The sequence below is a fragment of the Diabrotica undecimpunctata genome, chromosome 8 (genome assembly GCF_040954645.1).
Source record: "Diabrotica undecimpunctata isolate CICGRU chromosome 8, icDiaUnde3, whole genome shotgun sequence".
Taxonomy (NCBI): domain Eukaryota; kingdom Metazoa; phylum Arthropoda; class Insecta; order Coleoptera; family Chrysomelidae; genus Diabrotica; species Diabrotica undecimpunctata.
In genome coordinates, this window is record NC_092810.1 from 126,961,191 (window position 1) to 127,249,548 (window position 288,358).

The 288,358-nt window shown below is 33.4% G+C and overlaps 4 protein-coding genes across 11 annotated transcripts; 2 read left to right on the forward strand and 2 right to left on the reverse strand.

The window, feature by feature from the left end:
- The first annotated feature begins 4,643 nt into the window (after window positions 1-4,643).
- Window positions 4,644-20,372, forward strand: LOC140448557 (uncharacterized). Its single transcript, XM_072541639.1, has 2 exons — window positions 4,644-4,908; window positions 19,226-20,372. Exons 1-2 carry the CDS (start codon window positions 4,671-4,673, stop codon window positions 20,131-20,133), a joined length of 1,146 nt encoding a protein of 381 aa, XP_072397740.1. The 5' UTR covers window positions 4,644-4,670; the 3' UTR covers window positions 20,134-20,372.
- Window positions 20,373-21,242: 870 nt separating this feature from the next.
- On the reverse strand, window positions 21,243-29,703 carry LOC140448558 (uncharacterized). Of its 2 annotated transcripts, none has more exons than XM_072541641.1 (5): window positions 29,441-29,703; window positions 29,172-29,356; window positions 28,171-28,297; window positions 25,427-25,587; window positions 21,243-21,412 (listed from the first exon to the last, which is right to left on the reverse strand). In XM_072541641.1, exons 1-5 carry the CDS (start codon window positions 29,573-29,575, stop codon window positions 21,331-21,333), a joined length of 690 nt encoding a protein of 229 aa, XP_072397742.1. In that variant the 5' UTR covers window positions 29,576-29,703; the 3' UTR covers window positions 21,243-21,330. The 2 variants fall into 2 exon arrangements, with proteins under 2 accessions (XP_072397742.1, XP_072397741.1); XM_072541640.1 differs by having other exon boundaries at window positions 25,427-25,590; window positions 29,441-29,699.
- An 11,015-nt stretch (window positions 29,704-40,718) lies between these two features.
- On the reverse strand, window positions 40,719-198,664 carry LOC140447983 (uncharacterized). 7 transcript variants are annotated; one of them, XM_072540986.1, is made up of 8 exons: window positions 114,911-115,083; window positions 94,719-95,126; window positions 59,027-60,053; window positions 55,402-55,641; window positions 53,849-54,022; window positions 49,818-49,889; window positions 48,946-49,146; window positions 40,719-47,168 (listed from the first exon to the last, which is right to left on the reverse strand). In XM_072540986.1, exons 2-8 carry the CDS (start codon window positions 95,099-95,101, stop codon window positions 47,127-47,129), a joined length of 2,139 nt encoding a protein of 712 aa, XP_072397087.1. In that variant the 5' UTR covers window positions 95,102-95,126; window positions 114,911-115,083; the 3' UTR covers window positions 40,719-47,126. The 7 variants fall into 7 exon arrangements, with proteins under 7 accessions (XP_072397087.1, XP_072397086.1, XP_072397085.1 ...); XM_072540985.1 differs by having other exon boundaries at window positions 114,900-115,083; XM_072540984.1 differs by having other exon boundaries at window positions 114,876-115,083.
- LOC140447984 (uncharacterized) lies at window positions 142,864-148,248 on the forward strand. The gene is made up of 2 exons (XM_072540989.1): window positions 142,864-143,082; window positions 147,429-148,248. The coding sequence occupies exons 1-2, from the start codon at window positions 142,926-142,928 to the stop codon at window positions 148,118-148,120; spliced, it is 849 nt and encodes a 282-aa protein (XP_072397090.1). The 5' UTR covers window positions 142,864-142,925; the 3' UTR covers window positions 148,121-148,248.
- Window positions 198,665-288,358: the final 89,694 nt, after the last annotated feature.

A 288,358-nucleotide genomic window follows, 5' to 3' on the forward strand; every position in this document is an offset into this window, starting at 1 on the left:
GTCAGATCTAAATTAATTGTTTTTAACATGCTTTGTTGTGCATCCTTACTATTGGTGCCTAATACTATTCTATCTCTGACCATTGAAAATGCTTCAACACCAAACTCACAATTTCTTACTTTATTTTTTAAATCTGTTAAAAAGTGGTCAAAAGACTCTCCTTCTTCTTGAATGCGCTTATAAAACAAATATCTTTCATAAACCACGTTTTTTCTAGGGGTAACATAAGACTCAAATGCTTCCAATACATCTGCTAGCTTTCCTTGTTGGACCTCTGTTAATTCCAAACTGTTATAAATCTCAATGCCTTCTTCTCCAATTAAATTGAGTAAAATTGCTACCTTAACTTCATCACTTTTACCACTTTTTCCTGATGCCATCAGATATATTTCAAAACTTTGCTTAAATCGTTTAAAATTTTCGGCCACATTGCCTTCAAATGATAATGGATTTGGTAACCTTGCTTCCATGATTTTTGTTTAATTTCCACTAGACTGCGCCAAGTAATAATATTTCATTGGGTTTAATACATTTATTTAAACATACTTTTTAACAAAGTCTCCAAGAATCAACAATGTCCCAAAACCCATGTTCTAACAATGATCTTGACAAGTAGTGACAACTGACAAAGAGTCCCCATACATTGTGCCTAGAGCCCCGTGACCGTAATCATAACCTACTGATATGACATATAGAATATATTAGGAACCAGATATCGTAAAACACATTAAGATAGGACGTCTGTGGTGGGTAGGCCATGTAATGCGGATGGAGCAAACCGACCCAGCTAGAAAAACGCTCCTTGATAGACCTATTGGTCAAAGAAGAAGAGGAAGACCCAGAACAAGATTCCTAGATAACATAGATCAAGATATTAGAAATATGGAAATACGTGCTTGGCGGAGGAAGGCGATGGATAGGGACGACTGGAAATTCTTGGGGAGGCTAGGACCCACACAGGGTTGTAAAGCCAAAATGATGATGATGAATGTCGAAATTAAAAACAGTAGGTACACTTATAGAAAAAATAAAAGACAGTATAACGCTAATTCTATCAGACTATAAGTAACTTAAATATACTGCAATGGAATGGTACAGTCTGTCCCAAACCCTTCTTTCAGTGCGTCACTAATTGTGACGTCATATAGGATTTTAAGAATGTCGAAAATTATTGCATGACATTTTAGTTAAATCTGACCTAGTGAGCTAAATGTGAAAAGGTTATTATTTTTTAAATATATAGTCTTTGTTCTTTCTCAGTGTATCTCCGCATATTTAAAATATTTTTATGACAATAACTACAAAATTACAGTTTCACTGTAAAATGTCTGAAAATACTAACCTGGAATGACAATTATCATTTTATCAGTTGACACTGTGAAAGTACTGTCATGATCGAAACAATCTGCGTCAATTATATCTATGCGCATCATTGATTGGATATCTATTTAGCGTATTTTAAACTGCAACCAATTATACATCCGTAAGTAGAATTCGCTTTAATATGCAAATACCCGTGAATGATACATAATTTTCTAAGTTCTATGTATAATAATCACAGACTCACGTTTTTTTCTGTCACTTCTAGCATAATGCGTTAGAGAGAATTCGATTAACTATGACGCACTGAAAGAAGGGTTTGGGACGGACTGTAGATCAATTTTTGTGTAATAAAGGTCACTTTTAAAAATACGTTTTCGATAATAAAATTAATGTAGTTTTGGTTTCGGAAACCTTCATATTTTTTTATTAATAATTTTAATATTTAGACACCACTGTAATGACGGTTATGGAAGAGTTGAAATCTTATTAAGAAAATACTTTACCTTTTTTCAAAGTCAAAATTTACTCCAATAATTTACTCCATCTATACTCTATATACGCTAAACCAAACATGAAAGAAACAGATTGTGTTACCTTTTTTGATAGCCTTTTTGTTGGCACACGCCGTCAATTGTATTGGCATGACATGAAATCATATTTCATGGGGAAATGTTATTCAGATATACTGGTTTCAAGGCTTCTAGGTGATATCTTCTTCTTCTTATAGTGCGTTGGCGAATTCTCTTAAGGCCAGACGTCTTTGCGGCATGCAAAAGCTTTTATATTTCTTAGCCACATTTTGATAATTAGTTGAGGGATTGCGTATTTTTTCCTTTCAGGATAAGGCCCAGATATCCAATTTTTCGTTGAGTAATTCTCTCAGCATTTGCCATTCTTAAGACTTCCTCGTTTCTCACCCTATCTGTCCATGGTATGCGGAACATTCTTCTCAAACTCCACATTTCGAAGGTCTCCAACTTGTTAATGAAGGATATTTTTAACGTCCATGTCTCCATACCGTATAACAATATGGACCATACATAGCATTTTACCATCTTGTAGCGGAGATTGAACGAAAGATTGGGGTTACATAGTAGCGGAAAAAATTTAATAAAAGCTTGTCTTGCTTGCTCGATACGACATTTTATTTCTTGTTGAGGATCCCATTGGTCATTCACTATAATTCCCAAGTATTTGAATGTTTTCACTTGCTCGATTGGAGCGTTATCTACTTGCAGCTGTACTCTTAAAAGTGCATTTTTTCTTATTGTCAGGCATTTAGTTTTTCCAACATTTATCTTTAAGCCATATATTTTTCCTACGGCATTTATTTTATTTACCATCAATTGCGTATCATGTTCGTTGTCTGTGATTATAGCGGTATCGTCGGCGTAACTAATGTTATTATATATTATATATAAAGGTTTGACATTTATACCACACTCAGAGCCTTCGAGTGCCTCTGCAAAAACATTCTCCACATAGAGGTTGAACAGCATAGGAGACAAAATACATCCCTGTCGCACCTCTCTTAAAATTTCAAATTCCTCTGTTTGATTTGTTCAGCCTCACTCGTGCTTTTAGATTTCAATAGAGATTCTGGATTACTCTTATATCTTTCTCGTATCATTTTTCTTTGTGACCCTTAATGCTTGATTTATATCTTTGTAGAAGTATAAAACTTCAGTTGCATGTTTATCAGCAGTGGGTGCGTAAACTTACTTGTATTAGGTTGATATTAATAGCTTTACCTGCGAACTTCACTATTATTTCTCTATTTAAAAAAGATATTTAATATATAATTGATATCGCAATTCTATTATCAAGCACTATTACAACTCCATGCCTCTGGTAATTAGTTGTGACGTCGCTACCGGAATAGTACATTGTAAAGTTGTCTTTGTGAGAAATACCTGAGCCAGACCACCTCAATTCAATTACACCCAATGCTTTCACTTCTGGGCGCCGCATTTCTTTGAGCAGGTTATGTAATTTTCCTGGGATGCACAAACTATTGACATTCCATGTCGTTACTTGATGAATAACATCTTGAAGTCGAACCCGGAAGATTCTTAGCACCCTCGGACCATCTAATGAACTAAGGGCCTGTGCTTCATATTTGTCCGACATGTAAGATAATTATTCCAGGGATATCCATAGGGATCTTTAATTTAATGGTTTCTCCTTACCTTCTAAATCCTTATGCCGTTGGGCAAATTTGCTATAGATATAAAAATCTATATAACAATATGCTTTAGTCTGGTTGAGGGACTATTTGAGTAAGAGAATACATAAATTGCTATGTAACAATGTCCTAAGCGTAGCAGAAGATATTGCATGTGGAGTTCCTCAAGGGTCTATATTGGGATTAACACTTTACCTGATTTATATGAATTATATATCCAAGTTAGGGCTGCTGTCCATGTTGTATCTTTATGCTGATGACACTGGTCTTCTGCATGCCAATAAAGATCTCAGAAAATTAGACACTGATGTAGAAAAGAACTTAATTGAAATAAATAAGTGGCTTGAGTATTACAAACCCTCACTTAATATGAATAAGTGCAGCTATATGATAATTCAAATGTAGATACATATAGGGAGATGCAGTTGAACTTTGGAAAAGTCTAATTTAATAAAAAGGAGATGATCAAGTATCTCTGATTGAATACAGATCCAGTGGGTATGCTAGGAAGAATTGCTAAATTTATAGGTCTCTCTCATCGGAAAATGATGTATTATTCTCTAATAAATTCACATTTGTCTTATTTAACCATCATATGGAGTAATACCAATCACAACAGTTTCATCCTCTTACCATATTACAGATCAGGGCTATTAAATATGTTTTTCAACTGCCACGCCTTCATCCAACAGAAGATTTGTACTTCCAAGAAAAATACTATGTAAGTTTGTGTATTAATTCATAAATCTAAGTTTTCTCAAGTACTTACAAATATTGCTCTAACAGTCTAACACTAAGTGAAGATGTACATGACTACCATAGGTACTAGGCAAAAGGGTACTTTTCGTACAGAAAGATTGCGAACTTCTGGTGCACAAAGAAGCATATACCTAAATACTCAAATGGCCTGATCTGGTATAATAAGCTGCTCAGTAATATGAAGGACAGTCTACTAGGAAGTGAACTAAGAAAATTTAAATTTAAACTGTAACAATTACTTTTTGATAACTACTTTAAGACCAATCAGATTTGAATCATTTTAATTCTACTAAAATTCTGACGACTTTTCCTAGAGTGTTTTGGCAACACTGCCGTTTTCCATTCATCGTTCAGTTCATTCCTTTACAATGTTGAACGTGGGTGTGGCTCGTTCGTAATCGTAATGGTAAAATTATTACACACACGGCGCAAGTTAAATCAAATGGAAGTAATAAAACAAGAAATTAGTGAGGAGACGTGTGAAATAGAAATAGAGAATAATGGATTGGATTATGATCTTTTGGATTCCTTTAAATATGAAATTAAGGAAGAATCCAATCTAAAAAGTACAGAAATTTTGAAGGAATTTCCGATAAAGGCCGAAATAGAACAAGGTGAAAATAAAGTTACCAACAACGAAGGTAAGGAAATATACTTACATTTCAGGGTATTTGTTTACACTAGTAAGCGTCGCTAAAATTTTGATTTTTTTTTACTTTGGCACAAAATGATAAAAACAATTGAAAAAAAGTTTATAAAAAGTAGGATATTGAAAATTAGCACGAGGAAAATGTTATCATAATACGAAGGCCTTAGTTATATAAAATATAAACCTTTTGTATACTTAAAATCTTAAATACAAATCTTTGACCTAAATGGCTAAATAAAATTCATTCACTTGGAAAAAAAAGTAGAGTGCGTTTGCACTTTGCGCACTATGTAAAATATTCAGACAGGTTCAATGTTGCCACATATAGATTTGTGTTTTGTAGAGTAAATTTGAATTTAAATTTTAATAAGAGTATACTTTATAATTATAAGTAACTATTGTTTTTTGTGGAGTAAATACACTCGCGATCATAAAATCCGGGTCACCTTGAAAATCACCGTTATTTCATTTTTAACGAGCTTTATCGTAAATAATAATAACACAAATACAAACTAATGCATGTTTCTGAGAATTGTTGTCGCCTTAGTGGTTTCCTTTGTAACAAAGAATTCCAATAATGCCAATTTCGCGAAAAACTATACACTTCCCAAAATGAACGGTACCTGTAACTGCCGCTTGTTTTAAATGTCTCATTTGTGCTTCGACTTTCTGTTCAAACGCAACAAACAAACGTTTATTATTGCCACCATTAGTGTGTATTAGTGCCATTATTAGTGTTTATTATTGTTTATTTTTTGCCAAAAATGCCTTTGACTGTTGTTGAAAAGGCACGCATTGTTGCGCTTGTGGAAGACGGTAATACTCAACGGCAAGTCGCAAGAACTGTTGGCGTAAGCCTTTCTACGGTTCAACGAGTGCTTCAACGCTTTCAGGAGATGAGTTTGCTAACCAGACGACCTGGATCTGGACAAAGAAGAACGACCACGGCACGAGATGACCGTCTACTTATGTTTCAGGCTTTACGAAACCGGATCTCAACTGCGGTTGTGCATCGAAATCGTCTACAGGAAGTACGAAATTGCAATGTTAGCGTTGCAACAGTCAGGAGAAGACTATGTTCTTCTGGACTATCTTCTCGGGTAATGGCTACAGGACCGCCACTTCGCCGGGCGCATCGAGTTGCACGACTAGCTTTTGCTCGACAATACGCGCATTGGAGAATTAATGATTGGAGCAAAGTGTTATTCTCAGATGAATCCCGTTTCTGCCTAACTGGATCCGATGGACGTGTAAGAGTTTGGAGGAGAACCGGTGAACGATTTTCACAAGCTTGCATTGCCCCAAGAATGTGATTTGGTGGAGGGTCGTCCATGGCTTGGGGAGGTATATCTTCCGACTTCCGCACAGAATTACCCTTCATCGAAAATGGGTCCTTAACTGCACAAAGGTACATTACGGAGATTCTGGAAGAACATGTTATGCCCACCATGGCGAGACTTGGAGAAGACGCCGTTTTTATGCAGGCCAATGCGCGACCGCACGTTGCCAGGATCAGTATGCAATACTTAGACGGGTTGGAATTACGAGGTTACCCCGGCCAGCTAGGTCTCCGGACCTGAATCCCATCGAACATCTCTAGGACGATTTGAAAAAACGTATTCAAACCCATACACCACCTCCTAACAACGCAAAGGAGCTTAAAGATCTGTTAGTGAGAGAGTGGAATAAGTTACCACAACATGTAATCCGGAGAAAAATTGAGAGTATGCCCCGTCGTCTGCAAGAGGTTATTAGAGCAAGGGGAGGCAATACACGATATTAGTCACTGAAATTTCACTGATGTTTCACCACGTTCTGTATTTTCAATTTTTTTTCGTATGTCTGTTTTATCAACAATTTGGTTTGTTTTCTGCTTTTTCAATAAAAACAATAAAAAACCGTTGTTTTTTTCTTTCAAAACAAACATTAATGACAAATAAAAAATACATTAGCCTAAAAAAAGGTTAATACTGCACCAGAGGCAAAAATATTCAATAAACTTAAAATTTTTAAGGTGACCCGGATTTTATGATTGCGAGTGTATAATGAATTTAAATTTTAATGAGAGTATTATAGTACATATGTTATTATTTACGGATAGTGTTAATATGCCGGTGAATATAACTGGCGGCAGCAAGAAAAAAATTACGTTCAACGTTTAGAAGTAAAAAGAATTTAAGGCCCCTCAACATAAGGGTACTTAACCTTTAGCTACCCGCGCTCCAGAATCTCACGTAGCTACCAGCGAGGTGTATTCTATACACAGATTGAATAAATATCTACTAATTATTTATATTAATGTATAGGGATAATAAACGTGATGCCTTGATTTTTAATGCTATATAAACTAAAAATATTTTTTTTTAAAGAAGGCAAAACCTCAACAAAGAAATAACTCAAGAATGAAAACTTCACATGTGTCACTGTTAGTTTGTATTATGCAATGCCTTCTCCATTTTTGCAACAATCGCATGTAACGTATCGTGGTAACAACTATTGTCATATGTTGTTTGCAAACTACTGACCTTGTGCAACTTCCGCAGATGATTTTTGTGACTCGATTTTTTTTCCTACCGCAAATGAAACACTGCGCTCTGATGTTTGCAGGGGGTTCCTCATTGTATTCTGTTGGTTTTTTATATTTTGCCAGAAAACCTTTTATTTCACTTGGCAGTGATTGAATACTGGCGCGTTCAGAGAGGTATGGCTTCATCAAACTAAGGAGAGCACTTTCAAAAATTCCCGTCTATGCTTATAAGGTGCATTGACATGAGTTGCATTATAGAGAAGTTGTCCATTGATTCCCGCGATGTTCATAAGTTGGAAAAATATAGCCATCGCCTAGTTCTTCTTGATACTGAGTATGTGCCACACATTTTATCAACAGTATCAACTCCACCTTTGGTGGCGTAATATTGTAAGATAATATCAGGTTTACTAGACACTGGATCTATATCTCCATCCTCGTGCGTCGTTGAGATCAATACAACCGCTTTATTTGTTTTCGGTACATGGGAAACAGTTCTATTTTTATGAGGTAAAAACTCTTGCGGTATTTCCCGTTTATTATTATTATTTTTTTTTTCATGGTCCCATTCATAGTAGTTTTGTTTTCCAATAGCAACTTCCTTTGCTAGCGGATAACTTGAATACCAGTTATCACATGTCAAGTTCCGATTAATACCTTTTACTTTCTTCAACAATATCAAAAGTTTCAGTCCATACTTCGCGGGTTTGTTGGAAGATATTGAAGAAAACTACACAACGTCCTCGGAAAGGTATCAACATTTCATCAATTGTTAAAAATTCACCCACAGTGTAATTGTCTTTGCAATTTGTTACGAATGTATCTATGGCCCATCTTATTGCAGCTAACTTATCTACCTTGTGTCTTCCATTTCTGGTACCTTTATCATCGAATCTAATAACGGCGAGTAAATAAGAATCTGTTTTTGCTCATACATGCACGAAAAATTTCAGAGCCGGTACCATCTGTTGTCCGGAGTTCCAAAAAGTGGGTATGATTTTTCTTCTTGTATCCAGATAACAAAAGCAAACCTATAAATGCTTGCATTTCTACTTTTGATACGTCTTTTGCATCACGTTCTCGCATAAATTGTGGTCTAACATTCGTAATGTGTCGATTCGTGCATTGAGTAATGTACTCTATCATTTCATCTGTGAATATTCTCATAAAAGCATCTACTTCATTTTGAATATCCCTTGCTTTTTGTTTGACGCCAGGAAAGATTTTTATAAAATTATTAGCGCTGACTTTGATTAGCGCTGATATTTGTTTGGAAAACATTTGGATATTAACCATATTCAAAAACAGCGATTTTGTTGTTCATTTTGCAATAACTTTTTTGTTTATTAACTGATTTTAATTTAGCATATCTCATTTTGTATATCTTTTTTTTACAAAAAATTTGTCTGTTGACGTAAAATCTCTAAATAGTTTCTCTAAAAATCTCTAAAAAGTTTTTAAGTTATGACTTGAGTTTGACGTTTTGATTGTTTATTTAAACATATTTCGATTAAAAAAATTATGAATCTCTTGATGAGAGTTTTTTGTATTATCTCATACTACACATTTCAACTGCCAAACCAGTCTATACTTCATCTAATTTACTTACCGTTGCACGTCATCCGCGTCATAGCCCGTGAGGTCACATGATACCAACACGAAATATTTCGGCGGTAGGTGTGTTCTGTTTTAGAATCACTTTGCCGAGTACACTGGCATTACAGCCACTAGACATATTTTATTAGATATGCTTAGACATAATATTTAAAGATTTCTATTAATGTTAACTTAAAGAAATAAACAATAATATTTCATTTAATTTGTATAAATGCATTATAAAGCGTTTTTATGAAGAACATTTGTTCGGAACACACTGTAACTGTAATCGAAGGAAGGTAATATTTGGTCATAAATTGGTAACACTTATTTGACAGTTGCGGTGTTGACTAATGTTAATAAGTAATGAAAAAAGTGTTGTTTTTGTTTAAGTATTCCATTTTACATCTTTATACGACGCATACAAGCGGCTCAAATTGTTTTTAACAAGATTGTTTTTTAACTCTTGTTTTGTTTTTATTTATTTACATTAAATATTAATTTGTTTTGTTGTATAATCCACTTTTGCAATAATTATGTGACCTATTTGATTTAAAATGGATTCAGAATTTTTTTATACTTTGGCAACTATGTCAACTTCCATCTCTGTCAATGATAATGACGTGCAACGGTAAGTAAATTAGATGGACTGTATACAGTTATGACGAAAATATTCTTATTTTTTACTAACTTGATTGGTCTATTATGATGGTACTCCAAAATTAGTGTTCCCGCAATAAACAATATATTTAAAAAGTGTGGCAACATTGGTTCAAAAAGTATGCACTATGCACTAGTGATGTAACATTGATGTATGCATTCGCGAATATTCGCATATTTTTGCATATTCGCATTCACATTCGCGAAATTTTTGCGAATGTTTTGCGAATATAAATATATACATATAAGAAAAAAAAAATAATTTGAAGATTAGGTTAATAAAATAAAAATCCATTCAGTTCTCAGTTTTTTTATTAAGAAAACTCACTTTATTTTACAAACTTAGAAAACTATAAAATTAGAAAACAAAAAATAAATGATGCAGTGTAAACAAACAAAAACAAATTATTCTCTGAAACTTTTATTATCCAAAAGTTTTTAATTTTAGACAATCATCTTGAAAAAGTCTAAGAATTATTAAACTACAAATTAAAAATAGTCTATGTGTTTTTATGTAAAGAGTTTAAACAAACAAACATAAACAGTTCGACTTCAGTTAGATAAGTTCAGATAAATTTATTAATTCAGCAATTTTTGGAACAAGATACATATTATAATGTACACTACACTGTAATGTAATACAGTACATGATTTGTACAATTGTTCTGAAAATTGCTGAATTACTAAATTTATCTGAACCTATCTAACTATACGCCTCACGCAAATGAGACTGCCGGCAGTGCCGGAGACAATTAAAATTGCCCAATTAAAAAAAAAAACTGAATATTCGTATTCGTGAATGTCGGTAGCATATATTCGCATTCGCGAATGTTCAAAAACTGACATTCGTTACATCACTACTATACACATCATTGACAGCAGCTGTAAGTAACGGCGGATCATCGAGCTTAGCTTGATGCGGCGCAGTGGCGCACCCAGAATTTGTCTTATGGGGGGGGTTTTGAAATTTTTTATGCTACCTCCATTTTGAGTCCCTAAAATTTATTTTTTAGTTTAATTTAAAGTACTAAAGATAGTAGTGTCAAAGATTCAGGTATCTATTATCCTGCCTACCAACTAAAACCACCCTCTCTTACTTGTGCGCAGTTGACTGTCGCACGTACCGTACTCCGAAAGTGGGGTGTCCACTGTAAGGCTGACGACATTTTTGGAACACTCCATTCTCTTATCTAGATCTTATCTATTGTTCCGAAGCTATTTTCTTGTGTCATTTTAAAGTAATTACTATTTTAATGGGAATAAGCCCTAATTGACGATTAAAATAAGGTTATTGACGTTTGACATTAATCCAACTTTTAAATACAATACATTTTAAAGACGGCTATCGCCATATTCCCGTTCCCCTCCGGAAATCCTCCCGGTGCAAGGCATGCTCCTCCTCCAAATCTCTCGATTCCATCACTCTTCTAATTCCTTCATTTCACGAGCGTCGAGGTCTACCTCTTTTTTTATCTACCAGGGGGCTTCCATTTGTGAAGTTTTTGGAGCGAACGTTCGTCAGGCATTCTCAATAGATGTCCAAACCATTTTGAACCTCTTTCTATTTTGTCAATGACCGATTCTGTAGCATTCATGTTATTTCTTATAGATTCGTTGGTCTTCCTTTCCTGCCTTGATGTTCTAGCACTTCTTCTCAAATAATCCATTTCAACTGCCAACAATCTTCTCTTTAGGTCTGCATTAATTGTCCATTCTTCAAAGCCATAACAAAGAACTGATTCAATCATGGTTTGCCCTATTCTTTTTTTGTTCCTTTTGGAAATGTGGTGATCTCACCATAAGGAGTTCAGACATCCTACAACTTTACGTCTCTGATTAATTCGTGTTTAATTTCGGTTTCTCTCAAGCCGTTCTTAGCAATGAGTGGACCTAAATATTTAAATTTTTCCATTTGTTTGATTTCCACGTCCTCGTCTATCAACACTTCAAACCTTGCATCTGAATTGATAATTAAGTAAATATTCTGTTTTCTTCATGCTGACTTGTAACCCCCTTTTTAAATATTCTCTCTATAGACGCTTTATCATAAATTCTAGATCATAAGAATCTTGAGCTAGGATGACATGGTCATTCGCAAAGTTCAGGGAGAACAGTACGTCATTTCCTATGGGGATTCCCATTCCCTGGCAGTGGTTTTTCCAATTTTGGAGGGCTGCCTCAATATATAAATTAAACAGTAAGGGTGACATACTGCATCCTTGTTTTAGTCCTTTAGTTATTTTATTGGCTCTGATAGTCTATATCCGATTGTTAGGTAAGTAGTATTATCCCTGTATACTTCTGTGATTATTCCTAAAAGGTATGGACTAATGTCGAGTTGTTGTTAAGCTTGCCACAATTTAAGTTTTGGAACTGTATTATACGCCTTTTCTAGGTCGATGAAGGCTAGATGTACTTCGGTACCAACCGCTATTTTTTTTTTCTATTAATTGTTGGAGTATAAACAAGGTATCAGTGCAAGATCAAAGATCAAAAATTCAAACGTCAATAAACTTATTTTAACCTTCAATTGCGACTTACTCCCATTAAAATAGTAATTAGATCTTATCTCTGTCGATAGCCCGGTTGGTGTTTCTCTTCTTCTTCTTTCTTTTTAATGACTACTCGGATGTAATTGTGAACACTATTCCATTCCTTCTTTGTTTCCCGTCATCTTCGCGATCATCTCTCTTACAGTCACAGGGTTCATACCTATTTCTTTATACATTCTGTTTCTCTCCACTGTACATCTATTACACTCCAGCATTGTGTGAGTAACAATGTCGGAATATTCGCAGTATAGGTATTTATCTGTATCTGTCTTTCTGAACCTATGAAGATACGCCCTAAAACAGACAATCTACCCAGTCCCTTAGGCTCGGGATCAGCATCTTTGTCCACTGAGCAACGTCTTCCTTGTTGTTCCACTCTTCTTGTCATCTTTCCGTTGATTTTTCCCTTTCTTTTTTTTATAGCTGTTGTCAAATGCTTTCTTCTCCCATTGAGATGTCTCTTTTCTACAGCTAACACATACAGAGGAACACAACCCGTGATAGTCCACAAGGCCGCCGCAGATAGAGTCCTGTACGAGCATGCTCCTCGCAACAGACTCGATCTGTCTACTTTTTTATGTGCCTAATATTAGGTATCTATATCTAAATATAATGAAAAATATTATCAATTATTGTCTATGTATACAATAATTATCGTGTTCTACATATTTAAAGTGGTAATTTAATTATTCAATCAGCGTTTTAGATTTTTGTATTGTGTGTGAAAGACAAGTTACATTTTCCAACTATTCTTTATATATTGTTTACTTATGATGCCCTGGGGGGGGGGGTTTAACCCCCAAACCCCCCCCCCTGGGTGCGCCACAGGCGGCGGGTGCAGTTTGGGGTTTGAAATTATGTCAAAATATCAGTTATTTAAATGAGAAATACCGAAACTATAGCTCAGCGGGAAAAAAATGTATAGATTGTAAAGTGAATAAAAAGTAAACCACAATCCATTGTTCAAATTTCAGACTAATCCGACTAGACTTTCTAATGTAAATATTACCCAGTCCAGTGCAAAAAAATGATTTTTTGATACAATAGATCTAGGGTACAGTTTTCACAAATTTTTGAAATTTAGTCAAGCCAAATGCAAAAGTGTATATGTATAAATGACACCAAAACAAAAAAGGTAAAAAAGCATATTTGCTAAACCTACCTTTTCACTTTATCCCGTTTAGAGTTGCTCTAATTTATACTGCGATTTAATGTGTTTAGTCTGTTTTTTTATTTAGGTTGAATAATAAACGAAAATTATTAAGTTTGGGAAAAAAAAATTAAACAATTTACTGCCTTGTAATTATTTTAATTTAATTTGTGTTAATTTTTTAAGTTAAATCCTTGTGTAAATACAAGTTAACATATTTAAAATAACAAAGCAACAAATTAAAAAGAACTATTCTTTAATATTGAATATCTTCTCTTTTATATGTCATACAGACAGATTAATACTGCTAGGGTCTTATTTTCTATCTATATTATTTAAGTTTAATTATGCTTTATTCCATTATAGTATACAGCTTACAAAACTTCTTCTTCTTCTTGATGTGCCTATCCGTTACGAATGTTGGCCATCATCATGGCAATCTTTATCTTATCTGCAGCAGCGCGGAAAAGCTGCACAGATGTTGTATTGAACCAGATTCTGAGGTTGTTTAACCAAGATGTTCTTCTTCTTCCTGGACCTCGTTTTCCAAATATTTTTCCTTGCAGGATGGAGAGCATATCTGGATTCATTTCGCATAATATGTCCGAAGAACTGTAACTTTCGAGATTTGATTGTGGTCAGTACCTCTCGGTTCTTATTCATTTTTCTAAGGACCTCCTCATTTGTGACTCGGTCAGTCCAGGGGATCTTAAGCATTCTCCGATATAGCCACATCTCAAATGCTTTCAGTTTTCTGCACATATCTTCGTTCAAGGTCCACGATTCAACACCATAAAAAAGGAAAGAGAAGACGTAGCATCGCAGCATTCTTGCTTTAGTATCAAGAGACAGGTTGTAACTCTTGAAGAAGGCCCACATCCGATTAAAGGTGGATCTAGCTTTTCCGATGCTTGCTCTAATCTCCTGGTTGTTGGTCCATTCTTCATTTATTATGGTGCCGAAGTAGTTGTAGTGCGTCACTCTTTCTACAGGGGATTGGTTGACGTAGAGTTGACCTTCTGTTATCCTTTTCTTACTAATTATCATAAGCTTTGTCTTCTTAACGTTTATATTGAGTCCATATTGTTGACTGTTATACGTGATTTTGTTCATAAGAACTTGTAGGTCTTCTAAGTTGTCCGCAAATACTATGGTGTCAACTGCATATCTGATGTTGTTTAGCCGGTAACCATTTAGTAGAATACCTTTTTCAGTTTCGTGCAAAGCTTCGATAAATATTCTTTCAGAGTAAAGTTTGAAGATTAAAAGAGACAAAATACAGCCTTGCCTCACTCCACACATGATTTGCACATAGTCAGTGTGTTCACCTTCAACTCTGAGATTTGCTGTCTGATTCCAGTAAAGATTTCTAATTATTTTCAGATTTTGGTTGTTAATTCCTGCTTCTTTTAGTATTTGCATCATCTTGGCGTGCCGTACTCGATCAAACGCTTTCTCGTAATCAACCAGACATGTGTATACGTCGCAGTTGACGTCTCTGCATCTCTGGAATAAGACTTGTACTGAGAACAAATCCTCTCTAGTACCAACCGCAATTTTGTGAACCCGAACTGGTTGGGGGAAATTTGACTTTTACACAGCTTGTAGATTCTCTTATGAATTATCTTTAGGAACAATTTTAGGAGATGACTCATGAGGCTTATAGTACGGTAATCTTCGCATTTTTTGGCTCCTGGTTTTTTTTTGGAAGTGCAATAAACTCAGATTTCAGCCATTCTGTTGGTATTTCTCCAGAGTTGTATATGTTGTTGAATATATTTGTGATTATTGCTACAAAACTTACTTTGCATAAAAATAACCAGTACTTAAATAGCTGTATAATAAAATTTGAGATCATTAATTTCTTCAAATTTGAAGACTGTGTTCATGCCAAAATATTATTATTTTGAGAGAAAACTGCAATAAAGGAGAATGTATCCTGTCAATTTAACTTTGATCTAATATTTACAAAGTAATGGCTGACAAGTAAGAATTAATCACTGCTGTAAAAATCATATGCCTGGGTTATTAATATGATATAATAGGCAGAGCAATTGAAAGCTAAACTTACACTATCTATGCTATTAATGACATCTGAGAGAAGTAGGACAAATATAGACCAATATGGATAGACAAATGTTGAGATGAAGGGTTGGTGCAAATGAGAATGCTACGAATTATGTTTCAGCAACTGGCATCAAGCTATAAGGAATAGGATCTAATAGAAGAATAAGCTTAAAAATGTCCAGGTACAACTTCGGCAGTAGCAACAATGATGATGATGTGATTATTGGCGTTAAAGATTATATCAGGCGTTGCGGATAGTAAGTGCGAACTCAACGAAAGCAAGTTTCGAGAAATTTGGGTTTCAAAAAATTACAAAAGGCGAATTTATCAGAAAGTGGACGACATTATGATTTTGTACTTATTTATTATTTACTTACGTATGATAGTGTACTCTGTAAATTTTTAGGAAGCATAGTTTTCTTATCGCCGGCTACGAACGGGTCGAACGGAGGTGTGTATCGCAAAGAGGTGTGAAAAAATAAATGTAACGACTGTAGCGACAGTGGCACCTGTTACGATATTTCGTGCGACCACACATTAAGTGGAGTTAAACGCAGTCCCATGCGTGTTTATAAATAAAATAAACTAAAATTAAATTAAAATATAATCGAATTGAATAGAATCAGATCGAATTCGAAAAAAATTATTGAATCTGATCAATTATCGACTTAAATCGATTATTATCTGAATCGATTATCGAATCAATGATAAAATCGATTATCGATTATTATCTGAATCGATTATCGAATCAGTTATGAAATCGATTATAGAATCAAATATCAAATTGAATAAAATATCGAATCAAATCTAATCGCATCGATTATCGAATCGATTATCGAATCAATTATCGAATCGAATCGAATCAATTATCGAATCGAAGCAAAGAGTCGAATCAAATCTACTCTCATCGATTATCAAATCGATTATTGAATCGAATCGATTATGGAATCGTATATACAAATATACGTACTACATACTATATACGTAATACAAATCGTACAAATAGTGAATTGATTCGATTTTCAAATCGAATTGATTATCTATTCGAATCGATTCGATTTGATATCGATTCGATAATCTAACCAAATGCATTATCGAATTAAACCGACTCTAATCGATTATTGAATCGAATTAAGTATCGAATCGAAACACCTTTATTGAATTTGGGCGTCTTTTTTTATTAAAATTAAACGTACTATTCTTACAAAATGCAGGTAACTTTATTTGGTATTTGAAACATCAAAAAACAGTGGAAACGTGGAATTAAACTAACATAAGAAAAAACCAAAAGATAGAAACAAATAATTAGTCAAGTTCAGGGGCTGTATTCTATTTGATCACCATCGTCAACGTCTTGGTTGTCCGTATTTTCATCCGTGACCGCTTCTTGTGTTTCTATGATTTTAGTAAAGTGTTGCCTGTGTTAGGTACAGGTACATACGGCAATAAGTCGAGAATATCCTTTATTTTTGGGGCTGGTATTTTAATAGCCGTACTGTAAAGTCTCGTCAATACTTCATTGGTCAAATTTTAAAATATTTAGAATCATAACTTTGTCCCTTGACTTTTTGTAGTTTTATTGGCGTTTTAACTTCCATATTATAAGCAAAAAGAACGTAGTAACCTTGCTTGAAGTTCTCTGTAAATTCAAAGATCTTTTCATCTTTAAACTTAGCACCAACCATCTGCACTTTAGATATTTTCTTTTGAAGAGCGAAAAATTTTAAAATCGTATCCTGCGTAAGTTGGACAACGGTAAAGCGGTTCTTTCGGTGGCATCCTTCAATCATTAACATATAGTGATCCACAGTATATGCAGTGCTATTTCTTATTTCCCGCTCAATGTTCCCAAAATCCTTATCACAAAGAAGGTATGTGTGCACAGGTATCATGAAGTAATGTTTAATTTCTGTGAATCGGTCTTTGTGGAGATTTGCCAAAACAAGATTATTTAAGTTTTGTGTTTTGTCCAGAACAGTTATCACTAAACATAAAAACTTTCTTAAAGTTAACATCAACTTTAGACAAATAATTATACAAGCAGCTGGCAATCTCACATGATCCACGCCTTCCTGTACTTTCATCCCAAAGATACATCATTGAAGAACCGGTTTAGACATTGAGGATGCAAAAGTTATACAGGGATAACAGTTTCCTTTTGTACTATCTACTCAATCCCAGTAGTTAGTTTTGGGTTCGGCAAGGCTTGCTGTAGAGCAAAAGCTATAACCAGAAGTGAGTCATCTGCATTACTTTTAAGATTCTTAAGAAGGAACTGAGCAGTTTTTGCACGAGTCAGGTGTATCTTCTTCTCTTGTTTGAGATTCACTCTCCGAATCGTTAACTTCGATATTTTTTAGTTTTATTCTATTTTATCGCAATAATTACAAGTGTCGCTTCTTGGAGGCTCAAAACCAATATTAAACTACTTATTAAATGTATCGCGATAATAGTGCTCAGTTACCGGGCTGTAACCAAGGTAATTTTCTGTAAGCCATTGGTTGTAGAGAGAATAGAGCTTTTTAATGTTAAGTCCAACGGGTAGGTATTTTCGATGAGGACTTTTAGCGCGACCATAATGACTTGCAGTCGGGAGTGGCATGATGTGTTTCTTTACTTTAAAAAGATCGTCATTTTCCATTTTTTTTTCACTGGTTCACTTTTGCCCCTTTAATTTGTGGTAACAGTGCCAGTCCGGTTGATTTTTTCAAGTACAATTATTCGAACCCGCTTTTCAGAGATTCATTTGAATGGTATAAAAAGCAGTACGACAAACTGCACGGGTAACATGATCAACATTCACATTATACCGAATGCGTCTCAATGTACGGCTTGGTCGCCCCTTTACGTAGGACCTTTTTACGTCATTGCAGATTAACAACTTTGACAAGTAAGTATTCTGTAGATCATAGTGTCCAATTTGCCAAAAAGAATCGAAAATATTGGTCACCTGGTCTTCGCCTATTTTCTCAAAACATCCACATTGCCAAGGTGGTCCAATCTTGCGCGCAACAACTTCGCTCTTAGTATTTCTTGAGTGAGAGTTCCCTGAATTTCGCTTCACTTAACATTATTATTCTGCCAATCATTCATCCTAACAGGTCTCTTTCACGAATAACCCGGCACAGCACGATTATCGGAATATTCTGCTCTTAATTCACTACTAGAAGGTCCAGATTCCATCATATTTTTCTAAAAAATGGAAATGAACAAATCATAAACGTGCACAGTAAATTAAACATGAACTTGATACCCGGCAAGTTTCAACCACAATAAATAATAAACAATATTCCACAAACAGTACCACCCTGCCGGCGCAGGAGTTCGCCCTTACTACCTGCTCGGCTATCGTCCGATTGGAATTCATTTATTTGATAGTGGGTTATTTTGAAGGTGAAACAAGGTCAAGCTCATAATTTTGACCATTCTATGTGATGTGGTAGAAAATGTAATTTAAAATAGTATCATGAAAAAAAAAATTTAACTGATGTTGAGTTTGCTCTTACTATCGGCAACGCCTCGTATATTGTATCATTTAATAACTGTGATTGATTTATTGAATATTTTTCTTTTGTCAAAGGCCTCTAAGTGACATTTTACACATTTACCAAACAGAAACGCAGATGCATAAAACATTTTTAATATATTATTGGCTGGACTTTTCCTGTCTGACCTTTTATAATGCTTTACTTTATTACTTTGTGTCTAAATTTATTTTTCTCTTGTAGTAAATATTTATAGTTGGTTTCTATTTTAGGTTTTAGTCAGGAGGCAGAAAAAGTGGAAATACTGAGAACATTGCTTGAACATCCATATCATAAAGGCGACTATGTGAGTCAACACACTGGAGGAAAAACTGTAAATAAAAATATAAAAGTTCAGACTAGACAGGGACCTTACAATTGTGAAATCTGTTTTAAGCAGTATAGCAATGCAAGTAATTTGAAAATACATCTGAGAGTGCATACTGGAGTAAAACCTTTCAAGTGTGAAATCTGTTTTAAGCAATTTATCAATTCAAGTAATTTGAAACTGCATGAGAGAGTACACACTGGAGTAAAACCTTACAAGTGTGAAATTTGTTTTAAGCAGTTTAATCAAGCCAGTGGTTTGAAAACACATATGAGAGTGCACACTGGAGTAAAACCTTACAAATGTGAAGTTTGTTTTAAGCACTTTTCTCAGAAGGCTTATTTGAATATACATTTGGGATTGCACACGGGGGAAAAACCTTACAAGTGTGAAGTTTGTTTTAAGCACTTTTCTCACAAAGCTTATTTGAAAATACATTTGAGATTGCACACAGGGGAAAAACCTTACAAGTGTGAAATTTGTTTTAAGCAGTTTACTTATAAACTTTCTCTGGATGAACATGTGAAAGTTCACACTGGCACTGAAGAGAAACATTACAAGTGTGAAATCTGTTTTATGCAGTTTAGCCAGGCATATCATTTAAAAATGCATCTGAGAGTGCACACTGGAGAAAAACCTTACAAGTGTAAAATTTGTTTTAGGCAATTTGCCAAAGCATGTAATTTGAAAACACATCTGAGAGTGCACACTAGAGAAAAACCTTACCAGTGTAAAATTTGTTTTGATCAATTTACTGTAGCAATTAGTTTGAAAAGGCATTTAAGAACGCATACTGAGGAAAAACCTGTGTGAAGTGTGAAATTTGTTTTAAGCAACTTGCTCAGAAAGATAATTTGAAAACACATACTGGATAAAAATCTTGCAAGTGTGAAATTTGTTTTAAATCATTTTCAAAGCGTTCATACAAATCAATTCTTGAATAAGTACCTGCAAATGTTGTTCTTGTCGAAATAATGTTATTTAAGTTATATATAGTCCAATAAGTAATCTCAGACAATTGTATTAGAAAAAGAATAAATTGGTTAAAGTTATTATTTATTTATTTATTTCATTACTTAGGTACCCCAAGCAAATTATCAAAAAAAGGTGAAAAAAATATCTGAAGTTTTGTAATGGAAAGTGGTAGGCGGGAGTTTAATGTACAAAATAAATTAAATTAACTGAACGACCTAAGGAATTCTATGGGGATGCAGTTTAACAAGTTTTTTTGACCTTATTAGAAGATATATTGAAGAAATAGAATATCTCCCATAATGACATCTATATCCTTAAAGTTCCTAATAAGGCATCAAAAATATAGCTCTGAGGGGGAAGAAACAAGTACTTGCTTTAGCTTCATCTGTAAGAGGAACAATAGTGATAGCCGATACCTGTATGAGTGCTGCTGGAAACTTCATGCCCACTATGTTTATATGTCCACGAAAAAGGGAAAATTCAACGTTAATGAACGATGCTCCAGTAAGATCTTTTGCTTTCTTCCATGAAACAGGGTGGATTGCAAAACAGCTTTTTAGTTTGGTTCAAGTAATTTGTTGAGTTTTCAGATCCGAAACCAGACAAGCCAGTATTACTTTCGTTAGATGGACACAGAGTGCACTCAAACAGCATCGAATTGATTATTGCGAAAGAAAACAATGTTATTATACTATGCTTTCCTCCTCGTACGAGTCATCGGCTCCAGCCACTGGACGTTTTTTTTCTGGCTCCTCTTAATACCTACTATGAACAAGAACTCAGAAAGTGGTTGATCAACAATACCTGACGTGCGGTCACAATTGCACAAGTTGCAAAATTTGTCAATTGTATTCAAGTTGTTACAAAGTTGTTTAAAACAAAAAAAAATCGTTTTAGTCATTGCACGGTCGCACCCATCTTAAAGATTACATTTAAAAAATTGAAAATACAATTTAATATAATTTATTAGTAATTACAATTACAATTATTTAACAAGAATTACAAAATGACATGATTAATTAATTCTTTAAATCATCACTCTACAATCATATCAATACTTATCTCTTCGCCCATATTGCTTGGTGATGTCTCAAGTTCCCCGATATCATTAGATTCGCTGAAATAAACAAAAGTGTTAATGCATTATTACAATAATTATCTCGTTGCATTATAAGTATTTTATCTGGAATTGCCAACTAAGATTCTTATCACTTTACGAGTATGCATTAAAAAATTAGATTAAAATACATAGTCGTAGTATCCTATTGATGAAACGGAAAAATACATATTCATGATTCTTTATTTACCTTTAAATTCATACTGACATGTTAACTAAAAATAACATTTTCATCATTCAAAATGGAATTACTGAAATATTGTGGAGCAGCAATGGCAGAAAAATTAACAACATCAATTAACAAAATTATAAAATACCGAAAGAATGGAGATAAAAACAGCCAGAAAACTACAGAGATATAAACTTTTTAAAATGCTACCCTAAAACTTACAACTAAAAATTTACAAGAACTAATGAATCCTATTATAAGTTTAGCTGTTAAACAACAGTGTTTTCGTACTGGAAGATCTTGTACAGATGCAATATTCGTCCTAAAGCAAATTATTGAGAAATCATTAGAGTATAATTGACCAGCATTTCTGTATTAGAATTTGACAGAGTAAGACTCAAAGATGTAATCCATCTTCTGTATAATAGAGAACAAGAGGAAATTCCCCTAAGTATCATAAAAACTATTGAAAACATCTACCAAAACAACAAACTGGAAGTCAGAATAGATGGACAACTTACAGGACCTCTAGAAATAGGCAGCGGAATAATACACTGGGACTCATTGAGCCCTATGTTGAATATATTTGAGATTATTGCTATTGATTCGTTGTCCAATAGTTTGAGTAGTTCTGCTTGTATATTATCAGGGCCTGCCGCTTTGTCATCCTTTAACTGTGTTATTGCGGAGTAAACTTCCTGCTGTAATATTTTTGGTCCATCATTTACCTCTTCTTCTAGCTCAAAGGTGTTATTTCTTTGGTCTTCAAATAGTTTTTCTAGATATTCTTTCCACGTTCTTATTTTACTCTGTTTGTCCAAGATGATGTTTCCGTCAGAATTAGTTATATTTCCTTTCTGCCTTCGTCTTAGTCTCCCTGTGAGTTCTTTAACTTTCCTATGTACAATGTGACTATCTTACTTTGACTGCAGAGTCTCAATTTCTTCGCGTCTTTCCCTTGCTTCTTTTTCTTTCGCTTCTCTGATTTTCGTTCTTATTAATATATTTATGGTTTTATATTTGCCTGGGTCATTTTTGGCCTCTCTTCTCTCGTCTATTAGTTTCAGGATCTCATCTGCCATCCATCATTTTTTCTTCATTAATCTATCTGTCTTTATCAGTCTTTTATTCTATTCTGTCTCTAAGTGTTTATCCTTTACATTTTGCACTATTTCTGTAATATGTTTGATCGTTTGTTCTTCGTTCGATTCGTCTTTAATTGCAGTCACTTGCTCGTTTAACGTGGCTTGGACTCTCATCCTCGTATCAAGGTCTTTCAGCATACGTACGTCGTATGAGTGTGCTTTCCTTTTCTGCACTGTTTTGAGTTTGACTCGAAATACTCCCACCAGTGAAACATGGTCTGTCTCCAAGTCTGCTTCAGGATAAGTCTTGACAGATGTAAAGCTGTTTCAGAATCTTTTATTTACTAAAATGTAGTCTATTTGATTCCTAATAATTCTTCCGGGTCTGTCTTGAGGGGATTTTCACGTGTACAGCTTGCGAGATGGTAATTGGAAGAATGTGTTGGTGACAACTATTTCTGAGTCTTCTGCGAATTTTTCTAGGTCTCCTCTCTCGTTTCTGACTCCAAGTCCATGTGCTCCAATGTACTGTGTATTATCTCCAGCACCAATCTTGGCATTAAAATCGCCCATAATGATGAGAACTTCCTGTCGAGGAATTTTCTGTATGATACTGTTGACGTTCTGATCTGATAGAACTCAATAGCTTCTTCCTCCCCTTTGTCTGCAGTGGGAGCATAGAATTGGATGATGTTTTTCCGAATCCATATTCATGTGATCCATCACTTTTTCCCGAGTAATATACCTTGTGATTTTCTATTTGTATTTCTCCAGAACCTAGCCATCTCATTTCTGCTATTCCCATGATTTCAATATGCATTCTCTTTATCTCCTGTATTGCATTGTGGATTTTTACGTTAACAGGATGCGTTAATAACATTATATAGCGAAACAGACAAATTAATACAGAGATGAACTCAAAAATTTATAAAGCCAATGTAAAATCAATAATTACATATGTGTCAGAAACAAGATCCGACACAAAGGCTACTGGAAATGGTAGAGAACGGTAAGAATTACAGGAAATCCGCGGAATTAAGGAAAAATAAATTCCTTACTCCCTATATTCTGTATTAGTTCGTAAATCTTTCTGTATAGTGCCTCCCCACAATATTTTATCTTCTCCCGCTGTTTTCCCGTTTTTAAGTTTGCATATTTTATCTTCCACTTCTGTATAGGTCAATTATTTTTGTTCTTCATCTTGTTCTGTGTTCGTTATTGTTTTTATTTCTTCTTCTCTATCCGTTTCTTGATATATTTCTTCTAAATACTTCTGCCATTTTTCTGCTTCTATAGCTAGATTAGCTGTCCGTTTTCGGTTACCTAGTTTTAACTATTGGTAAAATGGTTTTGGGTTGTGTCTTTTATTTTCTGTTTCTCGCTCATAATTTCTTGATTTTTTTTTTCGTTTTAAACAATTTCTTTGTCTTTTGCCTTTGGATTTTTCTCCTTCCTCTTCTTTGCTTGTGCTTAACCATTTCAAATTTGTTTTATTCTTTTCTTCCACTGCTAATTTGCAATCATCGTCAAACCAATGATTTCTTCTTTCCTTTTACATTTTGCCAACCACATTCTCTGTTGCATTGTTTATTCCTGGTTTGATTTTTTTCACTCCATTTGTTGTTTTTTAAACTGCATCTCTGTATTTACTTCTTGTACAAATCTTCTTTTTAATTCTTTCTCTGTCAATTTATCTACGTCCTATTTTCTCAGTGCTTTTCGCCTTTCATTCTTTGTTGTTGTTGTTTTTATTTTACATTTTGTAATCACTAGCATATGGTTCGAATCGATGTTGGCTCATCTGTGAGATCTAACGTCATTTATCGATTTCGTGCCCCTTTTTGTGGAGAAGTGTACACAGAAGTGGAAACAGTATACTTAAGTTGTAGTCCAGAGGGACCATAGGTTTCTTTACTTTATTAGATTTCAGTTATTTTATTAACTTATGCATGAGGGACTTTGTTATTTTTAATTTTAAAATCTTTCTCTAATTTCTTTTATCTGGACTTCCTCCTGATCGCCACTGAGCAGTTCTTCAAAATGATTTGCCCATCTGTTTAATATGAACCCTTTGTCACTAATTTTAGGACCATCCTTATCGTTAAAGGCTATTAATCTTGTGTGAAGAACACCAACTAATCAGTTTAATGAGTGTTCTTAATAGTCATAAATGAATCTATACAAAATGTGCTTACTTAGACCTTATTTATTTCCACTGCTCATCTACTTAATTAATTCTATCTTTTCTGTTACTTCCTGGTGGAGAAATTTAGCTAGGCATGTTTTTCTAATAAATGGACTTTCACCTTTACTCAATTCATAGTCATAGATTGATGGTCCTGTTCAGTAGCGCACCTAGAATTTGTCTCTGGGGGGGGGGGTTTTGGTTGGTCACCAAATTTTTTTTATGATGTTACCTCCATTTTGAGTCCTTAAAATGTGTAAGTAACAGTGTCGGAATAAGGTCCTGGGGGGGGGGTTTAACCACCCCCCTCGGTGCGCCACTGGTCCTGTTTATGTTTTGTCATATTTATACTCTAGCCAATTTGCTCTAAGACTAAGAATTTTTAAAATTAGTGTATTATTATTTTTACACTACACCAACAAAATATTAATAATAAGCTGTACAATTGATTTTATATTCATCTTAATTTTTGTATAATAACTTAAAACTGTTTTCTACCGAAACTACTTATTAACAAAGGACCCAATACTAACTTATGTATTGGACCATTATATTTTAATCTTATTAGCACATACCTATCTAACGATGGCTCGTTACTAAACATCTCTGTTGGAACAGTTGGAGGTGCCCTCTCGGGAAGAAATTCCATGAAACTTTGAGCTTGTAAATGTCTTTCAACTTCTTCAGGAGTCATATGACCATCAGATAAGGCACTACTACTTGGAGGCATTTGAAGCTGCTAAAAATTTAGAGTTGTCGTTAATTAATTTACTTTAGATTACAGTGGTTCCCAACCACATATCGCCGCTTCGCAAGAACGTAGGCTTAAGTCAAAATTTGGCGAAATGGACTTATTAGTGCAGATCTACTAAATATCAAAGTATCTAAAATCTTTTATTGCGTGAACAAAGACCTATTACGTTAATAATAATAGTCTGAGAGATGGCACCATGTGTCTATATTTGTTTGGCGCGAATGTAGGTAAATACTTAACATTTTCGTGTGAATACAGACCGAAGTTAGTTACGCCGCAGACTGTGAAGAAATTTTGTGTTTACTTCTCGTCAAGGACGACCGTTCTTATATTTACGACTAGTTTTTGTGAAATTTCTCTCTAAAATATGGATCCTTTTTTAATTAGGTCGGTAAGGACCTAATATAAGACCTAATAATAAGACCTCCTAAGGATAGGAGAAAGTAAGTACAATTTTATGATTTATTTATATTTTGAGTCTATGTTTATAGGTAATATTATAAACCAATTGAATTAGGTCTATATGCAGGCGAAATTATGGTATATGAAATAATTTGTAAATATCAATTTCTAGTCTAGTATTTTGTTAGAAACCTACAGGTTATTTTCGTATTCTTTATTTTCAGAAGATGGAATTGATCAAGCTGCTAATTTGGAAAATGATTTAAATAATGAAAATGTGATATTAAATCTGCGTTATAAAAAAGCAAATAAACAACAAAACGATGATCACTTTGTGAATGGTAATTTTTTTTATTATCTTACTGTGTATTTTAAATGTTAGTTATATAATGGTTTAATTTAGTAGTTCGTGCACTTTCGAGAGGGTTCGTGAACTTTTAAATCGTGATAATAAACCGACTCTTAACTTCAAATACCTCATATTTACAAATTTTATCAAAAACTACTTTTTGGTATAAAATGATAGCTCTTGTAGGCTTTTGTGCAATAGAAATAAACTGTTGCTTTAAATAAAATCCCCATTTTGCATCAATTTCATGCAACAACTCTTTACATAATTTGGAAATTTATTTTCTTATTAATAAAAACACCTAAGTTTGGAGCCACCTGAAAAATTTCCAATTTAATTTTAGGAAAGAGTCGAAATGTATATTGTAGGTTTTTGTGACCTTGTCATGTTTATTATTTCATTTATAATAATGTTTCTTAATATCTTTTTTCTTTCAGATAATATGAAACTTAGTGTACAGATAGAACCAGTGGAGCCTATTATTCATAAATCTAATAATATAAAGTATATTACTAATCAACCATCAGCTTCATCTGCATCCTCTTCATCTGCTTCCTCCCCTTCGTCGTCATCTAAGTCCTTAGAGATTCTGAGTCAACCAACTCTGAATCACCTAATAATACGAATACAGAATGTACAGAGAAAGCCAAGGAATTATCAAATAAAATAAAAGATAAATTATCCAAGAAATGTAAATTATGATATAAATACTGAATCAGGACTTAAAAATAACTTTGAGAAGACAACAGAATCAAAAATCCTGCTGAAACGATTGACAATGTAAAAATTGAGACTCGGAATAACGAAGAATAATAGAAGATTTTTCATTTAGCGATAGCGTATCAGACCCGGATTACACTCAAGATCAGGATTATTTATCAGATTTAGATGATATAAAACGAAAGTTACAACATGATTGATGAATGGATTAGAAATAAGTGATGTAACTAGTGATGATGAGGGTTATTTTTTTATAAGACCTCATTTGCCTATCAAGAATAGAGAGTTGTTAAAGTGCTAACTGGTGACAAGACAACAAAAGCTTTTAACCTAACTTATACCTTGATAAATATTTATACAAAAAAACCTTCTATCACTGATAAAAAGAAAAGTGAATTATTGCAGTTGATTCAAAAAAAAAATGTTATTCCTATATACTATTGACCATTTTACGAAAGCTTATAATTTTTTTTAGTATAATTAAAAAAAAAGGGTACAAAATAATAAACGATTTCATTTAATTGGTCTTTTATTGTTTTACTTTTGACAGCTCTTCTGTTGATTACTGAGTCTCTTTTGCATATTAGAGCCACAGGTAAGACTCACTTTTAAAATGATTATGGTAATATTACGTTACACACTATATTAAAAATAGCCCTATTAACAAAATTGAAATAAATGTTTCTCAGGAAAAAAGACTCAACTCTAACAGGGGTTAACAAAATGATAAAATTTAACCATTTTTACACTTCATAAATTTATTTAGTTATCACAGTTTATATTTAGATATATTTCCAACAAAATTGTATAGGTAATTCCTTTAAAGTAACACTTATTCGGAGTTATGACCATAATCATATCTATAGAATTTTAAAATGCCTTTCCTCTAAAATCTTCTGTTATGACTTAAGCCTACCTTCTTGCGAAGCGAAGATATGTCTGCAGACCATTCATCCTCAAAGTGAATTATCAATAACTATCCATTACATTATCACAAAAATATGGTATAGAAAATAGTATAAGCTTACTGCACCAATTGTAATATATTAAATGTATTACTAAATATGTGACCATACAAATTTGTTTATAATTACCATTGTCTGAGGTATTTGATGTTTGGGAGGTCTAGGTGCAGGAGGTCTTTTCTTTTTTACTATAGACATTACTTTTCCAGAAGAATTCACATGATGCTTATTTGAATGTGAACTAATATCTCTACGTCTGAAAATAGAAATTTACTTACTACACACTAAATAAAAATATATTGCTTAAAATTATGACATTTTTAGTTTAACAAAAATGAAAAGTATTATGTTACATAGAGTGAATTATAGGAAACAGAATCAAGTATCTTCATAAACTGACATGAAAAACATGATCCTTGTGAACAATTCTTTGTATTGAGGTGACATATATATGCATACTTCAATAAGTTGCAAAAAATTTTTAGAGTATGTTGTAATTACATTGGACTATAACTTAAGTTCAAAATAAAATAAAAAATATCACAGTCAATGACATTCTTAAATCATATTAGATTCCAAAAAAATATAAAAAGTGTGGTTAGTATCCTTACTACAGCTTCATCATATTGCCCAATGCACAAGCTTGTTCAAAAAATCTGGCTGGCTTTCCATCAATCTTTGCCACAGCATAAGGTCTTTTTAAAATATTCTCTCTGCGTCCAGCAGTTGAAGGTTTCATATTCCAACATGTACTTTGATCCCTTGTATTGGCACCAATGGGCAAACATCCGGATTGGTCACAACAGAACAAAAATGGAGGAGTAAGACAGGGGTATATTTTATCTCCCCTACAGTACTATAAAATTTTGCAAAATGCATTTACCATCAAAAAATGTAAATAATTTAAAAGAACTTAATATAAAAGTAGTACTTAGTAGACCTCTTACAAAAGAGAATTAAGACAAAGTTATCAATTAGCAACACTAACTGTTTAAAGTTACAAAGATTATGAAACTATAGTAATCAACTTGATGTTGGTCGTTTTAAAAAAAGTCATATTTACTCAAAATTTATAACTTTTTGCTCGATTCCTTTTCCTATAATAGAACATATATATAAACTTGTTTTACTTTTTTATTGGTTCCGGCTTTGCAATTTCTCCATCATCAGATGATTCTGTTTCGTCAGATTCTGAAGTACTGTTTTCAGCTTTTTCATGCATCAATAAACGGTCAAGTAAAAAGGCTCTGTCTCTAGAAACCACAAGAAGCCTTTTCTGTGCTGCTCTGAGAGCTTTTTGAAATGATTCATTTTCCTAAAATATTTTAATTAGTGAATACTGTTATCAAGGTTTCTATTGGCTTTTAGTTCAAAAAGAATTAATTACAATTCTACTTACAAACACTAGATTTTGAAATTTTCTTTTAAGATATTTGTACTCTTTTTTAAATTTTGATTCCTCTAAAATCCTTTCCTCTTCTTCTGCGGCTGCTGCCTCATCTGCTATCGATCGACAATACCACCCTTCCAACATTTTAGTTTTATTTACCAATTTTCAATTACATTTTCTTTTAATATTATAAAAATTCTTATAAACTAATAATTAATAATCATAATTGTACACAATAATTCATTTGACATTGACATCGGTATTATTGACTATAAATGACGTTGACATATGTCACAAGGGTTAACTGAGATAACTTCATTGAAATCTATATTATTTCTTTTTGAAAGAAAAAATATTAAATTTTCGAATAAATTTTTTACAAAATATCTACAGATATCATTATGGAAGAAATATATCATCAGACTTGTATACTTTTTGAGAAAAAGTATATAGAAAGTTCCGGTGAAGTTAGCTACAGAAGGAAAGTTTTGTATTTGGCAGTGTTGCCATGTCGTTTTAATAAATCGCGAAAGAGCATGCGATATAATGTTAATTAATTTTATTATAGATTTATTATTTATTTTATTATTGTAGATTAGATTGAATTTAATAAGATTCTTGCTTATGTTACATAGGTTAAGTTTACCGAAAGTATAAGCTGAATATAGCCGCAAATGTCAAAATTATCTCGGTTTGGCAGTGTTGGCATGTTTTTTGTATGCTTCAAATATAAAGAGATAAAGCTTTTAAAAAGTACCTTTTGATTATACTATTTTATGAATTCTGCAATTTTTAATTTATACGAAGCAATAACGAGTACATATTTGTCTCTTTCGAGATTAATTGCAAACATATGTTGTAATCTGGCAACTGCTGATTTGACGATTGCCAAATCTATCCCCTATTCTAACAAATGGTAATTGCTAAATGTTGAAAAAAATTTCTAATAATTAACTACAATTAATCTCCAAAGAAACAAATATTTACTCATTTTTGTTTTATATAAATCAAAAATTGCAGAATTCATAACATAATATAAACAAAATGTACTTTTAACATTGTTACATGTTACATTATAAAAACATGCCAACACTGCTAAACTCCATTCGCTTAGCTCGGGCACATTTTGACAGATTCATTGTCGGAAACCTACAACACAACAATTCCTACTTCTCAGTATTAATATCTCAAGTATTGCAGACTTCTTTCTTAAAAAAAAGAAGAATTATTCTAAATAGTGGAAGTGTATACTAAAACCATCAAATTTTGGGTAGTATATATTTAAAAAATATATTTTAGTTGTTATAATTTAACATAGCTATTTATTATATGGTGCAGAAAATAAATATTGATTGTCGGTAATTCGCAAAGTTCTATTTTATTAACTATTTAGTTTGTTTACTATTAATATTGGCTATGAGTACGTGTGCTTGGTTGTATAGTAATTTCCAGCCACTTTTAGTCTGTCAAAAAGTAACTAACTTCGCAAAAAAATAATTACTAAATTCATTAGACAGTTCGGACTGGGAATAGCGAACCGAGTTTATACCGAAATTTTTTGATCCATGTTTGACATTTGCGGCTATAATCAGCTTGTACTTCCGTATACCTATATCCATTATTCCTTGAGAATAATGGATATAGGTATATTAATAAAGATTTTTTTTTCAAAATTTATAGTTGAACACTGACATAATGATCATTTTTTGAACATGATTTTATCATTACATATATTTTAGTATATCGACACACACATACACATAATATTATCGAGTAAATACTTAACGTCTCTCGGGCTGAGGGCTGGTGAAGGCAATTAAAATTTAATGACTTTTTCGTCTGAGAATGTAGGAGTATTGAATATCATATATTATAAAAATATATAAAATTGCGTAGATATAGTTAGAGTTGAGTCGAATTTGTACCACCGAAAGAAACTGAATTAAATATAATTTTAAGTCACATTTATGTATTTTAATACAAAAAGTAATTTTTGTAATAGAAATTTAATTTTGTATTTTTTCGAACCAGGAGTCTCTTGCAAAAATTAATTGTAGGACATTCCTAACGTAATAGACATACAAACCTAAATATCTTGGAGTGACTCTGGACCGGTCCCTCACCTACTGCACAAAACCAGAGGGAAAGTAACAACTAGGAATAGCATACTCAGGAAGCTAACAGGAAGTAAATGGGCTGCATGAACTGACGTCTTAAGAACAATGGCACAGGCACTGTGTTTTTTAACTGCTGAATATGCGTGTCCCATTTGGAACAGATCTGCCCACCCCAAACTAGCTGATCTTCTTCTAAATGTGCCTATCTTCGAGACCCATCTTATTTATTCACAGCAGCTTGAAATAAATCAGTTAACGTTAGATCAGTCCACTTCCTAAGATTGGCCAGCCAGGATAGACATCTACGTCCAGGGCCCATCTAACCCTAAATCTTGCCTTGTAAAATCAACTGTACACGTCGGTATTTATTATTACGCATGATGTGGCCAAAGTAAGCCAATTTTCAGTTCTTTACGGTGCTAATAATTTCTTTGTCTTTTCTTAGCCTCTGGAGAATAGTTATGTTACTTGTGTGGTGTATATATGAGACCCTCAACATACGTCGGTAGCACCACATTTGAAATGGCTCTAATCGTTTTATGGCATCTTCTGTAAGGCTCCAGCTTACATCTGGACTTCGTGCTGCATCTGCGAATAATTCTTGCATATATTATTTCCATATTAGTAATTTATCTTCAATGGTAGTCAAAATTCGGCATTCAATGTCTACAACTATGCCTGTATTGCGTTGTTTTCTGGTGTTCTGTACTTTTGATTTTTTTTTGTGCATATGGAAATCGTCATGTTTGCGTTGTAGTGTTTCAATTTCCGTACATTTCTCGGTCAGTCTTATGCATCTTTTTGTATTCGTTGTCATTTCTACCTTTTAATTTTCTTCGCTCTTCCATCATCTGTAATATTTTATCTGTCCAGTATTTTATCCATTCTTGCTTCTTTTCTATTTTTGATTTCAGATATTCATGCGAAATTGTGGTAATATATATCTTCGTTTCGTTCAACTGTATTTATACCTATAACTACATAGATATAAATACGTATTAAATATATGATATGATATTTAATTTTATATTTATTATTCCAACCCTATTAAAATATTATATGTACTTGAACTTTATTTGTTAATTTTAGCGAATCCGCTCCTGGAGGGTCTGTTGTTTGTTATTATAATACTAAATCGGTAGGGTGATCCCACCAGCGTCAGGCAAAATTTCTTATATCTTGACGGAAACTATACTTTCGTTATTGTTTACCTTTAATCAATATAATTAATTCTAAAATTCTTAATGTAATCACGATTACATTTTTCTTATCCCATATTGATGCCTATGAAAGATCGAGCAGCTTCGTATTTTTAGATGTGTTAAGGAAATTTGAACTCTTAGCTCTTAGGTTGGATGTTATTGAAATTTTAAATACAAGTGACGTCAGTTTGTATAAATTGTGACGTGAAATGATTTTACTATGAAGAATACTATATCATCAGATCATTTCCTGTTCACAAACAAACCAATACTACTATTACTACAGTATACTCCCTCTATAACGAACACGGTTATTACGAGGTTTCGCTTATAACGAGATACATTAGATGTCCCGTGAAATTTCTATTGAACTATAACCGTCTATAGCGAGGCAAATTTGGTTATAACGAGAGAAAATAAGATTCAAAAACGTGTTTTTTACGTTTTTGGTCGGGTCGTGGCTATAAATAAATACCTTTTCAAACAGCCCCTCAATAAACTTACCTGCAGCCCGCAATAAACTTCTATACAATGAATAAATACAACTGTTTCACATCTTTAGAAAATATGATAGAATGATACTGGACCATTTAAAGCAGTTAAAAATGACAGAGTTCTTAAAATTGCAGAAGCAATAGTTTATGTTATCCTTGAAAATACGCTTTATACATTATGTAGTTGGAAACAAATATAAGTACAGATTTTTTGTTTTAACGTATATCATTGATAATAAAAGTAAACAACTCTTTTATGTTTTAATATATTTCATTGACAATAAAAGTAAATAACTTTTTTTCAAAAACGCCATTCAAACAATATTTATTAGCATCTTATATTGCTCCGAATGGCTTCACTATAGGAAGTTAATGGTTTAGAAAACTACAGATTCATATGTATGCACAGTATTATTATTGTCTGATATAACGAGATCGACTTATAACGAGGTAATTAGTCTGTCATTTCAGTTCTCGTTATAGAGGGAGTCTATTGTATATAAATACCGAATCGTAGATATTATTAAGATAAAAAATCAACATAATTTTTTAATAAACACAGATTCTTCAGGTAAAAAAAAAACAGTTATTACAAATTATTGTTTTATTTAAGTAGCATATTCTTAAATTTTATCACAGGACTGTATCTTACTACTTTTTTTTATGTGAATACAAAACTTGAAATGGCACTTGAACAACACATAAAAACATTCGCAAATTATTACATAGTAGGTAACTCTAGACAATTAATGACTAGTTTTTATATAAAAAAACTACTATAAATTATTACAGAAACTTTGTAAAATATTATAAGTTACAAAATATTCTAGATAAAAAACTAAAAGTCATTTCAATAAAAAATAGTTTTAAATTTGTATTTTTTTACATAAATTTTGAAATTTTTATTACTGTCCGTTTAATTGAGCATTGAGAAAAAAACAGAATACATATGATGCCTTCGGAGTATTAATGAAGGTTTTAATCTTTATCATGGATGGTGCTATCAAAATAAAAGATGCCGGCATGTGTCTCATGTTCCACTAAACTTTTCATGTTATCAGTAGAAAACGTTTTTAAACAACTGAAAATATAATTACTATTTTATTGGGAATGAGCCACAATTAAAGGTTAAAGTAAGTTTATTGACGTTTAAATTTCCACTTCGGAAATCGTTCTCACAAAAGAAATAAAGAATTAAAGATTAATCATTAATTTATACTATTTTTTATTGATTTAAAATTTAAAAATAAGATAAATATGGATAAACTACAGTATATGTACACCATTTACTTTTTAGTTTATCCGCTTTCATGTTATATTTTTTTAATTAATCATTTGATCATCTACAGACTGTTTTTAATCATATCCTAACAAAAGTTATCTTAAAATTATTACAATGGTGAACCAGTTAACCAGAAAGAACCCGTGCTGGTCTAAGCTTGCGTAAAGGAGGGACTCTGAACTAAGTAGGGGTTCTTCAGTACTCTGTGCAAGACAGACTGGGCGGGGGAGTCCTCAACCCCGACAGAGCGTGTCCCAATGGCTGATAGGGAAGTTCCTGTAGATATGCATTACAGGTACGAATAAGGCTTAGCCAAATAAGTACCCGTGGATCAACTGAGGACATGACACAGGTCAGCAGCTGTGTCATTGGTGGCCCGTGACTGAGGAATACAATTCCTGACAATTGCGGTACCACAAAGTCGCAGGCGGCAATCAAGTTGATTTAACCGGTTGTGATACTGCGAACACTCACCAACCCGTCTGACAGGCGTGGTGTTTTAATGCCAATAGACCCCTTAAAACCGCGATGTCAGATTTTAAAACAGATACAGATTTACCCCAGGTGAGTATGATGCGTCCAAAATCTCACACTGATTTATCAGTTTGTCCCAAGGATTCTGGAGAGGACAAAATATGGAAACCCAAAAACCCCTTAACTGTTTATGTTAGTACATACAATATCAGAAGTCTACTGTCCGAGGAGAGATTCACAGAAATGGAAATTGAAATGAATAAAATTAAATGGGATGTGATAGGTGTCAGCGAAGTTAGAAAGAGAGGTGAAACTTTAAGAACACTGAAATCAGGGCATATATTCTATCAGATTGACCCTGAAACTACATCAGTTGGAGGCATCGGTTTCTTTAGCAATAAAAACAACGCGAACAAGATAATAAACATCCAAAGTATATCATCTAGAGTGGCATATCTTATTCTGAAGTTCAACAGTAGGTATCAACCATCCTTTTGCATAAAAAAGGAGATAGAACGGACCTAGAGAATTATAGACCTATTAGCCTGTTGAATTACATAATACAAGCTCTTCACTAAAGAGAAGATTCGGGCTGAACATAAACGTAGTTAAAACTAAGTTCATGGTATTTGGTCGAACAAGATATAACAATATCACGTTACAAAACAATGGTGAACAATTCGAAAACTTTGAAAGATTCAATACCTGGGAAGCATTATTATACAAAACCTAGAATAAAATTAACAGTGGAATTGAAATGGCGGGAGCACCATTCAACAAAATAAGACATTTCCTATAGAAGATAAAGGACACGAGATAAAAAATTAATAAAAAGATCAATTAAATAAAGCCTAATTGGGTGGGGCAGCATAATTATGAGAAATTGAGACACACTTAAGAGCAACACTAATTTTAAGAGAAACATTGTAATTTCGTTATCTATAACACCTTTGACGTGTATGTTTTAATGCTCGGGGTTATCGTATATAGAAGAGACGCATACTAAGATACACGAGAATAAAAATATGAAAATGCAATAAAGTCAAACGTCATTAAACAAAAACTTTAAAAGCCATCAAAAACAGTAGTAAAAATAGGAACCCTCAGCTATAACAAAAATTAAAATAGAGAAAAGGACACCATTCTCTTATAGGAAATAGGGAGAATGTGACATAAGAACTAGCTCATAACCTTGCTAGCGAATGTTTACCAATATTCCATGCGGTCAAATAGGTGAAGAGCACTTTTTCCTAACCGAAGTTTAAAATTCTTGTTGAGGACATAAAAGGAAATGTAAACTGAAGACAAGTACAACTATAAAATATTTCGCAAAAACATTATGGTATTTTATTTAATATTTTATTTAATATTTAAATCCACTACAGTTTATCTTAGAAAGAACATTAATATTGCTCCAACAAAACTTACATGAAGTAATCATGTAACTGTTATTTTTTAAACGATTATATCATTACTTGATTAATTAACAAAGAACTCCGAATTCAGAAATGGATATGTGAAAATAGCGTAAGCTAAATAAATAATGCACTTCAGTAGACAGACAGATAGTATAAACGATGTGTCCCCTCATGAGTATATGACTTCCCCTCAAAAGAATAGGCATTGGTTATCTGTATACTGTATAGCAGGTTTATGATCTGTCTATTTGATTTTTAGCTGTGGTGGTAAAAGGTTTAAAACAAATAATTAACATGTCAAGCGTATATCTTCGAAAAAAATTCAAATGATGAAATGGTATTATAGGAACCATTCTATTATAGAAATAATACAATTATTAATTATTGCTGCTTTTTAAAATCGCCCAATTCCGACAGAGAAAACAGTACGATCAATTATTAAAAATTGAAAATTTCGTTTGCATAAATACCTGTATGAAATGTTGTCCAACGGATCAATGATGATCGGACAAATCTCTGTTGAACGCGAAATGAAAGTTTGTTTAACTGCTGAAGAAACGCCTTGTTCGAGTAGGTAAATTGCGGACAAAGTTGACCTACAGGAGAGAACTGTAAGGAATATTTTAAAACGAAATGGATACAATTGCTAAAAAGTGCAAACCACCCAAGAACTTTTTCAAGACGATCATTTTAAACGTATGGAATTTTGTGAAACTATGATGGAGAAATCGAATGAGAACAATAACTTTTTAAAAAATGTTTTGTTTTTCGATGAATATTCATTTACAATCCATAAACGCCATAATCCATCTGTCGTCCGCTATTGGTCTAGGAAAAATAAACATTTGAGTATTGCTGTGAAAACACAATACCCAAAAAAATTAAATCTGTGGACTGGACTTTATAGCGATAATATAGTTGGTCCATTTTTTATTACGGGAAATTTGAATGGACGTATCTATATTTATTACGCAATCAGATTATTCGACTTGCGGTCAACTTCGACAATGTCTGGTTTCAACAGGACGGTTGCCCAGCACATAATGCAATCAAAGTTACAAATTATTTGGAACAAATATTCCCTGGACAATTAATTTCTACACGAGGAACAATAAAATAGCCCCCTAGATCACCAGATTTAGCACCTTTGGATTTTTATTTCTGGGAAATGCTAAAATCAAAATTATATCGGCATGAATTCGAACGAGCCACCAATTTGGATGAATTGTAAAAAAAAAATTGTTCAACTCTGTAGTCAGGTACAGCCAAATCAGCTGAATGCAATGAGACTTGCTTTAGTTTATAGATTCGGATTTTGTTTAGCGCAAAATGGTGGTTTGTTCGAACATTTAATTGGTTAGAGATTTTTTAAAAATGCCTTTAATTGTAATTTAATTATTTAGAATAATGTTTTTAGTTGTTTTTTTTTCTTATAAAAATAATATTTATGTTTTGTTAATGTTAAGTTAATTATTGATTTATTTCCAACCTACCACAGTAAAAATCTACAAGAATTGCATTTAAAACTCGAATATCGAAAAGTTGGCGATGAAATAATTTTATGCAACGAACTACTAACTGTTCTCGTCAGTGTCTGATGGATAGCCGGATGTACTATATCTTGGTACCTCGCACTGTGAAAGAAGGCGTTGCTTAAAATTTTATAACTACTCAGGAAATATGTGTTGTTCCTACACATCAATTCCTTAAATCAATGTTTTTTGTTAACTAATTAAGTAATTGATAGAATCGATTAGAAAAACAATTACATGGCTACTTTATTTAAAATTTTTTGGGACAATATTAACTTTTATTCTACAATGAACTGTAGTGCATTTAAATATTATTTTACACTCATGTATCGGACTAAAATTTTAGAAGGAAAGATGTAACAGAAATATAGCAACACTATTTAAAAGGCATACCTACCCCTTCGACCTGCCTCTCACTTCTATTAAAACAATTAAGTGTTATCTTTGTTCCACATACTGAATAACGTATACCGTAGTTGAAAAATTGCCATATCGGTATAAGGAAATATAAGGGTATGATGAAAAATATTCTGCAGTTGGAATCAATTTAAATCAAAGCAATGTACTATATTTATATATACATTGTACTATTTAAATTATGTTGTTAACATAATAAATTACATTTACCTCACACAACTTTATAAATACGCAAATAACCTAAACAATACAGTTAACTTTATTACCAATATACCAAAATTTATAAATATCTAAACTACTTATTTATCTACAAAGTAACTTTGGAAATCTTTGGTAAAACCTATATACAAAAAAGACTGTTCTATTCATTTTCTGACATACATGTATCAAGTTTTTTTAGAAAACTATAGATATGTTTCGGTTTACAAATCTAACAAAGTTGCAAGGTAAAATTAATAATTTCTTTAATACAGTAAAATTCCAAACTCAAACATTCGAATAGATGTTTTTACAGATTTAAAAAGTTTCTCCAAATCCTAAAATTGTTTTGTGGTTTATTTATTAGTTTCATTCTTGTACTTGAATTTTGGTAATTTCAATTTAATATTTGAAGGGCTCGGGTGAAGATAATGGTATCTAACATTTTTGGCGAAATCGACTTTTTATATGGAAATAATGGTAAATGTAGCTAGCAACAGATTCCTTGTGAAGATTTATCGATATCTTAATAGATGACGCTACAGTAGCACCCTAACATCCTGGTAACTGACAGTCGTCGTGACGAATATAATGGTATTTGTCATCATGGCGGCGAACAATAAGTTGTTTACGTCTTTGTGTGAACAAAATAAGCGAAATTTGCAAGAAATATGTGACACAAATGGTAGTTCAGAATGCGATGATGGCGATAAAGATCCAGACTACAGTTTTAACGAAGATATTGGCAAGAAAAAGGTAAGTTTTTGAATATTTGTCTCCAACTTGATTTAGCTTGAAAATAATGGTAATTGTGTAGATACCATTTTTTACGTATAATGACGAGACTAACGAATATAACCAATTCACAAGTAGTTACCATTGTTTTCATCAATTTAATGCTTTTTAAATGCATTTTTTTTTCGAATATTCACAAAACTAATAAGTATTTTTGAAAAATTTAAACCCAGAATGAAAGACTACATTACGAGTGAGGGCCGAAAGTCCTTGAAAACTTCTACAACGTGCATTTTAATAAGTTACGGGAGTGAAAAAGAAGAGAAAATTTAGTGTGAATTTTAATTTTAAATATCTGATTCAGAAGAAACTTTTCGCTTATTCTAAGGGACTTTTGACCCTCGGTAATACTGTAATCTTTTATTATGTGTTTAAATTATCAAAAATACTTATTAGTTTTCTCAGGATTCGAAAAAATGAATGCATTTAGAATGCATTGGCCCGAAATCTTCTTGCGCTTAAAAATGTTCTGTTTGTACAAATGTACAATTTCTTTTGCAGAAATATCGTAAGATATGGCCTACACCGTTATCCAACCACAATCCTAATGCAGTATCTGATGAACTTGACAAAGAAAACCCTGTTCGAGAACGAAAAAGGAAACGAGGATGTAATATTGATCAGCGACAATAAAACAAACGGAACAGTGGTCAATCATATACTTGTAAAAGAGGAAAGGGAAACGTTATACCACAAAAATCGATGGGAGAAGATTGTTTGTGCAAAAGAAAATGTTTTGAGGTAGTATCAGCAGACTAAAGGAAAAGTATTTTTCAGAAGTTTTGGGAGATAAATAATTTTAATACCCAAAATGCGTATTTATTTGGATGCATACAGACGCATTAAGACAAAGGCCCGCAGTACCAAACCAAAGGAGTCGCCTTCTCGAAGGAGTCACTCTGTCGATTATTTAATAACAACTACAGGCAACACGAGGTATCAAATTTGTAAGAAAGCATTTCTAAATATTCATGGACTACAACATAATAGGGGTAGAGTCGAGAATATTGCTAAAAACATCAAACAAGGTTTACTAACGCCGAAAATGGATGGAAGAGGACGTCATGCAAATCACAAAAAAAAATTTTCTAATGAGAACATCCTATTTCTTAAAGAATTTATTGAAAGACTCCCAAAATATGAGTCACTATTGCCGAAATAACAACTGTAACACGTATTTTATGACAATGGACTATACAATAGAGAAGTGCTATGAAGTTTACAAAATTTAATGTCTATCGCAAAATCAAGAATGTGTATCTGCTGATAAGTTTCGAAGAGTATTTACTGACGATTTTAATATTAAATTCAAATCACCTAAATCAGATACGTGCCATATATGTGATTCAATCTATGTTAGTATGAAAGAGGCTACAATACAAAGAAATGACGAACAAATTCAAGCGTTAAAATTGAAGCAAGAACTGCATCACAGGAAGGCTAAAGCTGGACAAGACGCGATAAAAAATGCAACAAAAAAAGCACAAGAGAGCAATGAAACATATGCAATAACGTTTGACCTTCAACAAGCACTTCCAACCCCCAAATTGTCTACTGGTCCTACATTTTATAAAAAGAAACTGTTTTCTTATAATCTGGGTATACACTCGTTGTATCCCTCACAGGGATACTTTTATTTGTGGGATGAGTCAACCGCTGCTAGAGGTGCAGACGAGATCGGAAGCTGTCTGCTTAAACACTTCCAGATGCACAATATTAAAGGACATACGTTAATAGCTATCTCTGATAACTGCATCGGCCAAAATAAAAACTGGTCTTTGGTTGGAGTGTGGCTTCGTTTACTAGCTCTGGGAAATTTTAAGGAAATAATACATATTTTTCCACAGGTCGGACACACAATGTTAACATCAGACAGAGATTTTGCTGTTGTAGAAAAATACGTACGAGCTCATTGTCAATATGTATATTCTCCAGCTGAGTGGGAAAACATACTAAGAACATGCCAAAAGAAAAATCCGTTCATCGTTTACAAGATGAATCAAGAAGATTTTTTAAAAGTGTCTGAAATGAGAAATTATTTTGTACAACCCAAGTCTACACCGGCTAATCCATGTAGTATTAGAAATGCTGTGCGAATGCGCTTCTCTGCTGAGAACTTTGAACAAATCGAAATCGCTGATACATACAATGGTGAGTTTAATTCATACCCAATTCAAAAAAGAGGAAGAACTGGGATCCTACAAGAATATTTTATTCGAGATCTTCAGAAAAAATATGCTACACGGCTTGGTATTGAACCTAGTAAACTTGAACATGTACTTTCCTGTTTGGATTGGATTCCCAACGTTCATCACGAGTTTTACAGATCATTATTTGCAAAGTCCCTGTAATGTTTTTCTTATTTCTATTATTGTTTCTTGTGTTTATTTCTAATAACATTTTTTAGTATATTTGTTTCATTTTTATATCCTATGTGCAATTCAATAAACGTAAAAAATGGTATCTACAGTGTTTTTTATCCAAAGTATCGTTTTACTCGTAAATTTAAAATTCGTTTTCAGCGGTTAAGTTAAAATAAGCTAGTTAGAAGATTAACGAGTATACATGTGAAAATACTGCTATGACAAATGTCATTGCAACAGAGCAATCAATCGGTAAACTTTTAAGTTCAATTTCTGAACATTTGTAGAAATGTGACTTACCATTATCTTCACCCGAGCCCTTCATTTTTAGAATAATATTCCACTTCGGTTTTCAACCAAATGTAAAGTCGGTTGAACATCCGCGGTTGAAAGTGAATCACGTGACATAAAGGATCTTATTAACGCGACCCATTGTATCTTGTAAGCACGAAATTTTGAGTCGATAGACGTATTTTTAACAAGAACGTATGTACTATGGTTTGTAACATAAATCGAAGCTAATCGATAATTCTTTAAAACAGTTACTGTGTTGGATTTGCGACGAGCCAACTTCACAGGTGGATTTTTCAACATACCAGTCTTTTTTCTCTGGTTACCTGATAAATCCAACTTCTTCTCTGAGTCGTCCTTGTCCGTTGTCTTCTTTCCCCTAGAATACCTGTTCCTATCTTTGTACATGATCCAATCATATAGTTGTTTGTCCATTGTATTAATTATTGTTTGCTTTACCTTTTTTACATTTTTCTTTCTTTGTACATGATCCAACTATATGTATAGTTGTATGTCCATTAGACGATTTATTGTTGTGTGCTTTACTTTCATAACTCTTCTCTTATTCGGTTTCCGTTCATACTACACTATAATTACTCATATTATAATTATTCAGGAGTTTCATTCCTAAATATTTATAGTATGAGATTTGTTAACAAAGATGACTTTTCAAATTTCGTGGGTTAGGTACGTACATTCGATTTTAAATTTTTATTTTTTCTAACGTTAGTAAACACATCGCCAATATATGTTGAGATTGACAATTTAGTAATTCTATGATATTTAGCTCGGTATTTCCTATCTTTTGAAAGTTGGTTTTATTTTTTTCTAAAATAGACCATTATCTTAATTACATTGTATGTCGATATGACATATTTTCAAATTAATGACACTGCTATATTTAAAATAAGGGAATTCAGGACAGAACAAATATTAGTATTATAAACTTAGGAGCCAGTACTACTTATCGACAATATTTAATAATAGGTATACTCTTTTTAAAAATATACTTACAATCCAAGAGATTAAGATATATCGCTAGCGAAAATTGAACAATTTATAAGTTTGTGTATATGGAATTATACTTGAAGAAGATAAAGAAAATTGCAAGTTGTGATAACTTTTTAGGAACTTTTTCTGAATGTAAATATGATTCACTTTTTTTACATATGCATTTGATAATTAAACAAAACAGTTTACAGTACTATCTAGCGGAAGATTTTATTACTCTATTTCTTACGCCCTATCTTCCTAACTTCCAGGGGGACTAACTAGCGGAGATATGTTTGTTCATTGCGAATTAAATTTGTGTACATGTATAAAAAATATAATAAAATCTTTCGTTAGACATTACAAATTGTTTTGCATTAAAATTATTAAAATAGTTATTGTATTTAAAATCTATTTTCTGATAAAACTGATACTTCAGATTGAACATAACTTTCCACCATGCAATCGCCAATTCCATATAAATATGAAATTAGCGTTTTGTAGCAAACGTACTTCGTAAATTGTTTTAACGGTGGTTACATTGATGTCAGAAATGTGAAATTTGACACCTCTACATATGAAAAATGTGTACAGCGGTTTGATTTTTAGACAATACGTATTCAAAGAATTATCATTAGTAAAATAACATTATCCTACAAAAACTATTAGTATATGCACTCAAAAAGTCTGAAGTCGTGCACCGTTTTCCTAATTTCCCTCTCAAGCTACTTCTAAACAATCAAGTCTTCTATTTTGCTATGGCCATATACTATTTTAGACTTCTATAACATGTCCATACAATCTTAACTGAATTTTGGTTCTGGACTCACGAATCTTCGCAGATAGTTCATTTTTGCCGCTTCGCTACTTTTTGCGGAAATGGACACCATACCGTATTATAGTTTATTGCTATATGTGGCTGTAACTATACTATTTATACAATCTACACTTTTTCTTTTTTGCCTCTTTTTTTTTGGTCAGCTTATAGACGTTCTATAAGCTGACTTACTTTAGAGCGGACATGAATTATTTATAAATTCGAGAAATGTTTGATTTCTTAGGGCCGGTTGTTCGAATGCTAATCAAAATTTGATTGTAATCAAATATTTAATTAAAATTGGCTATGTTGACTGATATATTTTATTCAATTTTATTATTTTGCGTTTTAATTTAAAATAAACCATAATTAAACTTTTTCTAATGTTAATTTCATGTTTTTATTTACAAATCAATAATAATAAGCAATTTTTAATCATTTTGACAGCTGCTGTGACGTATTTGCTTGTAATTAAATATTTGATTACAATCAAGTTTTGATTAGCGTTCGAACAACCGGCCCTTAAAAATAAAATAGGTGATATTATCTCTTTTTCATTATTAGTAGTCTTTAAGTTGCGTTTTTGTTTTCTGTTATTAATGTAACTGATAGTTTAGGTATAATTGCCTACGGCGGGAATGACTGCCTCGGAGATAACACAGAAAGATGTTTGCATTTAAATAAAAAACTCAAAATACACTGAGAAGATGCAGTCACTCAGATTCATTTCTTAGGGAACAACCAGCTTTTCTTATTTACGTGTCGTCTCTTCTGAGAAGGTTGGCAAACATTGAGTTCTGTAGAAATGCAGTTGAATCACGCTCTTAGTTTATTTAGCCAGCAAACGAGTCTTCTACCTCGTCTTTTTCTTATTCTACTTATTCTAAGCATTCGTCCATACCTCCACTCCATACAGAATCACAGAGAACACGTAACAACTTAAATCTAACTCTTGTCTAAAGCATATCCAGCTCTTGATTTGATTTCTTCAGTACAGTCGTTAATTGAATGCTATGCTGGAACAACGTTGTAACCGCCAATACTTTCATATGTTTGTTTTCCATGAAACAACGTTTTATATGTGCAAAATAATGTACTGCTGACTGTGGGAAATATTGTGAGACATAACTTGCCTGTTTTGGTAGTTTGAAAATTAGTCAACCTTCAACTTTCGGTGTAAGAACGTTGTATGTGTTAAAGTAAGTCGTGTTTCGCGCCAAATTTTCTACACGTATTTTAAGTAAGTCGTAAGTCAAAGTTTTCAATCGTGCAATTTGTCATTTCACCGTGTTCAATTTATTGTACTCACCGTGCCTAGCCTATTCATAATTTGTTCCAGTTCCTCCTGCATTACGGCTGTTTAATTATAGTAAAGTTCGGTAATAATTCTAATGTCTTTCGTATCAAAATTCTTGTAAGGGGGGGTGGTTGTCTGATTTTATCGAATTCTTTGATGTAGTCTAAAAACATACGGTATCGTGGTGATATCTTGTTCCAGTCTTTGATAGATTCTGTTATGAATAATTTTTAAGAATATTTTCGGGCTGTGACTTATCTAATCGTTCGATGATCAGGGCATTCTCTTGCATTTGGTTTTTTGGGTAATAGTTCCTATCTTGTATATAGAGTTATACAAATCCATTAGTACTTCTATATATGTTTCTTGTTGATCAGTGTGATTATTTCTGATAGTATTTGATGAGTCCCGAAAGTTTTATTGTAGTTTGTTTATGTTATTGCAAAACAACTGATAAATGTCACTAAATATCTTATTAAAATATATGAAAGTGGGAAAGTACAGCAAAAATGGTTTAGATTCATATTTGACCTTTAAAAAAGGAAAATATAAGAGTAAAGATCATAAAATAATTAGTTTAGTGACTCAGACAGCTTTTACAAGAAACTTGATAGACATGAATTATGAAGACAATTTAGGTTTAGGTTCGCTTTGTCAACAAAGATATATTTGTTCAGTATAGAAGTTCTGATCGGACACGTAACATTATTAACTGCAATATATAAGTGTATTTGCCGGTATACATGACAATAGGCAAGAGCTCGCATAGAATAAGTTTTCTAGTGAATTTACCGTAAAGGGAGAAGTCAGGCAGTTTTGTACATTCTTAACTTTACAATTCAACACCTTGCTACTTGCAGATAGTACCTTGCTACGTGAAAAAGGTCTACAAATGGTAATCAACCAGATAATAGGTAGGTACTGTAAATTAATGATATGGCATAAAATAGGAAATCAAAATTTGAATCGAGAAAACTATAAGTGTATTTAATCGCACGGGAAATATAATCCGCAATAAAAAAATGAGACTCGACTGTGCAATTACGAATGAGGACATTGAAGGTTATATTTTCCTGTTTTATTATATTATAACTGATTACTCTTGTAATGGCCGAAAGACTTACAAATGTGATGGTATCGCTTTACGCTTAGGGGATTGGACCTATCGATTTACTAATAAAACGATCCAGGAACGAGTGGGAAAAAAACCAGAAATCTCGTCATCAGTAAGATCTAAAAAAGCAGAATGTTTTGGACACATGATGTGAAATGGTAAATATTGACAACTAAAATTGATATTTCAGGGTAAAGCATGTCTAAAAAATCTTAGGCAATGGACTACATTTAGATTTAATCCTTATTAAGAATTTATTCGCTGCCGGTCACGCACCACAGCGTGATTCTATTACTTAAGCTGGATGCGTCTCATGCGCATTGGACAAAGATTACTATTTTTGGTTGGCAGTGAATATGTTCATGCTATTTTTTTCAATTTTCTCAAAATATAACCTTTTTTCTACTCACTTCTTAAATGATGTACGGTTCTTGTAGGTATGCTATTTTTCTCGGCACATCAGTAGGTATGTTTAGTCAATTATTTTCTTATTTTTACATTTTAACATTTATTTTTGATTTTAAGTTTGTTTGAAGATTGCTCTTTTATGCACTAATAATTTGTATGTCAGATTATTTTTGATTTACTCTCACTTTCGGATCGATATATCTAGTACTACCTATAAACGGTTTTATGACCGTGTGATACAATACATATTGTCTAAAATTAAATATAGTGGTTTTCTTTATAAAAGAAATATTTGAATATTTTGCTCTTCTAGTTTTGATTTCTATTCTCTTTAGAAATATAGATGCGGTATTTGTACTTACACATGGCAATGTATTAAAGTACAAAAATATGGTAATAAATATGATGGCTTGTATTAAAATAAATACGGATTGCTACAGCTTAAACCCATGAATGTAATGGAAGAACTTGAATATAGTAGATACATTAACCAGAGCACACTTCCGAATGTTCATCCCAAGCAGAAACCTAGAACAAAAAATATATACTTCGATATTATACCAGCAAAATCTCTTTGACTAACTGGTAGTGCAGAGCAGTATATAAAATATATTAAATTAAATTACATCGAGTATTACCATATAGTTACACTAGCCCATGATAACGAAAAAGTACAGAACATTGTTGCCAAGTTTTTGTTATGAACTTTTTCTTCAATTAAGAAAGTAAATTGAAGAAAAGGATGAAATCAAAGACAATTGCAAAATGAAAAAAAAAATCGGTAGGTCTCGGACCAAATTTTCTTTTATTCCAATCTTTTCTTTAACTTACTGACTTTAACTTTCTAATTCGATCGGCTTTGTCATTGCCTCGATAAATTTTAATAACTCCTTAAGTGAGTATTGACTGTTTCGAGAAAACTCTAATCAGGTAATGCTAAAATAATGATTTTATACAAAGCTTTTAGTAAATTATAGAAAATATGTAAGAAATATGTACATATTTATAAATCAAGTTCTTCATCCGTTGTTTCATTGTAAGATTCATCATCAGGGTTATCAGGATCTTCATCAAGATATATTAATATCTGATCGAAGACTTTTGATTGATGATTTATTGATAAATTCGTCATCGATTTGGATCAGTTTCATTTTGCCCATTCTTTTTAATGCAGCCCAAACAAATTCAATTGGACTAAGATCAGGATGATAAGGTGTCAGACTTAATATCTTATGGCCTTATTGTCTTCTGATAGGATTAATCACGTATTTTACAAACCTGTGATTATTGATTTTGATCAAATCGTAAAGATCAGGTCGGAGCACGTTATCAACAAATGAAACATTTCTATCTCTTCACCATGTATTCATATCTTCTTTTTTACTATTAAAGTAGGAGCTTTGTCCGCTTGTTTATAGTGATATGTTGCATTGCCAACAACGAAAACACTATTGTGTGGCAAATTTAAAAGTAACAGTTCCCAGTTTTGAGAACCTTTCTCAAAACCATTCTTATTGCCAGCACCAACAATTATATGCCTTTGAAGCCTAAAATTGAAAACAATATAAATTAATCTTGCATTTAATGATTTTTTATAATTTGCCGTTTTCGCATATTTTCCATATTTATCACAACATTACAACACTGCACACAAGTACACCCAGAACTCGCTTCTCTTCATTATCTTGGGCTAGTGTAAGTTTTGCACACCGGGTACAGGACGCAACTAATCAAATGTCATGTGCAGTGTTACACTAAAACGACATTTCAAAGATGACAAGCTACTTGACAAATGGAATTAAACCGTGAACATTTTTGAGTAATACGAGATATTGTGAAACATATTAAAATAGAGCGCCTGAGGTGGGTAGCACATAATGCGGACGGAGAAAAATGATTCAGTAAGAAATATACTCATCGGTAAGAAAAGAGAAGGACGACCAGAAAACGGTTCATTGATAACATCGAAGAAGATATGAGAAACATGGGAGTACGTGCATAACAAAGAAACGCCATTGAAAAGTAAGACTGGGGGAAATTCGTGAAGAAGTTAGGACCTTCATAGGGTTTTAAATCCAGAATGATGATGATATATTTCATGATTCTACGACAGTGACGGAAAAACCATGTTAAAGTTTGTCACAAATTAAATGAATTTTAAGTGAACCACAGGCAACGAAAAAGAAAGTGTCCCCATTTGTTCAACATGGCGAAACTTTTTTAAAAAGTAATCAAACTATGTATATTGAATTATGTACATTCAAAATTTGTGGACAAGATGATATAAATATATAAAAAATCTTACCTGACAATCTCTGCTGCAATACCATTGATTTCCACATCCGGCACAAACAAACTGAGCTGCTTTCTGATTGCATCCTTGACAAAATGGTACTTCGTCACCTCCGTCAGAATTATTGTCAGAATTGGCTTGTTTTTTACTCTCTGTGTCGTTGTTTTCGTCTATTACCAGTCTGTCGGCACTATCCTCAGTTTCTTCTTCATCCTAATAACAAAAAATTACCAATTATTAAATATAAAGAAAAAGTCGATTCGATCACTCATTTTAGCTAACTTGTAAATAGCATTGTTGAGGTGGAGAATGATCCGTCCTCAGTGGGTGATTTTTCTTAGCTGTCAGAAAACTTATATGTTACAAGTTACTTATATGTTACTCGCATTCTCCTCTTCCTACGCCTGTCACCATTTTAGCACATATTCTCTCCAGAAATAATCAAGATAGTAACAGATATCATAGGCAAGATTTTTGCAAGGAGTATATCAGAACGAACCACTTTTCAATTACACAGGAAAACTTCCGGATTTCTACCTCCTTTAAAATATTCAACACCTTCTCCCTCTTTTTTGGTGTAGATTCAATCCCCTGTAGTATGTATCTAATCGCTCCGCCAATTTCTTAATCCAAGATCATTAAAAATGCATTTATCTGGTCTTGTCTTCCATTCTGCAGTCGAACATTCCATATTATTAAAAAAATTTCCATATTTCCATAAATATTATTTCCAAATATGATAATATATACAGAGAGAAAGCAATCGATCTGCTATACGGTTTGCTTTCACTTATTTTAAAATTATTAGTTATTATTTTCCGATAATCATACACTATAAACAATAACGGAGTATTTCATAATAATAAAAAAAAACAAATTATTACCATACTCTTTCCTTTTGATGGAGTGACGTTGTACTCTGCATCAACCGGAGTAATCGTGATTTCATTGCAAGCCTGAAAATAGACATGAATTCAAATTACCTAATACCCATACAAATAATCAACGAGAATCATGGTTAGTTATGCATACTCTAATGGGTTCAAGGTAACTTTTTGAATAATTATAACAAAAAGCGATAAACCGTCTATTAGAAATTACAATTCAGTATGACCCACATCATGAATTACATAAAATAGAGTATATATTATAATCTTCTAAAACAAACTCTCAACAATAAAAATAACCTAAGATTACTGTAGGTATTAAACAAGGTTGTTTTTCTGGTAATTTTTTTAATTTTGATTTGGATCTTTGGAAATAATTTTAAGAAAATCTGTACAAAATATATGTTCTATATGTAGGTATTTCTTTTCGATAAATCGGTTGAACGTGTGATTTCAATAGAGTCAAATATATATATATATATATATATATATATATATATATATATATATATATATATATATATATATATCCAACGAGGGTTGAGGAGGGGAGAACTGTTTGTCTCAAGTTGGGAAATATTATAAAGTGGTTTCGTTAAAGACTATAAAGTGTAAATGCATACCAAAAATAGATCACTTGAGAAAGGCACTCTGCCGAAACAGCTGTAGTGATAAGATTTTATAATAAATTTTGTGGAAGTTTCGAAAACAAAGTTTTCAGTGTTTTATTGTTACATAAAATGAATTTCCATCAAGTAACAGTCGAATCCATCAATTGTAGCTTTTTGCTTATGGCATTCTGTATTTTTAGGAGAATGTACGGAATAAGCCACAAAATATATTCAAATGTTTAACTGACGTTTCGATCTCTATAAAGAGACCGTTTTCAAATATATAAATGATAGATATATTTATTTTTTATAGCTTTTTGCTTGTGGAATTCTGTATTTTTAGGGAGAGGGAATTTTGAAAATAAGCCACAATATATCTATTTACATGGTTAATTTAATGACGTTTCGATCTCTATTCCAGAGACCGTTTTTAAAGTTATATATATTATAGTTATATATATATATATATATATATATATATATATATATATATATATATACACTCATGAACAAAAATATCGAATATTTTGGAATTTTCAATTTTTTGTTTTTTCAAAATAAATTCTTTTCAATTACGTCTTTTATTGTAAAATAGAGTTTATTTTAACAATGTTTAATGAACAATTTTAAGTTTTTATGCGAAAAAAAATTGTGAAAAAAATAAATGTTTCATATTAGGTTAATAAGGTTATTTTACTCTAAACTTAAATGATAATTTAAATTGCTTAAACAAGTCATTTTAACTGAAAGAAGTGCATGATGAGTAACGATTATTCCCCCCTCTAGCTCTTATTACTGCTTACATCTTTCTCAGCTTGCTTGCAAGTAAATTTTGATTTTGGGAAATTGCATTCCATTCATCCTGTGCAGCAAGCCGAAGCTGCTCTATCGTATTTGGAACGGGATTTCTTTATCGTATGCTGCATTTTAGGTGATCTCACATGTGCTCTATTGGATTTAAATCCGGGCTAAACGGTGGCCAATCCAATCTTCGAATTTGGACCTTATCAAGATAATTACTCACTATGGCAGCGGCATGTGGTCGAGCATTATCGTGCATTAACGTTAATCTTTCATATCCAATGTAACCAACATATGACAAAACATGATCTTGCAGGATGTTTTAGTAAGAATCACTAGTCATCCGTCCAATCACTTCCACAAGTGCGGTACGTCCCTCCCAACTAATACCTTCCTAAAGAATTATGCCATCAACTCCAAAACTAACGGTCTGGGTGAGACTGCAGCTAGCGAATTGTTCTCCAACTCTTCTGTAGACGTAGTTTTGACCATCTGGCTTCTATAGTGGGATTCTGGTCTCATCAGTGAAAAGAACATTTTTCCACTTGTCGATATTCCACTAAATATGTGTTTTTGCAAATTCCAAACGACGAGCTTTATGATTTTGGAGAAGACGTGGAACTTTGGCGGGGCGTCTGAGCTTTAAGTTTGCTTTTTTTGATTTTCGTCTAACTGTTTGTGAATTCACATTAACTTTTCTAACATGTAATAGCTCATTTCTGAGGTGCATCAATGTCAATGAACGATTTCGTGTAGAATTAAGAACCAAAAAACGGTCATCAATTGCGCTTGTGCACCTTACGCGTCCTTGACCAGGCCTTCGTACAAAATTTCCTGTTTCGCGGTACTTTTTTAGAGTATTCGAAACTATAGATTCAGTTCTGATGAGACGTCGCGCGATACATTTTTGTACATATCCTTTCTCGTACAAAATGACAATATGTGCTACTTGGACTTCATCGCAGTGTCGAATTGGTGGGATACTTGTCTTAAACTTGGTTAAATCAAAAGAATATTTAATTAAACTTAATAAATTTAACTAAAAAAAACCGAATTAGTATGTTTTTCCTTTACGTGAAGAATGATTTTTATGACAAAATGTAGGAATGACACTAACCACTGAATAAACGTCAAAATAAACATCAAAATATTTCAAACCAGTTGAGTACATCAGCCTACTATATGAGTATAATCAGTAATCTAAAATTATTTTGAAATAATAGTGACTACAAAAAAAAATTGGAAAATTCCAAAATATTCGATATTTTTGTCCATGAGTATATATATATATATATATATATATATATATATATATATATATATATATATATATATATATATATAGTAAACTCTTAAATATTGGGGAAATCTGCAAGAAAGACTCTAATGTGTATCAATTGTTTCGCCGAACGTTTTCGCCAAAGAGAATTAATTTGGCTTCTTCAGGGCCGAAAGAGAATAAATTATAATTAGCTACCATATATTATCTATTAAAACATTATTGATCTTACCGTAACTTAGAATTGTAGAGTAAATCAAAATAATATTTCCCTATATGGGATTTAAATTCATTCGTTTTTTACCAATGAACCTTAACGACATAAAGATTCATAAGAACAATGAAGTTGTCAGCGCTTGCGTTCTGGCTAAAACAGAACCTCACTTTTAAACTATCTAAAAATCAAAAATTTAGTTATTGCCGACAATTCAAAGAATTACCTCCTTTTAAATGTAGTTGCATTGGGTTTTTCGATTAACCTTGGGTAAGCCTTTGCGTGTCAAGTTCAAAGCTACCATACATTTTAAACCTTAAAAAAAACTTTTTTTGCACATAGTAACAAAAAACACCACTATGTTACTAGCAAAGTTTTTTAATATTCTAACTCTACAATTCTAAGTTACGGTAAGATCAATAATGTTTTAATAGATAATATATGGTAGCTAATTATAATTTATTCTCTTTCAGCCCTGAAGAAGCCAAATTAATTCTCTTTGGCGAAAACGTTCGGCGAAACAATTGATACACATTAGAGTCTATCTTGCAGATTTCCCCAATATTTAAGAGTTTACTATTTAACTAATCTGCAAAGATTAAATTTCTTTTCTATATATATATATATATATATATATATATATATATATATATATATATATATATATATATATATATTATATAGTAATAATATTATATAAATATATAATAATAAACAAATAAAATAAATGTAACTATCGTGTATATCGTTGAAAACGGTCTTTGGATATAGAAATCGAAACATCAGTAAAAACCTGTAAATAAATTTATATTGTGGCCTATTTCGAACAAATATTTAAAAAATATAATATAATTAACGTTGAAATAAAAGTGAGTGTACGTCACTGGATTTTCATACGTTTTTCCCCACTTCTCTGCCTTTAAACGATGAAATCACTCTTCCAAATAGTGGAATTATAGTATAGATCTCATGGACTTTTTTAATCTACGTACTGAGAACTATCATTGAACGAACTTTCGTTTAATTTAACCGGGGCCGGTTTTCCATAAGGATAGTTGCCGGGTCTTTTACCATTGCACCAATTTGAAATAAGTATACTGTTTAAAAAATAATATTAGCTTACTTTACTCGTAGACAATATTTCTGAAATCGACATATTGGAAGGATGCGCAGCATTACTCGACATTGGTGTAGACGAAGTCATAGACTGGTTACTCAACGCACTTCTCTCTGGAGCTGTCAATAGACGTGCCAATGTAGGACTAAACGATGTTTTGGTGTTTTGTTTTGTAGGAGACTGAAAAACAATGTAAAACTTTATTAGCAGGAAAATTAAAGAATAAATAGCAATGTTACAAGCAAGAGGACTATTATACTAGGGAAATATACTAAAAATAAACATGACGGATTCAAAGAATAAGAAAAATCAGTCTGGAAGTCGGGAATCACATAAGGGAATCACTTTAATAACATATTTTTACCATCTGTGTCTTTCAGGACTATACATGAATCTTTCCATTAAACTCGATGTTATTTTCCCATCCATGTTTATATATTTGAGATCTATAAAATTTTCTTTTGATATAATATTGATGTTCACTTATTCTAACATTAAATGGCCTTGATGTTTCACCCAAGTAAAAATGTTCTCATTCACAAGGTATTTTATAAATACACTTATTTGTATTTTCTTGTTCGTTATTAGCTTTGGTTTTAGATAAAATAGATCTCAAGGTGTTTGTTGTTTTGAATGTTGTTGAAATATTATTTCCTGTCCTTTTAAGTTTTAATTAGAATAAATGATACCCAAGTTCCTTATGCAACATCAGCAAAATACTTGGGCATCATCCTAGACGCGAGCCTGCGCTGGAAAGTCCATGCCAAAAAGAAAAGAGGGGAGCTTGATATTCTATATAAGAAATTGTATTGGCTGATTGGAAAAAATTCAACATTATCCATTCATAATAAATTATCCATTTTCAAGTAAGTACTGAGGCCAGTATGGGTATATGGGAGCCAACTCTGAGGCTGTACGAAAGCTAGTAATCTACATATTATCAAGAGATTTCAAAACAAAGTACTGAGGAACATTGTTGATGCTCCTTGGTATATCCGTAACAGAAACCTCCACCAGGAGCTGGATATGGAAACTGTGACCGAAGTAATCAAGAGAACAGCAGCAAGTCACGAGCAGAGACTGCATAGTCATGTGAATCTCGAGGCAATCCAGCTTCTTGACAACACTGAACTAAACAGAAGACTCATAAGGACAAAACCATATGAGTGGTTATTAGTGGAGATAATTGGCCATTTGTGACCAAATAGCAGTATACAAACAACGTACAGGTATTATACAAATAAAAATGGATTATCATTCTCTAATTTTTTTCTGATTATTTTCAAAGTTTTACCTAATGGTACATTTGTAAATAAACCATTAAAACTTACTAAAATATTGTTTGGATTCAATTCAATATTCGATCATTTATTTAAAAAATGTTTGGCAATATATTATTTAATAAATTTTAGTAAAATGAGGATTAATGGTACTACAAATAGGTCTAAGTGATGTGTATTGGTACCCATGAAGTTTTGGTACTCCATAAAAATGAGATGTATTAACTGTTTGTAAACAAAATCTATCGAATTTTTTATTAGAGAATTTTAAGAGCTTACCTTCGTTAGAATACCGTGCAATAAGGAATTTGTCGGAGGCGGTGTTGATGTTGGTACTGGATGAACTGTCACTTCGGGATATGGTGGAGGTGGCTTGATGGCATTTTGGATCAGTTCGTTTCGCTCAGTCTGAGATAATTTGGCAAATTGTAGTAACATATCCTTGAAGGAGACCGTATCTTGAGGATTCGAACCAGTTGAGTCTGCATTTTGTAGCTTACTGATGGCTTCTTGCTTACTCTAAAATTTTAAAAACAAATGTTGATAGTGTGTAGTGAAAATACCGTGCTCTACAAAATGAATAGATCTGTTTTTTGGTGAGCTTTATTTTTTTAGGAACAATGCTACCAAGTGAATTTAGTTTTCATATTTAAACAATAAAGATAAGAAATAAAAAAATACCTCAAAAAGACCAACTATAATGTCAGACATTACAATAATAATGGGGGACTTTAATGCCAAAGTAGGAAAAGGTAGACAAGAAAACATTGTAGAGAATTTTTGGACTTGGACAACTTAATGACAGGGAAGACTGTTTTGTAGAGATCTACAAAACAGTCTTCCCTGATGAGATGTTTCTTAGATCTATTCTGCGTAGATAACAATCTATGTGTGACAAATACATTCTTCAAACTACCCAAGCGTCGTTTATATACTTGGAAGTCACCCGCAGATACTAAAGAGAAGATCATAAGAAATCAGATCAATTATATAACAATTACCGAAAGGTACCGAAATTCAATCAAAATAACTAAAACACTACCTGGAGCCGATGTCCCCTCAGACCATAACTTATTAATCAGTGACATAAAATCAAATTTAAAAAAGTAAAACGCCAACAATCGACTAATCACATACACACTGACTGTATTCGAAATAATAGTCATGAAATTACACACGAGATAGAAAAGAAGTTCGAAAATATTGGGATTAATGGAAAGCAGACGAAAACAGAAAAATAAACACACTGAAGCATAAAATAAAATCCATAAAGAAATCAGAAGGAAAATCCGGGATGCAACAGAAAAATGGTACATCAACAAATGTCTTGAAATAGAAGAACTGCAGAAAAAGAATGACAAGTTTATTATGTACAAAAAGGTGAAAGAAATAACTCGAAAATATAGATCAACTGCAAGTATTTTACTTGATAAACAAGGAAATATTATAGTCAATAAACAAGACAGATTAGAGAGATGGAAAGAATATATTAAGGAGCTGTTTGATGACGATAGAACAGAAATTCAAATCGAAAATATATCGACTGGTCCAAACATAACACTCCATGAAATGGAAAGAGCTATAAAGCTATCAAAGAATAGAAAAGCAACCGGCCCAGATAAAATTCCAAGCGAAATAATCAAACTACTTGACGATAAGGGTAAACATTCTCTTCTAAGCCTCTTCGATAAAATATACGAAACAGGACATATACCAACAGACTGGCTACCGTCAACATTTGTAATGATACCGAAAAAAATAAATGTCAAACAGTGTAGCGATCATCGCACTATCAGTCTGATGAGTCAGGTACTGAAAATTTTCCTAAGAATACTGCACTCGAGAATTTACAACAAAATAGAAATACAATTAAGTGAAACACAATTTGGTTTCAGAAACACCCTTGGAACCAGAGAAGCACTCTTCAGTTTGCAGGTCATTGTTCAAAGATGTAGGGATATCGAACAATCGGGATATATGTGTTTTATCGACTTCGAAAAGGCCTTTGACCGAGTAAACCATGACAAACTTATAGGTGTCTTGCAACAGGTGGGAATTGATGACCGAGACCTCCGTATTATCAAAAATTTGTATTGGCATCAATGTGCAAACATACGAATTGGAAACAACACGACGGAAGCAGTGAAAATACGACGTGGAGTGAGGCAAGGATGTATTCTATCGCCTCTACTTTTAATATCTACTCCGAAGTTATTTTCAAAGAAGCCTTAGTTGAAGATACAGACATTAAAATCAACGAAATTAATGTCAACAATCTCAGATATGCAGAGGACACGGTACTTATTGCCTCCAATGAAGATCTGCAACGACTTATAAACAGGGTAACCGAAGCATGTGATGAATATGGGCTAAAACTTAATACTTTTAAGACAAAACTTATGGTTGTCAGCAAAACGGAGTTACAACCAATGAACATCAGAGCGTATGGAATAGAGTTAGAAAGAGTCCACAATATTACCTATTTGGGCGCAAACGTTAACGATCACTGGGATATAAATAAAGAAATAAGAATACGCATTGAAAAAGCCTTCTATAAATTAAAGAAAATTCTAATTAATAGAGATATTACGTTAAACCTTAAAATCAGATTAATACGCTGCTACATATTCTTAGCATAACTGTATGGTATGGAGAGCTGGACCCTTACAAAGAAATTAATGAAAAAATTGGAGGCCTTTCAGATGAGGATTTATCAACGAGTATTGCGGATAAGTTGTGTTGATCGAATAAGAAATGAAATAGTTTTACATCGAATGAAAAAGAGCACAGAAATAACAAAAACGATAAAAACTCGAAAGTTACAATATTACATAATACAGGGTAAGATCGCCGGAAGGAGAGGCACAGGCCGAAGAAGAACATCCTGGCTCCGAAATCTCCGAGAATGGTATCAAAAGATCACCGCTAATTTATTTAGAGCCGTTATAAACAAAGTTTTTATTGCCAATATGATCGCCAAAGTTCGATAATCGGACAGGGTACTGAAAGAAGAAGATAATGTGAGACTTATCGAAGTAAATAAACAAATAAATGTAAAGTTCAGAATGATTCTAAACTCTAAAATACCGTTTGGTTATATTAAATTATACAAAAAAATGTATACATCTGTTCAATCGATTTTAAAAAGGCTTTGGGCAAGGTCCGACGTAACAAAATGCTAGAAATATTTGCAACACAGCTGGATTGGACGATAAAGATTTACGAATAATTACAAAGCTATATTGGCATCATGTGGCAAAAATACAAGGTGAACAATAAACATCGGATGTAATAAATATAAAAAGACGAGTGAGACAAGGCTATATACTATCACCTTTACTTTTTAACTTGTATTGAGAGGAAATATTTAAGGAAGCCTTAATGGAGGCAACAGAAGGTATTATTGTAAATGGTGTAACCATGAACAATATTAGACATGCCGATGATATCTTAGTGCTGGCTAATTGCGGAAAACATCTTCAAAATCTAAATAAACAAAACAAAACAAACCTGTGATCCGTATGGATTAAAACTCAACCAGTAAACAAAATTATATACAGGATGACCGTATAAAAGTGGAAGATGCTATACTGGATAGAGTTGAGAAACTCATGTAATTCGGCAGTAATACCAATGGGAACAGGGATCCAACCGCAGAAACTAAAAGCCTAATAGAACAATCCCAATATGCTTTTGTAAAAATGAGAAACGTACTTTGCAGCCACGATCTTAGTATTAGTATTGACCTTCACATTGGACTGACATATTGTTATATCTTTCCAGTGCTACTGTATGAAGTGGAAACGAATGGAGGCAAATAGCCAGATAAGTCTAAGCTTAAAAGAAAAAGATGTTCCATACGACAAAAAACAGCGATAATAACTGATGTATTAAAAAATCTTACCATATTGATACTATTCAGCAGAAGTCCAAGGTCACTGCTAACATCTCCTTGCCTCACTTGCGATCCACTGCCTAACGCCATCGACGAAAAGTTTATAATACTGTTTCCAAATTTACCCGCTTCACCTTGTCTGATTCTCCTCCCTCTTCGCGGAACCGATTCGGGATGTCTCTGTCTGTAATCAGCAATAATAGATTGAACATCTAAGGTAAGTCTTTTGCCTTTGTCAATGGCGCCATTGAGATCCAGATTGCACTGTGGTTTTGTTAGAAGAGATTTTTGTCTGATTATATTACCGTTAGCTCCGGAAGAAGGCATGTATGGTTTGCTGGAGCTTGTTAAATTTGATTTTAAAAGACTTTGAGGTAAAGTGTTTCTTATCCTCTCCTCAATACTGCTATTTTGAGATTCGTTTAAAATTTCACTGTAGTCAGATTTCTCGTTGATGACCAAAATTTGCTTTTTTCTTTGCATTCGAAGAAGGAGCTCTTCTTTAAGTTTCTTCAAATGGATTATGTTGTTCCACTCTCTTTCTTTTTCTTTAGCAAATTCGTTTAGAGTTTTGATTTCTGCTAGTAGTTGATCACTGAATGATTTAATCTGTTCCAGATTGCTGCAATCGGCCATTTCAATGAAGTCGTTTATGATTTTATCTCTAGATTGGAAGTTATCTTGAATTTCAGCTCTCAGTCTTTTTACAGGATATTCTTCACTTTCGGACTTTCGTTTATTGGTTTCTGCATTTGGCGAACTACTATTACTATAGTTATCATCTTGAATTTCGCTGGAATCAGGTTCTTCTTTAACACCGTTAGAAATAGTTTCTAATTTGTTTTTATCTTGGAACTCTTCTTTAATTTGTTGACTTTCGTTTTCGTTATCACTTGAAGGCTTTTTATCTGTTTCTTCTAGGCTTGATTCATTTTTGTTAATTATTTCTTGATCTCGCTCTTCTGCATGGCCGGGCGACGAAGGTTGCACATTGCAACCTTCTACCACACTTTCCATAATCTGCATTTTATTCAAGCTGAAACAAAATAAATCCATTAGCATAATATAAATAGTATTTAATTTAAAGTATAATAAAAAACCTCTTATTTTTTATGACAAAAAACATTTTGTGAGGAAAAAAAAATAATTTTTAGTGCTCAATTGTATTTAACTAAGGATAATGTAATAAGTTATGTTTGTAGTGGATTGTATTGATTATACGCTCTTCAATTACATATTTTTTTAACAGAAACACAAAACATAATAACATAATAACAGAGGAGTTAACAAGCAAATACAGTTTCCAGTATTGAAATTAACTATTCTTGAAAGTTTCACAGTACACTTTCTTTAGTAAACTGCTTGTAAACAATTAAGAATATTACTAACAGTCTAATAAAATATTGAACTTACGCTCATTTTGGATGAAGTAAATAAGCAATGATTTAACTGACCAACTAAAGAACAATATTTAGGTTGATGCTTTGGGTGGATAGCGGCAATTGACACAATTGAATTTATTATGTGTTTCGTGAACACAAAGAACAATGGAACAATGCATTAATAATCATAAAGGAAACATAAATGAAAAAGGGAAAAATCAAAGAAGCATCACTCATCCTACTCAATGAAGAAAAATGTGTAGCAAACCCATCAGCATAATGTAGCAGGCTTTGGATATTCTTCTTCTTGATGTGCCTATCTGTTACGAATGATGGCGATCATCATGGCAATCTTTATCTTATCTGCAGCCGCGCAGAAAAGCTGCACAGACGTTGTATTGAACCAGATTCTGAGGTTCTTTAATCAAGATTTTCTTCTTCTTCCTGGAACTCGTTTTCCAAATATTTTTCCTTGCAGGATGGCTTGAAGGAGAGCATATCTGGATTCATTTCACATAATATGTCCGAAGAACTATAACTTTCGGGATTTGATGGTGGTCAGTACCTCTCGGTTCTTATTCATTCTTCTGAGGACCTCCTCATTTGCGACTCGGTCAGTCCACGGGATCTTAAGCCTTCTCCGATATAGCCACATCTCAAATGCTTCCAGTTTTCTGCACATATCTTCGTTCAAGGTCCACGATTCAACACCATAAAAAAGAACAGAGAAGACGTAGCATCGCAGCATTCTTACTTTTGTATCAAGAGAGAGGTTGTGACTCTTGTAGAAGGCCCCCATCCGATTGAAGGTGGACCTCGATGCGTGCTCTAATCTCCTGGTTGTTGGTACATTCTTCATTTATTATGGTGCCGAGGTAGTTGTAGTGCGTCACTCTTTCTACAGGGGATTGGTTGACGTAGAGTTGACCTTCTGTTATTCTTTTCTTGCTAATTATCATAAACTTTGTGTTCTTAACGTTTATATTGAGTCCATATTGTTGACTGTAATACGTGATTTTGTTCATAAGAACTTGTACATCTTCTAAGTAGTTGTCCGCAAATACTATGGTGTCATCTGCATATCTGATGTTGTTTAGCCGGTAACCATTTAGTAGAATACCTTTTTCGTTTGTAACTATATAATCATCTTATTCCATCTGTCGTCTTTCTGTCTTATGGTATGTCCACCGAACTTCCACTTAAGTTTTGCTACCTGCGTTAATACATCGGTCACTTTTGTTTTGTTGCGGATCCAAGTATTTCTTTTCTTGTCTGATAGCCTGATGTTCAGCATTTGCCTTTCCATGGCTCTTTGGGTCTTTGCTATTTTTTCCATGTTTTCCTTTCTAAACGTCCAAGTTTGAGAACCGTGGGTGAGAAGAGGAAGTATACATTGGTTGAAAACTCTTGTTTTTAAATAGTGGGGGTATTTTCTATTTTTTAGTATATAGATTTGAAAGATATATCTATGAAATGGTCGATTTTTATGCCGTACTCCGTAAAATATTTTTCTTGTACAGACGACTCTTTATAGTCTTCGCCATTGCCTTTTTTCATGTTAAAGGCATAATCCTAGAAAAATTTGGCTAGTTCCGTTATAGTAGTACTTCTTTCAAGCGTGAAATTTCTCACCCGTAAGAACTCCGAAAATTGGGTCCAAATAGAGCTTCTGGACCTCTGCGTGTTCAATGGGACATTTTCCGAAACCAAATTTTTGATTTCTTTATCTGACTGGCAGCCAAATCCTGATTTTTTGTCTGTATTCATTATATCTGTCTAGTGAAATAGTCATTACAATCAAACACGTACATACTATGGAGTGGTCACCTGAACACAAGATAATCTTATTTTGACAAAGAGCAAAAATAATACGTATTTTTTGTATTTATCCATGACTTTCTCTCAATAGCAGTCACTTTCCCATATCGACCAATTTCAACAAATCTTCGTCGTCGATATTTGGAGGTTTTATTGTATATATCACACATGCAAGATATAGGCCTAAGTACTTGCAAACATCTAAGATCTGCAAACAAGAGGGTTGCAACAAAAGGAACACACAACCCAGGCTGCAGGTACTAATATTTACTGCAAGGGTTTAAAATTACAGAAGAGTTGGGTGTAGTAATATTCAGTAGTAGTAAAATGTAGCAATTCCTGTTCCAGGAGAATATACCTCTATATTTCAGGCAAAGATATCTCCAATCTTGCAGTGTGCAAGAGAAATTAACATGATATCTTTCGAACTTAAGCGGGTAAATATATACGCAGATAGTCAAGCGGCTGTAGAGGCTCCAAGTTGAAGTCTAGGCTAGTTTTAACTCTAAGGAGGCTTTATGTTGTAACGGTGAGAATGATTTTGAGAAATGTTTTACGGTGCAACAAGGTGAGAAGCTGGGGGATTATGATGATGAGACTGTTGCACTTTGTAACGAATTTATCACGTTCTCTATCAAAGGAAAATCCGATAATTAAAAAAGTAATATTAAAAATTGAAAAGAAAAAGGAATTTCCAAGACATTGGACATAAGTAAATGGAAGGAACTGGTTAAAAAAAATGTAAATATGTAGTAATTGTAATTAAACTTTTCAGCTAATAGACCTATTAAGATTTATAAATAAATACTTTTATATGTAATATATAATTTTCACATTATACTATTTTTAAAGTATGTTCATTTTTATGAGTAATCTATTTACATTCTTTTATGAAGGCAATTCTAAAAACAATTTAAAAGCAAATTATTGAAAAATACCTTAACTGATAAGAAGATATACCATAAACCTGGGCTATGTACTGGGAAAGTGTGATTTGTACTATTTTTAGGAAAAGCTTATCTTTAAGGTTGTTCCAGGTAAAGAAAAATACTTTGTATTGAATACACTTTTTCTTAATATTACAACACTAAGAAATACTAAAATTTACATTCTTGGTACTATTGACTTCTAAGAATATAAACGTATTTAATTCGTTTATTGCTTTCTTGGTAATCATTATATAATGTGAATAAATTCCAGAAGTCTAATATATATGAGTAAATCTCTTTTTCTAATAGTTCCATTATCTATAGTGGAAAAATAACCTATCTTTTAATTTATTGCTTGTGTTTAGAACTTCTATTTTATGCCAACCTTATAACTCTCCTCTAATTAATTTGACTATTGTATTCGTGTATTCATTCCATTCTTGTTGCTGTCAATTGTCAAGAGTTTACACTTTTAATGTCGCCATTCCTTTCTTCCTGTGGTTTAGCTGTAGGCATAAATGAATGGTCACCGAAAGATTCTTCACTATCAAAAAAGGGAAAAAGGTTTTAACAGTTGACATTCTCATGGAATTATTTTGGTCTACTATTTAGAAACACATCAAAAAATTAAAAAAAAAACTGAATATATCATTTAACAATAATATAGAATACAGAAAACAATAATATAAATTTGATTTTAAATACTGCAAAGCTTTGCAGACGATCAAGTAGTGATTGCACAAGACCAAGACGACCTCAGCTACATGATGAAGAAACTACAAGAAGAATATACCAAGGCTGGCCTAGATATTAACCTCGCGAAAACAGAGTACCTATCTACAAGTTAAGAAGGCATAGAAGATCTACAGATTGATGACAACGTAACAATCAAAGAAAAGGATAAATTGAAATACTTGGGGTTTATAATCACGAAAAAGGCAACAACAGAGGAAGAAATTACACAAAGATTAGGACAAACAAGAGCAGCAATCCGACAACTTAACTCAGTATGGTGCGATAGACACCTAAATATGAAGATAAAAACACAGATTTATAAAACTTTAGTGCGAAGTATTATGACATATGGGGCTGAAAATTGGATCATAAACAAGAAAAACAGCAGTAAGATAGAATGGATAGGAGAAGTAATGACGAAATAAAGCAAAGAACATCAATAGAAACAGACATACTAACATATATAGAACAAAAAAGACTGCATAAGTGGTATGGACATGTAAGAAGAACTAGCGACAGCAGATGGATAAAGAGAATATCCGAATGGAGCCCCATAGGAAGGAGGAAAAGAGGACGACCCCGAAAATCCTGGAGGAACGAAGTAGACGACGCCATGAGTAAGAGAGGCTTAAACTATGGAGAATGGGACAACAGAGAGAGATGGAAACGGTTGAGCGAGGGAAGGCAGTGAATACTCTAGAATCCCTGAATATATATATATATATATATATATATATATATATATATATATATATATATATATATATATATATATATATATATATATATATATAACACCTTTAATGGGCATATCCTATCTGATTATCTTTTAAAAACTAACCTATCACTTGTCTTGAAGGTCTTCTTATTCAAAACAATTTTTATTTCCTTCCGTCAACAGTTAGTTGATACCTCTCAGGACGTAAGATCCCCTTTTTCGAGAGGGGAAATTGTACGTTCCCTTAAAAAATGTTATCCTTTATCATCGCCCTAATGTCTTATTAATTATTATGTAATTACAAATATTGTACTTTAAGGGTCATCTGATCTCATTATGTGGCTAGTTCCAACTATTTTATAGACTTAAGTATTCACCACATTTTCAATTCACAAGTCAACATTTTACTCTTTTGTTTTCATTTTTAAGTGGTTATACTTACTTATAGGTTTTTTACTGATGATAATCTGATGGGATCGAAAACGTTCTAAAAATTTTAAATCCATTTTGGATCATTTTTAAAAAAATTCATAAAAATTTTGTATTTTAGAAAAAGAAGTTTTTATTTCATTGTAAGTTTTTTTTAATTATGGTATCTAGCCAACCACTGGGAATTTCCCTTTTAAATTATAAAAAAAATAAATGATGATGAAAATTTTGTTGGCACAGATTTAACAACAAAGTCAAAAAGGAACGACCTGTTTTAGTAATGAAGGCTATATAAGTTACCGGGCTTGGACGAGATTTACCCAATACTTCAACAGAAGAAAAATGACCTCCTGTACAAAAAGTGAGTAGCGAGTAGAGACTCATCTATACGCCCAATAGATGATAGTTCTACTTCAGAGATGTGACTCTGCCCACGCGACACTTGGTATATCTACTAAGTCCAAACAGAAAATACCACTAGCCTTTCAAGCACAGTTCCTTATTAACATTTCCAACTAATGAGGTAGGCAACGAGAAACCTTCCCTTTATTTTATACACAAAAGTTCATGGTGTGAGCAATAATTGCAAGTCCTCGGATGATGAGCTTCGTGATCCAGATGGCACCCGGCGCATCTTCTGGTAAGGAGAGGATTGTGTGAAATCAGTTACCGGGCATGTAGCCGTGACTCATCAGGCTCTACATGTGAAATGTGCTACTGATGAAAAACATAAACTTAATAACCGCAAACCATACAACATAGCTACGTGGAATGTCCATAGTCTTTGACAACCGGACAAACTATTCTGGAGAAGGAACTGGAATGAACCAATGGCCCGTCTTTCTGAACTTCCATAACAAGCAGCAATACACAAAATAATTTGAGACATTTCATGTGTTTCTCGGACAATAATAAAAAAAAAGTATTAATGGTATTGGCTTTTCTTCTTCTTATTCTTTTTATGTAGACATGACTCTGTCTGTTGTTTTTTATCTCTGCTGTTTCTAACATCATTTTTGTCCTCTCTGTGTCAGGTCGTGTTTCTACCGCGTACAACCTGCGGCTCTGTTTGCTCTATTCTGAGAAAAACAACTTAGGGAGGAAGACTCAGGGAATCTCCCTGTCTTATCCCAGCTTAAATAGGGTCGGTTAATTTTTCTTCTACTTTTACTTTTATTGAAGTTATACTTCTATACGCGCGCTCCACGTTGGACATTTGTATTGGAGTGAATCTGTGAAACCATTACATATGTAAGATAATGAGTAAGAGAGAGACAGAAGATATATTTTCTCTCTCTTCCTCTCTCAAATATAAAAATGTTCCTTTTGTATATATAATTTAATATTATATATATTATATAAAGATATATATACATATAATATTATACATATAATAAAATATTTATTAATATTATTATTTATGTGATATGTGTTGTATTATTTATTAAATGTTCATAATTATATTATTCTTTTGTATTTCAAAATAATAATCTCAATAAATCACTGTATGATCCAGAACTGTCAATTTTGAAATACATGTGTGTTATGTCCTCGGTAGTGTAGTAGTCAGTATCCCCGCCTGTCACGCGGGAGACCGGGGTTCGATTCCCAGTCGGGGAGGACTTTTTTGTTAATATTATTACATTATTGTCATTTTTAAATACTTATGGATATTGCATTTTAATTTGTATTGTATTATTATATGGAATTATGTTGCACTGTATTGTAGTGTATTTTTTTTATGTATATTATTGTCATTTTTAAATACTTATTAATATGGCAGTTTAATTTATATTGCATTATTTTAGGTCTAAATTTTGGTATTTTAAATATAATTTTACCGTTTTCTAAAATAAAATTAGAAGACTTTTCTAACAACGAAAAACAAACTTGTACTAAATATAAGCAAAAGCCTAGCTCGTATATGGAACTTGCTTTGCTAAAAGACAGTTCAAATCGAGAAAAGCATATCTACAATAATACTCATAACATTTTATGCCCAAACACAAATGCTGAACAAGATGAAAACACAATTGTATTATTATATTAATAACAAAATAAACAATGAATTTTACTGCAGAGTATGTGTAAAAAAATTTTGCATTCAACTCCTTTCATACATATATGAAAATAAAAATATACATTTTCATCAAAATATTGATTCAATCCTTCATTGTTAGTAAGTTGGTATTAATTTTGTTTCTCTTTCTGATATGTCTTACCTATAGAATTACATATGTAATGATTGTGCAGATTGACTCCCAAATAAATTTGTAACGGCAAATGCGTGTATAGAAGTGTAACTTCCACCGGCAGTCCCACTGGACTGCCACACCCGTTTTTTTTGTGTTGTTTTGGTAAGTATTTTCGATCGTTTTAATTATTCCTAGAGGTATCTTCTCTTGCGTACAATAAGTGGATAACGTCCTTTAATTTGACCCGGTCAAATGCCTTATTAAGGTCCACGAAACATAGATATGCCGGTCTGTTGTATTCTAATGATTTATATTGCACTTGCCTCATTATAAATATAGCTTCGGTGCATGATCTTCCAGACCTAAAACCTTGTTGTTCTTCTGTTAGTGTTTAGGGTGTTTGATCTCCACTCTTGAGGAATTCTGTTTTGTTCTATTATTTTTTGGATTAGTTTTAATAGTTGTTTGGTCAGATCTAGTCCTTCGTACTTTAGGAGTTCGTTCGGTATTCTGTCCTCTCCTGGTGATTTTCTATTTTTTGATTTCCTTAATGTTTTCTTTACCTCCTCTTCCTCAATATTTATTTCTTCGTTTGTCGTCATCTCTGGTGTTGGTGGTTCATTATCGTCACCTTTAGCAAATAGGGATCGAAAGTAGTCTACCCATGTTCCCTTTTTATTTGTCTAACTAAAGTATTCGTTTCATTTCTAATTCGGTTATAGTGGTTCTTCTTTTCTTCACATTTTGTCTTCACTTCCTCTCTTAATCATGGTGTTTTCTTTTTTGATATGTTAGTGTTCGTTACTTTCCTCTCTCCAAGCGATTCTGTTGCTGCCTGTTGGCTTTTGGATTTCAAAATCTCTTTATCCTTACATACTGGGCTATCGAGCTATCAGTGATCGTATCATTTCCTTAAGACTGAATGGACCCACCTCTATTGTTCATTTGGTTCAGGTGATGTCTCAATTACAGATGATAATACAACTGAATCTTTCTTCGACGAGCTTAAATCATATCTCTAAAACATCCCAAATAAAGAAATCGCTATTACCATGGGCGATTTGAACTCAAAAATCGGTGTTACTGTTAAAAAACTAAATAATTGTTATATCCAGTTCTGCGTTGACACTGATTTGGCAATAATGAATTATATGTATAATCAACATCCCAGAAGATGGTACACTTGGATCTCACCTAATGGACGACAACGAAATAAAATCGATTACATAATGATTAAACATCTCTGGAAAACATCTATTAGCCAATGTAAAACACGACCTAGCGCTGACTGCGGCTGTGATAAGCAACTCCTTTTTGCAACACTAAAGTAAAAATTCTGTGGATGTCTGCATATACTTTTGACCTCGTTGAAGAACGCAGAAAACTCAAAATGGGTTGAATCGGCATTCTCTTAGGTATTCCCAGTACCAACAGATATCTAGAGATTCAGCATATATAGCTACAAGCATATAGAGAAAATCTGCAGAAACAATATGCTGACACAATTAATATCAAAAGAATTCTTCGATAAAGGCAGACTTCTCACACGTAAATTCAAGTAGAAATCTTGGTCTATTAAATATAACGAATGCAATATACAGACGACACGCTCTTTGAATCTGCTCTGAAAGTTAAACAAAGCAGCAGGATATGGTTTCATTACTGCTCATGTCTTAAAGTATCTTCCGATAAGCGAAGTGAAATATGACATCGATTGTGTAAATCTGGCACACAGACGTCTGGCCTGAGGATTGGAGAAAGGCCATAATCATACCTCTACATAAAAACGGTCCAACAAATAACTGTAACAACTATAGACTACTAGCACTTATGTCACACGCCAGTAAGATGATACACGTCGTCTAGAAAACTTCATCAGTTGTCAAATAGCCAAAATAGAAAATTTATACTGGAGAACAAATCCTTACTATAAGAATCATCATAGAATAAGCCAGAGAATATCAGATTCCGATATTTATAAGTTTTGTTGAATATACAAAGACCCATCTAACATTACCAAATTATATTTAATAATTTTAGATGGGAACACAAAGGATACAAAGTGTAATGAATCTTATGCATATCTTGGCAGCAACATCGACAGCCAATGGAATTATTAAATAGAAACAAAGAAGAATATAGCAGAAGTTAAAAACCATTTGTTAGAATAAATAGAAGAAGAGACCTGCATTTGAAAACTAAATGCCGCAGTATTAAATGTTTTTAGTTATGTTTTGCGGAATGGAGCATTGAATGTGTTCTCTATTATCAATGAAAAAACTGATAGATACTACAACGAAAAACTACATCGCTATTTGAAAGGGGCCAAAAAAAGACATTTTCTTGGCTTCAGAATCTCACTCAGTCCCGGCTAATCCACCGCCTTCAGTCCCGGTTCCTTAATAAGAGCTGTTTGTAAAATAAAATAAGTCTATGTTTGGCCACAGTTTAATGCTAAAATATTATTTAGCACTATGTTGTAGTTTGGTACTAACCGATGACAAAATAGGAAATTAATAAATGATAATCACCCAATACAAAGAATCAGTGAGCGTCAAATCCCTGGAATGAGTTAGAGCGGAAGTCAAATGGAACATTTTGAGAGACGGTTAGAAGACGTATCTACTACTACGAATAGTATCATTATTGGTGTGAATAATGACAAAAACACGCGACAAAATGTTAATAGTGAAGCCGAATCAACATGAGGATAAAGTCAAAGAAATATTGTACTAAAAGCACAAATAACGAAATTTATATATATTCTTCTTAATTTTAATAATACTGTCATGTTTTGTTAAAATTATCTCTCAATGTGTAATCACTCCAATTCATTTACATAAAACATAATATAAATACGATTAATAATAATAATTTAGTAGGATTGTCGCTATATTTTTTCCGGAAATGTGTCGTCGAGTTGTCAGATGTTGCGCATATGGGAAACTCAAAAATCATTAGATAATTATTGGTTCTCTCAGAAATATTTCCAGATGACTTAAAGCGATATATTTAATTGTCTTAACCATACTTCAATGCAGACAAAATGGATCTTTTGTGAAAAGTAATTAAGCCTTTTGTGCAAATATTTAGGAAGAAATGTCATTGTGTGAACGCTAAGGGAGTGGAAAGGAGGTGAAGCAGAGTGTTTATGTGTCTTGAGTTCAAGACAGGATTTTGTAAAAAATACTGTCTAAATAATATGCGAATATCTTCTCATAGGAATGTAGGCCAGGGAATCAAATGTTTATACAAAATTGATACAAAACAATTATTGTTACTAAATAAAAGTTTGTTTACTTTTATTGGTTTTAAACAAACATACGATTTTATTTCAACTAAAGCGATAAAAAGTAATCGAAAAGTCGAATACCAATGAAATTTACCAGTATACGATGATAAATTTAAGGCTGTTTTAGCAGTTCAAGCCAACTGCGATTTGAAATGGGCGTATCACTTACTTTTCTACACTGCTTACGCGAGACCATCTTTACTCAGTGCCGCCGGCCGACGGGTAGTTTAATGACAACAAATACATTATTCTCCATTCAAATTAGTTTTAACACGAACTAACTGACCGTACGTTCATGAGATTTGACGTCACGAAGGCGATAACGATGAAACTAAGCCCAATGATGAGTAACACGTTTCACTATTAGATTTCAGTATTTTTAGGCAATTTTCTTTAAAGTTGGAACACGCTTTTCTCGATTATTACTGGACACAGAAAGGTGAAACAAAAATCAACGATTACAGAAAAAAAAACTCTTTCGAGTGATGGGCGTAAAAAGTTTGGTTATAATAGAACGTTAAACAGTATATTCCAATTTTTCAACAGAAGTTTCAAAAAAATAAAAAAAGTAAAACCATCAGTTTAAAGGCAACATAATTTCGAATAACGTGTCCAAATTTCGAGACATTTTGTCAGTAAATAACAGAGAAAACACTGTCTCTAGGTTTTGATGCACCGATAAAACAGCCTTAAATAATATGAGTTGTGTTGAATTATAAAGAATTTCTTTAAAATTTGACCACACGGCCACACGCTTCTTCATTTTTATGTGGCGTCTCCATCCCTGGCGGTTAGCGAGCGGTTATGGTGGCAAAAACATTTCTGTCTTTCGCTCTTCTGGTAAATAGGACAATTTTTTATTTCAATTTTAAGTTTTCCCTCTATTTTACCTTTAATGATTAATTGATGCAGATAATACTGTTCGTAATAAGATGCATTATTCAATACGATGACGGAGTTCTCGAATTATATGAAGTTCATGTCTTCATGATAGTCCTGGATTTTCTTCGATAAACACGGGCACCATCTTGCAGAAAACCAGTATTACTCCCAATATAGACGACAATTAAAAGCTGTCGACAAACATTTGACAAAGGCTCGTCGAGCATTTGTTACTGTGTTATCTTGCCAAACATTATCAACTGTATGTCCGGCGTTAACCCAAGTCTCGTCAACGTAATAATTTTTTTCTTTGACGCACGACATTATTACCGAATGTAATTAGGTCACAACGATATTATTTCCTCCTTATGGAGTCCTATTTTCAGAGGAAAATGAATGTACAGTTTACTATGGTACGCTATTATTATAGTATACGTTACAACGGAGAATATTTTTTGGGATTCATATATAATAGGTTTCCGTCCGCGCTCATTTGTATGTGGAGGTTTCAAACCACTTGTCAGTTTTTTTTTGCGCAGAATACATCCAACTGTTGCCACTAACAATTGTTTTAAAACAACAGCGGTTAAGAACTTTCATGAGTACATCATATACTTGATTTTATTTCTTGGCTCCAGGGGCGGATACACAGGGGAAGGAGAAATTCCCCCCCCCCCTCCAAGAAGGTCCAAAATGAAAGACAACCGTTTAAATATTTATATCTTTTATGTAGTTTGCGTTTATCTCTTTTATGTCTTTTAGTTGGCGTTTCATTGAAAGTTGCGGCCACTCATGTCTAGATCCGCCAGTGCTTGGCTCTAAAACTCTACGTGAGTCTTGACCGCGTTTGTTATTTTCCTCCACTCTTGCCGATTTTGTAGAGAAATCTCCTATTGTTCCATCTTACGAAGATCACTCGTTACTGCATGCTTCCATCGTTTTCTTGGTCCACCAACTGGTCTTCTGCCATTCTCAGAAGGTTGTATTTAGTAGTCTTTCATCATTCTATCTCAGTACATGTTCTACCCATATTATACGATTTGTCTTGGTGTACAGTACTACGTTTTAGTCTCCATAGAGTGCTTGTAGAAAAACTGTCCACATGTTTTAAGTAATAATGTTGTCGATTGACTATTTATCGGCTATATAATTCCCAGTGCCGGTTCGGTATGCGGTCTACCGTCTAATATGCGATCTACGGCAATTTAGCTGATTCGGAATGTGGTCTACGTCTTCCTCAAATAGGTGCAAAAACAAATTAGAGAAACTATTACAGTCTCATTACTGTTCAATTAGGAATGCAAAAACAAATTAGGGAAATTATGACAAACTCATTAGTAGTCAAGTACGTTGTGCTTGACTATATCAAAACTTTTAATGACCTATTTTGGTATAAAAATGAGCCCTAAAATGAAAATTGATTTAGTTGCAAACAAAATGTTGCTAAAAGAGTTTTATAAAACTGTCATTTCAAGCGAAACAGAGGCAGTACGGTTTATTACAAAATGTTGAAGACGCTGGGCCGTACCACCGATGTGGGGCAAGAATGGAAGAAAAGAGGAAACGAGATCGGGGTGGTGAATATAGACCAGTTCTCCGCTGCCCAAGGAGAGGATGCCAAACAACAAGATCAGTTAGGCATGGCAACCGTTTTTTTTTTTATTTCACCGACTTAAATGGAAAAAGTAACTGCAAGTTAACTTTATGTGAAATTTTGGAATTGATATTAATGTTCATTTTGAAACTCGATTTTGACACAGTAATGAAATTAACGGGGAGAGGAAGAGAAGCTATATGCGACTGGTACAACATGTGTCGACAAGTTTGTTCCTCTGTGATGTCAGTGAATCGCCGTGGACAGCTTCGAGGTACTGAAGAAGACCCAATTCAAATTGACGAATCAGATTTGCGGACAGAAGGAAGTACGACAGGGAACGAATGTTAAATGGAGACCATCCAGCAGAATCAGAAGACAGCGATGCTGAAGCGTAAAATAAACGGAATCATGAACGTCGAATTGACGGTCCATGGGTCTTCGGATTAAAGATTTAAAGAGGAGCCTAGTTTCCATTATACAAAGGGAAGTTGAAGCTGGGTCAATAATTCACTCGGACGAATGGCTAGCATACGGTTAACCACCAGGAAAATTATGTCGACCCACAAACAGGAGCACATACGCAAGGGATAGAAAGATCCTGGTTGGAGGGTAAAATTACGATTTTGAAGAAAATGAGAGGTGTTCCTGTCAGTACTTTGCAGTCCCATTTGGATTATGTTGCGTAGAAAGTGCTACGAAGAAATGTAGAAGTTAAGTTTATCGCTTTTCTGCACGATGTTAGAAATGTATTTGTATAAATGCGTCTAATTAAATATTGTCATATAAATTTACTTTAAGAAGCCAATAAAAGTTTTGAACTACTTGTTACTTTATTTTGGTATTACATATAAATATAGAATTTTAGTGAGTGTCTCAACAGCATTTGATGATAGGTGACGTTCCCCGCATATCGAAATTGCGGTAGACCGCATATCAGATGGTAGACCGCATACCGAACTAGAAACTCTGCCGTAGACCCGGCACCCAATTCCCAATCATAATCATAAGAAACCAAATTAAAGGCAAAAATGTCAATAAATACAAAAAATTGCATAAGATTATACTACGGGAAATAAAAAGGGCAAAAGAAGCATTGCTGATGGACGGAAATTGAAACACTACAATGCAAACATGACGATCTCCATATGCACAAACAGATTAAAGAGGTACAGAACACCAGAAAACAACGCAATACAGGCATAGTTGTAGACATCGAACGCCAGATTTTGACGACAATTGAAGATCAATTAAGATGGACAGAATACATGAAAGCATTATTCGAAGATACAGCAAGAAGACCGACTGAAATAGACATTCTCTACGACCCAGAAATAGCAGACCAAGAAGTAACTATGGTCAATAACCGAATTAAAGATGGGAAATCAACAGGACCTGCTGAAGTACATGGAGAAAGTTTAAAGCTATTATTGGCACGCAAAATCACAGCGCTTATGAAGCTATTCAACAGCATATATTCAAGTAAACTCAAATTTATATCTCCGCCCAAATTATAATAAAGGATAAACAGTTAGAAAGAGGAGAAAATATGCTTTCCATGCTGCAATATTAAGGATACGTGGGATCATAGCTAAGAAATAAAAACTAGTATTAAAAAAGCAAAAAACTCTTTTAACCGTAGATATTAGGAAGATTCTCTGCAACAAGTATCAACATACTCATAAGAATTCTTAAATGTTACGTTTTCAGTGTCCTCCTCTATGGAGTAGAAAGCTGAGATCTTACAAAAGATGCCATAAAACTTCTAGAGGCATTTGAAATGTGGTGCTACCGACGTATATTAATGGACACAACTAACTAAAGATATTTTTAACACCGTAAAGAACATGACATTAACTTACTTAGCCCACATTATGCTTAATAATAGATACTGACTCCTCAGTTGCGAACTCCTCACTTTCGAACTGCTGTGAATGGAATAAGATGGGCCAATGTGGTCGCTAGAAGATAGGCACCTTTACAAGAAGAATCATTCGATTAAAGGAACCATGACCTAACAGTAAATAAAAAACAGGAAGAGGAGTTCTTAGATTGGTTAATAACCAGTTTTCTTAATAAAGGTAGAAGAAGGAATACTCAAAAAAGAGTTTTTACAGCTATGTAAATTACAGTCATCAAAATTGTTATGTGTTACAACTACCACTTTAGAATTGCGAACAACACCACTGAGCTAATCTGGACTCAAATCTTAAATAACGGTATATGTTGCGAAAAACAATACCACATTTAAACTTGAAGCTATTTTCCAACTAGTGAATGACTCAATATCAAAAATTTCATGAGACAATTGGCAAAAAGCTATGACATGCAATAGCAGAGGAAGACACTTCCTTTGCTACTACATGTCATCTCATGTTTACAATGCTGGCTTAAACCCTTAACGCTTCAGTTAAAATAAGGCTACAGTTCTATATTGTATTACCAGACATTAAGGAATGGTGTATAAATGAAAGACTGGCTAAGTGATTTGTTATTAAGTACCAGTAACATCGATTGTTCGATCTGACTTTATAAACAATACCGATAAATCTTAAAATAAAAACAATGCGATTAACTTATCAATGTGTAAATAACCTAGTTTTCATGACCACGTTAAAAAACACTAATCAAAATAATCAATTTTTTAGAGAAAACGTGTGAAAGCACAATGTGAAAAGGTGTAAAGTACTGTAGAAAGAGAAACAAGTATAAATGGAAAGGAATTAACAGAGCACAGTGCAAAATAACAAAAGCAGTCTAACCAATTAAATGTAAACAATGGCCAAAGCAGTGAAATGAATCAAAATGTATGATGGTAAAAACAAAAACCAAAGACAGACTCTTAGCTATCTATGAGTTTTTGGCGGAACATTGTCAAAAAAAGGAATGATCAAAGGAGACCAGATATTTAAAAGATAGGGGAAAATGTTTAGAGTACGATGATCGTAATAAAACAAAAAACAATATACAAGACTCGGATTTAACCTCCATTCATTACAAGCAAAGAAAAGAGTGTCCAGGAGTGGAATAAGCTTAATATCTAACTCAAAATTATGAAATATTTTTCCTACTTCAAAGAATCACTTTACCTCCTATCGGGTTTCCTGGCAGAATCACAATTCAAATAATCGAGATGCATAACAAAACATCACTTAGAAAAAAATCACGGACCACCGCACACAATAATAATACACTCCGCGTGAATCGCGCGAAATGAAAATAATTGATAGTCTATTCGCGTTGTGAAAAGCACGTGCAATGGATTCTGGTGATTGTTGTACTATGCCGTGCCGTGGGTGCGACGTGCAGCGAGCGATACGTCTTGCGACGTTGCCAATATGCAAAATAAAAAATGTTTCCAGATACATAACATAGGGATATTTTTTATAAACGTGATATTCACGTAGGAAAAGAAACTTTATAAAATAGTGTAAAACGGTACAAAAATGTTTAATACTACATACATCTCCAAAAGTTTGGAATACGTACAAATAATATATCTATCTACGCCTATGGTGGTTTTAAAACTGTTGTTGATATTCATTCTCCTCTTATAGAGTGTTTTTTAAATGAAAATGATAAAAAATTTGAAACGTTTTTGTATGATTTTGGTCACATTCAACTGATTAGCGTATTTACACATTATTTCAGTCTTTGTTTAAAGTTGAATTGAGCCGTTTAAAAATGCCTAGAAACGTGATATCTCATTTTGACAGATCTAGAGTAATCGCTTTGTTACAACAGGGCTTTAGGCAAAGTTATATCGCTAATATTGTTGATGTTACTCAGAGTACTGTATCGAAAATTAAAAAAAAATCCAAGATACAAATGATGTCAATGATGCAGAAGTGGTAGAAGTCGATGTACAACAGCAGCACAAGACCGGCAAATACCATTGATAGCTCGAACAAATCGTCTGGAATCTACAAGTGGTATATCCAGAGAAATTTCTAGGCTTCAAGGACTGACTATTTCAACCAACACAAAATAGTAAGGTTGTAATGGGCTGGAGAAATGGTGCATCATGGTCCTAACTGGAATAACGTGATGTTTTCTGATGAGTCAAAAATTGGCTTGGTATCTGATTTGCGAAGAACACTGGTTTGGAGGGCCCCAGGACGACAAGCCCCACTAGAAACAGCCCAACCGCGTGTCCCATTTGAAGGTGGCAGTATTATGGTTTGGGGTGGTATTATGAGTGGTACACGGACGCCTGCTGGTTCCGGAGAGAAGAGTCACTGGTGCTGTGTACATCGAGGAAGTTTTAAATCCTGTCGTACGTCTATTCCGAGGGACAGTAGGTGATGAATTTGTGTTTATGCATAACAACCCGCCTCCTCATCGAACAGCAGCACTACAAAATTTTCTGGAACAAGAAGGAATATCTACATTACAATGGCCCTCGACATTCTCAAACACGCAGCTTGGGACATTCTCAAAACACGCATCAAGAAGCGAAACAATCCCCCTATTACACTTCGAGAACTAAAAGATGCTGCTCGTGAAGAATGAGAGAGAGTTCCGCAAGCCCAGCTCGACCAGTTAATCGGCAGCATGCCAAATCGCCTACAGGCATGCATACAGGTAAATTTTTTTCACTCCAAGAGATAGATGTTTTTCTATACTAATTTATTTTTAAATGTAAGTTGTATATTGTAAGTTTTTCACTCCAAGAGAATAAATATTTTTTTTGCATATCGTTTATCTGGTTTTGAGATTTATTTAGTATTTCTGAGAATTGAAACAAAATGATGTTTTACTATTCAGAAGAGTTTATCAATAAAAATTAATAAAAAGATGAAATATTCCAATATTCCAAACTTTTGGATATATGTGTAATATTGGAGACGTTTGAAATGCCATTTTCACGAAATATAACAAAATACAACAAAATAAGTGAACAGCAGTTGATAGAACATATTTACGAACGACAAAATTATATAATTATTTAGACTAACTACAAATTGTCAAATTTATTGCAAAGCGGAAACAAATAGTAGAAAATTTTCATAAAGAAAACAGTCTCTTCAACTGTAAACAGAAAATTATCTCTGCAATTGTTTCAGCATATAATCTGCATTAAAGCATACTTATCCACGTATTTTCAGTTAGAATGAGATCTGTACATTCTGTTGGTGGATGAAGATCGTTACGATTCTTGTTTATTAAAAAAATATACGCTAGAGAGCTAAATTGACGGTTATCATACATTCCATGAAATTCTTGACCAAGCTGCATGCGAAAGCATTTATTTTAAAAAATCTTTGGGATTATCTCATTAATTTTTATTTTTAAAAAACCTGTTTGGTAGGTAAATAAATTTAAGAAACCCTTGAGGAAACTAATATAAGATTTTCCTGACGAAAACCATTACATTATCACGATGAACTTTTTATAAACGGACAACTTTTTTAGTTTTGATTTTAGACCTTAGAATGATTCTTTTGTGAGCAAAACTGTGGACTTTTTTTTCTTTAAGATGGTCTTTGATAGTGGAAAAACTAAATTTGTCTTCTTATATAAAGGTCAAGTTCATGATAATGTCTCCTCTCTCCTTCTTTACTTGCTGGCAGTGGCGGCGCCAGGTGTAAAGTATTGGGGGTGCACACATATAATATTTTTTAAGATAAACAATAGATAATACCGTAGGCCTCCGCTTGAGCCCTATTTCCGTAGGCAAACATTGTTTGAGTACCGTCAAATTACAAAAATCAAAGAACCTTATTAAAAATGGAAATGGAAATTATAATTTAGTTTTGAAATGTTACAAGCAAGTTTTGTATTGAAAGTCAAGTAGCCTGTCTTTTTTTGAGATAAATTCTTCAATATCTAATTCATTAAAATTTGGAATTTATTGAATCATTTTTTTTTCAATTGACGAGTATGTGAGTGTATTTTTCATTGGCATCATAACAAGTACTTGAATAATTAATTGCAAATTATTTTCAGTCAAAAATCGGAAAGTTCTTTAAAATCGGATCTCCTATAAATAATTTCCAATACAGACCTTAATTTCCTTTTGTTTAAAAAGGGATAATTGCCAATTGCTGATTCCAATGCCAATGTAGGAAAATTTGAAAATAATTAAATATTACTTAGTAGTTATAAACTGCTCAGATCTGTGATTTCTGATTTCAATCACTGTATAGTTAGATAAAAATATATAAATGTTTGTATGAAAATAATTGTGGGAGTGCTCGTGCAATTTGTGCTGACGAGAGAACCGCCACAGACTGCTGGTCCAATGTATTAGATATTTACAACCATATAAAAATCTACCCTTCCAATTCCTGCTTTGACCACTAGTTCTCTTATTATTTGTAACCTAGTATAACATCTTTCTTGTCCAAGACACGTTTTCTGTTCATTCCTTTTTTTATTGCCCATTTTACATTAATAACTGGAATAATATTTAATTTTTTATAAGACAGATTCGCAGTTCTTCATTTTTTGATTGTTGTGAAGAATTATCTGTCCTTTATTATTTAATATTCCCTCATTGGTAACTCCTGGTCAGTACATGATAGTTTTAGAAAGTTCACACTTAAAAAACCCTAACTTGACCTTTCGATCTCTCAACGTTACATAATCCGTGTATGCTATGCAGTGGCACACTGATTGGGAGACAGTAGCATAGCAGAAAGTTCTACAGTATATCACTCAAACACGGCTACTTATTATGGGATATTCTACAGAGGCGTTCCAGCAGGTCCCAATGATATTTTTCATTGGAATATTCATAAGGATTAATAATATTCAATATATACATTGTTGTGTAAACCTTGTCGTGGTGGAGGGACTCCTCATGCTCGATTGTTATTGCTAATTCTGTTAATAGATCATAATAGAGTGAAAGCTAAAGTATATCAAGCGATATCCAGGTCTCAATTGCCTTCTTTCGGCATGCAGGGCTCTGCCAAGTGAGACTATGTATGCCCTAATTTTTCGTGAGAGAACAGAATGGACTGGAAATAAACAAACAAGCAGCTCAAGTTATTTGGAAAGTTCCGCTGCAGAATATATTTAAACTACTGAAAACTAGTCAGCAAAACATCGATAAAGTTAAAGATAATTACATCACATATTTATCGAAGAAAAATAGAAGCACTAGATTGAAAACGTTTATAAGAGCTCAAGCTTTTTGAACATTTCTTACGGAAAATAGGGAAAGGTTAACACAAATGTGCACCAGGAAGTCAAATATTAAGATTGCCATATCTTAAAGCAGTTCAATCTGAAAACGTCGCCAGACTTATTCCGAATGGCCATCGATAAAATAAAATGGTTCGTTAAAAATCACCTTAGGAAATTTGACATCTGAAAAAAGAACCTGATGCATGTGCAATCTTCAAATATCTGTAAATATTACAAGTGTGGCAACATCGCCGACGCGGGAGAGTCGGCGTAGCATCGGCGTCGTTGACTTGCAGTGCGGAGGTCGGAGGCGGGCGACAAGTAGGTCGATGAACAAATAACAAACCCTAGGAGAAATGAACTATAAGCCAGTGGCGTACCAGGCAGCTCCAGAGAGGTGGTTCTCGACCAAAGTTTCTTTAGAAAGAATGTTTACAGATAAATTATATATATGAGCAGTCAGAAAAAATGAAATCTAGTTTCAATGTCATATTACGTATTGTATACTAAAGTAAATATAACGATATCTAATATAGAATTCTCCTAATCCTTATCAGTAATGTAGTGTATACAGCATGATATAAATTCAAAATAATTAGTGAAACTAGCTCATTTCCGATGCCTTAAAATCATTTGCCAATAAGCAGAACTGCAGAAATCTATCACATAAAAAAAGGAAGATTAATAGAAAGCTTTTAAAAAACTGCAACCTTGTTTAATTTTGAATGCCATCGATGTTCTTCTTCTTCATTGGTTATTTCAAATGAAAACACCTAAATGTCTTATTTTTGATAAATGATATTGATAAGTGTTAAAAAGAATATTTTTATTATGGCTCTCATAGTCGCACAATGGTCCCTACACCTTCTTAATTCTACTGAAGGAAGTTCAAGGGTACAATTTTATGACTGCGCACTTTTTAAGGATAATGTATGCCTGGTGCGGAAGAGTATTTTTGTAAAAATGCTTATGTATTTGGTGTTAGAAGGACAGTGTTAATATCTAAAATGATATATACAGAGTTTTAACTAATTTTTTACTTGCGACTCACATGTGAGTCATGCGCACCCTGGTAAGATTTTCTTGCTATGTGCTGACTGGCGCTCATGTGAGTCTTACTAATTTGATTTCTATTTTTGTCAACAAATAAATAAAAGCCAACTAAAATAAGGATATCTATATATTGCACAAAAAACTTCAAGTCCAAAGTTTTCCAATCAAAATAGTTTTAAAATATTTTTTATAATTAAAAAAACTAAAAATTCATAACGTCAAACAAACTAAATTATAACAAGTCCAGGCTTTTCCTGACAGTTTTCACAATAATATATTGTTTGTTTTCGTAAGTTATCTCTTGAATATTGCCTACAACGTTGTCTTTGTGTTTTGCCGGCATGACTTACTGCAGAAATTTTAGTAATAATATGTGGTGCTTTGTTGTTTGTAATAATTTTATTTTGTTGATTTGGTAAAAGTGAGGTAAGAATCGATAATCGAAAATCGTAGAGTGACATTTTATGACCTGAGTACTCATTGTATAACAAATGTGAATTTAATAGCATTAGTTGAAGAAAATGTATTCCTAATTTTTTATACCACCTCAACGTCTTTCTGTCACAGGGGTAGTGGGAACTCAGTTGATCTTGTTGGTCAACTCTTCCCATATGCTTATTGTAATGAAATATGGGAGCAGGTTTGCTCTTCGTTTGTTGTCTTTTGTTTATATATTCAATCATGTCGTTTCCAAATTCATTAGATATATACAAAACGTCCCTTTTGTCTTTCCATTTTCCTAACAATATGTTTTTTAATATTTTACAAATAATTTTTGTGCTATTACTCCTCTAGGATTTTCTTTTCGTTTCACATTGAGGGTGAGAGTGCAGTGTGTACTTCGTATGGTTAAATAGTGAGCTAACTCATATGAATTATAAAAGTTGTCCATATAGACACTATGTCCAGAATCTCGATAGTCCTCCAATGACCTTTTCCTCCCATATTGTCGGCTGCTCCAGTATATACCGAAATTTTTAAAATTTGTTTGGTTCAGATAACATGTATAACTTTATTCCCCATTTATGGCATTTGTTTTTGATGTACTGGCTCCCATCACATGGCTTGATGATAATAAATGGCTCCCATCTTTCTCCCATCGTTAAAAAAATTGATGATTGGTTAAATTTTTATCAGACGATCTGTAGAATTTTGTTGGTCATAATTGGTAAAATGTAGACATCTCACGATTAATAGAAATCTGTCACGACTCATGTGCTCAGCGAAGCATTTTATATTAAAGACATAATATTTAACTTTATTGTTCCTGTGTGCAACACTAGTGCTAAGAAAGTCAACATTTCTTCGAATGTAACAGGTTTTCATCGTGTAGCTCTGGACTTCTCAGTATGTTCTTCCCAATTCGAATAATCCCAACCGCAGTCCTGACCAACTTATATCAAAATCTGAATAATCATCATCATCATCATCGGAATTCTGCTATATGTTTAAAAGTTGTAACGATAAGACTACCAAAGAGAATTGAAGTACTATTGTAAAAATAATACCTCAATCAACCAGGGGAGCTTATCGTCTATACCTTGCCTAGCTCAGTATCTCAAGGGTGAGTTCGTCTTGTCTTAAACTAGAGATTGAACCTGAGTTCTTAGTTGATAGCAAATAAGCCAAATTTTAACCAAACATATTTATTAAAAATAATAAAAAAACAATAATTAACCCTGCCAAAGCTTAACAGTTAATAAATGCTACTTATTGCTTCGATGGGCTGCTTGTGTGTTCTAGCTGTTAGGTCCTCCAATTAAATGTTGTGTCTTCTGGCGATCTACAGTAATATGTGTATGTAGGTCCTGACTAAGTTGTTAAAATCCAATATAGCCAATAAATTCGATCTGGTCAATAAATCCAATAAACTCAATAAAGTTGTCGATATGACAATAAACCCAACAGAATTTGTAGACCATAAAATGAGTATTATAATAATTTTTGCCTTCTTTTATTAATTTCAAAAAGAGGCAAAAAATAATCCCACCACCTTGGAAAAGTTTTGACAGAAAGTGGGAGACTAAATGAAGTTAGATCATGAAACTAGCTTGTCTGTCAACACGGAACAGAATAGTCTGCCGGACAAAAAGAGAGAGGGCGAATATTTATTCTACGGGACAGAAAGAGAGAGAAAATAAAGACATAGGAAGAAGAGTAAAACAGGGCGCCATCTACTTTTTAAATAAAAAATAGTAAAAATTAAACTGAAGATAAAGAAATTAATAAATTAATAAAGAAATTAAAATGAAATAATTATTTAAATATAAATTAATAGAGATGTGACGTTTATAACGTTACAAAGTTCTTCTTCAGTTAAAGGTATTTTATAGTTTTTATGGACCTACCACATTATTATGCATATTTAGTTAAAAAGAAAAAGAAAAACTTAAAACATGTTCTAAACAACACGCCCACAGATTCACAAACACATACCTCTAATGCTGTTGAAATACTAACAACGTGTTTATTTTGAACGAGTCATGCGCATCTGACAAAGGAACGATGCAGCTCACATGAGAGACATGCGCAGTCAAAGTGTTAAGCTAGAAGCCTTGAAGAATATCGAAAATTCTATAAATTGTTATAGTAATAAAGTAAATAAATAAACAAAAGCTATAGGCCGCTGTTTTTAATTTCAACTCAATCGTTTTTATATGGAGAATCAGCAATTCTCAGTATTCTTTTACAATTTTTTGTTTAATAGTTTCCTGTTTTGTACTATTATCCATTATTTCTTATCCCCCACTGTCATTCCGCCCATATTTCTAATATGCTCCAAATGCCATAATATCTTCGATGTGGCCTTTGCTCTTGTACCTGATTGTACTGCTCTTGTGCTTTTAAGCTTATCCATGTGAGAATACTTATCCATGTGAGTGTCAAGATTATATTGTTAATTTTAAACTTTGTTTACTCTTAAATTTTAATCTTTAGAAATTTTAATGAAATTTTAGAAATATAAATGAAATCGACAGTATAACCTAACTACAAATGACAACTGATACGAGGTTTTATCGAAGAATTTAAATATACATTTTACGTAGAGTGTTTTTAGTAAAACTGCTCCTTCAATCATAAGCAATTCCTAGGCAACATAATTTAAATGTATTATCAATGATATTACACATGGCTGTGATGATTACCAACCTCCTTAGAGGAGTACCTAAAGAAGAAGAAGATTATCAATGAATATAGCGTCTATATTCTTTGGTATTATCTTCAGTTGTTAAGTAATACATTTAAAATACATGCTATAAAGAGCAACAAATAATTTAAAAGTACGCGAATAAAAATTGACGAAGAGATAAATCGAAAATTGCCAACATTTGTGTCAAATTTATATTCGCGTTCACGTGTATTAGAAACGAAAGAGTTTAAAGTCATTAATAAATAATATATGTTTACGGAGTATTAAATATACTATTTACAATAAAATATTGTAATATATACCTACAAACACTAATAAAAACATGGCTTGTGACAGAGTAATCGTTGGCATACATACGTATTAAAATATTTTGAAATAAAAAATACTGCGTTGACGTATATAATTCTTTAAAATAATATTTACATAGAACGCTTAATGAAAAAGGAAAGGCCAGTACTTCGAAAAAAATACTAATTACCATGGGAATCGGTACAAGGTTAGTACAACTGATAGTCTGGTAGAATGGGTATTATTGGGATAAGAATGGAATACCAAATTAGTACAAATGTATAAAAGATACAAATACAGAAGATACAGAAGAATATACATACACAAATGTATAAAAATGCCACAAATCAACAGAAAATATTTTTATTCTACTAGGTGCTTACCGCTGGTTTATATACAATTTCGCCAATTTTCGTCGACTTTTTCGTGGGGCACATAAACGTCTTCGTGAACTACCCATTGTAAAAACTATGAACACACTGGTTTGTCAATAGTCTCATAATCTGAATCAGAATAAACTTGACCATTTAAGTAAGCACTAAATTCTCGTTCCCGGTTCAACATTATTTATGACCCTACTGAGAGAATGCGGGTATTATAAATACCTGCTACAAGCTCATAAGGTATATACCTGCTCATAGCTAGATATTGACAATAAAGACAGCCTTTGTTGACCGAGAGAGATAACTTTTAACAGAGCTTCAAGCTTTTCTTAAAAGTTTAAACAAAATAGCTGCTTTGTGTTACACCTTATGTTAAAAGTAAAAACAGATTCCGAAAGAGGGAAAAATTCTATAGTGACGTAACTTTTAAATTTTTTTTTAAGTTAATTTTAAACAAAAAAAAATCGAAGGAAATGTTGTTTAAACAATTTAATAATTTATAGTTAGTATATTAAGAGTTAGTGCACTAGAATATCTGCCATAGTATTAGTATTATTTTATTTAAACTTTTACATTGGAATTTAACTATGCCCAGAATAGCGAAGAACGGCCTTATTGTAGAGTTTTCGTCGTATTCTTGTTGCAAAAGAGGTACAGCGCTATAAAGTGGATTCAAAAATAAAATTTCTTCTTTATTTATAATAAATAGGGCCTTAAAGTCGGTTGCTTCTTTGGTACTAGTCTCTAGTGTTTTATTATTGTAGTTACACCTTTTTCTCATTCCTCTTGTTTTTCTTGTGTGTTACTTTCACACAAATTGGCACTATATCATTATATTGACTATTTATTCGTATTTATGTTTCCTCGTGAAGAGAGCCCACGTATTGACCTACTAACAGTCGCAAAATTCCAGACCTACTTGATTTTTGTGTTACAAAGGGCATTAATATGAAAAAAATTTAAACCGAGTCCAACATAAATCGTCTAACCATTCTCGAGTAATTATAATTATCTTTTCGGATATATTACAGATACTACAAAAGCATAGACTGCACACAAAAACTACAGACAGAGAGTACTTTAAAGAAAATTAAGTGAGAGAGTTTACTTAGAAATTCCGCTTAAAACAAGGGAAGACTTACGATATAGCAGTCGTCAACTTTACAAAAAGTATACAGCAATCGGCATGGTTAGCCACCCCCGAACAATTCATTCCATACATAAAATATAAAACACCCCTAATTTTTAAACAACAAATCGCAACAAAACGTAAATTAAGAAAAAGATGACAAACAAACAAGATGGAAATAGACAAAAAAAAATGTACGAAGCTTGCAAATAACTAAAGAAACTGCTACTTGACATACAAAATCAATCTGTAAATAAATACTTATGAACTGACAGCTACAGAAAACACTGATTATATTCCTTGTGGAAAGCCACAAAAAAAACTCAGAAGACTTCAACAGCATATCCCACCTATTCAAAAACCTAGCTGTGGTTGGGCATAAACTGACGTCGAAATATTTAGAGTGTTAAGATTACAGAAATTTATTCTCTAATAAAAGAAATGAACCCTAAGAAAAGCTCTGGTTGTGATCTAATAAACGGTAAAACTATACAAGATCTATCTCTTTTAGATATAAAAGCACCTCATCAAATAATCAACGCAGCATTAAGATAAAACTACTTCCCCTATCCCTGGAAAATTGGTCAAATAATAATGTTACTAAAAACTGGGAACAAAACCAGAAGAACTAAACTCATATAGGCCAAAATACAAAATTGGTTACACATTTGGCGTATGAAAGCAAATGGCAGTAAATCTGTTCATGTAACGTTTACTATCAAACGAGATAACTGTCCACCAGTCACACTTAATGAACTTTAGCTTTAACACACAGTAGATTAACATGGCAGAAGCACATCTTTGCTAAAAGGAAGCAATTACGTCTGAAACTGAAACAGTATTATTGGCTCATAGGAAGAAAATCACAACTCACCCTCAAAGACAAACACCTTCTAGACAAAACTATCATATTGTTCTGAAGCTATTTTCTTGTGGCATCTTAAAGCAATTACTATTTTAATGGAAATAAGCCACAATTGAAGTTTATTGACGTTTCAATTTCCACTTCGGAAATTTTTCTCAAAATACAAACATTATTAAATTAAACAAATTTTGTGTTTTGTTACTTGATGAAAAATTTTTCTAATAATTTAATTTTATCTGACTCATTTATACTGACACCTCAGACATACATTATACATTTTAAAGTAGACGACTTTAAAATGATATTGCCAATATTGTTGAGTTGCGTTCCTGAGACGACTTTATTGTACGATAGTTCATTCAATTACATGAAATCAACTTTAACTTCAGAATATCTGTCAGAAAAAAAATGATAGCATGTAATTCGTCTTTAAAAAGACAACCACATGCCATGATGACAGTAAAATTCTCCTGTTAGTGATTCCATAGTTAGTGATTCCATGTTGTTGAAATGTTATATGTATTTCCTAACTTTTTAAGTGTTATTGATAATGCTTTTATGCATGGCATTGTTATTTTCCTCATATTATTCCTTGTGTATGCTGTAGGATCCGAACTACTAGATTTCTGGAACTAGAGCGTATTGAATTTATCAATTCATTCAAAATATTTGAGCCCAAATTTCTTTGAATTTCATCACCTGACTGTCTTCCAACATATATTTTTCCATCAATAGAACTTTATATTGTATTGTATATGTAAAAAGTATATATCAAAGATAAGTGCTAATTTTACACGGAAGAGTAGAGGGAAAACGAGGCCTAGGAAGGCGAAGAATGTCCTGACTGAAGAATTTCCGTTCGTGATACAAAAACCACAAATATTTTCAGAGCAACAGTGTGCAAATTGCCATGATGATCGCCAACATCCGAAACGGATATGCGCTACAAGAATATGTTTTAACACACTATGTATAATGAAGTTGCTTATTGTTGTCTGACGATAAATATTCTGCCTGAAACTCCAGTAATTTAATATATTCTTTTACTCCAGTCGTCAGAGACGAAAATGCCACTGAAGCTCTAAAAATCATACGAACAAGCTGAATTTTGCCGAGAATATTAATTATGGGGCTCCAAAAAAGATGCAAAAAAGTTTACCACTTTTACCTCCAGGCTTCCCCATAAAAGTACCCTCATAGGGGGGTAAAAACGCAAAAAAATCGATTTATCAAGAATCTGTACACTGTAGAACAAAATGTTTTAAATAAAAGCTGTAGCTGAGATAATTTTAAACAAAAATGTGTATTAGCACTTTTTGAATTTTCATGTCATAGCTTTTAAAGATTGATTTTTAAAAATGGAAATTTTACTACGACTGGTCAATGAAAGTGACCAAAATGGCAAAAATCGCGCCACATTAATTTATTTAACATCTTTATAAAAACTGATTTTATTCGCGGCAAAATACAAGAACTGCATACGAAAGCTGCACTCTTTACCTTTAAAACGCATCTTGATTTTTGTCGATAGGACGCTTTGATCAAAAGATATCGAATTTTTACCGTCGAGCTAAATTTTATTGAACATTGATTTCGCGCGTGTAACTGACGTTCAAAAATCGACGGTTGCTTCAAGCGTTGTTTGTGAGAGAACGGTTCATTCTACACAAAAAGTGCTAATTAACATTATTGTTTAAAATTATCTCCGCTATATTTTTTTCTACGTTGTGCAGATTCTTGGTAAATCGATTTTTTTGCATTTTTACCCTCCTACGAGGGGGTTTTAAGATGAAGCCCGGGGGTAAAAACGGTAAACTTTTTTGCATTTTTTGGGGTACCAGAATTAATATTCTCGGCAAAATCCAGCTTGTTCGTATGATGTTTAGGGGTCAACTCCCTGACGACTGGCTATTTGACAAAAAAAGTACTTAAAAAGGATTTTTTATTTTGAAAAATATTTTCGGGTCGTCGCCGGTACTTTGTGTAAATCGTTTGCTCTAGTTTAAACTTACAGTTCTAAGGTTAAGAAATGAACGTCTCTGAAGAATTTCAAAGGAATAATCGTTGACACCACAACATTTATCGAGAAGTAAAAATGAAAAAAACTAATATTAAGCGTTTTATTAAATTTACTCTTCAAGCGTGATCAAATCGGCCAATTAATAGAGGTATATAATTACATGCAATTTTAATCATACTTAATATAATCGGTACTGATTAGAAGATCGTTTATACAAAATATAGGAACCTGAGACCCACGTGAAAGGGGAACGATTTGTGTACAGCCATATGTCGCAGGAGGTGAACGACCTATTTGTCTGGATGCAAGTTCGTTGTCCAGCGAGAATTTGCGGAGGGTTGGTTGCTGATGAGCAAACCAATGAATAGGGTCTAGATGAAGGGAGAATTTTAAAATTTCATTATAATAAAATTTTGATACGCAGTGATACATTATAGTTTTAATAAAATACTTTAAAGCTTGTGTTGGCTATTAACGCATTCGCCAAAATAATTGCAATTTGAAATTACGAGAGAAATGGGAATGAAAATATATTCGTTTACGTTTTTTATATTATCCGATAATGCTCTTCTTGACATTAATTTTTTTCCTTGTGATTCTTTACTCGGTATAATATTTTTTAATAGCAACCCATTCTTCTTTTAGCTAAATCTAATAAACCCAGTAATTAAAACTAGAATTATTGTAATAACTTTTTCCTATAAAAACCGTTTAACAATCCATTTCTATTACGTCACAGTACAACGAAATGATCAGATTCTGAAACTGTTTTCTTGTTTCCATGTCTAAGTTAAATAATGAATTTACCAATAGCCACATTTTGCGTGAAATTCTGAAGACCATGTTGTACCTTCGAATTTGATTACAAATTTTGATTTTTCTGTGATCTTATTGCTGACTTATTCTTTCAGGATTGGTAATCAGAGCCTTTTAACGAGTTTGCTACGTATTTTTGTTCATTTAGTAAGATAAGGGCTGCTTCCTTAATTTTCCTCTTTTTGCTGTCTGTTTCTTTTATGACTATTTATGCACCTTCCCACCGTACGTTGAGCTCATTATCCCAGACATGCTTGCATATCTGGGATCTGTCATTCTCTGTTTTGAATGTACGATACATGCTCCTTTATGCTGACACTTAGTAATCTTGAGATTTCTCCCACATAAAAATTGTTGCATTCACATGGTATTTATTTATAAATGCAGTTCTTTGATGTCTCCTGTGTGTTCCTGGGTTTGTTTTTGGAATTAATAGATCTCAATGTGTTGGTTGTTTTAAATGGCGTTGTGATGTAAATATTCACTAGGTTTTTTAATTTTTCTGATACACTTCTTACCTATGGTATTGTTGTTATCTCCAAATCCCTTCTTATGAGCAGTTCTGGATCGTTTTTGTTGTTTCCTTTCTTCAATCTTGTCAAATTTTGTGTTAATAAATGACAATGGATAATTATTTTTGTTAAGGTTTTTGTTAGCAGATTTTTTTGCTTCCTGAATCGTTTTTGAGTTGGAACAGGTGTTGTGAGCTCTATCGTATAGCGATTTGATAATTTTCTTTCGGATATTTATGTTGCGATTTGGGTGATAATTTAAATATCTGTTGATGTGGGTTGGTTTTCTGTAGACTTTGATTACATATCCCATGTCCTCCTTGTGCTTAACACATCCAGAAAACGTAGTGAGTTGTTGTTTTTTTTTTTCAATGGTAAATTTTATTGATTCTTCTTTACAGTTGATGTTTACCAAACAATTACTCAGTGCTTCTTATCCATAGGGCCAGAATTTTCTTATACTCCTATATTTTGCTATAACTCGATAGTGTACGTTACAAAAAGGGCTTAAATGTGTCTTAGATGGTCTTATTTTCTTTAATTTTGTGTTTTAAAGAATGCCTAACACGATTATACGAACATGATTAACTAAATTTCTTATCGTGAAAGCAACACACCACTTAATTTGACTTAAAATATAAGAATATACTACTTACTCCAATAATTTAAATAATTTTTATATAATAATTAATAATTATTAATGTTATGTATTTTGAGAACGATTTCCGAAGTGGAAATTGAAAAGTCAAAAATAAACTTATTTTAAACTTAAATTGTGACTTTTTCCCAATAAAAATAGTAATTACATGAAGTAATAAAGGAAGACATTGTAATAAATTAATATGTAAATGTAATAAAGGCGAAGAAAACATAGAGCTAGAGCAAATAAGTAGAGAAGAAGTAATAGAAAGATTATTAAAATAGGCTAAGCTGGTGGAGATGATAAAATAAAAAAGAGAGAAGCGCAAATGGTAAAATACGTGGAAAAATAAGGCATAAACTGGCTATGGAAGGCGTGGGATGAACAAACAATCCCTAAAGACTGACAGAACAATATCATCGTGCCAATATACAAAAAAGGTGAACATATAAACTGCGACAACTATAGAGCAATATGTCTGTCAACATTTTAAAAAATATATACGAAAATAATATAGAAGACTAAGACAAGAAGTAGAAATAGAATTAAGAGAGGAACAAGCTGCATTTAGACCAGGAATACAGACAATTGAGAACATATATATCATTAGGAACCTAATAAGAATCATAGACAAGGGGGGAAACTAGTATTACCATGCATAGACCTAAGAGCAGCATTTGACACGATAGAAAGACAAATTATAGAGAAATGACTGAAGAAAACAAATGTACCAACAACATTGATAAAAATTATAGAAAGTACTTACAAAGAAGTAAAAGGAAAAGTACAATAGCAGGGGAAAGATCGGAAGAATTTAATTAGAAAAGAGGTATTAAACAAGGAGATTCAGCCCTTTGCATTCATAATGGTAATAATTAACGAATTGATAAGAAATACTAGACTAAGAAGCAACCAACTACAGACAATAATAGGATACCATAGATTACAGGCGGTAATAATAGAGTCCTTACTGTATGCGGACGACAACTAATCTTCCAAGACCTGCTCTAATTATGATTTTTTCCATAGCCCTATATTAGAAAAAATTGTTAAATATTAGAAAAAAATATTAGAAAAAAATTGATATAAACAAAGTTAAAATACTGAGAAAGAGCAATATTTTTTTTATTCCTACTTTTCCAGATTCAATTTTATAAATTATTAGATCTTTGAGAGATCCCAAAAGCCTTCTCGAACTCTATATTAATGATTTTCCTGTCATATCCTTGAGACTACAACTAACATAGATAACTGATCAAATATGATAAATCATTAGCGAATTGTTTATCACCAATTTATTGAATAACTAAAAGTGAATTCATTTAAAAACCACATTAATGCATAATGATAAATATACTTTTTGGTCATTATTAACATTATATTGTACTATCTCGACCATACTCTATAAGGAAAGCTCAACGAAACAATACCTGTCAGTGGATTAGTCTACTGTGGTCCACGATAAATAAATATTTCCGTGTGCAGAGGCACAATGTAGTACTATCGAAGTAAGACGAAAAGTAACCCTGGGGTAACTCTAGATCAAAAACTCACCTAGAATAGTCATATTGAAAACATCTTATCCAGAGCCTTCGTGGCAAGTTGGATCTGCCGCAAGATATTTGGAAAGACTTGGGGCCCAAAACCGAAAACGACCCCTTGGTTATATAAAATTATTAGGCCCATGGTCACATACGCATCACTCATATGGTGGCCAAAAACACAAAAAACAAAAAAACTGCAAAAAGTGCAGCGGCTAGCTTGTCTGGGAAGCACAAGGGCAATGTCAACATACCCCACTGCAGCTCTAGAGGCGATGCTGAACCTTCCTCTCTTGCAGTTCTGCATAAGGAGGAAGGCAGTACCACCTCAAAACTGCGACAGGCATAAATAACGAAACCAGGAGATCTAGCTGGCCACCAGAAGATTTTGGAAGAAATTCCATTGGATTCTTAGCACAGGCCAACAAATGCCATTCCAGTCAAATTCTACTTCGAAACACCCTTTGAAGTGGTCTTAAAAACCACCAAACGGGTGGTTTGGTGGTTGAACCGAAACTGGAAAATGGTTCAGTCTTATGGTATACGGATGTATTTGAGATTGATGAAAGGACAGGAGTGGAAGTTACTGGTCCCAATTTCGGGATATCCAAATCGCTTGGAAACGCCCCAACACTCTTTTAGGCAGAAATACATTATAGACCTTAGTGCCCAAGAAGGTCTCAACCGAGATATTCGTAGGTCAAAAGTTTTTATTTTATAAGACAGCCAAGCGGCCTTAAAGGCTCTAAAGTCATTTAATTGTGAGTCAAAGTTGATTTAGGACTGTAAACAATCCCTCAAGAAGCTGGCAGAAATCAACAAAGTAACTTTGATGTAGGTGCCAGGTCACAAGGGAATTGCAGATAAGGACAAGAGAAATGAGGAAGCTGACAGCCTCGCAAATAAGGGGCTAACATTACATTCCAGGGTCCACAACCCTTGTGCGCCTATCGAAAAGCCACATCAGAAAGGAACTCCGGACCTGGGAACTCAATCAACTAAGATTACATTGGTCTAACACACCAGGCCAAAGGCAAGCAAAAACGCTCATAAAAGTGTCTTCTACTGCAACAAACCGCCTTCTTGAAATGGGTAAAATAGATATCAAAATGGTCACTGGCCTTCCCACTGGTCCCTGCCCTATGAGATATCTCAACACAATGGGCAAATCTGATAGTGAGAACTGTCGTTTCTGTAACAACGAAAAAGAAACGGCAGAACATTAATATGCAACCGCGTAGCACTATTCTAAACGACTAAAATTCCTAGAAGAGGTCAGTCTAGCGCCCTCTGACATAGAAAACAAGTCACCTAAGAAGCTAATTTATTTCATCAGAAGTATTGGCATCCTAGAGTTTAACTAGATTAAGGTATGCACGCAGGTATCCGATACCAATTTGTAAAAACGTTTATTTATTCCATATTGCTATACGGAGTGGAAACATGGACTCTCGGAATTACAAGTATGAGGCGTATAGAAGCCTTTGAGATGTGGGTTTTTCGAAGGATGCTGAAGATCTCTTGGACAGAGCACGTGACCAACAACGAGGTGCTAAGAAGAATGGTTACTGAGAGAGAACTCCCAAATATTGTAAAAAACAGAAAAACGAGTTATCTAGGACATATTTACAGAGGAGAAAAATACAACTTCCTACGACTTATAGTGGAAGGGAAAGTGGAAGGAAGAAGAGGTCCAGGAAGAAGAAAATGCTCCTGGTTGAAGAATGTAAGAGACTGGACAGGCATGGACACACATTCGATACTAAGAACAGCTCAAGATAGAGAGCAATTTGCTGTAGTTATAGCCAACCTTCAGTAATGGAGAAGGCACCTTAAGAAGAAGAAGGTACGCACAAAAGATCTCTATAGGTCGAAGTCTGGTGAGTCTGCATGGGCTTAACGACAACACATCTATATATCTAATATAATCTAAGACGAAAAGTATTCCTTGACAATTCACAAGTATTGATACTTACACGGGTAAATATGAATAATTTAGAGATCTAAAAAGAAATATAATAAGAGAAAAAGACGAGCTCAGACAGAAGAACATACAAGGAGAACATATGTCGAAAAACAGAATCCAGAGGTAAATTGGACCATTATTTTTTCAATTTTTTATGAACCAGCCTGTATACGCAGATAACGCCTAAACTTAAATAACTAATAGAGTGCAATATTAGTGAAGCACTTACTCTTCGGGAAGCCCTCCGGAAATTTTTTCAGGCTGAACAGCTGGAACTAGTCCGACTGCCAACAAAACAGCAATGGCACTTTCCTCGACTTCCTCCTCTTTCAAAAAATCTGTTGGTAAATTCTTAACTGGAACTGCCCCCTTCTTCAACCGGCACCTACTGGGCAAACCTAGGATCTCGTGTTGGACGTCTCTTTCGTAACTTTCGTCGTCGAAATGGCGGGAACAAATTCGAGCTGTTGCACAATTATTTAAGTGTTTGCCGCAAGCTTGGATCCAGGTAGCGCGCGTTTTCGAATCGCCCGGAAACCGATGGTACCGAATCGAACCACCTTTTGTTTTTCTGTGAGTACTGTTACAACCCACTACTGCACATTGAGGCATATCTTAAGTCCATTTGGAAGGTGATCTGATTAAAAACATGATAAATTACTCGTGATCGAATAAAGTAATGTGTTTCTTTGCTGTCAAGTTTACCAATAAAGAAATTACAAATAAATTGAGGTTCTTTCATAACATTTTATATTTATCAGGTTATCAATGACATTATTCTTAAAGATAAGTTAGATAAGACGACATAGGACGCGATATAGAAGGCAAAGTGGTTTTATCCCGCTTCTGGATTTATATTAATAGAACTAGTCTCCCTTTAACATCACCAATACTATGGAAGACTTACAACAAGATTGGTTATACATATATATATATATATATATATATATATATACCAGTGCAAAGAGTACGACCGTTAATTAAATTTAAAATGTAACAGGTGAATGCATCAGAGGTTTAATCGGTCAATTGTTGCTATTGAAAGAAGTCAACTACTTCATTAGTTTAATAGAATACGTTTTGCTTTTTATTTTTTTAAAAGCATGCTAAGTTTGCTTAGGGAACTTGGGATGTTTTTACAAAAATGAAAAAGCGAATCGAAGTAGTTGACTTCTTTTATTTGTCAACAATTGACCGATCAAACCTGTGCATTCGCCACATTCTAAATATATCTATCTGTCTTTTACCGGTATGCAAATTGTCCGAATCCTTCATTGAGTGTCAAGTGAACATTATCCGCCATAGCCTGCTAGCCAAGCCTCATTAAGTCTCAACATTTTTGTTACATTGGCACACAAAGTCGATTCACATTTTTGTTACAAAGCGCTTGGAACACAATGTGGACATACGTGATATTTATTGACTTTCAAAAAGCGTATGATAATGTCTCATTAGTCAAGCTGTGGCAGGTGCTAGAGGAGCAGAAAAGAAGGAAAAAAAAAGAAAATTCCAAGGATTTATATAAATATTGTAAGGGAGCTGTACAATGATATGACTAAATAAAAATTGGACAAAAAGTGACCAAAAAAAATAAAGGTGACTAAAAAACTTGCGCAAGGTTGCTGCATTGCGCATACGCTCTTAAAATTGATTTGGAGGGGATTTTTCAGGACTGGAACCTATGGGTATTATATATATGAAGATTATAAACTGTACAGCTTGCAGAAGATTAAGATGATATTCGCTACACGATAAGAAAAATAGGTGAAGAATATTCTAATAGTACACTCAAATCAAAAATACTCATAGTTAGAAATATATCGGTATAAACATGACAGGTGATGGTCGGAATAAAAAAGAAATAGAAACTAAAATTGGACAAAGTAATTCATAAATATGTCAACTGAATAGTATACTTTGGAATATCCACATCACTACCAACACGAAAATTAGGATATAATACAAAAGTATCATAAAAAGTATTTCAAGATAATTATGGTTCAGAGATTCGCAAAATAAATAAAAAAGACGGATCCAATGTTGGCGTAGATGTTGCCAACTCACTAGAAAATATAAAGTAAGGAACACTAAGGAATACATCTTCTTCTTCATGTGCCTTCTCCGTTCCGAACGTTGGCAATCAACATGGCTATTCTGACTTTGTTTACGGCAGATCTGAATAGTTCAGCAGATGATAATCCGAACCATTGCCGCAAGTTTTGGAGCCACGAGTGTCTTCTCCTCCCTGGACCCCTTCTGCTGTCTATTTTCCCTTGAACGATCAGTTGTAGTACTCTATATTTATTATGTCTCATAACGTGACCCAAGTATTCCAACTTTCTTTTCTTTATACTTATTCCTACCTCTCTCTCTTTACCTATCCGGCGTAGTACCTCTTCGTTGGTCACGTGCTCAGTCCAGGATATGCGTAATATACGTCGGTAAGCCCACATTTCGAAGGCCTCTACTTTTTTCATCAATGTTGCGGTCATTGTCCACGCCTCCATTCCATATAACAAAACCGGGAATACATAACATTTCAGAAGTCGAATTTTGAGAGGTAGGGTGAGGCTTTTAGAGGTGAAAATTTGCTTCATGCTAGTGAACGATGCTCTTGCCTTTTCTACTCTTATACGTATTTCCTTCGCTTGATCCCAATTTGAGTTAACTGTTGTTCCCAAGTAGATGTACGAATCCACGTGTTCAATTCTTTCATTGTCTAATATCAGTTGCTGTGGTGGTTGTTGGGTTTTGCTTACTAACATTCATTTGGTTTTTGTGATATTTAGTCTGAGTCCGTATTGTGCACAAGGAATACATAGACATCGATATCCTGGAAACTATAGAATGCAAAAGGCTGGAATGGTATGGTTATGTCGGAAAGATCAATGATCAACGATGATCAAGGCGAAGGTTACATTGGATCCTCGCTAACAATAACAATTTAGAATTTACTAAAATTACATAAATCGTCAATATCACAAAATAAAAGCTAACAAAATATGCCAGCCAATGCAAAATTTAACTAAGTTGCAAATTGCATAATAAAACCTCAAGAACTAAGTTTAAGTTGCTGCATGTGATACCCAAAATACCTAAACGTATTGCAATTTATTGCAAACGATACCATCTAGTCTTATAAGAGAGTAAATTAGAGTTGGACCAGGTTTTTATTTTAAGTAAATCAGAAGTTATAGTTGCATGAAGAGTTACAATATTAGAGTTTCTCCAGGTAATACTGGTATCATCAGCAAAAAGAAAAATGTTTCCATCGGTTTTTATGTTAGTGACGTCATTTATAAAGATAAGGAAAAATAGAGGACCCATTACTAAACCTTGCGGTACTCCACATACAATGCTTTTGTGACTAGAGTTAGTATCGTTTGCTCTAACTAGTTGTTTCCTATTCCTCAAGTAACATTGAAACCAATTAAAAGAAATACCTCAAATTTCGTAGAAATTTAGTTATTTTTTTCAAAATGTCGAGATTTACACAATCAAAAGCTTTGGCATAGTCACAAAAAACAGTGTAGAGATTATTGTTTAGTGCTTGATATACCTCATGTAGTACAGAAAACATAGCATCACTGGTACATTTATTAGATAAAAAGCCGAACTGACTGCGATAAAATGTTGTTTTCAACGAGAAAGGACAAAGTCGGGCTTTGATAAGTCTCTCAATAATTTTGGATAGGACGGGTAGTAAGGTAATAGGTCTGTCTATAGTTGCAGACATTCGATTTTTCACCACCCTTATGAAGAAGAATAATTTCTGTCTTTAGGCACTCTGGAAATATACCTTTTTAAAAGGAATCGTTAATTAGTAAGACCAGGACTTCCAACACATTTTTTGGGAGATTTAAGAAAATTTTTATTGATAGTCCATCAGTACTACAGGAAGATTTGCTTTTGATATTACTGATTGTTTGAATTAGTTCAGATTTATCAACTGGTCTTGTAAAGAATGAATTCGAGACCTTTTTTGAATTGAAGAGACAGAAAATAGGATCTTGTTGTGGCAAAATGGTTGATGTGTGGAAGAGAAAATGTTCGATCTGTGTTAGTTTTATTTCGAAGATCGTTTATTATGGACCAAGTTTCTCTTGCAACATTTTTAGAGCTTCCCAGACGATTCTAAAATTAATATGGATTTGAAATTTGAATAATTCGAAATTTGAATATGAATTGAATTTGAAATTAATAATGTTTAGCAGTGGACTGAGAAAGCTGTAAATTTAATTAAAACAAAAATGCCTTTCTTAAAGTTTATTTAACCCTGTATATGTTTCTCTTTAAACCATTTTATATAGATCATTAAGGTTTTAGATTGAATGTTCTTAGCGTCCCAGTTTGTTTTCAGTTCAAACGATTTACACATCACCTCTATTCTAATTCATATTTTCGAATTGTTCATCACAATATCATTAAATTCTAAGGTCATTTTCTACCGTCGTCGTCGTAGTTATCACTAAAATGAGGTTACGAAACGAAGTATTGAAATAGTTTGTTTGTTTTAGGAGTAAATATAGAAGATAAGCAATACTAGGTCATTGAATATACATGTTCTTTTTTTTTAGGGATTTTCAGCGATAAGAATTTCCTTTTAATGTTTTGTGAATCATATGTTTTAAAATACATTTTACAAAGTATTAAATTGACCAATTTTATACATTTATAAATGTTTTGATATACTGAAAGTACAAAAAATATTTTTTATAACTCGTCGAATCAATGTCATGTTTGGAACACGGATAAGAAGAATAATGTCTTCTCAAATATTTACTGTAACATACACGTTTAATAGATGTAAGATCAAGTAACTCAAATTTCCACTAAGAACAGTAACTTGAGAGTCATCAAAGAGGAACTTGTTACTGATTGCCGCTGTATGAGGTCAGCCATTATTCTGTTAGAAAATTGGGTTTTATATTTGCTGAAGATACGATATAATAAAGATAACAGATGGAGAAAGAGGATACTGAAATTGGAGACCAAGAGATAATGCCTACCGAAGCAGAGGTCGTCGACCAACACGTTGGATTGACGATCTAAAACGTTGCCAAAGGAATTAGATGCAAGAAGCAAAAGATCGAAACAGATGGAAAATTATAGGGGAGATCTATGTCCAGCAGTGGACAAGCGAAGATTGAATGATGACGGTATAGCACCTGATATTAGAACATTGTGCAGATAAATCTGAACATTTGTTTTTTGACGTGACAACGTCTTAAATTAGGTTGTGGCTCGGAGTCACTCATGAAAAAGTGTAACGCCCGCTCACGTCTGTTACGATGAGTCACCGAACGAGAGAGAGGTCCGCCGGACCGGCGAATGCCTTGCGTCTCTCTCCCACTCAAACATGATCGGTCCGCTGCGCGCGCAGCACTAGAGAATTAGGCGCGTTGAATCACTCAAATGGAAATTAGTTAAGTTTAAGTTTACATGTACAATGTTTTAGTAAACAAAATATATTTCTATAGTTAAAATTTGTGCAATTCTTATTTTCATTCAATTCCTTGTTCCTATTGTGCAATTTAATAATATTCATATCAATAAATATTCTACCGAGAAAAAGACGTTGTCACGTAAAATCTTCGCCCGTAAAACCGACTTTACAGGCAACCGATTTTTTTTCCTTTAAGGTATGGTTCTCAACCCTAACATGTAAAAACAGAAGACATATCACCACAATAATAAGAATGAGAACAGGTCATTGCTTAACTAAACATCTTTTTAAGGAATACTAATGGGATCTGGTTCTTATGAAATTGCACCACCATAATTCCACGGATAAGCGCTCCGCCAATCAAAGTTGATCGAATAAATGAAAAAGTTCAGAAATAACCAAATAAGAAGGTATTTATGCAGTAAAACCTCATAAAAAACAGAAAAGCCACTAGTCCAGATAATATCAATGTCGAAGACTAAAATTAATTGCAGACAACGAAAGTAAAAGTCTACACTTGATAACAGCACTATTCAATAAGATATACGACAAAGCTAACTTTCCCCCCAAAATCATTCATATACGAATTTACAAGGAGCGTGAGTTTCAGATGGGTGATATTCAATTCGGAATTCGAAATGGATTGGGAACACGAAAAATGCAGAAATAAAAATATTAGTTTATCAGTTTATTACTAAAAAAAGTTAAAATACAAGAATGCATGAGAAGAACCATAAGGAATGAAGCCAAAAATGTATGTAAGAATGGAGTAAGGAAAGCGTAAAACAATTGTAAGATTAGCAGTAAAAGTTTATTATTGCGAGTTACAAATCTCTTGTTTTATTTACAATTATCGCAAATAGGATTAAAACAATAACAAAGTTGTTTTGCCGACTGTAACACGTTACGGTGCATTACATGGCGGGTAGGGGGGTTAAGTTACTCAAAAATCTTCAAAAATTGCGTTACGTAATACTTGAACGCCTCCATACTTGCGTCATGTGTTGAGAGGTGAATTATTCCGAATTATACTGCCTAGTGACTACCAAAAACAAAACAAGCGAAGAAATTAAAAGACGAATAAACCTTATACCTTATATCTTAAACCTTAATAAACCAAAGAAAAATTAAAATTATTATATACAAAACACTGATGAGGCCGGTCCTGATATATGCGGGGGCAGAAACATGGACTATAACGCAGAAGTTGAAAGACTTTTGGGAATATTCGAGCGTAAGATACTTGATACTTAAAATATTTGAAGCTATACACGATCAAGGGCAGTGGCGCAAAAGATGTAATTTCGGATTAAATCAACTCTTTAATGAACCAGATGTTGTAATGTTCATTAAAATACAGCGACTTACATGGGCTGAGCACATAATGCTAATGCCAGACAATACGATTGCTAAGAAGCTAAGACAGGAGGAACGCCTATAGGAAGAAGAAGCAGATTCCGACCGCGAATTAGTTGGTTGAGTTGAGACCGACTTAGGGATATTAAAAATCAGAAGATATTGCAAGGTAAAGTACAGGGCAACAGATCAGGAGGAAGACGCCAGAACTCATGGCTGAAAGACCTGAGGAGATGGTTTGACTGCTCATTCGTAGAAATCTTTCGGACAGAAGTTGCCAACCTTTAAAAGGAGACGGAACAATAAGAAGAAGAACCCTTCCCGGCTCCCAGACGTCGACAATGTGATGAAAACAATGAGAAACTGTATAAAATTTAAAAAGTGGTCGGTTACACGCAGATGAAAAAATTTAAGCAGCAGCAAAGTAAAATTATTAAATAACGTCAGCTTGAGGACAGATGTTATGCAGATAAACAAGTACCTTTGGACGTATCACAGAACCAACTAAAGAGATAGTAAAGAAAAACACTTACGGACAATGGATGGCTGATCCACACAACCAAGTGCACATACATAGAAAACGTGTACAGTAAAAAAAGTGACTGGATAGACAGCGATTTTCTGTCTATTAAATGTTTTTCGACAGATTTATTTGAATTGTTTTTCAATGACGATATAATACAATATATTATTGATTAAACTCTGCGTTTTACGAGTTACACGAATATTGCAGATCCAAAAATAACCGCTGCTGAGGTAAAACGTTTCATTGATATTTTTATTTTCAGTGGATACAAGTACCTACCGGCAGAAATAATGTATTGGCAGATGGATCACAATATACATCAATGATTTCTAATTCTATGCGAAGAAATCGTTTCATTCAGATTCATACGCGTATCATTTCACAGTAGATACAAAAATAAAAGAGAACTTTTAATTTACACTTTGAGATGAATTGAATCAAAGAAACTTAAACTTCAAAAATTCAGTTTTGAGGCATCAATGGTTCGATATTACGGATAACATAGGAGCGACAGAATTTATAAAGAGCAAAATAATCCGATTAGGATATTTATATAATGTAGTAATGTAAGGTTTGAACCGAATATGGCTGCACACCAAATAGGAATTTATAAGGGAAGTAGCTTGTGCCTTCTCTTAACAAAATATGGAACAGCTTCGACCCGTCCGGTTAAAATTACCTTTTGTAAAAATTTACAAATCTTACAAAGCTAAGTTCTGTGAACAACGCTCAGCTGACATGTAGAAGAGATATGCAGGCTACTGACAATTACATTCAGCTTCATCGCTTCTAAAATGTGACAATATCTAAAACTAGGAAATCTGATATTGCATATGTGCAACCGTCTAAAAAAATTAGAGTACCAGTAACAGACAGACCTACAGATGACGTCTGATATGATCAAATTCCGAGACCTTTCTTGAGACCGTCATCGGACCTTTTTTTGAGAAGAAAATGTAAACTTTCTGTAAGTTAGCAAACAACGGTTTTCTTTCAAAAATGTGAGTTACGTTTGTGGATTGATTGTAGCTGGTAATAATTCTAGAATTTTTCGATATATAAAGCACAACTAGATAAATAATTTTTTAGTTTTTTTGTATTTTTTACGTTTATATTTAGTCGAACAAAATTATTGGTTTTCCAATTGATAAATGCTTTTTAAGTTTTTTAACATAATTATTAATTAGTTTGCAATTTTCAACCCTCAAAAGAGAATCTCCCTCGCCTATCCCTCTGAACAAAATTATTTCTATAAGCATTTTTAGTGTGTACCATGATGGGCAATGTAACCCACAAGATACATACTGTTTTTTTTTGCAAACGTGTATAAAAGTTTCTAAATTTTTTTTGTAAATTAAATGTACATTTAATAAACGAAATGTAAAAATTTGAATATTTCACAAGAGTGTAGGCTAAATGCATTCATTTTTTTCGAACCCTGAGAAAACTAATAAGTATTTTTGAAAAATTTAAACGCAGAATGAAAGATTACATTATTACCGAGGGCCGAAAGTCCCTGAAAACTTCTATAATGTTTATTTTAGTAAGTTACAGGGGTGAAAAAAAGAGAAAATTAAAAGTGTGATTTTTAATTTCAAATATCTTATTCAAAAGAAACTTTTTGTTTATTCTAAGGGAATTTCGGCCCTCAGTAATAATGTAATCTTTCATTTTGCGTTTAAATTTTTCAAAAACATTTATTAGCTTTCTCAGGATTCGAAAAAAATGAATGCATTTAAAAAGCATTGGCCCGAAATTTTGCGCCTACCCTCTTATATTGCACAAGGGTTAATATTTTCTGCCTGGACGCCTTCATTACAAAGTTTCAACAGTTCTGTAGTAAGAAAGTTTTATTTCATTCCATTTATACACTTTGGGAAAATTAACCGGCCATCTTAAAAATGGGTAGTCTTTGATTTCTTATATCTCCTAATCCTGTTGTCCGATTTAAGTGATTTTTTTAATATGTTATAGCCTTATTCCTTGACAATATCTTCATAGTAATATTATTGCTAAAAAGGTAAATTTTCATTGTATACCGGGTGTACGAAACCAATTTTTTTTTTTTTTTTTTTTTTTTAAGTTTGCATCACCCTGTGGAATATTCTAGTTGTAGAATACTGAAATTAAATCGTAACTATAGCCTCATGCTTTCTCAACATTTTGTTTTTTGATTGATGCGCTTATGTTGGATAATACAAAAGTTAGGTGCTTTAACAATTAGACATGTTTTATATCAATTTTTATTTCCGCGGAAGAGAAAAAATAATCTTTTTGAAAAAAAAAAGTCATTTGTTACAGTAAAAATCCAATGAATAAAATCTTCGAAGAAAATTCAAATTAACAATATTTTGGAAATCAAAGCTAATTGAAAAAAAATTGGATATCAATAATGGGTGTTGCCGCCTCTTGCTCTTAGGAATTCTTGGAGCCGGTTTGGCAATCCATTCATGATATTGTGGATATCAGATTGGGGGATATTGTGCCACTCCTCTACCGCAGCTGTCTTCAGCTCTCCAAAGGATACAGGGGCTGGTACTCTTGCTCTTACCCATCTTTTGAGGTTGTCCCATATATGCTCAATTCGGTTAAGATCGCGACTGTGTGCTGGCCATGGTAGAACTTGAATCCCGACCGCAATAAGATACTCACGGATAGATCTTGCTGTATGGCAACGTGCATTGTCATGCATAGTCTGAAGTTATCACCAATGAATGGTGCAAAAGGCATGACATGGTCTTGGAGAATTTTTGCACGTATACTTGGGAATTCACACTGCCTCTACCGAACACGACAAGATCAGTACGCGCTTCGTAAAAAATACCTCCCCAAATCATTATTGACCCTCCTCGGTAAGCCATTGTTTCAGTTATAGCGCATACAGCAAACCTTTGATTTTGACGCCTATAGACACGTTGGTGTCCATCTGGACCTTTTAGGGCTATTCTGCTCTCATCTGAGAACAGTATATTCTTCCATTCTGCCATACTCCAGTTAGCATATTCTCGCGCAAAATGAAGTCTAGCCTACGGTGTTATGGGAGCAGTTGTGGTGCGCGAGCTGGACGAAAAGCCCTTAAGTTTATTTCTGACAGTCTTCTTCTAATCGTTTTTCTACTCACACTAACGTTTCTCATCTCAAGAAGAGACCTACGAGCTTCAGCGGTGCAAAAGCGATTTCTCAATACTTTTGACAATAAAGCGGTCATCTCGAACTGAAGTGCATCGTTTTCGGTCTTGACCTGGCCTGCGGTTGTACAATCCTGTCTCCCGAAATCGTCTGATGGCAGTACCGTAGTTCTGGGTACATCGAGTATACCAGCGATATGACGTTGTCTGTAACCAGCATCAACTAAAGCCACTGCCCTAGCAGCATCAGTTGGAACGAGTGGCATTTTTAAAATCACAAACAATAAATACCTAAGCACTAAAATTTCAACTTAAACAATATTCGCTCACAATGATATAAAATTACAATTTTAATTGTTAAAATTAATTAGAAATTTAATTTTAATTACAAATTTAATTTTAATTACAAATTGTTCAAGAATTGTTATTAACACGGACACGGAAACAGATTTGCAACAATGTCGTACAACGACTATATGTCAAAAATCCTTCGATGACAGAAATTTAGGAAACAAACTGTCACAGGTAATGTAAACAATAATAAAGATGGTGGGGTTAATTTTGCTGGTGAGTTGAATCGTCTGTATTGATGAAAAACATGACTAGTTGTTAAACTACCTAACTTATGTATTATCCAATATACCTAAGCGTATGAATCAAAAAACAAAATGTTGAGAAAACATGAGGCTATAGTTAGGTTTTAATTTTAATATTTTATAAATGCTAGAATGTTCCACAGAGTGATGCAAACTTTAAGAAAAAAACAGTTTAATTCGTATACCCGGTATACAATGAAGATTTACCTGTTTGGCAACCATATTATTATAACGATATTGTCAAGGAATAGGGCTATAACATATTAAAAAAATCACTTAAATCGGACAACAGGTTTAGGAGATATAAGACATCAAAAATTACCCATTTTTAAGGTGGCCGGTTAATTTTTGCCCAGAGTGTATCTATGCCTTTCATTTCTTATACCGTTCTACGTTGCAAAATATTTTAGTGTTATGATAATTAATATAGCGGTAAATGTGGTAAAAAAACGTAGACTAGAATGGCTCGGCCATCTAGAAAGAATGCAAGGTAATAGACTAGTCAAGAATATTGCTTGGAGAGTACCTGAGGGCAAAAAAAAGAGAGGAAGACCAAGAAAGAAATGGAGAGATGCAGTGATGGAAGATGTCAGAGAGATGGGAATCAGAGATTGGAAGCTGTTAGCTAAGAATAGAAAACGATGGAAATTATCCATCCAGCAATGGGCCTAAAAGGCCTGTTAACGCTGTACATACATACATACATACATACATAATGATTGATGGTTTGTTTTAAAAATATTTTAAAAATAGTTTCGGGATATTTTTGGTCTAAATATAGGAATATGTAGGTAATTCATTACTATTCTGGAATCTTTTCCGCTACATGAAAAATCCTTTTAAAATTGTAGTCTAATTTTTACGCCTTTATTTGCACAATTCATTTCATTACTAAGGTCATCGCATAAAAAACAACTTGTGCATATTATGCGATTGTTATTAAAAGTTTTATTCATATAGATTCTTTCACAAAGAATGTCCTTAAGATACAGAATGTCGACCTTTTTAAGTAATTGGTTATTGCTTTTTACAACTGAAACAATGACCCCTGAAGGTTTCTGTTGCTTTTGTGTAACACGTTCACGAATTATCTTTTAAAAATGGCGAGTATCGTTAGTCTGTTTACATTTTCAGTCCAGGGTTCATTGCCTCACCTAAATACTGCGGGAATTATTAGGTTGATAATACGCAGTCGAAGTTCGAAGTATATTTAATTTAGTGTTTATTAGTTCCTAATTACGCGTTTTTGTGTAATTTGTATATAAACTATTCTTGCCGATGATATGTTTGTCCAATAAATATCTGTAATATGCACGTCTTTATTTAGAATTGCATCGCTTTTACAATGAATACAGTGTGCGCCTAAAATATCCCTTCCCGTAAATAATTTTTTAATCACAACAGTTGAATTAATTTTCTGAGAGAGTACACAAGAGGTTAATTGTTTTTATGATTATTCAGTGACAATCATTAAAGCTGTCCGACAGCTGCCATTTTGAAAGATAATTAAAAAAATATATAATGCTGAGGGCCTTTATAGATAGGAAGGTGTATTTGACAATCCACAAGTGCTGAGGGGCATTCTAGATAGGAAGGTTTATTCGACAATCCATAAGGAAAATGAATTATATTTGGCTGTATACCATGAATCACAAAAATCTTTATTTAAAAAAATCCTTTGTACAGCACTGATGATGGAATAGCTATTCCGACAACGTTCTGTGATGTAGCCCGATAGGGTTTTTATATTAATACACTACACCTTTTATAAAGGATTTTTTAAATAAAAATGTTTATTTGACACTATTATGGCACTTTATCATAGACTAGAGGCTGTCCATAAACGGCAATGATACAATTAACAAGGGACAGAGAGGATGCTTTGAGCAAAAAACAAATAATGCTGCGTGACATTCTAGATATAGAAGGTGCATTTGACAATAGTCCACGTCAAACAGTTATAAGAGAAGTGAATGAAAGACTTCTCTATATCAACGGCTAAAGCATGTCCACAAGTGAGAGTTACGCCTTCACTTGTGTGGGGTCTAATAGTACATTAACTTCTATGCAATATGCAAACTCCTGTCTAATCTACCTAGTTGGATTGAGTAGCTCAGGAGGCTGCATTGCTATCACTGCCGGTCTCAAGCTCGGACAAAAAAGGAGGGTTCAAGAACTGGAACACCATAAAATATATATGCAGCAAATTAGAAACTAAGAAGAAAGGTAAAGGCAACATAAGATACCACAATCATATACTATTCTACAGTGGAGCTGAGGAGGTTGATTCTAGATGGTACTATGATGGTATTTACTTTTTTACGTATATTGCCAACCATTGCCCGTAATTAATCATTCGAAGAAATCCTGAAGGACGCTTAGTGTAGTAAAATGCGTTTTTTTGTATATATTAAGTGTGTATGTGACTTATTGGGTTATTAAATCGAAGAAATTGATGTACGATACAATAATATATTATTTAGATAGGTAAAGGTAGGAAATAGATTTGTTTATAAAATGGTTGTTTAATTTTACTTGGAAATAAGGATGTTTGGGAAAGTTTGTTTTGCTGGAATGGAATAACAAAATTTGAGGTACAGTTGATGGCGGGAATGAGAGCATCAGGCGTTGGTTGAAGAGATAAAAGAAGTAGTAGGAGAAAAATCGGGATCTTTTGTAGAAGTTTGTTTCGTGAATTGAGTAACCGAGAGGAAAGCCGGTATTTGAATCGAAAATTTAGTTTTAATGATAAAAAAGTTTTTTGTCGTGAGTAAAAGTGTTGTGACCGGTGCACCATAGCAGATTTAAAAGTAGAGCATCATTGGAGATAATTTGTTCTTTTATTTTAATTGAAGAGAGTTTGGAATACTTTGATTCATATATAAAGAGAGACACGTTACAGGTCTACATTCCGGTAGCTTGGGGTAAAATATTTTTTCGGAATGTTATTAGTATTACGTATGAGATTGTCAAGATATACTTTTGGTACAAAAATTCACTTCCGGTTTTGAGATGACCGGAAGTTAACATTTACTTTAAGTTTTAGACCCCACAATGTATATATGGATCGAAAGGTCTCGTCGAGACGAATCTAAATATGTACTTCCGGTTGCGATCCGACACCGGAAGTGACCCGAAACGCGCATAAAACGTCAAGATAGAGCAAATCTGACACCGGATTCGTGATCAGCATGCAAAATTAACTGCTAAATGATAACATTGTAACAAAAAACATTGTTTTCGACGAAATATTTCGTGATATTTAATACACTTTTTACTTGCATTATTATTGATGAATGTTATGTATATTCTTGCTTATATTGTTTGTATTGATCTCTTAATTTTTCTCGCAAAATAAAAATTTCATTTAAAAAACTCGATGTCGAGTTGGTCCGCTAGTTTGAACTAAATGATGTTACAAAAATTAATTGCAGTTTCAGGAGCGGTAGGCTTAAAAATGAACTACAGTAAAACAAAAATACTGAGCCGAGACCAGACAAATATAACAATACAAAATCATACCATAGAAAATGTTGAACATTATGTATATCTAGGTCATGTCATCAAACTAGGAAAACCAAATCAAGATGCTGAAATTAAAAGAAGAACACAACTTCTGGGCATGGGGCACTTTCGGCAAACTAGCATATATCTTGAAAAACACCTCCATTCCTGAAAACTTAAAGAAAAGTGTGTATAACACATGAATACTACCAGTTTGTACCTACTACGGCTTGCAGACAGTAGCCTTTACCAAAAAATCTGCTAAAAAATTAGAAACAACGCAAAGAGCAATGGAACGAATCATGCTTGGAATATCACTGAGAGACAAGATTATAAACACCGATATAGGACGTAGAACGAAGATTAGGGATATTGTGGAAGAAATTACAAAAATGAAATGGCGCTGGGCAGATCACGTAGCCCGATATAATGACAACATGTGGACACGGAGAATTCTAGAATGGAGACGAAGGACGACAACAAGAAGCATGGAAAGACCTCAAAAAAGATGGGTAGATAATATAAGAGCAATGGCAGGCAAACAGTGGATTAGATTGGCACAAGATAGAGAAAGATGGAAGCAATTGGGAGAGACCTACATTCAGGAGTGGATGGAAAATGGTTGACAAAGAAAGAGAGAGATATAAATTTTATTGTATAAAAACAAAAACTCTGCAAAGACTGGTCCACAGATTTAACATAACAGCAAAATAATTTAACATGACAATCTCATCTCTTCCTCTTCTTGTGCCTATCCGTTACGAATGTTGGCGATCATCATGACAATCTTTATCTTATCTGCAGCAGCGCGGAAAAGCTGCACAGATGTTGTATTGAACCAGATTCTGAGGTTCTTTAACCAAGATGTTCTTCTTTCTGGACCTTGTTTTCCAAATATTTTTCCTTGAAGGAAGGCTTGAGGGAGAGCATATCTGAATTCAATTCATTTCGCATAATATGTCCGAAGAATTGTAACTTTCCAGATTTGATGGTGGTCAGTACCTCTCGGTTCTTATTCATTCTTCTGAGGACCTCCGCATTTGTGACCCGGTCAGTCCACGGGATCTTAAGTATTCTCCGGTATAGCTGCATCTCAAATGCTTCCAGTTTTCTGCACATATCTTCGTTCAAGGTCCACGATTCAACACCATAAAAAAGGACAGAAAAGACGTAGCATCGCAGCATTCTTACTTTTGTACCAAGAGAGTGGTTGTGACTCTTGAAGAAGAAGGTGGATTGAAGGTAGATCTAGCTTTTCCGATGCGTGCTCTAATCTCTTGGTTGTTGGTCCATTCTTCATTTATTATGGTGCCGAGGTAGTTGTAGTGCGTCACTCTTTCTACAGAGGATTGGTTGACGTAGAGTTGACCTTCATCTCAGAAAACTAAAACAATAGTAGCCAGCAAAGAACCAACCAGATGTAAAATAGAAATTGATGACATCAGTATTGAACAAGTAATGGAAATAAAATACCTGGGAATTACACTGTCTAGCTATGGAGACCTGGACAAAGAAGTGAGGGATCAAGTACAAAAAGCAAATAGGCTGCTTAATGACACTTAATAACACTATATGCCTTAATACCACTATATGGCGAAACAGACACATTAACACTGAGATGAAATCAAGAATTTATAAAGCCGGTGTAAGATCAATAATGACATTTGTCTCAGAAACAAGAGCCGACACAGCCACAACGCAAAGGCTACTGGAAACGGCAGAGATGAGAGTACTGAGCAGAATTACAGGAAATAGGCTGAGAGATCGAATGGGAAGTGAAGATATTAGAAGAAAATGTAACGTGTGTATAAATGAATGGACACAAAATAGAAAAAAAGAATGGAATAACCACATAAGCAAAATGGAGGAGACCCGTGTCGTCAAAAGAGCAAGAGATAAGTCACCAATCGGCAAAAAAAGTATAAACGCAACTGGTATTATTGTTACCATCATAGTACATATAAATAATCCGTAGTCATGAGGGGGGTTTCTTGCAATATCTGATCAGATAAAGAATAAAAAAATTATCTAAAATTTCAGTGTTTGCATTAGTAAAGCTATTTATAAACTTTTGTGTTTTTGAACGTATATATTTTTGATTTGAGTGATTGATAATTTAAATAAATTGTGTATTTTTTTTGTAGTCTTTTAAATGCAGAATAAATTTAAATTGAAGCATGATTAGCCCTGAGAAATTTTTAAACCATTGATATTTAACGGTACTTTCACATATTTAGCGAAGTATAGTAAGTAATATTTGATTACCAATAATAAATAAATAAGTAACCAATAATTTAATAATAAAATCTTCCTGATTTCCCAGACTAAATTACCCTGATTAAATGGTATTCAGAAAATGTGCGCGAAAGCCAATAATTACTTTAAATGGTAAAATCTAGAAACAGAATGCTGTCGTCCAAAAGTGGCTTACAGGTTTCTTCCACCACCGATAAAAGTAAAACAAACAGTTGATGACTTGGTTTTGGATGATGGAGGGCAATTTCTCCATTTCTCCAAGATCCATAAAAAAGTTAACACGCACACTGGTATGAAAGTCAGGCCTATAGAGACGCTGTTCGTCGTGCTGGTGAACTGATATGTATTATTGAAAATTTAGGGCACCACGATGTTGAGTGGCTCATCCGCGGAAAGTAGAGGTCTCCAATGTCGAAATTAACAATCACCAGAATGTCTTGCAAATCGCAGTAGCACTCTTCGGTGATTTTTGTTTGGGCGAGACTTTTGTACAGGTGTTCTGGATGTTAAATTACACTGTCTTAATATTCTCCACATGGTCGAACTAATCCCAACTCCAATTGCCATTCTCAGATTATTTAACCCTAGCGGTAGAAGTAAGACGACGAATTTCTTTTGGCTCTTTTTCGGCTTCCGTGTTTGTGTTTCCCTTGAAGTCCCACACTATATTCATGATCCTTTTGAGACATAATTTCACTTTGTTTTGGGTACTCTCTAAGAGTCATTAGCGACTACAAAAATATTAAGAGTAAGGACATGCGATCATAGGACAAAAAGTGTTCAAAGGTTGTGTTGTGGTTAAGATTATTGGGAATGAAATGTTAAAAAACGTTAACATCGAGGAAAGCTAGGAAAAACTCAAAAATAACATAATTAACGCAGCAACAGATTCACTTTAGAGAGAGCAAATTAACGCACACTCACATACCAAAAAAAGAAAACCCCATGGTTTAGAGAGGAAGTAAAGACAAAATGTGAAGAAACGAAGAAAGCCTTTTTACAATACAGAACACAACAGGAATACAACCACTATAAACGAATCAGAAATAAAATGAATACTTTGGTCAGACAAATAAAAAGGAAACACTGGCAGAGCTTCTCGGCAGAGAGAATGAACACGATAAAATATGGCGAATGATAAGAGGACAAAGAAAAGAGATGAACGAACTAATAAAAACGAAACACATTCAGAAGGAAACGTGGGCAGACTACTTTCGATCCCTATTTGCTAAAGGTGACGATAATGGACCACCAACACCAGAAGTGACGACAAACGCAGAAATAAATCTTGATGAGGAAGAAGTAAAGGAAGCATTAAGGAAACGAAAAAATAAAAAATTACCAGGAGAGGACACAATATCGAACGAACTCCTAAAGTAAGGAAGACCAGATCTGATCAAAAAACTATTAAAACTAATCCAAAAAATAATAGAACAAAACAGTGATATAATCCCAAAAGAATGGAGATCATTACAGAGGAAATAATTTATAAAACACAACACTAAAATTAACAACCAAAGTCATAACAAATAATCTGAATGAAATTATAATATTAGCAGAACAACAAGGTTCTTAGGTCGGGAAGACCATGCACCGATGCTATATTTATAATGAGGCAAGTGCAAGAGAAATCATTACTATACCACAAAACGGCATATCTATATTTCCTGGAGCTAAAGGTAATCTTGGTTCCAATCGAGATTTATACAGCTTCGCAAACAAGCAAGTGCAAACGAGTGCAATGAACATCGCAGCATATTTTTTATGAGTCATATAATACACAATTGGGATTTACGAAAGTTCTGGGAACAGGAGATGCACTGTTTACAGTTAGTGTTTTTTCGCAGAGATGCCTAGATATTATTCAGGAAGTATATGCCTGTTTTATTGATTTTGCGAAGGTATTTGACAGAGTGCAGCATAATCGGATCAAAGAACTTTTGTTAAATAAAAACATAGATAGTAAATAATTATATATATAACCTCTACTGGAATCAAACAGCGAAAGTAAAACTTTAAAATTAACTGGCTGAGGATATCCAAGGGTATATTTTATCACCATTGTTGTTTAATTTATACATACAGTGAAGCCATCTCAGAATTAGCGTTGGCCGAAGTCAATAAGGGCGTAATAATAAACGGTGAGCCACTTATGTAATATAACAAGACATGCTGACGATACCGTCCTTCTGGCGGGAACACTAGAAGAACTGTAACACCTTCCTCAACAACTAAATATACATTGTGGACTATGGACTAAAAATAAATTTTGCAAAAAAAACCAAGTTCATGGTATTTACAAAAGCACAAAACATCAAAGAAGCTAGTACTAGATAATACAGAAATTGAACAAATATCTTCGTTTAAATACCTTGGAGCATGGATAGAGTATGCCGCATTAAAATTGCAAAGCCAACTTATAACAAAATGAGAAAACTTTTCTGCAATCGCAATATCAATATAATGCTCCGGATAAGAATGCTTCGATGTTATATTTTCCAAAAAAACCAAGAAGTTGAAATACCTGGAGCACATCATGAGAGGTGAAAAATACGATTTTTTAAGGAATATAATGCAGGGCAAAATCAAAGGCAGAAGAAGCGTAGGAAGACGTAGAATCTCGTGGTTAAACAAAATTATAATTGCCAGAATGATTTCCAATCTCCAATAGGAGCAGAAATTCAAGAAGAATATGTGATATCTTGTGATAAAGAACAAAGAGCATTATACCTACTGTTTCTTCTTATGTACATATATGTAAGTAAGGAATCCATCCACGGAATACTCTAATAATTGTCGAATTTTGCTCCGGAGATGGCAGATGAAGAACGCAAATTGAAATACAGTTCAAGAAATTAATTTAACTTATTAACATATTTTTTAGCCGTAAAGCAGACGGCTTCTAGAGAAGAATTATCGAGTAAATATGGCCAGCTTCCTCTGTATGACTTATTATGGATAAGATTTGCATTTTTCAACTAAGAACCATCTTCTTTTATGTTCAGTCCTTCATTCCGCAAATGTTTAGTAGCTACAAAATATTAATTTTAGAATGAAAAACGCCATCCGCCACCCAGATATCCATTAAAGAAATGAAAATAAATTACGAAAAAGAGGCCACGTTACCATTTACAATTGCACTGCACTTTTGATAATTGCATCATTCTTATAATTTTTAATATAAAAGATTAGTTTGTTACATTTAGACGTGGAATTTCCCAACATCCACCAACAGTATTAACCTTGAAAACCAGGGCTTCAATTTAACTTCTTAAATTTTGAGATGCGTATATTTTTGTATTTATACGGAAATAATTTACATTTTAATACACGAAAACAAAACAAAAAAATATTTGTTCAATTCAGTAATATAAAGGTATATACAACAGATTAGTTATTAATAAAACCAGATTTTACTAGCCCGGTAAAAAACTTATGAGTGATTTCAATGCTTGGCATTTAGTTTACAACTTGCAATTATATTATTGGTATAGCTATTTGACAGCAAAGAAACAGAATATATAACTTAGACCTTGTATGCAATTTCGAATGCAACATAAAGAATTGTGTTTACCATCTACAATTCGTAATAAAATACCAGATTCTCACGTGTTGAGGGTCACATCGACAAAGTCCAAGGAAACCGAACAAACACACTCACGTAAACAGAAGCAAAATCTATTTTAACACAACTTTAATAAACAGAAAATAACAACACGAATGGAGTGGAGATGTAGCGGCGGTTTCACGTTAGGGAGACCTTAGACCGCGTTGACTTGGGTTGCGACAAATGGTCCAAATGCCGCACCCCACCATACAGTTGAGCACCGGTGACGTCACCGTCGACGACTCCTCCGATAGACGGTGTTGCCACCTTAGCGGAAATTGCTGAAAGCCGCAAGATTGCGTTTGGGAAATTCCGATCTATTTCTAGATTAGCTGAATATTCGATGGAGCAATATACTTTGAAAAGAAATTTTCGCATAAGTGAAAAGTAGCTACAAGTTCTTATACTTTTCTATGTGCCATATTGTTTTACCGTGCAGTATAAGATTATAAGTTTTTTTTACATAATATTTACCATTGATTTCCATCTTCGATGTTCGACCTTAGATTTCGTCATTAGTTTCTTTCTCAAATCTTTTTAGAGTTTTCTTTCTGTTTTTCATTAGACATTGATTTCCTAGTTTAGAACAATATAAAGGCTTGTGAATTAACGCATCTACCCTAAAGGTCTACTATTATATGTATTTAATGATATTAACCAAAATAATATAGTTATCGACTCCTTCAAAAACTTCTTCCATAGTTCTGCCTAATCTAAAGTATAGAAAAAAATCATATAAAACATTATAAATTATATATAAATTCATACAGATTTATAAATCTATCATTATCATAAGTGGCTCGGCAATCCGTTCTGGATGTTGGGCTGTTCACAAAGAAATCGCCACTCCTGTCGATTACTGGCAACTTCCCTCCATTTCTGCCCCATAGAATCTGTAGGTCTTCTTCAACATCATCGATCCGTCTCGTTCGTGGTCGTCCTCTACTTCTTGTGCCCTCTGGTTTTGAAAATGTTAATCTCTTCGTATATTCGTGATCTGACATTCTACCAATATGTCCAGCCCATATAAGTCTCTTCACTTTAACGAATTTCACAATATCTGGATCGGCGTATAACTGATATAGTTCAAAGTTGTATCTTCAACGCCATAGCCCATTTTCATTTACGGCCCCAAAAATCTCTCTAAGATTTTTTCTCTCAATAATACCAAGAAGTATTTCATCATTTTGAGATAAGGTCCACGTTTCAGCCCTATATATCAAAACCGGTCTTATTAAGGTCTTGTATATATTGAGCTTTACTGCAGGTTTTATATTTTTATTTTTTAAATGTTTCTGGAGACCGTGAACAGATCTGTTTGCTATTGCTATGCGTCTTTTTATTTCATCGCTTGTCGTGTTTGTTGCATTTACTAGTGATCCAAGATATGTGAATTCTTTGACTTGCTCAGAGGTATGGTTGTTAATTTGAATTCTCTGTTGGATATTTTGGGGGTTTTTAGAAACCAACATATATTTGGTTTTTTCCTCGTTTACCACAAGTCCTAATTCACTTGCCGCGCCAGCAAGTCTTGTAAAACACTGCACCATGTCTCTCATACTTCTGCTCACTATAACTATATTGTCAACAAATGCGAGAATTTGCGTCGATCTATTAAAAATAGTTCCATTAATTCTAATATTTAATTGTCTGGTTGCCTTTTCCAAGGCAATATTAAAGAGGAGACACACCAGCGCGTTCCCCTGTCTTACACCATTATTAATGTCAAAGAACGTAGAGTTTTCTCCTTCAATTCTAATGCATGCGCTTACGTTTTGCATTGTTAGTTAGGTCAACTTAACTAACTTAGGCGGGATCCCAAAGTCTATCATTGCATTATATACTGTAGTTCTTTTTACACTGTTATAGGCTGCTTTGAAGTCGACGAAGAGATGGTGTGTATCTATGTTATATTCCAGTGACTTTTCAAGAATCTGTCTTTGTAAATTGAATTTGATATGAAGTTGACTTTCCAGCAGTAAATCCGCATTGATATTGACCAGCAATATCCCTTGTAAAATGTTTCTTTCAAACAATACATTGCCGAAGATTTTATACATACACAGATGCTAACAGAGTAATGCCTTTATAGTTCTTACACTCCAGTTGATCACCCTTTTTATGCAACGGCCATATTATTCCCTTTGGCCACTCGTCTGGTACCAATTCATTCTGCCATATAAGTACTATTAGTTTATGGATTGCTGCAAAAAGTTGCTTATAAATCTCTACAAACCAATATTTTTTGTATGTATTTAAAATTTTAGCGACATACAATTTAGACTAAATTGATGGTTACAGAAAGCGAACTTATTTCCAGTAAACCAGTTAGGAAGCAAAAGTGATTTTAAAACTAACTAGAAATAAATATTTAGCAGCACTATTCATGGATATACCAAAAAAATATATCAGCCTCATAAAAATGACATTGCAGTGTTCAAAAGCAGCAGTTAGAGTAGATGGAGAACTGTCTCCCCTGTTTGACATCAACATGGGGGTGAGACAGGCAGACGCACTTTCAACCATGCTGTTCAACCTAGTTCTTGAAGCAGTCATCAGAAAAACCAATGTAACCGGCCCTATAAACACCAAAACAGTACAAATTACTGCATATGCAGACGATGTCGCCATTATTAGTAGAAGCAAGACACGACTAATAGAAACTTTCAAGGAAATTGATCCAGAAGCACAAAAAGGAGGGCTTAAAATAAACGAAACAAAAACTAAGTACATGACCATCAAAAGAACACCTCAGAATAAAAATAATATAGCAATAGACAACTATACTATTGAACGTGTGGATGCCTTCACATATCTGGGCACAGAAATCAATCAGAAGAATTCTGAAATTCTGAAAGAACCAAAATAACTATCTACAGAACTTTGATTAGACCCGTAGTAACCTATGGTTGTGAAACGTTGGTAATGACGAAAAAAGAGGAATCCCAACTCAGGACATTCGAGAGAAAGATACTGAGAAAAGTATATGGCTCGGTGCAAAAGGAAGAAACGACGAGGTTATTGAACTGAATAAAGGGTATGACATTGTAAGATTTGTGAAAAGTCAAAGACTGTCATGGCTGGGACATGTTCAGCGACAAGAAGACACGAAAACGACAAAGAAGATGTTACAGTGGAAGTCGGTAGGAAGGCGGAAAAAAGGATGACCCAGGACGAGATGGTTGGATGACGTGGACGACGACCTGAAAACCATGAATATAAGACAATGGAGGAGAAGGGCCCGAAAGAGATCTGAATGGAAGGACATCCAGGGTTATGATGCCAAAAGAAGAAAAAGATTCATGGATATTGGGAGTGGTAGTTACGAATCAGTTTGTTTGTCAGGTTTAAAATACAAAATGGTTAATTTATTTCGGATGATAATTGCATTCGTCAACATAATTATCGGCTTTTATATAGAGAGGTGCCAATAATCTCAATTAGGGCCTTACAGCACAGGAGACTCTTCAGAATAGTCAAGTAGCTTCCACAGAACTGATGAGAGGGTTCTATGTCACATTGGTACAACAGCCCTGTATATACCAGGGCCAAATAAAAGCCCATCGGGTGTTCATGGAGAGTTTGTATATAGCAAATCTACCGAAGTCCCGAGGATTTCTTTAACATATAATGAAATATGCACTGTAGAGAATTACCAGAGAACGAGAAGAGAAGAAAAGTAGATATACAAAAGAAAGAAACAAGGGAAAAAATTCTATAAGAAAGTTATAAACATCAAACAAAAATAATTCAAAGCAACTGCAATCTAATAAAGAATTCTGAATGGCGACTTACTAATTATTATTTAACGCTGTTAAACCAGTTATGCAATTTATATACCTGTATATTGGTCCATATCATTTTTAACACATTTTAATTCGTTTTGCATTCTGTTCACGAGATCTTTTGCATTATTCGCAATACTTATAAATATTTCGAAGGCTCCTAGTCGTCTCATACTATTATTTAATAATAGACAATCGACGTTTCATTTCTATACAGTAATATGGAATAAATATAAATTTTAATGAAATTATATTGAACACCCAATAATTAGAGGAGTTTAAGCGTGTTTTTTATTCGTTAAAAGGCTTTTCTGACATGTTCTATTCCCCTCGTATTTCAATATTGTGAATATTAATTGTTATCCAACTGGTAAGACGAAACTTGGGTACTAGCTCTGTTTCCTTATTCTTTATAAGTTCTAAGTTTCCAAAACTTTCATCTAAAAAACATGTTTCAGATTTTGTCTATCGATGTTTGCATTAAGTCTATGTTTATCCTTTGAAGTAGATAATGCTTTTGATACTTTTTGTTCACGTTAATATTTATTTTGTATCGTGTACAATTGAATTAATGTCGAATTAAAAATAATTAAAATTATCCCCGAATAAAATATCCTTTTTAATATTATACTGATTAGTAATCGGTAATTGAGGATGTTTCCGGACAAGGGGCACATAGGCCTATGTGCCCTTTTTCCGGTAATCGTTTTAAATGAACGGCCATGTTTTAAAGAGTAACTCTACAAAGTTTCATTCCTGTATCTTTGTTCTATAATGTGTGGGAGATTTTTGAATGCAAGTTGGTACACCTGTTTTGGGCAATATCAATATCATGTGGTGTTTGTTGAGAACAAACTGTTGACGGTCTCTGCTTTGTTATTGAGTTCAAGATTACGTTTTACTTTAGGTAAACTAATAAGAGTATCCATTTCTGTCATGGAAGGTGTTGGTATTATTAAAAAGAAACGTAAAATTTATTCTCATGAAAATGTGAAACGTGAGTGTTCTAAGAAGAGAAAGTGTAACGGAGAATCATACATCAATCGTTCTCAGATTGAGGTTATGGCAAAGGAGTTTTGTATTGTAAATAGCTGTTGCTTGGACAGTTACTGTAGTAATATCGATGCAGACTGTCAGTTACAACTTTATGATACTTTTTATAGTCAATCTAAATCACTTCAAGATGCCCATTTGGCTAGTTGCATGAAAAAATCTGACAACACAAATGTCAAGACACACCAAAAGAAACCTCGTGTCAATGTGTGGCCTTATGTGATTAATATCAATGGTCTACAACTAAAAGTGTGCCAAAAGTTTATTTTATTATTAGGTATTTCAAATTTCAGTGAAACGTGTCAGAATTATTCAGTCAAAAATCTTAGAGGGCTTAGACTTTGAAGAGAAGCGTGGCTTACATAAAAATCGCCCTCATAAACTGACTGAGTATGTCATTGACTATATGGGATCTCATTTATCATCTATTCCACACGACAAAAGCCATTATTGTGCAGAGAAAACATCCATTTTGTATTTTGAAAACCCAGAATTGGGCGTGAAAGACCTTTATAGAAGTTTTCAAGAATATTATCAAGACAAGACCGGGCGGAAACTTAAAATGTCCTATGTGCATTATTTTAGAACTTTTAAATCTCATTTCAACTATGGATATAGGGCCCCTAAGACAGATGTTTGTGATTTCTGTTCTGAAAGTGTGGAGAAACTGAAGCGAAACCCCTTAGACGAGTGTAGAGTCCAGTTCGAACTACACAAAAGAAAAATAAAGAGGCGGCAGTACTGGAAGACACATTACATTGAACAGTCAAAGACAGATCCTACTCTGGTAGTCTTAGAATTTGACTACGGTCAAAACTATCCTATCCCCAAACTCAACGTAAACAGCCAGTTTTACAAAAGAATATTGTGGCTATATGCTTTTAATATTCACAATCACAAAGATGATTCATCCTATTTCTATTGTTTTATGGAAACACAGGCAAATAAGAATGCCAATTCTGTTGTGTCATTTTTGTTCCACTGTTTAAACAAAATTTTTGTTAAGTATCCCGATGTAAAAAATATAGTTCTATTACCAGACGCAACAGGTGGCCAAAACAGGAATGCAACTTTACTTAAGTTTTGCTCTTGGCTTTCAAAAATTCGTAAGGTTACAATAACACACCTTTATCCTGTTAGAAGCCATTCATTCTCACAGTGCGACAGGAACTTTGGGATAGTGCGCTCTAGTATTAAGAAAACAGAAAAGATTGCAGAAAAACAGATTCCAGTTTCTATTCATGAAAAATTTATCATCATGATATATGTGATGATAAAGTTCAATCCAAATGGAACAATCCTCACTTCTAAAAACTACCACCCAACATTCACTCCCTTCCAGTATATGAACAGAGTGAGCATTGAAAAATTAGGAGTTCAACCTTTGACAGTTCCTTTTCCAGAAGTCAGTGAGGCAAAGATTAAAGATGTGAGAAGTGTGTATAAACATTTGGACATAGATAGTGCTGAATGGCTTGAGTGTATGCTTAACGAGAAACAGTAAATGAGGCTACTTTAATATCTTTTCCTTTCAGATTTCAAATCAATGTATTGTTTTTAATAGACCTTAGTATAGTATACATATTGGAACATTTATAATGTTATTTTCTATCTGAATTGTATAAAAAAAGTTTTCTAATATAGCCCGATGTTGATTTATAGTACTTTGTTATGATCAATAATGGAATAGCTGTGTAATTCTAAAAGATGTTAATATATTTATTTGTTCTACTCCTGATCTCGCAGTACAGTTTGTAAAAAATAATCTTAAATCACACAAAATAAATGAAAGTTAGAATAATTTGCACCAAAAAAGTCTATTTCCGGAAGAAGGGCACATAGCACTCATATTTAGACATTCAACTGTATTCATAAATATATTACATACTACTAAAGGAGTTTAAAAAACTGTAGCTAAGGTTATATAAATTATGTAAAATATTATCACACAAACAACTTCATAAACGTGATTAAGTTAAATAAAACTTAATTTTAAATTGGGTTTTTCTCAAAACCACCATTTTGGCTTTGTGCCCTTTGTCCGGAAATGTCCTCAATTAGTCATTTTAAGTCATAAGTCATTTTTGAATAAGCATAATAGATCAGCATATGTTCTATATGATGGCCACTATTGTCTTATTTGTAATCTGTTGCACGTTATTTGTTTGATAGGTAAATATGACAAATTTTAAAGACCGGGAATGAGTTTAGAAATTTTGCCCGTCTATGCAGAAAGGTGAAGATAAATTAGGTGACGAACACCTAATAGGACAAATGCATATGCTTATGAACAAGATTTGGAATGATGAAAAGATCAGCGTAAAAAATTTTTACTTACATAGGTACTAAACAAACGACTGCAACAACTAACTGAAAATATTATCGGGGAATATCAAACGGTTTCCGGCAAGGAAGATCTACAACTGATTAGCTATTGATCGTGAAATAAATTCTAAACAAATCATGGGAATATGAGATTGACGTCCATATTCATAGATTCCAAACAGGCCTACGCCTTAATTAACAGACAAAATTTATTATATCAAATATTGCATAGCTTTAATATCCCCCAAAAATACATCCGACTAGTAAAAGCAACGATGGACTCGTCAACAGCAAGTGTCAGACTACAAAATGAGCTCACTGACAACTTCTCTATAGTCAACGTATTAATGCAAGGAGTCGAGCTGGAACCGACACTATTCAACCCGACTCTTGAATATGTGATAAGACAGTTAAATATAGAAAGAGGTTCTCCTAACAAATAAATCAATACAGATTGCCGCCTATGCCGATGACATTGGCATTATGTCTCACAAAACAGAAGAGGCGACAGAAATATAGTCACAATTAAAAACAGAGGCGGAAGAGACCAGACCAGAAATAAATATTCAAAAGACAAAAAAGCTAACACAGGTAAGAGCTAGGGGAAACAGACGCACAGTTGAATTAGAGGACGATATTGAAACTATAGAAAGTTTCACATATCTGGAAGTTGCATTAAACACGGATGGATTTTCATTTATTCTAATTTCATAATTTTAAAGACCAGAAATGAGTTTTGAAATTTTGCCCCTCGATGCAGAGAGTAAACAGAGAAAGTATTTGGAGAGAAAGAGTTGGAACACGCCGGCACTTATTTCACAATTAAATTTGTTTTATTGATTATAACATTTCAATTTGGTATCTTTAGAAAGGTCTTCAGTTGAATGGGTTTAAAAAAAACTAAGAGACATTTGGTCTATTTTGCTATTTGATGGTGGTATACAAATTGAGCCATCAGCGAGAACTATTTTGTTAAGTGACCCAGAAAGGTAGGTCTTTTTAAAAATAACATACATTTTTGTTTAATTCATGAGGTGATGCTAGGAATAAGAATGTTTTTTTATTTCCTTTATTTTTTATATTTTCTGTAACTGTTCTTGTTTATTCAAATAATAACAAAACAAAACAAATAAATAATGTTTTAAAAGAAATTATAAATAAAGTAATTAATTTTATTACAATAAATTAAATAACATAAATATGACTTATATTATTATTGCTTTAATAATGGATTTAAAAGCCAAAAATATATATGAAAGCGCATAGAAACTCAGGAATGGACAGAAAATAAAATGAAAAAACTTGCAAAACGCGAATATAGCAATAGTCCAGTCGGATTAGACGAAAAAAGGCCTAACCTTGCATGGCGAGCTGCCCCAAATTTTATTATTCTAGCCTTTAGTGGGGATCAATAATAGTGTAAATTTAAAATCGTGAATGAATACAACAGTTTTGGAAGCCGTTAGCCGGGAGCGTGTTGACCGCCATCTTAAATTTAAAAATGAAAATGGATTATTTTCCTAGTTAACGGAGAAAATAGTGGAATGGGAGGAAGGAAGCATAATTATCGAATTATCTCGTTTATTCTTAACTTTGCGACATGAATGTAGACAAAATAAAATGAAGAGAATTCTATTTTATACAATTTTGATTTCTTTCATTTTTTTTGCTAAAATCAATATTTAACCGCTTAACGCACAGATTTATTTGCAAAAATACATTACAAAATTATGTATTTATTTTATTAAAGTAAAATAAACTACCAACAAGACTATTATCACTAGATATAACTAAAGTAAAAAAAGCATATTTTATTGGAAAAATATAAAATAACAAATACCCTCATGCGCTCACCCGAGTTAACTCGGGCCTAATCTTTTTACATAAAAAATAGTACAAGTAAGAGCAAAAAATCACAATTCACGTATTTTTAAATGTTGGTAACAGTATGATACCCTCTAAAACAAGGAGTGATATACAGATGTATGACACAGTCAGGGCAGAAATATCTTATTTCGCTTCTAATCTTCTTTCCACGCGCATCTCTGCTACACACTCCACATTGACGAGTTGGATTTTGTTTTTTTTGCCGTAGCCGGAATATACTCGAGGAAATGACGCCCTATGAGTCTGTTGGTGGACGTCCGTTGCGACATGTGAAATCATCTCGATGATTTCATGATGATGATTTATTCCCTCCAGTTTTGCGATAACACAAAGGAATTCCACAAATCCAAATCGAATAGGTGAAAGAAAACTTTCTTATAATCCTTTTTTACTCTTTTTCGTGGAAGATTGTAATATGCTAGATGCTGATTGACACAGTGTTATCAATGATATATCCTTTTTATCTTTCCATTTGAGAGACACCTTGCCTCTTTAAAAGATTATAATGGCACCTTTTCGCAATTTTGTATTTTTTAATTATGTTGAAACTTTTTTTCTGGATACCTTCCATGTCCCGTACATATCGGTTTTATTGGAAATAAGTATATCAGCAAGTTGTGGTGAATTATAAAAATTGTCCATAGTCAAACAGTATCCTTGATTGAGTAATGGCTTCGACCTTAGACCATAAAAACGGAAATCAGTTTTTATGGTCTAAGGCTTCGACATAGTCATGACTACTTAGGCTGAAACTGGAAGGTCTGCGTAATCTGGATCAAGATTGGTCTGTCTTCCTGTGTAAATGAGAAAATTCCACACGTAACCACTTTTTGATTCGCACAATAGATAGGTTTTTATTTCAAACCTGGCTCTTTTCATTGGAATATACTGGATCTACCCAAGCCGACCTTTGTATAATAGTAGGATTTCATCGATGGTTACATGGTTTTCAGGTGTCACTGCGTCACGAAACTTGGCACATAATTTTTCGTACGCTGGCCAAATTTTGTTCAGCTTAGCATTATTATGTGTTGCGGCGTCGAAATTATCATTATTGCTGAAATGAAGGTTTTAGTTTATTGCTTCAAACCGTTTATTACTTAAACATTTTGAGAAAAAAGGTGTTGTCATCATTGCTAAGTTTTGTGCCTTCCAAATAAAATTTGGCAGGACCTTGGTCCACCTGGCCTGTCGGCTATAAGACTGTTAGCGAATCCACTGCCCCTACGAGACCGACACCAAAATGAAGGTGCCACGCTACGTACACAAGGAACGTCTCGTGGGGCTCCACCTTCTCCGTAGTACCTGTGTTGCGATTACCTCACCTACCCGTTATCCCGCCCCCGGGCGGATAGGCCAGGCAGGCGCAGGAATTTCCAACTCTCACGTGGACAGGTCGCCGCCGAGGATCTCTCCTCTACCACTCTTAGATCTCCTGGCGAATACGTGCCGGGGCACCCACACCACGCCTGACACAAGGCCAGGAGTGGTATGTACGGGCCCAGCTCGTTCAACCTCGCCAGGCTCTTTTGGAATGAGAGTAGAGTGGTCCCACAAGAGTCTCGTCTCGGATACTAGGAGTGTAGACCGGTGCGTTTCTACAAACCCGACATCTCAAGCGACGGCTCTCCACCTCTCGATTCCTACCCATTAGTCGCCTCTTACGACAGGCAGGGCTTTCTGACCTCGGCCGTATTCTTATCTCCGCGAGCCGAACGGAGGGTGTTGTCATCAGTGGACTCTTAGACCAAATGTCGTATTTCAGGTTTCTTGATTATGCTTTGCAAAACAATGAGGCCCAAAAAAACTGTCAGTTCTGCCGCAGTTACCGGATACCAACTACTGTCTCTATTTTTTTGATCCGTATATTGGTTAGTTTCTTCTACAATGGAATTTATTAGGTCATCATCCAAGAAATGTTCAAAAAATTGCCATAAGTATATTCCAGTCGGTAGCAGTAAAAATATGGAGGTGCACGAGCATTTGACTGTAATTTACACCATGTTCGTATCGTCGTATCATAATCATACTCACAGTAGCATCCGAATTTGAAGAATTTTCTGAAGAAAGCACTGAAGTATCTGAACCACTTTCATCCATATTAGCTTCGACATCAGATACATCTGAACTTAATAAATACTCATCTCATTTTTCAGTCGATAAAAGAATTCAAGTCGAAAAAAACTATAAAAATAGCTAACGCACTGCAAGAGACGAATAAATATGCCACTTATATCTGCTTCCTTCTAAACATTCCAGCTTCCAGCCGGCGGTCGACCGTAGGAAGTTTAAAATTAGATACCAGAAAACAAGTGGGGGAACCGTTATTTAGCGCTAGGCGAGTTAAAATATCAGACAAATATTTTAAGCACGAATTAACTCAGTTATGCGAAAATAGAAACGTAGTTTATTACCGAGTTAACTCGGGTGAGTACGTTAAGCGGTTAAGATCCCAATCCTAACGAACCCTAGACCGTGACCTCATCAGCACCAAGCTATAAACAGGAACGAACCTACGACTTTAAATAAAAAATAAAAGGGATTACCCCCCCTACACTATTTTTGTCCTTAACTAGTAGAATATCGACCGTACGAAAACATTTGTAAAAAGAAATTGTAGGAAATCGTATTTGCAACCATTTTAGTCCTTACCATTTTTGTCGAAAAGTTGAAAATGATGGAGATATTGAGCAAAAACGGTTCGCCTTTAAAATAAAACATGGCGGCTGATGCAATGGCAGAATTTGCGAATTTAAAATTACGCTACTATTGACCCGCAAAGGTTAGAATAATAAAATTTGGTACAGCTTGCTATGCAAGGTCAAATGTTATCCCGACTGGACTAAATAAGAAATAATAAATAAGAAGACTAAAATGTTTACAAAGGCTCAGCTCCTGAAAAATTACTATCAGACTCGAAATTATCATCACTGAAATCACTACTAAGAGTAAACAATAATAACATCCAAAAGGTCCTCCAAGGTCGTTAGTTGGATAACTGATGATCTAGATCCAGACATAGAGATACGTAGCAGGATTGGGCAAAGTAGAACAGCATTTGCTAATATGAAAACCTTGCTAAGCAACAGCAGCCTTAACTTAACGCTTCGATATCGCTTTGTAAAATGTTACATTTACTCCATACTGCTATATGGTGTAGAAACCTGGACCATAAAGGCTAATGTGATGAACCGATTGGAGGCCTTTGAAATGTGGGTGTTTAGAAGACTACTTAAAATTCCCTGGACATATCACACAACAAATATCGAAGTATTAAACCGAATGGGCAGAGAACGAGAACTGCTGCCAATAATAAAAAGAAGAAAAACTGCTTATCTACAGTAATCGAATACTGCTTTCGAAATTCCAAGTACCAGTTCTTGAAACTTATTATGGAAGGGAAGATAGAAGGAAAACGGGGCATCGGAAGAAAGAAATACTCATGGTTTAAAAACATAAGAAATTTGACAAACCTCGATGCCCATGCACTCTTTAGAGCCACATAAGACCGAGAGGAGTATGAAGAGAATTGTCGCCAACATCCACTAATTGGATAGGGCACCATAAGAAGAAGAAATCACTACTACTATCTTCCTGAAGATTAATTATTTGAAAAACTAAATCTAAAGCAGGTTAGTTTTCTATAAAAAAATGTTCGAAATTTTTATGGGGTTCACATCGTTATTTCCATTCTTCATTTGAAAATGTTTAAAAAACTTTCATTGCAAAAACGATCAAGAGCACTACACTTAAAGGCAACAATTTTTTCGGCCACGCATTTCTTAAAAAATGCCACCTAACTTTATGAGATTGAGAGGTGGATAACAATGAGGCAGCTTTAACACAGAATGAAAACTATTACCCAGTACCTGTCAATTTCATACACCTTAAATCTGGGTTTATGGCTTTTTATAACGCTGTAAAGATCGGCTTTTATCTTGTGAAAAAGGCAGATTGCGTTGTCATAGCCAGTCTTTCATTACGTTTTTCGATGAACCCATATATTAGGACATTTTTCAGCTTATAAGTTAAATGGCAGCATTGTCTACAACTAGTACACTATGTGGAGGAAGATGGGGAATAAACATTTCCTCAAGCCATTTTTATAATTTTTATTCACTTCGCTGTTATAGTTCCCTGATTTTTTGTTTGATTTGAATTCCAAACAAGCATTCTTTACAAAAGTTTTCTCATACCGCATTCACTATTATTAGATTTTGACTTTTTGAAATCGGAGCACGTAATCCCTCATTGGAGTTGTCGCTCCAACTTGTCGAGTGAATGTCTGAAGAATTAATGACGGTTTCCCCCATATATATGTCAGTTTTCTTCTCTGTATTTTTTAATATCTCGAAGAAAGTTTCTTCTCAATCGTCAGATTTCCGGTTTTTTGATAAAACGTTTTCTATTATTTTTTTATTTTTCTCGAACGAAACTCAATATCACTCATGGCTTTTCTCAAAGATTTATACGATCCATTGTAGTTATATTCAATTAAAAATTTTCTGTGTATTCAGCGAATAAGGTGGAACCTTTTTTTCGGTAGTACTAAAATCAATTATAAATTGACTAGTACTCATCCCAGTTTTTTAGCTGATTTTAAAGCTGAACTAGCTAATTTGTTTTAAGTATATTAGGGGTACGTTTTCCCTTCATTTTTGTTGCATAAAATGCATAATATTCACTATAATTTCTCGGCTTTGTCCGGACAATACTTTTCGGTTCAATTTTGATTTAAATTGCATTTTACATCACTGTCACATTTCTTCAATAAAACTCTGTCGCAGATTATACTGACCGAAGTTTATAGGTTCTATACTAGGTTTATAGTTTATAGGTCGAGTTAATTTCTCCTACTAAAATATTTCCGGTAATTTTGCTATGCATCAAGTGGGCGTGTCGATTGTCAGATTTTCTACAAGTCATTTCTAGTTTCGACAAAGGGTAAGATTATATTATTTTAAATGTTTTTTTTAATATTTGAATCATCTTTTATTTACCCATCTTTGGTGCTCTCGTTAAAACCACATGTGTTACTTCTTTTTTTTTATTTGACATCAATATGATTATTACAATCTATTCTATAAGACCAATAAGTAATTTAATTCTAGCCTTACTTCGCACTTTAGTTTAACACTCTAGCCTCTGGATTTACGTGCTGATGAGCTTTTTTAATAGCCCTTAGCTTGTTTTTTTTATTACCTCAGTAACGGTTTCTACATTCAAGTCTTTATGGAGGTTATCGATACGATCATACTAGGGGACATTGACTATGCCTCGAAGTACTTTGTTCTGGAATCTTTGTATGACACTTAAATTGCTTGAACTGGTAAATACCCTTAATTGGATACCGTAAGTCCACACCGGTTTGAGGACTTGCTGATAGATTAGGAGCTTATTATATACTGATAATGTTGAATATTGACCCAATAAGCAATACATTTTTTTTGTATTTTAACCTCAGTTTTTCTTGCTTTTTCTTAATATGTGTTTTCCAACTCAATTTAACGTCCAGTGTCATACTCGGGTATTTAGACGTGTTGATATAAGGAACTACATGATGATTCATATAGCAGCTTCATGTGTTGATTTCAGTGTATTTAATTTAATATGCCATTTGTTTGTCCACTCCCCACTTCGGCAATTGCATTCTACAACTTATGATCAGCAAACGTAGCTACCATATTTTACTCTGAAACTGGCAGGTCTTTAGTGTACAGGAGATATAGGACAGGTCCCAGTACACTTCCCTGTGGTACCCCTGCAATAATTTTCCTTAGTTCAGAATAGGCATCTTCCTGCTTAATCCTAAAGTATCTCTGTGACAAATATGAAATTAAGATCTTTAAGTATCGGACAGGAAGTGCCATTTTTATCTTATACTATAATCCGTCATGCTAGACCTTGTCGAAGGCCTGTGCTACATCCAAAAATAATACTCAGCGAATCTATTTTTCTTCAGGTGATTCACGTACTTGACCCGTGAACTTGATCAATTGTAGCGTGCTGATTTCGGAATCCGAATTGGCGATCGGAGATGAGTCGTCTTTCTTTGATACTAGGTTTCAGCCTCTTAAGCAAGAGCTTTTCGAACAGTTTTGACACAATCGGTAGCAAGGATATTGGCCAATACGACGTCATTTCATGTGGCAGTTTGCTTGGTTTTGGAATCATGATGATCTTAGCTACATTCCATAGTTGTGGAATATAATTTAAACGAAATGATACGTGAATTAGATTGGTAAGTTTAACCAGGGTCTTTCTAGGTAGCTTCTTAAGGACCTGCCCAGTTATCAGATCGTAGCCGGGGCCTTTTTGGATTAACGTTCGTCTCGATTTCATTTTTAACCTCTCTTGGTGTGGTTAAAAAAATAACCACATTATCTTGTTGAACAACTTCTGGAAGAGATTCATCTATGTCTATGTTTACTATATATGGTTGGAAAACACTTTTTCCAACCATAGATTTTGATTTTGCAGATACTAATGCTTTTTGTTCGTTGTTTTTCGCCCAAACTCCTTTTTTTTGTTTTTATAGAAGGCGTTTGCATAATAGGTCTCTTTAACTTCTTGGTGGTTTTCCATAGAGAGTATTCAGTACTAGAATCATTTGCCAAATATATCAGTCATTCGCTAATGGATTCATTCTAAAGTTGCCTAATCTCTCTCTTTAGTTGTGATGTAAGTTGGTTTACTTTTGTTTTGTCTTGTGGTGCTCTGGTTAGTTGCTATTTTTTTCTTGCTCTTCTTTTTTCATAGACTAATTCCAAGATTTCCTTAGGGTAGTCTTTTCCAAGTAGGGTAGTTGGGTAGTTCAGAGGTATTTTCCCAGACAGCTTGTTGAATATCGGTATTGAATTTTTCCACCTCAGCGTCCAAGTCTTCTTTAGTTTTCAGTGACACTGCCAAATCAATTCTTTCTTCTAGTGTAATTCTAAAGCTGTGCCAGTCCGTTTTATTGTTGACCAACACAGGGTTACAAGGCTTTTAAATGATATTTTCACTAATAGTTAATATAATGGGAGTGTGATCCTAGTTGCCTTCTAAGTTCCCTTCTCTTTGTATATAGTTGCTCGATACGTTCTTAATGATGTAAAAGTCTATTAAATCAGGAATTTTCATAGGGTCTGTAGGCCAATACGCAGGCTTTTCTGTTGAGATTTTCTTCTTCTTCTTAGAGTGCCGTCTCCCTTCGGAGGTTGGCAATCATAATGGCAATTTTTGTTTTTGAACTTGCTGCTCTAAACAAATCAATCGATCTGCATTGATACCAATCACGTAGATTCTTCAACCATGAGTTCTGCCTTCGGCCAACAGATCTTCTTCCTTGAATCTTTCCCTGTATTATGAGTCTCAAAATTTCATATTTTAGTCCCCTCATCTCGTTGCCTAGGTATTCCAGTTTTCTGGTTTGTATAGTGATGATTAGTTCTGTTTCTTCACCAACCCTCTCCAGTACTTCTTTATTTGTAATTCTATCAGTCCATGATATTTTTAATACTCTGCGGTATAACCAGAGTTCGAAAGCCTCGATTCTTTTTCAATTGCATTTTTTTAATGTCCAAGTCTCAGATCCATATAAAAATATTGAAAATATATAACAGCGAATGGTACGTAGTCTGATCTCCAAATTTAGATTTTTGAGATTGCTTCATACTTATTCTCATTTATCGCTTTGAGCAATTCTTTGCCCTTTGTTGTTACGAGTCTTAAACCCCATTACGTGTGTTTCGCGTTAAAATCTCCTCTCATGATAAACCGATCACCCGCGAATTCAACAAGTGTAGTATATCTTTCAGCTTTGATATTCTGTTTTGGGGTTATAGTACTTAGTCCTAACGTTTACCACCGTTGCCTGAATATCTTCAGCTTCAAATTTGACTTCTTCCTTATGTTGAAGATTTTCTCAGATTATAATCCCACTACCTTCACTTTAACATTATTTTTAGGATGTATGATGTGGTATACTTTGTATCCCTTAAATCTAATGAATGCTTGTTTAGTGAGGTGAGTTTTAGCTACTAAACACACGTAAATTTTGTTGCAATTCTTGTTGTCTTTGCATTAATCCGTTGATACCCAACTCATTATTTTAAGACCGCTGGCCATTTATATTTTCGTTTTTGGTATTGCTCCTTTACTGCCATATTCTAGAGCAGTCTGAGTTTCTGAGAGAACCGTTCATTCTAGGCAAAAAGTGTTTATAAACATTTTTGTTCAAAATTATCTCAGCTACATTTTTTATTTCAAACATTGTTACCTACGGCGTAGAAATTCTTGGTAAATCGATTTTTTTTGCCATTTTACCGCCCTATAAGGGGGGTTTTAGAGGGAAGGAAGGTCTGGGGTAAAAGTGGTAAACTTTTTGTGCATCTTTTTGGGGTTCCAAAATTGATATATTCTCAGCAAAATTCAGCTTGTTCGTATCATTTTTAGGGGTCAAATCTCTGACGACTGGACTATAGCTAGGAGATAGCTACTTCTGTATCGCTTCATCACTGATTGTTTAAATAGCCTAAGATCCCACTGCAGGATCACTACGTAACGTAGTTAATCAAACTTATATTTTTACATACATTTAAAATAAAAATAATACATTGATAATAGATTGCCAGTCAAATATAGTTTTATTTCGTGTTTTTGCATGTTTTTTATATCAAATTAAAGCTAATTTTTTTTCTTAATATGATGATATAAGTTTGCTTGAGAAAAAAATGTTGCAAATTAGGGTTGCCAGCTGTTAAAAACGCGAGGTATCAAAGGTAAAATAAAAGACAGCTAGCGCGAAACGCTACTGGTTTGAAGTGTCAGATGTGTGCATTTTAAAGCATGCGTCGATAGATATATAATAATAGACATATTATCACTTGTCAAACCAGTGTCGTTGCGCCCTAACTCTATTTTACTTTATCTTTGATACCTCGAGTTTTTAACAGCTGGCAACCCTATTTTTTCACCATTTTTTTCCACGATGATATAAGGCAACCAAAAGCCAGATTAGTATCGTTGATTCTGTAAAATTTCTTGGTATTTTTATAGACATAAATGGTCCCTTCATATCGATTTGTTAAGTAAGAAACTAGTCTCAGCCTGCTATGCAATAAGATCTGTTTCGAAGGAAATCAATTTAGCATCTTCCAAAATAATACTTTTCTTTGTTTGAGTCTCATCTTCGATATGGCCTTCCTTTTTTGGGTTCTAGTACAGCTGCCCAATCTGATGTTATTTTTAAATTACAAAAAAGAGCAATACGGTACCTTTTTGACCTCAGTAGAATAACACACTGCAGAAGCTACTTCAAAAATCACGGGATTTTAACTCTTCCCTCTTTATATATTTTAGAAACTGTTTGCTTAATTCGTAAACACCTACATGTTTTTCCAGCAAGACCTAATCATGACTACTCCACCAGAAATTCAAGCTTTGATGTGTATTTGCCGATCCCGTCCACTGAGTTAGTAAAGAAATCTATATTATATTCGGCAACAAATTATACAACCATCTCCCTTTGCAATTTAAATCTATAACTTCTTTCCTTAAGTTCCGCAAATTGACAGAAGCCTATCTAACTGAAAGACCATATTATTCAGTGGCAGAGTTTCTTAACGTATAGCTAAGAAATTAAAGCACCTACGTTTAGATACAAGCAATAAAGTATTTTTATATATATTTGGGTATCACATGCAGCAGCTTAAACTTATTCGTAAACTAGTTCGTATGGTTTTATTATGCAATTTGTAATTTAGTGAAATTTTGCAATGGATTGTATATTTTATTATGTTTTATTTTGTGATATTGACGATTTATGTAATTATTATTGTTATTTTTTTGACTTTTTGTAAGCTTTGTCCATAAAATTGTGTAATTTTCAGTGACAATAAAGCATGTTTCTATTCTATAATATATCATTATTAAATTCTATGTTGCTATTGACAGTATGCACATTTTCTAAAAAAATGCACATATTCTAGAAGAAATGCATATTTAATGCATATTTTTGGGTAAATAATTAGTGCATATTTATGCGCATATTTTTCACTTTCTTTGCATATTTGCCCAAGTCTAGTGAAATTATTAATTTCAAAATTTTATGGAGGTTTTAATTTCTTAAATGACGAAAATTGTAGAATTTCAAAATTTGACCTTAATTTATTCATAGTAGACCCTACGCAATATACTTTTTGAGATCAAGTTGTTAGTAGCTTTTAAAAACATAAACATGTAGTTCCATTAAAAATATAGATAGATGATGGACTATGCTAGACTTGCATGAATCACCTTGTACATTTAAATTTATGTTTAAAAAGCGCATCATCATTCAATCTTGCATCCAATTCCTATGACAACGTTTTAGATCGTCAGTCCAACGTGTTGGTGGACGACCTCTGCTTCGGTAGGCATCATCTCTTGGTCTCCATTCCAGTATCCGCTTTGTCCATCTATTATCTGTCATTCGAGCCACGTGACCTGCACAGTTCCATTTCAGTGTTGCTACTCTCTCTACAGCATCAGCCACTCCTGTTCTTTGTCGTAGCTGGCGATTTGGGATCTTGTCTCGTAGTGAAATCTCCATCGCCCTTTGACACACACGGATCTTTTGAACTGTTCTCCTTGTCATGGTCAACGTTTCCGCACCGTAAGTTAACACTGGCAAAACATACTGAATAAACGTTTTTCTTTTAAGGAATATTGGTATATCAGACGATTTGAAAATATGGTTCAGCTTGCCGAAGGCTGCCCAAGTCAGTCTTATACGATGGAGAAGCTCAACGGTTTAATTATCTTTTCCTATGCGAATCTCATGACCTAGGTATTTATAGGCCATTACCTGGTCTATGGATCTTGTTCCTACGCATATATCTTTGCTGACTACAAGATTTGTCATCATCTGGGTTTTAGATATATTTATTTTTAATCCCCCTTTTTTTCCTTCTAGCGAGGGAAGGTAGAGCTGATTTAAAAGTTCTTTGGCCTCATCTATCCTATCAGCTATTAGTACAATATCATCTGCAAACCTTAGATGGCTAAGCTTTTCTCCGTTTATGTTTATGCCCTTGTCAGTCAGTTTTGCCCTTTTTAAAAAGCGCATATTTATATATAAAACTCGACGGGTCTCGCGTTTTTTATAACTTTTTAAAACAAGGACAGAAATAATTTTATTCCATAGGTCGTTTCCATTTTCCACCCTGTATATATAGAGATATATATTAAAATTCTATACTAAAAATTTAAATTTACGTTTAAACTCTTTTTTCATTTTAAAATGCGATGCGATTTTAATTCCTTTAATTCTATCAGCCCTTAATTTAGGTAAGCCGTACACTAAAGAAAAGTTTCCCAAATTCTTGATTTAATTGAGGCGGCATTAAATCTATTGAATGCTTGTTATAAGCTCCTTCGAATGTTTCATCAATATTTAATATTAAAGAAACTTTTCAATACTAAAGTTTTAATTATAAAGTTTTTTTATTTAGTATCTCTCAGATAATAATATTTGCTCCTTTTTCGATATCTGACAACGTCGCCGTTGCATTGCTCATCGATTGATGTAATTACATCCAGAGGGTTGAGAGAATATTCGAAGTTGTATCAACATGGGACTACGTGGTCCATGGCGCGAATAGATATACTAAAACATAAAGGATGCGTCATGCATCCGCTGGAATCAATGAAATCGAGACGTGCGTTTTGCAGACGCCCTCCACTCTATCCAGAGTGGCCAGACTTTAATCCGTTTAAAAATCTTCACTTTAGAGCTCATTGAAATTACGAAACAAACGGAAGTTTATTCGCGGAATTATATGTTACAAAATAATCTAATAAGTTTACCATTACTTAATGTCGTTGAAAACTTAACTCTTCGCTCGATATTTAGCGAATGCAGGTTTTTTCTATTCTGCATGTAAAATTCATGGCCAAGGACTACGTCAGTCTAATGAAAAATAATTATGCCAAAATACGAGATGCTGATATTTTGAATCATGAGACAATTTTGTTTTTAATGAGGAAAAATTGTTAAGCAATTATACGACATTTAATTAAATACAAGATTACCAAACTAAGATATTGGCTACGTTCCAACTTTATCGCTTTATCTGAATGGTCATAGGTAATATTCTACAAAAATTGTAAATTTGCAAGTGTTAAGAGTCTTATTAAAATTGTGGTACCGTACCTATTAAAAAATCCACAAAGCTATTTAAATATTGCTAAGTCAGTCACTGACAGCATTTAGCGGAGTTATTTTCGTTCAGCCTGTGAGGACGAACCTTGTTTATTCTGGTAAATTTATACAGTAATATCGTTGCGTTTTATATTTTAAGAAGAATATTTTTATGCAAACGATGAAAACTACATCTGGAGCAACCTGGATATGCAACTTTGAGATCTATAAGGAAGGCAGGACACCTGTAAGAGTTCATGAAATTTATCCTCCAAGACGACTCTTATTATCACTGCCTTTGGGAAATAGGAGTGACATCAACACCTGTTCATTTACGATTCACCGTTGATAATTCTAGTTTTGAAGTGGTGGACAAAACATACTTACGCTCAATGCTCCATGATAACCTAGGAGAATTCCATAACGGAAAGAATCAAAAGCAGAATAATTCTAGAAAACAAATGCTATTTTGGGTGTAGACACATAAACAGTACAATCTGAAGCCAGGAAAAAAATAACAATATGTCTAGGAAATATGGACCATTTCCAAGGCAGATGAAAACCTTCTGCTCATACTTGAACGAAGGCGAGCGGAATATTCGGTCGTATCTGTAAAAACGTTATTTGGAGGACGAGATACACATATGAGATATACTATAAATACAAAAAAGTATCTGGTGGTAAAGACGTGATATCTCTCATAAAAATACGAGGTCTAAGATGGACAGAACATCTAGCAAGATCAGAGCAGAGCACTCCTCCTAGACGAACCCTTATGCCACAGCCTGGGAGAAGTGGATGAAGAGGTAGGCCAAAACTTTTCTAACTTCCCACATAGTCAGCGGCGTACAGTTATAGTTGAGGTACAGGTATACAAATACCTCTAATTACTTTCATTCCACGACCAAGATGGAAACTCAAAAAAGTCAATTGGACCAACCAAAAACTACAAAAGATTTGCTGGTACTGTAATAAGCACTGCTAAAACATGCACACAAGAGGCTACCGAAAAGAATATATTCCTGGATAAACACAGAACAGCAAAGAGATGTATCAAACTTTTCTGGAAACCAGTGATTGAGAAGTAGCAGATGAGCTACCATAGCCTAGATGCAGTGAGATAGAAAATGTGGACGGAAACTGTTGAGAGCCTAAACTTTCAAACATCGAACAGAGAATCTTGGAAGTTACTATGAAAACTGGAAAGCTCTGTCTCCACGCGAATACAAACTATAACTGTTAATCCTAACGCCGTCGCTTCACATATAGTAACAGCATCCAGCGCGACAAAAGAAAAAGCTTACACGATTAACATCAAACAAGGTCTGGAGTCACAGAAACTGTCTGTATAGCTGGAGCCACAGAAACACAAATTACAATACTCAACGATCTTATACCAGGAAATACACCAGGTTTAGATGGTATCTACAGAGTTTTTAATGAACTGTGACGAGTATGCAAAAATCTGGTTGTCTCCATTCTTTACAGACATGAAAACCGGTAATGTTCCACAGGAATTCAAGGCAATCAAAATAATTGCTATCCTAAAACCAGGTATACCACCCGATAGTCCCAATAGCTACAGACCAATAAATCTGCTGTCTGTAACATACAAGCTACTAGAACGGCTAATCTATAACAGAATCAGCACGCGTCTTCGACATAATTCCTGTTGAACAAGGTTGGTTTAGACCTAAACGGAGCTGTGCAGAGTAGATCTTATCACTCACCATACCCAAAAGGAGGCAGGATTCCGCAGAATATGATACAGTTTGAAGAGGGGGCATGATATATAAGTTTCTTCGTACATGCTAAATTACAGCCCGACTGATAGATAATATGCTTAATGATACAATGTTACAAGTCGTCATGGGATCCAATATCACCTTAGCAACCTAAGGAAATTAAAGAAGGGCTACACAGGCATCAATTTTTGCCCCACCCCTCTTTAACTAATTTGGTTATGCAGCCGACTAGGTGATGCATTAAGGTGTCACTTCTATTGAACAGTCACAGGAAATCTTAACAGAAGACTTGGAAAAAACTGAAGAGTATTTTCGCAAAGGGGACTTCAGTCAAATGGAAACAAAACAGAAGTCTCCTGCTGTCATCTAAATTATAAACTTGCGAGACGAGAGCTCAACATAAAATTTTAAAACACCAGACTCATCCCACAATCATAAATACCAAAATACACTTACATATATTCAACTAAATAACAGTATGAAAATGATTGCTGATGTTATTAAACCAACCCACACACATTTTTTACCTGTTTTAAGTCACCTACCACCTACCACCTCCTCAACTTTACGAATAAATGACTTAACAAATGAAAAAAAGTTCTTTAGTTTGAGAGTTTACAAAATAAAATACAAAGACAATTGACCGAGATAATTATAACAAACACTTATTTTTGTAGTAATTTATAAATATTAATAACTTTGTTTTTCGCATGAATACATGTAATATATATATATATATATATATATATATATATATATATATATATATATATATATATATATATATATATCGGTTTCAAAACGTCTTGCGTCGTTGTCCGATGCCTAATTTCCACGAATTTCTATCATTCCATTGTTCTTCGGTCAAGTCTCGGGAGCTCATTGCCTTTGTTATTCCCTCCTTCCATGTTCTTTTTGGTCTTCCTCGTTTCTTACGATTTGGTGGTATCCATTTCATGGCGATTTTTGGTAGTCTTGTTTCTGGCATTCTTTGAACATGGCCATACCATATAAGTTGTTTCCTTTCTATGTCTGTTGCCAGTGATCCATCTACCCCCATCCGATTTCTTTCCGTGGGGTTTAGAACTCAATACACAAAAAACAAAATATCTCCCAATAGGCGCAGAACTATCCAACATTCAGATGGACACAACCGAAATTGCATTCTGCACTGAATATACCTACCTAGGAATTGATTTCGACACCACAGGCACAGACAATAGGGAAATTAGAAAACGAATAACCCAGGCCCGTAGAACAATTGGATGCCTTAACGGAGTTCTTTGGAGCTCAGAAATTGGTAAAAGACGAAAATACAATATATATGAATCTCTCATAAAAACCAGCTTAACCTATGGTACAGAGACATGGAGACTAACAGAAAGCAATAAAAGAAAACTCGAAGCAACAGAAATGGATGTATTTAGACGATCACTTCGAATATCTAGAGCAGACAGAATTAGAAACGATGAAATACATGTAATATAACTACTTAAAATTATGGCAATTAATAATTATTTAGAGAGCGAGTATTTAGACAACTGTGCTTATCCAAACAGTCACTCTGGAGGTATTTTATAAATTGCAATCGATTTTTTAAGGCTTCATTTATAAGGTTTATTTAAAAAACTTTACCATTTTATTAAATTTGTAATTTAAAATACAGTTTAAAAAATGTCTGATTTATTAGCTTTTAAGCATTTATAATAATATTGACGTTTTTTATGTCACACGGTTGTAAATATGCTCAATGAAAAGCTGGTGAAAAAGCACTATTTAAATAAAAACAGAAACTTCTATGACCAATGACAAGAATCAAGTTGAGATATTGCTGCTGCTCTCCCCTTCACTTTTCAGTGACGGTATTTTACGAGTACCATCATTTTAACGGGTTATAATTTTTTACTTCTTTATTTTGTATTCCATCTATCAGTTGGATCATAAAATTTAGATCTTCTTTTACAATCTGTTCAAGTTTTAGCTCTTAATCTTAATAAACAATAGAAATATGGTTTTAAGAAAAAATGCTATCTGGTTTACTATTGGTGATAGAAGATCCTGGTTTTTTTGAAAAGTTTGTTTTTTCACCAGCTTTTAATTGAGCCAGATACAAGTGTATGACATTACAATTTAATAAAATCTTGAGATTTTATTAAATTGTTAAAGCTCAGTTTAAAGACTTAAAGAGTTGATTGCGATTTCAAATATTGCTGATTTTAAAATTCAATAAATACGTGAACAATAATAAATTGGACAATTTTATTTTAAATTTAACAAATACAGTAGACTCCCTCTATAACGAGAACTGAAATGGCAGACCAATTACCTCGTTATAAGCGGATCTTGTTATATCCAACAACAATAATACTGTGCATACATATGAATATATAGTTTTCTAAAACATTAACTTTCTATAGTGAAGCCATTGGGAGCAATATAAGATGCTAATAAATATTGTTTGAATGGCGTTTTTGAAAAAAAGTTGTTTACTTTTATTGTCAATGAAATACATTAAACAAAAAATAGTTGTTTACTTTTATTGTCAATTATATACGTTAAAACAAAAAATCTGTATTCTGTAAATCTGTATAAAGCGTATTTTTAAGAATAACATAAACTACTGCGTCTGCAATTGGAAGAAGTCTGTCATTTTTAACTGTTTTAAATTGTCCAGTATTCTATCTATCATATTTTCTAAAGATGTGAAACAGTTTTATGCTTCTTCATTTGCGTTTTTTCTTTGGATAAATTTTCTGACAACCTTTAAAACACTTTCCACATCTTTTCTATTAGGACCTAAATTATTAGGTGTGAATGGTCAACCCCCTACAATGACACTTGTGAATCATAAATTGTATACTTCCGACTAAGAATTATAAATTGTAAGAAGTTTATTGCGGACGGCACTTAAAAAGGGTATTTATTTATAGCTACGGTCGGGCCAAAACGTAAAAAAACACGTTTTTCAATCTTATTTTCTCTCGTTATAAGCAAATTTACCTCGCTATAGAGGGTTATAGTTCAATAGAAATTTCACGTTACATCTAATGTACCTCGTTATAAGCGAAAACTCGTAATAACCGTGTTCGTTATAGAGGGAGTATACTGTATTTTGATTTTTTTGAAGATTATTGTGAAGATGCACATCGAATAATATTTGTTCTACTCACAAAAGATTTTATGAGGAAGTAATGCCTTATAATATTTTAAATAGTGTCCAGATTCTGATTTTCGACAGTGTTTGGACTTTTCAAATTGTGTTTTATATGAGCATTGAGAACTTATTAACTATTTTTTTTAGTCGTAAGTAAAAATACAAGCAGGAAATTGAATTTTTTAAATTATGTTATTAAAATATTAGTAGATGGATCAGAGAGAACGATCTACAGCTAGCGCCTCAGAAATCTGAGTAGTTGTCAAAGGGAGCCGCGTAAAATCCTCTCTTCGCTTTATAGTGGATGGTGTGGAGTTGCACCGGTTAAATCGATTAAGTATCTGTGAGTCTGGTTGTCGGAAGGACTAAGGTTCGACATACACATCCAAAAGACGGTAAAGAAGGCGAACTGAAATCTGGAGGCGTTGATACAGCTGATTCCAAACATTGGAGGCCCAGGTAGCACCAAAAGAAGGGTGCTAAATGGAGTTTTCCAGTCGGTGGTAACCTAGCTGTCCCCGTGTGATGTAGCGTACTGAACATTGCGAAATATGCTAAGCTGATGGAGACCTCGCAAAGGCGAATGCTCCTCAGGGTATCTAGCTCATATAGGACTGTTTCCAATGAGGCTCTATATGTCATTGGAGCGGTGATACTGATCGTTTTGTTTTGAGAATGGGCGAATGATAGCAGAAAGGCAAGGTGGACGAAGGAGCTTATTCCCGATCTGAGGACGTGGTGGGAATGTAATTTCAGAAAACTAGACTACTTCCTGACGCAGTTTCTTACTGGATATGGTAGTTTTGGCAGCTTCACAAATAGAATAGGCAAATTTGCCTCGGCAAACTGTACCGTTTGTGGGGTATCGGACGCTCTCGTCCACATTTTTAACTGCCAGAGATGGGCAAATGAGAGGGGAGATTTCGAGAGGCATATGGGTTTCGGACTGGATGAAAGAAACATGGTAAACATAATGTTGAGAGGAGAGAAAGAATGGAGAGAAGTACACTGTTTGATTTCTGGGGTGATGAAGAAAAAGGAGCAGGAGGACAGAGGAAGAAATTGAACCAGGGATCTGAAATTTATGGTTATTATTATTTATTAGTTTATGGCCTAACTGCTGAAATATGTTCTGATTTAAGGTAATAGGTATGGTTATTTATAAATTTTTAGTTTTTTATTTTAGTTGTTCATTGAGTGGCAAGATCACCTCTCTGGAACATTGGTTAAGGTTTTAGCCGGAACACAATTAATCCGGAACTAACCTGGGGTCTTCTGGCCTAGTATCCTACTCGACTGAAAGATGTCAGATGCAAATTGATGTAAAAAGATGTAATCAATCTATTGATTGATTGATTCTGTCTCCGGCTTCTGTACGCAATGTAGCTATTTTTCAATAATTTTAAAGTGTTTGTTTGTCCTTGTGTAGTGTAGTGTGTTGTACAATAATTATATGTTTATGACATTTTATTCTTGTCGGATAGGCCGCAATTGACGAAATGCCCCTGAAGATGATCTAGGGATCGAAAGTACTTGGGCAAGATTAAATTAAACTGTGCTCGATATATACCTTTTATTTGATCAAAGTTTAAATAACTATTTGTAGAAAGCGAAGGGGCGAATTAAACGAGTGGACACCCCAGAAATAGAATCCTGGCTACGTCACTGGTAAGTGGGCTCGTTCACCAACGCGATATCCAATACGCACCATGGAACACGCAACATCCAATAAATATCGCCTCAAATATGTATCGCTTGAATGCATTTAAAACTACTGAGGATTCTTAGAACTACCGTTCACTGAAGCAACGGAGATAAATATCGTCCAACCAAAATCACATAAGACATTCGGTGCATATCCTCCCGCAGTGTATGTTGTGCGATTGTTCAGATATTTCTTAGAAAATGGCAGTTGCGTTTGACGATTCCTTTTTTAACATTAATTTTGTTCGTGTTATTGAGAGCCGCCCGTGCATTTGGAATTATAATTTGCAGGAATATAGCAAAAGAAATGTAACCGAGAAGGCATGGGTAGAGATCGCAAAAGAAGTAAACGATACAGGTAAGAAAAAATGTATTTTTTAACAAGCAGAAAAAAAATCTATCATATTTCCATATTTAGGTATTGATCATTGTGTCATTAGAAAGTAGATAGCTAGAGATTATCGTACATAGTTTCATTGCTACTGTCGTTTCACGATATCCATCTTGATGTTCATTAATTTGTAAATTGGGGTTGTCATATTCGAACTGCATTGGGAGTGGATAATTTTCCTTCTCGTATTCTTATAAAATTATGTAAAATACAAGCAGCCTTCACAATTTTCTTCCTCACAAGAAACTGGCCCTTCAAATATACGAAATTTAGACACTAAGTTACCAAACGCACATTCAATATTCTTTCTTCCCCGTGACAACCTAAAGTTCCGCCTGGTAGAGTTTAAAATTCTTTGAGGATATGGCATCATAAGATATGGTAATATAGAAAATGCTTATTTTCCATATATATAAAAAGGAAAAGGCTCTCCAGTAGAATTTGCTGGTAAATGCGAGTGCTTAGGAATGTCGATTTTGTGGTTTTGTAACATTTTTCCAATATGAGATGATTTAAGTACATCAGTCATCATCATCCAACCTCAAGAGTCCACTGCTGAACATAGGCCTCTTCCTCATGTTTCCAACCCCGTTTATCTTGCGCCGCTCCCATCCAGTTTTTATTGAGTCTTCTTAAATCGTCAGTCCATCTTGTAGGTGGTCGACCGACGCTTCTCTTGTCTTCCCTTGGCCTCCATTCCAATAACCTCTTTGTCCATCGCTCATCTGTCATTCTGGCTATGTGTCCTGCCCATCTCCATTTTAGTCTGGCTATCTTTTCGATGATGTCAGTCACTCCGGTTCTTCTCCTGATGTCTTCGTTGGTTATTCTGTCTCGCAGAGTTATTCCTAACATGGAACGCTCCATTCTTCTCTGCGTGACTCTCAGTTTGGTAGCTGCTGCTTTTGTTAAGGTAAGTGTTTCTGCTCCGTACGTCAAGACTAGGAGGACGCACTGATCAAATACCTTTCTCTTTAGGCATGTGGGCAGCTCACTTTTAAAAGTTTCTCTCAGTTTTCCAAATGCTGCCCACCCAAGGCCGATTCTTCTCTTCAGTTCATGAGTCTGGTTATCCCTTCCAATCATAATTTCATGTCCCAGGTATTTATATCTATCTACGAGTTCTATTTCTTTCCCACCAATACTGATGTTCTGGTTGGGTACCAAATTGGTCATGATTTTTGTTTTCGAGATATTTATATTTAAACCTACACTTTCTGTAGCCACAACGAGTTCCTGTACCATCTCTCTTGCCATACCTAGATCTTCAGCTATTATAAGTATATCATCGGCGAAACGTAAGTTGTTTAGATATTCTCCATCTATTTTTATTCCCTTTGTCATCCAATCCAAATTCTTAAAAGCATGTTTTAGCACCGTATTAAAAAGTTTAGGTGACATTGGGTCTCCTTGTCTAACCCCCCGTTCTATTTTTATGCGATTACTGTTAGTATGTAATCTGACAGTGGTTGTTGCCTGCAGGTATATTTTGTATAATAATTTAGTATATATATAATCTAGCCTGCATTCTTTAAGCGCCTGTAATATTTTGTTTAGCTCAACTGTGTCAAAGGCTTTGTGAAAATCGATAAATATTAGAACTAGAAGTTTATTGTATTCCACTGCTTTCTCTATTGGGGTTTTTATACTTTGTAGATGGTCATTTGTTCCGTAACTTTTTCGGAATCCTGCCTGTTCCCTTGGTTGATAAGTCTCTAATTTTCTTTCCATTCTCTTAACTAGTATTCGCGTAAACAACTTATATATATATGGCTGAGGAGGCTAATCGGTCTGTAATTCTCTAAATTTGCTTTGTCTCTTGCTTTGTGTAATAGAGTCATAGTAGCGTTGTTCCAGTCTGTTGGAATATTGGCGCTGTGAAGGCAGATATTGAAAAGTTGTTAAATTTTTTCAAGTCATACATCCCCTCAAATTTTTAGTGCTTCTGATACTATTTCATCTTCACCCGGGGTTTGATTATTTTTCATTTTCTTCAGGGCTTCTTTGATTTCTGATTTTGTTATATCGGGCATTAAATCTGATCCTAGGTTTAATGCCCCAGTTTTTAGGTAGTACATCAGTATTTTTCCTAAATCACCTACACCAATTGTCGTAAACAGACTATCTGCATCAGCAGTCAACATTAATACCAGCGAAAAAACTCTTTGTATTTAAAATTACTTGAGCCACTATTAGCAAACTTTTTCACACGAATATGTTTGCCATCGATTGCTACGATTCAATTTGACAAATTCCGCAACTCGTTGTACCGATTGTCACCATAGGGAGGTTAGGATCTTGACAAGAAATATATCAGATCCGTAGGTGCTCTACAGAGGGGCTTTGGCTAGTCAATCCGAATTTGCCTCTGCGTTTCCATCTTAATTTGGTAGGTTGGTTAAATAAAACTCGGTTTGGTGTCGACAAAAGTCCTAGCAAAAGAGTCTCAGGACAAGCAGGGAGCAGAGCCCCGTGTACGAGACCCTACATGGGGACCGGAGTAAGGCTAGTCTTGACTACCCATGGCTTGGAAAATGCACCCTTTTTATACACTTTATTAGTGAGTATGAGGAAGAAAGGCGGGGCGATGCGCATTGACGTGCTCATTGATCCACAGACTAAGGCACGCGATGACACGATGAGCAATGCAGTTCCATAACTCTTTAGTTGGAGTTGGCATAATAGTTCAGTCGTCAGAGAGGTGACCTTTAAAAATCATACGAACAAGCTCAATTTTGCAGAGAATATTAATTTTGGGACCTTAAAAAAAATGCAAAAAAGTTTACCACTTTTACCTCCGGGCTTCCCCCTAAAAACCTTCTCGCAGTGGGGTAAAAACGCAAAAAAATCCATTTACAAATAATCTGTACATCGTGGAAAAAAATGTTTCAAATAAAAAATGTAGTTGAGACAATTTTAAACAAAAATGTTTATAAGAATTTTTTGTGTAGAATAAACCGTTCTCTTAGAAACAACGCTTGAAGCGACCGTCTATTTTGCATGTCAGTTAAGCGCGCGAAATCAAAGTTGAATAAAATGTGTATCAGCTCGACGGTAAAAATTCGATATCTTTTGATCCAAAAAAATGAAGATGCGTTTTAAAGATAAAGAGTACAGCTTTCGTATGCAGTTTTTGTATTTTGCCGCAAATAAACTCAGATTTGATACAGGTGTTAAATAAATTAACGTGGCTCGATTTTTGCCAATTTTTACGATTCTCGTGAGATCAATAAAATTGATTACTTTCATTGACCAGTTGTAGTAAAATTCCCATTTTTAGACATCAATCTTTACAACCTATGACATGAAATTATAATAATTTTTAGTTGTGGTAACAAATATGAATAAAAAATGCAGAATTTAATGTTTTACATTACAAACAATCACACGTCACGGGAAATGCATTTAAGAAGACAGTTTTAAGTGTAGTTTATTAAAAAGTTTTGTTCTTTTGAAAAGCGTACTAGTGTAATTGAAAAAAAAGTAGATCGTTTGTTGTGTGAAAGTTTAAATCCAAGCGTTTTGTTTTAAATGCCTCATATTTGTTACCAAAACTTATAACTAAAATTCCATGCTAGAGGTTTTAAAGGTTAAGCTCTAGTAATCAAAACTTCATAGTGGCCAGCCAATGAAAGGCATAGATTGTATTGATCTCGTGAGAATCATAAAAAATGGCAAAAATCGCGCCACGTTTATTTATTTAACACCTGTATCAAACCTGAGTTTATTTGCGGCAAAATACAAAAACTGCATACGAAAGCTGAACTCTTTACACTTAAAACGCATCTTGATTTTTTCTAAGAGAACGGTTCATTCTACGCAAAAAATGCTTATAAACATTTTTGTTTAAAATTAACTTTTGTATTTGAAACATTTTTTTTACGGTGTACAGAAACTTGGTAAATCGATTTTTTTGCATTTTTACCCCCCTGTGAGGGGGGTTTTAGGGGGAAGCTCAGGGGTAAAAGTAGTAAACTTTTTGCATCTTTTTTCGGGTCCCAAAATTAATATTCTCTGCAAAATTCAGCTTGTTCGTATGATTTTTACAGGTTCAGTGGCATTTTCGGAGTATAAATAGAGGTTGCAAACTCCATATTGCTTCGGTTGTTTTTTTCACTTTTCTTCCAATAGTAGTATCTCCTCGATGGAATTAAAATCCAAGACTTTTAAAACTATCAGCTGTCACCAAATATCTGGGAAAAAAGAATTGCATTTACTTTCGTAATTGTGTATAAAATTTTAATGATAGATTATTGATATGTCATTTGGAACAATGTATCTTGCCGAAGTTTCTAATTTTTTTTATTTTTCAGTTCCGAATTGCCGCGAACGCTGGAGGAACATCCGAACAGCGTTTCTGCGGTCGCTGAAAGCACCACCTAGCGGCTCTGGAAAAAATTCCAAAAAAAAGTATTACTTAAGTCAGTGCCTGGAGTTCCTTCTTCCTTACACAAAAAGTAAAAATCACAAGGGCAATCTGGAAGCACTAGTTAAATGTAGTCTGGATGATGTAAATAGTCAAATCGCAGAACTTCCTGAAGGTAATAAAACTGACAAAACAGATAACCTAAGAACCCATTCTCCTAAGTTATCAATTTCTTCACGTTTTGTGACCGAGGAATTTACCGAAACAGATACAGATGAAATTATAATTAGTCCTAGACATCCGTATAAAAAGAAAAAAATCTGTCATCAAACATCAACAAATTCATCAAAATCAACTCAGGCTGATGATGCTTTCATTGAATGGCTCAAGCAAAAAAAAGGCAAAGACAATGCCGAAGAAAATCCGAATCTCTTTTTTTTACGTAGTTTATTGCCTGACATGATGAGAATGACAGATAAACAAAATAGAAGATTTCGCCAGAAAGTTATCGGGTTAATGGATGACATACTTGAAGATGCAGACATTAACACACAGACATGCTCTTCTTCAGGGTCTAACGCTACAACCAGTACGAACGAAAGTGTACGCAAAGCAATGGGTAATAGACGTACAAAGTAGTATGTTAAATTCTTATTTAACATGCTTACCTTCAAGTCCAAGTACGTCAGAGTATCTCCCTTGGGAGATAAACAGAGGTTTGGTAGTTGCAGCAGATTATCGAAGTATTAATAAGAATGATAGTGTATCATGACCTAAACTTGTTATTATTTATTATACAGTATGCTTACCTTATTAAGTTATTAATAAACGTTCTTCTGAAGAAATTGCCTTTTAATAATGAGTGTCTTGTTTCTCTATATTCGGACCTACAATTTCCACTAAATATTTAATTGTCTTGCATAATAGTCCTTCAATTTCTCAGGATGAAGATTCAACTGTTGTTTTGAAACAGTTGTTGGACTATGCAGTGTCAGCGGATGAGTTAAATATTGCTGCATTTTTCGCTTTTTTTTTCTGACGTCTTCTTAGAAATTGCCAAACTACAATTACATCTTCTTCACTTGAAGAAATTTCAAATACTGAAGTTCCAGAATTGATACGCTCATGTATTCTTCTTCTTCCTTTGCCCTATCCGTTTCGGACGTTGGCTATTAACAAGGCTATTTTGACATGTATTCTATTTATGAAATATTATCTCATGTTTTAAGAGAAACATTATGAAACTATTATGAAATATTCAACATTTATCGTATGTTGGATGTTTAGTGTTGCATGCATGATATCGCCTTGGTGTAGGAGCCGCCTAAGTCTTAAAGTGATGCAGCAGTTTAGGAAACACGACAAAAAGCATTGAATACTGCTAATCCCGCAATTTGGGAAAAAATTGTGCGGAAATGTGAAAAGTTAATGGAAAAATGTTGGATGCGTAAAAATTGCATCAAAGCAATTAACACCATCATTTACAATCCAAATGAAGATATCGATGACAGTGAGTATGAGTATGGATCTAATCCTCGATTACACTGTGAGGTAATACGTTTTCATTTTCTCTTTAAAAAAAATTGATTGTTATTGTTATATGTAAATGAAGCGAAGCTTCTATACTGGCGTTGTATTTTATTTTTTTCTCTATATTAAAATGCCGAGGCAAGCATCACGGAACTAGCGCCACAAAATGGAGTCTTCATGAGTAGCGCCATGGAATAGCGGGTCTTCACATCGATTCACTACTCTCGATCAATTCGTTTCTAGTCATCATATATTTACTCTAAGCAGGTTTACATTAAAATTTGCATAAAAATAACTAGCAAAATACAGCAATAAATAAAAAGTAAAAAATTAAAAGTATATCTGTCAATAAAAGATACTAAATCAAACAGAAAAATAAAAGATCGATGCTAAAATTCGATTCTTAACGATTCTAGAATGTTAAAATTCTAGAATGTTTAATAACGCCCCATATCAAAATTAATTTTAATGTGAACATTAAATAAATTAAAATTAACTGAAGCGTAAACTTCAGTTTTCTTCAAGTTCAAATTAATTCAAAAATGGATTAATATATGTACGCCACTCTAAAGTTTACAGCGAAAGAGTGAATTGTTTAGAATAATATGATGAATTACATTTCTTTGAAAGGTTTCCTTCGACAAAAGATACAGTTATGTAAATAAAACTTCATAACCAAGAGGTAAGTAATATCATTAAGTTATAAAAAAAATTTGTCATCACATTATCATCGGTGGATGAAAAATCATTAAAAAGTCAAACCAACCAACATTAATGTTCTACATAGAGAAAATCATCGAGTTAGAATCTATGGAGAAGCTATGAGCATATTAAGGCTGTTTTATCGGTGCACCAAAACCTAGGGACAGTGTTTTCTCTGTTATTTACTGACAAAATGTCTCGAAATTTGGACACGTTATTCGAAATTATGTTGCCTTTAAACTGATGGTTTTACTTTTTTTATTTTTTCGAAACTTCTGTTGAAAAATTGGAATATACTGTTTAACGTTCTATTATAACCAAACTTTTTAAGCCCATCACTCGAAAGAGTTTTTTTTCTGTAATCGTTGATTTTTGTTTCACCTTTCTGTGTCCAGTAATAGTCGAGAAAAGCGTGTTCCAATTTTAAAGAAAATTGCTAAAAAATACTGAAATCTAATAGTGAAACGTGTTACTCATCATTGGGCTTAGTTTCATCCTTATCGCCTTCGTGACGTCAAATCTCATGAACGTACGGTCAGTTAGTTCGTGTTAAAACTAATTTGAATGGAGAATAATGTATTTGTTGTCATTAAACTACCCGTCGGCCGGCGGCACTGAGTAAAGATGGTCTCGCGTAAGCAGTGTAGAAAAGTAAGTGATACGCCCATTTCAAATCGCAGTGTACTTGAACTGCTAAAACAGCCTTAACGTATGTACTAAAAACGGCGTAGGTAGGCGTGGCTAACGGTGATACCAATATGGCGGTGGGATCATGGCCGGACTCAATAATATTAAAACTACTATAAAAATATGACTAGTTATTCAGAAGATTTAATCATAATCTAAAAAAGTGCAAAACATTTTTAATAAACTATGATATATTTATCCCGCGGTAAACACTAAAAACACGATGTATTATACATAAAGATAAATTAATACAGTCAAATACTATTAACTTATTCTCTGAAGTACGGGCCATTACTTTGTTTACATATTTGTATACTAACCTGTAGAACGTTATTCCTGAAGATTTTTTATTAACATTGCTTCTGCTACTGTAACTACGTTGAGAACAACAATCCATTATTATGCACTATCACAATATATTATTACAGTTTCTATAAAAGTATTATAAAACTAAAAATATTCGAAAATCAACAAACGTAAATAAACATATACGATCTGTCAAAAGTGACAAAACAATATGGCCGAAGTGAGGTCGTGTTTAGTCACGTGATGCCCTCTCCATAGATTCTAACTCGATGGAGAAAATACTGTAATCAGCACATATTTTTAGGGGAGAAGAAGCGATCAAACAACATTTAGTAATAGTGGCATACAAAGATTTGAACCTGGAGACTTTGTTAGGTTTATACTATTTTTTATAGTTGATCAGTGTGGTTACAGTTTGAAATCATATTTGATGACACAGCTAGACAAGATGCTAGAACAGAAGTAGAGAATCTTTATAATGAATCTCCCATACGAACTTGGAATGTTGTGGAAAGGCAATACAGGGTATAGAAACGATGACTCCCAATTTTTACAAATCGAATGAGATTAAATTTGAAAGTGACCATAAATGTAATTGTACAACATCAGTATTTCGTAACATCACCATAGAAAATGGAGTCTTGTTTCCTGTAAATCATAATCTAGATCAAAAAGAAAACGATTTAATTAAAGCCATAAAAAGGAAAAAAAAGAAGACAATTTCCCTTAATTTCAAGGTGAAATTGAAGAAACTTTATTGTGAATTATGCATTAGACAACATTTTGCAGAACTCGATTCACAATTTCTAAAAAAATATTTTCTATTAAACCAATTGTTTTGTTTCTGAGGGAGAAAGGACGAGTATTGCTGATGTTGTACAACGCATAGTAGAAATTAATGGAATTGGGCAGGCCATGTAGCGAGAATGTATGACTCACCTGTGGCGCACCCAGGGGGGGTTTTGGGGGTTAAACCCAAGAGACATCTCTATGGGAGAAGAAAGCATTTGACAACAGCTATAAAAAAAGAAAGGGAAAGATCAATGGAAAAATGACAAGAAGAGTGGAACAACAAGGAAGATGTTGCTCAGTGGACAAAGATGCTGATCCCGAGCCTAAGGGACTGGATAGATTGTCTGTTTTAGGGCGCATCTTCATAGGTTCAGAAAGACAGATACAGATAAATGCCTATACTGCGAATATTCCGACATTGTTACTCACACAATGCTGGAGTGTAATAGATGTACAGTGAAGAGAAACAGAATGTATAAAGAAATAGGTATGAACCCTGTGACTGTAAGAGATGATCGTGAAGATGCCGGGAAAGACGGAGGGATGGAATAGTGTTCACAATTACATCCAAGGAGTCATTAAAAAGAAAGAAGAAGAAGAGAAACACCAACCGGGCTAATGACAGAGATAAGATCTAATTGCTATTTTAATGGAAATAAGTTGCAATTGAAGGTTAAAATAAGTTTATTGACGTTTGAATTTTTGATCTTTGATCTTGCACTGATAACTTGTTTATACTCCAACAATTAATATAAAAAAGAATAGCGGTTGGTACAGAAGTACATCAGAAGGCGTATAATACAGTTCCAAGACTTAAATTGTGGCAAGCTTAACAACAACTCGACATAAGTCCATACCTTTTAGGAATAATCACAGAAGTATACAGGGATAACACTACTTACCTAAAATCGGATATAGACTATCAGAGCCAATAAAAGTAACTAAAGGACTAAAACAAGGATGCAGTATGTCACCCTTACTGTTTAATTTATATATTGAGGCAGCCCTCCAAAATTGGAAAAACCACTGCCAGGGAATAAGAATATCCATAGGAAATGACTTTGCGGATGACCAAGTCATCCTAGCTCAAGATTTTTATGATCTAGAATTTATGATAAAGCGTCTATAGAGAGAATATTTAAAAGGGTGGTTACAAGTCAGCATGAAGAAAGCAGAATATTTACTTAATTATCAGTTCAGATGCAAGGTTTGAAGTGTTGATCGACGAAGACATGGAAATCAAACAAGTGAAAAAATTTAAATATTTAGATCCACTCATTGCTAAGAACGGCTTGGGAGAAACCAAAATTAAACACGAATTAATCAGGGACGTAAAATTGTAGGATGTCTGAACTCCTTATGGTGTGATCACAACATTTCCAAATGGAACAAAAAAAGAATAGGGCAAACCATGGTTGAACCAGTTCTTTGTTATGGCTCTGAAGTATGGACAATTAATGCAGACCTGAAGAGAAGATTGTTGACAGTTGAAATGGATTATTTGAGAAGAAGTGCTAGAACATCAAGGCAGGAAAGGAAGACTAACGAATCTATAAGAAATAACATGAATGCTACAGAAACAGTCATTGACAGAATAGAAAGAAGAGTTTCAAAATGGTGTGGACATCAATTGAGAATGCTTGACAAACGTTGGCCCCAAAAACTTCACAAATGGAAGCCCCCTGGAAGAAAAAAAATAGGTAGACCTCGACGCTCATGAAATGAAGGAATTAGAAGAGCGATGGAATCGACCGGTTTGGAGGAGGAGCATGCCTTGGACCGGGAGGATTCCCGGAGGAGAACGGGAATACGGCGATAGCCGTCTTCAAAATGTATTGTATTTACAAGTTGGATTAACGTCAATAACCTTATTTTAACCTTCAATTGTGGATTATTCCCATTAAAATAGTAATTACTTTAAAATGCCATAAGATACCTGAATCTTTGGAACTGCTATCTTTAGTACTTTAAATTAAACTAAAACCCAAATTGTAGGGACTCAACATGGAGGTAGCATAAAAAAATTTCAAAACCTCCCCCTAAGACAAATTCTGGGTGCCCACTGTGACTCACGATGGACGAGCAAAATTACACATTGGAGGCCAAGAGCAGACAAACGTAGTAGAGGAAGACCACCTAAACTTTGAGCTGACGACGTCAGGCGTATCACCAAAAATTGGCAACAAAGAACACAAAATCGCAAAGAATTGAAGAGTTTAAGGGAGGCCTATGCCTGGATGATGATATCTTTCTGATGTAAGTTACAATGTGTAAGTTAAACTTACTTTCACCTTTGTCAAGATAAACTTTATAGGATAGTATGATGCTTACATTTCAGTAATTTGCATTTTTTTAATTGTACATTATATTATTCATAAATATACTATTTCAGTAATTGTTCTGTGTTCTGTGTACTTAAAATTAACTTAAAAGTACTGTGTTCTTAAAATTTGTGTATAGTTTAAATTTACTTATTTAATATAAATGATATTAAATGACAACATTGTTTGTACAGAATATTTATTATAAATTTTCTTGAGCGTATTTTTGTTTTAATTATAATTCAATTCTTAATATTTTGATTTTTAATTATTGTTCCTTAATATCTTTCATGAATGGCCTATCTTTTTCTTCCTTGGCCTCTTATCGATAATTCTCTTTATTTAAAAATTCCAGTTCTCGTTAATATTTTTTCTTGGTTTCTATACTCATTTGATTTATACTTGGATACTTCCCCAATAAGTAAAAGTTCCCCTTTTTGTAACATTTAAAGAACTACTTCTTTTTGATACAGACATAATTAATAACAATTAACAATTTTAAACACAAATTAGCAAACAACAAGAAAAATAAGGTTATTCCGACAAAAATAAACAAAACTGGTAGAAACACAAATACCAACCTACTAAAAACAATGCTACTAATTTAAACAGCTTAAGTTTACTTTTAATAATGAAAAGAGCTGTAGGTATTATGAAATTGAGTGTGACACTAAAGTGTACTTTAGTCTAAAGTGAACATTATTTAAGGCTTAGTTTAGATTTTCATTATGAAATCGGGCTTTAATTTTTATTGTATAGACTTTTAATTTTAAAATTATTTCATATAAATATACTTATATCGGATTTTTACAATTATCAGTTCAAAAATTATAATAAAGTGTGACAAAATGTTATTAGTAAAACATTTTAAGTTAAACTTTCATATTTATAGCAGAAAGACTTTTTTTATTTAATTAATGGCTTTGGATAACTTGATCCATTCAGCCACGATAATGTATTTGACTACTTGAATTTGATAATGATGGATTGCATTTTAACAAAATAGTACTTCGTCTAGCCTAGAGGTAAATTAAAAATATAATGTAAAAATCAGTATCACAAGAATCAGTAAATTGATAAGAAACCATACTTTCATTCGTTACATTCAAGGCCCTAACCAACTTAAAGTGAATCTTTAGAACCAACAAGGGATTACATAATATAGGGATACTTTTCATGCTAAGGTGCCTTTCATAGCGATTTTATTTACAAGATAGGCAACGGCTAGGAGGTAAATATATAACATAAGAATAGACAGAGGGAACAAAGCTAGATTTATACATTCACATTACACATTCCATCCTAAATTTTTCTTTTAGTCCTTTTTAAATATTCCCAAAAAAATTGGCTAAGCCTAATATTATGACGAAAGATATATAAAATAGAAGATTGACACTGAGGAAGAGGTATTTGTTCTTTTATCAGATTTTCCAATAGATAGCAGCATCATTATATATGCACCCTATATGGCTATCTATTAATTGATATCGTCAGTGTTACCATTACAATCGTAAAATTCAGTTTCACTTAAATTAAATCTATGAAGATAGGCTTTCACAGTAGCATGATCTAACAAACATTGAATATACTCTTCTATTGGGATGACTTCTTGTAGCAAAAGGCGCAGTAGGTAAAATAGGGTGAATTTTTGTATAAAGGTTATTACTTCTGTTACAGAAAGCATTCCATTCAATTTCCCACATTTGTTTTAATACTTATTTACGCAGCTAGACTAAATCACTTCTATTGAGCCAACTAATTTCTAATTCTTTTGAAGCCGCTTCTTTAGCAAAATAATCTGCTTTGGTGTTATCCGAGATACCAGCATGTCCCTTTACCCAAATGAAAGCGACTGAATTATTTCTTTTAAGTAGCTTTAGTTGATTTTCTAAAATTTTGAGGAGAATACTGTTTTTGTATAAATACTTATGCGAATTATCTAAAGGAGACAACGCCGATTTTGAATCCGACAGGAATACTATTTGTTGATCAGACATTTTTTTCTCAATAGTCCATTCCAGAGCTTGATATATTGCAAACAGTTCTGCAGAATAAAGGTTGAACATTGTTGGTTTAATTTAAACATAATGTGTTCTTGAATGTTTTGGATATATACTGCACAACCAACTCCTAAAATGGATTTTGACCCATCTGTGAAAATCCTATATGGCTTATAAAATTTGGCTAGTTCTTTATGAAGTTGAATGGCGTTGTTATCATCAAAAGTAGTTAAATAAACTTTGGTTTGGGAATAAAGAATATTGAAATTAGATTGCAAGAAATTAGTTTCAGCTGGGATTTCTAGATAGGAAGAAACATTAGGAAATGCTATAGCTAAAGTTGGAGAATTTTTGTTTATGCCACCATTTGTCAACTAAGTTAGACTTAGATATGTCGGATATTTTTTGCAATAGGTAGGTTTGGTTATTACCTTGACAGTTAAGGATAACCTTTTCAGCTAAAAAAAGACGTCTTAAATGTAATGGAGGTTCCATACATTCGGCTAATAGATTTTCAGTAGGTGTAGATTTAAATGCACCTAAAACCAAACGTAGAGTTGGTATATGCCCTATAAAATATTATATTAACCTTAGGATCACGCTCCATTGGAGACGGTTAACTACCTTTAAAACTTTTAGGCTTTTTTCGCATTTAATTAAACAGTTATTAATATGCTCTTCCCATGTTAATTTAGTATCAAGCGTGATGCCGAGAAAGTATACTCATACCATGTAGATCCATAGTATATAGATTAAACAAGAGAGGGCTAAGCACAGATCCCTACGGCACACCTTGATAAACTAACCTTGGACCAATAAATTTATTATTGCACCGAATGAAAACTTGTCTATTAACAAATAGATTAACCAATACCTGTGCACATCTAGTTGGGACTCCTATATGTGTTTCTCGAAAAGTAAGTTTAAAATAACATTATCATACGCTCCCGAAATATCTAGAAAAAGTGCTGCTAAATAATTATTATTTGAGTAGGACAATTGTATATCGGTGGTTAATTGTAAGAAACAGTCGATGGTTCCTTTATTTCTCCGAAAGCCGAACTGAGCTACCGGGAATATGCCTTCTTTTTCACACCACCATTCCAATCTAGTTTTCAGGATCCGTTCAAGTGTTTTTAGTAGACATGACATCAGAGAAATAGGTCTTAAAGAAGTACGATCGTTTATTTTAGGTATAGGAATGACCAGACATTGCTTAAGAGAATCACAACCATCTCCTTTTAGTAAAATGTTGTTAAATATCTTGCATAGATAATCTATAGCAATTTCGGGAAGAGTTGTTAGCATGAGGTAGTTTATACCATCCATTGAAATTTTAATGTTTGCTGTAAGTTCCTCTGGAGTGATAGGAGTTAGTAAAAAGTTGGCATCGATATGGTTATCTGGTATATTTATTGGTAGATGAACAGAGTCGGGAGCAATTTTAGATAAAAGTTGTTTAACTGCTGATTCATCGTTAATAGTTAATTTGAGAAAGAAAGTCTTTTGAGATTTGATTTCAATGCAGGGTCTCTTCCATCCGCTTATACGTATTTCGACCTTCTTAGGTCTACTCAGAGCGACATATGCAGCAGTTTTGGATTGAAAACAAATCTCTCCCGTCATAAAAGTATACTTATAAAAATAATTATATAGGACTTTAAAACGCCATCTAGTAACAAAATTAGTAGAAAGAAATCCAAAGATTTCTAATTATATATAGCGGACCGTTTCAGGAAAGTCAAAGCTTTCATTCCTAATCCAAAATAGTTGCAAATTCGTGAAATATACTATATTTTATATTTAAACACGTGTCTAATGCCATCCGATAAATCAAATGTCCCTCTGTAATCCGAAACGTCAAATAAAGATGTGATTTTATAATTTGTGACTTATTTCCAGCAAGACATTCGATAAAATATTTCACCTTGTGTATAATTGTTTTGTCACATAATGATTAACAATTGATTTGTCTGTTATTGTGTACAATAAGTAAGTTAACGAAACCTTATCTTTTAAGCTGTTTAAGTTACAAATAAATCGAAGGTCTAATGCATAACCGCCGAGCGGAGGTTAGTTTCTAGTAATAAGGTAAAATACATCTCAATAACGTTATTGGTAGGTCTATCTGGTGACCTTCAGTTATGTGAAGTTGTACTTTAAACTTCCTTATAAATTGTAAATTTCTCTACAAGTGCATTATCAGAACACGTTGATACGCTTAGGTTAAATAAAATTTTAATATATAATAGAAAATAGAACTAGTAATTTTTTTGAAGTTAAGTGTGTTTTATAAATCGCTTAAATTACTTGCTAAAATATTATAGTATAGGTAAAGTATTTAAAAAATGGTCTTTCTCAATATTTATGGGATTTCAAAAAATTCACACAAGAAGTAGGTCACGAACGTTTTTAGTTAAAACTCGTAACTTTTTAATTCCTTCATAATGTCTTCTTCTTTCTCTTTATAAGCAATTTGGCTTGTTCATTGGCGGATTGAAATATAAATAGAAATATCTTTATTTACAAGAATCGGTTGACAAACCGATATCGATTGACAAGTATTCAAGATGGCTTCGCTGAAAAGCGGTCGTGTTAATGAAGCTGCTGTAAAAAGTGTAAAAAAGTAGCACAAAGTAGTATTACATGCACCAAATGTGGAAAATTATCGCATAGTGGTTGTTTAAAGCAGTTAAAATACGTTAAATATATTGATGATGAAACAGTGATATGTTGTGTACAGAATTTGATGATGAGGATCCAAAGCTAATGGAAATCAGGTATCTAAAGAAAATTATAAATCAGAATGAAATAATCATATCAAATCAGCAAATTACTATAAATTTGCTAAAAGAACAATTAGATTTAATTAATGTTATAAAATTAACAAATCAATCGCCATCTATACAACAAAATGTGAGTTTAAATACTTATTTAAATAAAAACCTAAACAGTGAACGAACGAAACAATTAATCATTAAAGAATATCCAAATAGCGAAAAAACTGTAACCGCAAAAACAATTGGTGATGATAAAAGCCCAGCTGTTGTTAATGATAGTAGTGGAACCAAGTCCAGAGAAAAATCACAACACATGACACCACGGCCCAACCCAAGGTATCCCGACCAAGTCAGACGATATGAATAGTTTAACTGTTAGTACTCTAAATAACACAGAATCACGGAACATTCCGACATCCACTGCTCAGACGTCACCCATAAAACAAGTAAACATAAACAAAAAGAATTTAATGACAAAAATATTATTCAAATACAGCAGAATAGCAGAAGAAAGAACGTCGCAGAAATAAACAATTTGTTATTGGGACAAGCAACAGCAATGACAAAGTAACAACAGTTCCCAAGTCCTTGCATATAACCACACCAGACACCAAATTAGAAGATCTAGAATCAATGGTAAAACAACATTTTCCAGAAGCAAAATGCGAAAATCATCTATCAAAACATCCAGAGGTTTACGCATATTTCAGAAGGGCTTGGCAAAGAGACATCTGGGCCAGTGGATCATTGGTTTTTAAGTTTTTTCTCAGCAAAAGGACACCACCACCGACGAATGCAACAGTGGATCCTTCAAATTAAGGAATCAAGAAAACTCAGGTGAACACTTAGTTAAGGTTAGTATATTTCACCAAAACGTCAATCGATGGGAAACTGTTTTGACACAATTCAAGAGGAAATTCAACAACACAAAGAATGTATTGCAGTATGTATTAGTGAACATTGGAAATATAAAATACAACATGAAAATTCCAATTTTGCAAACTTTGGGCTGGTCTCTGCTTTCTGCAGGAGTGAAGGAGAGCATGGGGGAGTAGCTATTTATCTTAAAAATGGAATAGTGTGGAAAGCAAGACAGGATGTCGATCAGATGGCTATACCTAGGGTTTTTGAGTGTTCTGCAGAAGTAATTTTGAGTAATAAGAAAGTATTCATTTTGTGTGTGTATCTTCCTTCAGGATCTAGTATGCAGCGCAATTTATGGATGCTTTTGAAGAGTGGCTTTTATATATTTTTAACCAAAATTGTCTTGTTTTTATTGCAGGTGATTTTAACATAAATTTGAGCATTGAAAACAACAATAAAACAAATTTTCTTTTCATGCTTAACACTTTTAATATATTTCCTTCAATTTTAGATTACACAAACATATTCGGAACCTCTAGATCATATTGACAACATTTTAACAAACTGTGAGTTTTTTTTATTGATACCTCGATGAAAGGATATCTTTTGCGCGGTCGTACGATACATCTTCTACTAATTCGTGATTTATCTCTTGCTATTTTGACCACGCGGGTCTCCCCCATTCTGCTTGTGTGGTTATTCCATTCTTTTTTCTGTTTAGTGTCCATTAGTTTAGAAACTGTACGTTACATTTTCTTCTGTCTTTACTCCTTTTTCGATTTCTCAGCGTTTTCTGTAATTCTTTTCATTATTGGTCTTACACTGGCTTTATAAATTCTTGAATTCACTTCAATTTTGGCACTCCCATGATACATTCAAAATAAAGAAAGGAGCTAGACAGGGCTGTATATTATCACCATTATTATACAACAGATATTCTGAATATACAATGAGAAAAGTACTAGGTGAATGGGATCGAGGAATAACCTAGTACTTTGGAATATAGGAGGCAGAAAAATCAGTAACCTGCGATACGTAGATGACACACTTATACTAGCAGCGAATGAAGTCAAAATGATTACCATCACCATCAAACGACTAACCCGGATAAGCGAAGAATTCGGAATTCAGATCAACACCGGACAAATATAAATAATGATCGTAGACAGAGCAAATCATAATCTTTAAATAGTTTATTACATATTGTATTTTATCTTTCGTAGTTTCTCCTTAGGCCATATTCATCGTTTCCACTTTGGATTCTCTAAGAATCGGTATTCAAGTAACTCCTTAAAAAGAATGAGCCTATTAATGCACAATTTTTCTTTGCATTGTAAGCACACAAACATTTATGTACATAATGTGTACACACAAATTTAATAAGAGGTCTAGTTATAGGTGTAAGATGGAAGGATCAACCGATCTACGCAAAAGCGAAAGTAGGTACAACAAAGACCGGCAACCGTGGAGGAACACGGTCTTTTCTACTACTCTACTACTCGTTCTATATTCTATATAAAGTTGTCTAATGTCAATTTCTATACTTAATCGTACTTTAACATCAAATACGTTGTATTTTTAGCGCAATTTTTGTATTTATTATAAATTTTCAATAATTCGTATAACGTACAAATGATGAAGAATTAACCGATTTATACATTTGATAAACATTTGTCCTTACCTTCCACAAGTATTTATTTTTCGATAAAATTTATTTCCTTTCTTAAAATATCCGTTGTTTGTAGAGTCCTCCATAATCGTATAGGCAAATTATTAAACAAACGGAAAGGTCATTTAGAGGTTAAAGTTGCTTTACCGAACGGAATATTATGCGGTTTGGTTGTGTATTTGGCCTCGTGCCACTTTAGTTCTCGACGTTGGACGCAACGATGGGTTCAAGGTTCCAATTGAAAATTGTGCCCTGCTAAAAGAACCTTGGAAAACTGAAATATACACTATTAACGCGATAAAAATGTACGTTAAGTAGATAAATTTCTGAAGGTTTGCTTTGTAAAAATGTCTTTCTAATACATAGCGTTCGTTTTAAATAATTTGGTTAAGCGTTCTTTTTCTTTGTGCTTAAAAATTGTATTTTATCGAGGTATTCCAAAAATGTTCAAAAACGCAACATTGTTCGGTACATAGTCATAGGCGTACAGAGAGTTTTTAAAGTGAACAATTCTGCATTGTTTTTATTTATTTCTTGAAAATTGACATAGTTTGCTTATCTGATTGTCGTCCTTCTTCAAATCCATTTCCGCTACGAAGGTTCTTGAGTCTACTGCATCAGTTAGATACAACTGAACGCTTCTCCTTGTTTTAATGAATAAAGATATACAGGGTGTCCAGAAACTCTCCTGACAAACGAAGACCAGAGATTCCACAGACAGATAAGACAATTTAACCCAATTCATCGAAAATATTTCCTAAGGGAGCTAGAGCTCTTTGGAGATGATGCCTTGTCATTGGTTTTTTTTAAATACCTCCAGAACGCTTATATTTAGAAAAACGAAAACTGGTACAATTATTTATCCTCTAGAGCTGAATCGATTCCATCTATTGCGAATTTCTAGTACCGGTCATAGGCGTCCGTTTTGGGTAGGTCAACGGATATTTTATTTCATAGCGGCAGTCTATATTTTTCGGTTGTTTCTATTACTAAGATAATTCCTGGAGGTGGTTGATATTTTTTGCAATTAGCGCGGTGTTATCTGCATATCGAATATTATAGGTAGAGAGTCCTTTTCTCAGTGTATATGAAATTATGAGCATGTTATGTTAATATCCAGGTGCATAAAACATAAGATCTTAAGGCGGTTTAAGAGAGCTCTTGACTTTTCTATGTAAAGTTTAATTATTTGCTCAAATTGGTGCTTATTTCATGATTTTTGTTTCAAATTCAAAAAATCAGCTTATTAATGCCTATAAATCCTCAGCTTTATCAACCAAAAGTGTGTCATTTGCATATCATAATTTGTTAATGCTTTCACTATTGAATTTGATTCCCTCTCTTATTCCACTGATAGCTTCTGAAACAGCATTTCAGAGTACCTATGTGTTGAATAATGTCGACGATAAAATGATGCCTTGACGAACTCCCTGCTTTATTGGAACTTCTTGTGAGGTTTCATTGCCCAATCATCAAAGGGCTTTTGTTGTAGGTATAAGTTTCTGATTATACGAAAATCCCTGTCGACAATACCAAATTACTTTAATATTTGACAGAATTAGTCAGTCTTTGATGTTGCACTTTGTCAAATGCTTTCTTTGGAAAGCAATAAAGCATACGTAGACATCTCAGTTTACAAGCCGAGCTATTTGTATCAAAACTTATCTAAATGTGTAAAAAATAATGCCTCTCGCGGTACAAGTCCGTTTCTAAAGCCAAACTGAACCTAAGTAATGTTCTCCTTAAGTTTTCTGCATACGTGGAAATGAATCACATCAGTAACAATTTTAAGTGCATGGCTTATGAAGCTTATAATCCTGTGACAGTACTTTTTTTTGAAAAAGGAATGAAAGGGGAAAATAAACCAGTCCTTAGGCAATTCATCGGTTTCCTAAATTTTATTGGTAGACTAGTTAAGTATTTGAGTTGGTCATCTTTAAATAGTTTTAGTATTTCGGCCTGTATGTTATCTGGCCCAGTTCTTTATTGTTTTTTAGTCATTTAAGAAGAAAGATGATTCAAGGCACCCCACTAAACAGCAGTATAGAATATGGATCTTCAGTAAGTAATGATCCGATCTTGAGCTCCAATTTCCTATAAACATGAAAACAATCAAATTTCAACCAAAAACTACAAAATAACGGAAAGGGAAACAAAGTTTAATATAAACAGCCTTTACGATGACAGCACATGAAAACTATATCAGAACAGACTACACCAGAGACTTAATTGTGAATATGGAAACCACGGCACAAATATGCTTTATGCCCACATTTTAGAATGACTTAAATGAAGGTGCATAAGATACCTTGGAAAAAGAAGAGCGAACCTTTTTCTTCTTCTTGACCTTCTATCGTCCATTTGTCGGCAAAGGCTCTACAAACTCCTTCCATCGATCTCTCTCTGAGCAATATAGTTCCAATTTGTTCCAGCTGTTTTTTTAATGCCGTTTATCCATCTCATCTGTAGTCTTCCTCTTGGCCATCTATCTTTGTAAGGTCTTCAAAGTTGTATTGTGGCGTTCCAACGTTCGTCCTTTTGTCTAGCAGTGTGGCCCGCGAAGCTCCATTTAAGTTTGGCAATTTTTGTTGTAATATTCTCGACTTTGTTTTTGATCTTACCCAGTTGTTTTTCTTTCTATCTGACAGTCGTATACCCAACATTGCCCTTTCTGTTGTGGTTAGTTAGTTCATATTGGCCCTAGTTAGGGTCCAGGTTTGACATCCATGTGTCATGATAGGAAGAATGAATTAGTAGAACACTTTGCGATCCTACCGACGACCAACTAAGAGCATACTATGGAATAACGAACTCGAACAACAGAAAATTATCGTATTACAAATGACTTACCTCACAAGAACAAGGTGATAAAAACCAATATGACAATCAACAAACAATTAAAACAAAATTGTTATAAGACATAAAAACCAACAAGGGAATGAAAACGAAAGGAAGTGGAATCATGTGTAGGTGGAAGTAAATCTTCGGAGGCTTGGAGATTCATAGGGAATCTAAAGATGGAGGACATAAATACAAAAAACCTACAAACCATCAACGTCAATGTATTTAAATGTCACTACTCAAAAGAACTACAAGAGTCCAGACATGGATCTCTCCAAGAAACACCCATCAGATAACAAATTTATGGACCAGAAATTAATATCGGAGATATTAATTATATCGGAGATGGATCATGGATCAAGAGCAACTTGACAGAGTAAATGTTTGCCAACGCGTTAAATATCTGCAACACGTCTTTTTAGAACCTAATCAAGTAACAAGAGTACACAAAATATTTTTTAGGTTGTGATGAAAGGTATACGAGGTCAAAAGGACCCATTTCAAATCTACAATAGCTCTACCATTGTTCGACGTACCAGAATTTATATGTTACAGAGAATAGTCTAAAATAACATACCAACCTTAACCATATTGCCTTAACCACTACACATATCAGTTATTTAAATCATTCATTAATTCATTATAAATGCGTAAGCCACATAAAACGTGGTTAAAAAATTCCTAGTTTGCTTATAAATGTTTCTTTGTCATTAAAATAATATTTGTATTCATTTTTTTATTGTCGTATAGATTATCTAAAAGTTTAATGACCCAATTACCTTTACACCAGACAACTTCAGTTCATTGCCCGATATTGCAGTGCACTAATAAAATAAATGTGTTCAAATTGAACAAATATGTAAAAATATGGCTAAAATTGTTATAAACGTTTTAATAAAAATCACCAAACATATATTATTTAAGCTTATTTTTGTTTTGTTTTACCGACTGTCGCTGATAAATTAATAATTTGTAGTTGAGACAATATACAATAAATCTAAGAGCGAACTTTTAAAGTAAAAACAAAAATAACTAATAATATAAAACTTTCTGTTGTCGAAAAGAAACAGTTCAGAATAAAGGATATAACTCATAAAAGTAAACAAAAATTTAGAGAAAGCGATTAAAACATTTGAAAATAGGAAAACAATGAAATATAACATAAAAATAAAAATGTAAAAGCAATAAAAACATTTAATTATGGGAAAAAGTTCTGAAAATATTTTCTTGTGGCATGTTTAATATGACTACTATAAATTGATTGTAATACTATACTATAGTATAGTATTATAGTATAGTATAGTATTATATATACTATAGTATTACTATAAATTGATTGTAATACAAATTACATTTTTGATTTCTTTTTGCCGTTTCGGTTAGCACGCCGGAAGTCGTTAAAAAAAAATTAACCTGTGATTGTTTTTTCTTCTTCTGTTTTTTTATGACTTCGCTACGAGGCGATTCGCACTCTTTGTTGACGATCGTGATGTAACCTGGTTTTAAACCATATCAGAGCCGCTGAAATTTGCGTAAGGCGGTATTATGTACTTTTTCTGAATTTTTAAATTTGTGGTGAGAAGATGTTATATACAAATAAGGAACACAGATTGTAAACAAATGGTAATGGAAGGGTTACACAGTAAACAAGACACCATAAAGAAGAAACTGAAAGGCAAAAATATTAAATTAAAGTTGAGCATCATAAATTACAAATTAATTTTATTAAATTTATTATTTAAGAAACTGTAAGATTGCATTGACTGACCTTTCATTAGGGGATATTAAGATTGTGTCTATTGTGATTGGGGTTTTGAATTTTATTGAAATAAAAATTGAATATAAACCATGTTAGAAATAATGGGGCATCCAAAGAAAATATGGTTTAAATCCTCCACCATTCCGCATTCACTTGCAGGACTGTCTATTATTTTGATTTTAAGATGTTGTTTAGTTAAGCAATGACCTGTTCTCATTTTTATTATTGTGGTGATATGTCTTCTGTTTTTAAATGTTAGGTTTGAAAACCATGCCTTAAAGGAAAAAGAAGTTTGCATTCCCTTATACTGGTAGTTTTTCTTCCGCATTATGGCTCACCAATTAAATTTAAATTAAGCAATCATTTTTTCCTTTATGGTGTTTAGAATATCTTGGGAGTCTAGTAACATAGCTAACGGAATGTTCAAGTTTGTTCCTATTTTGGATAGTAAATCAGCTTCTACATTACCAGGAATATCAGAATGTCCTGGAATCCATGAAATTAAAATGTCAAAACCATTCTTATTTGCTGATAAAGGCCGTATGACACTATGCATTTTCTTGTATCATTTCTTATATCGTTTCTGATATAGAAAGTTATTTATGTTTTCTTGTATCGTTTCTTGCACGTACATTTGTGCTCTGTATGACACTATGCAAGTTCTTTTACCGTAAATTGTATGTGATTCGGCACATGATTGGTCGAAATTTTGACCCAATACATATAAAAATAGAACTGCAGTACCTGAGGACCCCAAGCCAGATACTACTGATTATTTTTTTAAATACTGTGGTTCAAAAATGAAAGAAATAAAATGTCCCAATATTAAAACTAAATTGGAAACCACAATTTTTGAAGATATTCAACAGACTGTAATAATGGAAGACAGAAATAATAAAGAATTTGGTTGTAATAATTTATTTGTTTTTTTTTACAAATTATGTGTTTGAGTGGCATGCTCTTGAAATTCTACTCTCTTTTTTGGAAATATAAAATAATCTTTAAACTTATCCCGAATTTTTAAAGCGGTTATGTATTGTTTTTAGTAATACATTTTCTCCTACTTTCAGTAGTTCCGATGCTATTTGATCCAATCCCTATAATTTATTGTTTTTCAATTTGGCTACTGCTGTTCTAATCTTGGTTATTGTTGGTGTGCACTTTTCTCTGCTGTCTGCTTGGTCTAATTGTATATCAAAGTTCTCCTCCAGCCACCATTATGACAAAAGTTTTACGTTTTTGCGCACAAATTGGCGCATTTCTTGTACAAGACACTGCAGCGGACCCAAATTCTTGTATCGTTTCTGCTATAAGAACTATACGCTTGTATGACACTATCCATTTTTTTGTTATATCAGAAACGATATAAGAAATGATACAAGAAAATGCACAGTGTCATACGGCCTTAAGATGAGATTTTTTGTTTTAAGGGATATTGAGTCATCAAAGGTTAAAATTTTAGGATTTTTAATTTTAGTTATAGCATTTAGAGAATCAGAGAAGACAATAGCCTTCTTGATGCCTTTAGATATTATAATTTTAATTGCTTGGTAAATTGCCACATTTTCAGCTTTTGTTATAGATATCTCACCAGGAAGCCTAGAAGAAAACCTGAAATGAATGTTGGAAGTATTGATTCCAAATCCTTTCTCCCATTATTTTTTAAAGCATCAGTATATACAAGGGAGAAACCCCTTTTGTATTTTTTGTGAATATTGAGAATTTTTGTTTGATTGAATGATTCATTTTTCTTAATATTACAGTTCTTTATTGGATTGATTAGTGTGTTAAAATCTAAGTCATAACAAAGAAAATTTTAATGTTTATGTATTTTATTTTGATAAGGGAAAAACTGTTTAAGAGCCATAACAAGGAGAGGTACGAGGTTTGCCTTGTGGAAAATTGGTTTATTTATGATTTTTCTACGTATATTAAGAAGCGTCATTATTATTGGATGATTATTAATTTTGATAATTTTAGATATAAATTTAGAAGCAAGTATTAGACTTTTATGTTCCTGGTCAATCTGAGCAGATTCAGCTAAGATTGCCATGCGTGGAGTGGATTTCATGCACCCCAGGCAGCTTCTGAATCCTTCGAAAAATACTTTATTTAGGCTATTGCTACATTTCTGCGTAATTGGGCTGAATAGAAAGGAGCCGTAATCCATATGAGACTTAATTAAAGCATTAAAGATCATAATTAGAGTTTTGGGATTTGCACCCCACCAAACTTCACATAATGCTCTCAATATGTTGATATTTTTCTTTGCTTTAAGTACAATTTTGTTAATGTGAGAGTCCCATTTCGTTTTTATGAAAGGTAATGCCCAAGAATTTAACCTGATTTTTAAAGGGAATATTATTGTTATTATTAAGAGAGTTTACCGGAGGGTGTTTTGCTTTGTCCTTTTGTGAACCACACGGCTTCTCATTTATCCATTTATAAAATTGAAAGAGACAATCCGTGAGCTTCCAGCCAATTTTGAATGTTTATAATTTCTGGAATGATCTTATTTATCATATTATGAATATCTTTGCCGCTAATATACACAACTAAATCATATGCGTACCCACATATTTTCACTTCATTAGAGAAGCCTCTTGGAAGTTTGGTATTGTCAGAGGAAGTTACCGTTATTAGATCTCGAATATAAAAGTCTATTTTGTAGAATTTTAAGGATAATGTTGTTTAAAACAAGGAGGATGTTTAGCTTTTTGAGTTACATTTCGACAGTGTGTGTGTTTGCGTGTTTGTGCATTATTGGCTTCGGAGTCTCTGTCCATTCGCCATCTTACCTTTATGGGATTATTTTGTATTTTTTTTTCGGAAGCTCTAGAGGAGTGCTCCTTGCTTTCTTCTCGTTTGCTATACAATCATAGTCCTGCTCTAATTTTACAAGGAAATATTTCCTATATATCTAATTTTACAATTATACCTTAGATTTTTATTTCTCTTATAACATATTCAGCTTGTTTTGAATTTTTTTTTTATACATATATTTATTTTTTTTTCTTATCTTTTTATCTTATATAATTTGGGATATTAGACTAGGATACAATTTGACGCTCAGGGGTCGATCAGAGCATTTAGACGAGACAGGTGGACCTCGTACAATCTTCTGAACTTAATAATTGGGTTAGGTTATATGGTTTGGTGATTTTGGGTATTTTGGTTATTTCTTCACTTAATACTTTTACTTCATTACTTATTTTAGAACAGCCTAATATCATGTGCTCTGTTGTACCTTCTTCTCCGCATGGACAATTAGGAGAATCGCTTAATTTTATTTTATATTTATACTGCGGAGTTAAAACATGGTTGAACCTTAATCTGCACAATACAGCGAAAAACCGCTTACTTCCCGACAGTCTTGAGAACCAAAATTAGCTAGGATACTCGGTAACTATGTTTTTGTAAAATTTTCCTTTTGGACTGCTTCTATACATTTCTCTCCATTCTGTTAGTAATATGGGCTTTACGTGGCAAGCAATTTCATTGTGAGGGCATTTATACTTTAAATATTCTCCTGTTCTACTTCCTATTTTAGCTTCTTCGTCTACTTCTTCATTTTCTTTTATTCCACAATGCCCTTTAATCCAAACAAGTGATACATTAATCTTTTGAGATTGTAGTTCATGAAGTTTAGTAATTATTTTGGTAAAAATATAATTACTATTGACCTGGTGGATATTTTTTATTTTGATAACAGCACTTTTACTATCTGAACAAATTGCAAATGATTCTTCTGTAACTTTCATATTACTTATATGTATATAGAAGAGCTTCTAATATGGCGATTAATTCTGCCGTATATATTGTAGTTTTTCATTTAATTTATAAGATTTTTTAATGTTATTATGTGAATCAAATATAGCGCAACCTACTTTATATTTCGACATTGTCGTAGGTTGATTTAATATCTAGAAAAATGGCTAATACTGTCTATAGAGTGTAAAAGAGCTAAGTTATCATATGTCCCTCCACCTTTCCTGAAACCTGATTCGTTAATTTTGAATATTGAGTTGTGTTTCATAAACCAATCCAGACGATTTTTTTATTAAGATTTCGAGAGTTTTAAGTACACAGGATGAGTGTTTTTTGAGGCTTTAAGATGTTAATGACGTTAATTTTTTTCCATTCCACTGGAATTGGGCCCCCATTTAAACAATGGTTGTAAATTCATAACAGTGTGTTTTTGGCAGCAAGTAAGAGAAGAGAATTGTTTAGAGCAATGATAGACCTAGGAGTACCAAATCAGTTGGTAAGTTTAACCAAACTAACCCTTGAAAAAGTTGAATGCAAAGTACGAATCCAGGGGGAACTCTCTGAACCTTTTAAAACAAATAACGGGCTACGTCAGGGAGACCCACTCTCCTGTATACTATTCAATCTAGCTCTGGAAAAAGTAATACGTACGTCACAAATCACAACTACCGGTTCAATATATAACAAATCTGTGCAAATCTTAGCATATGCTGATGATATCAATATTGTTGGGAGAACGGAAAACGCAGCACGAGAGGCGTACGTAGCATTAAAGGAAGCGGCTACAAAAATGGGTTTAATAATAAACACCAACAAAACAAAATACATGAAAATAGGTACGCAACCACAAACACTACGGCCACTTGTTATAGAAAATGACGTCATCGAAGCAGTTAACGAATTTGTATACCTGGGAACGCTCGTCAATACTGAAAATGACACTACCGCAGAGATAAACCGCAGAATTTGCACGGCTAATAGATGCTATTTTGGGCTTAATCTCCTTTTTAAATCTACAGTTATATCAAGAAATACAAAAGTAAAACTCTACAAAACAATAATACGCCCAGTCCTAACATATGGTTCAGAAACCTGGACTTTAACAAAAAGCAATGAAAACATGTTAGGATGTTTCGAAAGAAAAATACTAAGGCGCATCTATGGAGCGGTAAATGAAAATGGTGTCTGGAGAAGACGACACAACTTCGAACTCTATAGGATATACCAGGAACCAGATATCGTAAAACACATAAAGATAGGACGTCTGAGGTGGGTAGGCCATGTAATGCGGATGGAGCAAACCGACCCAGCTAGAAAAACGCTCCTTGATAGACCTATTGGTCAAAGAAGAAGAGGAAGACCCAGAACAAGATTCCTAGATAACATAGACCAAGATATGAGAAATATGGAAATACGTGCTTGGCGGAGGAAGGCGATGGATAGGGACGACTGGAGAAAAATTCTTGGGGAGGCTAGGACCCACACAGGGTTGTAAAGCCAAAATGATGATGATGAAGTGGGAGGTTTCTTAGCATTAAATAAGATATGTCAACGATGCAGAATCTTTTTTATTATTATTTAACGCTAAATTATATTAATGAATTGAAAAAGAAGCAACGTCTTGGTTATCGTATGACATGTTAAAATTAAGGTCGATGTTTACTGAAGATATTTTGTCTAATATTTCTAATTTAATGGTTTTTGGGGGAATATGAAAAACTTTATTATTGTGATAATTGGAAAATTTTTAAATTTTATTTAAAACGTAAGTGATATTGGATCATCTGTTTAGAGATTCACAAAAATTTTTAAATATGTATTTCTTTTTTGATTTTATCTTCCTCCTAGTCATAGCGATTATGTGTTTTGTTTCGATGAAATTTTCTATAGAGCGGGACTTATTCAAATTAGATATTGCTTCTTTACGTGTTTTGATCCATAAGGAACACTCTTCGTCTCAACATGGATTCCTGGGTTTGCCCTGTACTCCACAATTTTTAAAAGGGATTGCTTTATTACTTTTGCAGTTTTCTGACTTTAATTGTATTTAAAACCTCTTTATCTTTTCCCATTCTTCTCAACACCTTAACATATATATATATATATATATATATATATATATATATATATATATATATATATAAGCGGGGATCCTACAGCTTCTGCCGCTTCCCGCATTTCGATCGCCATCTTTCATTCGTGACTCTATCTACCCAACTTCTGTAGGCCCATAACTCGAAGGCTTCTAATCTGTCCGGAACATCTTTCTTTAATGTCCAGGCCTCCAACCCATAAAATAATACGGAGAACACGTAGCATCTCAGAAGTTTTATCTTGAAAGAAGTTGAAATTTCCCTGCTGCAGAGTACTTTTTTCAGTTTGTTGAAAGAATTTCTTGCCTGTCCTATTCTTGCCTTAATCTCTTCTGTGTACTCATTATTTTCGTTAATTATCGTACCAGATATTTATATTTTTCAACTTTTTTTATTTGTTGTCTATGTATTGTTATGTTTTCTTGGCGCTGTTGGGCTTTTGGAATTACCATAAATTGTGTCTTTTTTTTGTGTTTAGGGACAGTCCGTTTTCTTCACTGACTTCTACGACTCTGTCAACCATTTGTTGTAAATCCTCAAGACATTCCGCTAATAAAATAGTGTCGTCGGCAAACCGTATATTATTGATCGTTCGGCCATTGACTTTTATTGCCATAGTTAGTTCTTCTAGTGCTTCCTGGATTATTTCCTCTGAATACAAATTGAACAGAGTAGGAGAAAGGACACAGCCCTGCCTGACGCTCCTCTCAATATGTATTTCATTTGAAAAGACGTTGTTCTCGTTTACCAAGCGATCTGATTATAATAGCGCTAATGATCCTGATGTCTCTCATAACTAAGTTTTTCTTTTCAAGTAATTCGATAAGTCGGTTCATGCACCATGCATTACATTTACAGCGAACAGGGCTTCCCTCGTTCCCAATGCATTTCTAAATAAAAATTGTGTGTCACTTATGTCCTGCTCAAGTTTGTTGTGTGTATAATTTTTAAAAATATTTTGAGCGTATGACTCATTAAACTTATTATCCGGTGGTCTTGGCATTGTTTTGCATTTGGTTTTTTTGGTAGTGTTATGAATGTTGACATCAGCCAATCTCTGGGAATGATTCCTGTACTATATATTGTTTTGAATAAGTCGACCAATATTCCAATTTGCTGTTCTTCTATTAAGCGTATTACGTCTACAGGTATTTTGTCAGGACCAGTTGCCTTGATGTTCTTTGTTCGCTAATCTAATACCGCATCTTCTTTTATGTCTTAAGCCTTTCACCGACGTCTATAATTATTTTGCCGTGTTTATCCAGCAGTATGTTTGATTTTTTCTTAATATTAGTGCCTGTTATTTCCCTAATTCCTTTATGAAGGTTTAAGTTATCATGTTTCTCTACCAACTGCCCAATCTCTTCGCATCTGTCACTATACCATCTTTCCTTTGCATCTCTGATCTTTCTCCTTATTTCTGTGTGTATAATATTATACATGTTTTGTAAGATCATTATCAAAAGAAAAATCAAAAATAATTTTACCACCTTTATCCCAAGCCGATTGGTGTGAGTTCAAATCTCCCGTAATGATTAGATTAAAGGAGGTAGTATTGGCGATTCTTCGAATTAGTGCGAATTGTTTGCTAAGCGGTAATTATTAATGTAATTAGTAATTGTAATATTTGTAATTAAGTGAGTTTTTGAGTTAAATAAAGTTAGTTAAACCACGTCGTGCTTTACTTAATCTCTGAACCCACAGAACAACTTAACTGGATATAGCGCATACAATGAAACACCTGGAAAAGTACAGATTGTTACTTCTAGTAATGAAGAAAAAATAATTGGAACATTACGTCCAAGAAGGAGAACATGGTGGCTTAAAACCTGAGAGATTAGTATACATAAAATACAAATACAAATAAATTCCTTCTCTGAATAACAATTAACAAGGATATTATTGCCAATATAATAGTTAACATCAAAACGGGTACAACACTTCAATACGAAAAATTTGTTTTATATGCATGTTGATAAGAATGTAAGCAGAGGTAATAAAACATGAAAACTGTTGACTTACCTGCTATCGCTTATATCTTCATTTCCATTTGTCATCATTTCCCCGAAGAAATGATCCAGGTCAATCACAGCAAATTTATTTTTCTCGTGTTTGAGTTGCAATTTGGCCATAAATTTCAGTTTATCTGTAAACCGTTCCCGTTTATTGTAATCTTTTTTATTGTTTACCTTCTCCGTGAAGGAATCGCTTAAAGACTCGATCGATTTTTTCTTCGCGATCCTAATGCTAGATCTCATAGGCCTTCTTTTTAATTTACTAAAGCTGCTTTCCAAAGTTGGTATCATTTTAAGTTTTGGCATTTGTGCCCTGTGCTTCTTGTTGCTCAGGTTTTCGTTGTGACTCGTTGAGGACCGTTCATGATTTGCAACTTTGATTTCAGTTGCAGCGTTAACACGAATATTATCACCAGAAGCTTTTTGGTTGAGCTCTTTATTTGCGACTTCGTGCTGTTCTTTATTAACATTTTTATGCCCATTAGGACTATTTTGTGTTGATATTTTAATGCCAGTTGCATGTGATGTATACAAGTTAACACATTGATCATTTTTTTCGTCAAACGTAATTAATGATATTGTTGACGTCAATTTTTTTTGATCCCCATTATTTAAGGATTGTTTCTTTTTCGCAGTATTTCGTTGTAGAACTTTAGGTTTTGTAAAAATATCTTTATTAAGCTTCAGATCGTTTGTAGATAGAGAACGTTTAATAGATTTAATAACTGACTTTGCATCTGGTGCATTAAGTTTTATTTCTATTGTCTCGTTTGATTTCCTCCTTTTTACTTTGTTTTTAATAATCGCTGCTGCTTCTGTTGTTTTATCTGAACTTATTTTACAATTATTATCTTTCTTGTCAACAACCTTAATATCAATGTCACCAAGTGCACTAAGCTGTTGGAGCTTTTTTAGTATATTTTTGTTCTCTGACATTTTATTTGCTGATTTTTCTGTACTTTTATTTCCAACATTAATTAAGTTTATTGTATCTATAGTCTTTGTAGGAAGGTTTTGCATGCTCTTACTTTTTACCAATTTTTTCACAGGTTTATCTTTAACATTGCTATCCAATGAATTTCTGTGTGAAATCTTTTTCACCCCCACTTTGCTTTTTCCTACTTTTTTAATAACAGTAACTTCCCGTTGTTGTGTTTGATTTTGATGTTCCTTAAGAATTTGTTTCTTTGCTTTTACATTTTTAATTGGCAAGTTAAGATCTGGAATTGCGTCGTATTTTAATTTTTTTCGTAATGGTAGCCCCAAAAGTTCATGTTGTAAGTCTCTTTGATAACAATTTTCTGAAAAATGCTCACTACACACTCTAGCATGTAGAGGTGGTGGTTCAAAGTCTGTTCTACAGACTTTTATCCATTGGGATATCATTTCTGGGGCAGTTGGCAGCATGTGATAGATTATTTTGGTATTTCCTCGGGTTTTTCCGTAGTAGTTTGAACACGTGGACACATAACACTGAGGCATCACTCTACTTTCTTTATATTGATCTAGAAAAATGGATATATTAATTGATTTTCAGTGTTCACCAGTATATTTTATAAATATTGGTTAAACAATAACATTTTTGTTGACAATCTGTTTGTACAGATTATTGTAATACGATTATTTGAGTTTTTCTGTTCTTAAAATATTTTTTAGATAATATTTATGATCTGCTATTCATTTACATATTTTGATATTGCATGTGGAAACAAACGGTAAGGCTTCAAATTGTATGATAATGGTATTCCAGTCCACTAATTTACACAAAAAAATCAAAGAAATGACAGGTTCTAGAAAACGTACCAGAACGAATATCCTTAAAAATGATAAAGGGGATATTATTACTGATATAAAGGAGAGATTATGTCACTGGACCAATTACATCCAAAAACTATTTAATGATGAACGAGAAAAACTGTCATTAGAAATCACCGAGGATACCGGACCACCAATATTAAGAGAAGAAGTCATCTATGCCATCAAAAACACAAAAGAGGGTAAAGCTACTGGACCAGATGATGTGCCAATCGAATTACTAAAACTCATCGATGAAGATGTTATTGATGTAATGGTTGAACTCTTTAATCCAATATATCAGACTGCCACAATCCCCAGACAATGGCTGCAATCGACCTTTGTAATACAGTAATAATGACGGATAACAACAATGATTTACAGAACGTAATGCAACGCCTTAATGAACGCTGTCATGAGTACGGACTGAAGATAAATTTAAAGAAAACTAAATGCATGATCATGACTAAATATGCACATGTAAATATCCAATTGACTATTGAAGATACTGCAATTGAGAGTGTCAATAACTATAAATACTTAGGAACATGGATAACATCAGATGTAGATCAAACCAAAGAAATTAGGACACGCATTGAAATAGCACGTGCATAATTTTTTAAACTTAAAAAGTTTCTTTGTTGTCGGGATATAAGGTTAGAACTACGCCTGAGAATGCTTCGATGTTACGTGTTCTCTACTCTTCTTTATGGCTTGGAAGCGTGGACACTAAAACAAGTCCATCTGAATAAGTTGGCCGCCTTTAAATTTTGGTGTTACAGAAGAATCCTACGAATATCATGGATTCAAAGAATGGCAAACGTGGAAGTAACTAAAATGATAGGAAATGGGGCGGAAATAGTATTAACTATCAAAAGACGAAAACTTGAGTACTTAGGACATGTGATGAGAGGGTAAAAATACGCATTATTACAACTTATTATGCAAGGCAAAAGCCGAGGAAAGCGAAATGTGGGAAGACGAAGAATATCCTGGCTTAAAAACTTAAGGGAATGATTTGAATGCAGTAGTGCAGAACTTTTTAGAGCGGCAGTCAACAGAGTCCGCATAGCCATGATGATTTCCAACCTTCGATAGAAGATGGAACTTAAAGAAGAAGTCCACTATAGAAAACGCTACATCGTTTGAAGTGCAAAAGTTTGAGAAGTATAAGTTTGTTGAAAACAATAAAAGAACAATTCATAGTGAATACCAAAATGATTTTAGACAGGATGGATCTACAATAGACCAGATCGCTGCATTAAATATTGCAAAAAAAACTACTAGTTCAAGATTGGTACTTTCTACTTCCTTGTAGATTTGAAATAAGAGTAGTATATAGCTAAATATCCTAAGCTGTAAAGTGTATGAAACCATCAACGAATTTAGTCTTTCGGACAAAATCGAGACAATGAGTAAAGTGGTAGGCAGAGTGTCAAATATAAGCAATTTTTCGTAAGCATTTGAAACACGTTTGGCGTTATTACAGGAAGAAACTCTTCAACACAGCACTGGAAACACTGTAAGAGATGTCAAGTAATATAATGGGGGACCATGTTTAATAAATAAACGGTATTTATGGCATACGACACTGATTTTCATAAAATGATACTTATGTTAATTCTAAAGTGTAACAATTCGAGTTGTTTCATTTTGTAACTGATTCCTTTTCCTAAGCCTATATCCTTTTCCTATATTTTTTCAGTCCAGACCGAACATTTCTGAATTTTACACTTCAAAATTAGCTTGGTTTACTTTTCGAGCTTGACATAGCCAATTACAGTTCCGTAGGTAGCTTATGATTTTACACAATCGAAAAAGAGTTCTTCCAAAGTTATTTGCATAGTTTTGAGTATTTTGAACATTTTGACTAAAATAGATGCAGACTAAAATATCCGACAAAAATAACTGACGAAGAGAAGCAACAGATTCACACAAGTTATTGGTCTTTATCAGACATCAACAGACAACGGGACTTCTTAGTTAAAAATCTTAAACCTATCAGACCTAAATATTCTACAAAGTAGCCTGGACGTACAAGAACATGCAATTATGGATACTACTTCAATTTACATAAAAATTAAATTATAGTCTGTAAGACCTATTTCAAAAATACATTGAATATAAACAACAGAGTTATATGTACAGGTTTAAAGAAGATTACAAATACAGGTTTTATAGAAAATAACAGAAGAGGTGGTAATGAAAAGACCGGACGTCCCAGGATAGATGATCAAAGCAAGAATTTTGCAAGCAAGCACATATATTCTTTCCCTGTAATATAATCTCATTACTGCCGAGTACGCACACAAAGAACATATTTACAGGGGTACTTGAACCTATCTGAAATACATTGATTGTATTGGAAGCAGTATAAAGAAAATAATTGTCAGACTATTAAAAAGCATTTATATGAAAATATTTTCAATACTGAGTATAATATTTTGTTTTTTCAATCAAAAAAAGATGCATGTTGGTTCTGTGAATATTTTAAAAATCTACCCAATGAAGAGAAGCTGAAAAACCATGAAAGCTTTGATACTCATATTAATGAAAAGAATCAAAGTCAATTAGAAAAAGAAAATGATTTAAAAATTCCCTCTTTGTGAACTACAGTTTGTTGTTTTGTCTTGCAAGCAGTTCAAGTTGTTCCAAACGAAGACAGAAGTGTTTTTTTATAAAAGAAGGCTTGCCTGTTATAACTTCACAATTTAGGATACAAACAATAAACAAGGATATTGCTTTTTATGCCACAAAGGAGTAGCTCGTAGAGAGGTTAACGAAAAAGGTAGTTGTTTGCTAAAATATTTGAGAGATCATGTTACGGTAAAACATGACATATTTTACTCAGATAAGTGGCCTTGTAATTGAAAGCATTACTCATAAGTTTTCTGTGGTAGGATACTCCCAGAACGAGAGCGATGCAATGCATGCTCTTATAGCAAGTAAAAAAAACGTGCTCTGAAAGGAGAATCACTGTATATGCCTTCACAACTAAAACCTATAATAAATTTGGCAAAGAAAAATGGAAAACCCTATATTACTAATGAATTTCGAGATTTCATGGATATTAAAGCTTTCGTTAAAAACACAGATAACTATACCAAAAATAACAGCATATACAATTAAATTGAGTGAAGCACTTTAAATAGCGGAATATTCGAGCGTAAGATACTTCGCAAAATATTTGGAGCTATAAAAGATCAAGGGCAGTGGCGCAAAAGACTTAATTTCGAATTGTACCAACTCTTTAATGAACCAGATCTTGTAACGTTCATTAAAACACAGTAACTTAGATGGGCCGGACACATATTACGAATGCCTGACAACACGATTGCTAAAAAGCTAACGACAAGAATACGACTATAGGAAGAAGAAGCAGAGGCCAACCGGGAATTAGGTGGATAGATTGAGTTGAGACCGACTTAGGGATACTAGAGATCAGAAGACAGAAACCGAACAGAATGGCGACTAATCTTAGAGCAGGCCAGGATCCATAGAGGATTGTCGAGTCAAAGATGAATCTTCTTCTAAATGTGCCTATCTTCTAGAGATGTTGGCGACACATTTACCCATCTTATTCTATTCACAGCAGCTCGAAATAGACCAGTTGACGTTAGACCAGTCCATTTCCTAAGATTGGCCAGTCAGGATATACGTCTACGTCCAGGGCCTCCCTTATCCTCAATCTTGCCCTGTAGAATCAACTGTAGAAGTCGGTATTTATCATTACGCACGATGTGACCGAAGTAAGCCAATTTTCTGTTTTTTATGGTGTTAATAATTTCTTTGTCTTTTCTTAGCCTCTAGAGAATAGTTATGTTACTTGAGTGGTGTATATATGAGACCCTCAACATACGTCGGTAGTACCAGATTTCGATTTTTTCCACTCTTTCTAACGTTGTATCGTTAATTGTAATTTGGGCGTTTATGGCGGTGTTCTTACTAATGATCATTATTTTTGTCTTGTTGCAATTTAGTTGTAGGCCGTATTTGTTATATGCTTCTACAACGTTATCCATCATCTTTTGGAAACCCGGCGCACTATCTGCCAGCAACACTGTATCGTCTGCATATCTAATGTTATTTATAAGTTGGCCATTTACAGCAATCCCATCTTCTGATTGGTCTAAGGCCTCACTAAAGATGTTTTCAGAGTATATGTTAAATAATTCCGGTGACAATATGCAACCCTGTCTAACTCCTTTTTGGACTGTGAAGATCCCGGACAGTTCATTTTCTAATCGTACTGTTGCTTTTTGTTGGGGATATAAGTCTGAGATCAGTCTTATATCCTTACCATCGAGTCCTGATATTTTTAGGATATCGATTAATTTCGTGGAAATTTATCAAATGCCTTCTCGAAATCAATGAAACGTGCATACACATCGCAGTTGACATCTCTGGCTCTCTGTATTAGAACTTGCAAACTAGAAAGTGCTTTCCTCGTTCCGAGTCCTGCTCTGAATCCAAATTGAACTTCACTCAGGTGTTCTTCTAATTTGGTGTATATCCGCGAGTGAATGATAGTAAGGAGTACTTTAAGTACATGGCTCATCAAACTAATTAATCTATGTTCTTCACATTTTCTAGCGTTGGCTTTTTTAGGAAGTGGAATGAATATTGATAGTAGAAAGTCTTTTTGTAAGTAACCAGTCTCGTAGATGTTGTTGAATAGCTTCGTAAGAGCTGTGATTTGGTGTGCCTCTAATAGTTTTAAAATTTCACCATGCACCTCATCAGGTCCTGGTGATTTCCCATCTTTAATCCGCTTAATGGTCATAGTTACTTCGAACTATACATCTTTGAATAATTCTTGCATATATTCTTTACATCTTCATAATTTATCTTCAATGGCAGTCAAAATTTGGCCTTTAATGTCTACAACTATGCCTGTATTGCGTTGTTTTCTGGTATTCTGTACCTCTTTAATTTTTTTGTGCATATGGAAATGTTTCAACTTTCATACATTTCTCCGTCAGCCATGCTTCTTTTGCTCCTTTTATCTCCATTGTATAGTCTTATAAAGTATATATCTGCAATATTTTATCTGTCATCAATTCTTGCTTCTTTTCTCTTTTTGATTTTAGATATTCATGCGAAATTGTGGTAATAGATGTCTTCATTTCGTTCCACTGTTCTTCTATGCCTCTAATAGTGTCTTTAACTATTTTTGCAAAATTCTTATTAATTTCTGTTTTTACTTTTTTCTGGGTGTCATTTTCTTTTAGTACTCTTATATCTATCTTGGGCCTCATTGTCTTATGAATTATTTTGAGTCGTATGTTGATATTTGCAACCAATAGACTATGACCTGAGAAGACATCTGCACCTGGATATGTTTTTGTTGAGGTGATATAATTTCTAAACCTTTTGTTTATGTTGATAAAATCAATGATTTTCCCTGAGGTATCACTGGGTGCTTTCCATGTATAAAGTCTTCTTGGATGTAATTTAGAAACTGTATTCGTTACAACCATATCCGTCTCTTGGCAGAATTGAATTAGTCTTTCTCCTCTTTCGTTTCTTATACCAAGACCATATGACCCCACGACATGTTCGACTGCACCCTGTCCTATTTTGGCATTGAAATCGCCCATAATAATAGTAAGTTCATGTTTTTTGGTCAGTTTTAGAGAGTCTTCTAGAGTCTGATAGAAATTTTCTATTTCTTCTTCAGTGGTTTCTGATGTCGGTGCGTAGACCTGAATGATGTTTATATTAGAGGGACTTGAGTTAAAAATCATAAATGTGTTGCTTGTGTGAGTCCATTTCAAATAGGTAAAAGAAACTTTACCATTTCTTTTACCTATTTGGACTTGAGTTAATTTTCGATAGCACAACTCTGTCTGATATGAGCGTAAATTCTATTACTGCTTTAGATATTTCCATTTTTATTATTATCGCTACGCCATTTCTGTTTCTTGTTGTGTCGTCTCCAGAATAATAGATATGGTGTTTATCTATAATTCTTATTCCAGAATTTGGCCATCGAACTTCACTGCATTATGAAATATCTACGTTCAGACGAGTCATTTCTTGAATGGTATTTGCTGCTTTACCTGCTTGGTACATGCTTCGAATGTTCCACGTAACGATCCTTTTAACTTTTGGGACATTATTGGCTGACCGGGGGATTCTTAGCATCCCCTCCCCACTTAAGGCGTGCCCGGGACTGAGGGCCGTTTGTTTTGGATTTTCAGCCATTGTGGTGTCCTGGGGATATCCTTGCGGATCTTTAATGTGGTAGTCATTCCGTGGCTTTCCACATCTCAGTGCCGTTGGCTAATTTAGCTCTTCCGCCTTTGGAGTCAATTTCTCAGTACCAGGGCAATGAAGTGCTCTATCACATGTCAGTTCTTCCACCCGTAGCTGTTGACCAACCAATGGGGGATTACTTTTACCGGTAATCGTTCGGTTACTTCAAAGCTCTCAAAGATCATAATGATGACTTAATAGGAAGTAAAATGAAAATTCATAACGCAATCACTGTTCTAACCTCGAAATATGTAATAATACGCTAGTGAGAAAAATAAAGGTGAAAATGCTGAGATCAAATTGTAAATAAACCTAAAAATTATGGAAATATTGAGGAAATAAAAGTAATAAAAACAGACAGGAATGTGTGGAAAACGTATACAAAAAAATATATCACAAAACTTGAAAAGTCATAAGCAAAACGAATTGAACGGGAAATCTTACATTACACGTTTCTTTGTTTAGGATTTTTACTTCTAACTGGTTTTACTTCTTTGCTTACTTCGTTTTATTTAATCTACTTTGAGTTTGGTTTTCTTTGGATGCTATTTTAAACATACATCTTTGTGTAAAAGTTCTTTATTGTATTATTATTTATTAATTAACAGAAAAATTAATAACAGCAACATTTTAAAATGTGTACTATATAATTTGCATATGTTTTAAAAATAACTTTTATTAAAACTAAATTTTTGGTCGACTACCTGCCTCAGATTATTTATAATAGGTTTAGAATTCAAGCGATGTATACCTGCTTTGATTTTACCAAGAAATTTAAAATACCTGTTTGTTAAAATACGAGCATTTGGGGATATTCCTGCCTTAAATATGTAATACCAGTCTACATAGTTATTATTATTAATATATTGGTGATAAATTGTGAAACAAACTATGAACGCTATATATTATTTTTTAAGTTATCGAATACTTGAAAGTATCCCATATTATAAAGTACTTGCCTCACATGAGTGGCGGGATACGAGCAACAATACATTAGCTGTACGGAAACATGTAAGCTGATGTGGAATAATATCGTAGACGTATAGATTAACATAATGTACGTGGTGCTAAAAAAGGCATTCAGGCATCAAAAAGACCTTTTCCAACTTACCTAACAAAAATTATACTGAAATAAGGTAAAATGTTTCGGATCTCCTGAGGTAAAATATATAATACATATGTATGTAATAATAGTATATATGTTCCTCAAATCAGTATGGATGAGAATGAAAAAAGAAACCCTTTCTATAAACAATTGAGAGACATACGCTGATATTACATATGAGGAGATAGTTCTAATAGGAGATGATTTTAAGCACATGTGGACCAATTCAAGAGATGTTTAATTACCAACAAACAGATCTTTTCGTTGCGTTTATAGACTATAAGAAAGCTTTCGACAAAGTTGAACATAGCATTCTCATGGAATGTCTAAAAAGAAAAGGACTTGACAAAAATGACATTGACAGTGAGAAATTTCTATCGGAACCAACGGGCTGTGGTAACATTAATGGAAATAGTACGGATGCGCAACAGATAAGTAGAGGAGTGTGACAGGGCTGTGTACTTTCACCATTACTATTTAATATATATTCCGAAGAGTTATTTACGCAAGCACTTGAAAACTGTACAGAAGGGATCAAGATAAATGGTGAAAATATAAATGACATCCGTTATGCTGACGATACAGTCATTATTGCTGAAACTAAGACAGACCTGCAGACGTTACTAAACACAATTTGTGATACTGGGAAGTCTGGTTTAACAATAAACATAGAGAAAACTAAAACCATGGTTATCAGTAAGAGGGGTAAAGTCATTACAAGGATCCAGATAAAAAATGAAGATATTGAGCAAGTGGACAAAATGAAATACTTAGGAGTCTGGATTACGAAAGATCTGAATCCGAAATCAGAAATTCGCTCAAGAATAGAGCAATCAAGAGCAGCCTTTTTGAAGATGAGGAAATTTCTGAGTAACCAAAGACTCAATCTGCCAATCCGATATCGGATGGTAAAATGTTATATCCACTCTATTCTTCTTTATGATGACGAAGCCTGGACTGTTAATGTTGACTTAATGAGAAAACTGGAAACTTTTGAGATGTGGCTTTTTAGGAGAATTTTGAAGATACCATGGACCGATCATATTACGAACGGAATGGTGTTGCACAGAATCGGAAGAGACAGAGAACTTTTGACCACCATTAAAAGGCGAAAGACAGCATATTTGGGGCACATACTTAGAAATGATGAGTATGAGTTGTTGCAGCTGATTATGAAGGGTAAAATCGAAGGAAAAAGGGGTACTGGTAGACGACAAATATCCTGGATGAAAATCATTCGCGACTGGACCAGGTTATACACACAGACGCTCTTAAGAAAAGCAGAAGATAGAGACGAATTTGCAATGGTTATAGCCAACCTTCATTAGTGGAGACGGCACTAGAAGAAGAATAATGTACAAAACACAAGTGAACAATATTTAGCAACATTTAAAACAAAAGTTTTAAAGACAGAAAATAAAATAGGTAAGCAATACTTTTGTCAGTGAGTATACTGTGGTAATTGACATAATTTGTTTCTTTTAATAACAATTTTTAAACATAGAGTTAAAACAGTAAATTATTGTATGATCGTTAGATAATTAGTGCATTAATTAGTCAAGTAATTATGCTATTACTAATGTTCTGTAATAAGTATATTACCCGAGAGTTAATAATAGCTATTAAATTCTCTAATTTATAAAATATAAACGAATGCAAATAAATATTTAAATCATTAGTGATTAGGCATACCACATCCTGTTCCTAAAAGTTTTGGGAGAGATCGCCCAAAAATTAAAGTTAAACAGGAAAACTAAGACGAAACACGAATCAGGAAATCGGAGAAGCCACTAGGAAGGTACATTTGGATGAAGTTGAAGGCAGGATGAAGAAATCTATACATTGCTTTTGTTTAATATTAGATAGTTAAGATATATTGCCACTTTACTAATTACCCTAGTAAAACTATTATACAGGTAGACATGATTGATTTATTGAACAATAATTCAAACGATACTTTAATTTGCGGTTGGCCTTGAATCTTTTGAAGCAATGACCTACCCTAACCGAAACCTATTAAATATCAACAAATCATTTTAGTACATTATAAAAAACACGTGCTCGGTTATAGTTTTTTTTCACTTTAATAACTATATAATATGTATTGATAAATAAAGATAATAAATCCAATAAGTTACTAATGCAATATGCTAATCCTACATAATTTAGTAATAAAGCTATAAAAGATTTGTATTATTTGTCAATTGACTTTTAACAAGTCGTTTCAATAGAAAAAATATGTAAATAAGTCATTACTATGTAATGATAATGACTCCAACAATAATGTTAAGTTTAACCAATGGCAATGCAATGTTTTAATCAATTAAAAACTGGATAGTTTAAATAAATCTATGTAATTGCTTTGTACATTTGTACATATCTTAATTATAATTAAATAAAACATAAAAGTACTCACCTAATTTCACTACACGATTAGTGTAAATTGCACTCGCAAAATAACAACACTTCTACTATCAAAACTGACGCTATATCTACTTTGAAAACATAACCCAAGACTACCAAACAATGCCGGGATGAATAAAACGATGGTGCACAACGTTTAGTGCCATACGATTTTGACCCCTAATTGCAGGTAGCAATAGAAGGAATCACGAATACTTTCTAAAGCTGGGGCTGAGGCCCTTCTTTCTGCCACCCCCTTTCAATTCTTTTCCCTCGCTCGGATTGTGAACCGCTGTGACGTAAGCAGGGTATGAAATAAACGCATCGGATCTGCCAGCTAGGTACCTAAGAAGCTGACTGAATTTTGGCAATACGTGCAGTGGCTTATAAAATAGACAAAAATTAATTTGTTTAGAGGCTTTAGAGGTTTAGTATAGTAATTGTAGAAAAAATATATTTTTGATATTTAATTAAATTTTATTTTATTGAATTATAAGTATAAACAAATTGTCGGTGTATTATAATGTGAAGAAAATAATGAGATATTGCAATTCCAAAATAGAGAACGACATTATTATATACACACATATTGCAGGAAATCATAGCAAGCACATTATCTACGAAGTACTTAATTAAGAATAAAATAGTTTATAAAGGTATTAAAATATGCACGTATTTCAGTGGGAATCTGAAGAAGTGTATCTATTTATATACGCTTGTTCAATTGAAACCCATCTTTTGTTAGGTTAGCATTGGAAACAATAATTATAATCACTAAAATGGCGCACTGCAAAGTTAGTTATGTTTGTTATATTCACTTAAAAATGGGGTTTGTTTTTAAAGTACGGATACACGCTGGACGGTCCGTCAAGCACTTTGCCGCACTTCCTGCCGCATTTTGTCCCGCGGGACGGGATGTCACACGGAACGGGACAGCGATTTTTGCTGCGAGACGGGACGCAGGACGGGACAGCGATTTTTCTGCGGAACGGGACTAGCGCTTTGTCCCGCGGGATTGTCCCGCATGTTCCGCAAAAACTGCACTTTTATTATTATAGGAATGATTTGGTAATTAAAGTTATACAAGTATATGCATTATGTTTGCAGCTTAAAAATATCCCAGTAATTAATACCATTCAGAATCCAAAAAGCAGAATGGGATTTACTAAAACCAACAGAAGGTTTTTAAAAAAACTGCAAAAAAGTTATAGACTTACTAGGAGGGGAGAAAAGTATGTCACGCTTCTCAGTGTGGTCGTATAGATAAATTTATTACTCGACTACCTCGACAAAAAATATTAGAAATTAATACTGACTAAAACAATGACATTCTACCAACAAATTGAAGATGCACTGAAAATGACAAAGAATAGGGAAATCACGGTAGTTATGGGCGATTTAAACGCAAAAGTCGGCAAGGGAAGAGCTGGAATAATAATGGGAGATCAAGGACTAGGGGAACTTAACGATAGAGGATTCTGCCAAGAATAAAGTCTCATAATCACAAACACGTTCTTTAAATTACCTATGAGACGGTTGTATAATGGCGCTCACCACCAGATCAACTGGAAAAAGTGGTAAAAAACCAAATCGATTATATAATGATTAAAAAGGGATATTGTAACACCATCAAATCAATTAAAACATATCCAGGAGCAGATGTCACATCAGACCATAACCCACTAATCGCTAATGTCATGGTTAAGCTCAAACGTATTATAAATCCCCAAAGAACTCCAAAATTAGATTTTAGAAAATTTAGATTTAGAAAACTGAAAGAAGCTGATACAAAAAACAAACTCCAACGGAAAATATACGAAAGCTTTGATAAATTATATACTAACACCTACGAGATAAACCAACAATGGAAAACATTAAAAAACTGCCTCCTCGTTCAATGCAAAGAGTTATTAAAAGAACCGATAAGAAAGAAACATTTTTTTAAATCCTTTATAAAAGGTATATAATTAAAACATCCAATCGGGCTACATCACAAAACGTTTTCGGAATCTATATTCCATCATCAGTGTGTCTAAGTCGTCTGTCTCAGGACCAGCAACCTGTAGAGTCTTACGTTGCCATGTTATCAATTCCAATTGTAACTTTAACATCATAGCATATAAGATCCAATAATGTAACTTAAATTCAAATCAATAACATTTAACGGGTTTTTACCCAAATATTTAGTGGCTCAAAACATACGTACACGTAAACATAAAAACGTTTTGTGATGTAGCCCGATTGGGTGTTTTAATTAAACACCTTTTATAAAGGATTTAAAAAAAAATTGTGATACGTGGTATACAGCCAGCTACAGGAACTTAGTTTCCTTGTGGACGATAAGAAAGAGATACAACTGGATGACCGACGAAATACTCGGCAGGATGGACCAAAGAAGACAAGCCAAGAACAAAGGCAGTCATAATTACAAAATCATTAAAAATGAGATTAGAAAAATGATAAGAGAGGCAAAACAAACTTACTATGAGGAAAAATATAAAGAGATAGAAGATCTTCAGAACCAATACGACCTATTCAACCTACATAAAAAGGTTAAAGAAATGGCGGGGCTGCAAAAAAGAAACCACAACACAACTCTTTTAGATAAAAATGGAAATACTATTATAACGATTGACGAAAAGCTAAAACGATGGAAAGGATATATGGAAGAGCTCTTCGACGACGAAAGAGGAAATCTAGAAGACATATCTTTCGAGGACAGAAAAACAAGTATAGAAATAACAAAGGAAGAAATATTGTATCCACTAAAGAACACCAGAAACGGAAGAAGCCCAGAGCCACGAAAACTGCCTATTGATATCTTTAAAATAATAGAAAATGAGTACATGGATGTCCTCTTAAAGCTCTTTAAATTTATTAGTCGGGTGACATACCCAATAAATGGTTGATATCAACATTTATTTGTCTCACAAAAAAGAAAAATGCTAGAGAATGCACCGACCACTGCACCATAAGCCTGATGTCTCACACACTTAAAATGTTTTTAAAGGTCATCCATAAACACATTTACCAAATATTTGATATGGATATTAAAGAAACCCAATTTGAATTCCGTAGAGGCGTAGGTACCCGTGAAGCTCTCTTTGCAATCAACGTACTAATCCAGAGATGCTTGGATGTGAACCAAGATATGTACGTCCGTTTCATAGATTACAACAAGGTTTTCGATAAAGTCCACCACAAAGAGCTAATGGACGTCCTCAAAGCAAAACAATTACAATACAATGACCTTCGAATTATACTACTAGTACTACTTGTCGGTTTATAACGTTTTCCACCGTTTTCCGACTTCCAATCGCCACTTAGTCCGGTTGTTCCATAGGTCTTCTTCTATGGCGCTCTCTATCAGTTCTTTATTTATTCCTTCGCTCCAACATTCTATCCATTCTTTGTATGTGTCCGAACCAGATAAGTTGTTTTGTTGTTAGATCATCTGTGATTGTTCGTTTGATTCCCATTATTTCTTGAATGCCTTCGTTATAATATTTTCTCTTCTAGATCTTCCTGCGGCTCTTCTCCAAAAATCCATTTCCGTCGTTTCAGCGTTGCTAGTGTTCTTTCTTTCAGTGGCCATACCTCACAGCTGTACAAAGTAATACTTTTCATTATAGTCTCATATATCCTCTTTTTATTTTTTTTTGCTGATGGATTGGTCCCATAAAATGTTGTTTAACATTGTGATGGCTTTTTTCCTGACGTATTTCTCTCTCTTATGGCTTTGTTTAATGTTCCATCCTGTAAAATAGTGATACCTAGATATTTGTAGTCACAGTAGTGCTTTATCGTGGTGTGATTGTCTAATTTGAGATCTTTTTGTTCTACTCCAATCTAGATCCCATATACCATACTCTTCAATTCATTTTCGTGCCATATAGTTTAAATCGTCACAATCTTGAGCCATTATTACTTGATCGTCTGTAAAGTTGAGCGTATATACCATAGTGTTGGTGAGCGGTATCCCCATTGTCCTGCATTTTTGTTTCCATCTTTTTAAAGCACTTTCGAGGTATATTTTAAATAAAGTGGGGGATAGACAACATTCTTGCTTTAATAATTTTAATGTTATAAATTCTGTTGTTATTTGTGTCCCTGCCTTGTGACCCTTTTTGTTATTGGTTGGTTTTATAGCACCTTGACAGTTTTTATTAATTCTATTATAATTCGAATTAATACACATACGCATTAATGAACACACATCAGAAGAGTTCAAAATTAAAAGAGGAGTGCGACATGGGTGTGTATTGTCACCACTACTATTAAATGCATACTCTGAAGAAATTATGAAAAGAGCTCTTGAGGGAGAAACCGCAGGAATAAGGGTCAATGGAAGAATAATTAACAACATTAAATATGCGGACGATACTATCATAATAGCAGACAACCTCCAAGACCTCCAAAAGCTAATGAACAAGATAGTTGAGTATCGAGAAGAATATGGATTATCAATAAACATCAAGAAAACTAAATTTATGAGGATATCAAAACCCAAAATCTTTAGAACTTGAATCTACATCTGCTCTAAATCAAAGCAGTGGCTATACCGCTCTGAGGAGATCTAAAGAGGTCGAAATACGTATAAGCGGCTTGCCCTGTATCAAAACAAAGATCTAATACCATCATTATGTAGAAATTATATAGCTGAGCATCTCACATCTCTAAAAAGACCAGTTCCTCAGGCACTTTACTTCCAATACTTTCAAAAAATAACGAGAAGATCGATGGAACAAATATTTCTGGCCTACCGACTCAATCGAGTTTTTTTTTTCTGAATGTACTTCCTTATCTTCGTACACTTTTAGATTCTCCATGCCGTTCCAATTCACCGTCTGTTTAGAACACTTAGAAATCTTCGGTTTTCGAAGTTTTTGTTTTTGTAGATATATTTGCCAACAATTTTTTTCTGGACAAAGGATGGATTTCAATTGAACAAGCCTCGTAATTTAATCAGTAAATAAAATAATAACATTACCAGGAGCAATCGACTGCTCCTGGTATTTTTTTGGCATAAGCGTGAGCCAATCAGTCCGCCTCAACAATTTCATTAAAGGAAAGACAAAAAGAGCATTATTGCAACAAAAATGAAATAAACATTAAGAGCACAGCACGTCAGATACAGACGTGGTTACTCACTTGTTGTATAGACTAGTCTAGAGACTTCGGAGAACCTTTTTTTAATTCATCGCGAATAGTCTTTCTATAAACTTAGTTAAATGAATAGGTTGTTTATGATCTAAGAGAAGGTGGGATTTGAAAGAGTAGTAAACAAAATATTGCTACCAATTACCTTTTATTCATTCAGCCAAGTAAAAGGTAACATAGAAATATTAACTTCAAAATAGTCACTCAATAGAATTCACTAAACATTAATTTTACATTATTTTTATATGCAAATATATATAGAATTTTGCTATTTTTTCTTTATTATAACTTTTTTCTTTTATTTTCTTTTATTTTTTTTTGGTTAATATTTTTCGAGTGTTCCCTACTTTTACAAATAACTACGCATATCCTCTACAACAACTAAGCAACACTGAGTTTGAGACACAAAGTGTATCAGTGTCCTAAGTCTACTTCATAGTTACGTTACGTCATAGTTAGCTTCCGCAGAACTTACGGTTGATATGTGAGGGTTTGATGTCGCCTTGATGCAAAAGCCCTTGGTATACTATAGACAAATTTAAGGTCCATTGGGTATAGGCAAGAAGCTTATATATAGCAGATCCGTCAAACGTGTCTCGATGCCTTATATGATAATTATTGGAAGAAGTAAAATAACCTAATTGGCTGCAATACGACCGGTTTAGAACTTAGGACAGAAAAAATCTTAACATCGCCAGTTAATGTTAAGTTTACATTGATAACGTTTTTCTGTTTTAATTTTTCAATAAGACGAGTAAAAAGCCGTATTAAGGAATATGAGAAAAATATTCAAACACATAAAGAAATAATCTGCTAGCAACGAAAATTTTTGTTCAAATAAAAAAGAAAATATATTCTATTTTAAAAAGAAAGGAAATAATGTCGTTATGTATTTCTTGATTATTTGTTAAATATAAACATCCTTTTCATTTAAGCGATATTTTATAATATTACAAACCCATTGTTTCATAAAAAAATTTAATTCTATTCACGACCTAAGCATACACAATGTGTATATAAAACAAATTAAATAAATTAATTGGTCCACCAATACATATTAAATTTAAATTTATTTTATAAATAAAGTATTAAAAATCTCTGTTACTTTCATTACTTGGGCTCGCATCGTCTACACGGAAATAATGTTTTTTAGGGTTTATTAATCTACATAATCTTGTTAAATAAAAAATAATTAATCTTGTTGTATTTTTATTATTATGACCGCTACAGATAGCAACGACCCAGGTCTAGGTCAGTCTTATTTTGAAGCTTTTCCACGTTGCTGCAGAAAAGATAAGGATTGGCCTGATGATTAACATTATACATAAGACATATGAAGAAAAAGAAGTAAAAAAGAAAACTTCCGAGTTAGGTCCTCCCGAGTTGGAGGAGTAGGAACTAACTAGGTTAGGGCGAAAGGAGCCGAGCTTACTAAAGCAGAGATTATTCATGCAATTAGATCAATGAAAGCCAATCAATATTCTGGTCCAAACCAAATATCAAACAAATTATTAAAGCTCCTCCTCCTCCTTATTTCTTGAGCTCTTGTTAGGGCGTGGTGGCACTATAAGTATTATTGGCTTGCTGCCTCCATTGTCTGTGATTCTGTGCCTTATGGATGGCTTCATGTAGGAATTTTCCAATAGTTCCATGGTCTCCGCTCTTCTAGCTATGTGGCCAAAGTAAATTAGGTATGGTCGGTTTACATTTTTTAATAGCCTGTCATTTATATGAAGCTCTTCCAGAATTGACAGGTTGGTTTTCTCTGTTCTGTCCAGGACACGCGTAGAATCTATAGACTCACTTTTCGAAGGCTTCGATTTTTTTCCTATCGATTTTTTTGAGAGTCCATGTTTCAGCTGCGTATGTAGCAATGGGAAAAATAAGCACATTGACCAACCTGAGCTTAGTATTTCTTATTATTGTTTGGTCTTTCTTAATTTTAATCAGTTTAGCTGTTGTAGTTCGGGCCATTGCGATATGCAATTGTTGTATATGCGATAGATTATTATTTGTTCTGTCTACGATCATTATTTTTGTTTTCCGTTGTTGATCTGAAGTCCGAATTCGTCGCTTATCCGACTTAGCCGTTCAGTGACGGTAATCATTTCGATTTCATTTGCTGTTAGTATAAATGTATCATCTGCGTATCACAGGTTGCTGATTTATTTGCTTCCCATAGCGATTCCTCCATCTCATTTATCTAGTACTTTTCTCATTATATATTCAGAATAAATGTTGTACAATAATGGTAATAGTATGCAGCACTATCTAGTTCTTTTTTTTTGTTTTGAGCGCATATGAATATGTTCCGATTATATATGAGCAATATGAATAGGTTAACTAGGTGGTTAGATACTCCCATATTTTTCATTTTACTCCAGAGGGAATCCCATTTTACTGAATCCAAAGCCATTGTGTAATCTACGAAACAGAGTAGCATTGGTATGTTGTGTTGTCTTGCTTTTTCTTTTATCTGCTTGGTGTTCAGTATCGCTCCCGCGTTTCTTTTCTGGTACGAATTCGCATTCCTACTGGTTTTTTAGCCGTTCATTGATTATATGTTGCAGGACTTTGCTTGCATGAGTAATAAGGGCAATAGACCTGTATCCTTTTTGTGGATAGGGATAGTATCCTTTTTTATGTTGCACATATCCAGTATTATATCTACACTAATCTCGATTTTTTGTTTCTAAGTTGGTTAAGAGCCTTCTCTACTTCTGCTCGTAAGATTATTGGTTCTGCCTCTCTCATTGCATGTTTTTTGTGTTCTGAGACTGATGCATCTTTTGAAGCGTCTTTGTACAGTTCTCAGCAGTTCTTAGCAGTAATGTTTCCATGTCTTTGCAATGCTCTCTATGTCGGTTTTTACTTCTCCATTATAGTCTTGAATGGCTTGAAGTTGTGGCTTGGAACTCTCGGGCCAAATACTTAACTTTTTTTAAATAGTTTATGACTTTCTTGGTGGTTTGCATGTTGCTACAATTTTTGATACTTGACACATTAATTCTAAGGTTTCCCTTGACATTAAATGTTTATTCTTTTGGGTTTTATGCGGTGCGCACTCTTTTTCCGCTTAATAGATCCAGATTTTTATTCCATTCCACGATTTACTTATGTCTTCTAATATTTGTGGTTTTTCTTTGTCAGTTTTATCAGTTTTATTTGGAATTCTTCTGTATTATTTACCCTAGCTGTTTTGTGTGATGTATTTTTTTAGTTTTATGTAGTTTGAGCATGTATTTTATTTTTAGCAGCTTATGATCTGATCCACAGTATACTTCAGGCATAGTTTTTACATTTAATATTGAGATTTTCCATCTTTTCCACACGAGTATGTAGTCGATTTGATTTTCATGTTTTTAATTAGACTAGTCCACGTTGGGAAGCCATTTAAGTTAATCAATGACAAAAAACTGGATATTTTGGTTGGATTCTTTAATGGTGGTGGGAATAATGAATACAGTTTTAAGGTACAGTGGAGAATATAGCCTTAACATAAAAAAGAAGCTCATAAAAATTAGTTAGAGGCATGCAGATCAAAAAAGTAAAGAAATACACGCAACTGGGAACACTAATAACAAAAAATAATTATTAAACTGTCAAAATAAAAGACATAAAAAAACACGTGCCAGCTTTATAAAAACGAACAAGGTTCTTTATAGCAGGTATTTGACATTAGCTCTAAAAATAAGATTGACTAAATGTTACGTATACATTGTCTAATAATATAGAGTTGAAGCGTGTACGCTGAATCCAATGACGATAACAAACTTTCTTTCTTTTGATGTGGACGTAGAAAAGGATTCTGAAGAAACCGTGGGTGGATCTCGTTGAAAACATTTAAAGTATTTAGGAAGAATGAAGAAAAAAAGTTGAAACGTAAAATAATGATATCTTGCAGTTCGATTTCTTATAGGTGCATATAAAGTGTGAAGGAAAATACGTCTTGTGCCTCATAATTTAAGGCAAAATAAAAAATAGAAGATTATGTATAGGAAGAAAACAAATATCTTGGCTGAAAACCTAAGAGAATTGCTTCGAACGAGAATCAATTACTTTAAACTTCAGAGTGGCCAACTTAAAGAAGAACTAGATATGATTAAAAATAATGTATTAGACGACATCGTAAAAACCTGAAGAAATAAGACATAACCATCGTAATGGGAGATTTTTACTCCAAAATAGAAATAGGCGAAGTCAGTGAAAAGTTGCTTAGTATAGGTTGGGAATAAAAAAAAATGAACGAGATGAGGGTACAATTTTGCCATTAGAAAAACACTAATAATTGGATTAAGTTACCATTGAGAAGATTGTACACTTGGAAGTCACCCCAGTACAAATCGGGGGACATCGTTAAAAATCAGATTTTATAGCAAGACACAAACAATTTCGTAACACAATAATATCAGCCAAACGTATCCTGGACCTGATATAAATTCTGGTCATATGACACTTGTAACCCAATCCCGAGTATGACTAAAAACTCTAACAAAAAAACAGAATAACAAAAGATTAGATGTGGATCAAGTCAGAAATCCTGAGATAAAAGCCAAGCTTACAAAAAGCATTAATAATAATGTTGCCCTAACAATCGCTACCAACGATATCGAAAGAAACTGGATCAACTTAAGGGACACTATATGCAACGGTGCGAAAGAAGTAATTGGTTACTCCTAACGGAAGAAGAAGAACGAGTGGATCACATGGAATATTACACTTTACGGAAGGGGAGAAAATAAGAATACTTTCGAACGATATAAAGGATTAGACAGAACTGTCAGCAGAAAGATAAAAGAAACCAAAGCAGTAGCGGATCTAGACATTTGCCTTGGGAGGGGAACTTCCAACTTAGAGAGCAGGAACTTCCAAAGACATAAAAAAGATAAACCCGAACTACATAAAAGGCATAAATATAGGTTTTCTTTAATTTTGGACCTTCTTGGAGAGTGGGGGCAGCGGGGATTTCCCTCTTCCCCGTGTATCCGCCCCAAGGCTAAAGAGAAATGGTTACGAGAAAAATATCAAGAGCTAAGAACTAAGACTAATTTAAAACATTTACATAAAAAATTTGTTTCCAGATTATTGTCATGTAACGAACCCTCTTGACTTGAATGGACCAAAGATATTAAAAAGTAAGATGGTAAAAGTTAGAGATCAAATTAAAAATGGGAAACCAACAGGATGCGAGGAAATACCAGTTGAATTTTTAAAATTTCTCAACGAGAACAACCTGAATGTAAGGTTTGACTTATTCGATATACAAGTTATACGATAGCGGTACAATTTCATCGAACTCTTTGAAGTTTACTTCTGTGACCCTTCACAAGAAATCAAATTATAAGACATACAGTGAATATCGCCTTATAGGTTTAATGAGCCTCAATTTAAAGTGTTCTTGCGTATCCATTCCAGAATACGAACATAATTAGAACAAAGTATAAGTAAAACACAAATATGTAAAAGTAAAATATGTTTACGACTGCTTTATCGACTACAAGAAAGCATTCGACACTATCAAACATGACAAGCTCATAGAATTATTACATATTTCAGGACTTGACACTAAGGACATCCAAATTATTAAAAATCTGTCAAAACATAACCAGTTCTAAAGGGTATAGACGGGGCTGCATTGTTTCGCCACGGCTTTTCAACCTGTACGTGGAACAAATATTTCTAGAGATATGCAGACAACACTGTTACACTGGCCGATAACATAAAATGTTTACAGATGATGCTCAATAGAGTAAATACTATAGGCTACCAATTTGGACTGAAGATCAACAGAAAGAAAACTAAATTTATGGTGATTAGTAGAAAGAACATTCAAAATATCGACCTGCATTTAAAAACCGAACGTATTAAAAAAGTACACCGACTCAAATATATGGGATACACAGTAAATGATAAGTGTGACCTCTTAAGCAACCGCCACCTAAGAGTATGTAATCTCTACGATACTTTGCAGAGTGGAAGAGTGAATGTTAACAGCAGCAACAATAAAAAAGTTAGAGGCTTTAGAAATGTGACTCATACTGAGAATACCTTGGATATACAGAGTGACCAATGCGGAGGTATTAAGACGAATAGGTAAATAGATGGTATTGTTAACAACTGTTAACAATAGGAAAGCGTCATGTCTGAGCTGCGTGTTCGTAATGATAAGTACAGTCTGCTACAGCTTATAGTAGAAGGTAAGATTGAAAGTAGTAGAGGTTTGGACAAAAAGAAAAAATCTTGACTGAGAAACTTAAGGAAGTGGTTCCGAATACCAGAAGCTGCAAACAACCGACAAAAATTAGAGAAACATATCGTTTGATGCACGCCAACCTTCTGTAGAAGACGTATGGTAGAACATTAGCCATTCTCCTGCTATGTCAGGATCTCATCGTTGGGATGCGGAGAGTCAGAATATGCGTATAAGTTGTTTCTTGCATGTTTATTGATGACTCATTATTTGACAACTTATAGTTAATGATTTATATAGTACTTAATTGAAGATGTAACGCGATTTACTTCGATCCGCATGGTGGTATAATTAACTACGCGTAACTAAGATTACATCTGATTAATTATAACGTACCGACAGACTAAACTACATTACGATTATTAAGTGACCCGATTCCTTTCTATTTACCTTTTTATAACATCAAGATTCTATCATCAACTCGTTACTAGGTCAAGTATGTTGATAAAACTGCTGAATCTACAAGGTTAACTGAAAGTGTAGCGAAAATAATATGAAACAAGACCAGCATGTTGTCCAATACGCGTGCTCTAGTTTTATATTAAAAAACAATTACACATTGCAATAGAATATTTATGATACTTCTAATATTTTTGGATTACTATATTTATCTCAGTATTTTTAAGATGCGTCTTTTATGCTACTTTGTGCAGTGGATCCAATCCACAGAAAACTACACATTGGAGTAATTTCGCTTCAATTAAAAATATTGCTCTCTTAGCGGGAATGTCTGTGATCTCAGTTCCTTTTAATTGCAATAAAGTACTATTTGTGGTTTAACTCGCTTTTTAACTTTTCAGCAAATGAGAGAGGGAGAGAGAGGGAGAGAGAGAGAGAGGGGGGGACAGAGAGAGACAGAGAGAGGCATAGACAAAGACTGGGAAAGAGAGAGAGAGAGATAGAGAGAGGGACAGAGAGACAGAGAGAGGCATTGATAAAGACTGAGAAAGAGACAGATAAAGAGACAGGGACAGAAAAAGTGACAGAGGAAGAGACAGAGACAGAGACAGAGAGAGAGAAGGAGAGAAAGAGAGAGAGAGAGAGCGAGAGAAAAAGAGAGAGAAAATAGTCATTAGAAAAGAACTATCATGCGGTTATAGTCATAAACAAAGGATTGGAAAATACTTTGATCCTGCGCCATACATGCTTTTCTTCAAGACAAACATCACATACAGGAATAAACAGTTTTTTAATGTTATTTATTTGTATAGCTCTGTATTTATATACAGTTCCTAATTATATGGTTTTATGTATTATTTCTATAAATCATTGTTAATCCTTTTCGTTAAGGTACTGCCCAGTTGTTATATCCTCACGATTAAGAAAGGAAAATATTGGAAGAGGAAAATCGGAACTTGTGGTTACGCTTACGAAAAAATATATAAAAAGTATCCTTAGTATCCAAAGATTTTCTTATATGTTCTTTATTAAATTAGATACTATCATGTTGCTTGCTACTAAGCTATTTTTGCTTTGATGCTCGGTATGAGGTACTTACCACTTAATACTTCGTTTCTTTAAATGTTTGGCTATGATATTCCCATTAGGCTTTGTTCGCACTTCAACTTCAGGTTTATTAGTAATGGCATCTTCAGTATTCTCATATTCGTTGTTGATTTCCAGGGTATTGTCAGATTTAAAGGATATTCCCTCCTCGCTATAATCGTCGGTACACGGTAGGAACTCTTCGTCAAAACCAGTCTTATCATTTCCCGCCAAATATTCCTCCACAGCCTCCTCTTGCGTTGAAATGTCAAAACTAGTAACAGTACCATCATCCAACTTATTGGTCGTTATTGTTTCCTGGTTGTCCTCGCAAGATATTTTCGCGTTGTCGCTTTCAACCTCGACACAGTTACTATTAATAAGTTCACAATTGTTCTTAAATAAATCCGCCATTTTCATTGTTATTTTTGCGTAATTAAAAAAAAGATTTTCCGGTCGAGCATTATAAACCTATCTATCACATTGTTTTAACTGGCACTGTCACTTTTTCTGAGATGAAAATCGTCTTTCCCAGTTGATGTTTTTGTTTCTCGAACGCCGAAATTTTGTACGTCTGAATATTCACGGAATGAAAATGTTTATCGATTAGATTGAGCTATTTACATTTTCAGAGTTGCGGTGTAATATTTTCCTAGATAACTTCTTAAAGGCACTTACAGCGCCATCTATCAGCTAAGACCTCAATTTGTAACGATATACGATAGATTGCTGTATTCGTGAATTTAGTCAATTAAGTAAATGTAGATGACTCTTATCCCTATTTCTATATCGATATTGTTTATATAGGGGAATAATGAACTATTTAGTATCTTATTTTTAATACAAAAGATATATATCCATCTACTAATATCCACAAAAATAGGTAGTAAAGAAATATTAGTCAGTTCTGCGTTTTTTTACTAAATCTCCATATTTGGGTTACTGGGTAACAATTTTCTAGATTTTTGGGTAGATCACTGGCTTCTCTGAAGTCAAAGATATCATCAAAGCAAATTTGACGTTTATTTTTGTCTTTATATTTGTCTCTTTGTTTATATTTTCCCGTACATATTTAAAAATCTTCATCGCTTAACGCATATGCGTCTATATTCTTTGCCTTAACATTGGTAAATTAGTTTCATATTAAGTACATGTACGTACAGAAACGTTCTTTAAATCGACGCACCTTCTTTTCTTCTTATTCCCCTTCTTCTTCATCTTCTTCTTATCGTGCCCTAAGCTGTGCACTGTTTTTTTCCCCATTGTACTGACATCAGATTTGACATAACACTTGCTTGTCTATGAAATAAGAGTGCAGTTTGCGACCTAAGCCTCTTCTACCTTCCATTTTGCCTATTAAGATGACATTAAACACACTATACTTAGGAGTAGTACTAAATGATAAGTGGGATCCAGATATAGAAATAAAAACACGAATAGAATAGGCTAGGAACATATACAATAAATGGAAGCAAATTATCTATAACCGAAAACTAAGCTTAGACGCCCGAATTAAATGTTACGTTTTAGTCAGTCCTTCTACATAGAGCTGAAGCCTTGACATTGTTATGTATTTAATAAAACTAGGGACCGATTGTGACTACTTTATTGAAACATATTAGTTTTATATACAGAAAACGACATTGTTTTTTTGTCCATAGGAATTAAGATTTATTGCAATCCCCTCTCTAGAGTATATTTATTATTATTATAATTTTTTAGCCTTAATAGCAATACAAATAAATAATTAAGTAAATAAGTAATATGCTTTATTGTCACTGAAAATTGTACAAATTTTATGGACAAAGCTTATAACAATAAGACAAGAAAGAAGAAAAAAAATCAGAATAAGAATCGTTTGTTCTTTTAAATAAAAAAAAAAACAATAAAATTCTTTCAAACTTAAAACTACTTAATTAAGAACCTACAAACTTCGTAAAATGTACCTAACAAAAAATAAACATTAGGAAAGCAGATTAATGAATTAAGGGCTCAAATATTCCACCTCCTTGTGCTAAACAGTATCGAAATCTGTCATACAGATTTCTCCTCATATTTTAGGGTAGGGCTGGTGTAATGCTTGCAGAGAAATGAAGTATTTTTGGTCTTAATTCGACTAGGTTTGTGGCCCTTTCAAACTGATGCCTATAAATGTTTTCTTTGAGAAAACCTCAAAAAAAGAAAACATTAGGCGATAAGTTACAGGATCTAGCGGGCCATTTAATTGTACCACGTATACTTATCAGTCGATCAGGAAACGTTTGATTGAGGAAGTCAATAGTTGCTCTAGAGTTGTGAGCCGAACACCCATCCTGTCATTAACGGGAAGGCGTCGAACTGCCGGAATGATTTCATTGTGTAAAAGTTGTAAATATTTGGGACCGTTTAGGTTTCCATTGATAATAAATGGACCAACAATATGGTCGCTTAACATTCCAGTCCAAGCATTTAACTTTTGCAGATGCTGCGTTAGCACTGCAACACTGAAGTGCTTATTTTTCCGAGAATAATACCTTGCAACGAATGGATTGTGTTTTTTATGTAATGAAAATGAAGATTCGTCAGAAAAGAAATTTTTTTTAAAAGTGTACATTTTTATTCTGTTTATCTAACATAAATTCACAAAAATCCATCCGCCTAAAGTTATCTCCCGGAAACAGTTCTTGTGTCAGTTGTATCTTAAAACAGTGATACCCATTCCTTTTGAGAACTCGTCGGACAGTTCGAGCATTCACGTTAACTTCCCTAGCAATTTGTACACTAATGTAGTGTTCACTAGCTTCCACAAAAGCACAAATATCAATATCCCGGTTTTGACGCTCCTCATCGACAGGTGTAACACGTGGTTCTTGACCTTCATGACACTTTTTACAACTGTTTGCACATCCCGAAGTTTGAAAACGTTTAATGGTATTTTTAACTGTTGGTAACACTTGGTGAGGGTCTATTTTCGAAGGCAACAATAAATAAATCAATTACTTCGCGTATCGAATGACCCTGAAAGTACCATGTTACAAGTTGCACTTTTTCTTGGACGGTATACAGCGTAATAGACATTTTATTATTTATTTGTTTATTCTTCCAGAACTTCGTTTGAAATTTTTAATGTCAATGTGATAATTACGACAATTCGTACTTAGTGTGAAATGAATATAGAGGTGGAAGCGTGTAACATGTCACAGCGATTGCCATTGTGTTGTATGGTCAATAAAACAATATCATGATCTGTATATCAACACAGAGGGGGGTGTGTCTTGAAGAAGAATGAGTGGTTTTAGTTGGTAGGTAGGGCAACAGAAAGACATCCGTTTGCAGGACCTCCTCTAGCCAGGGGGAAATGGGCAATGGTATGGTGTTTAGAACATTTCCACCCACATCCAAAAAAAGTTTTATAGATATCTATTATCTATACAAAACACAAGATGGACTGTGTAAATATGACATCATTGCTGACATGACAGTATTCTCTTACTGTATGGCATTTTTTTGACATCTCCCAAATTATGCATTTTAGGTTATTGGGGTATTTTCCGAAATGTCGTAAATTAAATAAATAAATATTCAACATTTTTCTCCTTCTTTTAACGATTCAGTCTGGTAGGTGCTTTAATCAATCTACCAGATCCCCTAGTTCGTAGGAATGATTGAATAGAAGGAAATTTTTAGTTTTAATAGAAATAGCAGTATGCTGAGTTGTTTCTAAAATTGGTGACTGAATAAAATTATTTGGTGCTACTTCAACTTCCATGACATTCATCAACCAGCCTTCATTTATCACATCCACTGCTGGACATAGGCCTTTGTGCTCTTTGTGGTCAATTTTTGGTGATACGCATGATGTTGTCAGCCCACCGTGTAGGTGGTCTTCCTCTACTATGTTTGTCTGCTCTTGGTCTCCAATTTATGATTTGAGTTCTCCATTGTGAGTCGTTCATACTCGCTACATGTACTGCTACATCTCCTATTGGTAAAGTCTTATAAACACTACTTCTTAAATCATCTGAATGAACAAACTTAATATTGTCCTCTATTTGAACAAGATAGGTATGTACTAAAAGTTAAGACTTTTTAGTGACACCCTTTTGCCAAAGCTTAGTGCGCTTATTTTATACAAAAACATTTTGGTTTATCTTACCTAAAGATCGACTAGTTGTTTTTGACAAAAATATTTTGACTTGACGGTTTTAACAAATCAAATCGTGTTTTAGGTCTATTTTTAAAAACAGCTTGGGTAGGTGAGATTCCTGTTACAGTCGAAGGGATATTTCTGTGACTAGAAAGATAATTATGTAACTTATTTAAAACTAATTTTTATGACATAATATCTTTTCCCCTTTTCGAAAACAAGGCTTTTTCTAAAGCTTTTTTAATTGTTTGAACGCCCCTTTCGGCCAAACCATGACTTAGCGGGTGATATCTTGGTGATACAACAGGTTTAATCCCATTTGCCTGCCAATGTGACAAAAACTCTGTAGAATTATATGGAGGACTGCTATCAGAAACTACTTCTGCTGGAAGACCAAAATTAGCAAACATTTTCATTATTTTGATTTTTAGATATTCAAACTTTTGATCCAAAAGCAACAAAAAATTAAATCCAAATTTTTTAAATAAATCAATATAGAATCTAAAAAAATATTTGATGATGATGGTCATGATGACAACATGCTATCATCATTAGTAAAATTTTGATTTTGTTGACATATTATGTCACAAGATGCTACAAATATTTCTATAAGTACTCTCATTCATATTAGACCACCAACAGTAGGGTCGCATTAGCATTTTACTACGTAGGTATTATTCCATTATGCTGTTCGCGAAATAACTTTAAAACTTCATTTTGCAAGACTTTTGGTATAACTATTTTATTCTCTAGTAAAGACAACTCATTTCTTTTTTTAAAATAGGGGTTTAAACTGGAATCTAAGACATAAGTAAGCGATATATATATATATATATATATATATATATATATATATATATATATATATATATAGGGTATAGTAAAAAACCATGATGTGTCAGGTCAGAAGTGCACCAGATCATACTTTATATTTACTGGAATTATATGCAAAAAGTTTATTATTTTAAAAATTTAATGTCTGACTGTAGATGATAATTGATTGGATCTATCGTCGCATGCCAAATAACCAAATAAATATCCACAGAACAGGGGTGAATAAGTTATAACCAAATAAACACCCGCCGATTAACAAGAGCTTGACATACGGACAACCTATGTCCTCAACTATATATTTGTTTATTGAGCATGACACACACATAAACACACACACAAACAAAAAATACACATACACACATGTTCACACCTATACCATGCTCAATTAACAAATCATCGGATAGCTAGCTGCACCACAACTATCTCATCATATGTTGAGATTTGTGCTGCAACTACTGTGCCTCCCAATCCCGAGGTATAACATTTATCATACCCAGATGATGCATGATACATAGGGACCTAAGTGTTGCCTAAAAATTAGCTTTAGAACAATATAAAATCTTACATTCTCTAGGTATTCGATAGGTTTTTTATATTCAATTGCACCAGAAAAGTGTTGATTAACTTTATGAACACAATAATTAAAAACGACGAAAAAATCCAAACGGTGTTTGCTGTTTATCACTTATTAAAATATTTACCCTGAGAACACACAAGTCATAGCAGCGATTACTATCATCCAATTTTGTCTACTCTTATCGTAATTTATTAAACAAACAAAAACCAACGTTATTACAACTTTCTTTTTTATTATTATTACTGGCTATAAAAAATGGAAAATATTATATATATATATATATATATATATATATATATATATATATATACATATATATATATATATATATATATATATATATATATATATATATATATATATATATATATATATATATATATATATATATATATATATATGTCAAAATTACCATCTGGCGAGGACAAGAATTGTTTCATTATCCGAATCAATTATTTTTCGTTTTAACCTTTTTACTTCGACAGCATTTTTATCTGAAACAATATTTTCTAAAATATACTTTTCATCCAATAACGTATAGACTTCCCTAATAATTCCCTTCTTTTGAATAAAAAATGATGGAATATACGCTACAAGTTTATTATCCTTAATAAGCTCATGTTCAATTAGAGAATTTGCGCAAGTATAAGTTTTAAAAATTACTTTTACCTTATTTCTGCCAACAGGTTTAATGTCTAGTACATCGCTATTAAAATATTGGTTTTTAAATAAATAATGAACGAGACGTACTGGTGGCAAGCGGGACAAGTTTTTGTCTGTAGATTCTACGAAGACATAGTAATACGAATCATTTATTTTATACCTGTTATTTAAATTAATGTACCTTTTGTCTTCGGTATCTATTAATAATGTATTATTCTGGGGTGGCTCAACACCACCCCCCGATTCACTCATAATAATAATTAATTAATTATTATTAGTAAGTAGTAAGTAGTATCTAATTAACCTATTGTAGTAGTCTCTTTCTATCTTGTCTATCAAATAATAGTTATCTCTTCTTCTTCTTCTTAACGTGCCCTATCAAGTCCCCTTGACGTTGGCGATTAACATGGCGAAACTGTCTCTGTCTTGAGCTATTCTAAAGAGTTGCTCAGCTTTCCTCATTCCTGTCCACTCCCTGATATTCTTCAACCAAGAGGCCTGCTTTCTACTAAGTCCTCTGCGTCCTTCGATTTTACCCATCATAATAAGTTGAAGAATAATATATCGGCCTCCCCTTACTACGTGTCCAAAATAGGCGATCTTTCTATATTTGATGTTATCAAGCAGCTCGCGAGTAGTATTTGCTCTCTCAAGGACTGCCACATTTGTCAGCATAGCCGTCCATGGAATTTTTAGTACCACATTTCAAAGGCCTCCAGACGATTAATGGTGGATATTTTTAATGTACATGCTTCGACACCGTATAAGAGGACTGACCAAATGTAGCATTTAACCATGCGCTTTCGAAGTTGAAGTTGCAAGTTATCATTACAGAAAAATGACTTCATTTTTAAAAATGTCGTGCGGGCTATCTCGATTCTACGTTTTATCTCTTGATCTGGATCTAGTTGTTCAGTCATATGGCAACCAAGATAATTAAAACTGGACACTCTTTGAATTATATGACCATCAACATATAATCGTGCATCTTCATGCACGATTGCTCGTGCTAAACGGCTAAACACCATGTGTTTTGTTTTTCAACAGTTTATGTTTGGGCCAAACTCTCTTCCCACTTTATCAATGGCATTTAAAAGGTATTGTAATCCATTAATGTCATCACTTAAAATAGCTGTATCGTCTGCATATCTGATTGTATTTATCAGAATTCCATTAACTTTCACGCCCCATTCCAAATCATGCAGCGCTTCTTTAAATATTCTATCTGAATATAAATTAAATAACAGTGGGGATAGTATACAACCCTGTCTGACACCTCTTTGTATTTTACATATTTCTGTTGATTTTCCGTTTATGCGAGCTGTCGCTGTTTGACGCCAGTATAACTTTTCTATGAATCGTATGTCTTGACTATCAACTCCTTTATCTTTTAATATTGTAATTAATTTGTGATGCTGTACTCGATCAAAGGCCTTTTCATAGTCAATAAATACAGCAAAGAATTTAGTGCAAAGAGGGCGTCCCGAGTTCCCAGTCCATTTCTGAACCCAAATTGTGTTTGGCCAATAGTTATCTCACTGTCGTTTATTTTACGTTATCAATTGTTGGACTTTTTTGTTGTTTCATATAATATCTCCACTCGGATACTGATAGAAGTAATTGTGCGTTTTACAATTACTTCTATAGTAAAATTCATTAACCGATGCAGGGAGATGTAAACATTACCACGTGTAGGCCTGCAACAGTGCCGCATTTGGGATTATCTTTTTGTTTAGTCAGAATAATATATTATCTTATAAAATACGAAATTTATATTTTAATTTTGCAAAAGTGCTCGACAAAGAACCTGATTGTTTTAGTTGATATCCGATAATAGAAACCATTTATATAGGGCGAAAAACCCAGGAATTTATTTTTTTTTGCCAACAATTTTATGTAAAGAGTTTTTACAAAAAATATAAGTTTTATTTTTAATTTTTACTATACTTAGTTGTTTGTACAATTCTAAAAAGTTTCATAATAATAATAACAAAAAAAAATACTCATTACTCAATAATGCTGAAATAATATATATATATATATATATATATATATATATATATATATATATATATATATATATATATATATACAGATTGAACGAATTTAAAACGGAACATACGAAATCAATGTATTTCGGCTCAACTCCGCTCTAGGTGGTTGGCCAACAAAAGGTTGTCAAATAATTATATTATAAAAATCCAATACTTCGGCGGGCTGCTGGATTCTGAATTCATTCAAGAACAAATCAAAACTCCACCCAAATAGGTTGCCTAGAATCACTGAAAAAATAGACTACACAAGCAGTTATTATGCTGTCAAACCACTTATCGCTTCCTTATAGTCCAAGAGATAGAGCCGAAATTTTGAACTGATCAGTCATATGACATTTCTCTATTGGAATATATTCATTGTAACTGGGTTAAGACTTTGCCTTACAGGCGGACCCCCTCGTGGTACAGGGGGTGGCTATACAGGGATGAAGTTGTCATTTTTTTCGGAAAAATTAACGATCTATAATATGGCTGAAAATTTGCCCAGAGTAAGATCTTGGTATAACTAGACGAAATCCCAAAGGGCGGACGCGAGAGTGGATACATAAGGGGTGGCGGACAGGGGTGAAATTGCAATTTTTTGGGGAAAAATTAACGAAAAGTAATATGTCCGCCATTTTCATGGCTCATTATTTAGCCCCTAAAAACTCTAAATCCAAAAGGGCGGACAGCTGGGTTGGTACATAGAGCCATAAAACGGGGTCAAATGTACTACTTGCCTGCGCATTTTAGGTCTCGGTAACAATTTTCAAACTGATTTTATTATGATATTTTTATACCGATTGATTTGAAAATTTGTATGCTCACTTCTGTTACTATTCTGAGAAGCGTCAAGTAGAGTTTTCCTCAAAATTTTCCAAAAAAATTTCCGTAAATGAAAATTTTCGTAATTTTTAAAGGCAAAATCTAATTTGTAGAATCCTTTCGATTTTCTGTAAGTTATACCATGATTTTTTTCCAAAAATTTTCAAACGATTTTTCCGATAAGAAAAAAAAATTTAGAAAAACTTTTCTAAAACATTTGATAAAACTCTACGTCATCGTCTGAATCTTTTATAGAATATTTTGTAGTTTTAAAATGATATTATGATAATGTTTTTTTTTTCAAACTAAAGTCATATTTACTTTACAAATCACATTTTTTTCTTAAATATAAATATTTTACGAATTAATTTTTAATTGAATACATGTTTGATATTTGATATTTTATTAAATTAAAGTAATTTTATAATGTTAACTATTAAATATTTTTTGTATAACAAATAGTAATTTTACTTATTTTTTATTACAATAAAAAGGTTTTTAAATTTATATTGCATAAATAATGGTTGTTCAGATATAAGAAAAATTTGATTTATTATTACATTAATAATCAAATACAAAATATATTATTTCTATTTATCAATAGGTAAAATTCAATTTGTAGAATTCCTTTAACATTTTACAAATAATTATTAATAAAAATCAATTTAATGGTGGAATTATCAATTTTTTAAGTTTTGAAATTTACTTTGTAGATATTTTCAATATTTTTTTTAACTTTTAAATTGATTGATTTTTTTTTTCATTAGTTAATTATTATTTTACAAATTCTGTTTGGACATTAATTTTGCATCATTATTATTTTAAAATATTAAAATAATAATCATGCGCGTTCCATTTAGACCAGTAATTCTAGACGCATGCGCTAAATGAAATAAGTATCAAGATGCTTTTATCCAACTTGGTGAAACTGACTTCGATTGTAATGAAGTTTTTGAAACCTTAGAAACTTTCATATCACTCACATTCACTTATATGAAACAGGACTGACGAGAACAATTCCAAAAAGAAAAGTAAACGATGTCAGATTTTCACTATTTAACCGGCAGTATAAGTTGCATGATGTAAACGAGCCTTTTAAAAAAAAACTAAAAAATTTCGATGCTTCAAGCTTACCACCATGTCAAGATGAATTACACCAACATCTACTGCGAGCCCATTATATTTCAAATATTTGGACAAATGCTCATAAAAAAGTACCAACAGAATTGATTGTTGAAGAACATGGTTGGGAGTTTTAAGATGAAACATATAAATTCAAATGGTTTAGTGGACCTCAGATGCCAGAATCAGTTCGAGAAGTAGTGATTGAAAATGAAGGAGATAATGAATGTGATATTATTGAAAGTGAAAGTGACGAAGATGATGAATGTGATGACATCAATGAGAGTGAGAAAAATGACAAAATTTTTAAAGTTTTTCTAAATTTTTTTTTCTTATCGGAAAAATCGTTTGAAAATTTTTGGAAAAAATCATGGTATAACTGACAGAAAATCGAAAGGATTCTACAAATTAGATTTTACCTCAAAAAATTACAAAAATTTTCATTTACGGAAATTTTTTTGGAAAATTTTGAGGAAAACTCTACTTGACGCTTTTCAGAATAGTAACAGAAGTGAGCATACAAATTTTCAAATCAATCGGTATAAAAATATCATAATAAAATCAGTTTGAAAATTGTTACCGAGACCTAAAATGCGCAGGCAAGTGGTACATTTGACCCCGTTTTATGGCTCTCTGTACCAACCCAGCTGTCCGCTCTTTTGGATTTAGAGTTTTTAGGGGCTAAATAATGAACCATGAAAATGGCGGACATATTACTTATCGTTAATTTTTCCCCAAAAAATTGCAATTTCACCCCTGTCCGCCACCCCTTATGTATCCACTCTCGCGTCCGCCCTTTGGGATTTCGTCTAGTTATACCAAGATCTTGCTCTGGGCAAATTTTCAGCCATATTATCGATCGTTAATTTTTCCGAAAAAAATTACAACTTCATCCCTGTATAGCCACCCCCTGTACCACGAGGGGCGTCCGCCTGTAAGGCAAAGTCTTAACCCAGTTACAATGAATATATTCCAATAGAGAAATGTCATATTACTGATCATTCCAAAATTTCGGCTCTATCTCTCCGACTATTAGGCAAGCTCCCCTTACCTTTAAAGGATACAGATAGTTGAACGATATTTTATACAATGTCTATCACTGGGTATGGATTTATTTTTGTCCAAGTTTTATATTGGTCCACTATTTCAAATGCAGTTCAAACAGACATATATTAAATTGTATGTTCCGTTTTAAATTCGTTCAATCTGTATATATATATATAAAATTATATAAATTTATAAAAAAATTATAAGCAAAAATGTATGTCAAAAAAACTTTATGAGCACTGAATAATGTAATAAATTACCTGAAGGATTTTTTAAATCCATTGTTAATCCATCCAAAAAAGCTTGTCTTGATATTTTTACTGTAGTGTCTACCCATATTTTAGACTTTGTATGGCCAGCGTTCAACCATGTCTCATCCAGATAATATATTTTCCGCTTCTCCTCTCTATAAGCTTTTATCTTTTGAGGATATTGTCTTCGCCACATCAGAATGTTGTCTCTATCTAGTAAAAGAGCGTTTCTTCCCCTACGTTTATATTGAAAATTAAGTTTTTTCAATATTCGGTAAAATGTGGTTTTCGAAAAGTTTGGCAAATCAGGGTCATCGTTCACCTTCTTTAAAACCTTATCAACGGTGGGTATTTCGTTGCTCATAAAAAAATTATGAACCAGTCTTCTAATGGCATTTTTGTCAAAATCATCAATTTTGTCAAACTTCTTTTTCCGGGTCAGACATACTTTTGGTCCAGCGAATTGATGATTCGTTTTGTATTCCTTTATCACCGTAAATACAGTTCTATCACAAACTCCAACTTTATTAGCCACTTTTTTCACAATATCTTCAACCACTAACCCGGGATTTTCTTGTCTTTCACATTTAAAAACATTTAAAATGATTTCTTTAACTTCAACGCTAAGAGGGCTTCTTTTACTTCGTTTTCGAGGAGGACTCCATGTATTTTTAACCAATTCATCAGCAGAATCAGCGGAGGACATTTTTGGTTTCAATATCAGTTATTGAAATCCGTGGTTATTGTTACAGTTACAGTAATTACAATCACATATAGATAGGGTCGTTATACAAATAAAAATATATACTTAAATAGTTTTAAATCGCAAAACAAATAATTGCTAATTCAACATTAACAGCATAAATATAATTTATTGTCCTTTAACCATCAAGATGACTAAAAATATACTCACAAATCGATTCAAATAACAAAATTTCAATACCGAAATATAATACTTACCGAAATTAAATCGTGTCCGAACCTGTATGAGTTCCGACGACGTCGGCAATAAAGAAATAAAGATGGACATTTCGGTTAGTTTGTAAATATTCTCGAAGAACTGTTACTTGCATGTATGCATAAAATATTCAATAATTTTATAAATCGGATTATTTTTTCACTTACTATGTATTCAATGATAAAAATAATTTATATACTATGCAATAAACACTAATAGTTGAGAAAATAAAAAAATTAATAAAGTGTCATAATTATACTGTTACTTATCGGAACGAGTAGACTCATTTGGAACATCTTTAACAATCATCTGTTAAATTTATCTTTGTTTATACGCCCTGCATCGCTTAATGAAAGTAGGTATAGTTTACGACTCTTTCATCCATCACTGTATAATATCCCTTTGTAATAATGTACATTGTACAGCACGTCCAGAAATAACCATTAATTTCTATTCTAAATACCAACAACGATTCCACAAAGTAATACAAATCTGAAATAATATGAGGTAAAGGTGCGTTAAAATACCAAAAGCTTTGTAGTGGAGACTAAAGAGGCGGATATTCACACGCTCGAAACAATAATAGTCGCGATGTACGTGACTTTATAGGAAGCATAAAATTAGTAAAAACCACAAAACATCGATAATCCAATTTTGTATTGTTCCGACTATGTAGCAATGACTGCAGTTAGATAAAACGATGTTGTTAGGTATATATAAATAGTTATTGTTTATGCAAATCATATTATTAATAATTATTTTGAAAATTCCGTTATATTTCATAAAACATGCGTGCGGTACATTAAAAACACATTAAGTGCTATCATAAATTTGAATACAAACTTTTCTCGTTGACTCGTTCAGGACGGTAAGTGATAAAAATAGACAAAACTATTTAAATAATATAAAAACAAAAATAATGATATTTTCTTATCATGGTAAAATAAATTAATAAAGGCCATATATTACAAGGGACCAATGGAGTGGTGTGTGACGGATATCAAGCTAATTATACAGTATGATGCAAATGTATGGAATAAATTCAATATTTCAGTAACAGACGACTTTTAAAAAAAATCCTAAAACCTGTCAATTTTAATTTTTAAATGGCCATCAACTGCTATGGTATAATTTCACTATTTGAGACAGTGAGTCATCGTTTAAAGGCCCAGAAATGCGGAAAGCTGTTTGGAAATCCAGTGACGTACACTTACTTTTATTTTAACGTTAATTATATTTTATTTTTCAAATATTAATGTTCGAAATAGGCCACAATATATTTATTTACAAGTTTTTACTGACGTTTCGATCTCTATATCCAAAGACCGCTTTCAAAGATATAAATGATAGTTATATTTATTTTATTTGTTTATTATTATATATTTTTATAATCTTATATTGTTTATTTTTTTTCTATCTTTAAAAACGGAATAGAGATCGAAACGTCAATGTATTAAACATGTAAATAGATATATTGTGGCTTATGTCCAACCTTCTCCCTAAAAATACAGAATCCCACAAACAAGCAGCTATAGAAAAATAAATATATCTGTCATTTGTATGTTTGAAAACGGTCTCTTTATAGAGATCGAAACGTCCGTAAATTAAACATTTGAATAAATATATTGTGGCTTATTCCCAACATCATTTCTAAAAATACAGAACGACAAGCGAAAAGCCATAGAAAATAAATAGTACTATCATTTGTATAATTGAAAACGGTCTCTGGATATAGAGATCGAAACGTCAATAAATAAACATATGAATAAATATTTTGTGGCTCATTCCCTACATTCCCCTAAAAATACAGAATGCCACAAACAAAAAGCTATAAAAAAGAAGTAATTTTGCAGAAAGTTTACTGATACCAACCGGCTGTAGCGGAAGTTACGCTAAAACGTCTTTTGACGTGACCCGTCCTTAAAGAGTTACACAATGAAATTTTTTTAAAACAAATTTTAAGACAGTTTCCACACCACCCCAGAGGTATGTCTTGTGGCGCGATACTTTTTTTAAATGGGTGTTCGCCAAGAGCCATATTGTCTTATTAAATAAAATGAACAAAACACTTAAACAGTATAAAACAAAACAAAATAAAATCCTATAAAACAAAATAAAATTCTATAAAAACAAAATAAAAATAATGTTTGATGTGTTTAAACACAAACACTATATACACTTACTATGTTCTTCTCGTTTTTTTTTGTTTTTGGTTTTTTTATGCTGATGTTCTTATTAAACTATTAGAAAATATTATTCGCTGTCTAAACCTGAAGATGCAGTGCTGCTATCGCTGTCATTATCTTCACCACCTGGTGTAATTATAATTGGCTCTAGTAAAACTTTTATATAAGTGTCAAGTTCCCACATACGATGTTCTTCTTTAATTATGTGGCCTATACATTTAACCCATTTCTCTGGAGTTACATGGAGGATTGCTTGAATCAAAAGTTTCTTAATTTCGTTTAATTTGAACGTTTTGTTATTGCGTGCTACTTCTACTTTCACTTATTTAAGATATTCAATTTTCCTTAACCGTGCAATGTCAAGGAGCTAAATTTTGAGCATTGATTCTTCGTATGCAATCCTCTTTTCTGTAAGCCATTGTTGAATCCTTCCTTTCAATTTCTTTAATAATCACCTGTTTTTTTCGACTCAAATTGAAGAAAACCATCATCAAGAAACCCTGTATCACTTCCTATATGGGTGACGATTAAACGCCGTCCCTTTCCTGATGGAGCTTTTAATCCTGTATATCAGCCTTCTATAAATGCTTCGCGTTTACTTTTGACATTTAAATCTTGCCAAACTTTTCCAACTGTATGACCTTTTCCAACCTTGGTTAATCCAGGTTTCACCCAAATAACATATTTTGCGTATTTCTTCTAAATATTTTCTTCTCCGCACAATAATTTTATTTTTTTCTAATAGCATACTTTTTCTGTTGAGTTTTACATATCAAAAGTTCATTTCACGCATGGTCCTGGTTAAGACTCTACGAGATAGCTTGGGTAAGGAGTCATCGTTTTCGAGCTCTTGAGAAATATTTTTCAGTGTTGGAATTTCACTCCGAAAATAAAATGAATGAATTTTTCGACGTATAATATTCCTTGTCTCGTCATCCAAAACAATGCTTTTCCTACCTCTAGATTTACCTTTTTCTTGCTTTTTATTTTCCGATGTATTTTTAAGTACACGATAAATACAGCTAACGGATACTTTTGTTAAACTGCTATAAATGTCGACCGCTTGGCTAACATTTAATTCCATTTTTCTGCCGACAATTACTTCATAAACGTTTCGTATTATTACCTTCTCTTCGGACGTTAACATTTTCCGTCTCTTTTGCGGCATTTCATTTTTGGAATCAACATCAGAATTTTGCAGTCTTCTCTTGGAACAACTCGGTTTTTCGTCCAACTCCAATAAAACTCAAACCAAATAATCACAGAATATAACTAAAAATTTACTATAAAACGACAAACTATAACACTCGTATTATCAATAACACGTTTTATCAATAACACAAACTTATCGCATAAAATACCCTACCCTCAGAAACGCCAATGTAAATAACCTATTGTTGATGGGCACTCGCTCGACAAAAACTAGTCTTACGGCTTTCTGTGGATCTGAATTGAAACGGAATTCCGTCGCTAATTCCAAAGTTGCCAAACGATTGAAAAATATTGTTTTAAAATATCGATTTTTATTTTATAAATTTAAATATGTAACGAAACGGAACATATAAATAAAATTTATTTCATTACAATTTTGTGCTTAATTTTTACTATTGAATAAATCAGGTTTTTTTGTATTTTTATGACGGTAATAATCGCTGCATGGAAGAATACAGGTTTTGTATGACCATAATTACTACTTGTGAACAAGATTTGGCTACATTGTACGACAACTTCTGGTCAAGTCTACTATAGAGAAGCACAAATAAATATACTACTTTATATATTCTGTAATTTCTTATGAGGAAACGCAAATTGCAATCGAGAAAACAGGCAGTTTTCGAGGGCCGCTGTGTACATTTAAATTTGAGAATATTCCGCGTTGAAACTATGATATCACTCTTCTAAATTGAGGGTTTCTACTTTATATATGTGTTGGACCTTACGTTATTAGTGTCGGCGTAATGACGTAATCGACGATTTTTTTAAATACAAACCGAGGTCACGCGACCGCTCATTTGAAAGGTCTTCTTATCGCCTTTGCAACGATATAATCATTTGAATATTTATTTCTACAGGGTTAACCAAAACTGTTGGTTTATTATTACAATTAACTTACAATAAATGTTTGCCAAAATACAATTAAACTACAACAAATGTTCAAATTGACAACCTTCAGCAATAATACAATGTGGAAGATGGGCAATAAATTATTTCCTAACGTTTTCGATGACTTCAGGTGTTATTGTGCAATTTCCATTCTGATGCGCTCCTTCAATTCTTCTACATTATTCGGTGGATTTTGATACACTCTGCTCTTTAAATATCCCCACAAAAAAGTCTGAAGGAGTCAAATCTGGAGACCTAGGTGGCCATTCGATGAGCCCCCCTTCTACCTATCCACCTACCTGGGAAAACGTTATTAGGGTAATTTCGTACCTCAACGCCGTAGTGTGGGGGAGTCCCAAAATGTTGATACCACAAATAATTGCTATTTGGAAATAGCTGATTCAGCTGTGGCAACAGATAATCCTGACGAAATTCTAGATAACAAGAAGCAGTTAAGTTTTCTTCAAAAAAATATGGCCCTTTAATTTGATTGTTTATAATGCCGGCCCAAACATTCACCTTCCCAGGATATTGTGTCCTATAATCTTCCATCTAATGTGGATTTTTACTTGTCCAGTGTCGATATGTTTGGCGATTTACGTGACCGTTCAGCATAAAAGACGCTTCATCGGAAAAAAGTACCTTTTGTATGAAACCCTGATCTCTGTTACATTTTTCCATAACCGTTTCGCAGAATTCGATTCTTCTATCAAAGTCATCTTCTAATAGCTACTGGACCAGATGTACTTTGTATGGATGCCACTTCTCCTTTTTTAGCACTCTTACAACAGTTGATTGCTGGATATTATTATCTAGTGCGACCTGACTAGATCTGGTAGGATTCCCTTGAAACGCCAGTACAGCGTCCAGTTTCTTGGCTTCGGATATTGATTTTCTACCACTTCTGGGAAGATCTTTAACATGGCCCGTTTCTCTAATTTTTTTTTCAATTTTACTTACTGTTGATTAAGTAATTGGTTCGCGATTGGGATAGTAAGCATTAAATAAATTACGAACTTCTGCTTGAGTCCTCACTCTATCTCCATAACCAATCATAATTAAAATCTCGATTCGTTCTGTTTCTGTTAATTTTATTTTTGTAGACTCTGTTATTATTGTCGTCAAAAAACTCAAAAAGTAAAAATTTGACGTCTATTATTTGACAGATTCACAGATCATTGACAAATAAAGACGAGTCAATGACAATACTGATTTAAATATTTTTGAAAAATAACTTGGAAAACTTACTACAATAATTAATTTCAGATTATAATATAGCATTGTTTGTTATCAATATATTTTTTTTTCGGAACTAACAAAAAACACTATTTTGTTTTATTCCCAGTGGCGTTCCTTAGTGCATTTGAGTTAAGTGAATGAATATCTATTGTAATTCCATTTTAATTAACAAAAATCATAATTTTCGTGAACCCTGTAGAAATAAATATTCAAGTGATTACATCGTTGCAAAGACGATAAGGAGACCTTTCAAATGAGCTGTCACGTGACCTGGGTTTGTATTTAAAAAAAAATCGTCGATTACGTCATTACACCGACACTTATGACGTTGTGTCCAACACATATATATCAGTTGATGGTCATTTAAAAATTAAACTTGGCGTGTTTTAAGATTTTTTTTAAAAGTCGTTTGTTTCTGATATATTGAATTTATTCCATACATTTGCATCATACTGTATGATTGCAAATGTTACTACAAACTAAAATCAACCTTATTCGCAAAGTGGATACCCCAGCAGTTTCAAATATATCCTAGTAACATGATTCAAAATGTGAACGATCCAAACCAACATTTACAATACGGAGTACAACAACTAATACAACCACGGTTCTTATTCAGTACCAAACACCAATATGTCAACAACCTACGGAAATACAAAATGGACAAAATATAACAACATCTCAAACTCAAAATACACGGAACATAGGAAGGAAGGAAGGAATCAACACAATAATACTATTTATTCACTCCATTGAAGTTTCTACTCCAAACCAAGATAGAGAAAATGGCAATGTACGTATAAAACCTCGCAATTTTGTACCTAATATGCGTAAGGCATATGCGTGAGCATTTTCTAAGGTGAAAAACAGACAGAAAACACGAATTTGGCACAGGTTTCGTAGTACGAGAAGAATACCTGAACAATATTATAAGTTTCACGCTCATTAGTGAAAGACTTTGTTATATTAGACTGAAAGGAAAATGGTACAATATCTCAATTATATCCGCACATGCTCTGACAGAAGATAAAGACGAACATTATAAAGATTACTTTTATGAACAACTCGAAAGAACGCTTGAGAAAATCGCCTAACAAGACATGCAGATAATCTGTGGAGACTTCAAAGTAAAAATTGGCAAAAAACCTAACTTAAGACCGACAATAGTACAACACAGCCTCCACGATATCTCAAACGACAATGGACAAAGGTCCGTAGAGCTAGCATCGGCTAACAATATGCTTGTAAAGTCTACTATGTTCCAACATAAAAACATTCATAAACAGATTTGGATCTCTAATGATCACTCCACGCGGAAATAAATTGACCACGTAATTATGGATGCTAGACATGGAAATAATGTACTGGATGTAAGAAGCCTCAGGGGAGCAAATGGAGATACAGACCATCACCTAGTAAGAGCAAAAATCAGGTTGAGAATATCTTCAGAGAAACCTAAGGTCAACGAAGCATTGGGATAGTGGAACATCGAGAAAATGCAAAATGAGGAAATCCGAGAAAATTACAAACAAGAAATTAAACAGCATCTAAATACAGTGGACCAGAGCAATGATGCCGAAAGGCTGTAGCAACAAATGGAAAAATCAATTACGGAGTCAGCAGAACTAATAATAGGAAAAAGCAGGAAGAGAACAAGGAAATGGTTTGATAGAGAATGTCAAGAAAAACTACATGACAGATAAATAAAGCGAAACATTATGCTTCAACAAGGAACAGCAGAAAGTAAAGAATACCATGCAACTTCACGCCGAGAAACAAGAAAATTAATTAGGGAGAAAAAAAGGAAGTACGAACAACAGAAATATGAAGAAATGGAAAGGAATAGGCAACAGTCAAATAGTCGAGCATTTTACAAATCAGTGTCAAACGAAAAGAAAGGCTTGAAAAAGGATGGGAATTCAATAGAACTATCCATAATCTCTTCATAGATTTCCGGCAAGCATACGACTACATTAAAAGGGATCAGATGTGGAATGCAATGGCAGAACTTTCAGTTCCAAAAAAACTTGTTAAGTTATGTGTGAATAGCTGTAGATATAGAGTACGGATAGGTAGCAAACTCTCAGAATCTTTCGAAATAAGCAGTGGCCTGAAACAAGGAGATGCGCTGTGACCTCTCCTCTTTAATATCATCCTGGAGAAAGTAGTAAGAGCAGCACAACTTAAAACAGAATTACTGACAGTAAATGGACCAAAATTACTACTAGCATACGCAGATGACATTGACATTGTGGGAAACACAGTCACCAATGTGAAGGAGACTTTTAATAAATTGGAGGTAGAGGCAAAGGAAACTGGTTTAAGGATAAACGAAGAGAAAACCAAATACATGTGCATTAACAGACAAAAGGGACGAGATAGAATAGGGCAAAATGTTACAATAGACCCATATAACTTTGAAAGAGTGGAGAGTTTTAAATATCTCGGAGCAACGATCACTGCAGATAACGATATCGCGGAAGAGATTAAAGCAAGAATTCAGGCAGCAAACAAATGTATGTACAGCCACAATACTATTAAATCTAAAAGCCTAACACGACCATCAAAGATTAGAATATATAAAACGGTGATTAGACCGGTGCTCATGTATGGGGTGAAATCTGGACCCTGACCGAAGAAACTGAAAGAAAACTTATGTTTTGAGAGGAAAATCCTCAGAATCTTTGAGCCTTATCACGACATTAATAGCAACCAATACCGAATGAGAACAAATGCTGAGGTCAAGCAGATGTATAGAGCGAACGATATATAGTACAAGAGATTAAATCCCAACGTCTAAGATGGGTGGCCATGTCCATAGACTCCCTAATAACCGTCTTGCCAAGTTAATATGGGAGGAAGCCCCCACAGGAAGAAGGCCGTTAAGACGTCCACGAATTCGATGGAGAGACAATATATGGTCAGATCTAAGAACAATGGGGCTACCCACTGACCCAACTATTATGGACGACCGTTCAAGATGGAAGCAAGTTGTGCAGTCAGCCAAAATCCACCCTGGGTTGTAGTGCTACGAGAAGAAGAAGAAGAAGAAGATACGTAGAAGAGTTCATCGCATACACTATCTTCAGACGATTTAACATTCAAAATAATGCAAGAGAGAGCCTCCATGGATTTCTTTGAACAGGTTGGAATCCATCTTTTGCCCTGACCCCCCGAGATCCCCAGATTTATCCCCAATGAACACGTGTGGGACGTGAAGGGCCAGAGAATTCTTAATTTAGAGCATCCTCCTCAAACTTTGGGAGCATTTCGGGAGGAGTTAATTAGGGCATGGGACGAGATACCTTACCCATCAACACATTAATTAATTTACCCCTGTGAGTTGTTTCAATTATATTGAAAGTTTGATCGTTTGTATATTTTGCTACCCTGTATGTACAAAAGATCTTCAAAATATAATAAATTATAATCGGTGCTCGGATTTCTGTGTCACTTAAAACATTTATCTGCAAAAGAAAATAAACTTTACCGTAAATCACACGGAAAACATGAATAACGATTCGATAATGATAAGGAATCGGTACCAAATTTAAGCAAAATTAAACAAATATAAGCAAAAATAATATTAACAATAAAAAATCTTTTTTTATTTATTTGAAAAATACAAAACCTAAAAATATAACAACTTTTTTAAAACGTGAGTCTTTTCATTATTACACTTGAAATTTGTCGGAATCACTTAAAGTCATTATACACTTAATTCATTTTTTCCTTCTTCCGTATTTTTTGCGTCACTGTCATCACCCAAATCAGTGATAACATTATTTTGATTACTTTGGCGATTCTTTTCTGCCGATCTTCTTTGGTAATAATAGATATTGCTATTTAATTAGGGGAGGGTAGTACACAATTAGACAAAAACTACATTTTTATGTGTGATATTGGCATATTTGAATTTGTCTATAAACTGAGTTGACCAGTCATCAATATGATTCTTTGCTCAATATAATCTGAAATAAATATTCCCTCATGAGTGAAGAAACAAAATCTATGATTATTTTTCTAACCTTCTACATATATGCCTCATTAAGTACCATTGGTGGTACACAATGAACCAACTGGTATTAGTTCAATATTTTGTTAAAGTAAATACTAGTGTAGTTTTTATTATAAATAAAAAAAACTAAAATGAATGACAATTTTAACGGATCTTAATACTGTCAAACTTTACATCAAATTTGAAATAAGAAGCAAGGCAAAGCACGTGGTGTTCGTGTGTATTAAGGTATAAATGAACCTTTATACCTTAATACACACGAACACCACGTGCTTTGTATTGAACAGGTATACTAGCCACTCCTGGATATCTCCACTTCATGGTTTGTTCCAGTTTCACTTTTAAGAAGCAAAGCGTTTGTTCTATTGATCTATATTTTTTGGTTTTGGTAAAATTAAGACAACGTCTGACCTTGCTACTGCAGCAATGTCTTCAACCAAAGGAAAAATAAAGCAGCCTTGAAGCTTACCACTTTTTCTTATAACTGACACTTATAATTCATTATCGTCTAATGTCTTGAGAACTTTAGCAACATAAAATACATATATTGTTTTCAAATTTCACTAATACAAAACTATCAATGGAAATTTCGGTACCAGCATCAATGCCATAATCGTTTGCCAACTGTAAATTTTCACAGTAATCGCCAGAAGAATCATCATAATTGATTAGTTCTTCACTCTCCTCAGATGAAGTGCTTCTCCGTTTATTTTTTTTCTTTTGTGGTGCTGAGCTGCTTACCTTATTTAAATTTACCTTAATTCGTTATTATCCTGAGTAATTTTTTGGTTGCTACTTGTAGCTTTAAGTGGTACAAGTCAGGTGTGTTAGTTAAAATTGCACTTTTTTTGTTTTCCTGGTCTTCACTTACAACTTTTCTCTTTTCTACTTTTGGAAATCTTTTAAACTCGTGAGGGAGATGAACGAACTTGAATTCTTGACTTAGAGTTTTGAGACATTATTGGTTTTTCAGGTGTCCTTGGTGGAGAGATTACTTAATTTTAAGGTGACTTCGATGAGGATGATATAACTTGATTGGACATCACAATACACATTTCTGTCGACTCTGGTTGTGGATTTGACTTTTCAGTTTCATTTGGTCTATCAGTCACAGAACTTCCAATGAGGTCGGCTTCAGAAAAAATAATCATCTCTATTAAGGAGAAAAATTCCCGTTTTATTAAAAGCTGACAGAATATTAGTAGGTGTTAATGCTTTCATATGTGCCTCTCCTACACATTGTGCAATCTGTTATTTTGAATATTCTTTAGGGCTTATAATTTGTTAAATTGCTAAGTGTATAGAATTTTCATAAGTTGTTTTTTTTGTATAAAAATTTTCGAAATGCAAATAATTTTCCATTAAAAAGCTTTACAGTTCAGCATTCTTTGAAGTTGTATTTGGTATCTTATTGTGGTATTGAGAATGGTAGAAAGCACAAGCACTATTATACTATTTGGCCCCAAGTTTGGAATCAGTGAATTTTCAAATCAATCTTTAAAAATATCAGCTTCCCTACTCTTATGGTAGTCGACGTATAATCCTCTATTTTTTTCCCACAATTTTAAAGCATTCGGAACCCATCCATTACTTCATCCGCAATGTACAATAATTAGTCGCGATTCTTAATTTGCAAGCATTTTTGATATGCACATGATTGAACCATCGATCCGTCCTTTCTTAACTGTATCGTGGGCATCATACCAAATTTCGTCTAAATAGTTAATTATACTTCTCAATCATACTTCTTGCCTATAATAATAATAATTTGTTCTAGATATTCATTACGTACTATGTTGACTATTCTTTGGCCTTCCATAACTGGTTGACGTTTATTTGAGCGCAAAATATTGAGGAAGATATTTGGACCAACTCGTAGCGATGGTCCGTGGAGAATAAAAACAAATTATGAGCTGGATCAATTAGTACAGAGCGCAGATATCGTTAGATTTGTAAAGGCACAAGGACTAACCTGGCTTGGCCACTTAGAAAGAATGCAGGTAATCGAGCTGTAAAAGTAATCCAGAGATGGAAACTCCAAGCAAATAATACAAGAGGACGGCCCTGTAAAAGGTGGATAGACGATGTAGAGCAAGATCTTAAAACCATGAACATCAGGTAGTGGTGAAGGAAAGTAACCGACAGGGCAGAATGGAAGAACGTTGTTAAGCAGGCCAAGACCTACAAAGGGTTGTAGTGCCATTAAAAGAAGAATATTGTTCTTCTAATGTTGGGAGAAGCAATTTATATTGTAGGATATAACTTGTAGATTAGAGTGAATTTCAACAACCAGAGATATTATTCGGCTAGTCTCGTTAATAGGGTGATCAACGTGGCAAGTGTAGACAGAGCGGGATCAAGCTGGAGCTGCGTTCTCTTCTGTAGAAAAATACAAAACCAGGGTTGAGATCCTTAGCAGAGTTGTCTGAGATTCCCAACTTGTTCCAGTTAACTTTCGAATCCTATGATTCCTTGAGGAGATTTTGGATTTTGTACATTTTGGAAAATGTCAGTCAACACTAGAGTAAGACAGAAATAAATAAAAAAACATGAATAAAGCTTTGGTCCTCAAAAGCCTGTTGTGCTGATTTATAGATAAGTTGTGAAAACTGGATAACGAATACGAATTAGATTTTTCAAGTATTAATTTTCGATTAGTAGTAATCCGTTGAAATCAACCGTAAAGGCAATTTCGTCAGCTTCGGGACCCTGTATATAAAATCAACACAATTTGTGGAAATAATCTCTAGTAGCAGTTAATGTATGTATTAAATTGTACCAAGCTTGAAGCTTGTCAATATATATCAAGGTATTTAATAAAGGGAAATTAATTCCAGTCAAGTAGCAATTTTATGCAAATATCAGTAACTGTCGACGCAACTATGTATAAATTTATGGGATAAGCGGTTTCTAGCAAGTCTATTATATTAAATAAGCTGATCTACACCTGGCTAAACATTTCATGAGGTGAACGGTAATTATTTTATTGATTTGAACGAATACTTTTACTTCTGTTGGCAGTTAATCAGTTCTTATTAATAAATATGTATTGGACATTTTATGTTTTATTTAAATTACATTTAAATATTTTAAGTAGTACACAAGGAGTGGTTAAAAAATTTCACGGATCTATTGAAAAGATGATAATCTATTATATAAACACTATACACTATAAACGTGTAAAATAGAGTTGTGTATTTTATAATACACATGTTCTAAAATCTAAAATTAATTATGCAAATAATTAATTATAATATATTATAAATAAAATATTAATAAATTATAGTCTTCTTCTTTTTGTTACTTTTTTTTTGCTTGTTGAACAATTTCCAGTTTTAAAGCATTGCTTCTGTAGTGATCCTTTCCCAAGTTAACATGCTCCTTTTCTAACTTGACTGCACCTTACTGAAGACGACCAATAGTTAGAAATACGCATATACGGTTGCCTTCCATTGATATACAGTAGTCTCTCTCTATAACGATTCCCTATATAACGATAATTCCTCTATAACGATGAAAATAGTAAACGTTGGTTGGTTCGTCATAAGAACAATGTATTAATTCTTCCTCTATACCGATATCGTTCTCTCTTTATAGCGATAACTTTTTAGCGTTCAATAGTTGATGACAAATGTGTTATTGTGTTTAAAGTTGAGACTACCTGAGTCACGAGTGGCAAGGTCATTGTCCAGCGGTTGTTTTGTTTTGCGCTTAAGGAATGCGGCCACCCATTTTACTCTTTCTTATCAGAAAATTAAGTGACTCACGTTTATTGTTCGGGCGGCGTACCTAACTGTTATCACACAGATGTTGCCATCTATTGACGACTTTTCATTTCCAGTTTAAGTTGTGTCTTAATGTGTCAACAGTCAACATGTTTTCGAAAAAGCGTAAAAAGAAAGGTGAAAAGCAATCGGATTTCGTTCGCCGGATGTCTCAGTCAACTGTGGCTACGATATGGAAGGACAGAAAAAAGTGGCTTAAAGCGGAGATGGAGGGCGGTAGCAGGAAGAAGTTGCGGAAACCTCAGCACGAAGATTTAGATCGCGCTATGCTTCAGTGGTTCCAGCAGCAGCGTATGAACCATATTCCACTTTCTGGGCCTGTGGTCAGGACAAAAGCTGAGTTTTTTGCAACTGAACTTGGAATTGAGAATTTCAAGACATCTGAGGGTTGGCTGATCAAGTGGAAGCTGCGGCACAAGATCAACTACGGGCAAGTCAGCGGAGAGGCTCGTGATGTTAACAAAAACGTAACGGATTATTAGTTAGAAAACGTGTGGCCTGGACTGAAGGCACGATATACGTCAGACGACATTTTCAATGCGAATGAGACTGGATTGTTTTTTAAAATTACACCAAACAAAACTTTAAAATTTAAATTGGAAAAGTGCGTTGGTGGAAAGCTCTCTAAGGAACGCATTACAGTTTTTGTGGCCGCTAACATGACAGGTTCGGTGAAGCGAAAATTGTTAGTGATAGGGAAGTCGAAAAACCCGCCTTGCTTTAAAAACATAAAAAATCTACCGGTGACCTACAAAGCAAACAAGAGTGCGTGGATGACGCATCCAAAAAATGAAATTTTTGAAGAAGCGATAAGAAAGAGGGATATTGAGCTTAAAGGGAAAAAATTCTTTTGCTTGTAAACAATTGTCCTGCCCATCCTGTATTGCGCGACCTTCAAAAACATCGAACTCTGTTTTCTGCCAGCAAACACAACGAGTGTCCTTCAGCCCATGGACCATCCTAATGGTTAGTAAATCCTGGGACGAGGTGACGAACAATACAATAAAACATTCCTTCAAACACGCAGGATGGCTGGAAGATCAAGGATTTACTGATGATGAAGGTGACCTGCCATTAGATGTTTGGGCCAGACAGTTTGAACTTACTATCACCTACGGACCGGAAGAGCTAACAGATTTTGAAGAAGTTGATGAAAATGTAGCTACAACATCTGGACTTTCTGACGAGGACATCCTGCGAGCAGTTCGTGTAGAAGAAGAAGAAGAAAACAGTGGAAGTGGAAACAGAGCCAGAACCAGCTCCGACCCCTCGGCAGGCATTGGATGCGGCAAAAGTAAAGCATCGATTCTTCATCCACCAGGAAGACGATATGAGTGCTGTGGAAGATTCGATGCATCTTCAGGACAAGGTCAGGTCAGTTCTGTGAAAAGGGAAAAGAACACCAGACCAAGGTGACAGATTTTTTTGGTAATGTAGGCTAAATATATTTTACAGTAGCATATTATTTTTTTTATTGTACAGTACACATGTTTTAATTGTACAGTCATTTTTTATACTGTATTGCTTATATTATTCGTTAATAAATCTATGTGTAATACAATGTTAATTCATTTATATTCGTTTTGATAATTTTTTTAAATTAAAATAGGTTATTTAGTTAAGTTTGTTTCACGAAAAATGGTTGAGTGCTTAATGGTTACCTGAGTTGATCCTATTGTGTATACAAGAGTCTCTCAATAAACTACCGAAGTACACAGGGTCGCACTTCAGAAAGTTTGTTATTTAATATATATTTCATTGGTAATACACAAATATAAAAATTTATTAAATTATTTCATATGGTATTTTCAGGTTGTTCAAGTGAATATACTTGATAATTGAACAATTTTTAACATAAAGAAAGTAGTTTTTTTGTTCTACGTGAATAATTGTAGTATATGGATCTAAATTCAGAAAGGTACTTTCCTTCACACTTTTTACAGGCTTAGGACTGTCAGCAAAAAACGGGCGTGTTTAAAAGTCTTTGCTTTTCCTAATCGGATATCGTTAAAAATGTACAGTAATAATAGTTCTATTTACAGTATATACATACAAACGAATACATCATGTACAAAAAATAGATGAATTGAAAAAAAAATATAGAAAAATATATACAAGTTAATATTCACAAAAAAAAATACCCAAAATAACCAAAATATATTTATGAATTCCTAAATACCTAATTATTTTTCGCTGTCGCTATCCTCTTCAAGATTAATAACAATTGGTGTAATTATGTGATTCAAAGTAACATATGAATTTTCTACGTTCATTACATGGCGTACTGAATTTTTCCAACTTTCTGGGGAGATATCATCTACACATTTCCTTATTAATTCGACTACACTACCACTTAAAATCGGAGAAACATTTTGTGCCCTAACATTTGACTTTAGTTGGTGCCACATATGCTCTATGGGATTAAATAAACAATAGTAGGGCGGAAGCCGTAACACTGTATGTCCCATGTCCTCGGCCAATGCGCCACAAACATATACTTTTTTAATAGAAAATGATTTTAAGACTTCTAACAGTTCATTGTTTAAATAACTTTCTTCAAAATATATATCGTTTTCTAACAGGTAGTTTTAGACTTATGTAATTGACGACTGTGGTAACTTGCATTGTCCATTACTATCACACTATTTTGAGGAAGGTTAGGTATAAGACAATTCTTAAACCATTGCTCAAAAAGCTCTACCGTTGTATCCTCATGGTAGTCCACGCAGGAGTCTTTAATGTTCTTTGCAGAAAGCCATAATGCATTTGGGACCCAACCATTTTCTGATCCTGCATGTAAAATTGTTATTCTTTTCCCTTTGTTTGATGGAGCTTTTGTTTGATACCTGTTGGAAGAATCGGACCATCCTTCGGATGGTGTTTCATGAGTGTCAAACCATGTCTCGTCCAGATAAATTATTGGTCGATCTTCTGTACGGTACTTTCTTATGGAATCTAATGTAGGCATCCGTTGCTCTTCGTACAATGTGTAAATTTTTCGTCTTATTAAGTCCTTATCACTTTCGTCAATACATTTGGTAGAACCGGCATCCTTACGCTTCCTTCTTGACTTAATGGGATTTGATGTAATTCTTTTCACTGTGGTTAGAGGTATTTTCGTTAAATAAGATATTTCACTGGCAGCAGTATTAGCAGTAAGTCCTCTTGTAAGTAAAGAACTATCTATTGTTTTTACGATTTCTCTAGCGTCAGCAGATAAATGCTTTTTCTTTGCTGGAACACTGGAAGAAGCACCATCAATGTTTTTCCACGGACGCCACATAATGCTGTTTTATAGGTATAAATAGGTATAACACTTTCAACTAAATGAAACAAAATGTATATTTAAATATTTCTCATCGGTTTTATATACTTTTACAAATTATACAGAATAGAGGGAACCTGTATAATTATTCCAGGAAATACTTAACCATCAACAAATTTATTTTGGTCATTAAAAGATCAACCATTGATAGTGAAACTCACTATTAAAATGTTTAAAATGTTTTTATATGATTTTTTAATCGTTTTTATATTACCAGGAATTTATTATACAAACAAGATAACGACACTCCACAGTAGCTTAAATTTTACCTGAATACTTACCTGCTCAACTAATGTTGACTAAGCACTCAACTATTTTTCGTGAAATAAACTATACAGTATTATTAATATTACAGTACCGAATTTTGTCTCTCTCTGTATAACGATCTCTTCTTATAACGATGAAAATTCCCGGTCCCTTGCATATCGTTATAGAGAGAGAGAGGACTGACTGTTTTTGGTTTTCTGTTCTGCGAGACATGCCATTACATTTTACTTATATATATATATATATATATATATATATATATATATATATATATATATATATATATATCTATATATAAAGGCATATTCATGTTCCATTAATTAACATTAATTTATAGTAATGCAGTAGATTGATAATGTCACTCTATTTATTTAGTACCCGACACAACAGCATAGAAAGCTATAAAATATTAATGTCGCTGTATTCTAAATAGACGTCAAGTTTTCATCCTGGTATCGATTTAAACTTTATAACGAAGCTTTTAAAATGTGATGAATAAAACATTTTATACTGAATTAGGTCGCACTTACCATTACCCATTTTTATTATGGAATATAATTAAATAAAATACGATTTATAGAGATGGGTTTTATTATCTTTAATATTTAATGCATATTTTTAAATCTGCACTAAAATACAATGGCAAATAAACGTTACGATTCTATTATGTACTACTAAACTAAAATTGTACTTACGTCATTTGTGTAGATCAATTTTGGAAGCCAGTTGTACTACATCTGTCTAAACCCAATTTAAAAGAAATGGGTGCCTATACTCAAGTATAGTTTTTTCATTTTAAACTCTAATTGAAGACTTGCTGATAAAGATAAGATAACTCCTTTATGGTTAATCGATGTGTTACAAATATGGAGCACATCCAAAAATTGAAAGCTTCATATATAATTTAAAACCTTTAAAATGTTATACAATGATACCCTACAAAATGAGTTTCAGACCAAAACTTGCCTTATCCCGACTAACACACTTTAGGGAAACGCAAAAACTAATTATTAGTAGATGCTAGTAATTAAGAACAAACCGACTTATTAATATTGAAAAATGGAAAAGACAAGTTTTGGTACGAATTTTAGTACGAAAAAACTACGTGCGACGCTCGTTTTTAGGACTATGGACATTCTAAGGACCAATTGACTAAAGAACTCGAACCCAGTAGTGTACGTGGAAAGGAACAGAATGGAGAGAGAGAAGTGTGAATTTTGTTACAGTGAGTAAAATGATTGAGAGAATGATTGAAAATAAATCAGTTTGGACTAACACACACAGCTATATCCATGCAGTGATCAAGAAAAAGGAAGAGGAAGAAAGACAGCTGGACCAACGGTAAGGATAAGAGTGAAAGATGCTGGAAGTTGAAGCTAGAAAAGAGGGTCACACTGCGCGTTCGGCGTAGACTCGGCGACGAGAGGGCATTTTAAAGTACCTCGGGAACTATCGCCGGGAGTACGAAGAACGAATCCTGCACTAAGGTCAGTCAGGTGGCGTCCTGGACTGAGATGGGCGTTTATTTGAAGATTCCAGACCCCCCCTCTATAAAGACGAAAAAAAATATAGAAAACATAAGCAGAGCAAAATGCCAAATTCTGCACAGATAATTAAAAGAAGACTATGGAAGAAGACTTCCAGGCTATGATCTACTGTGTGCTACCTACGATAGAGCCTACGGTGTAGCAACATATGCACACACAAACATAGAAAATGCAACCTTTATTTTTACTTCTACCAAGAACAATATCCACGAAGTAACTATGAAAATCAGTGACATCACAATGGCTAATATTTACAAACCTCCTGCTCTTACTTAGGCTGCACATGTCTTTAACCCCTCCGAACACCCAGCCTTACATGTAGAGGATTGTAACAGTCACTATGAGGTGTGAAAGTACTCTGATAATGACAAAAAATGGCTTGTCCTTTTTGGAATAGTCAGAAAAATATGGCATCCACCTTCTATTCAACGCTAAGGTATAGGTACTTACCGTTTTGCAGTTTGAAAGAGGAGTATAATCCCGACCTTTCTTTTCTTACCACTGATGACAAAGGCCAAGCACCAGCCGGGCCTTATTCTAATCAAAATCGGTATTAGCATTCCATTTCTAAGATCGTTTTCATGACCCAGATGGAACTTCAAGACTGGAACTGACCTGCTTTATCTAGTAATCTTGACACACGCTTAGTCTTGATCCCACAAAAAAGGGTAAACTACGAGAGATTAGCGGGAGTAATAATGATTGCAACAAAAACAATAATTCCTAGAGAGTACCGCAAAGAACTGAAGACGAATTAGTCCACAGCATTTATTGGCGCGAGAAATGGACTGAGATAGGTGAAAACCTAGATTTTAAAAAACCGAGAAGACAAGCCTGGTCACTGCTGCAGTGACACCGCCCAACAAATCCAGTAACAATAAACCAAGTGGCGTCCCATATAGTGTCTACGTCAAGATCACCCCAAAACAGCTTACAGACAACTAAAGGTATAAAAAACATCAAGACTTTAAAATCCACTTATCCACTTAAAATAGGGTATTCCAACTCTCTCACCTGTGAAGAAACCACCGAAGCTCTTAAAAAGTCTCTGGTTTTAACGTCATTTATGCTGATTTTCTAAAGTACAGTGGTAGATTTACTAGGTAATGGCTTGCTAAGTTCTACTCAGACACTCTTCAAACAAGAAATGTTTCGCACCATCTCTAAAGAGTAAAAATCGTCGTCATTTTTGGACCAGGAAAAGTTAATATTCTATCAAAAATAACCGCTTCATTGCACTTCTAAGTGTAGTCAACAAACTTTTTAAAAGTTTGCTATATAATAGGATTAGCCAAACAATACTCCAAAATATACATGTGGAACAAGTAGAATTTCGACCAAATCCTAGTACTATGATGATACGAAATTGAAACGTCAATAAACTTAAATTGTGGCTTATTTCTATTAAAATATTAATTGCTTTAAGATGTGACAAGAAACTAGATTTAGAACAAAACTAAAAATATCTTCTGTTTTACATCGATTTATCAGTAGCAGACGATAACATGTGGAGACAAAAGGTACTGTACGTAGTACTATATATCATGTGCGATAGGATAAGTATCCAAATGAAACTGAATAATGGCCTTCCGCAAGGATCGGTGATGGCCCCCTTACTCTCTAGTCTTTATATTGCGAATATTCCCGAAACCATATCAAAGAAGTACGGATATGCAGACGAATGAGCGTTTGATACGAGCCATGCGGTGACTACTAAGCAAATTTTGACAAACGATCTGGTTACCGTCGGGGGATATGTCCGCCGCTGGAGATTGAAGTCCAATGGCGTCAAGACGAAAGTATCGTGCTTTCATTTTAACCAACAGGCTTGCTAACTACCAATTAAAAATCCACTTTGATATATACACATATACATATTGCTCAACCACACTAAACACCCAAAATACCTAAATGTAACAATTAGGATGTCTTACGAAGATGACTGCAAAACCCAGAACGTGTTTTGCAAATAGCCCGCACACCAAACGTGTTGACGTGCAACTAAACCAGGCTTTGTGTATTATATGAGGCACGATCAAGGTCACAGTTCTACCGAGAATAGGTTCTTGTCAGAGTATAGAAAATTAACTCTGATTCCATGCTCCACTCCCACGTTGTTATCACCGGCAGAGATATAAGTAGGCTTCACTCAAGAAACAACCCTCTAGACTCTGCAAGAATATGAATTTAAAGGAACTTTAAGATAATCGACCACTGGGGAGAAGAATGTACCGCCTACCTCCTAAAATATTCCATGTATTACAAGCAAGCCAGAGGATTTCTACCAACCAAGACGAATTTAGGCCACACTAAATAATAAGAACGAACTGGCAGGTGCTCCTATTCACTTTTCAAGTAGTGAAAAATACCCTTCCCAAATTGCGACTGCAGTGCTGCAAGACAAACCGTTAAACATCTAATGAAGGAATGCCCGACCAGATCCAACAGTGGTAATTCGTCCGATTTCCTAGTTGCGACCAAAGAGTCACTTGAATACATTTGTTAACTCAATGTTTCAACTCAATGTCAACTCAAATGTACAGGAAGTTCGTAAAATACTTGAAAAGCTGAAGAACAGAAAAGCAGCAGGTAAAGACCTTATACCAATCGACGTACTGAAATATTGTGGAGCAGCAATGACAGAACAATTAACAGCATTAATTAATAAAATTTTAAAAGACAACAAAATATCGGAAGAATGGAGAACAAGCGAACTAATTCTACTATTCAAAAAAGGAGATAAGAAATAGCCAGAAAACTACAGAGATAGAAACTTGTTAAATACTACCCTAAAACTAACAACTACAATTTTACAAGTACTAATAAATCAGAGGATAAATTTAGCAGATGAACAACAGGGTTTTCGTAGTGGAAGATCATGTACAGATGCAATATTCGTTATAAAGCAAATTACTGAGAAATCCCTAGAGTATAATAGGCCAGCATTTCTGTCTGATTGACTTAAAGAAAGCATTTGACAGAGTAAGACTAAAAGATGTAATCCATCTTCTATATAATAGAGAAGTTTCCCTAAATATTTTAAAAACTATCGAAAACATCTACCAAAACAACAAAATGGAAGTCAAAATAGATGGACAACTTACAGAAATAGGCAGCGGAATAAGACAAGGGGACTCATTGAGACCCATGCTCTTTAATTTACATATGGATGAAATCATTAAAAGCGTTAACAAAGGAAGAGTATACAGAATGGGAAACAAAGAAATAAAAATACTCTGTTACGCAGACGACGCAATATTGATAGCCCAAGATGAAGATAGTCTGCAAAAACTGTTCCACAGATTTAACATACGAGCAAAAGAATTTAATATGACAGTCTCATCTCAGAAAACTAAAATAATAGTAGTCAGCAAAGAACTAACAAGATGCAAAATAGAAATTGATGGCATCAGTATTGAACAAGTAATGGAAATAAAATACCTGGGAATTACAGTGTCCAGCTATGGAGACCTGGATAAAGAAGTGAGAGATCAAGTACAAAAAGCAAATAGACTGCCAGGATGTCTTGCGAAAGACGAACTCAATGTTTGTTTATAAAAATTTAATATTGTAATTTACTGCTTGTACTGATTGTCCTCTTTGTTTATACACAAAATTTACCTGTGATGTAGTCATACGCTAAATAACGTATAAAAATATTTCTCTTAAAATTTGCACAAAAAAATACTGTATTTCTTCAGTTTAATTGCCTCTGATATTGAAACATCTTTATTTTCCATTACTTATTTGTATTTGTATTTATTTTAATGGTATCAGTTACCGTCTTATTCTATCATTTATATTATTGTATTTTATTATTAAACTAATTTTCGCATCTCAGTTAAACTTACGTTATAACGACAGTTCTTGAATTTGTTCCACTTGTGTGCATTTAATTAAATATTATCTAGAGTGAGATTGTGACCATTTTCTCTTCTGCTCGATCAAGCAATGTTTAAGCACCCTCTATTCTACCAGATATAATTAAGATATTGTGCGATACGGTAAATATCTTATCGTTTATGCTTTCTTGGTGCAAATAAGTTTTAACTGTTATTTATCTACGTGGTAAGAAATCGTTTAATAATTGATAAATTACTCCAGTCGTCAGTGACGAAAATGCCACTGAACTTCTAAAAATCATACGGACAAGCTGAATTTTGCCGAGCATTTGCCGAATTTTTCAGGGTTTTTAAAACATTTAATCCACATTCAAAAAAGAAGTATAAGATATTTTTACATGATGTCGCAAAAGAATGGATTACTGAAATTACTCCTGAAAACAGAGATGATCCTGTACCAGGAATATCTGCTACGCCCAATAGAAATGATCCTCCGGAGAGATTATCAAAATATGTAAAAAAACACAAATTAGTAAAAATTACTACAGGGGGCACAAAACTAAAGCCTCAGAGACAGTGTCGTGTATGTGCAGCATATAAGAAGAAAAGCTTAACCTGTTATATGTGCGAATTTTACAAAGTTTCACTACATCGTGGAGATTGTTTTTTTAGGTACCATACTCAGGAAAAATGTTAGAATCTAGCCTTAACTACAGGTAACTTTTAAAGCAGTAAAATATTGTTGTTTATGTAAAATTTTATGAAAATACTTTTAAAATGTAGATTTTATTATGTTTCTTTTTTATTTTGTTCATAACTTTTTTTAAATATTATTCTGTATATATAACTTTAAATATTTTTGAAATATTGATTTCATTATGTTTTGTTTTAAATTTTGATCATATTTATTTTATTCTTATATATTTTTTGAATATTGTATGTATAAATTTAACTAAATAGTTTTGATATGTATATTTCATTATGTTTTTTTTTTTATAAAATTTTGTTCATAAAGAATTTCAACTAATGAGTAATATTTTTATAAACCAAATACATTCCACCTACAATTATCCTACAAAGTTGGTAACCCTAATCCGATTATTGGTAATATGAATGTAGAAACTTATTGTATGAATTTTTTCATTCTCATGTTTTTTTTTAATTCAAAACTAATTAGTAATATTTTTATAAAACAAGTGATAAAATCACCCAGAACTCCACAAACTTCTGAATATAGGTACTTACACGGATTTTAGCAATCCACCTACAACTAACTTAGAAAGTTGGTAACCCTAATCCTATTATAGGCAATACGGATGTAGAAACTTATTCTAGGCATTTTTTTATTCTTATATTTTTTCAAAAACTTAGTTTTTGAGTTACAACTCTCAAACTTTTGTATCCGGGCGTATACATTGTATATTCGCCCGCTACGCAACATTGTTGACCATGCTAGATCGCCCGCTCATAATGTGTTAATTTTGAGACCCCAAAAACCATGCAAAAAAGTTTACTACTTTTACCCCCGGGCTTCCCCCTAAAAAAGCTGACTACTTTTACCCCCGGGTTTCCCCCTAAAACCCTCCGGAGGGAAGTAAAAACGCAAAAAAATCAATTTACCAAAAATCTGCACACCGTAAAAAAAAGTTTCAAATAAAAAATGTAGCTGAGATAATTCTAAATAAAATTGTTTATAAGCATTTTTTGTGTAGAATGAACCGAATGAATGTTCTCTTAGAATCAATGCTCTTAGAATCTCTCTTAGAATGAAGTGCCCGTCGATTTTGTGTCAGTTACTTGCGCAAAATCAATGTTCAATAAAATTTGTATCAGCTCGACGGTAAAATTTTGATATCTTTTGATTCAAGTGACCTATCGACAAATATCAAAATGCGTTTCAAAGGTAAAGAGTTCAGCTTTCCTATGCAGTTTTAGTATTTTGCCGCAAAGCTCAGATTTTATACAGGTGTTACATAAATGATAACTTGCAACTTCAACTTCGAAATCGCATGGTTAAATGCTACATTTGGTCAGTAATCTTATACGGTGTCGAAGCATGGATATTAAAAATATCCACCATTAATCATCTGGAGGCCTTTGAAATGTGGCTGCACAGACGTATACTAAAAATTCCATGGACGGCTATGCTGACACATGTGGCAGTCCTTGAGAGATCAAATGCTGCTCGCGAGCTGCTTGATAACATCAAATGTAGAAAGATGGCCTATTTTGGACACGTAGTAAGGGAAGACCGATATAATATTCTTCAACTTATTATGATGGGTAAAATCGAAGGACGCAGAGGAATTGGTAGAAAGCAGGCCTCTTGGTTGAAGAATATCAGGGAGTGGACAGGAATGAGAAAAGCTGAGCAACTCTTTAGAATAGCTCAAGACAGAGACAGTTTCGCTATGTTAATCGCCAACGTCAAGGGGAGTTGATAGGGCACGTTAAGAAGAAGAAGTTACATAAATAAACGTTGCTCGATTTTTGCCATTTTTGATGATTCTCAAGATCAATAAAATCTATCCCTTTCATTAACTGGTCACTGTGCAGTTTCGATAACTAGATCCTAACCATTTAACCATTAAAACCTATAACATACAATTTTAGTTTTTTTTTTTTTTTTTAGTTACATTTAGTATATTATTAAAATTTACATAACAGTTCATAACAGTTTTGTAAAATACAAACATTTTATGTTATGTTACAGTTTGTTATACAGTTTACAATTTTTGATAAAATTTATTGTATTGCTGATGTCTTCTTTTAGAGTTTCTTTCAAATTGTGTTTTAGTTTTGCTGTCGATCTTGCTGTTGAATACACTGGACAGTCTATCATTATATGTTGCACTGAAAATGGTATTTGACAGATGTGGCAAATCGGCTGAGGGTACTTGAGTTTTGAGTTTGGGCAACAATTGTGAGCCATTTTAAATATGCTGAAAAAACGCTGGATTTAACCTTTCACTCAACAAACGATCTGAAACACTTAAAACTTTTTTTTTCAACTACACTAGTACGTTTTTCAAAAGAACAAAACTTTTGCAATAAACTACACTCAAAACCTTCTTCTTGAATGCATTTCCCGTGACGTGTGATCGTTCGTAATGTAAAACATTAAATTCTGCGTTTTTTATTCATATTTCAAATGCCTCATATTTGTTACCACAACTCAAAATTGAATGTAGAGATCTATTTTATCTAAAACTAAACCCATCAATGAACAAGAAAGAACAAAGAATTGTATTTATAAAATACCTTTGTTTAGGTGAAACATCAAGGCCATTAAATGTTAGAATACGTGAACATCAATCTTATATTAAAAATAAAGAATTTGATAGATTTCAAATATGTAAACACGCATGGGAAAATGAAGATAGGGTTCAATGGAGCGATTCAAGTATAGTCCTAGAAGAAACAGATGGTAAAAAGAGAAAAATCAAAGAGGCGGCGCTAATTATGCTAAATGAGGCCAATTGTGTCGCAAATTCCTCGGCAGAATGTAGTAGGATCTGGTTACCCATATTAAAAGAGGAAGTTAGTAAAAGGAAAATACTACTATTAGTAAATCAGTAACATATCGAGGATACAACATTTATGTTTTTTAAATAATATACAAATAAAATCAGAATTTGGTGTTTATTAAGAGTAAACTAAATATAAGACCAAATACTTACCATGTCGGGATAGTATTATGAGTTTTTTTGCCTGATTTTTTCCTCATGATTTACTAAGGAATCACTAACAAGAGAATTTTACTGTTACTATGGTATGTGGTAATCTTTTTAAAGACGAATCACATGTTATGATTTTTTCTGACGGATATTCTCAAGTTAAAGTTGATTTCATGTAATCGAATGAACTATCTTACAATCAAGTCGTCTCAGGATCGCAACTCAGCAATATTGGCAATATCATTTCAAAGTCGTCTATTTTCAAATGTATAATGTATGTCTGAATTGTCAATATAGATAAGTCAGATAAAATTAAATTATTAGAAGAATTTTTCACCAAATAACAGAAAACAAAATTTTTTATTGCAATTTTAATTTGTTAATGTTTGTATTTTGAGAACGATTTCCGAAGTGGAAACTGAAACATAAATAAACTTATTTTAAACTTCCATTGTGGCTTATTCCCATTAAAATAGTAATTACTTGAAGAAACATGTTGACTTAGTAGAACAAGCAGTAGCTTTTGACATTAATCTTCTTTTGGAATAAAACGATCCATGCCCTCTCTGAGAACAAAACGCAGAAGTATAGTACTTCTTCTTCTTCTTGTATCTTGCCTATCAGTTTTGGATGTTGGCGACCATCATGGCAATCGGTATTTGCAAACTGCGGCTCTGAAAAGATTTGTGGTTGTTGTGTTGAACCACGTACGTAAATTTTACAGCCAGGAAATTCTTCGCCTTTCTGGTCCTCGTTTTCCTTCCTACTTTTCCTTGAAGAATTGGAGAATTAATTGCAGCAACCCATATCTTTCTCTATTCCTCATGATGTGATCGAGGTATTCAATTTTGGCTGTTTTTAGTGTGGTTAACAACTGTTTTCCTTTTTGCGTTCTTAATAAAACTTTCTGGTTAGTAACGTGGTCGGTATAGGATATCTTCAGGATTCTACGATAAAGCCACATTTCGAAAGCCTCAATTTTCTTACAGGTAGCGTCTGTGAGAGTCCACCACGCAACTCCGTACAACAGCAAAGGAAAGATATAACATCGTAGTAACCTGACTTTTATGGCTACTGATAAATCGTGGCATTTGAATAGCTTAGCCATTTTTTGAAATGCAGATCTTGCTTTCTCTATTCTACATTTTATTTCTAGGGAATGGTCCCAATTTTCATTGACGTTCGTACCAAGGTAGGTGTATGTTTTTACTCTTTCTATTAGTTGACCATTCACACTGATTCTTTCAATTTGCTGTTCCTTCTTAGAAAGTATAGTACTTATAGAATATAAATTTCTTTAAACTGGTTTGAGTTACAGATTCTTGTAGAACTATATACGCATTCAAATGAATGGATACAATTGTACCCAGCATAACTGAAAGAGTTATTATAGTTTTACGTAAGCTACTTTATTGGTACGTAAGCTTATATTTTTAACACAACGTTAAGAGTTTTTATACACTCAATACTACATTATATTTTCTTTTTCTTCATTAAGCCATTTTATATGCTTTCAAACATAATTTACAACAGAAAGATGGAAATTTGATCGACACAATTTAATTACTTTGCAAGCAGTTGCTGATGTCGTATTTAATTAATAGTTAATTTTGTTGAGCCATATTTTCATTTAGTACATAATATAAAACAGTAATTTCCACGCCGCTGCTCCAAAATTTAATATTAAAGCAGTTCTTGCATGGCCTTGACAACGAGACGCACAACAAATAATAAAGTCAGATTGTATCTCAACCCACTCAAGGTCTACAAGGGAGTGGTAGCATGGCCCTCTGTAGGGCTCCATAAGGGCGATTTTCTTAAAGAAGCGCGAAGTACACGCAACTTACTGAATGCATTTAGTTCCGCCAACCTCGCTTCTTCATTGACTGACTTTACACTAGCCGCCTATGTTCGCCAGATTGAATTCTTTTTTAGCGACTTTCAGTACTGTACATACCGTGTGTTATTATGAGGGTGAAGAAAAGTTTTCAAATCGATTTCGATATAAATAAACCAGATCTATTCTTGTCCTAAAAGTTATATTTCTTTACAATCTTTATCTGAAAGATCTATCGATCTGAAATGTCCCCGAGAAGATGACGTAGTAGTTAAATTAATAAAGTACGGTGGTCCACAACCACAAGAAAAATATATTTGCTAATCTAACGAATATGCACACAAAAATGTTGCTAGATGGATGAAACACACACATGAATTATATCTACGAGTCGTGCCATAATTTAAAGAGACCATAAGGAATGTAAAAATGTAAAAATTACAAAATTATAACACAAGGTCCTAGCCAACATAATATCATAGACATAATAAAAATAGAATAGACTAGACATCGTAAGAATAATGTGAAACGCGGAGCGCTTGAATCGCTGGTCTATCTATCTCTATTTATCACCTAGCATAAAAAATGCACCTCCCATCCCCAGTGTTCGATTCTTCTTCTTTTGGCATCATAACCCTGGATGGGTCTTTGCCTCTCTGGCTATGTCCTTCCATTTAAATCTCTCTTGGCCCCTTGTCCTCCATTATATTCATGGTTTTCAGGTCGTCTTTCACGTCATCCAACAATCTTGTCCTGGGTCTTTCTTTTTTCCGCCTTCCTATCGGCTTCCACCGTAACATCTTCTTTGTCATTTTGGTGTCTTCTTGTTGCTGAACATGTCCTAGCCATGACAGTCTTTGACTTTTCACAAATATTACAGTGTCATACACAATGTCATACAACTGTCATTCAGTTCATTAACCTCGTCGTTTCTCCTGATTCTCCATGTGCTGTCTTCCTCTTGCACCGGGTCACATACTTTTCTCAGTATCTTTCTCTTAAATGTCCTGAGTTGGGCTTCCTCTTTTTTCGTCATTACCTAGGTTTTTCAACCATAGGTTACTACGGGTCTAATCAAAGTTCTGTAGATAGTTATTTTGGGTCTTTTGTCTAATAATTTCGATGTCATCAATCTTTTATTAGCATAGTATGTACGATTTCCACTGGAAATACGTGCATTAATTTCGCTAGTTACAGAATTCTTCTGATGCCCAGATATGTGAAGGCATCCACACGTTCAATAGTATAGTTGTCTACTGCTATATTATTTTCATTTGTTCTTTTGATGGTCATGTACTTAGTTTTTATTACGTTTATTTTAAGCCCTCTTTTTTTTTGTGTTTCAGGATCAATTTCCTTGAACGTTTCCATTAGTCGTGTCTTGCTTGTACTAACAATGGCGACATCGTCTGCATATGCAGTGATTTGTACTGTTTTGGTATTTAATTACTATTTAAATGGGAATAAGCCACAATTAAAGGTTAAAGTACGTTTATTGACGTTTCAATTTCCACTTCGGAAATCGTTCTCAAAATACAAACATTAGTAAATTCTAATTTAATTTACTGACAACCTATGTACTGTGTGCGTATTTTTCATTTTGGAATCCTATACTGCCATTTTTTAATCAATAGCACCAATATCTGTTGGAAAACGTTAATTATTCCATTTTTTAATTATCAAGATTATGAGGACATTGACTTTCTAAACTAAGTGAAGAAAAAAGGTAGAATAACTACTTTTATAATCTTTTATTAACAACTATTTACAATATACTTATTCTCAGAATATAGATCGCTGTCGGTTTACTTAATCTTCTTCTTCTTCCTTATTGTATGTAGGCTTTAAAGCCTGTTTCTTTTTCGATATTAGATAATTGTTTAAATTATCGCATCATCTTTTTCTTGGTCTTTCAATAGTTCTTCGTCCATTTGGTGACTTATCTCGTGCTATTCGTACTATCCTATCCTCTACCATTCTACTAATGTGTCTGTTCCACCCCTGTTTCCGTTTTGTCACCCATCCATTTTTGTCTTCTATATTGCAAGTGTTGCTCTCTTCTTATGTTTTCGTTTCTCTCCCTATCCAACAGACTCTTCCTGATATTCGTCGGAGTACTCTGTTGTTTCTAATAGTAGGCTCGTTTTAGATGTGCCAGGTCTTGTCTCCACCGTGTATGTTAATATAGGTCTAATTGCTGATTTATAGATTCTTGTTTTTTTGTCTTGTCTTAGGTGTTTGTTTTTCCAGATTATGTCATTAAGAGATTCCGCCGCTTTACTTGCTTTTAAGCCTTGTCGTCGTACTTCTTCTTCAATATCTCCGTAACTAGTTATATCTATTTCCAGATATCTAAACCTTGCTTCCGCTTTATTATTTTCCCATCAGTTTGGATTTTACATCGTAGTGGGTATTTAGATGTTGTCATACATTTGGTTTTTTCTGCTGGTATTACGATATTGTATTTCTTGGCTGTTGTATTGAATATGTGTGTTAATCTTTGGAGATCGTCTTCTGTTTCGGCGATTAATGCGGCGACGTCTGCATAACATAATATTTGGATTTCTTTTTTTTTTCATTCTGTAACCATGACCTTTACGTACTGCTTGTATTATTTCGTCCAGTATTATATAAAAGAGAAGTGGGCTTAACGAGTAACCCTGTCTGACTCCGCTTTATACTGATATACACTGTGTTCGTTTTTCATTTATCTTTGCCTGTATTCGATTATGAAAGTAGATATTTTCGATGGTTTGTATAATATTGATTGGTGTTTCTTTTATACAGTAGGTGTAAGACGGCTTCGACTTGGATGCGATCGAAAGCCTTTGTGAGGTCTACAAAACATAAATATGCTGGTTTATTGTACTTGGTAGCCTTTTCTGTGATTTGTCTTAGTACAAATACGGCGTCTACGCAAGATCTTCCGGATCTGAATCCTTGTCGATTATGTGATAAAGTTGTTAGTTTATTGATTTTGTTGGTTAGGACTTTTATGGTAAGCTTAAGTGCGGTGTTCAGTAGATTTATACCTCTATAATTGTTGGGTTACTTAATCTAAATCTCTTAAAAAAATCTTTATCATTACCGAAATTAAAATGTTCGATTCTGCTTCAAATATTATATTCTCGCACTATAAACATTAAACATCATACTGGTCATACTCTCTGACAATAAACAATAATTTTTAGGTTATATTTTTAATTTCGCTATAACCTACAACATAATTAACAAACTACAATAAACACAATTTATTTTAAAGATAACTTTTTATTCGGTACGTTATTTGGAAAATAAATATTTTTCATTTTATCTCTCAGATAAGTTTATTCATGTCACTGGTAGTTCAGATTTTTTTCCTAAGTGGCCCTAGGTGTTCAAATCTAGCTAACATAAAGCTTTAAATTATTTTGTTTATTAAACGCCAATTTTGCGGAAAAATTAATCCTATTAATAATTATAATAAAATGTAATTAATATTATTAGTATTAGTTATTAAATTATCGTTTCAAGAACAAAATATGATTGACTCGGTAGATTGAAATGTCAGGTGTTCATTTTCTTTCCTAGGTGGCGTAGTTACTCTACTGGACAAACAGTGTGACTTGTTATCCTATCGTTTTACATACATAGATAATTATAAATTATTAAAATACATTTATTGCTTTTATTTAATTTTATAGGTTTTTCTTTCAACAAAATAATTCATTTTATTATAACTACATTTAACGAAGATAAGTAGCTAAAATAGCCGTAGATAGTAGCAATAAATAATATTTTTGTAGTTTTCCTTCCACTTTGCAGCCCTCCACTTTTCCGTGGCATTATTTTACGAGTAATCATTTTAACGGGTTATAAGTTTTTACTTCTTCTCGATATATACCATCTATAAAATGGATAATAAAATTTAGATCTTCATTTATAATTTGTTCAATACTCGGGTCTTGATGTTTATAAATATTTAAAATATAAAAAAGATAAATATATTATAAATTATATTATAAATTATAAATATAAAAAAATGCTATATTGTTTCCTATTGATCATACGTTTTGTTTTATTTTGGAAAGTGTGCTCTTTCACCAGTTTTTTATTGAGCCTACTAACAAGCGTGTGATACAAAAAATGTCAAAATTATTATACACTCAGATGCAAAAGAAACGGAGAAAATTTTGGTCAAATTAAAAGTATTTCTGATGATTTTTTTAGCACACTCTGTAGAAATTTATAAATTTTAATTTAGTATAGTGAGTTTTTTAATAAAATTTTGTATTTGACTTATTATACGGGACGTTTTATTATTCTCTTTCTTTCTTTCTCCCCTTCCTTTTACCCTAACAGGGTGTCGGATTTGGGCTAGCTATTTTAATTTCCATTTACCCACCTCTTCTATTCTTTTCTGTTTCCTGCCATTATTTTCAATTCCTCGAGTGGTTTTTGTTTAAGTTTTCCCGCCTCTACTACTTGCTGTATCCATTTTTTTCTTGGTCTGCCTCTTTTTCTTTTTCCGATGTTTTTTGCTTCATAAATTTTTCTTGTTATTCTATTGGATTGCATCCTCATCAGATGCCCATACCAGTTCATTTGTCTCTTTGCTATTTTGTTCATTATCGGTTCCTGGTTGGCCATTCTCCTAATAGTCTCGTTGCTTAATCTATCCCATTTTGTCTTTCCAACTATCCTTCTTAGATGTCTCATCTCCATTGCGTTTATCCTGCTCTTATGTTTTTCCAGAATTGTCCAGTTTTCACTTGCATAGAGCACAGTCGGTATCACTATCGTGTTATATATTTTTATTCTTGTTTCTCGTGCAAGTTCTCTTTTTCCCATTATTGGGGCTAACGCATTATTTTAACGTTTTATTATTCTAACTTTGAAATATTTTTTGAAATATTCCTGTGGAATAATTCCGTTTGTGAATTTTCGTAAAATATTAATTTAGGACTTTTTTAATTATGATTATTTTGGAGTTATTTTGTAATACGACGAGATGGCTTTGGTGACTGTTATCATTATGTCATATTGACACTTACATTTTGTTTACCTATGATTGATCATGGTTCTTAGTGTCGAGGATTGTGCGAAAGCTGTTACTCTGGTTGAAGGTGGGCGAAATTATAAATATGTGGCTAGAGTACTAGACACTCATCGCTCTACCATCCAAAGAGTAGTGGAACGTTTTATACGAACTGGAACAAACAAGCGTAAAGCTAGAAGTGACAGAAAGCGCAAAACTACCGCTTTAGATGATCGTTCTATACGAGTCAACACTTTGCGGGATCGTCATTTAACAGCGGTGCAAACAAGAAATCAGCTTCAAGAGGTTCGAGGCAATATTGTAAGTGTATTTAGAGTTTGTCGAAGATTACATGAATTTGTAAAATTCTTCTTCTTCTTCTTCTGGTTCCGTTGATATTGGCAATCATGACCTTGCTCGCTGCGGCTCGAAACAGCTCCGTTGAGGTTTTCTTAAACCATGTTCTTAAATTCCGCAGCCATGATATTCTCCTTCTACCGGGTCCTCGCTTACCTTTGACTTTACCTTGCAATATAGACTGCAGCAGGGAGTAACGGTGCTGATTTCTCATAACGTGTCCCAGATATTGCAATTTTATGCGTTTGATCGTAAACACAATCTCTGGTTCCTTCTTCATTTTTTATAGAACTTTTTGTAAAATTAACAAATTACAATTAAAATTACAATTTTCCAGGGAATATTTACATTAGAATTTAGGACAATGGAGTAATGTTCTTTTTACGGATGTGTCGAGATACTGTCTTCACTCGTCAGATGGAAGAAAACGAGTATGGCGTCAAACTGGAGAGAGATTTGAGGAGTGCGCTTTCAGTCCCCGTGTTAGCCATGAAGGGGGTTCGGTGATGGTATGGGCAGGAATATCTCGAGAGGCGCACACTGAATTGGTATTTATTGAGGGTTCGTTGTCTGCAAACCGGTGTATTGAGGAAATTTTAGCGAATCACGTAGTACCGTTTTCTCAATATATCGGCGATGAATTTCTATTAATGCAAGTTAATGCGCGACTCTACTCTGCAATGTGTGTCACGCAATATTTAAAGGAATTTGGTATTAATAAAATGAACTGACCAGCGTGTCCGCCAGATCTGAACTCAATAGAGGACGTTTGGGACATGCTTGGTAGAAATATTAGTCGCGAAGTCGCACCATCCTCACCAGCATGAGCCCACGTGTACAGGCAGTTATAGAGGCTAGGGGAGGCAATTCAAAGTATTAAGTTCTTTAGTAATTTTTATTTGTTATTTGCGTACTTAGGTTAAGTTACATTTAAGATGTTTTTTATGTTTTGTTATTGTTATCATTGTTCATTAAAACCATGTCGTTACTTTTAATCAATATTTAAATAGAGTGCTTCTGGGATGTCGATATGACATTCCTTCGATATCAGTCACCAAAGCCCCCATCGTCGTATTACAAATTAATACAAAAGATAATAATAATAGGAAAAGTCGTAAATTGTGGGGGACAAACTCATTTCGCTCGTAAAAATGAACCAAACCATATTTTCACATAAAACATAATATATAATACTTAGAAGACATTGTTGCAACCGAAAAACAAGGTTTTACGAAAATCCGCTAACGGAGTTATTCCACAGGAGGTTTCAAAGTTAGGATAAAAAAACACCTTTTGATTAACCCCGTATAATATGTCAAATACAAAAGTTTATTAAAAAACTCACTGCACTAAATTAAAATTTATAAATTTTTACACAGAGTGCTGAAAAAATCATCAAAATAGGACTAAAAATAAAAAAATTTAAATACTTTGAATTTGACCAAAATTTTCTCCGTTTTGTTTTTTTGCATCTGAGTGTAATGGTTTATGAGCTAAAAACAGTCCTTTTTCAAACTGTTTTTTAATAACAAATTTAATAAAATATTGCAATTTTCTTAAACACTCGTAATCCCTCAAATATAGAGTTATATTACCGAGCGATTTTAAACACGTATTAACTACGACTAGAGATGGACATTCCTTAATTGCATATTATGTACAATGATTATTAGACTCTGTTAATTTAATGCAGATCAAAATATTTTCTTTCATATAAGGAATATTTGAATGCACTACTCTATTCTATTCTATTCTATTCTAATGTTTACGGACCACACTGCATGCCTTTGAAACGAGTTCATTTAGATACTCGTAATGTAACATTATGGTAATAAGTATATTACCTAAAAGGAACGATTTAATTTATGTAAATATGTCAAGAGATAACACCGAAGGGTCTCTTAAAAATGATTAATTGTTCTTTCCTTCTATAGAAAAAAAATTTAAAGCTGTAAATGTATTCGAAAATTATAGTAATTTAATTAATATAATATGCATTAGGCTATTTAATAACTTGAAATAAAAGAAGGGTCTTTGTTTGAGTTTGAAAAAAAGTTAATATCTGTGTATTATTTTGTGATCTTTATCGTGGAATTAATAAGCCTCTTTGTCTGTTTGATGATCTTTTGCTATTAGTAAATTTTTATACTTTGCTAGATCCATTTTATTAATATAGTGGAAAGGATTGTAAACTGGTCGAATCAAATTTAAAATTTTCTTTTTTTAAAATGTATGAGGGGTCTAGAGTCAAAACCGGACATTTCCACTTTGTCATTTTGAGTAAACTAAAAAAACAATTTACAACTTTACTTTTTAATATATTTTAGATTTTTTTTCTTCTGTCAATTTTTAAAAACAATTAAAATGATCCCGTTATCAATTTTAAAATATAGGATAAGGCGTAAACTATAGTGTATTTTTATGTATGAGAGAGTAATAAAACAATAAATTATGTATGCAAATCCCTAAACTGTTGATACGGGTGACTCAATGAAAAACAGATATTTGTCAACAAGTTTACAGAAGTATATAGGAAAACAATTTTAAATTGAGTATGACCACCAGGTATAAAAGTTGGAGCAGAATAGAATACAATAGTTGTGAGGGTTACTAATCCCTAAATAAGGTTACCAGTGTCGGAGTGATGGAGGTTAACAGGTACTAATGAATTTGCAAGAAATGTAAGATGTTTATTTTATTGGTTATATATAACCAATAAAAGTTTAATAAGTACCTACCTATTTACAAAATAAAGTTTAATTCTTTAGATAAAATAAAACGTTTTATTTTATCTGAAATGAGTGCATTCCACGAAGTAAGGGTTTCAACAATCAAACATTTAATTCTTTAATTCCAGGAATCTACGACAGTAATTGACTAGATAATTACCTTCTAAACTTATTCCACAGAAAATGTAATAGTGGGTTTTTCCATTTTGTATATAGGAAGGTCCAAGTGGCGTATTCAAAATTCTTAACAGTTCACTAAAAGTAGGTACTTCAGTTGCAAGGTGCAGTTTATTGTGTATACTAGTGTTATGGAAAATTTGGAAGTGCCGTGTAAACGCCGAAAAATTGGTCCTCTAACAGTTAATGAAAAAACATTAATATTTAATTGTTTTAAATCATTTACAGACAAACGTTTATGTGAAAGTGTTGATGAGACCGTTGAGTTAGTTAGCAGTACACTTGGTGTTGGGAAATCTACGATTTACAGAGTTATTAAAGAAGAGAAATGTGGTAGTTTTCAAATGCCACGTAATGCTCCAGGGAAACCAAAATTTCAAATAGAATATCATTTTAAAGAAGGACTTCGACGGAAAGTGCATGAATTCTTCTTTAGACAAGAATTTCCAACATTGGATAAAGTTCTTGTCTCAGTTCGAGATGATAAGGATTACCCAGAAGTGAGTCGAAGTACGTTATGGAAACTTTTAAAAGAAATAGGCTTCCGCTGGAAAAAGAATCCCAGAAAGTCTATTTTATTAGAAAGAAGCGATATTGTCATATGGAGAAGACATTTTCTAAGAACCATAAAGGAAATGAGAAACCAAAAAAGAAAAATATTTTATCTTGATGAAACATGGATCAACGAGGGTCATACACCAAATAAATTTTGGCAGGATGAAACTGTTACAAGTCAAAGGCACGCTTTTGTAAATAACTTATCTACTGGTTTAAACCCACCATCAGGAAAGGGACGCAGGCTGATAATAGTACACATTGGCAGTTCAGACGGTTTTGTTGAAGGTGGTTTATTAACTTTTGAATCAACTCGTACCGGTGACTACCATGAAGACATGAACGCTGATGTCTTTCAAGAATGGTTCGAACAAATGATAGATCTTCTTCCTAAGAACTGTGTAATAGTAATGGATAATGTAAGTTATCACTCCAGACTTATAGAAGGACTGCCCACAACCAAGTGGTTAAAAAAAGACTTGCAGAATTGGCTGAGTTCAAAAAATATTACGTACCATCCCGGATCTATAAGAAAGGAACTTTATTCGTTGTGTGCCCTTCATAAAGAAAAATTTAAAAAATACGAAATCGATGAAATTGCCAAAAATCGTGGAATGACAGTACTTAGATCCCCACCATATCATTGTGAATGAAACCCGATTGAACTGGTATGGGCACAGATAAAGAGTGAAGTTTCAAGAAAAACAGTTGTTAAACAGTTGTTTTTGGAGGCCGTAAATAATGTAAAACCTGAAAACTGGGAAAAGGCAGTAAATCACACTATTAAAGAAGAGGAAAAAATGTGGAAGCTGGACAATATTACTGATAAAATGATCGAGCCAGTTATTATTAATCTTGGTTCTGAAAGTTCATCTTCTGAATCTGATTTGGATTTGTAACAAGTAGCTGTAAGTTTTATATTAATATTTTTATTCATCTATTTAACATACCTTAGACGGTTTTAAAAACTCTTTTTCTCTTTTGTAATTTTTAAAAATTAAAAAAAATGTGAATTTTTTAAAACCCTTTTTAATGTAGGCCAGTCAGTTCTAATATAGTGTGTGATAAAAGAGGTCACTTTTGTTTACATACACATAACACTTTATAACACTGAAATAATTCATTTATTTTTTACAATTATTCAAAGTAATTTTTCAATTAATCTTGAGCACGCCCATGGAGTGGTCGGAGCTACCAGTTAAAATTATGCTAATTACTCTCTCGTTCATAAAAATAAACTATAGAGAAAAAGGAATAACAATTGGAAATGTCCATTTTTGCATCCAAACTGCTCAATTTTATGTCCCTAAATATCTATATGTGATTGGAGAAAGTATATGGGTAATAAAATAAAAGAAAATAGCCATTTAGAGGAAAGGATTTATTTTATATTAATATATTAGACACGAAACCTAGGAATAAATTTCGTATGTTCACAGATTGGATTATTAAAATCCTGCATATGTCGCTCATTCTCGTTTAAAGCTTTGGCATAGAATTCTAGCTCCTGCATTTGCTTCCAGTTTGTACCGAAAAGTTTATTTAGTAGCTCGTTTACATCTATAAGTTTTGCTTCTTTGGCCTTTACACCTGGAGGTAAAACTGCAAGATTTATACCAGTCAATGCTTTACCTTTCTTGGTTACTGATAATGCAGTTCCAGTGTCAGATTTGTAGAACATCTCTCCTTGAACAAGAATTCTATGTCGCAAACTCTTCTCTCGTAATATTGTAATTCTTGACGATTTGCTGATTTGGAAATGCTAACTTGGGATTGGGAGATCTTTCAGTATCTCCATTTTTTCTGTTTTACAATCCATTACTTCAAATTCTGGATATTTAATTACGGTTGTATACTCAGAAAATATATCAAAATATTCTTGGGGTTGAATTATTGTCGTTTTTCTTCGTACCGCTTTTTCAATAATACCAACAACTCGATCAGCAGGTAAAAAGCTGTGTCCTGTAACTGGATAGACAAGTTGAATTTTATTAATATTAGTAGGAGCATTATCAGCAAGCCATGTTTGACAGATACGCACAAGTGTCGAATTTTTGTTTTGTCCACCACATCCGTCACATATCAGATGGACTGTATCTACTTCAGAGGGAAAATCTGTATGTTTTAGCCTGTGATATATTGCTGAAGCAATTTCGCAGGAACATTTTGGTCGATCAAGCTCGGTCCATGTGTATGTAAACACATTGTCTTTGGTAAGTTTTGCTTTTGAAGAGCCTTGTACTATTGTAAAATTATATACGCAGAGTTGTCTCGAATAGTAGGCTGCCTGATCGGGAATTTTTGGTAAGGGCATATTTTTCTGACAGTCAAAACTAAAAGTGTAAACATTGGAACTTTCATGCTTTAGTATATCAAAGAAACTTTTAGCTCTTGTTCATTCTAGCAGCGTTTAATAGTTTCTCTCAAACAAAGACAGGTGAAGCAGACATCTGTAGCAGCTGAACCAAACCCAATATTATATTTTGTGTTAAATATATTACGAAAAAAACAATCTCTTACTTTCAATTCGTTAGTGACTGATTCATTGTACATACGACAAAATTTCTTAATATTAAGCTCTGGATCTAAGTACACTCTTACTCTTGAGGATGATCCGCAATAGTGTGATTCGTTACATTTAAGTGATTCGATAAATTCCTGAATTTTTTTCTGTGGGCATTTTTTTAATGAGAAACTCTGTCATCTTCCCTTTGATCGGTCGGCACTGTCCCAAATTTGTGAAGTTTTTTCATTACACCCAAAGCTCGGTGTTTGGAAATACCAAGTATACCTAAGAAAGCCTTTCTACATACGGGTATTTTTTGTTTGTTAACAGCAGTATATATAAAATATTTTACACTCACTTCTCTCGCTTTTTTCTCCTCCTGATACTTATGACGTGCTGGTGCACGCACTTCACAATGCTTGAAAATAAAAGTATCTAGAACATCTTTTTTTTTATTTCATAAAAAATTTTATGTAACCGCTGTATGTCCATCATTGAAAGATAGCAGCATTGAAATGATTGTATTTTGTAACCACACGATGGATACTGAGGCAAACTGCTTGCAGAATATCTACAACAATGAATTAACACTGGATTAATATAAATGAGACGAAAAATAGTTACCAATGTTTACTTGTGATAGTTGATCAAACATATAAAATTTTAATTGTTTATGTTTGATAAACTTTCGAGTCATATAAAATAAAGTTACAGATTTTTAAATCACTCGGCAACGTGGTCCGATATTTTGCTCATATTTGTGCCAATCACCGAGTTAAAATTTGTTGTAAACGGTTGTAACCTAAATACATTTAATTGTCGCCAAATATTATTGGTTATGTTCACAATACTGTTTTATATTTTAAAATATGTAATTACTATTTAAATGGGAATAAGCCACAATTAAAGGTTAAAGTACGTTTATTGACGTTTCAATTTCCACAAGAAAATAGCTTCAGAACTATATTTTAAAAGTTTAAAATCTTACCTTGCAACTATTTGTTTTGTTCTTTTCCAAGAACTAGGATCGCGTTGTCTTTTCCTTGAATCGCTGGTTGAAACTTGGCTGCAAGTTTTTTTCCAATTTTTAATAAAAAAGCAAATCTGATTCCTATAAGTTTCACACTATTTGCTTATATTCAATAACACTAACAGTGTTGCCAAGCGACAGCTGATGGAAATGTCCCATTTTGAATTTCAAGCGTTGGAGGAACTGTAAACTTTTACTCTTTATCAAATTGTTAATATATGAATCTTTAATCACTGATTACAGGGGTGTATAATTTTGAACAAAAAGTGGAAATGTCCGGTTTTGCATCTAGACCCCTCATATAGAATAGTGTGATTTTGTGGCAATAAAAACTAAACCCATTTTTAGACAACCCAGACGCGATAAAGTGTAGGTTTATAAACAATAAGCAATTTAAAAAGAAACATTTAAAAGATTAACAGTTCACAAAAATTTTTTTTTTTATTTAATTTAACGTGCTTGTGACAGCTTCGGCCATTAGCAGGAGGCACCGTGGATACAATTATATATAAGGTACAATTACATATTATAATATACTATAGTTATATATTATTTAGTAAGTTTTCTAGCTTCAGGAACTGGATAGCTGTGATGACTTGACTCTGGTTCGATAATATATCTGTGATGTCGCTCTTCATGCCCAGTTCTTGGCATCGTTTATTGTAATGAGGGCAGTCGACAAGGATGTGTAGAACGCTTAGTGGAGATTGGCAATAGTGATACATTGGCTTAGGTGTAGAATTCATTAGGTGACCATGTGTAAATCTGGTGTGACCGATACGTAATATTCTAGCAACAACCATCTCATTTCTAGTTATACCAGGGATAATGAACCGCTCAATCGTCTGATCTATTTGGTTATACTAGTTTCTTTATACTAGTTTTTAGGTCACTCGCAATTTGTATATTGCGATCGGCGTTGTCGTTACCCATAATACCGATGTGGGAGGGAATCCATATGATAGTGATTTGGATGTCGTGGATGATAAGATTTTGGTAAGTGTCATGGATTTTTTCTACAAGAGGGTGATTAGTAAATAGATTATTGATGGACTGGATAGAGGCAAGGGAGTCTGTACAGATGGCAATATGTTGATTGGGTACTGTACAGAGTTTGAAGGCTTGGTAAATAGCATACAGTTCACCAGTGAAAAAAAAAAAAAATTAAAAACGATTCTTTTAAAAATAAATCATCCATAAAGTTGCAAAGATAAAGGGTTTAAAAGCGAAACGATTTTACTATTTCAAAAACTGAATTCATAAATTCAAATTTCAACAAGCAATATGTCTGGTTTTAATTAATGAAAATTGATATTTTCTTTTAATTTGACGTATATTATGGTATAGATCATAAATATGCATTTATGTAATTTGTGAATTGTTTATTTACCCGAGTAATTGGTTTAAACAATTTAAAATACATATTTACTTTGCAAAATTTTACTTTTCTCTTATTGTTATTAGTAGAATTATTTATATATAACTATAATACATAAATGATATAAGTTGCTTATTATTTGAAAACCTTCTCTACTTTAAAATATACTTGTCATATTTTTTTAGTCAAGAAAAGTAATTGTAAAAATAATAAGCATAACTCAAGAAAAATTAACAATAGATTAGACTGTAGATTTGAGTTTTAAATAAAAAATTAATTTTTCTCTAAAATTAATTTTGAAAAGATAATATTTATAATTATAACATAAAAATATTTAAGTTACTCTCTTTTCATAACCTTTTTTGATACTAATAAAAACACAAAAGTAATATTTTAAAGTAACAAATTACTTGGTTCAATATACAAATCACAAATTAACTAATTGAATTTTTATAATTTCTACAACAAGGTACCAAATACCAAATTAAAAAAAAACATCATTTTTCGTTGATTAGAACCGGAGATATCGCGACTTTTATTTAAATTTATGAATTCAGTTTTAAAAAGTAAAATCAAGAAATCAAAAAAAACTTGGATTCTAAGTGTCATACGACATTTTTTTTCGAATTCGTGTAAAAATGCCGACATTCCGAATAAAAAAAAAACTTCCTATATGTTCATGCCAATGAGTTATTTTAAATGTTTATAAGCTTAAAATCACAGTACTTTTGTAAACCTATTTTACAATTTTTAAGATAAATTTTTTATTCATTAAATGATTTAATTTAATAAGATAAACATTTCTCCTTTTCTGGGATAAACAATTTCAATTTTGCAATAACTGTTAAGTTAAACTTCTTAAAATTGTTATAACTTAATACATATGGTATTTTATCTATTATCCACGCGAAATTAAAGTTTTTTGTGTATTTTTAGAAAAAGTTATAAATAATTTTCAAAAAAAAAACGACTTTTAATGCTATTTCTGCATTAACTAAACAACAAATTAATAAAAATAACTTTACAAACACTCATTTAAAAGGTTTTTCTATGCTTTTTCCAAGCAGTCACTTGTTTATTTAAAGTTTTGACAAACTGTTTCATCAATCCTAACTTTATGTGAAGGGGAGGCGAAAGAACTAATTTTGTGTCAACTAATGTATTACGCTGCACATTTTTTTGTCCCGGTAGAAGTCTTTCTCTTAATGGCCATTTTTTCTCAACGAAATTTAAATTTCGTGCTCGACTGTCCCACTCGCACAAACAACATGGATACTTTGCGAATCCAGACTGCTGGCCCAAAAGTATGGATATTATTTTGAGCTTTCCACAGAGTTGCCAACAATATTCGCTATACTTTATTTTATTTAGCAACAGCGCAAGATTCTCATAAGTTTCTTTGAGATACACGGAGTGAGCAACAGGCACTGGGGTATAAGTATGTATTAGCAATGTGCAACAAGACACCCTTCAGACTTCAGAAGGATCAATAAATAACCGCCATGATGTGGAATCATAATTGTCAGCTTTCAGTTCCATGACTACTTTAGGAATTTTATTACAATACACCAGTAAACCCTCTTGAGAAAAATATGCGATGCCCATAACACAAACATGAGGTTCCTGAAGCCAACGGATTTTTATCTTTTAGTCATGATCCTCAGATTTGTGCAGCATCCTTTTATAGACCCACGTCATCTGATGATTGCTGTTGAATGGAGTAAAGAAAAGGTGAATAGGTCGTTTAGCAGACGGTAAATAAGGATATTGAATTGTATGTTTATTAGCAAAAGTAACAGTCGTCTCCATGGTTTTTTGCTACCCTATATACGTAAGGAATGCCGAAGAGTAAAGAGCTACGTGTACCTTTTGTCCATTTTCCAAACGCACTAAACGCTCAGAAAACAAAAAACAACAAAACAGGCTACAAACAACTGACGCTAACTAAGTATTTCGTAAACAACTGTTAATGCCGTCAAGTTGATGGCATCGGCAGTGTTATAAATGGAATGAAATAAAAATAATATTCTAAAATATTTTCTATCGAGATATGAAGTAGTTTAAAAATAATTTTAATGCAATGTACGAAATATCAACAAGTTACTTCTTTGTTTTTTAATTTAGTGAAAAATCTTGACGTGATAGACACAAACCAAATTCACATTCAGAATCCATGTACCCGTACTATCTAAGGACACTTATCAAAGTCAACACACCAAAGATCATGTCATGGCTTTTTATTTAAAAATTATTACAAAATAACAAAACTTTTAGTTTGGAAATTTTCGTGCCCAGATGTTATATTTTGCGATCCTCATCTGCTCATTTTAAATAAATCGAAAATTTTACATGAGATTACAGAACAGAGTACTCAGGTGGCAGTCACCCTCCTATTAGTAGGGTTGTTTTGAACAGATGCTCATATGTACAAAGAAACTCCATAACTGAATACCTTTTTTGATGGATACTGCTTTTTATTAGTGGTAAAGTCATAACTGTTGGTACATATAAACAAAAATTCGAAGATAATGGTATATTATACCTTAATAATTATTCATTAAAAAAAATGATTGTTTTCTAAAATGTGAAGTGCTCTATGACATTTTTCGCATTAAAATCATCTCGTATGCTCTAATATGCGTTTTTAATGGATGTCTCTAGTTTTTTTATATATCAAGTTTAATACTGGAACATAATTATTCCATTAATTATTTCAATCTCAAATTTATAATTCAGTTTAAGTTTAAAATAAAATCAAAATAATACCAAATTGCTACCGGAAACAACCCAAGTGAAGATATTTAAAGAAAAAGCGGACAACCGACGTACGTAGTGAATGAATTAATGGGTGAAGGGTTATCCCCAAGGAAGAGGAACTAATAAATATGTCCCCGATAATACAAGCAGATAGTGTTTAGTTAGGACATTAGCGTGTAGACTTTGTATTTTGTTACTAATAACTACACAAATAAAAAAATAAGGTGTCGTGGGAGACTTAACAAAACCCAAGTTATTACGATTTATATATATCGATAAGTCATCTTCGACTTGATTTTTAAATACGTTTGCTGCTGTTGTGCGCCGCTTGTATTTTCTTTTTTGTAGTATTGCATATATGTCCCCATGGGAGAGATGCATAAATATGTTAGTATAGGAAGAATTTGACTTTTTATTAATATTATTTTTGTTTTTATCCGCAGTTTGCTTTTTCTTCTTACGAGTCCCGTCCACTTACTGACGCTTTTACTATATTTGCTTTTTGTATTGTGGCGTCTACGTGTTTTTTGAATTTTAAGCCTTTATCCATGATGACTCTTAGGTATTTTGCTTCGCTTTTCCACTCAATTGGGTTGTTTTGCACTGTCACTTATTCCTCTGGTTGTTGGTGCCTTTTTTGAAGAGTACTGCCTGCGTTTTTTTGAGTTTAAGGCGATTTTCAAATCCAATCCAACTCCAATCTTCTATATTGTCTAATGCTGTTTGCAGGTTGTTTACCGCTATGTCTATGTTTCGATGTTTGGCCGCTATTGCTGTGTCGTCAGCATATAGATTTAGTAAAGTTCCTGGTGTTCTAGGATCGTCGGCTGTGTATATTGTGTACAACAGAGATGACAGGACCGCTCCCTGTGGTACTCCAGCCTCCGGGCTCCCGAGCTTGGACAGAACTTCTCCTATACGAACCCTGAAACTCCGGTTGCCCAAGTACAAAGAGATTAGTTTCGTCATTGCCCCGCTGTATCCGTATCCTCTCATTTTATAAATTAGTCCTTTATGCCAGACCCTGTCGAAAGCTTTGCTTGCGTCTTGTGCTTCTTTGTGCTTCTGGTATTATATCTAGTCAGTCTGTTTTGGCTTGGAGTCTGCTGAGTATAATTATCTCTACAATCTTACTGATTGCAGGTAGTAAGCTTATTGGCCTCTAATTTTGCGGGAATGTGCTGTCTTTTCCTAGCTTTGGTATCATAATGATATGGGCCTCTTTCCATCGGTTTGGGAATTTCTTGAATCAGCATCGCATTGATTATATTCGTTAGGAGTACTATGGCTCTTGCCGGTACGCATTTTAGAGCCCTGTTTGTTGTTTGGTCTGGTTCAGGTGATTCTTTTGGCGAGCTGTTTTTAATTAGCTCGTTTAAATTCTCCGGTGACATTGGAAGGATGTTTTAGTTTGGGTCCTCGAGCCTTTCTCTTTGTTCTTCGACTTCTTCTATGAAGTCGATGTCCTCGTCTAGGTGGTAATTTAGTGTGCACTCTCTCTCTCGAGAGTATTCTTCATTACCTCTGCTTTTTCCTCAGTGGCGTATACTATTCCACTTTCTCCCTGTATGTGAGGGCTTGGTTTTATATCGTTTTTGAGTATACTTTGAAGCTTTCAAATATAATATTTTGCATATTTGGGCCTTGTTCGTTCATGTCTCGAATGTGGTTTTCTCAGCTTTGACTACGGTGTTGTTGTAGTGCTGTTTTGACCTTTCTGTTTAGTCTGTTTGCTCTGCCTTTGTCCACCTGGTTCCTTGTCCCTCTCGCTACCTGCTTTGCTCTATTCGTTTCCCTTATCAAGACCTTTATTTCTTGTGTTATGTCTTTGAATCTTCCCGTGTGTATATCTACCTTCTCTTCTATAGTATTGTTTTTGAATGATTGTTGGATGATGTTTTCAAACTCTAGGACTCTGTCCTCTATGTATGGTGGGTTGTATATCACTGGGACTATGGTTATTCCAGTGCTCACCCAAATCTTTTGAAATTTGTTTACTTTGTTTTCTTTTTGACTCTTTTAATTGTACTTTCTTCCTCCCAGGTTTCTAGTTCCAGTAGGATAGGGTTGTGATTCGCTGTACCTTCGTTAAGTGTTTGTATTTCCGTTTGTAGTCCTAGGTTTCTAGGGACTACAATATCTATGTGGGTGGGAAGTCCGTTTCCTGGATAATGTGTTGTTTTTTTCTATGTATTGGTTTAGTAGTCTTCCGTTTCTGTTCGTAGCTGTAACATTCCAGTTAGATGATCATGCGTTTAGGTCTCCTATTATTATTGAGGGTTCGTCTATATTTAGGAACGTATTTAAATCTTCTTCAATAATTGGATGCTGAGGTCTTACGTAGGCAGTGGTAATCCTGAGTTCTCCTTGCCTCATTTGTATTCTAATTGTTTTTGCTTCCATATTGTTCAGTTGTGATGTCAGTAGTCTAATATGTCCAATTCCTCTTTTCACTAGCATTGCAGTGCCTCCTGATCTTTCTGTGTTATCGTTCCTGTATATGTCCTAGCCCGGAAACTTTACGTTGATGTTGTTGTGCAAATTGGCTCTTACACTCGACTTAATCGGCGCGCTATTTGGCAGCAATTCTTGTAATTGGCCCTGTACTTGTAGGTAGGTTGGGTCCTACTCGTCGGCCCTGCTGCCTAATATATTTTTGCATTCTCTGTCATAAGTTTCTAAAAAGGAATTTTTCCGTTCGGACCATGCTCTGTGTACCGTTAATTTACATAAAGTTGGGCTATTTCATTCTATAGCATTATTTTCCAGAAAAAGACGAAATATTTGTATTTTAGCTTCCTGTGTTTCGCACTCATTTCCAAAATTACTCATTTATTTTCTAGAATTTTCTTTTCACGTTCCATGTGCCTATTCTGATGTCTTCTTTACATTTTAATCTATTTGTTATACTTGTACCTGCTCCTCCCAGAGATCCGATTGAGGAGCTTACTCCGGAATTGAATTTCGCTGCATAGGCATTTGATTCTACTAGGACTTATCCAATCCGGATCTTTAGTGAGGTGTCTTGTCCCAATCTTTCTTCCTCATCTCTATGCCGTTGACCGCTTCCACGGTTCTTCCGCCTTTGAAGCCAGTTTCCCAACTCCAGGACAAAGGGGTGCTCCTCCATCCGAAGCTGTTGGCCAGTAAACGGGGGATTGTTTATACCGGCAGTCACTCGGTGGAATTTTCGTCATATCTGGCTACCCTCACTTAGTTTAGCCCACAGGCCAACGCAGTTGCCCGGGGTGTGGCACGTGGAGCCATAAGTGAAAGTTAGTTGTCTTATGAGGACAAGTTATCGAGAACCGTCTCCCGACTATGACGCTCGATGTGGTCGTTCCGATAAAAGCTGCTACCTCTATAATACAACTCTACACTTCTGTACAGAGTAGAAACGTGGACATTAAAGGCGGAAACTCTATCAAAACTTCAGGCTTTTAAGCTATGGTTATACAGAAGGATCCAGAAAATACCATGGACAGACAAAGTCCCCAATGAAGAAGTACTAGGGAGGATAAACACAACCGTGGATTTGGTCAACATCGTGAAGGCCGTAAGCTGCAGTACTTGGGAAATATAATGAGAACTCAAGGCAGATGTGAACTACTCCAATACATTTTGCAAGGTAAAATTGAAGGAAAAAGAGCCCACGATAAAGAAGAATATCCTGGCTTGCTAACCTGAGAGCATGGTATAAAAATAACTCAACACAGCTATTCCGTATAGCAACCAACAAAGTCATCATAGCCAGAATGATCGCCAACATTCGGAATGGACATACACCCTAAGAAGAATTTTCTTTTCTATGAAATTTATTTAAAACAAACTGCAACTTCCTTTTTTTTCTGTCTCCAGTTTAGAGGTTAACGTATCAATTATAACTAAGTTTTCTCTGTTTGTTCTAACGAAACCGGAATATTAATCGGTATATTTTTCTCTAGTAATTCTTTTAAATAACAATTTTTAAAAACAAAATTACAATCTTCATCTAAATAAAAAGAAGCAATCTCAGGAGTTAACGTAATCGTGATATCCCTATTTTTGTTAAAGCTTTACTTGCCTTTTTGATAATACTAGTGTCAAATACCTCTTTATGATGATGTAAGTTTTGTAAAATCTGATAATATTCTAATTGTTGCTAAGGCATAAAAAATGTAACATTGCAGTGGACTAATAGTAAAATTTATGTTACTGTTTATGTTATTTATGAATAAATAAAATTTATTCTTCTATATATTAAATTATACTTCTTCTATTTTTTTGTAACCTTCCTATAGTCTTTTATATTCCTTTTTAGCAATTTAGAAATGTTTTCATTTTTACATGTATTAAATTAAAAACTTTTTCCAGGATGCTAATCAACAACATGACTTCACATTCTTACGGTGTTTTTATTGGTTTTGGGCTTATAATGCTGCTGAACATTTTCCAATGAATAGAGAAAGGTCTATCTAAAAACCTTATCGGTTGAGAATGACTGTCCTGGTAAATTGACGTGAAAATTTTCAAAACATAAAGTTGATTTTAAAGTATTATTAATAAAATTTAATAACTGTGAAATTATCTCATCTGCAGCATTAAAACAATATTCTCTGTAATTATCTTTTTAAGGCGAAAATTTTAAGTACTTTTAGGAGTATCAAATGTGTTGTTCATTTCTCACAGTTTCCTTTGGCGATATAGAATTATCTGTAATAAAATGATATTACTTTAACGGAACATACATTTAATTGTAATAAAATCGCCAACATCGAGACACACTTTTAGAATCGCTCTATTGATTAAATATTTTATGAATCAGCAAGAGATAACTGTTCTTAGGAAGTATACATTATTATATTAACTGTAAAGTAATGATACGTAGTGGGTGCGTTTATATAATGTGCGCCAAAAAGTTTTATACAAATGGAGAAAAAATTTTTAGTAGGATGAGAGCATCGCAAGAAATCAAATGGTAAATGTTAAAAGATGAGAAATCAGGTACACTCAAGGCAAAAATACAATAAATAATGAACCGAAACATAAAATGGAAAAGAAAGAACATTTCGAGTTTTTCATCAAATACCAGATAAAGATGCTTTAAACGATAAATTAAGAACAATAACACAAACACAAACTAATCAACATAGCTGCGATATACAAAAATGGATCCAAAACAGCGCTTCCACTTTTTTTATGTAGAACCAAAATCTAAACCAAATAAAAAGACATATATGAAGTAAGAGTGCTTTAAAATATGATTGTATTCTTTGAAATACCACATCTCAGTCGTCACTGGGGATTCAAACTTATTTAGGGAATCTGTGGCCAAGTAAAGATACAATGTCGAATATGGCAATACAAGCAAAAATGGCGAAGTTAAATTGGCCAGAACAGACCTAGGGGAACCCAAAACATTCACAAGAAATAACTCGACAATATTTAGTAAATTTACCAGAGCAGTGTCTCTAGAACAAGAAGATCTAATTCTTTGACGCTCCATATCAAATGGAGAACAGATGATCAATAATGAGGTACAACCTAATAAGACACCTAGTTGCGACCTCATGATGGGTCCTTGACGACCTTCAAGAGCTATCCCGTAATTTTTTTTATTATTTATTAAATTAACACGTTCGCACCTGACTACCACTATACTGGTAGTTCGAGTTTTCCGTAATATACTGACTACCACTTTACTGGCTCACAGCTCTACTAATTTCAATGCTTTATATATTCACACAGACCAGGAGTAAAGGAACGAGATGTAGACGCCGTATATGTATGTAGTCTCTAATATTGTAATCTTTGCCAGTATACTGGTAGTTCGTTCCTAAACAATTTTATTGACACATTTAGAGCACGTGATAATTTTAAGGTTATATGGTGATATTGGTGAATTTTATTGATGAAATATGGATAATACAAATATTCCAGGGTAAGAAATATTAAATATCATTTATAGAATAAGTCATAATAGTGCTAGTAATAAAACAAAATAATTTTGGTCTAATATTTTAGTGTTATTTAGTTACTGATTAATTAAAAGCACTTGTGGAACTAATTCCACTTTTGATAATTTTTTTATTATTTTTTTAGATGATTTTACTTTAAATGTAGTTGATTGTATCAACTTAAACCTCTCACTCTTAAGTTAAATTTAGCATTATTAAATTTTGTTCACTTTATTTAGTTACAAGATTTTTTTTATTGCCCCATTATAAACACCTGAATGTTTCTTGGACGAATAAATAATATTGAAATGTTTTAATTGTTCTTAAAAGTATTATAAAATTTAGATGAAAAATAAAGTTATGTACAGAGTGGTTCAATAGTTTGTGCATTATTAATTGTTTTCTTTTTGTTTTAGCCCAAGTGGTATGAAAAAACCTAGACTTTCAAAGTATGCTAGCAATCGACCGTTAACAGAACAAGAATTACAGATTGAAGCAAATAAAATAGAGGCAGAATGTTTCGATAGTCTCCCAGAAAATCTTAATGAGTCCGAAGACGATTTTTCTGACGATGATTCTGAAGTTGATAAAACTTATCTTAGCGAAACTAGTGTAAATAGTTCTGAAGATACAGAGTACGATCAAAGTGAATCTGGGGATGAACAACATTTTAATCTAACAGATGAACCACATATTTGCCATAATAAGACAACAAATACCACTATGACACAGAAAAAATCTACAAAATACATTTCAGATGAACATTATGGTTGGGGCGAAGTAGAAGAAGATGTAACAGAATTTGATTTTACTGGAATACCGTCCATCAATGTAAATCTTCCGGCCAATGCAAAACCCATAGATTATTTTAATGTGCTTTTCGACAACGATATAATCAACACAGTTGTATGTGAAACTAATAGACGACCCACTGTATCCACATCTACAACACTTCAATGAAAAAAAAGTGTATGGAAAGAAGTTTCTAATGAGGAAATCAAAAAATTCCTAGGTTTGTGTGTTTTGGGAGGCATCGTAAAATTTCCTTCCCTTGCCAAACACTGGAGCAGGGAAAGTATTTACTACCACCCTGTTTTTGGAAAAACTATGGCCCGCGATAGATTTCTAGGGATTTTAAAAATGCTACGATTCGTAGACCATACTGATGTTAATGATGAGGACCGTCTTTACAAGATTCGGACTATTTTGGACGCAGTTCTAAAAAATATACAAAATTGTCTATACCCTAATAGAGAGCTCTCTATTGATGAGGCCATGATCTTGTGGCGTGGTCGTCTCATCTTTCGACAATACATAGCCAGTAAACGTCACAAGTATGGGATTAAACTATACGAACTCACTACACACGATGGATATATATTAAATATTATTGTATATACCGGAAGAGGTACCTTGAAAACGGCGGATATTGTCAAAGAGTTGACGAAGGATTATTTCGGAAAAGGTCATGTTTTATACATGGATAATTTCTACAACAGCGTAGGATTGGCGGAAGCCCTATTCAAGAAAAAGACACACGTTGTTGGAACTCTACGAGAAGACAGAACTGGAAACCCCAAGGACATGTTAAAAAAGAAGCTAAAGAAAGGAGATGCTGTATGGAAACGTAAAGGGCCCGTATTGGTTACTAAATGGAAAGATAAGCGTGATGTCAGAATGATCAGCACAAAGCATAAGCACGTTATGACTGAGGTTATTTGTAAACGAGGTGCTACGAAAATTAAACCCGATTGTGTGCTTGACTACAATAAGCACATGTCTGGGATAGATCGAGCAGACCAGATGTTGTCATATTACTCGGTACCAAGAAAAACACTTCGGTGGTATAGAAAATTGTTTTTCCATCTATTAGACATATGAATTTGGAACAGCTTTTACATCTACAAGAGAGCATCGAATAAGAAAACTTCTTTTTTGCAATTTCGTAAGAGCATAGTAATGGACCTTATCGACAATAACAAGGCTATTCAGGTACAAACAACTGCAAACAATATGCATTACCCAGAACAAGTTCCTGTCACGGAAAAAAATAAAAGTGGTATGTTACGGTGCCGATATTGCACTAAGCAAAATGCCCGAAAAAGGTCCCGTTATTATTGTCCCAGCTGCCCCGACTCACCAGGACTATGCATAGTTCCTTGCTACAAATTGTTCCATACACAAGTCAAACAATAAATTTATTTCTTATAGTTTTAAGTTTAGAAAGATAATTATGTTTCTTTTGTAATAAAAAAAATGATAAAATTGATAAGAGAAATTTTTTTCCCAATTATACAGCGATTATTGTTGTTTATTTTGTCTAGATTAGCCTGCCAGTATACTGGTATTTAGTATATAGTTAAAAACGTACATCTATATCCTGACTACCAGTATACTGACAGGCTAAGTAAACAAAAAAAAATGTTTTAATATCTATATACTAATCCATGTGTCCGAGTTTTAATCCAATATTCCTGTTTTTTACCTAAAAACCCATATCCGTTTTTGAGGAACGTCTAGTATCAATAGGTTAGGTGCGAACGTTTTAACAATGCAACTAATAATTAAATTCACCGGCATTTTATACTTAACCTAATCTGTTACTTTACAGTTCTAGGTATTTCCAACGGTTCATCTTAGAGCTAACACTCACTACTACGACCCCGGCCAGTCAGGATTGCGGCTCTGTAGCGACCAAAGTTAGTATGTACTCTCATGGAACAACGCGCACGACGGACAGCCACCTGTACGTGTATTGTATAGTGTGTGTTGTATAGGACTATTTAAAAATGGGATTTACCCCATATTTGTTTACTTATGTTATATTATACGATTATACATATACACAGCAACGTACATCCCCTCGTGACATCCATCGCTACTCACGTGATATCCATCTCGTAATTAAAAAGAAAAATAAGAAGCTTGGCCGGAGGTCCGGCCAATGTAGAAGCAACATGTTGCTGGACGCACTCATTGCGGCCAAGGTCCGATCAGTGGTGGACCGCGGAGTCACTGTAGTGCGCATTCTTAGAAACTAATAATTATTGTTGCACACTGATGGTGTGACTATATTCACTGCCCAAATTTAAACTGACATTTATACATTTATCACTAGCACACAAATTCAAAAGTTTTGGTGTATTTGAGCTAAGGGACCAGTTCTTGATTATCTAACAGGTCTAACACCTTGTTTGTATGGTTGTGGAGTCGGTTTTCGTGCCCCTGGGCAATATTTTATATTTCTTCTTTAATTGACTGCTAGTATTGCTGTGTCGTCTGCAAATGTGGCCAGTTTAATATTTTCTGTAACAGAGATATCACAGGTATATAATAAATATAGTATAGGTCCCAGAACGCTGCCCTGAGGAACTCCTGGTGATGTTTCCCTGGTTTTTCTTTTTCTTTACATCAGTTCTCGAAAATCTTTGAGACAATTTTGACCGGTTTTTCTTATAATTTCCTTGGTATTGTTCCATACCAAGCGGTGGTAAATCGATAATTCATCAGATTGCAACCTTGAAACAAACTTTTGAAAAAACACTGGAATATGGAATTGATACTTAACACATATTTATAGACTACGACTATAGACTACTACTATAGCAGCCTACGACTCTGTAAATAGAAGAGAAATGTTCAAAGTAATGAAAAAGCTAGGAATACCCAATCAGGAATACTCCTGAAAAAGTTGAATGTAGAGTACGAATTCAGGGGGAACTGTCTGAAACCTTTAAAACAAATAACGAGCTGCAACAGTGAGACGCGCTCTCCTGTATACTGTTCAATCTGGCTTTGGAAAAAGTATGACACAAATCACAACCACTGGTTCAATATATAATAAATCAGTGCAAATCCTGGCCTATACTGATGACATCAATATTGTTGAGAGAACGGAAATAAACGGGAGTACGAAAGGCATATGTAGCATTAAAAGAATCAGTTACAAAAATGGGTTTAATAATAAACACCAACAAAACGAAGTATATGAAAATAGGCACGCAACCACAAATCCTACTACCACTTGTTATAGAAAACGACATCATAGAAGCAGTGAACGAATTTGTATACGTGGGAGCACTCCATAACACTGAAAATAATACCAACGTAGAGATAAACTGCAAAATTTGCACTGCCAACAGACGCTATTTTGGGCTCAATCTCCTCCCTAAATCCACAATTATATCGAGAAATAAAAAAATAAAACTCAATAAAACTCAAAAAATAAAAACACAATAATACGCCCAGTCCTAACATGTGGTTCAGAGACCTGGACTCTAACAAAAAATAATGAACACATATCAGGATGTTTCGAAAGAATAGTACTAAGGCACAATGGAGTGTGGAGAAGACGATACAACTTCGAACTGTATAGGATATACCAGGAACCTGATATCGTATAACATATTGAGATAGGACGTCTGAGGTGGATAGGGCATGTAATGTGGATGGAACAAAATGACCCGGCTAGAAAAACGCTCCTTGATAGACCCATTTGTCAGAGAAGCAGAGGAAGACCCAGCACACGGTTCCTTGATATCATCGATGAAGATATGAGAAATATGGGAATACGTGCTTAGCGGAGAAAGACGATGGATAGGGACGACTGGAGAGAAATTCTTGGGGAGGCTGGAACCCACGCAGGGTTGTAAAGCCAGAATGATAATGATGATTGTTTCATGTTGCTTGTTGTATATTTATGGTTAGTTTTCCTGCTTCTTCATTAAGTTTTTTATTAGTTTTGATTGGGACATTTAGCTCAATTCTGTCACTTAACTCCTGTCTAAAACGTGTTACGTTCTATATAACGTAACAGCTTCTTTGTGTTGCATTTCCCTAATTTTCTATCGATTATTCTCGTTTTTAAATAATTTATATTGTTATAAGGACCCCTTATTTTTGTTTATTGTTTTGTTTTTATCGTAAAAATCAAAATAATTGGCGTTCAAATTCTACTTTTTAATTTCTGTCGTATTTACTAACTTTTCGATGCCCCTAATGTCTTCACTTCTCTTTCGATCTCTCAGCATATTTTCCTGTAATTCTTCTTAGTACTCTCATCTCTGCCGATTCCAGTAGCCTTTGTGTTGTGGCTGTGTTGGGTCTTGTTTCTGGGGCATATGTCATTATTGGTCTTACACTGGCTTTATAAATTCTTGACTTCATCTCAGTGTTAATGTGTCTGTTTCGCCATATAGTATTATTAAGGCATCCTGCCAGTCTATTTGCTTTTTCTACTTGATCTCTCACTTCTTTGTCCAGGTCTCCATAGCTGGACAGTGTAATTTCAAGTGATTTTATTTCCATTACTTGTTCAATACTGATGTTATCAATTTCTATTTTACATTTAGTTGGTTCTTTGCTGCTTACTATTACTTTAGTTTTCTGAGATGAGATTGCCATATTAAATTATTTTGCTCTTATGTTAAATCTATCAATTTTGCATCGTCTGCGTAAAAGAGTATTTTTATTTCTTTGTTTCCCATTGTGTATCCTCTTCCTTTATTAACGCTTTTGATGATTTCATCCATGATTTGAATTGAAGAGCATAGAGCTCAATGAGTCCCCTTGTTTTATTTCGCTGTCTATTTTTATGGGTTCTGTAAGTTGTCCATCTATTCTGACTTCCATTTTGTTGTTTTGGTAGATGTTTTCGATAGTTTTTTATAATATTTAGGGAAACTTCTCTATTACACAGAAGATGAATTACATCTTTGAGTCTTACTCTGTCAAATGTTTAAGTCAATTAGACACAGAAATGCTGGTCTATTATAATCGAGTGATTTTTCAGTAATTTACTTTATACCGAGTATTGCATCCATACACGATCTTCCACTACGAAAAACCTGTTGTTCATCTGCTAAACTTATCCTCTGATTTATTAGTACTAATAAAATTTTAATTGTAAATTTTAGGGCAGTATTTAACAAGTTTACACCTCTGTACTTTTCTGGCTGTTTTTATCTCCTTTTTTGAATAGTAAAATTAATTCACTCGTTCTCCATTCTTCCGGTATTTAATTGTATTTTATAAGTTTATTAATTAATGTTGTTTATTGTTCTGTCATTGCTGTTCCACAATATTTCAGTAATTCGTTTGGTATCTCATCTTTACCTGCTGCTTTTCTGTCTTTATTTGTTTTGGTTGCATTAGTTACTTTACCTCCGTGCTTTGACCTCTTATAAAGTTCCATATTTCCTTTTTAAAAATCATCTTCCATTTCTTTCGAAAATAGTTCCCAGTGATCATTTTTTCATTTTTCTTACAAGTGCATGTGTTTCGCGTCTAATTTTCTTGTAATGGTATATCTCTTGTGTTTTGGTTGACAGGTATTTCAGGTAAGCTTTTTTCTTTTCTTTACATTTTTTCTTCGCTTCTGTACAAAACCGCGGAGTTCTTTGCCTTGGGAACGATTTATTTTTATTTATGTTTCTTTCCTTGACCGAGGCTAAGATATTAGACTTAATTTTTGCCAGCTTTCTTCGACTCCATCACTTTCTGTGAAATATGTGTCTTTGCTTTTTTTGATTATTCTTTTTTGGAATTATTGTTCCGAGGCATAATCCTGTTTCTATGAGCTGTATGATTTTAAAGTCTATCAGTAGGGTGCTAACCTGGCTGTAAAGTTTGGTTCAGAATTTATTTTTACAAAACTTTTACAAAAGATTTAAAAGAAAACCATGTATCCAATCATGTATACAACAATGTATTCAATTTTTTATTAAAAACAAACAATTTTAACAAACAGCAGGTAATGAATTGTTAACATTAAAGATACAATAGCAGTATTATCACAAATGTGGCACAGTACATATTTAGGTTACTATTTTCGAAATTACCATGTAATATGTATATATACCTTTGATAAATACCATATTGTAAAATTTAATAGTACATCATTCAGAGCTCACGTCATGTATTATTTTTTAATCTGCTATTGTTATATTTAGAATTCTAATTAAAACACGTATAATAAGCTATTTGCTTTCGCTTTCTGCAATTATTCACTATGAAGTTTATTATTACCATTAAAACTAATCAATATATTTGTCTAACTATTTATAGTTGCGAATAAATAAAGTTTATTGTGATTATGTTTAATTACAGGATATACATCATGGATCCATGCGAATGTCTTTATACGTGCTCGAAAAAAATTAAGGATATTGTCACTATTCAAATGAAACATTTGAATAAAAAATATCTTTGTTACATTTGGTTATTCTTTATATTTATATTATTATTTTTATTAAATCCCTTATATTATCCAGATTTATGCCGTATGGATCAAAATCCATCTAAGAGAAAAATTTATTTATCCTAGATTATGCTCCAGATTTAGCCATACGGCTCACACTCCCTCTAAGGGGAAAATTCACTCATCCCAGATACCTACGGTATCAAAAGGATTGAGCTCTGGTGGGACTCTTTCCATATTATCGAGTCCTAGGTGACTTGGTACATCGGTGTATCTCCCAAAAATTTTCACACGCATCTGGACGTCGAAAGTAGCACAGCTTTCTGCATGATCTTATATATATATATATATATATATATATATATATATATATATATATATATATATATATATATATATATATAGATATATATATATATATATATATATATATATATATATATATATATATATGTTTATTTAGAGCCAGGCTTTTTTTTGTTTTCTATGAGGTTCTTCGGGATGGCTCCAGTGGTAGAAAGAATAATAGGTATCGTCTGCGTACTTTCCATTCTCCATTGTCTCCTTATTTGTATTTCCAGATCTCTGTACTTGGCGATCTTTTCGTTGTACTTAACACGCAGATTATTGTTGTTAAGTATCGCCACATCGATTAGTGTTGTTTGTCTTGTTAGTTTATTAACCAGCACGAGATCTGGTCTATTATGTGCTACAGTTTGGTCTGTGAGCACAGTGCGATCCCAGTATAGCTTATAGTTGTCATTCTCAAGCATACTCTCAGGAACGTATTGATAATATGGGAGATGGTTTGTTTGTAAAAGTCACAGTTTAAAAGCTATCTCTTGATGAAGGATTTTCCCTACTGAGTCATGCCGTTCCTTATATTCAGTTGCAGCAAATGCCTGGCAGCCCCCGGTAAGATGTTGGATAGTTTCTTGGGCTTGACATCCATATCGGCATTTGTCGTTTTGGACCTGAGGGTCTTTGACAATATATTTAAGGTAATTTTTGGTGAGTATAACCTGATTCTGAATGGCGAGTAATGAACCTTCTGTTTCAGGAAACATCTTTCCTGATGTCAGTCAATAGTTCGACGCTATATTGTCGACATAGTCTTGACTAACTTCATTCGGATATCGCCCGTGCAGAGGTTTACCCATCAAGGCTTTCAATAATAGAAAAACACATTCTACTTACGCTCTTGGAAATTAACAAATTAAAAAATACAAATCAAATTCTGAATGACCAACTTCAGTTCTCCCCTCCTCAACTTATTTAGTTAAATACTATAAAGTGTTGAACGCATAACAAAAATATCTAACTTGAGATAGACACCCTGCGGGAACAGCTGTAGTGATAATTAATTATATTAAAAATTTGTGGTTGTGTTGAAAACAAAAGTTTTCAGTGTTTTATTGCTTGATAAAATGAACTTCCATCAAGTAACAGTCGAATCCATTACATATTTATAACATATAACAGACAATTTAGTTCTTGATGATTCTAACCTCATTTCTAACAAGCTCAACGACTACTTTGCTACAGTTGGTCCAGAACTTGTTCAGGCAATTCAACCATTTGGATATGTTCCACCAGGACCACCAATAATAAACAACATATTTTCGTAACGATATAATGGCCGAATTGAAGGGAAAAACTACGTGTGGACTAGACAACATTGGGCCCTGAGCAATATCAAGGAATGAATTAATTCAATAACATGTAACGGCTTACTCGAATATTTTATACAATCCCAATATGAATAAACCAAAGGTAATTTAGATGTGACTTAGGCCTACTTACATAAAAGCAATTGTTTTAAAGTACTTACACAATCTTATTCAATGCACAAAAGTAGGCATCCTTTGAAACCAACATTAGTTTTATCACCTGATGGCTATGTTTTATCGATTTTTGGACCATACTTTTCTGATTTATACAATAATGATGCTAAAATACTTCAACATAAATTTAACAGAGATGAAAATTATTAAAGAGATTGGTTCCACAATGGACAGATAGCCCTAGTAGAAATATTTAGGAACGTGGCTAACCGAAGATGGAGATCAAACAAAAGAAATCAAATCTAGAATAGAAATGGCAAGAAACACGTTCATAAAATTGAAGAACTTACTTTGCAACCGTAACCTTAATCTAGAGATCCGCACAAGAATGCTACATAACTTACGTTTTTTCTACTTTACTATACGGCATGGAAGCGTGGACAATACAACAGTCTGAAATTAAAAAATTAAACTCCTTTGAGATGTGGTGCTACAGGAGAATCCACAGAATATCGTGGACTGAAAAAGTAACTAATATAGTTACAAAGAATGAAGAAAGAATGTGAAGTCATAAAAACTGTTAAAATTAGAAATATCTAATGTCTGGGTCATATAATGAGGGGCGAGAAGTACGTATTACTTAGGTTAATTATGCAAGGGAAGATACAAGGGAAGAGAAACCCAGGACGACGCAAAATATCCTGGCTAAGAAATTTAGAGTGGTTCGGTTGCAGCTCATTAGAATTATTCAGAAGCGCGGCCAATAAAATTAAAATAGCGATGATGATTTCCAACCTCCGATAGGAGAAGGAACATGAAGAAGAAGAAGTTTAACAATAAACAATTAAAGACAATGACAAAGAGTTTCAAATTGATGAGAATGTAGATTAACTCGGATTCTTAAGAGTTCAACTATTTGCTAGGTTTCGATACGCTACAAAACACCAAATATTAATTTCCTACACGGTTGATGATGAGAATGATGAAGATGAGCCTACAGAAGACCCGATTAGCGGGTACCACTGTACCTGTCAATCTGTGCAAGACTTGTGGGTACTTGTGCCCATGTAACTTGTGTGTTATGGGTTTCCAAGACATCAACCCAATGTTAAGTAACCTGATCGGTCTTACCTTAACTGACTTATGATCACTTATGATGCATCTAACCGAAATCAGCATAATCTTAACATACAGATAGTTGAGGACGACTAAATGACTTTGCCATAAAAGATGCTTCAGAAGGCTTCAAAATAATAGTTTTTCATACCTAGGTTCTATTGACGTTCTATATACACTCTGAGAACTATCACTCACCGAACTTTCGTTAAATTTGACCGGGATCGGTTTTCCATAAGGATAGTTGCGGGGTCATTTTAGAAGATACTCCTTTGCATTTTTGTTTTGTAGCAATATCTCTATTTAAGCATCTCTCCCTATATGTTATTTACTATTGATACAGTCTATAAACATCAAACGAACCTTAAACCACTACTTACTGTGAAAAAATGAGTATATTCCCTTTTGGTTTGATGCATCATTCTTTAATAAACAATGAAATTTTTCTACGTAATTATTTTAAAATGAAGCGGTGTATGATTATATAATTAAATTATACTAATTAAGGCTCAAAGTTATAAATCATGCCTTAATTACGGACAAGGGCGACACACATAATTTTCTGATGCGTGAAAATTAATTTTACTTAGATAAAGGCATGACAGTTTACGGTTCAGAAAACACAATTATTTGAAGTTTGAAAAAAAATATACAGTACATGAATAAAGTTAAAAGGAAATATAATAAAGGTCGCTAAAAAATAAAACTTGTGAATGAAAATAGAAGAAACTTACTTGTATAAATACTTCACTTTGTTCCTTCCATTCTTCAAACTGATTTTCCAAGTTGGCTATTAAAGTCCTGCCACATAATCTAATTGTAGAAACTATCTCTTGGTAATTAAAGGTTAAAATAAGTTTATTGACGTTTCAATTTCCACTTCGGAAATTGTTCTTAAAACACAAACATTTTAAATTTAGTAAAATTTGTATTTTGATAACGATTTCCGAAGTGGAAATTGAAACGTTAATAATCTTACTTTAACCTTTAATTTTGGCTTATTCCAATTTAAATAGTAATTACTTTCAAATACCACAAGAAAATAGCTTCAGAACAATATCTCTTGACTCGCCAGATAGTTGTTAAATTTATAAGTCAAGCTTTCTACCAATATATTATTAGGTACATATTCATGTTAGAAATTAAACATACACCTTCAAGATGTAACCCTTAAAGATCTAGGGTTTGGCGATGGGCGCCAATATTTAACCTTTGAACGAACCATCAGAAATTTCTTCTTCTTCCTTCTTGTATGTAGGCTTTAAAGCCTGTTTCTTCTTCAATATTAGCCACCTAAATTGTTTAAATTATCCTACCATCTTTTTCTTGGTCTGCCAATACTTCTTCGTCCATTTGGTGACTTATTTCGTGCTATTAGTACTATCCTATTCTCTACCAGTCTATGTGTTCGTTCCACTCCTGTTTCCGTTTTGTCACCCATCCATTTATGTCTTCTATATTGCATGCTCTTCTTATGTTTTCGCTTCTCTCCCTATACAATAGACTTTTAGTCTAATCGCTGCTTTATAGATTCTTGTTTTTGTGCGTTGTCTTAGGTGTTTGTTCTTCCAGATTGTGTCATTACGAGATCTGGCCCGGTTTACTTGCTTCTAAGCCTTGTTGTCGTATTTCTTTGTTCATCATTCTGTAACCATGACCTTTACGCACTGCTTGTATTATTTCGTCCATTATTATATTAAAGGAAAGTGGGCTTAACGAGTCATTCTGTCTGACTCCGCTTTGTACTGGTATACACTGTGTTAGTTTTCCATTTATCTTTGCCTGTATTCGATTATGGAAGTAGATGTTTTCGATGGTTTGTATAATATTGATTGGTATGTTTTTTTTTATACAGTAGCTGTAAGACGACTTCGAAAGTTGGGAATCGATGTAAAATAATGAAACTCATAACTTTCTTTGTGAGCCAATTGTTAGGCCTCGTTGAGCTTAGTCTCTCAGGTGTGAGAACATCTTATCTTAGAAGTAAATATGAAAATTGAGTGTGGTTAGGACAAATAAACTAAGATATTAACTAATTATATTTATTGGACATAAATAAATATAAAAACTGAAAATTTTATTATTAAATTAAAATCAAACAAAACAAATCTTGCCTATAAGCTTTACATAAAGATTTTTAAATGATAATTAAGTATAGCTTCAGATGTTGTTTTCAAGTAGCTGTACAGAATTGCAGTAGAATGTAGTGGTTAGATGTAGATTCTTTCACGTTCTAGATATCTTAAGGTGGCCATTAGGTTCTAAATATCAGCTGCAGTTATTATTTCATCGTTGACCATGTGCTGCGGAATTCTTCACCCAAAAAGTTGGACAAAAATTAGGCAAAAAAAACTAGAAAATTTAATCATGTGTTAATAATATAACCAAATAATTATAATATTAAATAACAAATAGCAAATTGGTAAGGATAAAACGAATACAATAATTATTAAACAAATTAGTTAAATTATAATAAAGATACTAACTGCATATTGGACGAACTATAAGTTTAAACTAAACATGTGCGGAGGAGGTTATGTATGAATAAAAAAAATCAAATTATAAAGACAGATAAAAAAAATTATTAAATATAACTTCCGGAGATTTAATATATAAATGAATTTTAATCGAAGCACCCGCTTAAATAAGCAGAAGGCAATATAAAAACTAACAATCCACCTCAACAGTTGAAATGATATGACAGAACAGAGTTGTCAACTGACAAATAACTTTTGTCGACTGAACTGAAACTATGTTTTATGTTCTATCATCTTATAAAACTGTTCTGAAGCTATTTTCTTGTGGGATTTTAAAGTAATTACTATTTTAATGGGAATTAGCCACAATTTAAAACAAAATTTGTTTAATTTTTTAATGTTTGTATTTTGAGAACGATTTCCGAAGTGGAGATTGAAACGTCAATAAACTTATATTAACCTTCAATTGTGGCTATTCCCATTAAAATAGTTATTATCTCATAAAACATAATAGGGACTGAATAAAGCAATTAGAATATTTTGTGACAATGAAAATTGGAATTTAGATGGCAGAATATTTAGTAAATAGAAAGTTAATCGAAAGATTGAGTTGAGCGCCAACTATATTTAGAATAAAAATAGTAAAATGAAAGATAAAATTAATAGACGAATAAAATAAAAAGAAATTTAAATAAAATAATTATTTAAAAATTAATAACAAACATGTGATGTTTATAACGTTACAAAGATATTTCTGTGACTTGTAATTTTTAAATAAAAATATTCTTTGTAGTTAGTTTATTTTTTTTGTCTCTTTTACCCTATTATAGTTATAAATATACAATCTACAAGAATAGTGGATGGATACTTTTCTGTGATCCCGACAGGGGATAGATCTACAAACCTGTCCACGCGAGCTCATGGATTTCCCCAGTCTTTCATCCCTTGGGAAAGGATGTCCAAAGCCAAAGCATTTCCATATTCAACCTTTCCACTCTCCACATACAAAGTAACTCGACAACGAGCAATAGAAAAGTGTGTCATTTTAATGGCGAAAATCCTCAAAAAAGCTTTTTATGAAGGACAAAATTACTGAATGGTCTTTAGTCTTCAGAATCTAGCAGAAGGAGATAAGAATCCCCGCAAAAGATCAGGCTATTAAATAAACAAAGAATGGCTTAACAAATGAACTAAACACAATTGTAACCCACACAGAAAAACTAAGCTAAAATACCAAAGAGCTCCTAAGAAAAAGAAGACATAAGTGAAAACAATATAAAAGAGATGACACAAATAATTCAAGAAAACAAAAGTTTTTGGTCGAAATGTGAACAATGTAGGCAGTTTGATCAAGTGATCAAACTAAGGAAATAAAATTATCCAAGCTTTGACCAAAATTATCACCGAATAAATATACCAAGAAAAACCCTTTTTAATCTAGTAATGCAGTTATTATTTTATTTCACGAAAAATAGACTTAACAGACGTGAAAGACTACCGTTCTATCAGCTTTCTATCACTCATAAAAAACTTTTCACAAAAATGATCAAAAAAAGACTGAAGGCTAAGTTAGACTTCTATCAGACCTGAGAACATGTTGAAATTAGATCGGGCTATGGTACTAACGACCACTTACTAGTGATAAAGAACCTGATACAGATGTCTGCAGAATACTACAAACCATTGGCACTGATATTAGTGAACTACCAGAAAGCATTCGATACTATAAGCCAGCAGAAGATGTTCAAAGCATTCTACTATCACTGCGCTAACATAATCCAACATACCTACCAAAATGCCACAAACAGGGTAAAGACTATCTGAACAAGAAACAAATAATTTTTATATACAGCGAGGAGTACGGCAAGGAGACACCGTCTCTCCAAACGTATTCACGACACTTTTGGTAGAACATACTTGTAAGAAGACAAATCTGAATAAGTTATCATAATAAATGGAGAGAACGTCAGTCATTTGAGATTCGCAGATGACATCATCCTTATAAACAATTGAATGGATGATGCAATAATAATGTTGGAAAAATTATATTACGCTTCCTTGGATGTCGGAGTAAAGATTAACATAAGAAAGCCGCAAATAATGACAAATCTTGTACTAAATCGTAATATTGCTGTTGAGGGAACGGATATTGGGCAGACCAGGCAGAGTTTGGTAAATTAAGCTATGTAGGTAAATCGGACCTTCCCATCTGTCTTATAAGGAAAATATTTGACCAGTTTTTGTTACCTGTGCTCCCTTATGGAGTGGAAACATTAACACTCACAAGAAAGGTAATATAATAAGACTCAGAGTGCTATGGAAAGCCGAAATTCTGTCTCAGAATGGAGACATCCACAAGGTGAGCAGCCCCAACAGGGGCCGCCCAAAAAATTAGATGGACTGATGGTCTGAAGCGTGTTAACATTAACTGGATCCAAGCCGCACAAGACAGATGGAAAGAGCTGAAGGAGAGCTATGTACAGCAGTAGACGCGTACAGGTTTTAGATCTTTATCATCAATACCTACCTGCTGAAAAATTGCTATCATTTCAGTAAGTTTTACTCGATTAAAGACCTTCTCAAAGTCAATAAAGTACAAATAAACTGGATGTCCCACATCTCACATCTCTGTACCATAACCTGCATACCAAATAGTGATTCTCTGCTTCCAAAGTTATTGCAGAACTCAAACTGTGTATTACTAAACTGTTCTTCTATTTTTTGGTACATCCTTAAGTGCAAAATTCGAAGAAATTTTTTTAAAACATGGCTTTTCTTTTCCCATTTGCTTTTTTAGGTATCGTCACAAAAGTCGACAACAGCCAATCTGTTGGTGTATAGCTATAAGTTTTATTAAAAAGATAAAGGAGCGATCTTTTACCTAAATTTTCGAAGAGCTTTATTATCTCACTCGGTATTTCATCCGGCCCCTGTCCCTTTTCTGGTCTTTAATAAACTTATTGCTCGTCCATAGTTATGGCAGGTCCTGTCACTAGTTCTTTTATTTCAAGATCGGGTCTTTTATCATTAAATAGTTACTCAATGTACTCTTTCTATCTGTCTATTTTATCCAAATCAGTGATAATCAGTTTGTTGCCTCTATCAACGATGTTATTTGTATGTTTTGTACTGACCCGTTACTTCTTTTATTTTTTTATACATATTAAATGCATCATGTTTTCCCTGTAACTCTTAAGTCCTAATTTCCTTATTAACTCGTTTATATTCGTGGACGTTTTGTTTCTAAATCTTTATCTTTTGTTCATTAGATTCAAAATCTCATCGTTCATCCACTTTTGCTTTTTTCGATTGTTATCTTTTAATTTTTGAGTTGAGCTGTTTATAATCATTTTGATTTGGTTCCAATGACCCTTGATGGATTCTTGTTGTTCGTTATTTTAAATATTGCTCTCTAGATTGTTTGCAATCACCTGACTGTTGTTTCTAATAAAATTCATGTCCAGTTTGTTACAAGATCGCTTTTGTTTTATCCGTTTAAGCTTTAATTTTAATTCGGCCAACAACAGACTGTGGTCAGATGGATCATCGGCGCCACGTAAAGTTTTTACAAATTTTACTGCATTTCTGTAACGCTCACTGAGGGTTATGTAGTCAATTTAATTTCTTACGGTATTACGAGGGGTATCTGATGGAGATTTCCATGTTCCGATGTCTGTTTAGGTAGTTTAAAGTTTGAAAAAGGTATTTATTATACATAAATTATATTCTTTTTAAAAATCTGCGAAATAGCGCTGTTTTCATTTGCATCGCCCAGTCCAAAATCTCCAATATTAATACTGTGTCTGCTTTTTCCTATCTTAGCATTAAGGTCACCCATCAGAATGGTGAGGTCTCTAGTTTCCTCCTCTGTTGAAATATTTTCATTAAAGCTCAGGACCTCTTTATCCAGCACAAATTTCAAGGACTTGATTCTATCATAGGTTCTGACAATTTCTTATATTATCCTCAATTTCTCTGTCTAAAATTATACTAACTCCAACTTCTAGTGTAACTTTTCTCCACATACCTTCTAGTATCATTTTTACATAGTGCCCTGCACCGTATCTTCTATCAATTTGTCTATTTTCAGGTTTATTAGAATTTAGTCACTTTTTTATACATTTTTCTTTGGTTTTATTTTTTTTTTATTTTTTTTTGTTTTATTTTGAACTGTTGGTTTGTGGATATAGCTATAAAAAGTTATCATCAGTATTACATATCGTTATCTTGATATCAATCGATGTTATTTTTACATAATTCGAAGTAGAATATGTTGGTTCTATCCAGGAAACTTTTTATGAAATTAGAAACAATAAGTAAAACAAAAATTATTTTAGTAATTTTATTACTTGCTAGTATTCATTAATAAGCTACAGTCTAAAACTATATTTTCTTTGGTTCAAATCAATATTTGCTCACTTCACTAATGAAAAAATCAATAAATAATACATTAAAGTATACAATTTCTTCAATATACAACAACTATTATAGTATGATGCTCGTGAAAGGAGCGTAAACACCATATTTCTTTTCTACAAAAACAGAAAACACAAAAAGTGTTTTAATCATTATTGTCTATATATTTAATACTTTCTGAAAGTAAAATTATATGTACATCCAACTGAAATAGTATTTTTTCGATATGTTTGTATAACATCCACTGGATGCGTCACAGATAGCAATTTTACAATTACAATTACATTAATTATAATAATTAGTATAGTTGACTTTAATAGGAATTTTTAATGTTGAAAATTGATTTGCATAAAAACCAAATTGATTCAGTAGAACTTTTTAAATACATAATACGAAAAGTGCATCTTTTGTCTATGATAAAAAATGAAATTAAAATATTTATTACGTATCTATGTTGGCAATGTATAATATATTATTTGTCTCTAAATTTTTACAAACTTTTAATCACGTTTTTGAGATATTTAAACCAGGTGTTAACAAAAACGTCCAAAAAACCAATGAAGTAATGAGGATTTACACAGGAAATTTGATCGGAAACAGTTTTATATCTCTTGTAACGGTCAATATTCTATCCCTTCAACGTATAAGTAGCAGTTTCAACAAGTCATTAAACCAATTTGGACTTAAGGTATTTAATTATGGGAATCAGTGTCAGCAACAAAAACCTGATACAAAATTCCAGAATAAAGCACTTTAAGACATAGTAAATGTCCTTTGATATATTTCTAATAACTTGTCATAAATAAATACTCCACCGGTATGCGAACACAATGTTTTGCAATCTGGAATTCTTTGTTCCTGAGGTGGAGTTAGCTTTGGGAGCGGGAGAAGTTGTCAGAGGAATGAGTAATTAAGTAGATATATCTATGTAAGAAAGTGGAAAGTATTTAGATATTGTTGTATTCTTTGATCTCTTGTAAATATATACACTTGATGAATATTTTTAAAAAACCAACACCAGGTTAAAGGTTTTGTTTTTAACAACACCTGTAAGCTTTAATCGCTATGTCACTGAATCTGATGAAAATATATGAATGGGTACATAGTTCAGTTACCTAAAAAATTAATAGTTTTGTTGTCCAAAAAATATGATGCTGTAAATATTTGGGAGAAATGGGTGATGGTAGTATATAATACACCGACCTAATTCCCAACTTCATCTGCACGTGGTACACCTTTCTAGGTTACGGGATGACTGCTATATTAAAGATCCGCAAAGATATCTCTGGTATAACTATCATGGAAGTGAGTATTAAAGACAAAAGAGTGATCATGGGAATTGGAGCCAAAGATCTGGCATTGTCAAATAAACAAGATACAATAATTGTTGAACATAAAAATTGGTACATGGAACTTAAAAAGCATGTATTAACCTGGTAAAATGCATATTATTCTTCAAGAAATGAGCAGATTTAAAGTAAATATATTTTAATTAAGGGAAACATGGTGGCCTTACTCTGGATGCTTTTCAAAATTGTCGATATTGTCGATAAAGAAGTAGATAAAGTGGTATAAGATTTTGTGCTCCTAACAGTGTGGTATAAGGGTGATGCTCCTAAAAATTAACACATCTCACATTAAACTTAATCTGATTCAGGTTTATTCACCAAAGACAAACGGAATAGACACGTTCTATCAAAAGATTGATATGGTCTTGAAAATAACTAAGAATGGCGAAATCGCTATAATTATGGGCGACTTAAATTCAAGAATTAGCTAAGGAAGATAAGGAAAATATGGTGGGATGGTTTGGAAGAGGACGCGAGGAAGATTGGCGCACCAAACTGGCTACAGTTGGCGATGAACAGAAACGATTGTACAAATAGATTGGGGAAGTAAGAGATCATGGATTTGGGCAGCGTAATAAAAGGGGAAAGCGATTAGTACAATTTTTCCAAGAGCATGAACTAATAATCACAAAAACATTCTTTAAATTACCATTGAGACGTTTATATACATGGCGGTCGCCAGCGGATAATCCAGAAGATAATCAGAGATCAGACTATATCATGATTAACTAGAGATATCGTAATATCAAAGTAGTGAAAACATGAAAACGAGCACTTCTACAAGCAATCCCGCATAGAAAAACATTTGGATGGCGAGGTCCAGAAAGAAGAAGAACATCCTAGCTAAATAATTTCAAAACCTGGTTCAACAAAACATTCACAATGGATAGGCAGACCAAGAAGAATACGTGAATAGATACAGGAGCAGATGTTTCATCCGATCGCAGTTCACTGATCGCTAATATTATAGTTGAACTTAAAAACACTAAGTTACACTATAGAATCTTTAATATTAGAAATAAGAAAATTGTAAAACCCTGCGTTAAAAAGATAACCCAAAGTAGAAAAAGACCTGGACCAGACGAACTACCTGTTGATATTCGTGAATTATAAACGAAACATATAGACCCCTTTATATTTCAATGTGATGTATCAATCAGTAGATATATCCAAGGAATGGTTGACTACGCTTTTTATTTGCCTCCCTAAGAAGACAAACGCTAGAGAATGCAGAGATCACCGTACCAGTAGTCTAATGTCCGTCACAAAAAGGTTATGAAAGTATTGCATGGCAAAACAAATAGACTACAATACCCTTTACATCATAAAAAATCTATATTATAAACAACGAGCAATAGTACGCATTAAGTAAAGTCCGAGGCAAGGCTATCTACTGTCACTACTTCTCTTTAACGCACACCTTGAACACATTTTGAAAAAGATTCTTGAGGGAAAAACTGCCGGAATAAAGATCAACGGAACACCAATTAACAAGATTAGTTATTGTAAGAATAAGTTGACCTTGTAAAAGAATGTGGTCTTTTGATAAATATCAAGGAAACAAAATTTATGAAGTTAAAGGGAAAATTCTTGAACAAGTAGAGAGTTATAACTACCTTGGCACCATTTTTGATCACAGTAATGATTTATCCAAAGAAATTATAGTGCGAATAGAAAAGGCTTGTACTTTTAACAAACTGAAGAAAGGTATTATACTGAAGCTGGATCCAAAAGTTAGGTTGGCAAGTTGTTATTATTTCTTGAAACTACTATATGAAATAGTAGTATGGACACTGAACGGGCTATAATTAAAAAACTGCAAGCATTTGAATTATGGGTATGCTAGAGATTCCTTATAATCCTCAAAATATCATAATAGAAACCATCAAAACTAGAAAGCTGCAATACCTGTGATAAGTTATGCATAGCGAAAGATGTTGCGTACTTCAATTAGTTATGCAAGGAAAAAGCCAGTGAAGGAAAATAATCTCATGGCTTGCAACTTGCAGAAACAGTATAGATGCTCATATATCGAACTTTTCAGAAGATCAGAACAGCCATGATGATTGCCAACCTCCGCCGCGAAGATAGCACATAAAGAAGAATATTCATCATTGGAATGAATATTTGAGGTTTCTGGGCTGAAATTGATAGTAATGTAGATAGATGACTGTCGTTGTCAAAAACTTGAATTACTTGCGATATAATAATTTTATAAAATGGCACCCGTTCTTCACTTTGAATAATTATCTTACTGAAACAAAAAAATGAAACTAATAGAAGTCATATTTGTCAATTTTTTTGAAGCCTTTGCCGCCATTTGCATTGAGGATAGAACGTTTATTTATTTATTTACTAATTTGTTTGTTTATCTGTCATCGTTTGTTTCTTTTACAAAAAATTAAATACCTATATTATTTTTTCTACTTTATTAATTTCTTGTTCAGTACTAGTAGAAGTCAGTAGAATAATTCGTAAAGCTTGTTTGGCAGAAAATGGTTGACTTCAATTACTGCGGTCGTAAATATAATTAAATTTATCTGACTTGGCATATTGTTAAGACCTTGTACCTCAGGTAAGCCATTGTTACCTGAAACCGGGCCTTTTATACTATTATCGGTCAACCCAGGATGTTTATAGTCGATACTAATTAAAGTCAACCATTTACTGCTAAACAAACTTTACGATAAAATAGGATTATTTTAATAACTGCGCATGATTTTCTGACTGCGAAGACCTGGCAACGCTGACTTCTTTCCTCAATGCAAATGGCGTACTTGGCTTCACTTAATCTGTACCTTTTAGATAGGAGTTGTTTATCTATTGGTTTAATATCTTAAGCACATGTATTTGTTCATTTACACAGAAATACATTAATTTTAGTTTTATGTTTGAAGAAAAATGTCGTTGACTTCAGATGTTAACTGTATAGTTTTTTCTATTGAAAATAAATAAGTTAATTTCATTTTGTACTAAAAACTAAAATGGCCATGACAAATATGTAGTAATTAGAATTTCCAATAGGTTTTATCACAAATCTAGAGGATTTCACATGCGCAGACATTCTCTTTATAGCGTTTTATCACTATAAACATATATACAATATTCACAATGACGGAGCTCGTAGAAAAGTATTAAAAAATAAATAGACATATTTGTACATTTTTTTAAAAACAATGTTTTAATTACCTAGGGAATTTTATGCACTTACTACCGCTCGACAAGCCAACGGATTGTATTATGTTCAGTATACCTCTAGTACCTACTATTCGTGTCTGTTCTTTTACTTAAACACGGTTAGAGGGTAAGGTCACTTAGTCAGAATTACAAGTACGTAGATACTTATTTAAACTTAATGTTTAAAGATTGGGCAGAATGTCTGAATCAATATTGTTTATGTGATTCCTCTCGTTATTAGTAAGCCGTGTTCAATTACAAATCAAAATTATTATTAGACAGTAAAGCATAAAAATCATGACCTTTTAGATTATACTGGTTATTCTCCATTTTAACTCTTTTTAACTGCTTTTAATGTTTTAACGACTCATTGATTATTTTCAATAAACTTATATATTTATTGTCACAAGTTAAATATTTAGTATACTTAAAGATACTATATATACCAGTGTTTAATTAGATTAAGAGCTTTAAGTTTCATAGTTGTTACCATACTTGTATGTTCCTAATAAATAAATTTTGTTACGAAAATAATTTTTTAAAAACCCGTTTCGGCTTTGACTTTCATAACTGGCGCAGTGTTAACCTTGCCGAATATCTTGCACAATTCTATACTAAATCCAAATGAATTTTTAAATGAAATAGCAAAATCAAAATTAATGTCTTTTGATACTACACTAGGAAAAATAATTCAATAATTCTAAACATTTGTATTAGAGATTCGATTAGTTGAATCGGAAATGTATAATTACTACCAAATATTCCCTATTCCTATGAATAACTTAAATTAACTTAATCATTTACCTTACAAAGCTTTACTTGCACTTAATGAATTTACCTATATCTACATGGAAGATATATGCACAGAAATAGACTCAGAAGAGTACATATGTAAAGGCAGTAATAAACTAACGATAACTGAAGAAGCCCCTTGTGCAGTCCAATTAATAAATTTCAAGAAAAGGGCATTGTCATGTAAACATTTCCAAGTAAAGATTAAGAATAAAGAATTTACAAGAATCAGAGACGGAAAATTGATAGTTACAGTTCCAGAAGAAGAATTAGCAATTATCGAGTGCCCAAACTCAAAAGAAAATGTACCAATACATGGAAGATACATTTTAGAATCAGTTTCCGAATGTACGGTGAAAATCAAGAATGAAGGCTTCCGAACAGAAAAATTAGTAAAAGTCACTTTGCTGGTATAAATCTTCCAAAAGTTATTCCTTCTATTAATATTTTTCAAAATAGTTGCCATGCAAAATATAAAAACCGAAACCTATGGTCCCAGGGACAATAACCTGAATGTCCGTAACAAAATGTATGATATAGCTTGAAATTTAAAAGAACTCAAAGAGAACCAAAATTTGGTAAATCAAAGCGATATAATATTATACTTTCCATATTTAAATTCTAATCAACGTAGCATTTCCCCTTTTAGCGATCTAATTATCATAAAACTGTCTCTCTTTTCCATAATATACGTCAGTGATCCTATCTGTCAAAACAACTAGTAAAAATATGTGTTATGAAACCTAGAATAAGTTTGAACTATAATCCTAAATATCTAGCAAATACGTAATTGTGACTTTACGGTATTATATTCAGTGGAACATAAAAACATTAAAAGCAATTAAACCAACATTTCTTAACCAAATTTATAGTCAAAATGTTCACATAACCCTATATATAGATCTTGTGATACATTTTATCAGCTCTCAGTAACTACATAGACACCATTTTCGTTAAAATCGTCAAAATTAGTGAGAATCAAAATTACACATCCAGAATTTAATATACCTATTTAAATTCGTCCATTATTAAAATATTTTAAATACTTTTCGTATAACAATTAATATAAGTATATATAAAAGTAAATTGGAGTAATTTTGAGATAACTACAAATGAATTTACCTAAAATCTTAATATCTAATGTTTAATTACAAATTATACACACAACAGATTCCCAAGCGTAAAGAACATTTTTATCCTCATTCTGAAGTACAATGATAAAGCACGTTATTTTTTGTGTTATTGTTGTGTTAATGATAATTATTATTATTTTATTTTCGGGTTAACTGTGTTATTAGTATTGCATGACGTTTATAGTATAATATACATATACAATACAAGTATACATTACACCACCAATCATCAATGACGCCCTGACAGCTGTCACTTTCATGTTTCTTTACAATTAGGAATATGTTGTGCGAATACATCATACGTTTTAGGGGAAAGGTATATCTTGAGAAAATGATACAATTTGATCTAGTAAATGTTTGTTATATACATAACGTTGCGATTAAAAACAAGAATATGTGAAGAGTATAAAAGTATTTTTATAATTTGTTGTTGTATACAAATGTGTTTAAGAATATCATACCCAGTCAGTTTCGTTCAAAGTTTTTATTTTAAGAAAATATTCGCGTAGATTTATATAAATTGATTTATGTTTTCAATAAGGTTGTTCGAGGTGATAAAAATGCGGATATTGTCATCTGATCATAACAATATTCAAGCTGTGTTAAATTATAAAATAATCTTGCGACAAAATATTCTATAACTCGAAATAATATACAGTGTGAGTCAAAATTAAACTGTGTATTATAAGAAAGCAAAAATAATATTTTATTTGTCTTCTTAATAAGTCTAAGATCGTTCAATTCTGAGTTTTAATGCAATAAATATTTTGTTTATAATTACGTTTATTTACATACATTACAGAATATTAAGTAAATGTGTTACAGGTTTTGGGCGTGAAGGAGAGACATCTAATGATGTCTCACCTTATTATATTTTGGTTTAGTTTTGAAGTAGATCTTGTGTCCAGGTTCTATCTAGCCTTCTTGTGGCTGGACCATTGGTGAATAATTCCCTTACTAGCTCATTTTCATGGTGAATGGTACGTTCATTTTTGTGACTCCATGGCTCGATGGATTTTTTCTCTGATAAAAGGAATCTTAAAGTCGTAGTGAAGTGTTTGATTACTTCAAGGAGCCAATACATTTGCCGGAATTTTAAGTCGAGCTGCCTTCTTTTGGTCTGGATATGTTTCTTCCAAGTGAGACGTTGGTCAAAATGGGGACCAAGGTATCTAGCGTCTGTTACTGTGGGTATTTTTACATTTTTCATTCTTATATGTGGGCTTATGTTGTGATGGTTGGTAAATATTATTTGAGTTAATTTTGTTTTATTTACTTTTGTTTTTCATTTCGTATACCAATCATTGAGTACGTTCAGATGATGTTGCAGGTTTTGTGAGGCTTGTGCGGGATCTTGATTTACAGCTAGTATTGCAACGTCGTCAGCAAAGGAAGCGATTGTAGTATTATTAGTCTCTGGTATATCAACTGTGTAGAATGAGAAAAGTAGCGGCCCTAGAACACTACCCTGCCGGACTCCGGAGTTGATGGTCGACAGAAGTTGGGTTGTTGGTCTTTGAATTTTACAGAAAAATATCTGGTTACTGGATTCTATTTTGGATACTATTTTTACTTTGTAAAGCAGACCTCTGGGCAAGACTTGTGAGAGGTCTAGAAATATAGCGTTGCAGTATTTCTTTTATTCAAGACTTTTTGATATTTCATTTATCATTTGATGGACTTGTGGGGTAGTGGAGTGATTTTCCCGAAAACCAAACTGATGTTTTAGAAGTAATGTTAGGAATTTATGATCTGCGTATATAATTTGTAGCAGCAATCTTTCAAAAACCTAGGGCCTTTTGTGAGTTGAGTTTGTTTATTTCTTTCTTGACTTCTATAGGAATAAAACTTTTAATTGGGAGGGACATTTGACATGCTGCGCTAATTAGTTCTTTCACTTCTTCATCAGGGTCTGCTGGCTCTGTTTGAAATACGTTTGTTAGATGTTCAGCAAAGACGTCCGCTGTTTCTTTGTTGGAACAGGCCCATTCGCCATTTGGTTTACGGATGGGAGGGATAGTTGTGTATGGTTTCTTGCTTCTTAGTCGCCTTCCATAACGTCTGGTCATTAAGGCAATAAATATGTAATATATTTTTGTTCATAAATTAGCTATTCTTTAGATATTTGCAGAATTACTTGACAAGGTCAGGGGACATAAAAATGCATACTCAACCACACTCACCCCTGGCTCCTAGAGTATAGCAAAAATAGGACATCATCTGTCTGATCAGGTAGTAAATAATAAATATAAAAACTAGCAATCTAAGACCTACTTTTGGTAAATAAAATATTATTATTGTTCATTTCTAAACATACTTTTCTGTGTAACATAACTGGATGTAAACGAGTAAAACGTGAATCATAGTATGTTATAAAAAGAAAAATGTGAACTGATACACAGTTGTTAAAGAAAAGTGCTATGGATGTATCAAATGACTATCTTATAAAAATATTTGTTTTTGTTTTAAACCCTTAATTAGTCTCTTAAAGTTAATTTTCGTGTTGAATATTCGAAATTTTGTGTACTATGTAGTTCCAACTATGCTAAAAGCAAAAAATTTTGTTAAAATAAGCTTGTAGACAGCCTAACAGACGTCCACACGCCATGATAAACGCAGCATATGTAAACAACATGAACACAGCTCTATATTGTTGTGATTTATAGTCATGTGAAATTGTTTGTTATTTTCAAATGATGTATAATTGCCAAGTTGCCATTTATTTATACTGAGATATTTACTTGAACCAAAATGACCACGTAAAAATTGTAATTAATAAAAATATTGCACACTGCTTTTATGAAAAACATGAAAAACTGCCAACAAAATACCAAAATGTAACAAGACAAATAAAATAATAATAGAGGCCAAGTATTTTAAATAAGAATAAACTTTATTCACTGCGTTAATGCCGTGGTTAGAATATGTGTTTACGATAGAAACATATACATTTATTGATGTTTGAGTTAAATATATCAAATATACAATTTAGTACTAATTATACAATAATTTTCCGATTGATACAATCGAACAATAAACATTTACCGTATGCAAAAATGCATACAATCTTAACACATCAAAAACACATCAATTCCCTGAAACTGTGAAACAAGGTTCTTTCTTTACAAATCACAATACAAATTAAAACAAAATATTTAATCAAGTATTGCTCATTTTTATTTTCCTGTATTTGAAGCTAAAACTAATTTATATCACTACTTTTACTACATAGTTTACGATATTTATTGTCATACTGTACTATAGGATATAAAATGTCAAATAAAGGGATTAAGAAAAAGGTACCGTTTGGGGTGTAACGTCCCATGCGCTGTTGCTAACTATCATGTTTTCTATGTCCAAAAGTACCACAACATATGGTAAAAAATTTGTAACAAAAGAAAATTTTGACCTAGCCTAGTTCATTATACCTAGTTCTACCTAATTTGTACAGGAAAAAAACAAAATGAGATTGTTTTTATAAAGAATTTCGTGGAGAAGTAGAGAATTCATCAAACAGTGGGAATAAGTACTATATAACTTATATCGTAAGCATTTTATATTTATTAATCAAAAAACCGTTTTTATATTATGTAGTGTGCATTTAATGAAACTCATATACAACACCACATCGGAGCCCAAACGAGAAATTAAGAAGTGTGGAAACAAGATTACCCAGATCCAGTACAAGGTTCGTTAATAACATTAATGAAGACATGGGAATATAATAGAAATATGGGAATAAAACAGAAATATGGGAATACGTGCTTGGCCGAGGAAGGCGATGTAGGTATATGGACGCCTGGAGAGAAATTCTTGAGGACGCTAAGACTCGCGCAGAGTTGTAAAACTAGAATAATGATGATGGAAACAAGATAAAGAACAAGAAATACATCAGAACTAACAGGCTTACAAGGAAACCCAACGTACGATAAGGGCAAGAATTAAAATCGCAAAGGAGAGCTGGATGAAAGAACATTGCCAAGAAGCTTTGGACTACATAAAAAGGTTATTTTTATATAATAGGTAAGAATAAATTTCGAGTGTATACAAGAAACATCATGAGACTCGCCAAAAGAATGATCAAGGAGACTACGTATATACCCAGGAAGCACTAGCTGAAGTCTAGACTATGCTTCGTCCCTATTTATT

What these genes read in the sequence shown, in the direction of transcription:
- LOC140448558 (XM_072541640.1), bottom strand. Translation starts at nt 29,575, where the DNA reads ATGTTGGAAGGGTGGTATTGTCGATCGATAGCAGATGAGGCAGCAGCC. An exon ending in AAGCCGGAACCAATAAAAAA is followed by an intron (nt 28,298 to 29,171) that starts GTAAAACAAGTT and finishes TTCTATTTTCAG; the next exon opens with ACGTAGAGATATTAGTTCAC. An exon ending in AACGAGCCATCGTTAGATAG is followed by an intron (nt 21,413 to 25,426) that starts GTATGTGCTAAT and finishes TGTTTATTTCAG; the next exon opens with CGAATCTAATGATATCGGGG.
- LOC140447984 (XM_072540989.1), top strand. Translation starts at nt 142,926, where the DNA reads ATGGCAGTTGCGTTTGACGATTCCTTTTTTAACATTAATTTTGTTCGT. An exon ending in AAAAGAAGTAAACGATACAG is followed by an intron (nt 143,083 to 147,428) that starts GTAAGAAAAAAT and finishes TTTATTTTTCAG; the next exon opens with TTCCGAATTGCCGCGAACGC.
- LOC140447983 (XM_072540982.1), bottom strand. Translation starts at nt 175,090, where the DNA reads ATGCCTCAGTGTTATGTGTCCACGTGTTCAAACTACTACGGAAAAACC. An exon ending in GAAGATATAAGCGATAGCAG is followed by an intron (nt 60,054 to 173,615) that starts GTAAGTCAACAG and finishes ATTTTGTTTCAG; the next exon opens with CTTGAATAAAATGCAGATTA. An exon ending in TGCACGGTATTCTAACGAAG is followed by an intron (nt 54,023 to 55,401) that starts GTAAGCTCTTAA and finishes ATTGTTTTTCAG; the next exon opens with TCTCCTACAAAACAAAACAC.
- LOC140448557 (XM_072541639.1), top strand. Translation starts at nt 4,671, where the DNA reads ATGGTAAAATTATTACACACACGGCGCAAGTTAAATCAAATGGAAGTA. An exon ending in TAAAGTTACCAACAACGAAG is followed by an intron (nt 4,909 to 19,225) that starts GTAAGGAAATAT and finishes TTTCTATTTTAG; the next exon opens with GTTTTAGTCAGGAGGCAGAA.